The sequence below is a fragment of the Bubalus bubalis genome, chromosome 13 (assembly GCF_019923935.1).
Source record: "Bubalus bubalis isolate 160015118507 breed Murrah chromosome 13, NDDB_SH_1, whole genome shotgun sequence".
Taxonomy (NCBI): domain Eukaryota; kingdom Metazoa; phylum Chordata; class Mammalia; order Artiodactyla; family Bovidae; genus Bubalus; species Bubalus bubalis.
In genome coordinates this window covers 36,887,629-37,175,986 of record NC_059169.1, presented here as the reverse complement: position 1 = coordinate 37,175,986, position 288,358 = coordinate 36,887,629, and the positions used below count along the sequence as shown (strand labels likewise).

The following is a 288,358-nucleotide window of genomic DNA, read 5'->3' as shown; positions in this document are numbered from 1 at the left end:
AAGATAGAAGAGACCGGAAGGGCTTCCAAAGAGAACCAATGGGCAGATTTGGTTTTGAAAATTCTGTCTATATTCAAGAATCCAGAGCTTAATGTCTTTCCATATAGTCATTCTCTCCTTCCTTCCTTCCTTTTGTAGAGCATACTTGCAATTTGAGAGATGCTGTGCTAGACATGACCCAGTCCATACAGCCCATGGAGGGGTAATAAGTTAATATTGTCCAACAGCCCAAGAACTTAGAGGTTCATTGGTGCAGAAGTTGACTAGCTTGTGCATCTAGACACAGCAACCAGAGGCAGCACCGACACCTGTGAACAAGGTGGAAACCATCCTTGGAAGTGCTGGGTCTTCTCGCCTCTGGCTGGGGGATTAAAGTGCATTAGAAGTGAAGTGCTCAGGCAAGTGTGTTGGCTGAGTCTTACCCCTGGCTTACCTTCTATCTTTGCAATCTTGTTCATTGGGTCAACATTCACTGAATTACAAATGTATAAGACAGTCCAGGCTGGAGGAAGGCACAGCAACCCACTCCAGTATTCTTGCCCGGAGAATCCCATGGACAGAGGAGCCTAGGAGGCTATAGTCCATGGGGTCCAGGACAAATGAATGGTGCATGAGACACACCCAGTGTTTCAGGACTTTACAGTAACTATAAGATACACAGGGCCATCTGAAAGATACAGTTATAAGTTACAGGGGTGCATCTCTCTCCTGGTGAGACCAGAGAAGCTTTAGAGAAGAATCTCTAGAATCTATTTCATTGCATGTTTTAACTGGGTGCCCCAAGTCTCAAATGTACTTTAGCATCTGAACTTTTAACTTACATGTGACTGACTGAGTTTTAATCTGTCCTGAAATTTACCCAGTGTAGGCTAGATTCTTTGCCTTCAGTAGTAACCAGATATACAGAACCCCTTTGGTGCTCAGAACCTATGTAGCTTATGAAGACCTCCTCAGGAATTTTAGAAATCACTACTCCAAATTTCCCCTGCCTCTGATAGTAAGTAGAATAACTCCAGTGATTCCAAGTGGCCAAATATTTAAGGCCTGCCTGATTCTACTGTGTATGTGCTAAGTAGCTTCAGTCGTGTCTGACTCTTTGTGACCCCATGGACTATAGCCTTCCAGGCTCCTCTGTTCATGGGATTCTCCAGGCAAGAATATTACAGTGGGTTGCCGTGCCCTCCTCCAGGGACCTTCTTGACCCAGGGATCAAACGCATCTCCTGTATTGCAAGTGGATTCTTTTACCACTGAGCCACCAGGAAAGCCCACCTGATTCTACTGCTGCCTTGCAAACCTGCTCTGTAGAAGGAAAAGGAAAGGCAAACTCAAGGTCACATAGATTATCTTTTTCCACTTAGATATTTAGAGAGGAATTTAGAATAAAATATACTCAGAAGACTCATTGTAAGATGGTTTCCATTAGACCAAATGATTTGTTTTTCTATGCACTCATCTGAAAAGTACATATTTCCTAACAAAAATATAAGTAAATATGTTCAGTATATTGCAGCTCTGTTTTGGACAGATGGTGAGAATAATTGTCTTGGACCTAAGCATCACACTTATTCCTTTTTACTGTCAGCAAGTTAGGATTAGTCATGTCTCTTTGAAGGAATAAGGATGTGGTTATTTTCCACTGTCTCAACTTCAAGTGTCTAAAACTTTTTCCTGCAAGGAGCCAGGGTGCTGTCCAGGGAAATCCCAACACCTGCTGGCTGACCTCTGCTTCAGAAAAGCAAATATGTTCTGTCCTTATTCATTACATTCATACCTAGAATCCCCGGAGATTCTTTGGTTACTTTTAACATTTTCAAGCTACGTTTATCATCACAGTTTTATGGTCAGCTGAACAGTCACTGATATGGAAAAAGCCTCTTGGATGTAATATCACAGTATAAAGACTTTTGTTTTCACTTTAAAATGGTTAAGAGAAAAATTAGAGACTAGAAATAATGGAAAATAATCTACGCTGAGAACCTTAAAATACTTCTTATCTGTAAGGTCTAGGATTATGCTTAGAATTAATTCCTATTCATTATGCTTAGAATTATGCTTTGAATTAATTCCTGTTCATGTCCTCTTCACTCCTAGCCTTATTCTCCTTTTGGAAAGATTTTTTAAAGAATAAGAACTGATCTAGTGAGGTGGATGAACCTAGCATGAAGTAAGTCAGAAAGATAAAAACAAATATCGTACGTTAAGGCAGACATATGGACTCTAGAGTGGTACTGATGAACCCATTTGTAATGTAGCAACAAGGATTTCAACTCTGAATATTCATTGGAAGGACTGATACTGAAGCTGAAGCTCCAATACTTTGGCCACCTGATTAGAAGAGACGACTCACTGGAAAAGACTCTGATGCTGGGAAAGACTGAAAGCAAAAGAGAAAAGGGAGGCAGAGGATGGGATGTCTAGATAACATCACCAACTCAACGGACATGAATTTGTGCAAACTTCAGGAGATAGTGAAGGACAGGGAAGCCTGGGGTGCTACAGTGTATGGGGTTGCAAAGAGTTGGACATGACTGAGCGACTGAGCAACAATAGAGGAGCAGACACAGGAAAGGAGAGTGTGGGACGAATGGAGAGAGTAGCAATGGCACCCCACTCCAGTACTCTTGCCTGGAAAATCCCATGGATGGAGGAGCCTGGTGGGCTGCAGTCCATGGGGTTGCAAAGAGTCGGACACAACTGAGCAACTTCACTTTCACTTTTCACTTTCATGCATTGGAGAAGGAAATGGCAACCCACTCCAGTGTTCTTGCCTGGAGAATCCCAGGGACGGGGGAGCCTGGTGGGCTGCCGTCTATGGGGTCGCACAGAGTTGGACACAACTGAAGTGACTTAGCAGCAGCAGCATTGAAACATATTCATTAGCATGTGTAAAACAGACAGCAGGGAGCTCAAACCCGGTGTTCTGTGACAACCTAGAGGGGTAGGGTGGGGTGGGAGGTGGGAGAGAAGTTCAAGAAGGAGGGAACATATGTATACCTTTGGCTGATTCATGTTGATATATGGCATAAAGCAACACAACACTGTAAAATTATCCTTCAATTAAAAATAAACAAATTTTTTAAAAGAAGAAAAAAAGAACTGAGTGCTTCAGTGTCTGTCACCATTTTATCTGCATTTTCACACACGTTTTAGCAATTTCGTGAGTCATTTTTTCCTCACTTCCCACAAATAGCATGGGTTAAATGGAGCTATGGGAATTTGTTTTTAGAGTAATAATTCTGATTTTGGAATCCAAAACGACATCGCTTACATTAATAACACGTGTAGACAGCAAACCATCCACCAGTGCAGCTGCCTATGAATGTTCTGTAAAGCCAAGGACAGTGATTTGTGTTTTGGTGTGTTATCCTTGATCCTTTGCTGTTTGGGAAGCAGTGTTAAATCAGAGGGGATTGGGGGACTGACCTCATTACATCACAGGTGCCGATTCACTGTCCTCCAACTTCCCTTCCGAAGGCACGGGGCAGACTGAGAACAGTCATCACCCAGCCATGGAAACGTGTGCAGGTGAAAATCCTTGCAGGCTTGTGTGATATTTTTACTGCTGTCTCCTCGTGTCCCATTAATAGCATGTTAATGCAATCAAGAAGATACTTTGTCTCCCCGCCCCAGCCCGCAGCTAAACAATCAAAACACTTAAAAATTCTGCAAAACAGCTTTCTGATCCAGGGACTTGCCTTGCTACATTAACCCGTGTTTTGACTGCCCCCTAGTGGCTGTTTGGAATCACATTCTCTTTCAAGAAGAGAATTTGTCTTTTTGTTTCTTGACCGTGTCTCACAGAAAAACCGGTGTGCTGGGAGTGGTCCTCGAAGAACGCTATGCTTTCCTCTTTGAAAAGAACAACAACAACAAAAAAATAAGGATGGATTTTAATCTCTATTTTATATTACCTTTGCTGCAGTCTGAAAAACTCAACCTCTGAAGTGTTAAGAAAATTAATCCGTGTCTGTTCAGTCTCCGTCAGCGAAGGTGATGGTTTAAGAATAGTCATTCTTTGAGGAACAAACTGCTTTTGTCTGCGCTACTCAGTTTAAGGGAAAACCACCTCTGGAATGCTATCCAAGCTCTTCAAACTCTACACGATTTCTGCTGCCCCTCTAATTATCAGCCAGGATGCTGATTTGTAATCACTGGCTTTCAATAACTTAAATAGGTAGTTTTTCAGCCAAGTATTTTTATTCAAAATGGGACAAAAGCTAAAATTGCATGTTGAATTTTATCCAGAAGCTGTCGTCTTTTCGGATGTGCCAACTGATGCAGAGCAGTTGTTCATTTTCTTACGACATGTCGGAAGCACTTTCTTTATGAATCTAACCAGCAATCTACCTCAAAGTCTACAATTTATGTATCAGCTCAGTTGCTTGCCAGATCCAGCATGCAGGGAATTTTAAGATTTAATTCAGTGTACTGAATCATCAAACATAGCCACACCCAAGCTCTGTTATTCTTCAGAGACTTTAAAGATTAGCTTTTCATTGTCTATTTGAATTTCAGAGAGTATCGTCTTGCTAGTTACATTTTTCACTAGTTATTACAAAGATTATTTTGAATAAATTTGTCCTTGTGGATGACACTACCACTTACTATTTCTGTAAAGACCCTAAAAATCTTTTGTCTAAATTTTCTTTTATACTTTTATGTATAAAATGGACCCATTTCTTAATCTCAAAAAAAAAAAAATTGAATCAGACAGAATCCAGATTCCTTAAGAAAAAAATTTCTCTTGTTTCAAACTTTCATTTTTAGTCCAATAGTTTTGGTCTTCTGGGCCAGAAAAAGAGGTCACTCTGAAAAGTCCCAAAGCTGCAAAATTGCAAAACTGAGAAGCTGGGTTAAAGGTCTTCTGTTTTGTGAAATGTGCTGGATTTTGCCACGTTTCAGGTTTTGTGTTGAAAAATTGTGTTTTCCTTTGTCTGGATCCTTGTTGAAAACACGTCTCTGAAGTGAGTAATTGCTGTTAGCAAAGGCAAATAGAAACAGTCGCCTCAAAGCAGCTCAGTTTTTTCCATTTCCCAGGAGGCCCCCTCCCCCTTCCTTACTGTGGCTTTTCAAAGTCTTCATTCCCTTCTTCAAACCCTCCCCTGAACTCCCTGCACTCACTGTCAGCAGATTACCTTGGCCGTTACCTCACAGAGCAAATAGACTCTATTTACAGGAACCCCTTCAAGTTCCTTCCAGTGATCAGACACACCATCCTCTGCCATCTCGGAGTGGAGTTGGGGAGGAGGGCAAAGAGGCTGATTTTCCAAGACCCCCCCCCCCCCCCCCAGTCCTCTTTCCTCAGGGCCCTTGCTCAAACCTGTCTCTTCTTTCTTGATACATCTTCAGCCTCCTACTCATCATCGACTCCATTCTCTCAGCATGTAAACCTGATACCATCTCTCCCAGAGGATTGACTTAGGGCCCATGCAAGTCCAAGCAACAGCTCCCCGCTTCCTCCTGAACACGGAGGCCACAGGTGACTCCTCTGACAGAAGCTGCCATGTTTTCAGTGCCGTGGCCCTAGCACCCTGGCCTCGGGGAACTGGATTGTGATGGGGGCTGTAGTCAAAGGTAGCAGATGCAAAGGCTGTGGGCTTCCATGGTAGCTTAGATGGCAAAGAATCCGCCTGCAATGTGGGAGACCTGGGTGTGATATCTGGGTTGAGAAGATCCCCTGAAGAAGGGAGCAGCTACCCAATCCAGTGTTCTTGCCTGGAGAATTCCATGGACAGAGGAGACTGGGGGGGGCTACAGTCCATGGGGTCACAAAGAGTTGGACGCTGTTGAGCGACTTTCCAAAAAAAAAAAAAAAGGCTGTTACCAAAGGCAGCTCAAATGTGAGCGCCAAAATTACATGGTGTCTGAGTCCTGTTTGAATTCCTGTTTGCAAGCAATAGAAAATGATCCTGCCTAATTTAACCTCAGCAGGATATTCGCTGGAAGGATGCCTGTGTTTCACACACCGATAGGGGTCTGGAGGACCTGACTTAGAAAAGAGGCAAAAGCCGAGGAGCTCTGCTGTGAAGAGCACAGCAAGTGTAGTACAGGACGAGAAGTGTGTTCTGTTGGCTGCCTCTGCTGCTCCTCCGAGGCAGTGGTCTGCAGCTGCGTTTGCAGCTGTCTTGTCTGACTGGCTTAGGCTGAATGGAAGGCTTGCTCCGTAAGTGGGCTGGGTGGGAAGAGAGCACATTGGCTCATTGGCTACTGTGTGGGAAGTAGGTTCTGTCCTTACAACTACACATAATAGGAGATTCCACCCAAAAGGGATTGGATTGCTCCCAGGGGTTGGGTGCTGGACACCCCAAACCAACAGATGGTGACTCTAGTTGGTTCTCTAACACAGTTGGTACTGAGTCTGAATTTGTACAGCTAGCCACATGATGGGCCAAAAAACTGAGAGATGAGTTACTGGGGCAAGGACTAGGACTTTACTTGGGAATCCAGCTGACTGAAAAGATGGTAGACTTGTGTCCCAAAGAATAATCTTAGGTGAGTTATAATTCAGGCTTCTTTTATATGAAAAGGGGAAGAGGTGTGGCTGGTTGTTATAAATTTCCTGATGATGGAATCCTTTGTTCTTGCAGCTGTCCACATAGGTTTGGTGTTTATAGTGTTTCTATAAACCTCTAACAAGACAAATGTTATTGTCTGTTCTGCAATTTTTTTAATCTCTCTATGAATGGGAAAGTATTATACCTTCAGGGATCAGAGCCCTGAGAATAGGCTATGCTGCATATTTCAGACTAGAGGCAATATTGTTTTACAAAGGTGCAGCGCCATCATGACTAAGCACCAGCAACAGAGCACAAAGGTTGGAGCTAAAGGAATAGAACCAATATGGAGTCAGGTTTGTTCTTTGCCACATAATGAGATGCTCTCCTGAAGAGCATGAATGGGAGACACACATAACAGAGAAATAGAAAGCAGTGGAAATGGAGAAGCAATAGCAGAGAGAAACAAAGTTGAGGTAAGACTTAAAGAGACAATGGGGCTTAGAGAAGTATCATGAAAGTATCAGGAGGTGGAGACAACTGGTGACCATAGGTGCTGGGACGCTGGGGCTGGCTCAGTTCTGGAAGAGCAAGTGGTGTTTCCTAGCTCACAGGCTTTGGAGTCAGAGTATCATGGGTGTCCCTGAGATTCAAACCTCAGCTTAACTGGGTGACCTTGGACATGTTTTTTAACTAGTATATACTCACTTTCCTCATCGGTAAAAATTGTACCAACATCATTTAGGTGAAACAACAGAATGATAATGTATATAATGACAATGCATATGCTGAGCATAGTTCATGGCATATTATATGTTACCTATTACTATTATTATTTTATGTTTCCCATGATTTTTTTCAAATGCTATTCTATTCCTTTATTGACACAGGAAATTCCACTTCACCTTTCAAGATCCAGCTCAGTTGTTACCATCTCTGCAAACCCATCCATGAATTTTCCTCTTGTCCTATGTGGGACTAATAATTCAGGTCAGCAATTATTGAGTGACTTCTGTATGCAAGATGTAGTATTTTTCTAAATACTGGAAAAATCAAAAATGGCAGAGACACAGTTTGATTACACAACATCCTACAATCTAAAGGGAGAAGCAAAGGAATAAACACACAACTTTAATATAGTCCAGTAAAAACCATGATAGATTTTTCTCTCCATTTTCTTCCACCCAAATCATATTTCTACTGCAGCAATTTTGCCCTTATGATCTAGTTATTTGCATGTCTACCTCTCTCAGTAGGCTGTACACTTTTTAAACTCAAGAATATATCTTTTTATCTCTAAAATATTAGGCACTCAATATATTTTTTGAATAAAGTATGATTCCATTATGTTTTCAACCAAAACCTTATTGATTTTCAGACATGCCATTTCCAATGGGTTATTACTATTTAAAAGTTTTATTCTGAAATTTCACAAGTTATTTCCTGACCCAAAGTGAAGATTTAGTCTCTGTTCGATGTCATCACCTCTAATCTGGTTGACATCTGACTAGAGGGAGGGACATGGGTCTGGAATTGCCAGGCTGGCACTTGGAATAAAGCACCCATTTGAAGATAAAGCTTCAGGTTTGGAGAGCCATCAGGGGGAAAAGTAGGGCTAGGAGAGCAGGGAGAGACAGAGATGGAGCTGGACAGACACATGATGGGTGGGAGTAGTTCACGGAGGAGGAGGGAGAAAGGGAAGACACTCAGAGGCATCCACCACATGTGAGAAGGAAGAGAGCCCAGTGTGATCAGGGCAGAACCAGGCAGAGAACAGGATCCAGAAAGGTAATGAGGATGATGGAGAAGGATTTTGATAATTTATTTGGGGAGTTGTGTGAAACACTGGCATATCTAACAAAGGCATGGGGAAGGTTGGATGAATTACCTAATTGTAACAAGGAGGGATATATGGAAGTGTCAAGATAGTGGTCCCTGGTGTCAGGTGGGAGAGTCATCATCCCAGCTCCAGGTAAGCCGGGATGAGTGGACTAGAGAGGGATGAGGACCCATGTAGTAGGGCTCAATTGTGGTGTTCTTCGTCCAAGTGAGACTGATACCCAAAATATGTCTGGCTCCTATAGTCATTCATGGGATCATTCACCTATTGGAAATGTCATTTTCTCTGCTTTTGACTTGCTGGACCAGTTTTGTCAATGGCAATTTCTTTCATCTCTGGTCTTCTTAACCACATCTGTGTTAATGGCCAAACGCTGTTTGAAAACATCTTAAAGCATTATAGAAGTGCTGAATGACCGTTTTTGCCTATGTGACTTAGACTTGGTAACTTTACAATACTGTTTTATCTTCTTTGGCTGATTACCTTGATCAATCAAGCCAAATGGAAACAGAGCCCACTTAGGTGGAAGCAGAGCATGGGCAAATAGACTCTGCCAAGGAGAGCTGACACTCTTCTGGGCTGCAAAGTGAGAGCCAAAATGTTAGTTGCTGAGTTGTGGCTCTTTGTGACCCCATGGGCTGTAGCCCTCCAGGCTCCTCTGTCCATGGAATTCTCCAGGCAAAAATATTGGAGTGGGTAGCCATTCACTTCTCCAGATCTTCCCAACCCAGGGATCAAACCTGGGTCTCCTGCATTGCAGCAGATTCTTTACCATCTGAGCCACCAGGGAAGCCCCAGGGATGCAGAAAACACTGTTCAATTTCTTCATTTTGTAAATGTGCAAACTGAACTCATAGAGGTCACATGATATGCCAAGCCATTCCATAGGAGTGGAAATAGGAGGATGTATTTCCTCTCCTAGTTGAATCATTATAGAATCATTGATATTTTTTAGAGACAGTTGAAAAAAAAATCTATTCTCTAGCACTGAGTAAGCGGAGGAGAAATTTTTTAAAATTTAAATCAGATTTTATTTACATGTTCTTCATGACTAATCTCCATTCCAAGAGGTGTAGGGTCTATTTTGAGGATCAGTGGGGAATTTGAGGAGGACAATGAAATGATCAGATTTATACTTTAGGAAGCTATTCCGGCAGAAGTATTTTTCAGTACAGGAAAGTGTTAGAAAACTATCTCTATCAAAAATTTTCACTGTTTTTTTTTTTTAATTAATACAAGCCAATTCTTTTGGCATGATTCATGTCTTGGACGTGTACAAGAAATATATTACCTTTTTGCTATTATCATATTATTTCCGATTTGGCCATATGTTTCTCCTTGAATTGACTCGGTTCAGATAGTTGAAACTTTTGTCTGAGTTGCTTATAACAGTGATGACCTGTTTGGTGTCATTTATGATTGGTGTTCTTTTACTTAGAACCCTGTGTAATACGGAGTATTATTACAAGTTACAGTCAAGTTGCAGTCATCAGTGGAGGCTCTCTAGGAACCCACTTCAAAGCTGGAGTGTGATGTACCCTATACTTACATACTATTTGACTCACTGCTTTAGAATGAAACATCGCTGTTTGATTTATGAGGTCTGGGACCTTAGTTCATTTATTAACTGTGTGTATAAGTATGTAATGCAGTGGGAATAACGGCCGCATTATTCCCACATGATCTCTAATCTAATTGGGAAGTAAAAGCATATATATATGAAAAATTCAATAAAAAATAAAATGTTTTTACTAAAATGAACGCTTTTAAAATAGTGTCTGTTTTGATTAGTGTTTTTAAGTAGCAGCTTTCATTGTTTAAACATCTGGCCTTACACCTTACTTCTCATTCCAGCAAGAAAGTTTTCATATCCATTTTGCTCATGAAGGAAAACGAAGTTCAGAGAGGTTGACTTGTCTTAGATCAGATAGAAAGTGAAGAAAGTGTACAAATTCAAACGTGGGCTATCTATAACCATAGACCCTGCCAGTTCTTATTAATATAAATAAAGCTTAATAAGATATTATAAAGCTAAATATAGTAGATATTTGACCAATTTGAAGGTGTCCATCTCAGCATCAGGACCCATTTTCTATGTATGGGAAATGTTCTTCCTTAGAGCCTTGCCAGGCTCCTTGCAGTTAGGACACAGACCTAGGCTCTGCCAATCAGATCCACTTGATCTCCAGACTGTGAATCTGTCACCAGTGACACCAGGAAGCAGGGGCCTCCCGGAATATATCTGGACAGCATATGGCCTTCCCAGGTGGTGCTAGGGGTAAAGAACCCACCTGCTAATGCCAGGAGACATAAGAGATACAGGTTCAATCCCTGGGTCAGGAAGATCCCCTGGAGAAGGAAATGGCAACCCATTCTAGTATTCTTGCCTGGGAAATTCCATGGATTGAGGAGCCTGACAGGCTACGGTCCATGGTGTCCCAAAGAGTCAGACATGACCGAAGCAACTTAGCATGCATGCATGGAATTGGGGACAGCAACGACAACCACATGTGATTGTCAGAGAACACAGCGACAATGGCTCCCAGGACAGAATCCAGATTCTGGTCCCTGAGGCTGCCTAAAAGCGCTGAGAAGTCTGTGCCCAGCAGGAGTGTCAGGACGTCTTTAACTGACGAGTCCTGTGGTTTGCCTGTGAGAAGTGTTTCTGGCTGTAAAATTCCTAAATGTGCCACTCTAGCCCTTTCAGAGAATATGTGAACTATCCAGCATCTTTTAAACAACTTCCACTCCTGCTTTAATTTGGCAGAGCTGGTTTCTTTTATTAGCATCCCAAAGCCCTGACTGTTACTAAGAGTTGTGCCAGGAGAGATTGCAGGCAATAGACCTTCAGAAAAATAGGGGAAGTATTAGTCACTCAGTCGTATCTGACTTTTTGCAACCCCATGGACTGTAGCCCGCCAGGCTCCTCTGTCCATGGGATTCTCCAGGCAAGAATACTGGAGTGGGTTGCCATTTCCTCCTCCAGGAGATCTTCCCGACTCAAGGATTGGACCTGGGTCTTGCACATAGCAGGGTTCTCCTGCACTGCGGGCAGATTCTTTACCCTCTGAGTCACTAGGGAAGCCTGAAATTAATTACCGGTTCTGGGAGTAGGTAAGGGGAAATGGAAATCAAGCTGCTATTAAGAAACTGGACCTGAACAGCCATTGACATTTATGAAAACAAAGAAACAAAAACCCAGTTATTGAAAAGATTACCTGCTATCCTCTCAAGTGAAAGTTCCATTGGAGTCTGGTTTGTGAGACAATGATTACTATAAGAAGGCAGTTGAAGGAAGGAATTCAAAGACTGTATTGTGTAGCAATGGACAGTTTACTAGCAGAAAATGAAAACTCAAAGTATTTTTTCTCCTTGGAAGAAAAGCTATCACAAACCTAGAAAGCATATTAAAAAGCAGAGACATTACTTTGCCTGCAAAGATCCATCTAGTCAAGGCTATGATTTTTCCAGTGGTCTTGTGTGGATGTAAGAGTTGGACTATAAAGAAAGCTGAGCACCAAAGAATTGATGCTTTTGAACTGTGGTGCTGGAGAAGACTCTTGAGAGTCCCTTGGACTACAAGGAGATCCAACCAGTCCATGCTAAAGGAAATCAGTCCTGAATATTCATTGGAAGGACTGATGCTGAAGCTGAAGCTCCAATACTTTGGCCACCTGATGTGAAGAGCTGACTCATTGGAAAAAACTCTCATACTGGGAAAGATTGAAGGCAGGAGGAGAAGGTAACAGGAAATGAGATGGTTGGATGGTATCACCGACTCGATGGACATGAGTTTGAGCAAGCTCTGGGAGTTGGTGATGGACAGGGAAGCCTGGCACACTGCAGTCCATGGGGTCGCAAAGAGTCAGACATGACTGAGCAACTGAACTGAATTGATTTTTCATTGGAAGATAATTGCTTTTCAGTATTGTTTTGGTTTCTGCCATATATCAACATGAATCAGCCATAGGTAAGTGTATATCCCTCCTTCTTGAACATCTCTCCCACCCCATTCTTCTCAAAGTTTTTAACTTTCAGCTCAAGACATCACAGTGCTAAAAGATTAATCTCTCTTTGCCACAGTTGGAATGCACACTCAAAGATTTAGCCTCCAAGTTGCTTATGTCAATTTTATAACCTTCCCTTGTCCCTTACATGAAAATTCCAATTTCAGCTAACATGGGAGGCTAAGCAAAGGTCCCAACATCAGGTGGAGACGGATGGGAGAAGCTGGGTATTCAGCACAAACCATCAGAGACAATGCAAATCCATTCTGACCCCACCAGTGTGAGCCCCATGGGCTTTTGTAAAGACCATCTAAAAGAATTACAAGATTTTGTTCGCTTATATTTGCAAAAATCCAGCTGATACAGATGGGAATGAATTCTCAGGATTGTTAACCAAGGATGGAGGAATGCGATTGAGATGAAGCAGAATGTGTCCAGTTTGTGCATGCAGGGCTAATGTTAGTTGCTCAGTTGTGTCCAGCTCTTTGTGACCCCATGGACAGTAGCCCGCCAGGCTCCTCTGTCCATGGGATTTCCCAGGCAGAAATACTGGAGTGCGTTGCCATTTCCTTCTAGAGGGAATCTTCCCAACTCAGGGATCAAACCTACATCTCCTGCTTTGGAGGCATATTCTTTACTGTCTGAACCACCAGGGAAGCCCCCAAAGGTGTCACAGTCTGTGCATGCACTTATATGCAATTCTATATTGAACTGGGGGTGATTTTAGTTACTTTTAGTAGCCTACTGACAAAATTTGGGCTGAATAGTGATCTAGACATTCCTGATGTAATGTAAAGAAGAGAAAATTAAGACTTAGAGATGTAGGGAAGTGGGAGTGAGTTTCTTGTATGCAATCCATTTACATAACTCCTAACTGTGGCCCCAAGTCCTCCTCATAGAGCCAAGCATTGAGAAATTCACTGGTGAAGAGCACCCAGTCTTTTGGAAAATTCCTATAGAAGCTGCTCTTTGTGGACCTAGATGCAGTGAGAGGCGGCACAGTCGAAATGAGCTCTCTGATTTCACTTTTGATACTAGAATCCCAGAGTGGCAGAAGCCACGTAGCAGCCATAAATGTTGGAGGAAATTGGGGCTTGGGTGGCCATCGGGGGAAGGAGAGGCTGAGCCAGTGTGGTAATCAAAGTGGTCCAATCCCCAGAGAGCATTGGTATTTGCTAATCACTCAGGGTATTCTAGGAATGAACTATGCATGCAACCTGCCAAGAGAACATATGATTTGTCAAACAGTACCAACACCAGTCAAATCCCTGAAACTCTAGGTATGGTAATCAGATGTCCAACTTGAACTACCACATAAGAAAGTGTTGGCCTTTATACCCAATTTCCAAACTTAAATTCTCAATACTAAAAGGAAGGCAGGGCTTCCCTGGTGGCTCAGAGGTAAAGAACCAGCCTGCCAATGGAGGAGACGTGGGTTTGATCCCTGGGTCAGAAATCCCCCAGAGAAGGAATGGCAGTCCTTTCCAGTATTCTTGCCTGGGAAATCCCATGGACAGAGGAGCCTGGCAGGCTACAGTCCATGGGGTCACAAAGAGTCGGACATGACTTAGCAACTAAACAACAAACCAAAGGAAAGCTACACTGCCTTGGAAAAGAACTCAATGCTACAATTGTAAGTATGTATTTCTTCCAGCCTCTTCTGCAAAGGGACCTTCAACTATTGGGATGACAACATTGGGAAAAAGAAGTGCCTGGACTTTTCAGGTATGGTACACAAGTTTCTCTGAGTTAACACTAATTTCTGAGGGGCCAGAACCCCACTGTGACTATCAGTCAGGATGAGGGCTTACAGGGATCAGGTAATAAGTAGAGTTTTGAGCTGAATTTATATCAGCTGAACCTGGACTCACCTCTGTTACTGATTTGATTATTACAATTAAAACCCCTCAGCAACTGCAAAATCCCTTTACTGACACTGATACATGAAACAAAGGTTATTGTGATAAGAAGAGCCCAGTGGAAGCCCCTGGAATTCTTCCTAATGGTTTTCAAAAAATACTTAATCCACTCGTTAAACAATTTTTATTGAATGTCTGCTTTATGTTGGACACTATGGCAGTGGTCGTTTATGACGGAACAAAACAAACAAAAAAATCTGCCTTGATGGAGCTTAAGTCCTGGAGGAATAAGACAAATTAATAAGTCAAATATACGGTATGGCAGGTTCAGTTCAGTTTAGTCACTCAGTTGTGCCTGACTCTTTGCAACCACGTGGACTACAGCAGGCCAGGCCTCCCTGTCCATCACCAACTCCCAGAGCCTACCCAAACTCATGTCCATCGCGTCAGTGATGCTATCCAACCATCTCATCCTCAGTCATCCCCTTCTCCTCCTGCATTCAATCTTTCCCAGTATCAGGGTCTTTTCCAGTGAGTCAGTTCTTCACATCAGGTGGCCAAAGTATTGGAGTTTCAGCTTCAGCATCAGTCCTTCCAATAAACACCAAGGACTGATCTCCTTTAGGATGGACTGGTTGGATCTCCTTGCAGTCCAAGGGACTCTCAAGAGTCTTCTCCAACACCACAGTTCAAAAACATCAATTCTTCGGTGCTCAGCTTTCTTTATAGTCCGACTCTCACATCCATACACAACTACTGGAAAAACCATAGCTTTGACTAGACGGACCTTTGTTGGTAAAGTAATGTCTCTGCTTTTTAATATGCTGTCTAGGTTGGTCATAGCTTTTCCTTCAAGGAGCAAGCATCTTTTAATTTCATGGCTGCAGTCACCATCTGCAGTGATTTTGGAGCCCCAGAAAATAAAGTCTTTCACTGTTTCCATTGTTTCCCCATCTGTTTGCCATGAAGTGATGGAACCAGATGCCATGATCTTAGTTTTCTGAATGTTGAGTTTTAAGGCAACTTTTTCACTCTCCTCTTTCACTTTCATCAAGAGGCTCTTTAGTTCTTCACTTTCTGCCATAAGGGTGGTGTCATCTGCATATCTGAGGTTATTGATATTTCTCCTGGCAATCTTGATTCCAGCTTGTGTTTCATCCAGCCCAGCATTTCTCATGATGTACTCTGCATATAAGTTAAATAAGCAGGGTGATAATATACAGCCTTGACGTCCTCCTTTCCTGATTTGGAACCATTCTGTTATTCCATGTCCAGTTCTAATTGTTGCTTCTTGACTTGCCATGGAAAAAAAAAGTCAGGTTTGGCGTGGCAGTGAAGGGATTGCTTCATTTCTCATAGAGCCAACTGGGATTAGAATTGAGGAATTAGGGGCTGCTATAGGGGTCCTAGATCTCTTGAGGTGACCAATGTAAAGACAGATTGAGGGAATAATGAAATAATAGATAATATCAAATGCAAAACAAGCAAATCAATAACCATTTTTACACAGTAGAAGGAATCAGAAAGTCACCAGCAGGGGCTTGAAAGATGCAAGGATGATAATTGTCTATCCCATCTCCATGTCAAATGTGTCTGTCTGGCAGATGCAGGTGGCAAATTGGTGTTAGAGAGAAAGTTTTTGTGTTTCTCTATCAGGATTTAAGCTAAGCATGCTGCATAGCGAAACCATCTCATTGTGGGTGATCAGTCAATACCACGTTATATATTTGAGTTCTCATCCTACTTGATACATCTTTCCTCATAGTTGAGTCGGTAAGGAATCTGCCTGCAATGCAGGAGACCTGGGTTTGATTCCTGGGTCAGGAAGATCCCCTGGAGAAGGAAATGGCAACCCACTCCAGTATTCCTGCCTGGAGAATGCCATGGACAGAGGAGCCTGGCAGGCTTCAGCTCATGGGGTTGCAAGAGTCGAACAGGACTTAGGGACTAAAGCACCACCACCTACTTAAAACTGTGATCTTTTGCACTGATACATTTGATATTAAAGTATTTAACAGTTCAGCTGGTCTCCATGGAATGATGCTAGAGAGTCAAGTACTTGGTAGTGTTTGAATACTATTCTCCATAGCTTGACTGATTGTTACATTATTTGTTTCATGAATGGCCTCCTTTTCCACTGTTTTGTTGTCATTAATCAGTGGGGTAGTCTGCTTGGTGTTGCTGTTAAACTGAGATTAAAATCTGTTCATTAGGGTCGTTTCAAGCAAGTTTAGTACAGTAAGAGAGGAATGATTTGTGCAAAGTTTATCTTTCAGCACTTTTATTTTCAGAGCCCACTCAGTTTGATACATAGAGTGAAGCTTTTGACCTTGATCTAGCAAACTTTGGATTTAATCCCAAACATTAAAGTACAAAGAGAAGATTTCCTCCTATTTAATGTAGTTCTTTGCTAACAACATTAAGAAAAATAATGTCATTTCACTTTTCTGATACTAGTTTTACTTTTGTAAAAAGTTTTTTATTCTGTTATAAAGTAAGCATATTTACTAAAGAAAATCTGGAAAACTTAGAAAAGGGGGAAGGAAATGATTCACTTTCTATCAACACATGATTAATTACCACAAGCTTAGTAGCTTGAAGGGGCTACCCATGCCAGTATTCTTGCCTAGAGAATCCCATGGACAGAGGAGTCTAGTGGGCTACATACAGTTCATAGGGTAGCAAAGAATTGGACATGATCAAAGCGACTTAGCATATACACAGTAGCTTGAAACAACATACATTTAATATCTCACAGTTTCTGTAGGTCAGGAGTCTGGGCACAGCTCAGCTGGATCCTCTGCCCAGTGGCTGCCTTCATGGTGTCACTAGGGACTATGGTCTCATCTGAGGTTTATGGTATGACTCCAAGTCTAAGTTGTTGTTAGCAAAACTCATTTCCTGCAGCTGTAGAACTCATGCTGCCTAACTTCTTCAAGCCACAGGCATTTCACCTTTCAAGGAAGATCTGGGCCAGCTTTCAAAGGACTCACCTGATTAGACCAGGCCCACCCAGGATCATCCCCCTTTTGGTGAACTCAGCTGATGAAGGGCTTTGGTTATCACTGAAAAATCTTTTTGCCTTTGCCATATAATGTAACTAAATCAGAGAAGGCAATGGCACCCCACTCCAGTACTCTTGCCTGGAAAATTCCATGGATGGAGGAGCCTGGAAGGCTGCAGTCCATGGGGTTGCTGAGGGTCAGACACGACTGAACGACTTCACTTTCACATTTCACTTTCATGCATTGGAGAAGGAAATGGCAACCCACTCCAGTGTTCTTGCCTGGAGAATCCCAGGGATGGGGAAGCCTGGTGGGCTGCCGTCTATGGGGTCACACAGAGTTGGACACGACTGAAGCGACTTAGCAGCGGCAGCAGCAGTAACTAAATCATAGATAAGGTATCTCATCATATTCACAGGTTCAGCTAACACTCAAGGGGAGAGGACTATACACAAACATGGGTCAACTTCGAATTCTGCTAACCACAGCAAAAATACTCAAACGGTCTGTAATAACAGCCTCGATATTTTAAGGTACTTCTTTCAATTTTTTTCCTGTGTAGTGTGTTCTTGACATAAGAGGTATTAAATTTGGGGTAACATTTTCCTAAACTTTTATGCAAAAGTAAAAAGACAACTAAACTCCCATGAACCTTTCACCCAGCTTCAACAATTATCATCATTTTGCAGTGCATAACATTTTGAAGTTTAATTATTTTTTATGATTCTAATTACAGCAATTTTCTCAATTCATTAAAAAATATTTAAAACGTCATTCATCTCTTTATGGAATTAGTGCATTTACTGAATGTTGACTATATACGAGGATAGACTAAGCAAAAAAGATAAGGCCCTGCCTTCAAAGAGCTTATTGTCAAAAAGTATCTTGCCAGTAAAAATGCAATTTCATGAATTTGAGCAAACTCCAGGAAGTAGTAAAGGATAGGGGAGTCTGACATGCTGCAGTCCATGGGGGTCGCAAAGAGTCAAACATGACTTATTGACTGAACAACAACAACAATGATATATACAACTTGTAATATGAACAGAGACTGCTAAGGTAGGAAGACATACCAAACCCAGTTTTGAGGACTCCTAGGAGTTTCCCTAAAGGAGAAATGTATGGCATATGATATGCCATATATATTACCTAAAATGTTTTTGTCAGCTATTTCCTTACCTAGAGTCTGAGTTTCATGGTTCATGAATTTTTGTTTTTATTTTTTTGCTGCTGTTAATACAGTGTCCAGATGGTCATTTGGCATATAGTATATAATCAATAAATATTTGAAGGACAAGTAAGAACCATAGTAATTAGACAAAAAGAAGAGGAAACCATAGGGGTAGGGATCCATTGTTTTCTGAAAAGTACAGCATGTGAGCAAAGTTCTAGAGACAGGAGAGCAGGGCTCATACTTTTATTATTAGCAGCAGTGTCCACCATACAGGATGAATGTCCCACAATTTACTTAAATAGTCCCCATTCTTGATTAGTTTCAAATTTTTATTGTACAATTATGCATATTTTTGCTAATAAACCTTGCACTTCTTAGATATTATTTAAATAGACTGAAGACCAGACGTGGAATGACTGAGACAACCATATGACACTTCTGATGCATGTGGCAACGAGGGTTTAGTCAGAGAACAGAACCATAGAGATAGTAGAAAAGATTTATAGTAAGGCATTAAAGGGCTTACAGAATTTGGAGAGAGAATCTAGGCTGAGCTTCCAGGAATAAGTCTCAATGTCATACTCAGAACTGGGCCAGCAGGGGGACTGCTGCCTCTACTAGGGATGGTCAGGAAGCCACCTGGTGAATTGAAACGTGGCCACCACAGACCACAGTTGCCATGTGCAAACCCACACTGTGCCCGCTAAAACCCACGCTAGCAAATGAATGCCTCATATTTGAAACCCATAAAGCAAGTGGGGGCATACTGGCCGTACTTGTCACCCTGTCACTATAAGCCCAAACGTCTCCACACCTGTTCTTGCCAGAAGATATGCCACAGCGGCCAAGAATGGCCACCGCTTCCCGTCTGCTTTCCAAATCCCACTAGGGGCGTGAAATTGACATCTCCTGCATTGACAAGCAGGTTCCTTAACACTAGCGCCGCCTAGGAAGCCCATACCAACTCAAATCATATGAGAATCGGGGCTACCAGAAACTTTGGAATACGAATTTTCAGTTTTCTGGCTTTGGCAGTTTAGCAGGTTAGGAAAGTATTTTAGTGAAGAAGGAGATAGGAGTGGCTGTTGAGGGAGTACCAATCTAGCACATTCACTGAAGGGCATGCTGTCAAGTAGCTTCTAAAAAAATTAACAGGTGGCGGTCATCTCAGGAAGAGACTGATGTGGAAAAGTACTGGTTTCATAGCACTGAACCCCATTGTGGAATATAGTTTCCTAAACACCTTTATGCTGCTGCTGCTGCTAAGTCGCTTCAGTCGTGTCCGACTCTGTGCGACCCCATAGATGGCAGCTCACCAGGCTCCCCCATCCCTGGGATTCTCCAGGCAAGAGTACTGGAGTGGGGTGCTATTGCCTTCTCCGAAACACATTTATAGGAGGTAAATTTTTGGATGAACGGAGTGGTACCAAACCTTTGGCATTGTTTCATGACTTATGAGGTTGATCACTTTCCCAAACAGTTGATAACAAGTGTTAAGTTTTTTGAAGTGACAGACATCTCTTTGCCATGAAACTATTACATTCTTAAAAGATTTTTCCTGGTGAATTTAAATGTGTATAAGCATACTGTGGGCAGGAATCCCTTAGAAGAAATGGAGTAGCCATCATAGTCAACAAAAGAGTCCAAAATGCAGTACTTGGATGCAATCTCAAAAATGACAGAATGATCTCTGTTCATTTCCAAGACAAACCATTCAATATCACGGTAGTCCAAGTCTATGACCTGACCAGTAATGTTTAAGAAACTGAAGTTGAATGGTTCTATGAAGACCTACAAGACCTTCTACAACTAACAACCAAAAAAGATGTCCTTTTCATTATAGGGGACTGGAATGCAAAAGTAGGAAGTCAAGAAACACCTGGAGTAACAGGTGTTTGGCCTTGGAGTACAGAATGAAGCAGGGCAAAGGTGAATAGTTTTGCCAAGAGAATGAACTGGTCATAGCAAACACCCTCTTCCAACAACACAAGAGAAGACTCTACACATGGACATCACCAGATGGCCAACACTGAAATCAGATTGATTATATTCTTTGCAGCCAAAGATGGAAAAGCTCTATACAGTCACCAAAAACAAGACTGGGAGCTGACTGTGGCTCAGATCATGAACTCCTTATTGCCAAATTCAGACTTAAATTGAAGAAAGTAGGGAAAAGCATAAAACCATTCAGGTATGACCTAAATCAAATCCCTTATGATTATACAGTGGAAGTGAGAAATAGATTTAAGGGACTAGATCTGATAGACAGAGTGCCTCATGAACTATGGACAGAGGTTCATGATTGTACAGGAGACAGGGAGCAAGGCCATCCCCAAGAAAAAGAAATGCAAAAAAAGCAAAATGGCTGTCTGGGGAGGCCTTACAAATAGCTGTGAAAAGAAGAGAAGCAAAAAGCAAAGGAGAAAAGGAAAGATATACCCATTTGAATGCAGAGTTCCAAAGAATACGAAGTAGAGATAAGAAAGCCTTCCTCAGCAATCAATGCAAAGAAATAGAGGAAAACAATAGAATGGGAAAGACTAGAGATCTCTTCAAGAAAATAAGAGATACCAAGGGAACATTTCATGCAAAGATGGGCTCAATAAAGGACAGAAATAATATGGACCTGACAGAAGCAGAAGATATTAAGAAGAGGTGGCAAGAATACACAGAAGAATTGTACAAAAAAGATTTTCACCACCCAGATAATCACAATGACGTGATCATTCACCTAGAGCCAGACATCCTGGAATGTGAAGTCAAGTGGGCCTTAGGAAGCATCACTACAAACAAAGCTAGTGGAGGTGATGGAATTCCAGTTGAGCTATTTCAAATTCTGAAAGATAATGTTGTGAAAGTGCTGCACTCAACATGCCAGCAAATTTGGAAAACTCAGCAGTGGCCACAGGACTGGAAAAGGTCAGTTTTCATTCCATCCCAAAGAAAGGCAATGCCAAAGAATGTTCAAACTACTGCACAATTGCACTCATCTCACATGCTAGTAAAGTAATGCTCAAAATTCTCCAAGCCAGACTTCAGCAATATGTGAACTTCCAGATGTTCAAGCTGGATTGGTAAAAGGCAGAGGAACCAGAGATCAAATTGCCATCATCCACTGGATCATCGAAAAAGCAAGAGAGTTCCAGAAAAACATCTATTTCTGCTTTAGTGACTATGCCAAAGCTTTCGACTGTGTGGATCACAACAAACTGTGGAAAATTCTGAGAGATGGGAATACCAGACCACCTGACTTGCCTCTTGAGAAACCTGTATGCAGGTCAGGAAGCAACAGTTAGAACTGGACATGGAACAACAGACTGGTTCCAAATAGGGAAAGGAGTATGTCAAGGCTGTATATTGTTACCCTGCTTATTTAACTTCTATGCAGAGTACATCATGAGAAACGCTGGACTGGAAGAAACACAAGCTGGAATCAAGATTGCTGGGAGAAATATCAATCACCTCAGATATGCAAATGACACCACCCTTATGGCAGAAAGTGAAGAAGAACTAAAAAGCCTCTTGATGAAATTCAAAGAGGAGAGTGAAAAAGTTGGTTTAAAGCTCAACATTCAAAAAACTAAGATCATGGCATCTGGTCCCATCACTTCATGGCAAATAGATGGGGAAACAATGGAAACAGTGGCTGACTTTATTTTTTTGGGCTCCAAAATCACCGCAGATGGTGACTGCGGCCATGAAATTAAAAGACGCTTACTCCTTGGAAGGAAAGTTATGACCAACCTAGACAGCGTATTAAAAAGCAGAGACATACTTTGTCAACAAAGGTCCATCTAGTCAAGGCTGTGTTTTTTCCAGTGGTCATGTATGGATGTGAGAGTTGGACTGTAAAGAAATCTGAGCGCCGAAGAATTGATGCTTTTGAACTGTGGTGTTGGAGAAGACTCTTGAGAGTCCCTTGGACTGCAAGGAGATCCAACCAGTCCATCCTAAAGGAGATCAGTCCTGGGTGTTCATTGGAAGGACTGATGTTAAAGCTGATACTCCAACACTTTGGCCACCTGATGCGAAGGGCTGACACATTTGAAAAGACCCTGATGCTGGGAAAGATTGAGGGCAGAGGAGAAGGGGACGACAGAGGATGAGATGGTTGGATGGCATTGCCGACTCAATGGACATGAGTTTGGGTACACTCCGGAAGTTGGTGATGGACCAGGAAGCCTGGAGTGCTGCAGTTCATGGGGTCACAAAGAGTTGGACACAACTGAGCAACTGAACTGAACTGAACTGACACATACCTCAGAAGTATTGTGGATTTGTTTCCAGACCATCATTGCTTTATTTATTCACAACAAAGCAAGTATCACAATAAACCAAATCACATACATTTTGGGGCTTCTCAGAACATATAAAAGTTAGGTTTATACTATACTGAAGTATTTTAAGTGTATAATAGCATTATGTTGAAAAAAATCCATATACATACCTTAATTTAAAAATTTTTTGTTGCTAAAAATGCTAACGATCAAGGATCTTGACTCCATATTAATGGATCTTGACTGATCAAGGCTGGGGTGGCTATAGCAATTTATAAAAATAAGGCTAAAATTAAGTATGCCACATGAATGGACTCTCATGAGCAATTTCTCTGTCACACACAATTCTGTTTGATAGTATTCTACCCACAGAACTTCTTTCCAAGTTGGAACCAGTCCTCTCAAACCCTGCCACTGATTTATCAATTAAGTTTATGTAATATTCTAAATCATTTGTTGTCATTTCAACAAGCTACATGGCATCTTCATCAAGAGTAGTTTCCATTTCAAGAAACCACTTACTTTGCTCACTCATAAGAAGCATTTCCTCATCTGTTAAGGTTTCATCAGTGATGGCAGAAGTTCGGTCACATCTTCCGTCTCTACCTCTCGTTCTCTTGTTATTTCCACCACATCTGCAGTTACTTCCTCCACTGAAGTCTTGAACCCCTCAAAGTCATCCATGAGGGCTGGATTAACTTCTTCCAAACTCCTGTTAATGTTGGCATTTTGACCTCTTTGCATGAGTCATGAATGTTCTTAATGGCATCTAGCATGGTGAATCCTTTCCAGGAGGCTTTCCATTTATTTTGTCATTATATGGCAGCTATAACCTTACAAAATGTACATCTTAAATAATAAGACTCAAAAATCAAAATTACTTTTTGATCCATGGACTGCAGAATGGATGTTGTATTAGCAGATGTGAAAACGACATTAATCTCATCGTACATCTCCATCAGAGCTCTTGGGTGACCATGTGCCTTTTCAATGAACAGTTATGTTTTGAATGAATCTTTTTTTTTTAATTTTTATGAGCAATCGGTCTCAACAATGGACTTAAAATATTCAATAGATCACGTTGCAAACAGATGTGCTATCATCCAGGCTTTATTGCTCCATTTATAGAGCACAAACAGAGGAGATTTAGCATAAATCTAAAGGACCTAGGATTTTTGGAATGGGAAATGAGAATTGGCTTCAACTTCAAGCCATCAGCTGCTTCAGCCGCTAAACAGGAGAGTCAGCCTGTCCTTTGAAGTTTTGAAGCCAGGCATTGACTTCTCCCCTCTAGCTATGAAAGTCCTAGATGGCATCTTCATCTTCTGATAGAAGGCTATTTCATCTATATTGAAAATCTGTCTTTAATTATCTTTTTTTTTCCACAATATTTTTAACTTTATTAGCAGCTACTGAGCCATGAGATACAAATCAACCAAAAACATTAAAATTGCTTGAATGGAGGATGTACAGATTTAGTTACATTAGCCAGCTCTTCTGAATAACTTGCTATAGCTTCTATTCCAGTCCTTGCTACTTCATCTTGCAATTTGATGTTATCGAGACGGCATCTTTCCTTAAACTTCATGAACCTATCTCTTCTAACTTCAAACTCTTCTCCTACAGCTTCCTCACCTCTCTGTCTTCACAGATCAGAGCCTTGCCCTGGATTAGGCTTTGGCTTAAGGGAATGTTGTGGCTGGTTTGATATTCTATCCAGGCCACTAAAAGTCTGTGTATCAGCAATAAGACTGTCTCTTATCATTTGTGTGTTCTTTGGAGCATCACTTTTAACTTCCTCCAAGAACTTTTCCTTTGCATTCACGATTTGGATAAGTGGCACAAGATGAAGTAGCTTTTAACATCTGTTTTGGATTCTGACATGCTTTCCTCACTAAGCTTAATCCTTTCTACTTTTTTATTTAAAGTGAGAGACATGCAACTCTTCTTTCCACTTGAACACTTAGAGGCCATGGTGTGTGTGTGTGCATGTGTGTTAGTTGCTCAGTCGTGTCCGACTCTTTGCGACCCCATAGACTATATCCTGCCAGGCTCCTCTGTCCATGGGGATTCTCCAGGGCAGAATACTGAAGTGGGTTGCCATGCCCTCCTCTTCAGGAGGCCACTGTAGGGTTGTCAATTGGCCTCATTTCAATATTGGTTTGTCTTGGGGAAGAGGGAGGCCTGAGGAGAGGGAGAGATGGGGAATGGCTGGTCAATGGAGCAGTGAGGACACAGATATTTATTAACTACACCATCTTATATGGGTGCGGTTCGCAATGCCCCCCCAGATAATTAGAATAGTAACATCACTGATCACTGATCACTATACAAATATAATAATAATGAAAAAGCTTGAAATAGTGCAAGAATTTTTATATTTAAATTTTATAAACTGTTTTAAATAAACCAAGATTCTATTTATTTGTATGTAAATATAAAAACATATAATTATATTTTAAGCCAAGGTAACTATTTTTAATATTACAGTTTTATAATATATTGAAACATCTTATAGTATAAATCTTTGTTTTTAAAATTTTCTTTGACCTGCTTCCTCATTTTGAGATAATATCAAAGCTTGTCAGAGTTACTTGCCATTTCACTTATGCTATAAGAATGTTGCAAATACTGATGTTAATCCGTAATTTTACAAATCTCCATTTGTCCATACAACTGTTCAAACTGAATGTTTTCTTTTGCATTTGGAGTAGATTAGCAAACATTATACATTCTAACAAAGGATAAAAGAGCTTTATTCTGCAGCTTTTTAGTACAGTTCTCTGAGAAGCTCAAAGAAGATTCTCAATTGTATTTTATATGGTAATGTCTTACAGGGTAGGTTGTTATGAATTATTATTCTTTCCTTTTCTCTTTATATTGGTAGTGTCTTTAGTTTGTATTTTTACCACCATGGTTCCTTGAATCCAGTCCCTTTGGGTTTTCTAGGTTAGAGAGGACCAGGCTGCCATTTGGACTATGTTTGCAAACAAAGCATAGCCAACAGTTTATTTTAGGGCAAAATCTAATCTGCTTAAATAACTAAAAATTCATGTTTTAACTGATCTTTTTTGCAGTCACAGAAAACTTAATAGGGTGTGCAGAAAGCAGGGAATCATCAGCAAAGAACTTTTTGGTTTTCTAAGACATGAATGTAGGAAATTCATGTTAAAAAACTTGGATGGGATTTGACATTTTATCGACATGATCTCATGTTTGAATGAGGATTAACATGATCATTTATTTACTCAGTCCACAAGTATTAATGGAGGGCCTAGTATGTGGCAATGTATAGGATAACAGCTGGAAGACAGTGAGCAAGGAGGCATGGATTTCAGCATGCTTGATTATTCAGTCAAATGTCATAAAATGAGAATTTAGTGATGGTTTTATGAAAATAAAAATTTATGTTTAAGTGCTTTAATGTAAGCATCAGCCAAAAATATGTAAAATTTTTATAAAACCAGAGAAATTCATTACCCTAGCCTAGGTTTTTGTGCAATCATACAACACCTAACTTCATTCTGATTTTTCTTTTTTATCTATTTTCTTTGATCTATTTATTTATCTATTTTCTTTTACTTATTTATCTTTTTCTTTTCTCTATTTTTCCAATAACACACATACTCATTTTATTATCCAACCTTCCTCATGCTATTTCCTCCTCTGTATTGAGGCAAAAGGTATTCCATTTACCCTGATTCAAGCTGTATATTAAACAAACATGAACCTATCTTTATGTCCCTGCTTATGCTTTATTTCTTCAGAAACTTTTCATGAGTTATTATCAGAAATTTTGAGTTTATTCAGTTTATCTCCATCTACATCATACTCTCATACTCTTGAACTTATAAGTATTTCTTTTGTGTGTGAATTTTTGTACCTTCTCTTTAGTATTGGGTTCATTAATCTTAAAGAGATCCACTCTTTACCTCAAACAAGAAATACATAGTAATATAACTTTTATACCTTTTGGTACTATATTTGCAAAGTACCAAAATGAGTCATATTATTTTATTTAGGGAATCTCTCATTTACAAGGGACAGATGCACTAAGCCGTGCTACATAAGGGTGTAATCAGGGATTTCATGGGACTCTCAGAAGAAGAGTATAGTTGGGAGCTGGGTGCCTCTTGTGTATCGTATGCTCTCTCTCCCTGCCTATGCCTTTCTTTTTTAATTTAATTAATTAATTTGCTTGTTTATTTGTTAATTTTGGCTGTGCTGGGTCTTCATTGCTGCTCTCGGGTTTTCTCTAGTTGCGGTGAGCAGGGGCTACTCCTTAGTTCCAGTGTGTGGGCTTCTCGTTGCGGTGGCTTCTCTTGTTGCAGAACACGAGGCTCTAGAGTGCAGACTTAGTAGTTCTGTACACAGGATTAGTTGCCTTGTGGCACGTGGGATCTTCCCAGACCAGGGATCGAACCCATGTCCCCTGCACTGGCAGGTGGATTCTTAACCACTGGACCACAAGGGAAGTCCCTCCCTACTTGTTTCCAGGTCCTTCTCTCTTGTGACTTTCTGCTTCTCTTTGTGTGTGTGTTGCCTTTTATTACCTTCTCTGTGTCTGTACAATAAGCTGCGTTTCAGTTCAGTTCAGTTCAATCACTCAGTCGTCTCTGACTCTTTGTGACCCCGTGGACTGCAGCATGCCAGGCCTCCCTGTCCATCACCAACTCCCAGAGTTTACTCAAATTCATGTCCATCAAGTTGGTGATGCCATCCAACCATCTCATCCTCTGTTGTCCCCTTCACCTCCCACCTTCAATCTTTCCCAGCATCCGGGTCTTTTCCAATGAGACAGTTCTTTGCAGTAAGTGGCCAGAGTATTGGAGCTTCAGCTTCAGCATCAGTCCTTCCAATGAATATTCAGGACTGATTTCCTTTAGGATGGACTGGTTGGATCTCCTTGCAGTACAAAGGACTGTCAAGAGTCTTCTCCAACACCAAAGTTCAAAAGCATCAAGTCTTCAGTGCTCAGCCTTTTTTACAGTCCAACGCTCTCATCCATACGTGACTACTGGAAAAACCATAACTTTGACTAGACGGACCTTTGTTGACAAAGTAATGTCTCTGCTTTTTAACATCCTGTCTAGGTTGATCATAACTTTTCTTCCAAGGGGCAAACATCTTTTAATTTCATGGCTGCAGTCACCATCTGCAGTGATTTTGGAGCCCCTCCAAAACAAAATCTGTCACTGTTTCCCCATCTATTTGCCATGAAGTGATGGGACCAGATGCCATGATCTTAGTTTTCTGAGTGTTGAGCTTTAAGCCCACTTTTTCACTCTCCTCTTTCACTTTCATCAAGAGGCTCTTTAGCTCCTCTTCCCTTTCTGCCATAAGGGGGTGTCATCTGCATGTCTGAGGTCATTGATATTTCTCCCGGCAATCTTGTATCCAGCTTGTGCTTCATCCAGCCCAGAGTTTCTCATGATGTACTCTGCATATAAGTTAAATAAGCAGGGTGACAATATACAGCCTTGACGTACTCCTTTCCTAATTTTGAACTGGTCTGTTGTTCCATGTCCAGTTCTAACTGTTGCTTTCTGACCTGCATAAAGATTTCTCAAGAGGCAGGTCAGATCATCTTTAATTTTAAATTCTTAAAATCTCTTTAAGAACTTTCCACACTTTGTTGTGATCCACACAGTCAAAGGCTTTGGCATAGTAAATAAAACAGAAATAAATGTTTTTCTGGAACTCTTTTGTTTTTTCGATGATCCAACAGATGTTGGTAATTTCATCTCTGGTTCCTCTGCCTTTTCTCAATCCAGTTTGAACATCTGGAAGTTCACTATTCACATACTGTTGAAGCCTGGCTTGGATAATTTGAGCATTACTTTGCTAGTGTGTGAGATGAATGCAATTGTGCGGTAGTTTGAACATTCTTTGGCATTGCTTTCTTTGGGATTGGAATGAAAACTGACCTTTTCCAGTCTTGTGGCCACTGCTGAGTTTTCCAAATTTGCTGGCATATTGAATGCAGCATTTTCACAGCATCATCTTTTAGGATTTGAAATAATTCAACTGGAATTCAAAAGCCTCTTGATGAAAGTGAAAGTGGAGAGTGAAAAAGTTGGCTTAAAGCTCAACATTCAGAAAACGAAGATCATGGCATCCGGTCCCATCACTTCATGGGAAATAGATGGGTAAACAGTGGAAACAGTGTCAGACTTTATTTTTCTGGGCTCCAAAATCACTGAAGATGGTGACTGCAGCCATGAAATTAAAAGATGCTTACTCCGTGGAAGGAAAGTTATGACCAACCTAGATAGCATATTCAAAAGCAGAGACATTACTTTGCCAACAAAGGTTCGTCTAGTCAAGGCTATGGTTTTTCCAGTGGTCATGTATGGATGTGAGAGTTGGACTGTGAAGAAGGCTGAGCGCCGAAGAATTGATGCTTTTGAACTGTGGTGTTGGAGAAATCTCTTGAGAGTCCCTTGGACTGCAAGGAGATCCAACCAGTCCATTCTGAAGGAGATCGGCCCTGGGATTTCTTTGGAAGGAATGATGCTGAAGCTGAAACTCCAGTACTTTGGCCATCTCATGCGAAGAGTTGACTCATTGGAAAAGACTCTGATGCTGGGAGGGATTGTGGGCAGGAGGAAAAGGGGATGACAGAGGATGAGATGGCTGGATGGCATCACTGACTCAATGGATGTGAGTCTGAGTGAACTCCGGGAGTTGGTGAGGGACAGGGAGGCCTGGCGTGCTGCAATTCATGGGGTCGCAAAGGGTCGGACACAACTGAGTGACTGATCTGATCTGATCTGAACTGGAATTCCATCACCTCCACTGGCTTTGTTCCTAGTGATGCTTCCTAAGGTCCACTTGACTTCGTATTCCAGGATGTCTGGCTCTAGGTGAGTGATCACATCATCGTGATTATCTGGGTGGTGAAGATCTTTTTTGTACAGTTCTTATGTGTTATTCTTGCCACCTCTTCTTGATATCTTCTGCTTCTGTTAGGTCCAAAGCATTTCTGTCCTTTATTGAGCCCATCTTTGCATGAAATGTTCCCTTGGTATCTCTAATTTTCTTGAAGAGATCTCTAGTCTTTCACATTCTATTGTTTTCCTCTGTTTCTTTGTATTGATCACCAAGGAAGGCTTTCTTATCTCTCCTTGCTATTCTTGTGAAATCAAATTTGGCAGCAAAGCCACATCTCCTGGGCTTCAGTCTTGCTCTCCCAGCCAGTGATCTCACTAGCTGTGTGACCTTGGATAAGTTTCTTAATGCCTGTGAGCCTTGGTATTCTCATCAGTAGAATGGTGGTGGTGGGGAGTTGTTTAATATACTAAAAACTTCATGGGATAAATAAACTGAGAAACCCACCAGGTGAAACACATTGTAAGTACCATATCAATGGTGATTCTTATGACTTATACACTTTCATTTCCTCATTGTTTCAGCTTGCTGGTGAACCCGCATGTGTGTCCTGATGCTTTCTACAGGATGACTCTGACCCTGTTGCTAACTCAGTCCCACATCCTCAACAAAGGAATCTCTTTGGCATAGCTCATCTTTTTAAGCTGGGCCACACTGACATTGGTTCCTAGCAGGCCAGTGGATTGACTGCCTATTAGGCAAATGCCTTGCTGTGGTCCAATGCCATTTACAGTGTCAGGGGACGCTCAACTTTAAGGGATCTAATATGTTCTTCTTTTGTGTGCTGTTTCTCAAGGACTCTCTATTCCTTATCAGTTCCTGGGAAACAGGAACGAGCAGTGCCTCACACAGTTCTCAGGACTGAGATCATGAGAGGGGGCACCTGCTTGGATTCCTTTCAGTGACTCCCTTCAATGACCTTTTCAGTTATGCCCCTCTTACTCAGGATATTGAATAGTTTCTGGCCCTTTGAAGATTGTTATTTGCTTGGCTTTGTGTTTGCTCAATTTTTTACTGCCTAAAGCTGCCTTGTATGAAGATATATAAACATACATTTCTGCAAATAAAGTACCCTTGTTTCACTCGAGACTCGGGTCTCCTGCATCCCTCTTCTCGTTGACTCCAGTCCCCAGGTTCCTGTCTACAAAGACCATGACAGTACAGGAGGTGGGGTGGAATCCATGTACACAACACAGGTGCTCTCATCAAATGTTGTCAGTCAGTTTTCCAATTTCCGACAGAAGAGAGAATGGGAAGTGGACACCCTTAAACGAGCATTGGCTAAAGATGTAAGTAAATATGTTTATGGAAACATTGCTTGGCTTTTTAGTGAGTTTTGATAAATCGAATCATGATTTTCCTTGGCTTTATAATCTTAAAAATATAATTCATGGACTTTTTACCATTATAAACATGAACATTTTCTTGGGGGAGATTGGACACATGTATATGTATGGCTGAGTCCCTTCCCTGTTCACCTGAAGCTATCACAACATCATGAATAGGTTATGCCCCAATGCAAAATGTTTTGGGTGTTAAAAAAAAGAATTTAATTAAAAAACTGAAAAAAATAAATATGGATCCTTTCAGTCTGGTAAAGACATGACACTGCACAGTGTTGTGAAAGGAGCACAAAGCTGGGAGTCAGGAGATTTGGATGAATTCTGGCTCCTGCCTCTGCCACTGCTTAGTCCTGGGCAATGCATGATATCTCCCTGAGCATCACTTTCTTCTTCTGCTAATAGGGACCAAAAAATCCATCACACAGAGTGTACAATATCAATTATTGTTATAAATATACTGCTTTACAAGGGGTAGCTTCTGTGGGTAGTACCTTTACTTGAAAAACTCAGCATCAGACCTCAGAAATATAAAGTATGTCATGATCACAATGGATAAAAAGTCTTTTTTAATGTCTGTATTTTGCAGATTCAAAAGGCTAGCAGCACAGAAGAAAAAAAAAATCAATGGTACAGTGAAGATAACAATGAACCATAAATGATATGGAAGAACAGCAGTCAATACTAAGCAGGAAATAATAAAATTCCAGCAGTTTCCCTAGATCAAAACCTTAGGCCTCATGAAAGAAAAAAGGGAAACAATTTTGAAAATTTTGAATATATTATTGGGCTCAGGTAGAGCAGCGCTCACTCTTACCAATCTCATTTTAAAAATTGCCAGATTAACTTACTTTCTCATGTTCACATTGTGTGTTAGTAGCTCAAGTATAGTCAAGCATAGGATTCTGATGGAAGCCCAGCTTGTACTAACTGGCTGAGTGACCAAACCCTAACCCTAACCCTAACCCAACCCTTTGGGTGATACAGATAGCTCCCTTCCCGAAATACTCTTCTAATAGACTGACCAGTTCTGTATCATTGATTTTCCTTGAGAAGACCCATACTAGCTAGACTTAGGAGTTGTGTTTTGTGGAAGACGCAACTGTCTGAGAAATGCCAACAATTTTCATTTCACAAATATTCCTGAGAGAATAGACTATATTTGTAGAACAAATTCACATTGAGCAACTCACACTTTCATCTTTAAAATGGGGATAATAGGATGCCTTGTAACCATGCTCTTCATAGGTTTGAGTGAGCATATATGTATGAAGACTGTATAAGTATTAACTCCTATTATGTTAATTAAATGAGAGAAAAGATCTGGAAATGGAATCATTTCTTACTAAGGATGTGTATGTGTGTGTGTGTGTGTGTGTGGTGTGTAGGGGACAGCCAAAAGACATCGTGAGAACATTAGGGCTGAAAAGAGTGCCGGTGTTAGAAAATAATATGAAGAGAGCACCCAGAAGAATGATGGGTGTCAATTATTAATCTTCCTTCTCACAAATTTTCACAGAATCATCCAGCCACTGATTAAAGCACCTTTACCACTTTAGCTCCCAGGGAGGCGTTAGGGTAAACCTTCTCTCTCATCTTATGGCTCACTAATCCTTTTGTTTGTCAGTAGGGGAGTTTTCTATTTCCCTAGTTAGTTATTTTCTCTTCTTCTAATTCCATTAATTTAAGAAAACTTTTTGGATTAAGCTATAGGAGTATGCAGGCTGTTCAGCGTCTCTCTTATGTCCAAGTAGGAAAATCTCATACAAGTTTCTCAAAGAAACAGTGACAGAAGTAAACGCTTTATTCTGGGGATGTTAATTTCACTGCTCAGCTTGTACGTTGTATTAAACAGAAAACATAAATGGCTGAAAAGGATGAGCTGAGAACTGAGTTTCCACAGATTTACCCTCACATCTACCACATTATACACTGATCGTCCTGTAACCACTTAGAATTCATACTTTTCTTCTTGATATGACTTTTACAAAGATAACAGCACAGTGAATGACTTAGAATTGAGTTTACTAATAGTTTCTGCTTTCAATAAAACTCCACTGAAAATGCTTTAGTAAAGAAAGCTCATTTTCCTCTCCCATTAATGCCTATATATAGGCATCCCATGGCTGAGAGGCCGGCTCTCTGCTTTTTAAAGTGCTCAAGAACCCAGACGCCCATCTTGGTGCTCCTCCATCCAGAGTCTCCATTTCTCAGGTCATGCTGCCATGTCCCCACCCAGACATCGTGATGAGAAATCAGAGAAGGGCATGTTCTCATCATTTAAGAACCCTTTCTGGTGCCTCACATCCCACTGGCCAGACTTAATCACAAGGGTAAGCTTATCTGTAAGGGAAACTGAGAGCTACACTTTTTATTTTGTACAATGATGTGCCCAGGAAGAAGCGAGACCAGTTATTTGGGGACAAATACAAGCCTTCGCCTCCTGGGTCTAGGCTGACTATGAGTCAACCTGTAAAAAAAAGGAACAATGTAACATACACTTAAATGCTCATCTAAGTATCTCAGGGACATCTCCAATTGCTCGGTTTCTTAGAATATAGTATTTAATTAATTATCATGAAAGAAACTCTTTTATTTCAATCAATGAATTAGGATTTCAAGCCAAGAGGATATAATTTAAGTGATCTTCTTGGCTTCCTAAACCCCTATTTGTTAAATTCCCATAACAAATTCCACACAGGATATGAGGTGAGTGCCTGACTGGGAATTAATTTCATTCTGAGCTGAAACAAACAGCAGGAAATCTAGTTCTATGGTATGGACACTCAGTGTCAGGTCACAAGCTGTTAATTTCCCTCATTGAACTTTGTGTGTGTGTTCGCTCTCTGTGGCTCAGTTGTGTCTGACTCTTGTGACTCCACGGACTGTAGCCCTCCAGGATCCTCTGTTCGTGGGACTGTCCAGGAAAGAATACTGGAGTGGGTTGCCATTCCCTTCTCCAGGCGATCTTCCTGACTCAGGGATCGAACCTGCCTCTCCTGCATTGGCAGGCGGGTAATACTTCATTCTGAACTTTGACTTAAAAAAACCAAACAAGCCACTTGCTTTGCACTTCACTCAATGGGTCCTGTTGGGCCAAAGTTCTCATCATTCCTTTGGGGGACAATTGCCCTAAGCCTTTCTCTGAGGTCATGTCAGCTTCTGTTCCTGATGTCCACTCACACATCCAGCTCTGTGTTCACTGGACTTCTCAGTACTGTGTACTTGGGGCTGACACACTCAGGGCTGAGCCATTGTGCCACTCTGGGCCTCTGGGCACTGCGTGGAGCTTTCTGGACTGCTTGTCCCACTGGTGTGTCTTAATCATATAGGTTTCTGCCTCCTTCTTCCAGCTTCTTCCAGGAAGCTGATGACTTCATATGCCTAATGATCCAGATGAAAAATGAGAGGCTTCATGACTCACTCAAAGTCCTACTTGCACGATGTAAAAGCAAAACAAAACTCTTATACACTTGCCATCAGGCTTCCCTGGTGGCTCAGATGATCAAGAGACTCAGGTTTGATCCCTGGGTTGGGAAGATCACCCAAAGGAGGGCATGGCAACCCACTCCAGGATTTTTGCCTGGAGAATCCCATGGACAGAGGAGCCTAGTGGGCTATAGTCCACAGGGTTGCAAAGAGCTGGACACGACTGAAGCAACTTAGCACACACGCACGCCATTCATTGTAGAGACACAGTTCAAGATGGAAGAGTTGACAGTGGGAGGACACTGTTTATGGTGGCTGCAGCTACAAATTAGATTTAGGGCCGAGAGATAACACAGTGTGAAAGGATTCCCCACAGGAGCAAACATGCACGCTGTCAGAATTCACCACCCTGGAAACGAAAACCAGACACCCTTGAGAGTATCAGCGATCCAGATCAGGATGAGAAGTGTCACTTTCCCAGTAAGCCAGAAATGCCTTCTTGGCTTGACAATGGCTTAGGAAAAGGATCCTCTAACTTGCTCTTTACAGATATTCAAAAGAAAATATACCTCTTGGGGCACAGGGAAGAAGAGTTCAGGCTTTGGATTCAGGCAGATCTTAGTGAGTCCTGACTCTCTCACTAATCAGCTATGTTACTTTGGGAAACCTGCATTATCTCCTCAAACCTCAGTTTTCTCATCTCTAAAATGGGTATATTAGTAGTACTTATAAAATTATTGTGTAGAGAAAGGAAATAATTCATTTAAGTACTTAGTATACTATCTATGCATTGCATGCTCTTAATGCATGCATGCTAAGTCACTTCAGTTGTGTCCGGCTCTTTGTGACCCTATGGGCTGTAGCCCACCAGGCTTCTCTGTCCATGGGATTCTCCAGGCAAGAATATTAGAGTGGGTTGACATTCCCTTCTCCAGGGGATCTTCCCAACCTAGGGATCAAACCCATATCTCTTGCATTGTGGGTGGATTCTTTGCCATCTGAGCCACCAGGGAAGCCTGAAAGCCCTTAATAAATATCAGCTTATAAAACTAGGAAAGATACCACCGTAACTACAAGTTCATTGCTGTCTTTAAAATGAGCAGGTGGGGAATCATGCATTAGATTAAAAAAAATAGTATGATTCTTCATCACAAATGAATTTGACTTGGAAAATAACAACTCTCCTCCTTCAGTTTTATCAAGATATACTTGACATACAGTTCTGTGTAAGTATAAAGTATACAGCATAATAATTTGACTTACATATATCATGAAGTGATTACCACAATAAGTTTAGTTAACATTCATCATCTCAAATAGATAGAAAAGAAAGAAAAAGAAATTTTTTGTGTGTGATGAGAACTCAGGATCCACTTTCTTAATTTTCATATATAATGTTGAGCAGTGTCCACTATAGTCATCGTATTATACATGACGCCCCTAGCACTTATTTATCTTATAACTAGAAGTTTGTATGTTGTGACTACCTTCATCAGTTCCCTCTCTTCTGAACCCTGTCTCTGATAACCACAAGTCTGATCTCTTGGAAATATTGTGATTCTTAGCATGTTCTGTCATTAGACTATCCTGAACACTGTGGCGTTTATATTGTAGTTTTATAAGTGGTGAGAAGTTGAGGGATTAGAACTCAAGGTTCATAAAGGAAACCAGGGAGGGGTGCTCTGGAATATTTGCATAATTATTACTCCACCTAAACCCCAATTCTAATCTCCAAAATCTTGCTTTAAGCTTGTTGTGATTGCTTTGATTTCTGGGATGACTGGCTATTACCATACCTGTTTCAAGCAGGTGAAACCTGAAAAGGTCTTGCTTCATTTGACAAAGCAGAGAGATGCAGTTCTCACCTGGTACTTCAAACAGGCATCAGGTAAAGCTTCGCCATGCACAGAGCCGTCTGTGGCTCCATAGATCTATAGCCTCCATTGTGTTAGAAATGCAGTCTTTGGCCCCACCCCAAGCCAGCTGACTTAGAATCTGTTTCTCTTTTTTCTCTTGTTTTAAGTGAAGCAGAGTTGATTCATAATATTGTTAGTTTCTGGTATACAGAAAATTATTCAGTTATATACACATATATACGTGCGTGTGTGTGTGTGTGGGGGTGGGTGGGTGTTAGTCTCTCAGTCATGTCTGACTCTTTGTGACCCTGTGGACTGTAGCCTGCCAGGCTCCTCTGTCCATGAGGATATTCCAGGCAAGCACACTAGAGTGGGTTGCCATTCCCTTCTCTCTCTATATATATATTTTAGATTATTTTCCATTAAAAGCTATTACAAAATATTGAATATAATATCTGTGCTATGTAGTAAATCCTGATTGTTTACCTATTTTATGTATATCATTTTGGGTCTATTAATCTCCTACTCTTAATTTATCTCTCCCCCACCCCTTTCCCCTTTGGTAACCAAGTTTGTTTCTATGTCTGTGAGTCTACTTCTGTCTCGTATACAGAGTCATTTGTATTATTTTTTAGATTCTATGCATAAATTATATCATATGATATTTGTCTTTCTCTGTCTGACTTCACTTAGTATGATAGTCTCTAGGTTCATTCATGTTACTGCAAAATCCTCACAGAAGCACTGAGATGAAGAATATTTAACATCATGTATTTCATTTACATTTTAGAAAGTTATACAAAGTGATGGACCTCACTATCTGTTTCAGTGTTTGTTAAAACCTGCATTTTCCCTAATTCTGCCTTCTCTCCTATTCAATAGTTATGACCTCTCGTCTCAGCTTTAGTGAGAAAGTAACATCACTATTTAAATCACTATCTCCCATACTTTGCCTGAGTTGGTATAGTGGTAAAGTTCACAAACCTTGGCCTTCCAGGTGGCGCTAGTGGTAAAGAACCTACCTGCCAATGCAGGAGATGCGAGAGACGCAGGTTCAATCCCTCGGTTGGGAAGATTGCCTGAAGGAGGGCATGGCAACCCACTCCAATATTCTTGCCTGGAGAATCCCATGAACACAGGAGCCTAGTGTGTTCAGTCCATAGGGTCACAATGAAGTGACTTAGCACGCACGCCACAAGCCTTGCGTTCAGAGACTTGGAGATTAAGTTCCATCTCTGCCGCTTACTTCTGTGAAAAGCAGAGTAAATCAGTGTTCTCATCTGTATGGGCATACTAACTGGTTCTTTCCCCTTTTTATCTGTCAATGACTGTCACAGCTTTGGGGTCAGATACAAAGCTCTGTAGGATCAGTTCGTTTCCTAAGGCAGCCTGATAGACTATCTCAGATTAGCCTATACCTGAGTCAGAATATTTAGAATTTAGGCAATGTAAGCTCACCTGTTGATTTCCATTTTTAAGATGAGAACAAATTTTTCATTTTTCATTGCTCAAGCCCATTGTATTGACTCAACCAAGACTGAGTGCCCTGCATGTGCCCAGCACGGTCCTAGTGACAGGGACACCACACTGGGCGAGGCTACGGCAGCCGCTACTCTCATGGACCTTACAGTCTAGAAATAGCCGTGCAAATTGCAAATGTGTTTGCGAGACCTTATTACAACATTCACCATCCCTTTTTGTTTCAGGTAAACTTCTATAGGGCATGTGTGTGCTTAGTCTCGCAGCTGTGTGTGACTCTTTGTGACCCCGTGGACTGTAGTTCACCACGCTCCTCTGTCCATGGGATTCTCCAGGCAAGAATACTGGAGTGGGTTGCCATGCCCTCCTCCCGGGGATCTTCCCAACCCAGGGGTCAAACCCGAGTCTCCTGCATTGCATAGCTCCCTGCATTTATACAACTTTTATTTAAGCATCACAAACACTGAACTAGAAGATGAAAAGACAAAAAAAAAGAAAAAAAAAAAAAACCATGGTGCCATTATCCATTATTATCATTCATCATCATCCATAGGGTTTTTGAGAGCTGTTAAGTTTTGAAACTCAGGAAAAAATAAAACACAAATGTAGTGTTACTTTTTCCAGGTCATTCTCTTACTATATGGAACAATTTAGAGGTATCCAACACTATTGACCTTATACTGCCTCAGATTTTAAGGACCTAGAAAAGACAGACTTCATTTATCCTCATTCAGCTTTGCAAAATAAAAATCAAAGGTGCACCATCACTTAAAATGCATATGTTTGGCTTACACAAAATATATTTCAAATGCCTAAAACTGGCATTACCACTTTTTTTTCTGTTTAAACAATGGCTAGCTAGCTCTTAACTATATTACACACACATATTGCATGCATGCATTTTTACAGGTAATGGAGATGGATAGCAGAAGGAAGGGTTCAAGCCTCAGAGCTCCCAAAAGGGCTTAATGACCCTTGTTACCAAGTACTACTTCACCATTACTTTGAGTAAATTTACTGGGACCCAATGTTATTTTTTCCCCTTCAATATGAACAATCCCTGGTTAGATGAGACAAGTTACAAATTCAAATATTATCATTATATCTCAATATCAAACTAATTCTAAAATTGTTCCATATATAAGACATGATTATAACCAATCACTGAGGTAGCACTTGGAAGATCAGTCTTCCTTCACCTGAAATTTTGCTCCATTTGAAGGTGGAGATGAACAGCAGATGGAAGGGTTCAAACCTGGAAATTCCTAAAAGGGCTTAATGACACTTGTTATCATCAACAATGAAAGTCCCAGACACATTTTCCTTATGAGAAGTTGAAGCTGAAATGGATGCCCTGAATTGTAATACTTCTTTCTCTAGCCATGACCTTCCCATCGATGTACTTAAAAAGAAAGCCAAAAGTCAGAAATGGGTTGTTGTTCCCTGTTCTTAGTAAGTTCTTAATAACAGTGGAAAATGTGCTCCCAAATGTAATTTGGAAAGTAATTTCCTGAAAAGAAGTAAATAGGCCTTTAATAATAAGCTGGTGTAAACGAAACTCTTCTTGAACCTGAGTTATAGTTTCACTTTTTTTTCCATCTTCATTGGAGTTAACGGATCTTCTGAGGTTCTGCTGTAGATTTATTCCTGAGAAGTAGGATTGAAATATTGTGAAATAAAACCCCAAACAGCATATTTTGAAACCAGGCCACTATTTGAAAGCTTTTTTCCCCTCTCCTAAAGAAGAATTCATTAAGGTGTTCTTCTCCTAAAGAACACCTTAATGAAACAAATGTGTTCTTTTAATCGATTAGAATCGTGGGCTTTTAATCATCGTTTTTCTTACTTTGTCTCCCTCTAGTGCTCAAAGTGAAAAGTGCATGGAGAACTTCCTAGGGAGATATCCAACCCAAATGAATTTGTTCAATTAAAAAGGAATTGGTTACATGTGGAATCTATAAAAATGGTATGCGATGCTCAGTTGCTTCAGTCATGTCCGACTCTGCGAACCCATGGACTGTAGCCTTACAGGCTTCTCTGTCCTTAGGATTCTCCGGGAAGGAATACTGGAGTCGGTTGCTGTACCCTCCTCTAAAAAAATGGTATAGATGATCTTACTTGCAAAACAGAAATAGAGACACAGATATAGAGAACAAACGTAGGGCACCAAGGGGCAAAGGGGGTGGGGTGAACTGGGATTGACTTATATACACTACTATCTATAGAACAGATAGCTAATGAGAATGTACTGGATAGCACAGGGAACTCTACTCAGAGCACTGTGTGGCCTAAATGGGAAGGAAACCCAAAAAAGAGGATATATATATATATATAGATATATATAATATAACTATATATATATATTTCACTTTATGTACATAAGAAACTGACATAGCAGTGTAAAGCAACTATACTCCAATTTTTTTTTTTTTTTATGATGATTGACTCTCATTTTCTTTAGAAACTGGGTGCTGTTGTTCCTGTTAAGATGATGTGTGGACCATAGTCCTGAATCCCCTTTACCTCCATAACTCACTAGCTACTGAACTCCTCAATTCCTGCTCATTCTCAGCTTTCAAAGGATCGCACCTAAGTATATCTGTTTTTACATCGTTGACCTGGTCTTGGTATTTTGTCTGAATTTAGTCAACATTCAGAAAACTAAGATCATGGCATCCGGTCCCAACACTTCATGTCAAATAGATGGGGAAACAGTGGAAACAGTGTCAGACTTTATTTTTCTGGGCTCCAAAATCACTGCAGATGGTGAGTGCGGCCATGAAATTAAAAGATGCTTACTCCTTGGAAGGAAAGTTATGACCAACCTAGATAGCATATTAAAAATCAGAGACATTACTTTGCTAAAAAAGGCCCGTCTAGTCAAGGCTATGGTTTTTCCAGTGGTCATGTATGGATGTGAGAGTTGGACTATAAAGTAAGCTGAGTGCCGAAGAATTGATGCTTTTGAACTGTGGTGTTGGAGAAGACTCTTGAGAGTCCCTTGGACTGCAAGGAGATCCAACCAGTCCATCCTAAAGGCGATTAGTTCTGGGTGTTCATTGGAAGGACTGATGTTGAAGCTGAAACTCCAATACTTTGACCACCTGATGGGAAAATCTGACTCATTTGAAAAGACTCTGATGCTGGAAAAGATTGAGGGCAGGAGGAGAAGGGGACAACAGAGGATGAGATGGTTGGATGACATCACCAACTCGATGGACATGGGTTTGGGTGGAATCCGGGAGTTGGTGATGGACAGGGAGGCCTGGCATGCTGTGGTTCATGGGGTCGCAAAGAGTCAGAGACAACTGGGCGACTGAACTGAGCTGAACTGAGTGACACTACAGATTACAATGATGTGCAGGCATTAGGCTCAAATTGGAACAATTTTTATCTTAGAGGTTAAAAAAAATCTTCTTATAGGTTAAAAAAATAAACTACTTTATAGGCTTAATACAGTCAAATTTTCACTTTATAATGCCCTACCTTTATAGCAACTTTTCAAAAGGCAAATTGGATTAGTATTTGGATTCCAGGGGTCAAGCACTCCATTTTGACCCAAAGACAATATCCTTGTCATATTTCTAGTCGTTCTTGAGCATCTGAGGAAAGAGAAGTCTAACTTTCCCCTGTCTTAAAAAAGAGAAAAATAAATGATCAGAGTTTGCTACCATAGCAAGAGCTAGTCCTGTGGATGAGAATTACTATCTTGTCGGTATTCTAAACAAGGAAGAATATGCTTTTTGGTCACTCTGGGCTTGTAATCCAGAACTGTGATTCAGAGCCATTTAATGTTCCTTTTGGCAGGAGGCCAAAGAATATTTTGGTAGTTTTTCTAGGGTTTGGTGATCTCAGAGTTTAGACTGGACAACTTCCCACAATGACAGGTCCATTAATCAGAGAATCTTGGCGTGACAACCAGCCAGGGTTGGTTTTGTCATCTTCTCAGTAAAGAGCGTACTGGACAGGCCAGCAGGGAAATGTGCAGATGCTCTGCGAGCTTGACAAACCCTCACCTTTTGTGGCCTCACATATATGGTATGTGACCAGATAGCTCAACTTCATCCTCCTCGCCTCTTCTCCAGCAGATGATACAGTCAGGTGAAACGATAAAATGGCATCTTTCAGATTTCAGCCAACAGTCTCAGCTGGTAGGTTTTTTAAGGTCAAGATGGAGCTGTGGTGCAGTAGCAACATCTGGGGTATTTAGAATTAGACCAGGGGAAACTAAGATGAAGTAAACCTGGATGAGAAGATTTTCTCTGGCTTTATCTTAAAGACAGTTGTCAATAATCTTTACAGGAGGGTGTGTATTTATCTGCTTCGGCATGGCTTTTGTTCTACTTCTCCTGGAGCCCCACCTTTCATTTGGGGTAATATTTAATCTGATATCTCTGATGGCTGTGCTGATGCTGCTCACAGTGACAAATTATCTAGTCAAACTGGGTCATTTGAATTTTTGGCATCAATTAGAAAAATAGTATCCAAATTATTGCTCTGCAGTTCAAAATGCTGGTTGTTATGTTGAGGCAACCATAAGGCAATCTGAACAGTGAAAAATTTTGGTAGCTCATTTGTGCAGAACTCAGCAAAGTGAACTTTAGAAATAAAATATCAATGAATATTTCAACTCTCTTACCCGTTAGCACCAGCTTCACTTTTTATGTGAAAGAACAAATATGAAAGGCAACAATTTAGGATCTTCAACTATCACTTGACTATAGACCCCAAATCTAAGATGGAAGTATTCAAGAGGAGCTAATTCTTTTTTTTTAATTTATTTATGTCTTTAGAGGATAATTACTTTACAATATTGTGATGGTTTTTGCTACACATCAACATGAATCGGCCATAGGCATGTATGTGTCCCCTCCATCCTGAACGTCCCTCCCAAGGAACTAATTCTTAATGTTAAAATATAACAGTGAAGTGCAGGGGTTGGGAAGTAAACAAGATTGAGGTTAAAACTGTGCTCCACCATTTACTAGTGAGGAGAACTCGCTAAGGCTAAACACTCTATGAAATTAAGAGTTTTTCTTCCTTTTATGCCATTTTGCCTTTCTCGACTAGCAAATTTCCTGAAACATAGTAAAAGTTCAAATATATTTGATGCCTATATGAGTGTTAAAGTTTAACTTTTTTTTCTGTGCATGACAATTCTTTTTGAGTTAGTGGCTCTTTGCTCTTTGCTGAAGATCAGTTGGGTTCCACAGTGCATTGTATGCTCGAGAAGATGAAATCTTCTCAGAAATTCAGTATTCCTTGCTTCCTGTTTCCTGTTCACATTATTGAGGGTGCCAATGAAATTGCTTCTGAACCTCCTTTCTTACTGATTGGTTAAATGAAGTCAGAGATATATCTAATATTAATTGTTTTCTAACATTTAATAAATTAAGGAACTCGCAGCATTCAGAGCCTGTAAAGGGAAGAGTCATTGAAGCTGAGGACCAATGTGTGTATGTGTGTGCATGAGAGTGAGGGGAGAGAGAGAGAGAATTATTGGCAGCGCACTGGGAGTATTTCTTTTTAAAACTGACTGTGCTCTCTTTATCCTTTTCATTTTTTCACCACCATATAAAGAAAAATATGCAGTTGTGCCTTAAAATGCATGTTGCTAAGTGAAAGAAGCTGGTTTAAAATGGCTATGTATTATGATTTCAACTATATGCCACTCTGAAAGAGACAAACTATAGGGAATTAAAACAAACAAAAAAATCATTGGTTGCCAAGGGTTTGTGGCCAGGAGAGGGAGAGTAAGTAGATAGCACACAGGGGATTTTTAAGGCAGTGAAAGTATTCTTTCTGATGTGTAATGGTGGGTACAAGACATTCTACATTTGTCTAAATTCATAGAGTGGCCCAACACAGAGTGTACTCCTGTAAGCTGTGGGCTTTAGTTAATAATAATCAATGTCAGCTCATCCACGTAACAAATCTGCCACACTAATGCACAAGATTCATAATAGAAGAGACCCAGGCTAGGGGGTGGGAAAGAGGGTACATGAGAACTTTGTATTTTCTGCCTAATTTTTTCTGTAAAACGAAAACAACTCTAAAAAATAAATCCTGTTAATTTTAAAAACTGCAAGTTTCAAATCTAGAAAAACTCAGGTAAAGAAACATCTAATACTATTGTGAGCTTTAAACCACACCCAGCCCAGTCAATTAATTTATCATCCACGAAGATCTAAATATTGCCAAAGGTTTTTTTGTTGTTGTTTTTCATCATTTGTTTTTGTTTTTTAGGAGTCATAACAAATTTGGAAATTTTTAAAAGTAGAAAATTATATTTTATTTTGGCTTTCAATGAATGATTGTTGGGTCATCTGCAAAATAAACTTTCATAGATGTATTATAGCAGACCCTATTGCAATTGCCTAGTTTCCTTCTGCAGCAGGCACCCTCAGGCAGCTACATGGCTGAGATTTTCTCTACTATTCTCAGTGGCCAACCCACTGAATCTGAGTTCTGCCCAGCCAGCTCCTAAATTGTGCTTTCATGATGGAGCCTGCTCCTTCCTTGAGCCTCCTGTTTTTCTAACTGGAAAAGCAACCATGCTCCTGGCCCTGAGTCCTTGGAAGATACAGAGTTTTACTGACTTCTGTGAAAGTGAAGGAAAGCATTAGTCACTCAGTCATGTCTAACTCTTTGCAACTCAAGAACTGTATTCCACCAGGCTCCCCTGTCCTGGAATTCTCTGGCCAGAATACTGCAGTCTGTAGACACAGGAAATACGGTTCAGGGAGCAAACTTGTGTTGCTCTGACAGTTGGGTCGTGTTTTCTATCAGGACAAAGGATTATCTTTTTCTGCTTCTTTTGGACAGTGAGCTTGATCCTCTACATTCACTTAAAGTCCATTTGCCCTTTAAAGTCCTCAGCAAAACTCTTGTGCCAGTTACTCAGTACGGCTGTGCTCTAAGGCTTTGTGTCTTTATGGTTTAGCTGCCTCTAGGCTCTGCTCTCGGAGAAGGCAATGACAACCTACTCCAGTACTCTTGCCTGGAAAATCCCATGGACGAAGGAGCCTGGTAGGCTGCAGTCTATGGGGTCGCTAAGAGTTGGACACGACTGAGCTACTTCATTTTCACTTTTCACTTTCATGCATTGGAGAAGGAAATGGCAACCCACTCCAGTGTTTTTGCCTGGAGAATCCCAGGGATGGGGGTGCCTGGTGGGCTGCCATCTATGGGGTCGCACAGAGTTGGACACGACTGAAGCAACTTAGCAGCAGCAGCTGCAGGCTCTGTTCTTAGTTTCTCTTGGCTTTAAATGGAAGAGGGGAGCAGCCAGGATGGACTGGCCTTGATGGGAAGTATGGTATCCATACTGTTCCTCTTGCAGTCCTATGAATACTTTCCTCCTTAAGACTGAACTAGAAAACATGGGGCTTGGATGGTACAGCTGAGTGGGTAAAACTCTAGTGTCCTAATATGGGCTGAGGGAAGAGAAAGGCTATAATCCATTGGTGGTGGTAGTTTAGTCACTAGTTCAGTTCAGTTAAGTACAGTTGCTCAGTCGTATCCAGCTCTTTGAGACCCCATGGACTGCAGCACGCCAGGCCTTCCTGTCCATCACCAACTTCCAGAGTTTACCCAAACTCATGTCCATTGAGTTGGTGATGCCATCCAGCCATCTTATCCTCTGTCATCCCCTTCTCCTCCTGCCCTCAATCTTTCCCAGCATCAGGGTCTTTTCGAATGAGTCAGTTCTTTGCATCAGGTGACCAAAGCATTGGAGTTTCAGCTTCAACATCAGTCCTTCCAATGAACACCCAGGATTTATCTCCTTTAAGGATGGACTGGTTGGATCTCCTTGCAGTCCAAGGGACACTCAAGAGTCTACTCCAATGCCACAGTTCAAAAACATCAATTCTATGGCATTCAGCTTTCTTCGTAGTCCAACTCTCACATCCATGTATGACTACTGGAACAACCATAGCCTTGACTAGATGGACCTTTATTGGCAAAGTAATGTCTCTGATTTTTAATAACCTGTCTAGCTTGGTCATAACCTTTCTTCTAAGGAGTAAGCGTCTTTTAATTTCATGGCTGCAGTCACCATCTGCAGTGATTTTGGAGCCCCCCAAAATGAAGTCAGCCACTGTTTCCACTGTTTCCCTATTTGTCATGAAGTGATGGGACCTGATGCCATGATCTTAGTTTTCTGAATGTTGAGCTTTAAGCCAACTTTTTCACTCTCCACTTTCACTTTCATCAAGAGGCTCCTTAGTTCTTCATTTTCTGCCATAAGGGTGGTGTCATCTGCATATCTGAGGTTATTGATATTTCTCCCAGCAATCTTGATTCCAGCTTGTGCTTCATCCAGCCCAGCATTTCTCATAATGTACTCTGCATATAAGTTAAACAAGCAGGGTGACAATATACAGCCTTGACGTACTCCTTTTCCTATTTAGAATCAGTCTGTTGTTCCATGTCCAGTTCTAACTGTTGCTTCCTGACCTGCATACAGATTTCTCAAGAGGTAGGTCAGGTGGTCTGGTATTCCCATCTCTTTCAGAATTTTCCACAGTTTCTTGTGATCCACACAGTCAAAGGCTTTGGCATAGTCAATAAAGCAGAAATAGATGTTTTTCTGGAACTCTCTTGCTTTTTCGATGATCCAGTGGATGATGGCAATTTGATCTCTGGTTCCTCTGCCTTTTCTAAAACCATCATGAACAACTGGAAGTTCACAGTTCACGTATTGCTGAAGCCTGGCTTGGAGAATTTTGAGCATTACTTTACTAGCATGTGAGATGAGTACAATTGTGCAGTAGTTTGAGCATTCTTTGGCATTGCCTTTCTTTGGGATCAGAATGAAAACTGACCTTTTCCAGTCCTGTGGCCACTGCTGAGTTTTCCAAATTTGCTGGCATGTTGAGTGCAGCACTTTCACAGCATCATCTTTTAGGATTAGAAATAGCTCAACTGGAATTTGATCACCTCCACTAGCTTTGTTCGTAGTGATGCTTCCTAAGGCCCACTTGACTTCACATTCCAGGATGTCTGGCTCTAGCTAAGTGATCACACCATCGTGATCATCTGGGTTGTGAAGATCTTTTTTGTACAGTTCTTCTGTGTATTCTTGCCACCTCTTCTTAATATCTTTTGCTTCTGTTAGGTCCATACCATTTCTTTCCTTATTGTACCCATCTTTGCATGAAATGTTCCCTTGGTATCTCTGATTTTTTTGAAGAGATCTCTAGTCTTTCCCATTCTGTTGTTTTCCTCTATTTCTTTGCATTGATCACCGAGGAAGGCTTTCTTATCTCTTCTTGCTATTCTTTGGAACTCTGCCTTCAGATGCCTATACCTTTCCTTTTCTCCTTTGCTTTTCGCTTCCCGTCTTTTCACATCTATTTTTAAGGCCTCCCCAGACAGCCATTTTGCTTTTTTGCATTTCTTTTTCTTGGGGATGGTCTTGATCCCTGTCTCCTGTACAATGTCATGAACCTCCGTCCATAGTTCATCAGGCACTCTATCAGATCTAGTCCCTTAAATCTATTTCTCACTTCCACTGTTTAATCATAAGGAATTTGATTTGGTCATACCTGAATGGTTTAGTGCTTTTCCCTACTTTCTTCAATTTAAGTCTGAATTTGGCAATAAGGAGTTCATGATCTGAGCCACAGTCAGCTCCCGGTCTTGTTTTTGCTGACTGTATAGAGCTTCTCCATCTTTGGCTGCAAAGAATATAATCAATCTGATTTCGGTGTTGACCATCTGGTGATGTCCATGTGTAGAGTCTTCTCTCGTGTTGTTGGGAGAGGATGTTTGCTATGACCAGTGCGTTCTCTTGGCAAAACTTTATTAGCCTTTGCCCTGCTTCATTCTGTACTCCAAAGCCAAATTTGCCTGTTACTCCAGGTGTTTCTTGACTTCCTACTTTTGCATTCCTGTCCCCTATAATGAAAAGGACATCTTTTTTGGGTGTTAGTTCTAAAAGGTCTTGTAGATCTTCATAGAACCATTCAACTTCAGCTTCTTCAGTGTTACTGGTCAGGGCATAGACTTGGATTACTGTGATACTGACTGGTTTGTCTTGGAAATGAACAGAGATCATTCTGTCGTTTTTGAGATTGCATCCAAGTACTGCATTTTGGACTCTTTTGTTGACCATGATGCCTACTCCATTTCTTCTAAGGGATTCCTGCCCACAGTAGTAGATATAATGGTCATCTAAGTTAAATTTACCCATTCCAGTCCATTTTAGTTCTCTGATTCCTAGAATGTCAACGTTCACTCTTGCCATCTCCTGTTTGGCCACTTCCAATTTGCCTTGATTCATGGACCTGACATTCCAAGTTCCTATACAATATTGCTCTTTCCAGCATCAGACCTTGCTTCTGTCACCAGTCACATCCACAACTGAGTGTTGTTTTTGTTTTGGCTCCATCCCCTCATTCTTTGTGGAGTTATTTCTCCACTGATCTCCAGTAGCATATTGGGCACCTACCGACCTGGGGAGTTCATCTTTCAGTGTCCTATCTTTTTGCCTTTTCATACTGCTCATGGGGTTCTCAACGCAAGAATACTGAAGTGGTTTGCCATTCCCTTCTCCAGTGGACCACATTCTATCAGACCTCTCCACCATGACCCGCCCGTCTTGGTTGGCTCCACATGGCATGGCTTAGATTCATTGAGTTAGACAAGGCTGTGGTCCGTGTGATCAGATTGGCTAGTTGTGGTTTCAGTCTGTCTGCCCTCTGATGCCCTCTCTCAGTGCCCACTGTCTTACTTGGGTTTCTCTTACCTTGGACGTGGGGTATCTCTTCACGGCTGCCCCAGCAAAGTGTAGCTGCTGCTCCTTAGCTTGGACGTGGGGTATCTCCTCTCAGCTGCCCCTCCTGACCTTGGATGTGGGGTATCTCCTCTCGGCCGCTTGCTGCCCCAGTGCCACGCAGCTAAGGAGGCAGGCAGAGGAGGCTTAGTTTAGTTGCTAAGTTGTGTCCAACTCTTGGGACCTCCTGGACTGTAGCCCGTCAGGCTCCTCTGTCCGTGGATTTCCCAGGCAAGAATACTGGAATGCGTAAGCATTCCCTTCTCTAGCAGATCTTCCCAACCAGGGATTGAACCTGGGTCTTCTGCATTGCAGGCCAATTCTTCACCTCTGAGCCACCAGAGAAGCCTTCTGCCCTGAGGTAACCTTCAGTCGCAAAGGGCTGATACCATCCCAAATATTTTGTATGTTTTTCTCCTAGCATCCCTCCTAGCATGTTTTGTAGTTGGTCTTTCTGGCCTTTAGGAACTGGCCTATTATTTCATCTTCCCCTGTCCATGGATGAGTCAGAGTCTTCCTTATTGCAAAAAAAAAAAAAAAAGAAAAGAAACCCCTAAATAACAACAGCAAAAAGCCCTTTAGTGCACCACCCACTCAATGCTGGCATTCAGTAGGTTCATGCCTAGTTCATGAATGATTCACAGGGCTGTGATAATTGACTCTCATTGAGAACTAACAAGAGACTCAGCTCTCAGCCCAGGGTGACAGTTCAGGTCATCTCTGCAGTCTTCCCTGGTTCTCCCACTCAGCCTGAGACTCCTCCCTTCTGATAGAGAAGTAGTTTCACCACTTCACAAACCAACAGAATAACAACACCTTTATCACCCAGTATTGTACTCTGTCCAACCACAAGCAGAACCACACATCAAAAATAGGAACTAGACCCTTAGGCTGGTCTGGTTGGAATCCTTGAGATAAAAAGGTGGGGGCTGGAAACGAATTCTTTTCAAGACTTTGACTTTTCACATAACTGACATGGCCTGTGGAAACAAAACGTTAGTCACTCAGTCATGTCCAATTCTTTGCAACTCCAGGGACTGTAGACCGCCAGATTCCTCTGTCCATGGAATTCTCCAAGCAAGAATACTGGAGTGGGCAGCTATCCCCTTCTGTAGGTGATCTTCCCAACCCAGGGTACGAACCCAGGTCTCCTGCATTGCAGGTGAATTCTTTACTGTCTGAGCCTCCAGGGAAGCCCGATGGAAACAAGGTCATAGTTAGAAAGACATTAGCATCTCTCTGCACGTACAGTGCCCTCTGGGATTGAAAAGGACACCACAGAGGCCAGTTCTGGGTCTAAGGCCTGTCATCCCTCCTGGAATGTATGAGGTACTAGAGTCTTCCTTACTGGGTTCTCAAAGCCTACCGCAAATATCAGAAGCTGTTTCACTGCTGTCCCATGGAAGGAGAGAGAAGCTGCTCAGTTGTGTCCGACTCTTTGTGACCCCATAGACTGTAGCCCACCAGGCTCCTCCATCCATGGGATTTTCCAGGCAAGAATACTGAAGTGGGTTGTCATTTCCTTCTCCAGGGGATCTTCCCCATCCAGGGATCGAACCTGGGTCTCCCACACTGCAGGCAGACTCTTTACCATCTGAGCCTCCAGAAGGAAGGAGGAGAGAAAAGAAAGAAGTAGAAATGGTACTCATGCATAGCATCTTGTACAAGTTCCATCCTGCATTTGGTTCAGTGCAAGTAACATTTGCCAGGCTAAGTTTTTTTTTTTTTTTTTTGCTATGTTTTAATATATTAAATATATCAGTAGCAGAGAAAGACTATGGGTATTTTAATGTAAACATGGATTTCTGGATAAACACAGGTTAGTAATGATTTCTTCTAGAGAGGCTGCAGCTAACCCCATGCCCTTGGCCAGGGAACTTGTTCTTTATGCCACACCTCAGAAGGAAGGCACAGCTGCCAAATTCTTCTGCACAATCCCCAAAGAATGTCTTTGCCTTTGAGAGTGTATTTACTCAGACCTTGTCAGATTTGGCTGTGAAGGGTGGGTCAGCCCACAAGGTTGCATACCTTTCCTGGGAAATCCAGGAAGCTGTCCAAACACTCACAGGACAATGGGAACTTAACATGCAACAAGAAATTTTCTCTGTGGGTAGGCATTTGCCTGGAAATATCTGAAGTGCTTCAGTGAGTTCCTCTCCACGGTGATTTCTTGTTATTTTTAAATAACTCTGGTTACCTTTACTAAATGACATCATTTGACATGATTTTTTAACATTTCTTGATTTGCCTGTGCCATCCTGGCAGATCACACAGTTATGTGAAAACTGTTGGCTTTCTGTTGGCTTTCTTCCCTTTTAATCTTTGCAGTCAACTCAGGAGGTCCCTGAAAAAGCACACACAATTTCTCTCTGCCATGACTCTGCTGAATGAGTGAAAGGAGAGGAGGGTGTTTAATGCTGCTCTTTTATAATACAACCCATTGCTTTACTACTCCAGTCTTTTACTTCACTGGAGACTCCTATGGGGTGCCTTACCAGTTTAAGCCCAGTTTTGTTTTTTCCTTACTGTTGGAGAAGTAAGGATTTGGATGAGAGTAAAGGACAGCAGACTTTATCAAGTAGCTTCATTAGAAATCGACTAGGAATTAAGTCTCGGAGACAGCAATAGCAATCCACTCCAGTACTCTTGCCTGGAAAATCCCATGGACAGAGGAGCCTGGTAGGCTGCAGTCCATAGGGTTGTGAAGAGTTGGACATGACTGAAGCAACTTAGCAGCAGCAGCAGGAATTAGTCTTAATGCAAGACAGACCTTCACTTCCACTTAGTGTTTTCATTCTAACAGAGGCAAAGTGGGGCTTGTTTGGGAAGAAAGGCAGAGAGGGAGTGTATGCTTATAGGTTTCAGTCATCAGAGAATAAGGCCTCTTATATGTACCCCTTTTCTAGAATCTGGGATGAAGATGCAGGTACACAGACCACATAACTTCTTCAGGAACTGGGTGAGTAACAGTGACCTCCATTCATACATAGGACACATGAAGAATATTTGATTCTGTAACATGAGCTCATGAAGCCTTTCTTTTTCAGTTCATAGCTTGCTATTTGGTCTGTGATGTCTTTTTATTTTAATGGTGAAGGCTTTAGAGGTGACACTTGCCAGTGTTCATAGGAAGATCCACTCATTCAGAAAAGAAGTGTGTACTGAGTGTTTCTCTAGTGAAGTTGCTCAGTTGTGCCCAACTCTTTGTGACCCCATGGACTGTGGTCTACCAGGCTCCTCCATCCATGGGATTTTCCAGGTGAGAGTACTGGAATGGGGTGCCATTGCCTTCTCCAGGGGATCTTCCCAACCCAGGGATCGAACCCGGGTCTCCCATATTGAGGGCAGATGCTTTACCCTCTAAGCCACCAGGGAAGTCTCTCTATCCCTTCCTATATTTTTTGCACCTACTTCTTCCATGGGGATTATGAAGAAACAAAGTGGGCGAAGTGAGCAATGTTAGGGAGCCAGGAAAGCCTGACTTGCCAAGAGAATCATACATTTTCACTGTGACATGAAAGGGAACCCCAGTCTGGGTTTTCAGGGGGCCTTCCAAGGACTCCTGGTGGCTGTGAACTGGATAGGGAGCCCCAGAGCTGCTCCAGGTGTCTAACAGAGGAGGAGTGATATTTAGGTGGGTTTTCCTCGGATTGGAGTGGTGCAAACAAAGATCAAACACTGGCATCCTCAATCTTACTACCTGGGACTGGCCATGGGTGTGTAAACTCCAGGTCCACTCCCTGTTTCTGTGTTGCAGAATAACAGTTAGACTGGATAGGCAAGTCTGGTTATGTGAGTGCTTCTGAGGGGGAAAAAAGTCCTGACCAGCTTGAGTCAAATGCAATGGTGGGGAGTCTAGTGTTGGACAGAAAATACATGCATTAAAATGAAAGGACTTCTCAAGAGCATCACGAAACAACACTCAATGGAAAGTAGAAAGGGTGGCCTGTGGTGCAGAGGCAGGAACAGCAGCAAGGAGCAGAGGGTTAAAAACCCTGACTCTGGACCATGTATCCTCTGTGAAACTCTCAGCATGTTATTTAATCTTTCTGGCATCTCAGTTTCTTCATCTGTGAAATGAAGATGATAACTTGTTGTGAGGATGAAATCAGATACAGTGTAAGTGCTTCAAAGCTAACCTGACATAGTAAGTGATCAAGAAACATTCCATCATTTTGAATAGGCTCTGGTTTCATGCGAAATGCCAGGCTATATGAATCACAAGCTGGAATCAAGGTTGTTGGGAGAAATGTCAATAACCTCAGATATGCAGATGATACCACTCTGAAGAGATGGGAATACCAGACCACCTCACCTGTCTCATGAGAAGCCTGTATGCAGGATAAGAAGCAACAGTTAAAACCTACCTGGAACAATGGACTGGTACAAAATTGGGAAAGGAGTACATCTAGGCTGTATATTGTAACCCTGCTTATTTAACTTCTATTCAGAGTACATCATGCAAAATGCTGGGCTAGATGACTCACAAGCTGGGATCAAGATTGTCGGGAGAAATATCAACAACCTCAGAAATGCAGATGATACCACTCTGATGGCAGACAGTGAAGAGGGACTAAAGAGCCTCTTGATAAGAATGAAAAAGAGGAGTGAAAAAGCTCTCTTAAAATTCAACATTCAGAAGACTAAGATCATAGCATCCAGTCCCATCACTTCATGGCAAATAGAAGGGGGAAAGTGAAATCAGTGACAGACTTTCTTTTCTTGGGCTCTAAAATCACTGTGGGCAGTGACTGCAGCCATGAAATTAAAAGACGCTCATTGAAAGGAAAGCTATGACAAACCAGACAGTGTATTAAAAAGCAGAGACATTACTCTGCTGACAAAGGTCTGTATAGAAGGCTGAACACTGAAGAACTGATGCTTTTGAACTGTGGTGTTAGAGAAGATCCTTGCAAGTCTTTTGGACTGCAGGGAGATCAAAGCAGTCAATCCTAAAGGGAATCAATCCTGAATATCCATTGGAAAGACTGATGCTGAAGCTGAAGCTCCAATACTTTGGCCACGTGATGGGAAAGTCCAAATCTTTGGAAAAGACCCTGATGCTGGGAAAGATTGAAGGCAAAAGAGAAGGAGGACGACATAGGATGAGATGGTTGGATGGCATCACCGACTCAATGGACATGAATTTGAGCAAACTCTGGGAGATAGTGGAGAACGGAAGAGCCTGTTGTGCTGCAGTCCATGGGGTCTCAAAGAGTTGGACACGACTTAGCGACTGAACAACAACGACAGCGGGTTTCATGTCCACATAAAAGAAGTTGTTGGATCTTTGGCAAGTCACCTGATCATTCACAACCTCAGTATCCCTGTCTTGAAAATGAATTTTTGTTCACTTTTTTTCTCATTTCGCATTTCCCCCTCCACAGGGAGAGGAGGAAAAGAAAACCCGTGCTTTCCCCATAGCGCTGGCTAGCAGAGAGCAGAGAGGGACCCAGCTCGGACACTTCCGGCTGCTATGGGCCATTCTGTGCATGCCCAGTTCCTTGGCCATATTGTCCACGGCTGCTTTCTGTCACCAGGGAAGAGCTGAGTTTTTGGATATGGCCTACAAAGCTTATGTATTTACTATCTGGCCCTTTAATTTAAGAAAAAGATGGCTGACCTCTAGCCACAGACAATGAGCAATAAGGAGGGCTGATTCTGAGTTGTGCTGGTTACATTAACAGGGAAAGTTGTCATAGCATTTTTATTCTGTTTGATGATTTCTGATCAGACTTGGTCTCTTTCTGAGCTCACAGCCAAGTGGTATCATAGTCTATTTGCTAATACAGGGTTTGTGAACCAGAATCTTGTTGGTTTCTTGGAAATTTCCCATGACCAAGAAGAAATGTTTTATAAAATGTACTTTTTTTTTTGGTAACTGTCATAATTTAAATGGATAATAACTTTGGAATCATAGGTCAGTAAATTGTGTCTTTTTCATATGAGTGCATTTAATCAAGGCTTTAGATTACTTTTTAGCCTGTCTTGGGAATTTGGTTGGTTTTTTAGTTTAAAATTCTCTCACTGTCTTTACTCTTCTTTGGCTGCTAGTAGAACTGATAAAAGTCTGGATTTGTTTTTATGGAAAAAAATGTGAATGAATACACATTTATGTATTTTTTTCTTCCTGAAAGAACCAAATACGAAGTACAGAAAATTGAAAATCATAATTTATGTTGATTTTAAGCAACTAAACTTGTGCTGGAAGAAGCACAAGCTGGAATCAAGATTGCCAGGAGAAATATTAATAACCTCAGATATGCAGATGACACCACCCTTATGGCAGAAAGTGAAGAGGAACTAAAAAGCTTCTTGATGAAAGTGAAAGTGGAGAGTGAAAAAGTTGGCTCAAAGTTCAACATTCAGAAAATGAAGATCGTGGCTTCCATGGTCCCATCACTTCATGGCAAATAGATGGGAAAACAGTGGAAACAGGGTCAGACTTTATTTTTTGGGGCTCCAAAATCACTGCAGATGGTGACTGCAGCCATGAAATTAAAAGACGCTTACTCCTTGGAAGGAAAGTTATGACCAACTTAGATAGCATATTGAAAAGCAGAGACATTACTTTGCAAACAAAGGTCCATCTAGTCAAGGCTATGGTTTTTCCAGTGGCCAAGGATGGATGTGAGAGTTGGACTGTGAAGAAGGCTGAGTGCCGAAGAATTGATGCTTTTGAACTGTGGTGTTGGAGAAGACTCTTGAGAGTCCCTTGGATTGCAAGGAGATCCAACCAGTCCATTCTGAAGGAGATCAGCCCTGGGATTTCTTTGGAGGGAATGATGCTAAAGCTGAAACTCCAATACTTTGGCTACCTCATGCAAAGAGTTGACTCATTGGAAAAGACTCTGATGCTGGGAGGGATTGGGGGCAGGAGGAGAAGGGGATGACAGAGGATGAGATGGCTGGATGGCATCACTGACTCAATGGACGTGAGTCTGAGTGAACTCCTGGAGTTGGTGATGGATAGGGAGGCCTGGCGTGCTGTGATTCATGGGGTCGCAAAGAGTTGGACACGACTGAGTGACTGAACTGAACTGAACTGAAACTTGTGGTGATTTGTTATATCAGCAATAGGAAACTAATACAATTGTGAATTATTGGAGGAAAGATAAAATAGATTTCAAAAAAGAAATGAAACTCGACCATGAAGGATCTGGGATAGATACTGAGGAAAGAGAAAAATGGGGACAAAAAGAACCCATCAAATACAAGAGCAAGGTGTCATCTCAGAGAAGGGAATCTCAGAATCCTGCAGGGAACACTGCACAGATCAGAAAACAGAGATGAGAAAAGCTCAATGACCAGCTCCTGGCCACACACACATAGCTGTTAGCAGAGGCCATCTGACACCTGTCATTGTGTTCTTTAACACTGGCCACACTGCCTTCACTGTTGAAGTCTCTTGAAGGGTGTGTGGTGTGCTGGGTACACCTCGTTTATCATATAACATGCTAAAGCCCTGTAACAGAGGCATATAGAGTTCCATTGGAGCAGAGAGAATGAGAGTGCCTGCCTGTGCTTGGGGAATGGGACAGTAGGAAAATCCTCACAGAGGGTGTTAGGTGTTCACTGGGCCATTAAAGATGAATAGGGCTTCCCAGGTAATGCTAGCAATAAAGAACCTGCCTGCCAATGCAGGAGATGCAAGAGACACAGGTTCAGTCCCTGCGTCAGGAAGATCCCCTGGAGGAGGGCATGGCAGCCCACTCCAGTATTCTTGCCTGGAGAATCCCATGGACAGAGGAGTCTGGCGGATTACAGTCCATGGGGTCACAAAGAGTCAGACATGACTGAAGCAGCTTAGCACACATGCATGTAAAGATGAATAAGAGATTACCCTTTGCACAAGAGGAAGGATATTTCAGGTCACAGGAATGGAATAAGGAAAATATTAAGGGCCTGAAACATGCAGTATGTTTGGGCAATTGCAAGAACTTCGATGAGGTTAGAGCTTAGGATGCGTGGGGGCAAGTGGTGGAAGCGGAGCCTGGAGGAGTTGAAAGTTACTTTAAAAATGCATTTAGGGGGAGGAGCCAAGATGGCGGAGGAGTAGGACAGGGAGAACTCTTTCTCCCCCACAAATTCATCAAAAGAGCATTTAAACGTCGAGTAAATTCCACAAAACAACTTCTGAATGCCGGCAGAGGACATCAGGCACCCAGAAAAGCAGCCCAACTCTTCGAAAGGAGGTAGGAAAAAATATAAAAGACAAAAAAAGAGACAAAAGAGGGAGGGACGGAGTTCCGTCCCGGGAAGGGAGTCTTAAAAAGAGAGAAGTTTCCATACACCAGGAAACCCTCTCACTGCCGAATCTGTGCCGAGCTTTGGAAGCACAGAGGGCAACATAAAAGGGAGGGGGAAAAAAATAAACAATTAAAAATCGCAGATTGTGAGCCCTACGGTAACTCCCCCAGCGGAGAAGCAGCGCAGACGCCTGCACACGGCATTAGCAAGCGGGGGCTGGGCAGGGAAGCGCGGCGCGGGCTGTGTCCCTTAGAGTAAGAATCGGGCCGAATGTCCTGAGCGCTATCTGAGCGAAATAATTTGGGCTAGCAAACCAGACTGTGGGATATCTACCACGCGAAAAGCCAGCCCTAACCTAAGACACCGCCAGGCCCGCGCACGGAACAAAGGACTGAACAGAGATAGCCGGCTGCAGACCTTCCCCCTCCGGTGACAGGCAGCCAGAGCCGGAAGGGGGCAATCGCAGCCCCAGAGAGACACTATCTATAAAACTGTAAGCAGGCTTCTTTGCTAACTAAAACTTCTTGGGGGTCTGGATGGTCAACATCTGCCTGAGAAGGTGCGCCGGTTTTACACCCAGATAACCGAGTGGCGGGGAGGCGATAAGTCGCAGCATTGGCGCCCGTCAAACACCTCATCACCTGAGCTGCTCGGATCTGGGAAGAACACAAAACGCAGGCCCAACCGAGTCTGCGCCTCTGAGGACTACCCGAGTGCCTGAACCTGAGCGGCTTGGACCTGGGAGCTCAGCCCAGGGCCGGCCTCTGATTGTTCCCTGTGGAACAACCTAGAGCCCAAGCAGTGTGGGCAGGGAGGCTACACGCGCCGTGAGCGGGGGCAGACCCAGTGTGGCTGAGGCACTGCGAGCGCATGCCAGTGTTATCTGTTTGCAGCATCCCTCCCTCCCTCCCCACAGCGCAGCTGAAAAAGTGAGCCTAAATAAAATAAAAAAAATAGTGTCCTCCACCGTCCCCTTTGTGTCAGGGTGGGAACCAGACACTGAAGAGACCAGCAAACAGAAGAAGCTATAACAGAGGGAAACGCCTTGGAAGCTACAGGCCATAGATTAAAACCCTGTGGTCACTACGAACTACATAGGATGGGGCCTATAGATCTTGAGAAATATAAGTCGGACTAAGGAACTGCCAAAAATGAACTGAACCCACAATACTCACAACAAAACCAGAGAAAGACCTAGATATATTTTTACTATTTTTACGATCAATCTTTCTTTTTTTTTTTTTAATTAAAAAAAATTTTTTTTAAGTCCTCTATTGTCCTTTAGTTTTCACTTTTATAACTATTACTTTGCAAAAAAAAAAAAAAAAAGACCCTATTTTTTTTTCTTCTTCAGCAAACTTCATATATATATTTTATAATTTTTTGACTGTGGTCTTTTTTTTTTTCTTTTTTCTTTTTCTTCTTTTCTTTAACATTGTATTTTTGAAATTCCAAACTCTACTCTAGATTTTTAATTTTAGCCTTTTGATATATGTTATCAATTTTGTACCTATAGTTTTTTTCATAATTTCTGTGACTTTTTTTTCCCTCTGTTTCTTTCTCTTCTTCTTTTATATAACATCGTATATCTGCAATTCCAAACTCTACTCAAGATTTTTAATTTATGCTTTTTGGGTATTTGATATCAATTTTGTACCTGTATTTTCTTTATAATTTCTGCGACATTGTTTTTGTTGGTTTGTTTGTTTTCTCTCTTTATTTTTCTTCTTCTTCTTTTTTTTTTTTTTTAACGTTGTATTTTTGAAATTCCAAACTCTACTCTAGATTTTTAATTTTTGCTTTTTGGTATTAGTTATCAATTTTGTACCTGTAGTTTCTTTATTACTTTCCCGACCTTGTTTGTTTTTCTTTGTTCATTTTTTCTCTCTTTCTTTTCCTTCTTCTTTTCATTAACATCGCATTTTTGAAATTCCAAACTCCACTCTAGATTTCTAATTTTTGTTTTTATGTATTTGTTACCAATTTTGTACCTTTAAGAACCCAATCTTCAGGACCCATTTTTCACTAGTGTACGAGATTACTGGCTTGACTGCTCTCTCTCCCTTTGGACTCTCCATTTTCTCCACCAGGTCACCTGTATCTCCTCCCTAACCCCTCTCTACTCTACCCAACTCTGTGAATTTCTGTGTGTTCCAGACGGTGGAGAACACTTAAGGAACTGATTACTGGCTGGATCTGTCTCCCTCCTTTTCATTTCCCCCTTTTATCCTTCTGGCCACCTCTGTCTCCTGCCTCCTTCTTCTCTTCCCTGTATAACTCCGTGAACATCTCTGAGCGGTCCAGTTGTGGAGTGCACATAAGGAAGTGACTACTGGCTAGCCCACTCTCTCCACTATGGATTCCACCTCATCTCATTTGGGTCACCTCTAACTCCCTCCTCCCTCTTCTCTTCTCCATGTAACGCTGTGAACCTCTCTGGGTGACCCTCACAGTAGAGAAACTTTTCATCTTTAACGTAGATGTTTTATCAGTGGTGCTGTATAGAAGGAGAAGTTTTGAAACTACTGTAAAATTAAGACCGATAACTGGAAGTAGGAGGCTTAAGTCCAAACCCTGACTCCAGGGAACTCCTGACTCCAAGGAACATTAATTGACAGGAGCTCATCAAACGCCTCCATACCGACACTGAAACCAAGCACCACACAAGGGCCAACAAGTTCCAGGGAAAGACATAATAAGCAAATTCTCCAGCAACAAAGGAACACAGCCCTGAGCTTCAAGATACGGGCTGCCCAAAGTCACCCCAAAACCATAGACATCTCATAACTCATTACTGGACATTTCATTACACTCCAGAGAGAAGAAATACAGCTCCATCCACCAGAACATCGACACAAGCTTCCCTAACCAGGAAACCTTGACAAGCCACCTGTACAAACCCACACACAGCGAGGAAACGCCACAATAAAGAGAACTCCACAAACTGCCAGAATACAGAAAGGACACCCCAAACTCAGCAATTTAAACAAGATGAAGAGACAGAGGAATACCCAGCAGATAAAGGAACAGGATAAATGCCCACCAAACCAAACAAAAGAGGAAGAGATAGGGAATCTACCTGATAAAGAATTCCGAATAATGATAGTGAAATTGATCCAAAATCTTGAAATTAAAATGGAATCACAGATAAATAGCCTGGAGGCAAGGATTGAGAAGATGCAAGAAAGGTTTAACAAGGACTTAGAAGAAATAAAAAAGAGTCAATATATAATGAATAATGCAATAAGTGAAATTAAAAACACTCTGGAGGCAACAAATAGTAGAATAACAGAGGCAGAAGATAGGATTAGTGAATTAGAAGATAGAATGGTAGAAATAAATGAATCAGAGAGGATAAAAGAAAAACGAATTAAAAGAAATGAGGACAATCTCAGAGACCTCCAGGACAATATTAAACGCTACAACGTTCGAATCATAGGGATCCCAGAAGAAGAAGACAAAAAGAAAGACCATGAGAAAATACTTGAGGAGATAATAGTTGAAAACTTCCCTAAAATGGGGAAGGAAATAATCACCCAAGTCCAAGAAACCCAGAGAGTCCCAAACAGGATAAACCCAAGGCGAAACACCCCAAGACACATAGTAATCAAATTAACAAAGATCAAACACAAAGAACAAATATTAAAAGCAGCAAGGGAAAAACAACAAATAACACACAAGGGAATTCCCATAAGGATAACAGCTGATCTTTCAATAGAAACTCTTCAAGCCAGGAGGGAATGGCAAGACATACTTAAAATGATGAAAGAAAATAACCTACAGCCCAGATTATTGTACCCAGCAAGGATCTCATTCAAGTATGAAGGAGAAATCAAAAGCTTTTCAGACAAGCAAAAGCTGAGAGAATTCTGCACCACCAAACCAGCTCTCCAACAAATACTAAAGGATAGTCTCTAGACAGGAAACACAAAAATTGTGTATAAATTCGAACCCAAAACAATAAAGTAAATGGCACCGGGGTCATACTTATCAGTAATTACCTTAAACGTAAATGGGTTGAATGCTCCAACCAAAAGACAAAGACTGGCTGAATGGATACAAAAACAAGACCCCTGCATATGTTGTCTACAAGAGACCCACCTCAAAACAGGGGACACATACAGACTGAAAGTGAAGGGCTGGAAAAAGATTTTCCATGCGAATAGGGACCAAAAGAAAGCAGGAGTAGCAATACTCATATCAGATAAAATAGACTTTAAAACAAAGACTGTGAAAAGAGATAAAGAAGGTCACTACATAATGATCAAAGGATCAATCCAAGAAGAAGATATAACAATTATAAATATATATGCACCCAACACGGGAGCACCGCAGTATGTAAGACAAATGCTAACAAGTATGAAAGAAGAAATTAACAATAACACAATAATAGTGGGAGACTTTAATACCCCACTCACACCTATGGATAGATCAACTAAACAGCAAATTAACAAGGAAACACAAACTTTAAACGATACAATAGACCAGTTAGACCTAATTGATATCTATAGGACATTTCATCCCAAAATAATTAATTTCACCTTCTTCTCAAGCGCACATGGAACCTTCTCCAGGATAGATCACATCCTGGGCCATAAAGCTAGCCTTGGTAAATTCAAAAAAATAGAAATCATTCCAAGCATCTTTTCTGACCACAATGCAGTAAGATTAGATCTCAATTACAGGAGAAAAACTATTTAAAAAATCCAACATATGGAGGCTGAACAACACGCTGCTGAATAACCAACAAATCACAGAAGAAATCAAAAAGGAAATCAAAATTTGCATAGAAACGAATGAAAATGAAAACACAACAACCCAAAACCTGTGGGACACGGTAAAAGCAGTCCTAAGGGGAAAGTTCATAGCAATACAGGCACACCTCAAGAAACAAGAAAAAAGTCAAATAAATAACCTAACTCTACACCTAAAGCAACTAGAAAAGGAAGAAATGAAGAACCCCAGGGTTAGTAGAAGGAAAGAAATCTTAAAAATTAGAGCAGAAATAAATGCAAAAGAAACAAAAGAGACCATAGCAAAAATCAACAAAACCAAAAGCTGGTTCTTTGAAAGGATAAATAAAATTGACAAACCATTAGCCAGACTCATCAAGAAACAAAGGGAGAAAAATCAAATCAATAAAATTAGAAATGAAAATGGAGAGATCACAACAGACAACACAGAAATACAAAGGATCATAAGAGACTACTATCAACAATTATATGCCAATAAAATGGACAACGAGGAAGAAATGGACAAATTCTTAGAAAAGTACAACTTTCCAAAACTCGATCAGGAAGAAATAGAAAATCTTAACAGACCCATCACAAGCACGGAAATTGAAACTGTAATCAAAAATCTTCCAGCAAACAAAAGCCCAGGTCCAGACGGCTTCACAGCTGAATTCTACCAAAAATTTAGAGAAGAGCTAACACCTATCCTGCTCAAACTCTTCCAGAAAATTGCAGAGGATGGTAAACTTCCAAACTCATTCTATGAGGCCACCATCACCCTAATACCAAAACCTGACAAAGATCCCACAAAAAAAGAAAACTACAGGCCAATATCACTGATGAACATAGATGCAAAAATCCTTAACAAAATTCTAGCAATCAGAATCCAACAACACATTAAAAAGATCATACACCATGACCAAGTGGGCTTTATCCCAGGGATGCAAGGATTCTTCAATATCCGCAAATCAATCAATGTAATACACCACATTAACAAATTGAAAAATAAAAACCATATGATTATCTCAATAGATGCAGAGAAAGCCTTTGACAAAATTCAACATCCATTTATGATAAAAACTCTCCAGAAAGCAGGAATAGAAGGAACATACCTCAACATAATCAAAGCTATATATGACAAACCCACAGCAAACATTATCCTCAATGGTGAAAAATTGAAAGCATTTCCTCTAAAGTCAGGAACAAGACAAGGGTGCCCACTTTCACCATTACTATTCAACATAGTTTTGGAAGTTTTGGCCACAGCAATCAGAACAGAAAAAGAAATAAAAGGAATCCAAATTGGAAAAGAAGAAGTAAAGCTCTCACTGTTTGCAGATGACATGATCCTCTACATAGAAAACCCTAAAGACTCCACCAGAAAATTACTAGAGCTAATCAATGACTATAGTAAAGTTGCAGGATATAAAATCAACACCCAGAAATCCCTTGCATTCCTATACACTAATAATGAGAAAACAGAAAGAGAAATTAAGGAAACAATTCCATTCACCATTGCAACGGAAAGAATAAAATACTTAGGAATATATCTACCTAAAGAATCTAAAGACCTATATATAGAAAACTATAAAACACTGGTGAAAGAAATCAAAGAGGACACTAACAGATGGAGAAATATACCATGTTCATGGATTGGAAGAATCAATGTAGTGAAAATGAGTATACTACCCAAAGCAATCTATAGATTCAATGCAATCCCTATCAAGCTACCAACAGCATTCTTCACAGAGCTAGAACAAATAATTTCACAATTTGTATGGAAAAACAAAAAACCTCGAATAGCCAAAGTGATCTTGAGAAAGAAGAATGGAACTGGAGGAATCAACCTACCTGACTTCAGGCTCTACTACAAAGCCACAGTTATCAAGACAGTATGGTACTGGCACAAAGACAGAAATATAGATAAATGGAACAAAATAGAAAGCCCAGAGATAAATCCACGCACATATGGACACCTTATCTTCGACAAAGGAGGCAAGAATATACAATGGATTAAAGACAATCTCTTTAACAAGTGGTGCTGGGAACTCTGGTCAACCACTTGTAAAAGAATGAAACTAGAACACTTTCTAACACCATACACAAAAATAAACTCAAAATGGATTAAAGATCTAAACGTAAGACCAGAAACTATAAAACTCCTAGAGGAGAACATAGGCAAAACACTCTCTGACATACATCACAGCAGGATCCTCTATGACCCACCTCCCAGAATATTGGAAATAAAAGCAAAAATAAACAAATGGGACCTAATTAACCTTAAAAGCTTCTGCACATCAAAGGAAACTATTAGCAAGGTGAAAAGACAGCCTTCAGAATGGGAGAAGATAATAGCAAATGAAGCAACTGACAAACAACTAATCTCGAGAATATACAAGCAACTCCTACAGCTCAACTCCAGAAAAATAAATGACCCAATCAAAAAATGGGCCAAAGAACTAAATAGACATTTCTCCAAAGAAGACATACAGATGGCTAACAAACACATGAAAAGATGCTCAACATCACTCATTATCAGAGAAATGCAAATCAAAACCACTATGAGGTACCATTTCACACCAGTCAGAATGGCTGCGATCCAAAAGTCTACAAGTAATAAATGCTGGAGAGGGTGTGGAGAAAAGGGAACCCTCTTCCACTGTTGGTGGGAATGCAAACTAGTACAGCCACTATGGAGAACAGTGTAGAGATTCCTTAAAAAACTGGAAATAGACCTGCCTTATGATCCAGCAATCCCACTGCTGGGCATACACACTGAGAAAACCAGAAGGGAAAGAGACACGAGTACCCCAATGTTCATCGCAGCACTGTTTATAAAAGCCAGGACATGGAAGCAACCTAGATGTCCATCAGCAGATGAATGGATAAGAAAGCAGTGGTACATATACACAATGGAGTATTATTCAGCCATTAAAAAGAATACATTTGAATCAGTTCTAATGAGGTGGATGAAACTGGAGCCTATTATACAGAGTGAAGTAAGCCAGAAAGAAAAACACCAATACAGTATACTAACGCATATATATGGAATTTAGAAAGATGGTAACAATAACCCTGTGTACGAGACAGCAAAAGAGACACTGATGTATAGAACAGTCTTATGGACTCTGTGGGAGAGGGAGAGGGTAGGAAGATTTGGGAGAATGGCATTGAAACATGTAAAATATCATGTATGAAATGAGTTGCCAGTCCAGGTTCGATGCACGATACTGGATGCTTGGGGCTGGTGCACTGGGACGACCCAGAGGGATGGAATGGGGAGGGAGGAGGGAGGAGGATTCAGGATGGGGAACACATGTATACCTGTGGTGGATTCATTTTGATATTTGGCAAATCTAATACAGTTATGTAAAGTTTAAAAATAAAATAAAATAAAAAAAAAATGCATCTAGACCAACTTTCTGCTTGTGCCCTCTGCATGGAACTATGTGGTATTTCAAAGTGGTTAGTGCAACTGAAGAACTGAATTTTAAATTGTATCTAATTTGATTAATTCTTATATAAGTTTTAATGTATTCATTATTTATTTTTGTCTGTGCTGAGTCTTGGTTGCTGTGCGAGCTTTTCTCTAGTTGTGGTGAGCGGCGGCTACTCTCTAGTTGCGGTTCATGGGCTTCTCATTGTGATGGCTTCTCTTATTGCAGGGCGCGGACTCTCGGGCATGCAGGCTTCAGTAGTTGAGGCTCCCAGACTCTAGAGCACAGGCTCAATAGTTGTAGCCCATGAGTTTAGTTGCTCCGCAGGGTGCAGGATCTTCCTGGATCAGAGATCAAACTCATGTCTCCTGCATTGGCAGGCTGAGCCATCAGGGAACTCCTAATTTAATTAATTTAAATAACCACACATGGCTGGTGGCTGCTGCCTCTGAATCTAAGGAACTGATTCAAGTTATGGGACATGAGGAACTTATGATGGTTTTGAAGCTGGGCAGGGACATAGTTGCATCTGTTTTGGAAAAGTAATGTTAAGGGGTGATGTGTCTTTCCTGGGGAGAAGTTGTGACTTGCTGTGTGCCCTGCCTGGAGCCCACTTCTGAATAGTTACAAGACCTAGGGGAGCAGTGCCCTGTCCCATGCAGTGTTGTTGCCTTGGTCACAGCTGATTGAGATGGAGTAGGTGTCTGTGCAAGGTTGTCCTTGTCTGGCTCGCCAAAAGCCCAGGGGGGTGGGGGTGGGGGCAGTGGGTGTGGCCTGATGCAAGAGCTCTACCTATAGGGACCCAGTATGGCCTGGTGGCTGACCAATGCAAGCAGCTTTCTCCCAGAGGATTTAAGCTGATCCATGCAGGGACTGTGATAAATTGGTGACATGGTAGAACAAAGAAGCTGGAAGAAAATCAGATTCATGGTAGGGAGACTCATAGCACTGCTATTGGGTGCCCAGAGTTGCACTGGACAGCCACTGTAGCTTTGCAAAGTTAACCAATAGAGAATATTACGTAATTTCTAAAAAAGGCTGCTGACACTGTCTCCTGTCTTCCTTACAGTCCTCTGAATCTTTATACTGATTAATAGCATTGCTTTCTAACTTGTGCCCTGAGAGTTTCGGGGTGGTTTGAACCAGCTGATTGGCTTTATTTACTGTTAACAGTGAGACTGAGGACTATACCTGGTGAGACTCTGGAACCCCTAGTCACATAGCAGGAATACTCTACGTGACTCGCAGCATGTAAGAAATTCCAGCTGAGACTCCGTTTGGGTGATTCATCCACATGTCAGCGGTTCTGGATATGAGAAAGAAAGTATATCCTGCAAAGACCCTTTCAGAGGAAGGGCAGCTGAACCCATGAGTAACTTTTCTGACCCTTTGATGAGACAGTCTTCAGCTGTGAGACTTGTCCTTAATGTGTTGCTACAGTGCATCTTTTCCTTATAATGAACTGTAGATTTCTAAGTGTCATCATTTGGGTACCATGGCTCTTCCCAGAGTTTATCTTGTTCTCTACTACCTGAAAATGCCTGACAAACTCCGCTGGCATATTTGAACAAGGAAGAGGCCAGTTCTCAGGTGATGGAAGTAGTGTTCCCTCGAGATGGTGAGGTTTCCAGTCAAAGCAGGGGTGCTGAGAGTACAGAAGAAGGGGAAGGTTGGACTGAATTAAGGGGTAGGCTTGTTAATGATGGGCCAGTCACCATTTAATTGGACAAAGATATGAAATGGGCTTCCCAGGTGGTGCTAGTGGTAAAGAACCTGCCTGCCAATGCAGGAGACGCAAACGGGTTCTGTCCCTGGGTTGGGAAGATCCCCTGGAGAAGGAAATGGCAACCCACTCCAGTATTCTTGCCTGGAGAATCCCTTGGACAGAGGAGCCTGGTGGGCTACAGTCCATGGGGTCACAAAGATACTTGACTAAAGCTACTTAACATGCACACATGGAATGGAGAGAGGGGAGGAGGAGGCAATGACAATGAAGGATTCAACCTTAGGCATTAAGGGCAGCTATGCTAATATGGTTTGAGCAATCTCTATGAGATGCAGAGAAATCTCTTTTTTTAAGAGAATAGTGAAAGTTGTAACCTGTAGGTGAGTTGAAGAACCAATAATATAGCCTTTAGTTGAGCCTATTATATCGTCTATAGCCTATACTCCATCCAGAGATAGAAAATTTTGATTAGAAAATCAGATTTAGAAAACAGATAAACCAGATGTTTGGCAAACAGTGACTATACCTTGTATATGTCCTTTTATGGGGTTGCAGTCCATGGGATCGCAAAGAGTTAGACATGACTGGGGAACTGCACAACAATAATAACAACAAGGTCCTTTTAATGTTTGTGATTATTATTCCTTCTTTCAGTCCACAATACTGAGTGCTACTATGTGTCAAAACTATGCTACATGCTTAGAATAAAGCTAAATCTACAGGCCTGGCCTCTGATCGCAAGGGGCTGCTTGATGTAACACCATGAAATATTTGGCTATGGAGAGACTAATGTAAAGTGGGAAGATTGTGAATTGAAGAAAATAAAAAGTGATGATTGTGAAATTATGAAATAACAATCTGGGTTTTTAAGTAAGGCTGTTTGCCTAAAGATATTCACATAAGAATACTAGAATCTTGATAAATTGTTGGAAGATTTTGGAGCAGTTAAAATAATCAATGATCACTCTATGCTGACTCTGTTACTTTGGTAAAGTGATAAAAGAAGGTCTGCGCCAAATCTCACTCCTGGCCACGGGGAACTGAATTTGCTGGGCTGCAAAATGGCCAATTCTGGTGGGTACAGCAACAAGGAGGAAGTTAGCAAAGCTTTCAGTGGGGGTTTCTCAACTTTGACACTATTGAGGTGAGTTTGGCGGCAAGCCCTGCTTACTCCATTACATCTCTGCTCCTAGTCTCTCATTAATTAAACCAGCCGTGCCTCAGATTGCTAAACTCCAAACTATAAGCAAAATTATAAGCAAAATCTGGAAACATTAAGAAGAAAATCCAGGACGGCAGAATGGATGAACGGTTCATTTCCCTCTCAGCTACTTGAACTTCAAAACTGAGTGTCAACAATGTCTTCTAAGTTCAGGTGGAATTCTTTAGTCTCCTCACTATGTGACACCCTCAAAATTGCTCTGTATTACTTTAGCTTGATGTATTATAATTACTTAATTCAATGTCTATCTCCCCAGACATGGAGAGCACCTGGAGACCGATCACCAGGTCTCATTAATTTTTCTGTCCACTGGGACTGAAACAGTACCAGAAGTATGTGTGTGTGCATGTGCTAAATCGCTTTAGTCGTGTCCTATTCTTTGCGACCCCATGGACTGTAGCCAGCCAGGCTCTTCTGTCCATGGGATTCTCCAGGAAAGAATACTGGAGTGGGTTGCCATGCCCTCTTCCAGGGGATCTTCCCAACCCAGGGATTGAACCTGCTTCTCTTATATCTCCCGCATTGGCAGGCAGGTTCTGTATCAGTAGCACCACCTGGGAAGTCCATACATGTGCATTTACTGATAAAAGCCACTGTTCTTTACTGTCACCCATTATTCAGGGCTCAGACCTGATGTCAGTGTAGCTCACCCTATAATCCAGCCACAGTCTCTTGGGTAAAGTGCCCAACTCCTTTCTGGCACTTTGGGGAGGCAGTGGACCTACAAACCCAAGAATGCAGGCTCTGCAGTCAGCCTGACTAGGCTGGAATTCTGGACATGTCTAAATCCCAACTGTGTGATCTTAGGCTTCCACTTTCTGCTGTCTATCACCTAACCACAGTTCCTATGGTTTCTATGGTGCAAGGTTTTTGTGAGGATTAAATGAAATAATAATATATGTAAAGCATTAAGCAGTTAGAACTGGGCATGGAGCAACAGACTGGCTCAAAATTGGGAAAGGAGTACGTCAAGGCTGTATATTGTCACCCTGCTTATTTAATTTATATGCAGAGTACATCATGTGAAATGCTGGGCTGGATGAAGCACAAGCTTGAAACAAGATTGCTGGGAGAAATATCAATAACCTCAGATACGCAGATGACACCATGGCAGAAAGTGAAGAAGAATTAAAGACCCTCTTGATGAAAGTAAAAGACAAAAGTGGAAAATTTGGCTTAAAACTCAACATTCAGAAAACTAAGATCATGGCATCTGGTCCCATCACTTCATGGCAAATAGATGGGGAAACAATAGAAACAGTGAGAGGTTTTATTTTTGGGGGCTCCAAAATCACTGCAGATGGTGACTGCAGCCATGAAATTAAAAGACGCTTACTCCTTGGAAGAAAAGCTATGACCAACCTAGACAGCATATTAAAAAGCAGAGACATTGCTTGGCCAACAAAAGGTCCATCTAGTCAAAGCTATGGTTTTTCCAGTAGTCATGTATAGACGTGAGAGTTAGATTATAAAGAATGCTGAGTGCTGAAGAATTGATGCTTTTGAACTGTGCTGTTGGAGAAGACTCTTGAGAGTCCCTTGGACTGCAAGGAGATCCAACCAGTCCATCCTAAAGGAAATTAGTCCTGAATATTCATTGGAAGGACCAATGCTGAAACTGAAACTCCAATACTCTGGCCAACTGATTTGAAGAACCGATTCCTTGGAAAAGACCCTGATGCTCAGAAAGATTGAAGGCAGGAGGAGAAGGGGATAACAGAGGATGAGGTAGTTGAATGGCATCACTGACTCGATGGACATGGATTTGAGCAAGCTCTGGAAGTTGGTGATAGACAAGGAATCCTGGCGTGCTGCAGTTCATGGGGTTGCAAAGAGCTGGACACAACTGAGCGACTGAACTGAACTGAACTGAAAGCCCTAAGCAGTGACTGGAACATCTTTAAACTATTGTTGTTGCTGTTGTTATTTTTTATCATCATCATTATAATCATCATTTACCTTGCCTTATCTCTGCTGGTTTCTTTGGGTAGGGGTAGTTGCCTATTTGGAGAATTAAGAAGAGTCAGAAAGCTTCAGGAACTCAGGGCTGAGCCCTTTTGGGTCCTCCCGGTGTTGTATGTAAAGTGCAGGTATGGATTTGTGATTAAATAAACCTGATCTCCTCACTGCACCCTGTCTGGGTGGTAAAGAGATTGATGTCATCCTAATCCTTGCATTAAGAAAGACACGGACCTGAGAGTGAAGTGACTGTCCGCAGTGAGCAGTGGGTCTGCACAGGAGATGGTGCCCAGGTTCCTGAGGGGTCTCTGCTGGGCTCTCCGAGGTGGGTATGCATCATGCTGGCACTACCAGTGCCTATTAAGCAATGCACTTGCTCTTGCAACACTGGCAGTAAGGCAGTAATTCATTAATTCTGGCATCTGTCTACTCCCAGCCCAAGAGAAATTGGCACTGTAATTATCAGTCTAATGATACCGCTTTTGTTGCAACATGTACATAACATTTCTTTTCTCCATCTGGGAGGAAAGTGGGAAGCCCTCTATCTTTCAACCTCTCAGAGTCCCTGCATGACAGATGTGAGAGCTTTGAGTTGCTGATTTGTCCTGTTTATATTTTTCTTTTGCATTTTCAGCATCACTTTTTGAATCTCTGTGGGATGAGAAGGTATCTTAGTCTGTTCAGGTGGCTAAAACAAAATTACACAGACCTGGTAGTTTAGAAACAACAGGAATTTGATTCTTCCAGGAGGCTGGGAAGTCTGAGATTAGGCTGCCAGCATGGTGGGATGAGGCCCCTTTTCATGGTTCATAGCCTGCATCTTCTTACTGTGTCTTTAGTTGTGGGAGGGGCTAGAAAGCTCTGAGGAGTGGGATCTCTTTTATAAGAACAATGATCCTATTCATGAAGGCTCCACCCTCATGACCTAGGCACCTCCCAAAGGCCCCACTTCCCAGCACTATCATCTTTGCAGGTTAGGATTTCACATATGAGTTTTGAGAGGACACAAACATTCAGACCAGGAGGAGGTGAAGATTTTTCATAGCAATCCTTTTTTTGTTTTTTTTACTTTAAACTTTTTAATTAGTGTTGAGGGTATAGTCATTTAATAGTATTGTACAACATTGCTCATTATTAGAGAATGCAAATCAAAACTACAATTAGATATCACTTCACACCAGTCAGAATGGCCATCATCAAAAATGCACAAACAATAAATGCTGGAGAGGGTGTGGAGAAAAGGGAACACTCTTGCACCATTGGTGGGAATGTAAATTGATACAATCACTATGGAAGACGGTATGGAGATTCCTTAAAACACTAGGAATAAAACCACCTTATGACCCAGCAATTCCACTCCTAGGCATATACCCTGAGGAAATAAAAATTGAAAGAGACACATGTATGCCACTGTTCATTGCAACACTATTTATAATAACTAGACATGGAAGCAACCTAGATGTCCATTGACAGATGAATGGATAAAGAGGTTGTGGTACATATACACAATGGAATATTACTCAGCCATAAAAAGGAACACATTTGAGTCAGTTCTAATGAGGTGGATGAATCCAGAACCTATTATACAGAGGAAGTGAGTCAGAAAGAGGAAGATAACCACCATATTCTAACACATATATATGGAATCTAAAAAAATGGTACTGAAGAATTTACTTACAGGGCAGCAGTGGAGAAACAGACATATAAAGTAGACTTATGGACATGGGGAGAGAGGAGGAGAGGGTGAGATGTATGGAGAGAGTAACATGGAAGCTTATATTACCATATGTAAAATAGATAGCCAACGGGAATTTGCTGTATGGTTCAGGAAACTCAAACAGGGGCTCTGTATCAAACTAGAGGGGTGGAATGGGGAGGGAGATGGCAGGGAGGTTCAAAAGGGAGGGGATATATGTATACCTATGGCTGATTCATGTTGAGGTTTGACAGAAAACAACAAAATTCTGTAAAGAAATCCTTCAATAAAAAATAAATTAATTAAAAAATATAGTAGCTTCAAGTGAACAGCAAAGGGACTCAGCCATACATATACATGTATCCAATCTCCCCCAAATTGCCCTCCCATTCAGGCTGGCACATAATATTAGCAATTCTGAAATGAATGTATGGCAAGTTCTTAAAACAATGCCTGGCACATGGACAGTGTTATATAACTATTTGCTGCTGCTGCTGCTAAGTCACTTCAGTCATGTCCGACTCTGTGCGACCCCATGGACGGCAGCCCACCAGGCTCCCCTGTCCCTGGGATTCTCCAGGCAAGAACACTGGAGTGGGTTGCCATTTCCTTCTCCAAGTATTTACTACTTTCCTTATAATGTAGTAATAAGTGCTCATTTTTTGGCTATTTGTTTCACTGGAATACAACATGTAGAAAAAGCTCTGTCCTGTTTTGGGCAATAGGTTCAGCAAACATTCCCCCGTTTAAGAACCAATCGATCGTGGCTCTCCCCTATGTGGGGCTTCCCAGGTGGTGCTAGTGGTAAAGGATCCATCTGCCAACTCAGGAGACAAGGGTTGCACGTTCGATCCCTGGATCGGGAAGATCCCCTGGAGGAGGAAATGGCAACCCACTCCAGCATTCTTGCCTGGAGAATCCCATGGACAGAGGAGCCTGGTGGGCTACAGTCCATGGGGTCACAGAGTCAGGCACTACTGCTGCTGCCGCTGCTAAGTCACTTCAGTCGTGTCCGACTCTGTGCGACCCCATAGACGGCAGCCCACCAGGCTCCCCCGTCCCTGGGATTCTCCAGGCAAGAACACTGGAGTGGGTTGCCATTTCCTTCTCCAATGCGTGAAAGTGAAAAGGGAAAGTGAAGTCACTTAGTCGTGTCCGACTCTGTGCGACCCCATAGATGGCAGCCCACCAGGCTCCCCAGTCCCTGGGATTCTCCAGGCAAGAGTACTGGAGTGGGTTGTCACTGCCTTCTCCAAAAGGAGTCTTCTATGAAAGTTCAAAGTCCCCTTACAAACCTCATTGTATCACCCCAGGCAGCCAGTGCCAAGCAGTCGACATTGGCAACCCGGATAAAACATTTGCCATCTCAGCCTAGGATCTTACATTCTAGAGGCCTCAAGAACTCTGCCTCTCATAGTGAACTAGGTGTGGTAAAGCTGAGTTATTCTAAGTGTATTTGAAGCTCCCCAGCTCAAAGCCTGAGTGAAACTAAGGCTAAACCTATTTGACCTCCTCCACCCCGGGCACATTCTTGATTTACCTCTTTGAACTTTGAGATTCTTAATTTTCAGCAGTCTTTTACCTGAATGTCTGTTCAGCAATGAGGAAGTCTGAATATTGCCAAGGTGTTTAGAATTAGCCCTTTTTTGAATCAAAGACTTAGTTCTAAACGGAAAGACACTGATGTGACTTAGTAGTATAGGTTCTAGTATGTAAAATAAAAGAATAATAAAATAATAATTAACTAATTTTAATAATAAAAATCCTCAATTCTGTGCAGAAATGATTGTTTGGAAACTCAAAATCTTTAATGTATCATGGGCGGTATATTTTTCTTCATTACAAAGTAGAAAATTATTTTCTGTTTCTATATTCTACAAAGGATAAAAACATACATTTAAGCATTCTGTAATATATTACTTGTCCCTACAAGCTAACTCTGAGACTGTTTTAGCCCTTCATTCAGCTAAATGAATACTAAATGATCATGAATATAATATTTCTACAATACTTATTTTTTGAGATGAGCCAAGTCACATCTCAGTTTTTCAACTATCTCATCTGTAATATTAATGTCCAAACCTCAGTCCAACCAATATTTATGGGCCTCACAAAAATTTAAAATGTATTTCTTTTTTTTTAATGTATTTCTAAAATGCCTTTCAGACATAAAATTCTACGAAAGCACTGAATAAATATGTGTATATATACATATATATGTATATATAAACATGTGTATATATACATATATATATAAACATACATATATATATCTCTCAAGTCAAAGTGTTAGTCGCTCAGTCGTGTCCAACTCTTTATGACCCCATGGACTGCAGCCTACCAGGTTCCTCTGTCCCTGGGGATTCTCCAGGCAAGAACACTGGAGTGGGTAGCCATTTCCTTCTCCAGGGGGTCTTCCCAACCCAGGGATCAAACGTGGGTTGCAGGCAGATTCTTTACCATCTGAACCACCAGGGAATATATATATATATATATACACACACACATATATACATTGGAAAAGGAAATGGCAACCCTCTCCCGTATTCTTGCCTGGAGAATCCCACATACAGAGGAGCCTAGGGGGCTACAGTCCATGGGGTCCCAAGAGTCGGACACAACTTACAGACTAAACCACCACCACCACTATATATATATATATACACACACATATATGTGTGTGTGTGTATATATATATATATATATAAAACCTTTAAAGAACATTTTCAATTTGACTTTTTTTTTTTTAAAGTTTTGGCCCAGCCACACGGCATGTAAGATTTCAGCTCCATGGCTACGGATCGAATCCCGGACCCCTGCACTGGAAGCATGGAGTTTCAACCATTGGATGGCCAAGGAAGTCCTTGTTTTCCTTTTTAAATGTTCAAATCCTCAACCCAGAATAAGGGCACATTAAGATAGGGATGTCCCAGTCCATAATAGCTGCATCCTGCAATTGCCTGAACCTTCTAATGGGAATGTTTCTGTATCTTCTTCTAGTCACTTCTATGACTGTAGTTCCGCTGGACTGTGGTTTTTCAGGAGCTGTCTTGAAATGGGGAGGATTTGGTTAATTATTGGTGTGGCAGATGAACAGAGATGACCCAGGACATTCTAATGACTCGTTCCTCTAGCAGTGTTCCAGATTCACTAAGCTTCTTTAAAGACTCCTGGCTGTCACGGAAGGTACATTTCAAACCTGTAATAGGAGCCCCCACCTAGTGTAGCTCCGCTTCAGTGTTCTTTGCTCTCCAAGCAGGTGTCGACACTGGAGTCTACTGCTGCTCTCAGATGAGAAAGAAGTTTCCAGGATGCTTTTCACATTTTCATAGGCGGTGAAATCACAAAACGATCAGAATGCTTACGTTTACTTCAGGATGTAACAGATTGCTTTCCTATTTCCTGATCTCAGCCTTCCAAAGGACTTTTCTCTCCTAAGGATCTTGATTCCAAAGAGCAGTGCATTTCCTGTGTGTGTATCTGGGCCCCAGTCTTCCAGGCACCATGGGCAGAGAAGAGATCCCTCCCAGCTTAAGTTTAGTGTTTTGTTTTTTAAAAGAGAATCCAAGATAGGTTGGATACTGTGGCACCTGGTCAAGGTAGAGTAGTATGTGCTGTTGATGTCAATTAAAAGGGTGATAACAGAAGTACATATTTTTGGTCTACCAAGGCCATAAATTGCAGAAAGAATTCACCAAAGACAGCAGGTCGGTGAGTGAGCTGGTTTAATTGAATTGGTATTTGTACAAGGTGACACCCTCTCTCATACCACCCACCCCCTCCCTGGGTGACTCAGCCACTGAAGGAGAAGCCTCTGAACTGTTCATTAACTCAGGCAGGTGGAGGTGGAAACTGCTTTCAGTAAACCCCACGTACTCATTCGTCTCAGCCGGATCACCTGGGGGAATCACTGCAGGTTGTTTAGACAGAAAGTCCCGGTTTTCTGCCCAAGACAGGTAAGTTGAATTATATTTGCAAAGGTAAAGACATCTGCTTTATTGCGTCACTTTCTCTGCTTCCTTTGCAAGTGGTTAAAATTAGAACTTACTCTGTTAACTTTGTCTTCTTTCCGGTGAAATTTTGACAGCTTCCAACTGGCTGCTCTGCTTGTCCACAGCTCTGCTGCTCTTTGTTGTGATTTTAGATGGCGTTGCTTTTAAATTCTCCACAATTTTACACATTTCTGGCAGCAGAGAAATGAAAGCCTGTTTGAGTTTCCATGTGGGAGCTGTCAGCTGGCAAATCTGGTCACACATAAGGATAGTAAATTCTTTAAGTCGAGGGGCCAGCATTTGCTGGTTTACTTTCTCAAGATACTATAAAAACCTTTTTTAAAAGGAGCTCCCTGTCTTCACAGATGACGCTTTTACTGAAATGGTGAGCTCTACCGTTTTATAGATAAGAAGTCTTTATTTGTTTATCTTGACTGCTGAAAACACTGCAAGTCAGTCACTGAGCTATGTGAGAGGGCTAGCTCTCCACCCTGTCCTCTCCAAATAAGAAAATCATGTTTATTGAGTGAATGTACCAAGAAATAAAGCAGGGCGGGATTAACTGGCTGAGGGGTGGTATGCAGTTTCCCATAGAGATTCATTCGTGTGCATTTTGCCAACTTGACTATGTTATATCCTGAGTTCCAATTTCCAAATTGATTAATGTACATGGGGGCAATTTTCAATGTCTATTCAAATCCTAGTCCTGCAAAACCAGTTTTAGAAGTCCTTTGATAAGAATAGAAAAGTTATTTTAACCAGGCTTTCTTTTATAATTAATAGCTAAGCTGATTTGTCAGACCTGTGTTTTTTCTCCACCATTTCCATTCAAAACTCAGAGCTGTGGGAATCAAACCCAGGTGCTAATCACCCTGAAAGAAAGAGAGCTCTCTTTCTTTCAGAAGGGTGCTTCCCACAGCACATCTGTCTCGGCCTTGAATTCTAGAGATTACATCACTTTCCATTGCTGAGCAGGTCACCTGCCATCTCAGAGGCATTTAGAGCTCAGTGCTCAAAGGTTACTGAGGAATTTTATAATTGGTTTTCAAACATTTTTAGCAATCCGAAAGCTAAAAGGTATCATTTGTGGATTATAACTTTGTCATGAAATGTGATCAGATTTAAAACCGGCTTTCTCTTCCACCATTTCTAATGCACAAATGGTCCTTCTGATGTTTGCTGTCTTCCAGAACTTAAGTACTAGGAAAATCAATTTGAGAAAACTGTGAGATTACATCAATAAAAATTTTGGTAAAACATTTGGTCGATTCTGAATGTCAGGGTAGACAGAGAATGCAGATAAAAGGCCAGGATTTTTATTACAATTTTAGCTTCATGTGAAATCTTAGAGCCAATTGACATAAAGAAGATGATATAGTATGCACATGTAGGTTGTAGGTAGGTTGCAGGTTGTGATACACGCACTCAGAGCCAGCCTCACCTCGGCTGCCAGTCTGTAGGTGCTGTTCATCTGGCTGACTCCTCTAACTGCTGGAATTTTGATTGAAATAGCTGAGAGATTCATTTTCCTGGGGACTTTGTCAACAAAGAGGAGATGTTTTGAATGACAAAGCCCAGACTGTGAAATGAACTGTATATAGTTAACTAAGCAGTCAACTCAAGCGATTTTCACTGATAGTGACCCTATGATTTGGGCATCGACTCCAAGCACTCTTCAAGAGGGATGTGATAGACTCATTGACCAGCCAGTGGTCCATGGGAAACCTTTGCTGGTCCCACAGTTTGTCTTCTGACATGGTCCTGCTTCTAGGCTATTGGTTGATCATGTTTCTCTTGCTGAGAACTTTGAAATAAGGGTTTTGTGTATTAATTATTGGAAACTTGTCTGTAGTTGCTTGAAGTTTACTTTTGAATCAAAACTTTTTATCAAATGTGTTTCTTAAGGGTTTCTAGTCCACTGTAAAAAAATCCATGTGATTTTAGAATTTGGTAAAGACCCGTCCGTAAATGGATGCTCTGTCAAATAACAGCTATATTTATTAGATTTGTGTTTATGTTAGTTGCTGAGCTTTTTAAAGATATGAATCATCCTTTTACTGTGATTATTAAATGGAAGAGTGCTTTTTATAGCTATCCATTAAACAACAACTGGCTTACTTCTAGTTCTGAACTCATTGTAATTGTATACTTGAGAGCTCTAAGCGTCTAAATAATTTATTCTCTGTTTCGAGACCCAAGTTTTCCTGGCCTAAAATGTGATTAAGTCTCCTTTTAATGGAACCTTCTGGGAGAAAGTAATAAATCATATAGACCATACTTTTTTAAACTAGAATACACCCATCCCAGGAAACTGTGACAGTATTCCAGAAAATTCTCAGAAGCCACAAGATATGCATAGTACATCTGCATCAAGAACTAATTTTAAGTATTTTGGAGAAAACGGCCTCCCTGCAGCCTTACCTTCCTCCCTCATCTTTCCCAGTGTTCTGTCTCTCATTAAGTAAACATTTGACAGAAATCTATAAGGCTGGAATCCAGATAGACTTGGATTTAATTATGACCCCACTTAGACCAAGTGTCACTTGTATGATCATACTTACCTCACAGTACCAGCGAATAAAAAGAAAATTTAGGGTTCCTGCTTGATTATGCATATATTTGTATAATAAGATAATATTACTTATGCAGTCTTTCACAAGAACACAAAGAGATGCAAAACATGGAGAAAAAATTTCCATATGAGAAATGTGGGACCTAGATTAAGAAAATCACAGAAGTTTACTATAAGGCCTAAACTTTGTTGAGAAAAAACATCTTTGAGTAGGTTCCTGGATGAACAGATTGAATGTCATCAATGTCAGCTCTTCTTAAACTATTTTATAGGATTCATGCAGTTCCAATCAAAAGTGTTAATAGAATATTTGTTTTGAAATCAAAGAAAATAATTTTAGTGTTTATCTTAAGAAATTAATAAATTAGAATAGCTGATAGAATTTCTACAAGGGAAATTAGTGAGGGGTGCTTGTATTAAATATTAAAATGTATTATAAAAAGACCGAACTAAAATAGTTTGTTTCTGTTGCCAGACTCTAATGGTAGATCTATGGAACAGAAGAGACAGCCATGAAGCACATTCTTTAATATATAAGAAATTTTTTATGTGACAAAGGAAAAATCATGTATCAGTGGGAAAGGGATTATCAAAGTAAATCCATATAGATTAGAGTTTATATGTAACAATAAAATACATTCTTTAATTAGAAGAAAATGTGTAAATATTTATTATCTCATTTTTGCAACAAATGTTCCTCTAGAATTGATTATGTGCCAGACACAATAATAATATTTGGAAATACAACTGTAGAGAAAATGGTCTTGGTAACAACCCTCAGATTTACAATGTGTGTGTGTGTTGGAGATGGAGACAAACTATTCAGCCACGCAAACAGGCAGTCTGTATGGTAATGTTGTTATGGAGAGGTACTCTTTGCCTTGTGAACACTTAGTAAGCCTCTTAACTCAGCCTGGAGAAGTGAAGGTGCAGGCAGGTTGTGATGGTATCACTGAATGCCTCTAGGAGGATATGTAATGTGTGACCTGAAAAGTCTTTCCTGAAAGGAGAGTAAGGGTGAATCTGCTAAGTCACTTCAGTCGTGTCCGACTCTGTGCGACCCCATAGACGGCAGCCCACCAGGCTCCCCCGTCCCTGGGATTCTCCAGGCAAGAACACTGGAGTGGGTTGCCATTTCCTTCTCCAATGCATGAAAGTGAAAAGTGAAAGTGAAGTCGCTCAGTCATGTCCGACTCTTGGCGACCCCATGGACTGCAGCCTACCCGGTTCCTCCATCCATGGGATTTTCCAGGCAAGAGTACTGGAGTGGGGTGCCATTGCCTTCTTCAAGGGTGAAGAGAGGCTCAGAAAGAATGCTTTAGGCAAAAACTGTAGCAGGAGCAACAGCATAAAGGTGATGAAAAGGATGGAGCCCTCAGGAATTGGAACGACTTAGTCTAGCAGTAGCTCAGATGGTAAAGAATCTGCCTGCAATGCAGGAGACCCAGGCTGGGTCGGGAAGATCCCCTGGAGAAGGAAGCCTTCTGGAGAGGAGCCTGGCAGGCTACAGTCCATGGGGGTCACAAAAAGTCAGATAGGACTGAGTGGCTAAATTCCCTAGTCTAGCTGAAAGTAGAGCTTGAGTGAAGCATGGGGAGTGGGAAGAAAGAAGACTGGAGGGTACAGACTTGTCAGCCTTGTCAACAATTTGGATTTTATCCTGACATAAATGGAGTCCATTGAAGAATTTTAAGCAAAGTAGTGACTTGTGAGAATGGATTAAGAGTGTAAGTCTAGAGATTGGGAATATAGGTAGGAAGCTGTTAAAACTGTAAGCAAATCATGCCAGCTTGAATATAGAAAGATAGACAATCAAGAGAGATGTAAGAGAAGAGTTACAGTATTTGGTGATCGCTTGGATTTTGAGGTCAGAAAAAAAGTTTTATTGATGGTCTACAGGGGTTTTAAGGAGTAAAAGAATTCAAAAGGGGAAAGATAGAGAATTACAAAATTAGAAGCTGCTAATGAAAAATCAGAATTAGAAGCCAAATGAATACTGGGAAAGTAAAAATAAATATTTCTGACCTATAAAGATGTCAGACATATAAACGTTTTCCTACAAAGAAAATAAGAAAGCAATAAGAAATCTGTAATATTAATCAGTGGATAATTCACAAAATAAGAAAATAACCAATAAAATTATAAAAATATGCATTTGAGCCCAAATGATTCTACTTTCACGTATTAAATTATTAAAGAGAGTAATAAATGACAATTCTAAATCCTGGCCAGTGTGTGGACATTCATGTGCTGAGGGTGGATTGTAAACTGGTATAAAGTTTATGGGAAGATATTTCACAATACAGACCAAGTACATTTTAGAAGTTACACCCCTTGGCAAATAATTTTACTTCTAAAGATCTATAAGACATAGATAAGAATAATAAGGGATGTGGTCAAAAGATTTGTATGGTTTTGTTGGAAAAAAACAGAGGAGTTATGTTATACTGATAGACCCACAAGATGAAATATTTTGTACTTGCAGAAGAATTAATTATTCAAATATTTTTAAATGGTATTGAAAATGTGCATCAATAGGCTATAATATGCAAAATGATAATAATGGTAATAAAACAACCCTGGAGGAAAAGAACAAAGGTTGATGAAAGGTATCTGACTTTTTCCTTCTTTGTGCTTTCTTATATTTTCCACATTTTCTGTTGAACATATATTACTAATATAATAAGAGATTTTACTGTGTAAAATTGAGATGAAGAGTGACCACATGACAGAGCTGTAGTGAATATGAAATAAGATTAAGATAAAGAACTTAGGGTAACAGTGTTTTGGTTCACAGTACATGGTCTAAATTTGGGTTTTTTTACTCATTTAACAAATGTTTTCAGTTAGAACTGAAAATAGTGCTTGAGGGGCTCAGGCAATAGATAATTTTTATTAGATAGCATTTTTATTATTAATAATAAACATTAGACCAGTGTCATGATATGAATTTAATCACTGTCACAGAGACTAGGACTCTGCGTGCTACAGCTTGATGTTATCTATCATCTGCAGTAAAGATTGGTGGTGGAAATAAGGGCAGCTGGGGGCTCATGCTAAAAGCAAGAACAAGCAGTAAAAACATTTTATGGTCGATGGTTTGTTGTTTAGTCACTCAGTTGTGTCCAAACTCTTTATGAACTTATGGACTGTAGCCCTCCAGGTTCCTCTGTCCGTGGGATTTCCCAGGCAAGAATACCGGAGTGGGTTGCCATTTCCTTCTCCAGGGGATCTACCTGACCCAGGGATTGAACCCGTGTCTCTTGCATATCCTGCATTGGCAGGCAGATTCTTTACCAGTGAGTCACCAGGAAAGCCCTTGGTTGATGGTTTTCAGATTCCAAATTCGTAGCATATAGATAACTGGCTGGCTCCAAGATTTCCTTTGTGCTACATTCTGAACTATTTCACCCTCAGTAAGCAAGTTTTCTAATGGCAAGTATAGACTGGGAAGCTGTGTAACTAAAGAAATAGCAAATTTCTAACCATCACAGCAGGCTAAGCAAGTCTTTCCCAGCCTCGTAATTATTGGATTTCCTTCTACAGTGCGTGTGAAGGCTAAACATAGTCCATTAACTTAAATGCACTTATTAACGTTTACACTTCGTGAAGCTCTGTTTGTTTTATCCTTACATAATATTTCATGTTCTTTTAGGTGATAATTAGTTGTTTGATGGTTTGTTGTATTTATCTCACAGAAGATAATGCTGTTGTTTATTGGTTTGTAATTATAGAGTTTCTCTTATTCTTCTGTTGAAAATAGTTTAATAGCGTTTGTGCTTTTTTCAGTTTCTAGGCGTTTTTCCCTATTATCAGTAATTTCTGGGAAGCAAGTATAGTAGGTATTATTGAACCATGAAGGCTTTTTCATACACAAAAATGAATACCACCAAGCCACATATGTCATTCTAGACATTTTTGCTGTGTTTATTTCCATAGTATATGTTTGCTTTTGGTTTTCCCCTCATCACTTTAGCGATTTCTCCTAGGCAACTATTCGCATTTGGTCTTTTCCATAAAGATATCAATTTACCTAAGTATATTAGAAGCTCAATAAATTAACTCTGGAGAGACTCTGGAGCATCCAACTATCTCTCTGCTGTTCCCATGATACTTTGTTAAAAAGATCAGAGAAAGTCTGCCCCAAATCTCTCTCTTGGTGGAGGTCCATCACACATTTCTATTGCAAAGGGAATGTCATTCTCCTCACCCTTTCTTTTAACCTGGTAACTTTCTACCTGTTGACACCTTTTTATTTCCCGAGCTTCTGGGACAGGAACTCTGATGTCAGCCCTGTTTGGGTTGGAATCCCAATTGTGCACTGGCTTTGTAACTTGAGGCAAACTGCTCATCCTAAAAACCTCTTTCCAAAAAGAGCCATTTTTTCCTCCTACTTTCCTTGTTTTCTTTTTTTATTAGAGGACATTACTCAACTACAAAACAGAAGGAACTAATATCACCCCCTCTCCACATTTCCAACTCATGCACTGCCTTCTGCAAACAGACTCTGACTTCACTGAAATCATTCATTACAAAGTTTACTTAGATGGAGAAGGAGGATAATCTCAGTATCAGCCTTAAGGCATTATGTGGGTATGTATTATGCATAATACATGCATGCGTGCGTGCTAAGCCGCTTCAGTCATGTCTGACTCTTTGTGACTCTATGGACTGTAACCCAACAGGCTCCTCTGTCCATGGGATTCTCCATGCAAGAATACTGGAGTGGGTTGCCACGCCCTCTTCCAGGGGATCTTCCCCAACCCAGAGATCGAACCCACGTCTCCTTCAGCTCCGGCAATGCAGGCAGACTCTTGACTGCTGAGCCACCGGGAAGCCCTAGCATAATACATATACAATCTAAGCTGAATAGGGCTAACACTATCACATGACCAAGTACCAGTGGTGAATTCTTTTTGTTGGCGTTTTTCTCTTTTCTTCTTTCATCTTCTAGTTTGTTACCTATTTTCTGCCCTGCATTTTTTTTTCTTTTCTGTCTTGCTCTTCCTAGTCTCTTTCATCTCTGCACCACCTCATTCCAGTTGCTTTGCTCACACAATCTTTCTTAGGGAGAGTTAGCAGGGAGTGGTAACCCGTAGCACTTATTAGGTATGTCAAGAGGCATTTTGTCCTTGGGAGGGAAGAGAGAAACCCACAAAGTCTTTTTGTCAGGAGGACCCAAAAATGGAGAGGAGTGCAGCTCAGCTGGGAGGTGACCCAGGGGAGTCTCTGAGTTGGGCTAGGAGGAGCTGGGGCTGACTGGCTCCGGGGGCAGGGGGATCACCTGGTGACCTAAATCTCTCAAGGAAGTGCTATTATTCAAGATAGAAATTGATAAGGCCCAGAGGGAGATGAAGAGGATCTGAAAAGGGACAACTTGAAGAAATAGGGGATGTTTGATAGTTTCAAATGCATCCAAAGAAAACCATGGAAAACTTGACTGGCTTTGTAATTCAGAATTTAAGAAGACCAATTTTTTTCAGTATAGAAAATTTCCATATGTAAATACACATGTCTTTGGGCAGAAGCTGTAGAATTGGGTACAAACTAGCACTTTCTGGTGTTTGGCCACTAAGAGGAAATGAAAGAGAGGCCAAAAGTTGAAAATATATATTTTTTTCCTTCTACCATATTGACTTTTTTTGGCCATGCCACGTGGCTTCCCCAACCAGGGATCAAACCCAGGTCCCTGCAGTGGAAGTGTGAAGTCCTACCCACTGGACAGCAAGGGAATTCCCTCCCTATTGACTTTTGACAACATGATTTCACATCAGAGTTTTCAACTTAAGCATTTGGTGGTTTAAAAGGGAAAAGTTTCTGTAGTTCCCAGCATAATAGAGACACATCTTTGTACACATCTTTTCCCATAATATTGCACATTTAAAATATAGTTGTTGGCATATGTGCCAGTAACGGCATTTTGAGAAGCCAAGATGACAGTTGCATCTTTCTCATGAGAAGTTTAAAACTTGATTGGAAGGAAGCCAAGGACAGCACTTAGAAATAAATCTAATTGGCTGAACTGAGACTATTGAAGTGTGATTATCTGGGTGTTAAGTAAATATGAAACTCAGCATAACCTCAGCTGCTGAAATAAGTAATTTCTTTAAAAAATAATATAAAAATGAGATTTTGCTGCATGTATTTCTTGATATTACCAATTTGAAAGGTTTTTAATCTCCAACCCATTCTACAAACAGGTATTTAACAAGAGCATTATTCACAGGGACCTATATTGTTGATCCATTTTTAATAGCAGTACAGAAAATTTCCATATGTAAAAAATGTATATTCTGGTCAAGATGGAGTGTTCCATTGCAGTAAAATTTCTGTGGAATTAGAGGTTGATGAAACAGGAGCTTGTACCTTAAAGGTTTTAGATTGGAGCTTCTAGAAATGGTTCTGGGGCCACCAAATGGACTGACATAAGGAGATAATTAGGGTGCTGTGGCCAGTGGGTCCTAAGGAAAAATAAAAGAGCAGATAACCCTGAGGAAGTTTGTGCAGTTGTGAGTGAAACATGTAGATTTGATGGAAAAAAAAAAATTTCCCACTGTATTAGTCACTTTTCACTTAAAAAAAAAACTCCTGCATACTTATTACACTATTATCATTTAAAAATAGAATATATTATATTTTCCTGTCTCATTTCACATCAGCATTTGGTGGTTTAAAAGGAGTCGATGGACAGCAAGCAGCTCGGAAAGAGTATAAAACATTATCAAGCCACGGAGCAGGGAGAGAGATTCAGAGGAGGAGTCAGGTAAGGAATAGTGCCAGGTCACTCACGGCTTCAGTGTGGCCACGGAAGGGGAGAGGCTCGGGGTTGAGCTGCTCAGTGGTGATGGAGCAGCTATTTACTACTGCCGCTCCTCCCAGCTCCTCCCATTATCTCCCATCTTTTGGAACTTGTGGGCACTTCCTGCATATCTGGGATTGGCAACATCACATGATACTTTGTGCAACATGCAGTATCCTGCACTGAGAAGACCCTGGCGTTGCAGTCATATAGACCTAATTGCAGTTCCTGGCTGTCACTTCCTCTGTGACCTTGGCCACGTTATTTAGCCTCTCTTGAGTTCCTATAATTAGAAGTAATGATACTCATGTGGAGGATTAAATAAGACATTGTGCACTAAGCATGTGGCACAATCTGAAGCAACAGTAGGAACAAACACATGATCCTTCTTGCTAGGGGCATCAAACACATGGACATGTTGCAAGAAATAGTGTTTTACTAATAAAAGAGTTACTAGTATCTCATATTTTGAAGACCACCATGGGCTTTTAGACCTTCTGTTTCAGACCTACACAATGACCTTGTAACAGGCAAGAAGAGCACTAAGCTTGAGTAACAAAAATATGAAAGAGTAATCTCATGAATAAACTAGGAGGTTTACTTCTCTCTCACCCAAAGTTAAGAATTAGATCATCCAGGGCTGTCTGGCAACTCTGTAAGGAACCCTGCTCCTTCTAACTTCCCGCTCTGCCATTGTTAGGGTGTGACTTCAGTCCTGAGGTTAGTTCATAGTCCAGAGATGGCCACTCTTACCTTTAGTCTGGCAATTTCAGAGATAGGAAGTGTGAAGTGCAAAAGGCCTAATCCTTCCCAGGAACTTTCATGAAAGAGGGAACAAGTTGAAACTGGGGTGTCCCAGAGAAAGCAAGTGAGGTCACTGGAAGCTATTCCTAGAAAGTATCCCAGAGACTCTGGGGGTGGGGCCAGAAAGGTGTTTATGGGATACCAGAGGCTACTCATTGGCAGGGAGACAACAGTAAGGGCCCTGATCTTGTCTGGATTTCAGAGCTTATGACTCCTTCTAGAGAATGCCTGGCTACCAAAGCGTGAAAATATCAGATGCTTTAGCAGGATCTGATTAGAGCCAGCCTTGAATATAAGGTGTGTATGTGTGTGTTAGTCACTCAGTCACGTTCGACTCTGTGACCACATGGACTGTAGCCCTCCAGATTCCTCCGTCCATGAGGTTCTCCAGGCAAGAATACTGGAGTGGGTTGCCATTCCCTTCTTCAGGGGATCTTCCTGACCTGGGTTCGAACCCAGGTCTCCCGGATTACAGGCAGATTCTTTACCATCTGAGCCACCAGGGAAGCCCAAATATACAGAGTTGCTACATATTACCACATTCCTCTGTCCATGGGATTTCCCAGGCAAGAATGCTGGAGTGGCTTGCAATTTCCTTCTCCACAGGACCTTCCCAATCCAGTGATTGAACATAGGTCTTGTATATCTCTTGCACTGCAGGCAGATTCTTTATCTGCTGAGCCACTGGGGAAGAGTAAATATAAGGTAAAGAGGAGGTGCTGTTCTCTCTACAACTGCAGGGAGTCCCTGGCAGAGAGGAAAAGATGATGAACCTTGAGCTGGAAAACCTCAGGTGGAGTCCCAGCTTTGCCTCTCAGCCACTGCTCGAGCCATGTCTCTGCTAAGTTGGGATTATATTACTCTTAGAACATGGCTATGTAAATGAAATGAGATAAATTATATATTACTACAACATCATCTACAAATTATTATTGTCTGAACTCTCCTCTTTCTTACCCAGCAGAGCATAAAGGGGCAGCAGAAGCCTGGCTTGGGGGGAAATTGAGGTGGAATATGGGGAGGATACCAAGGAAAATCTAAAGAAACAACATCCAGATAGAACCCTACATGTGTCCCCTTTAAGTCTGGCTTCTTTTGCTTAGCTTGTTTCAAGTTTAATCCACATTGTACTGCATATCAACATTTCATTTCTTTTAGTTGCCAACTAATATTCCACTGTATGGGTGTACCACATGCCGTGTACCCATTCATCCATTGATGGGCATCTGGGTTATTTTCACTTTTTGGCTATTTAGAATAATGCTGCCACGACTATTTGTGTGCACATTTTGTATGGACATAGGTTTGTAAGCTAGGAAGTATCAGGGAATACACGGATTAGGCTGCTCTGTGTGTTTGTTTGGGGCAGTGATTCCTTGAGAAGCTGTCCTGGTTCTCCTGCTGCCAGGCACTGTGGGCAGAGATCACGGGACTCCAGAGATGTCAAGAGTCAGGCAGGCCCTGCTGTGTAATGCCAGCCACCTGTAATGCCAGGTACCTGTCCCGTCTTGCAGTGACTCATCACAACCATTATTGCTGGTTGCCGAGGAAGGAGTGGGCTTCAGTTTAGAACCAGATTCTGCTTGTTTCCACTTTGGCAGGTTACATCCTCTCCCTGAGCTTCAGGTGTCTTATCTGGGAGATGGAGGTAATAGCTGCTGTGGAGAGTTTATGTGAGGAAGAGTTTATGATGCCTGTGAGGTACCCTGTCAAGAGCAGATACTATGGCTATGGACAACAGCCCTGTGCAGTGGGGCCATTAAAAAAATGAAGGTCAGAGATATGGTGGCACGAAGCTCTTTGAATGACTTAGCTATTTTAGAAATGTTTAAACTACTTCCCCCGTAAGGACTCTATTAGTTTGCTAGGGCTGCCAAAACAAAGTACCACAGGCTGGTAAGAGAAATTTGTTATCTGGGGGATTTCCTTGGAAGTCCTAAGGTTAAGGCTCTGAGATCCCTATGCAAGGGGTGGGGCTCCGTCCCTGGTTGGAGAACTGGGATCCCACATGCCATGTGGTGGGGCCCAAAGATTTTTTAAAAATTCTTTAAGAAAGAAAGAAATTTGTTGTCTCACAGTTCTGGAGGTTGGAAGTCTAAGATCAAGGTGTCCTCAGTTTTGGTTTCTCTTAAGGCCTCCGTTCAGAGAAGGTGATGGCACCCCACTCCAGTACTCTTGCCTGGGAAATCCCATGGACAGAGGAGCCTGGTAGGCTGCAGTCCATGGGGTCACGAAGAGTTGGACAGGACTGAGCAACTTCACTTTCACTTTTCACTTTCATGTACTGGAGAAAGAAATGGCAATCCACTCCAGTATGCTTGCCTGGAGAATCCCAGGGACGGGAGCCTGGTGGGCTGCTGTCTATGGGGTTGTGCAGAGTCGAACACGACTGACGTGACTTAGCAGCAGCAAGGCCTCCCTTCTCAGTTTCAGGATGGCCACCTTCTTTCTGTCTGCGTCCTTTCACACCAGAGAAAAGGTGTCTTTGTGTGTCCAAATTCCTCTTATAAGGTCAGAGGAGAGATTGGATTAGGCCTCACCCTAATGGCCTCATTTTAAAGTAATCACTTCTTTAAAAGCCCTGCCTCCAAATACAGACACATCCTGAGACACTGGGGTGTTAGAAATTTTGAAAAGGACCTAACTCAGTGCATAGTAAGCACCGAGGGGGCATCTAATCTGTCCCACAGGCTGGAAATGAGAAGACAACGTCTTGGGTCTGACTTACAGGACACTTGGTCTTTTGTGAGTGACAAATAAGCAGTTAATTGCCAAATGCCTCTTCTCTGTGGACCCTGCCCTGTGTTTCATGGTTGAGTTTGCAATCTCTGCAAATACATTACCAGCTGTACATTTAGCATTCTGCCCATGTCAGAATCCCAGTTCTGCTGCTGCTACTGCTGCTGCTAAGTCGCTTCAGTCGTGTCCGACTCTGTGCGACCCCATAGATGGCAGCCCACTAGGCTCCTCTGTCCCTGGGATTCTCCAGGCAAGAATACTGGAGTGGGTTGCCATTTCCTTCTCCTGAATCCCAGTTCAGTTGGCTACAAACCCTTCAGGTCTTTACTGACTCAGGAAAAGGTTTATCAGAGCCCATTTAGAAACAGAAAGTTGGTTAGCCAAGAGCCCAGAGAAGTGAGGCCAGACTGAGGTGAAGTGAACAAGTGGTTGAGACTGAAGTTTGCCAGGCCCTTTTTCCTCCCCTTTCTTCCAAATTTGAGGGGCCTCCAAATACATGAGAGACTTCACCTTTAAGGACTTCCCTTACGGTAAAGCATCTGCCTACAATGTGGAAGACCAGGGTTTAATCCCTGGGTCGGGAAGATCCTCTGGAGAATGAAATGGTAACTCCAGTACTCTTGCCTGGAAAACCCCATGGACGAAGGAGCATGGTAGGCTATAGTCCATGGCGTCACAAAGAGTCAGACATGACTGAGCGACATCACTCACTCACTCAAATACATGAGACAGGGTCTGCCCTATACCCCTTGCGTGTCCAGCACCCAGTGGCCCAGGCTGTGCATCTCCTCCCCACTCCCAACCACACCTCCTCTATGTCTTTACTTTACACTTTCCGAGGTGATAGAAGCCTGTGTCATCATCTTGATAGACAAATCTGACCCTCAAAACAACCACAGTTCATCTCATTTTACACATAAGGGAGCTGAACTATAAATATCATCCCCAAAGTGACATAGTAGATAGCACACCTTAGATACCGGTCTTTCCAATTCCCTGGTGGCAAGGTGGTAAAGAATCCATCTGCCAAACAGGAGACACGAGCTGACCCCTGGGTTGGGAAGAACCCCTGGAAAAAGAAATAGCAATCCACTCCAGTGGATTGCTTGGAGAATCCCATGGACAGAGGAGCCTGGCAGGCCACAGTCCACGGGGTCACAAAAGAGTCGGATACAAGTTGAGGACAACTTTCTAATTTCACTGAGACCGTCAGACTCTGCGGAATGAATAGCTGCCAGTCTTATGCTGGTTGTTAGTCTGAGGTTGGGTCCCCTCGAAGCAGTGACTGAGAGGCCCTTGGGTGCCTGTGATTTATGAAGGGTATGTGTCCAAGAGAAGGAGAAAGGGAGGAGGGGGGGAGGGTTGGGGAGGCAAGGGAATGAGCTGGGCAATGATGCGCCCCCTGCTGGCCTAACAATGCCACGGTGAGGGCTGAAGCGCCAGTCGCCTGGCTCTGCGTTCCAGGGTAGTCAGGTTGCTGGCTGCGGGTGTAGTGGATGAGGGTGTACAACTGGCAGCCCCACCAGCCAAGGGCAATTTCCCAGAAGAGGTGAAGCTGTGAGCTCATAGTGCCAAGCACTAGGCTGGTAAAGTCACCAGCAGCTTCCACTTCTCACCCACTCTTGGGGCACTGATATTCTAAATGAAGACCCCAGGGAAACAATGCCTTGATCCAGAAAATATATCTTTACCTTTTCAGGTCCTATAGTCCATTATCGTAGGAGATACATTTGAACCAGAGGGTGGGAGATGGGGGCTTTATAACCCTCACATTATAGCTGTAAACTGCTGTCTGATGATGCAACTGTAAGTCTCAACTCATTTATAGTTTGACAAGGTGATTTTTGTGTACCTTGTCCAGATGATCATCACAACCTTATGAGGTAGGTAGTGGGTTTCATTAGACCATTTTATAGGGAGATTAACTAGTTCAGAACTTTGATGTCATGAAGCTGGACCTAGGACTTGATTCTGACTCAAGATGGAGGGCCCCTCCCACATTCCGTACACCATCTGGTGGGATGGACTCTACAAAAAATATAACACCCCACCTAGGGTGACCAAGTCATCACTATTGACCCAGGACTTTTCCAGTTTAAAAACTGCTGCTGCTGCTCCTGCTGCTGCTAAGTCGCTTCAGTCGTGTCCAACTCTGTGCGACCCCATAGATGGCAGCCCACCAGGCTCCCCCGTCCTTGGGATTCTCCAGGCAAGAACACTGGAGTGGGTTGCCATTTCCTTCTCCAATGCATGAAAGTGAAAAGTGAAAGTGAAGTCGTTCAGTCGTGTCTGACTCTTAGCGACCCCATGGACTGCAGCCTACCAGGCTCCTCCATCCATGGGACTTTCCAGGCAAGAGTACTAGAGTGGGGTGCCATTGCCTCCTCTGGTTTAAAAACTGAGAGTCTCATATTTGTGGAAGTTCAGGGCTGACTTCTCTGTTAGGCAGAAAGGCCACACCTGGGGCTTGCAGTACCTTTAGGGCCCCAGAACAGACACTTGTCATATTATCTTTCTTGTCTCCACCTCCTGGTTCAGTGCCAAGCTCTCAACTAATGCATATTTAGTCATTGAATAAATGAATTACTGATGGGCTGATTCAGTCAATTGCTTGTCCTGTAACATAGGCGACACTAAATACTCCTGACTTCAGTATCTTCATCTGTAAAATAAATAAATTGGAATAGATGAACTCTCATGTTCTCAGGGGACAGTTTATATCATATATCAAATCCAGGTTATGGGACTGTCCATGCCATTAAAAAATGTGTCTCATTGGCAATGAACGAGCCCCTTGTTGATTCTTTGTTGAGTCATTGTCGTGTTTTTCCCCATCCCCATTTTTCTTTTAGGTCCTGACTGGAAGGCAGCATGTCCAATTTCACCTTGAGAAAAACATCTCCCACAGGAAACGGTAATGTAGATGCTGTTTCCCTTACTCAGAAAACTTAAAAATGTGGGGAAAACAATCCATAGTTCCTAATTTTTTCATGTAGCTATGAAATGCTTAGAAGCAGCAGTCTAATTTAATTAACATGGCCAAAGTTAGGCTTAAGATAAAAGTCAGAGTGCTGTAGATTTAACTCATCTAATTGCAGTTCAAAGATTTCTTTTAAAAATCACGTATAGGTGACCTTCTGTATTTCTGACTCCCATGGGATCAAAGAATCACGTTATTTATAATCAGAAGTGTCAAGACTTATTGAGTATTATAAGTACTTCCAAAACAGTCTTGTGTGTCCTTCCAAGGCATATTTCTTTCTGAGCAAAGTGGCCCACCCACTAAACCCAGTATTGATTTAGCTGAGGCCTGTGGTTCTGCATTCCCAGGTGCAGGGCAGGGCTTCATAACGTGCACAGGTAGTTTCAGTTGGCACCCGAGCAGTCTTATATGTTATGTTATCTTTGATGATAGGTGTGGGATTTGTTCTTTCTTGCCAGTGTATCCTACTTTGAAACAGTACTGGAGGTTCCAGCCTAGAAGATGGAGGCTGGACATCAGATGCGCCTCTCAAGATTTCCAAGTTAGCAAACACACACTCAATTCCATGGCACTGTATCTCTTGAGGTTTCATTTTTCTATTGTTAGATATGAGGACTACCACGCAGGGGACCACACTGAGGCAACAGGGTTTCCAAGAGGTCAACAAAAGAAGGACTTTCTTACAGGATAACAGCTGGATAAAGAAACGTCCTGAAGAAGAAAGGTAAGTGGGAGTGGAGAGGAAGGAGCAGGGAGAAGAAAGAGCTATTCTCCATTTGGGAAACTAATGGCCAACTGGAAAGTGGATGTTTTCCTAAAGCACTTTGTTGCTTGGCCTCATTTTTGGTAAGATTTAGTAAGCATACTTTGGTTATATCAGATTTTTAATATCTGATTTTTAATAATCTCTCTACCATCTTAAATATCCATATACCTAAAAGAACATGAGTTGTGAGTGAGAGAAAGCAGGATTTCATTGTTATGAGTAGCATAGACATTGATAACCTGAAAAAAAAAAAGACATTCCAGTTTCCAAAAAGGTAATATTTAGTCCATGGTGGGGGATATTCCTGGTATATATTGATCATGTCAGTTGAAACAAACAGAAGTATGATTCCAAATTCACAAATTTAATAATAATTTATCTGAAATTTCCTTATGAGCAAGTGAAAGAGATAAATTCTTGGCTCATTTTAGTTCCCACTGGCTGTATACCTCTAGATCCAGGAAGCTGCTAAATGCACTGTCACTTCGTGAGTGAAGACATTTACCAAGAAAGTATTGTCTGTTTTAACCATTACGTCTATTAGCTATATGTTTAAAGGTTTGGAGACTATGTCCCTAAACATATTGCCTCACTGCCAGCACAGATTTATAATAGATATTTGTCCAACCCAGATATATTTATTAAAAATTGTGTGTATGTGTGTGTGTGTGTGTGTAAGAGGGGGTCTATGGGGTTGCACAGAGTCAGACACGACTGAAGCGACTTAGCAGCAGCAGCAGCAGCAGCATACACACACATATATGTGTGTGACCTTAGTCACTCAGTTGTATCCGATTCTTCGACTCCATGGACTGTAACCTGCCAGGCTCCTCTGTCCATGGGGACTTGCCCAGCAAGAATACTGGAGAGGGTTGCTATGTCCTCCTGCAAGGGATCTTCCCAACCCAGGGATCAAACCCAGGTCTCTCACATTGCAGGCAGATTCTTTACTGTCTGTGTCACCAGGGAAGCCCAAGAATACTGGAGTGGGTAGCCTAGCTCTTCTCCAGGGGAACTTCCTGACCCAGGATTGAACCGGGGTCTCCTGCATTGCAGACAGATTCTTTACCAGCTGAGCTACCAGGGAAGCCCATGTATATACATATGTGTATATAGATAGATAGATAGATACACACATATGCATATGCATATGTTCTTTGATTCGCTCTTACGTGTCAAGTTAGATGCAAGATACTTTACATATAAAGCATCACTAAATCTCACAACTATCATCAATTCAGTTCAGTTCAGTCGCTCAGTCATGTCCAACTCTTTGCGACCCCATGAATTGCAGCACGCCAGGCCTCCCTGTCCATCACCAACTCCCGGAGTTCATTCAAACTCATGTCTATTGAGTCGGTGATGCCATCCAGCCATCTCATCCTCTGTTGTCCCCTTCTCCTGCCCACAATCCCTCCCAGCATCAGGGTCTTTTCCAATGAGTCAACTCTTCGCATGAGGTGCCCAAAGTACTGGAGTTTCAGCTTCAGCATCATTCCTTCCAAAGAAATCCCAGGGCTGATCTCCTTCAGAATGGACTGGTTGGATCTCCTTGCAGTCCAAGGGACTCTAAAGAGTCTTCTCCAACACCACAGTTCAAAAGCATCAATTCTTCAGCGCTCAGCTTTCTTCACAGTCCAACTCTCACATCCATACATGACCACAGGAAAAACCATAGCCTTGACTAGATGGACCTTTGTTGGCAAAGTAATATCTCTGCTTTTTAATATGCTATCTAGGTTAGTCACAACTTTCCTTTCAAGGAGTAAGCGTCTTTTAATTTCATGGCTGCAATCACCATTTGCAGTGATTTTGGAGCCCAAAAAATAAAGTCTGAAACTTTCCACTGTTTCCCCATCTATTTCCCATGAAGTGATGGGACCAGATGCCATGATCTTAGTTTTCTGAATGTTGAGCTTTAAGCCAACTTTTTCACTCCCCTCTTTCACTTTCATCAAGAGGCTTTTTATTTCCTCTTCACTTTCTGTCATAAGGGTGGTGTCATCTGCATATCTGAGGTTATTGATATTTCTCCCGGCAATCTTGATTCCAGCTTGTGCTTCTTCCAACCCAGTGTTTCTCATGATGTACTCTGCATATAAGTTAAATAAGCAGGGTGACAATATACAGTCTTGTTGTACTCCTTTTCCTATCTGGAACCAGTCTGTTGTTCCGTGTCCAGTTCTAACTGTTGCTTCCTGACCTGCATACAGGTTTCTCAAGAGGCAAGTCAGGTGGTCTGGGATTCCCATCTCTTTCAGAATTTTCCACAGTTTCTTGTGATCCATACAGTCAAAAGCTTTGGCATAGTCAATAAAGCAGAAATAGATGTTTTTCTGGAACTCTCTTGCTTTTTCCATAATCCAGCAGATGTTGGCAATTTGATCTCTGGTTCCTCTGCTTTTTCTAAAACCAGCTTGAACATCTGGAAGTTCGTAGTTCACATACTGCTGAAGCCTGGCTTGGAGAATTTTGAGCATTACTTTACTAGAGTGTGAGATGAGTGCAATTGTGCGGTGGTTTGAGCATTCTTTGGCCTTGCCTTTCTTTGGGATTGGAATGAAGACTGACCTTTTCCAGTCCTGTGGCCACTGCTGAGTTTTCCAAATTTGCTGGCATATTGAGTGCAGCACTTTCACAGCATCATCTTTCAGGATTTGAAATAACTCACCTGAAATTCCATCACCTCCACTAGCTTTGTTCGTAGTGATGCTTTCTAAGGCCCACTTGACTTCACATTCCAGGATGTCTGGCTCTAGGTGAGTGATCACACCATCATGATTATCTGGGTCATGAAGCTTTTTTTTATACAGTTCTTCTCTGTATTCTTGTTACCTCTTCTTAATATCTTCTGCTTCTGTTAGGCCCATACCATCTCTGTCCTTTATAGAGCCCATCTTTGCATGAAATGTGCCCTTGGTATCTCTAATTTTCTTGAAGAGATCATACAAGGTAGGTATTACATTCTCATTTTATAGAAGAGGAATCTGAGGCTCAGAGAAGTTAGGTAACTTGTCCAAGAGCACACAGCTATTAAGTGGAAGAGCTGAGAGTAACATGACCCATTGTCTTTCTGTTACACCAGCTGTTCTCAGTGAGGGACAATTTTGCTCCCAGGGGATGTTTGACAAGGTCAGGAAACATTTACAGATGTCAAAACTAGGGGGGGGGGTACTCCTGACATCTAGTCAGTAGAGACTAGGAATGCCACCAAACAACCTATTAATACGATGCACAGGACACTCCTCACAACAAAAAATGATCAAACCCATAATGTCAAGAACACTGAAGATGGGAAGCCCTGCATTGAAGGATACTTACTCCATGCTTTCTACTAAACTATCCATGCATGGTTGTTTGAGGAACATACTTGTAAATGGTGAACAAAAATGTTCTTGAATTCTGTTATTAAATTCTATTATTTGAGGAACTATAGGGGTATTTGGAGATACACTAAGTTTTGGAGGTAACACTCTTAGATAACAATCAGTTTCACATACTAAGTTTTGGAGTTAACACTCTTGGCCTACAGTCATTTCCTTCTATAAAGCAACATTTACAGCTTCTCTTGAAACCTATTATGACATTTCTATTTTTCCAAAGTGACAGAGGGAGATCAAAGGTAAATTTGGTGCTGCAAGTATTTGCACAGATGTGGGGAGATAGAGATGTCTAAGACAATTTACAGTCGGTAGAAGTGATGGTTTTATGCCAGGCACACTTCCTTAAAAAGGCCTAGGGAAGCTTGGACAGGGTGATAGCTTCTCAGTGAAGGGGAAATTGGCTCTGATGCTTCCCGCACACTCGCTGGCCCAGTGCTGGGCTCCTTGTTAGGATTTTTCTTCAGGCAAAAAGCACATCTGTCGTCTGCTGCTCTCCCCCAAGTGTAGGGAGGGGATAACTGGGAATCTGGAGGGTTCTCTTGGGATCTCTGAGGGTGTATATTTGCTGGAATTGTTTCAGTTTCACTGTTCATCTTTCTTTTTATTATCTACTGCAGTTCTTTTATAGCTTTATTGTCGGTGGTTCCAGAGTGTTGAGTAACATTAGTGGAGCAGAACCAGGAGAAATGTGATATTTCAGGTTTGGTTGGGTTCACACTGAAAGGTTCAGATATTTACTCTCTGCCTTGGCTCAAGGCCAAAGTCTTTACTACATGTTTTGACATTTCCTAACATTGCCTGTGGGCTTCCCAGGTGGTAAAGAACCTGCCTGCCAATGCTGGAGACATAAGAGGTGCAGGTTCAGTCCCTGGGTTTGGAAGATCCCCTGGATGAGGGCATGGCAACCCATTCCAGTATTCTTGCCTGAAGAATCCCATGAACAGAGGAACCTGGCAGGCTACAGTCCCCTGGAAGATGGGATGGCAACCCACTCCAGTATTCTTGCCTGGAGAATCCCATGGAGAGAAATCTGACAGTCCGTAGGGTTGCAAAGAGTCAGACATGACTGAAGCAACCTAGCACATACACATACAACATTACCTATATCTTCAGGTCCACTGTACAAAGTAAGAAGATATAACTTCATTTTATGTATGAAGTCCTATTGCATGATTGACCGATAGGAAAAGCAAAAGTTTGGAATATAGAGACCTGGGACCTAAACCTACCCTTGTCACTTGCTAATCTCTTAGCTTTAGAAAAGCCACAGACTCCTTGATTTTCTCATCCGTGAATTGGATATGAGTGTCTCCCTTGCCTAATTTATAGGGTATTTTAAGGACCAAACAGCACACTATATAATCTCATGGGTCAAAAATAGGCTAAATCTGTGAACAATCAACCTTCTTAACCACAAATACTGGTATGTATTTTCCTACACTTTGTCAAGGAAAACTATCAAGGTCATCGAGGGGAAAAATTTCAGACATAACAGGCTTAATTAAATTTAAAACATGTTTGAAAAAAAGTTTGCCTTCCTGCAGGAAAGCATGCTTCTAATATATACTAAGTAGTTGGCCGAGCATTCCCACACTCTGATGAAAGAAACCAAAACCAAAAAACCAAAAAGCAAACACTCATTCTGTTGTGGAATCACCTGGAGATCTCATGGGATAAATCCGAATAATGGTCATTTGTACTCCCAAACTTGTTTCTTTTCACCGTACTCTTTCAAGTGGTGTCTGGTTAAAATAAATGTGTAGTTGTATTCTTTCGCCTGAAGTAAAATGAATAAACTTTGCCAAGCATTGCGAGCTCTTTCCTGTCTGCCTTATTTAATGCTTACTAAAGGCTGTGATAACTTTTCACGTGACTTAGTTTTGTTCTTTCTCTGCAGAGATGAAAATTACGGTAGGGCGGTGCTCCACAGACATAATTCCCACGATGCCTTGGACAGGTAGGTGTTTCAGACAAGTTACATCATTAGCAGAAACACAGAGACAGTTGTTTTTGAGAGTGGACTTGTTCAAGTGGACTTGAATATTGGTGCCTAGCCACAGGCTTTCCCTGATGTTCTGGGCACGTGAAGGAGAGTCTGATAACATTAGGGATTTTTACAAAGCAAACTATGCTTCTCCAGCTTTCTGCTCCCAAAATGCAGCTTGAAGGCACAGAATCATCAATCCACTGCTCACCCTACCAAGGTGGCCTTCCTGACGGGAAAGAGCAAGGGCTCCCACAGAAACATGATGAGGTAAGATATTTCCAAGCCTTAGAGAAAGGAACCCTAAAAGAGAAATAACAGCTGAGTTCACTTGCTTTATGGGACAGTACGTTTCTTTTCTGTGGACGGTGACTGCAGCCATGAAATTAAAAGATTCTTGCTATTTGAAAGGAAAGCTATGACAAACCTACACAGCGTATTAAAAAGTAGGGACATCACTTTGCCAACTAGGTCCATAGAGTCAAAGCTGTGATTTTCCTAGTAGTCATGTATGGATGTGAGAGTTGGACCACAAAGAAGGCTGAGCGCCGAAGAATCGATGCTTTTGAATGTGGTGCTGGAGAAGACCCTTGAGAGTCCCTTGACAGCAAGGAGACCAAACCAGTCAATCCTAAAGGAAATCAACCCTGAATATTCATTGGAAGGACTGATGCTGAAGCTGAAACTCCAATACTTTGGCCACCTGATATGAAGAACTGACTTAAGGGAAAAATACCTGATGCTGGGAAAGATTGAGGGCAGGAAGAGAAGGAGGCAATAGAGGATGAGTTGGTTGGATGGCATCACCGACTCAATGGACATAAGTCTGAGCAAACTCCAGGAGATAGTGAAGGACAGAGAAGCCCAGTGTGTTGCAGTCTATAGGGTCTCAAAGAGTTGGACATGATTTAGTGACTGAAAACAACATTTCTTTTCAGAAACTCCTAGGCATGTGGAAAATCGCTAAATGATACTCAGTGGCCAGACAAATACAAATTAGTAGGAAAATTTAAGCAAAACTCATAGTCACAATGATATAAATAATCTAAGATTGATAAAATGAAAAGACAATATTCTTACTAAAGCACATTGACACTAACACACATACAAAGAACCACACCCAGCAGAAGAACCTAGTTATTTCTCAGACAAAAGTGTTATCTGGTTCAATAGGCAGATTCATGGGGTCACAAAGAGTCGGACACGACTGAGCGACTGAACTGAACTGACCACCAAGACATACTTAGTAAAGGACTATGATTGTTTTTCATGGTGGGGCTTTAAAAAGATAAGTAGACATTGTAAAGTAACTGTTGTTATTTAGTTGCTAAGTTGTATACAACTCTTTTGTGACCCCCATGGACTGTAGTCCACCAGGCTCTTCTGTCCATGGAATTCTCTGGAGTGAGTTGCTATTTCATTCTCCAGGGGATCTTCCTGACCCAGGGATCAAACCCATGTCACCTACATTGGCAAGTGGATTCTTTACTACTGAACCACCTGGGAAGCCCCAAAGTAACTATACTCAGTAAAAATTAATTAAAAAAACGTTAAGCGGACCCTTTGAATATGTCTATTTTGGAATTTTTATCTGTCAGTTTTTCTAAACCATTTAAAAAATGTTCAGAATTTTGATGTGTTGGAGGAGGAAATGACAACCCACTCCAGTGTTCTTGCCTGGAGAATCCCAGGGACGGCGGGGCCTGGTGGGCTGCCATCTGTGGGGTCACACAGAGCCGGACACGACTGAAGCGACTTAGCAGCATCAAGGAACTAAAAAGCCTCTTGATGAAAGTGAAAGAGGAGAGTGAAAAAGTTGGCTTAAAGCTCAACATTCAGAAAACGAAGATCATGGCATCTGGTCCCATCACTTCATGGGAAATAGATGGGGAAACAGTGGAAACAGTGTCAGACTTTATTTTTCTGGGCTCCAAAATCGCTGCAGATGGTGATTGCAGCCATGAAATTAAAAGACACTTACTCCTTGGAAGGAAAGTTATGACCAACCTGGAGAGCATATTCACAAGCAGAGACATTACTTTGCCAATAAAGGTCTGTCTAGTCAAGGCTATGGTTTTTCCAGTAGTCATGTATGGATGTGAGAGTTGGCCTGTGAAGAAAGCTGAGTGCCAAAACATTGATGCTTTTGAACTGTGGTGTTGGAGAAGACTCTTGAGAGTCCCTTGGACTGCAAGGAGATCCAACCAGTCCATCCTAAAGGAGATCAGTCCTGGGTGTTCATTGGAAGGACTGATGCTGAAGCTGAAACTCCAATACTTTGGCCACCTCATGCAAAGAGTTGACTCATTGGAAAAGACCCTGATGCTGGGAGGGATTGTTGGCCGGAGGAGAAGGGGACAACAGAGGATGAGATGGTTAGATGGCATCACTGACTCAATGGACATGAGTTTGAGTGAACTCCGGGAGTTGGTGATGGAGAAGGAGGCCTGGCGTGCTGTGATTCATGGGGTTGCAAAGAGTCGGACACGACTGAGCGACTGAACTGAACTGAAGGGTCCCGAGTTTACCCCCCTCTACATGAAGTATCCCACTGGTTTTTGGGTTCCCAGCCTTAGTTCTTCTGTTTGACTGTTCTATGATTTAGTTGACTGTCCTGTGACCTGTCCTGGTCTTCATGATTTTGAAGCTTATGCTCTTGTTCTCTGTTGGCCCTCTCTTACCAAACAAAGGGAACCTGATAACTTGAATCCAGGCACTAGTGGAAAACGCACCCTCCATTGTATTTTCCTTTCTCTGGAACTATTAAAGAACATACTTGTTTTGAAGCATGACCAGGAAAACTAAGATTTGTGTTCTTAATATGTTTCAAGATTTGTGTGTGTGCTTAGTTGCTCAGTCATGTCCGACTCTTTGTGACCATGGACTGTAGCCCACCAGGTTTCTTTGTCTGTGGGGACTCTCCAGGCAAGAATACTGGAGTGGGTTGCCATGCCCTCCTCCAGGGGATCTTCCCAACCCAAGGATCAAACCCAGGTCTCCCACATTACGGGTGGATTCTTTACTATCTGAGCTACCAGGGAAGCCCATGTTTCAAGATAATGTAATTGTAATGCCTTCTATGGTAGTTTTATATATTTAAAATTATATTAGTTACCTGAACCCTTTATGTTGCTGGACAGCATTCTGGCTAAAGCAGCACATTGATCTGCTTTAGTTTTTTATTTTATTTATTTAGAAGTTTTATCTTCATAAATAAAAATCTATAAGCCCAAGACATTTCCCCCTGGACTCCTTGGCAAGTATCTCAAATGACATCTTTATAAAAGGTAGTGTAGGTTATTTTTCTCCTTGCATGTGCACAAACAGATGTCTGTGTGACACTTTTGCATCCTTCTGCAGAGGTTGTGTCCACTTTGGTGTTCACCCAACAGCACTTTGGAGCACCTACTGTGTGCTGACACTGTGCCAGGTGCTGGGAATACAAAGATGCATCAGACACCAGCTGTGATCTTAAGGTGCTCTCATATTTCATGGAAAAAGATGGATCCATAGACACAAATACTCAGATTTACCATGCAAAGTGCTTGTAGAAGTGTGGGCCATGCTATGGGAAGAAGCAGAGGGTAACTCTGACTGAAAGAGTGGAAGCCCGCCCTGAGGAAGTGCTCATTGGTGTTGCTGCTTGAAGGATGGAGGCTGTTTCCAAGTAGGAAAGGGTAGCTGGTGGGCGAGGGGCCGGGAAAGAGGCACTTCCAGCAGAAGTGATACCATGCCCAAGAGTTCCACATGAGCAGAGACTGAAAATAAAGGAAAATAAATAATTGTCTCATCATGCTAGAAGACAAGCTTCATAGGATGCACAAACAACAGGACATTTTACTATGTCCTTTCTCTGCAAGATCATTAACACGTGTCAAAGGAGGCAGAGGGCACAACAAATAGTACCAGTGGAGATGCTCTTCAGAGCCAGACAATATTCTGCCGTCAAGTGAAAGTCACTCAGTCATGTCCAACTCTTTGTGACCCCATGGACTGTACAGTCCATGGAATTCTCCAGACCAGAATACTGGAGTGGGTAGCCTTTCCATTCTCCAGGGGTTCTTCCAAATCCAGGGATCGAACCCAGGTCTCCCACATTGCAGGTGGATTCTTTACAAGCTGAGCCACCAGAGAAATCCAAGAATACTGGAGTGGGTAGCCTATCCTTTCTCCAGCGGATCTTCCTGACCCAGGAATTGAACCAGGGTCTCCTGCATTGCAGGCGGATTCTTTACCGACTGAGCTGTCAGGGAAGCCCTGGTTAAAGGTAGAGGAGGGAGAGATTGAATGTAAACGAACACAGTATGGTATGTCCTGTGGTTATAAGTACCTGGAAGAATGAAGCAGCTAATGAGACAAAGCAGTGGCATTTGTGAGGGGCTATTTCCTGGAGGGGGGTCAGTTCCATCTGCACCCATGCATTACACCTGCTAATGAGTCTCACCATGACCTCACTCTGAGTTTCCTTAAAAACACAAGAGATTGCATTAGCTGTTTTTAATAAACATTATTCTTTCCTTAACAAACACTATTCCCTCTATCTCTGTTCATTCATATCTGTTTATCCTCCAAGTCCCAGCTCAACCTGTATCTTATCCAGGAAGCCTTCTCTGATCCCCATCTCTCCAAACAAGCTTTCTCAGCTTCCAACTCCCTTGTACTTGACCTGAACCTCTTTTCTGATACTGACTGCTTTCTATGCTTGGACGTACATGTCTTGTCCTGCTAGCTCTGTGTGTGCAGGGTCTGTCTATAGTTAATTCATAACTCATTCCTCAGCTGATGATACACTGTCATCAGTACAGTATATGGTTTACCTGCAAATATTTGCTTAATAAAGATACACTACATCAAGTTAAAAATTGCATCTTAAATAGTATACTGTTTTGGTACATTTTCTGATTCAGTACCTTTGATCTGTCAGCTTCAAATGATGCTTTGAAGTGCAAATACAGTCAATCATGGTAGAATTCTCCAAAGAGCTTACTTTCCCTGTATTACTGGGTTAAGACATTGAACAGGCTTTTCTTGCTGATTGATCAGTCTGATCAAGCTATCTCCAGTGCTTTGATGATCATGGTTCCTTCTCTAATTTTCTTGTCTTCTCTCTGCTCCCTCTTTTTCAAATTATCTGTCTGTCTCAGCTGTCTGCCACTGTCTCTCCTCCCCCTACTTCTCCAAGGCTCCCCTCTCTTCTCTTCTTCTCATCCACCCTTTCTCTTTTCTACCACTTTCCTCTGTTCATTTTCTTCCTATGTTTCCTGTTTCTCTCTTTTCTTCTCTTGCTCCCTCTTTCTTCCAGCAAGGCCTCTTCTTTCAACCCTGTCCACGGTGCTGAACTTGTAATAGACTGATTTGTAAGTAGCCATCCCACAGCTGCCAGACCAGAGTTTTGGAGAAGGCAATGGCACCCCACTCCAGTACTCCTGCCTGGAAAATCCCATGGACAGAGGAGCCTGGTAGGCTGCAGTCCATGGGGTCGCTAAGAGTCGGACATGACTGCATGACTTCACTTTCACTTTTCACTTTCATGCATTGGAGAAGGAAATGGCAACCCACTCCAGTGTTCTTGCCTGGAGAATCACAGGGACAGGTGGGCTGCCGTCTCTGGGGTCGCACAGAGTTGGACACAACTGAAGCGACTTAGCAGTAGCAGCAGCAGCATTGTGCTGGCATAAGGCTCTGATGAAACTGTAAACAAACAGAGCTGATGACAAAGGATTGAGTTCCTCTTACATAAAATCAACAACACTGAAAGGGGTACATATTAGTAATTAACTCTTTTGCATGTTGTGTTGCTTGTTTCACATATCCTTATCCTCGACTTGAATATGTTCCATTGTAATTAGATTAATTGGACCTAAAGAAGAATTATTTTATTAGCATGGGGAATTGGGTTTGCTAATTTATCCTAGTCAGGTCAAAGCCTGGGACAATTTTGGTACTCCAAATATGCCTTTTCTGGTAACATATCTCCCACCCCAACAAGCCAAGATTTTACCAAATCTGTGGAAGTAGTATAAACTATTTTTTATAATTTATTTGATCTTCCTATAATTATTTTTTGCTACAGGAAAACAAATGAGAGGGAAGAGCCAAAAGCCACAATCAGTCGGTACAGATCTGACGACACTTTGGACAGGTAAGGTGTTTTGAACCAGCAAGTGGAATGTGTAACATATGTTAAATCCCATTTCTTATAAGGCATGAGGCAGATAAATGTTTACCAAAGTGAGCTTCAAACTATGATATTTTATCCCCAGGAACAGAAGGGCTATAAAGATGGAATTATCTTCTTCAAAACTCATAAAATCCTGACTTGCTATGCTATTTTCCTAAAATCTTGCTAATAGTACATCAAAAGGAAAAATCCTAAAGGAACTGGTTTGAGTATAGATGGGATGAGCACTGCATGTTATCTGCTTAATTTTAAAAGGAGAATATAGTTTTTTGTGTGTGAGTCACCAGTTCTTGTTCTAACTTCTGTTTTTCCATTCCAGAGGCAGAGAAACAGCAGTTTTTGTTTTAACTGTCTTATGGAGAGACTATACATTTTAATAACACAGTAGTTTTGATTCACTCTAGGATACAGACATTAGCTCTTTAGAAAGTAAAACTGCTCTTTCAGCCATGGAGTCACCGCATGGCTGTACATGAGTCATTGCGTTGTGCCTGTTGCTGGCTCACTCCTAGATGGAAGGAAAGGAAAGGCTCATAAATAGAAAACCGAGGAATATCTATTCAGGTTGAAGTATAAATGCTACAAGTCACATTTAAATTTTATATCTGGTAGAGGTGCTTCCTGGGAGAAGGCAATGGCACCCCACTCCAGTACTCTTGCCTGGAAAATCCCATGGACGGAGGAGCCTGGAAGACTGTAGTCCATGGGGTCGCTAGGAGTCGGACATGACTGAGCGACTTCACTTTCACTTTTCATCTTCATGCATTGGAGAAGGAAATGGCAACCCACTCAGTGTTCTTGCCTGGAGAATCCCAGGGATGGGGGAGCCTGGTGAGCTGCCATCTATGGGGTCGCACAGAGACAGACACGACTGATGCAACTTAGCAGCAGCAGCAGAGGTGCTTCCCAGGTGGCTCAGTGTTAAAGAATCTGCCTGCCATTATAGGAGACACAGGAGACTTGGGTGCAGTGCCTGGGTGGGGAAGATCACCTGGAGGAGGTCATGGCAACCTACGCCAGTATTCTTACCTAGAGAATTCCAGGGACATGAGACTGGTGGGCTACAGTCTGTGGGGTTGCATGGAGTCAGACACAACTTAGCAGCTGAGTACAGAAGTGTTTATTGAGCATAGATAAAGAACAAAGTTAATATCTTCATTTGGGGTCTAGACACACTGAATGCCCGAGGCCATCAATAGTCGAAGCCACACCCCTGTAAGCTAAAGATGTGCTGTCTTTGGAAACAAACACACAACCTGCTGCCCTTGCAGCACAAACACTGAAACTTATGGCATCTAATAGATGCCATATTCAGACCAGGCCAAAGTCAGTTAAAACAGCAAATGCATGCACTTCTGCACTCTTTATAGGCTTTTAAGTCAATCTCCCTAATAGCGAACTAAGGGGGTGACATCTCTCTTGTAATTAACAACCTTGACAAGAATCAGTTTGTGAAAGTATGTACCCAGGATCTCATCTCCACAGCACTGAGAGAGGAGTCACAGTGCTTCTGTCTGTTCATCTTGGCCTTGTGGGCTGTTCTAGTGCTCTGTTAATTGAAGCAGGAAACCCTACTTCTAGGGATGAATTTACAAGTGAGGTAATTATATCTCAAGAAAGGTAAATATGTGGGAGACCTAAGCCTTCACAGGCTGAATGTTTGTGTCTGAATGTTTATATCGGGCACATCAGCAGTGAACTAGACCAGACCTCACAGTCAAGCCAGTTAGTCATGCTCAACCTCAGCAGCAGATTAGAAGCACTTAGAAAGTGAAGATGTCAGTCTCTCAGTCTTGTCTCTTTACTACCCCATGGACTATAGCCCACCAGGCTCCTCTGTCCATGGGGTTCTCTAGGCAAGAATATTGGAGTGGGTAGCCATTCCTTTCTCCAGGGGATCTTCCCAACCCAGGGATTGAACCTGGGTCTCCAGCACTACAGGCAGATTCTTTACCATCTGAGCCACCAGGGAAGCCCAAATCACCTAGAGAGCTTTTGGACTGCACTGATAATTTGGTTCCAACAGCTCTTATTCCCTAAATCCTAATCTAATTAGTCTGAGGGGGACTTGGGCATCTTTTAAAGTTTATGACATGATTCTGATGAGCAGCCAAAATTCCAAACCACCAAACCAGCCCAAATCCTTCATTTTAAAAACTAGAAAATGAAGCCAGAGATGTCTTGCTTTATCTACACAGAGGATTAGCAGTGCATATTTGGAAGATGAGCTCCTTCCCCAGGGACTCCTATCCCCAGCTCACCCCCAACAGTGAACTGAGTTCATCTCTCTAAGTGTGGGCACAGGCGTGAGGGAGAGAACACAGAAGAGGTCAAGAAAGGCAAGCCCTGGAAGCAGGAGTCAGACCCCATCATGCAGGGCACTCCAAATGTAAGACGTGAAGTAATTTTAGGAGGAAGATGATCAAATATATTAGGAGTGTACATGTGTGTGCCATTTTAGTACTAATGTGTGTAATAAATAAATATGAGAAAAGTACTGAGTTACCTTTAAAGAGTTCCCTTTTAAAATATACATCTGTTGGTAAAAATATGAAGTGTTCTAAAGAAACATAGGTAATCAATAGTACACCGTAGCATTTCCCTATGGCTCAAACCCTGAAGATTGTTTCATATCTAATTTGGAAAAACCAAGGTTAGGGAGACCTCTAGTGTTCTGTTGTGGAAGTGTAACTTTTCCTTTGGTTCTTTCGATCATGTTTCTGATTATTTCCTGTCTCCAAGACTGACCCCTTTTAAAGCAATCTATCTCATATCACAAGTTGATAGAAACTTCATTTCTAAGGGAAGTACCAAGTTAATCTCCCTAAGAAATGAGAAATTGATGAACACATTGGAATGATGGTTAAATTGACAAATACATTGGAATGATGGTTCTGTCCATTGTGATTTATATTATTTATATTTATATAAATTATTATTTACATTATACATTATACACAATTATTTATATGTATTTATAGACTGATCCCCCTAGTGTTGTGAAAGAGATAGTGGAGGTGAAAAATAATAACTGAAGAAAGACCTGTTGCTCATGAGTGTTGCAACAAGTAGACTACAGAACCAGGTGTATGAGAGTGGGCTCTACTGGAAATACTTTGGAGACAGACTGCTTCCTGGTTGTATGGCCAAGAGAAAGCCACTCACATTCTCTGAGACTCTATTTCTTCATCTATAAAATGAAAATAATTACATCTACCTTGTAGAGATGTTCTGAAGAGCAGAGAAAATTGCAAAGAGTATTAGGTAGCTATTTTGACTATTCCATGCTATATTGCCCATAAAGACAAACACTATAGAATTTTGATTAACTTCATTTAATTTTAACATCACAACTCTCCTTTATTTAAACCTTGAAGATGTTTGAAATTAAGGTTCTGTTTTCTTTAGACAGATTGTTATTTTCAGGGTACCAGAGTAGCAATTTCCCAGGATTATTTTTATCTTCTATGAAGATCTCATAGATAGCTCTAAAGTCTGAGTAGTTTGCAAGGAACATTTAAGTTTTACGATTTAGGATTACATGACATCATGTTTATGATATTCACCATGGTTTACTTTACTGCAGAGCCCTTTAAATATAAACATATCAGAGGCTCAGTAGCAATTAGTGCAGAGAATATACTTGTAGTCTTTGGTCTAATGATCACCTGAGTGATCTTCATGAGTTTTTTTGTTTGTTTTTTTTTTTTTGCATGTCTGTGCAAATCCTTTATTAAAGCAACAGCCAAACTACAGGATGGCTCACAATATTTTTTTTTCTTTTTTCACTACTGTATCAACTTAAATACTAATCATTTGTTTATACCTTTAAATTATTTTTTAAAGGTATACATTTATAATTTACGAATCAACAGAGTGCCATTCCCATCCAGATACATTTTTCCATCTTATTTCCTGCTTTTAACAAAGGATATCTAGAACCAGAGGGACAGCACATCAAATGTAAGTGCCAGCACCTTCTGTGAGCAGCAGCGCCAGAGTGTCTAAGAGATACACTGAAGGTTTACATTCCTCATTAACTAAAAATAATTTATGCCAGAATATTCTCAAACCTATTTGCCTTCTGTTTTTACATTCTCTATGAGCTTCGATTTCAATGGTGGTATTCTGAGCATTTGACCCCTTACATATGACATCTCTAAAAAAAAAATTTCAATTAAAGGTCATTATCACCATCATATAATATTTTCTCATATAACAGACACTCAGTCCTTCAGGAAGCATAACAAGCGATTCTGTTTTATTCCATTGTCCCCCCCAACACACACTAATTTGTTTAATCCAAACCTTGTTAATCACTGTAGAAACCCTACAAATCATTAGGTAGATGAACTTTGTTATCTACTAGAGGATTTTTAAACAAACAAGTGAATGTAAAAGTGACTAATACCTTGAGGATGGTGGTGGTTTAGTTGCTAAGTTGTATCTGACTCTTTGTAATCCCATGGACTGTAGCCTGCCAGGCTCCTCTGTCCATGGAATTTCCCAGACAAGAATACTGGAGTGGGTTGCCGTTTCCTTCTCCACATCATTAGTTTTAAATGTAGATTCATTCTGTACAAGTTAATACCTGGATTGTGAACAGTCAGTTGAGAATATGGAGCTCTGGATGGTTCAATGTTCCTCCCTTTTTGCATGCGCGAGTTACCAGTTTGCGTTCAGGGTATCAGCATTATGCACCATAAACAGAAACTGTGGGGTTGACTTGGGGAGTTTTCCTGTATTAGTGTTAGTTATCAAATGTTTTAGTTATACATGTCACAATGACATCTAGGAATTCAAATCATTTTAAAGCTGGGAAAATAAGCCATATTTTTTCATCATGACTTGTTTTTAGAGCAAGGCAAGGTGATCATCCATCTTCCCAGGAACAGTTTATATAAAGCCCTGTAATAAAGTGGATGGTGGGACTTCCCTGGTGGTCCAGTGGTTAAGAATCCATCTTGCGATCCACAGGTTCGATTTGTGATCAGGGACCTAAGGTCTTACATGTGGGGCTGCAGCCAAGTCTGCTCACGGAAACTACTAAGCCCACCCACTACAAGGAAAGCTCTCGCTTGACACAATGAAGATCCTGTGTACTGCAACTTAGACCTGATGCAGCCTAAAGAAATATATAAATATTTTTAAAAAAGAAACAGATGCTATGTGCTCACTTCCATGGCTTATTTTTTTTTAGATAACATAAATGATAAAGATAACAGTTTAGAGAAAATTATATTAATAGTAGACCCATAGTATGAGATCAGCAGAAGAATCTTGCGGACCTTTTGTTTTCCAGAACCTAATTTTTCTGCATCCTAGTTTTGTGCAACGTGGGGAAGGGAATGACAACCCACTCCAGTATTCTTGCCTGGAGAATCCCATGTACAGAGGAGCCTGGTGGGCTGCAGTCTATGGGGCTGCAGTTTTGTGCAAACCTGCAGAATCCAGAAGACAGCCTCACATCTCAGGAAGAGCTTTCCTTTCTGATGTGCTTTTCTAGGGGTTGCAGTTGTGAGATCCCACCACTGGCATGCAGGCTACAGGATTCCTAATTTGTCTTCTGACCCAAAAGACAGACAAACACACCTTTCCCAGACCTACTCTCCTATGGAGATCTGAGTTTAGAGTGTTTTAAACCTCTGATGGTCCCCAGGACCTATTAACACAATGTGTTAGTCATTGTAAACAAATTTGCCAGGATAGAGCAATTTTTGTGACGAGTTCTCTCCCCTGTCTCCAAATCTCCATGGTTTAGCCCAATAGAAGATTATTGCTTGCTCTCAGCAGAGTTCAAAGTGCTAGCCTAGAAAATAAGGGAAATCTCTGCTCCAGGAACTGACTCAGAGACCTAGGTTCTTTCTATGTTTTAATTCTACTATCTTCAACCTGTGAGCACCAAAGCTACAGTAGAAGAGGAGGAAAGAGCATGGAGGATCGTGCAAGAGGTTTTATGGTGGTTTGGGAGTCATGAATAATATTTATGTCCACATGCTGTAGAATTCAGTCACATGATCCCAATACATGTGTACTGAAGATTGGGATGTGCAGTCTTCCTGTGTGCTTAGAAGGAAAACAAAGAGATTGACAAACATATAGCCTTGTCTATACCATAGCGAACTCTGAGCTGGTGATGGGCAGGGAGGCCTGGTGTGCTGCGATTCATGGGATCGCAAAGAGTCAGACACGACTGAGCGACTGAAATGAACTGAACTGAACTGATCTGATACCATAGAACATTTGTTTAAATTGCTTAAGTCTTCCATTGATTCCTTTCAGTGACATAGAAAGTACTGTCATTGGGTAAATTATTAAACAATAATGAAAAGGAAATAGTTAATGAATTAAATGCTCAGTGAGTCAGAAAGGCAAGCTGAAAAGCATAAACTTTAAAAGTTACAAACTATATCAAAATGGCCTAATAAATATATTTTGTGGTGAGTATAGTAGTTTTTTTTAATTGTAAAATTTTATAAAATGTAACACCTGAAAAGCAATTGTTTTCACTAGAGAAAGGTTATGTTGTGAAGTGATTCTAGCATGAAAGAGGTCTAAGAGGAGTTTAAAAACCTAAATGTTGATTCAGACTTTTGTCTTATTTCTTTATAAAGGATTTCAAACAGAAATGATGCTGCTAAAACATATAAGGCCAATACCCTGGATAACCGACTAACCAATAGGTACCAGTATCTACTAACTTGGGGAAAGGTTCAAGTACAATATTTTTCTAAGCATTACTTACTTACATACAGTTCTTCAGTTCTACTTATTATCTTTCTGTAAACCCTTATCCTCTATTTTTTAAACAGAAATAATTCTGGCATAAAAACTTGGCTCCTGCTCATGGTTAAAGAAAAATAGAATTTTATTCCTGGCTTCAAAATGAAGAGAATTCATTGCTTCAGGCCATCATTCTTACCACATTTATGTTTCTGTTTAAATTATCCTGGTGGGAACAGGATATATTATGAAATACATGTAAATGTAAAGTTTACATTCCTATTGTAAAAAAATTATTGAACCCATCAAAGAAAAACACTGGGCTTAAAAGATGAAATTTCTAAAGAAAAAAACCTTTTTTTGGAATCTAATACACAAAAGGTGAAAAATCATGACATCAACTTTTCAAATGTATTCAACTACTGATACTTTCTTTTTCTTTCTCACAACTAATGTTAACTTTTAATAGTAATAACTCTAAATTCATGGGCAACTGCAAATTGATGCAAGAATTTATTCTTTGCTGCTGCTCAAACTTTGCCTTCTCATTTTCTTATCAGAAATGTGTCCACGTTTCAACCACCAGAAGCGACAAAGACGTATGTACTTCTCTAACTGATCTTACATTTTAAGAATAAAGAAAAGAATAAAGAAAAAATTCTTCCTATATGTCAAAGAAAAAATCAAGGTGTATTGTCTTCAGGCTGAAGTTTCATTGTAACATAGCCATGCCCCCCCCCCCCGCCCGCCCCGCGCCCGCCAGCTTTGACAGGTTAAATAGTATTGATAGAAATACTGAAGTGGTCAGCAAAACTTAAAGTACTTTCTATGTGGACTTTAACACAAGAAGTTTACCAACCTCTGCTCTAATCAAACACTGAAGCTTAAGTCATTCTTTATTTCTTTTCTTTTTAAAAGTCTAGATTCTTTACTTTTTTGCCCATAGAACTTTAAAATTTTTTCCTACTCCTATGGCAACTCTTTATTCTTGTACATTACACTTGCCTCCCAAAACACCCATCACATCTACAGCTCAACTGAGTCTTGAAATCATGGTTTTGCTAACAATCTGTATAGTCAAAATGCATTTTCCCTGGAATGTACTAATGGTGGTTATAAACAAGCAAAGTAGATATATTTTTGAAAACTTGGTTGATTTTTAAATTTGTATTTTTCAAAAAAAGTAATTTTCACCCTGGACTGCCCTCCAATAGTTGAAACAGGCCTGAGTCACTTCAATTTTTTGAGGGTCTGCATATATTAACAAATGCTAAATAGAGATTTGGCTTCCCTAGTGGCTCAGACAGTAAAGAACCTGCCTGCAATGCAGGAGACCTGGGTTCAATCCCTGGGTCAGGAAGATCCCCTGGAGAAGGGAATGAAAACCCACTCCAGTATACTTGCTTGGAGAATTCCATGGACAGAGAAGCTTAGCGGGCTACAGTCCATGGGGTCACACATAGTCAGACACGACTGAGCAACTAACACACAGATTTAAAACAGTGTGATTTTTAAATGTTTTCTTAAACAAGCTAATGTATTTAATAAAAAAAATTGTAATATAATTCTGTGAGTCACAGCATAGACAGGATTTAAAAATATTTGTTGGACTCGTTTGATGTGGAATCAAAGCACATCGAAATTGATTGGTCTGGGTTTCGGACACAGAATGTCATATAAGGAATGACTTCTCCATTCAATTCCTTCTGTTTTAATTATTTGAATGGAAGCCAGGTGATTTGTAAAATGGGTAAACTAAGGAAGAACTTTTTCTGTTGTTCTTTCATCCTCAAGTGAAAAATTTTGTGGTGGGATTAGGAGTAGATTGTAAGTCCTTTCAAAGGTGAGATAAAATGAAAAGTTTCAGGAATGTGCTCACTGCTTGTTCTTGTGACAAAACAGGCAACCTGGAGGTGTGTCCAGTGCAAAGGCCACCAGCACCCCCGCTTCCACCTCCACCACTACTCCTGTGAAGAAGAAGAGGTAGGATGGGCTTGTTGGGCGCCCCTCTTCCTGCTGTTCTCTCACAGATTGATCTTTATTAACGTCTGAACCAAAGCATCCACCAAGGCCCCCGGGTCGCATCTAGAGTTTGCTCTCCGCCCTTCCTCCTCCTTCCCTCCTCCCCTTCCCAGGGATCCGGTGCCTCCTGCCTTCTGCTGCCTTCACACTTCAGTCCTTTCCTCCCCAATCTCCTTTTTAAAAATGCCATCTTTTCCTCCAGTTTTATTGAGAAATAATTGACATACCTCGCTCTGTAAGCTTAAGGTGTATAGTGTGATTTACACATATGGTGAGGTGATCACCCAATATGTTTAATTAACATCCATCATATCTTCCCAGGTGGCGCTAGTGGTAAAGAGCCCTCCTGCCAATGCAGGAGACATAAGAGACATGGGTTTGATCCCTGGGTGGGGAAGATCCCCTGAAGAGGGGCATGGCAACCCACTCCAGTATTCTTGTCTGGAGAATTCCATGGGCAAAGGAGCCTGGCAGGCTGCAGTCCATCAGGTCACCAAGAGTTGGACACGATTGAAGCAACGTAGCATGCACAAGATTCATCATCTCACAGAACATCCATTATGTCAATAAAAACATTTCTCCTTTTGATGAGAACTCTTAAGATCTACTCTCTTAACTACTTTTCTGTGTATAATGAAATGATATGAAAGTCAAGTCGCTCACTCGTGTCTGAGTCTTTGCAACCCCAGGGACTGAAACCTGGCGGGCTCCTCTGTCCATGGGATTTTCCAGGCAAGAATACTGGAATGTGTTGCCATTTCCTTCTCCAGGGGATCTTCCTGACCCAGGGATAGAACCCAGGTCTCCCACATTGCAGGCAGACTCTTTACCATCTGAGCCACCAGGGACTCCTATGTATAATACAATCATGGTAACTGTAGTCATCATGTTATATATTACAACCCTAGAGCTTATAACTTCTTTGTCCTTTGTTGGATGATATTTCAAATGGATATAAAATAAGTTGGTCTAAAGGACAAATAAAAAAATGTAAGTTTTTACCTTTTGGCCACCTTCCTCCAATCTCCCTCAATCCGCCTGCCTCTGATAACCACAAATCTGATCTTGTTTTCATATGTGCCATCTTAGGGTCTTGAATAGCTAGGTAATGTTTTGATGCTAGAACTCAGATAGTAAAGCTACTTCAGGTAACGCATGTTAACAGAGTCCTACTACAGAGAATGCCTTATCCTGCACAATAGCTGCAGTGAGGCCAAGTGTCACTAGACTCCAGAAACCAGTCTGCATCTTGGAGGCCTCCTCTGCTGTGTAGATCGGGCTTCCTCCACATTCAGGGTCAAGGGTCCTATCTGGAGGCATCGGTCTCTGTTTGTGTGCTTATTACTTCTTCCTTCAACTTCCCCTCCTCTCTGGGTCGGGAAGATCCCCTGGAGAAGGGCATGGCAACCCACTCCAGTATTTTCGCCTGGGACAATCCCCATGGACAGAGGAGTCTGGCAGACTACAGTCCATGTGGTTGCAAAGAGTCAGAAACGACTGAAGCGACTTAGCACACACACACACACACAGGACTCTGCCTGGTGTAGGGCAGGTGTTCAGTGCTTGCTGATGAGCTGGCTGACTGCCACGCTGCTCCTGTAGTCCTCCTGGAGGGAAATGACTGATTCTATTTTCTCCTGCAGATGAAATTTTGATTGTGTCTACAGAGTCTCAGGAAATAAGATTACCCTTCTCTTGGATCCGAATTTCACACTTCCCCTGATCCTTTCTTTGTCTGTTAGGAGAAACTGAAAGGGAAATTTAAGGTCAGTTAGTTCAATCTCCTACCCAGGGCAAGAATCTTTCCTCTGATAGGCTAGGCATCATTCAGGAGCAATGCAGCCAGAAGCATGACTCTCACTTTTGTGATGTGCCTTGACTAAGCTCTTGGGGGTTGCATTGAGCTGAAATTGGCTTTGATTTACTCCCATCCCATCTGAGCGCAGTCCTGAAATCTCAGAGAATAGACCAGCTTCGAGAATTTAAAGGACTCGCCTGTCCTTATCCTTGATCTTCCTTTCCCAGGCTATCTTACTCTCCTCTGAACATCATTTTTGATCTATAACTTAGTCTTTTTGATAGAGTCCTTAGCTATTTCTACCAATTAAAATGATGTCTTAATAATGGGAAAGCATCTTTCTAATTGGATATGTGTGTGTGTGTGTGTGTATGTACATTTATGTATAAATGTATGTGCTTAGTTGCTCATATGCATCTATATAAAATTGAGCTTGGCATTGCTGTGGCATTCATTTATACTTTCAATATTCTTACTTTCAGCATTTCCTGTCATACAGATTTTTTAAAACCATATTTTGAGTAGAACATGAGTGTTGTTATTTTTATTATGAAATGTTTCAGAAATGCAGAAAAACAGAGAGGTGTGTTGATAATGAGCACCCATGAACCTACCATACAGATTCAACATCATTATTTTCCAGATTTCCTGCAGATTTCTTTTTAAAAAGTGTCTACATTGTTTAGTGTCAAAGGAAATGGGCAAAGGGATTTATTTGGGAGAGCAAATTGCCTGCAATATAGACCATTACTTCCTATGGCAGGAAGTAAATTGTTTCATTTTATCTCTAAGACCTTGTAGGAAAGTCATCTCATTTCCTTTTTACCTGTCAATTTATTTTCAGCTTTTCCTGGAAGACATGCGGGTGGGGGGTCAGGTCTTTCGAGCACAATGTTTATAACTAATGTCATTTCTTAACAGACAATCCTGGTTTCCACCACCTCCTCCAGGTTACACCACCACCCCAAACACAGGAGCAAGCAGAAGGTAAGAGAAAGATGTCAGAGGTAATTGTTATGTAATATGATGGAAGAATGTGTTAGATATTGACAACATATAATTGTGGACGCTTTGGGATAAAGCTGAGGCAATTTTGTGAACTCTGAGCTCTGAATAAGATAGTGCCCAGTGAAAGTGAGGTCAGGGTACAAGTGTGCCTGGTAGGAAATCTGACATGCTTTGAGGAGTAAATGACTGTATTTTTAGTTTGCTAAGGGTTGCTGTAGCAAAGTACCATAAAGGTGGGCGGTGTGAGAGAAATGTATTGTCTCACAGTTCCAGAGGCTGGAAGCCCAAGAGCAAGGTGTTGACGGGGTTCCTTCTGAGGGTTGTGAGAAGGGATCTATTCCACCCTTTTTCCTGGCTTCTCGTGTTTTCCTACCGATCTTTTGTATTCCTGAGTTTGTAAAAGGGCTTCCCTGGTGGCTCAGATGGTAAAGAATCTGCCCTCAATGCAGGAGACCCAGGTTCGATCCCTTGGTCAGGAAGGTCCCCTTTAGAAGGGAATGGCTACCCACTCCAGTACTCTTGCCTAGAGAATCCCATGGATAGAGGAGCCTGGCAGGTGGACAGAGGGGCCTGGCGGGCTACAGTCCATGCGGTTGCGCCATTTCAATCTCCACCTTCATCTTTACATGGTGTTTACCCTGTGTGCCTGTCTGTGTCCAAAGTTCCCCCTCTTGTAAGGACACCAGGCCTATCGAATGGGGGCTCATCCAACTCTGGGATGATCTCATCCTAACTCAGCTACTTATGTCCACGACTCATGCCTTACCTACCTGTGTCTACTAATGTCCCCATTTTCCAAACAAATTTGGAGAGGACATCATTCGATCCGTAAGGGGGGCAGGGGAGAGAACAGGGGCCATCACTAGGTGGGGCCCAGTGTGGGCTCTCGTGCTCAGTCATTTTTGCTCTGATGAACCCAGATGTCAGGATGGGAATGTGTATGGCAAGTTCTTGGTAAACTTAAAGTGACAGATGAGTAGTGTTTGTTTGCTTGTACTTTTTTGTTGCTGTTGAGAGCAATAATTATAACTAAATTAGAGCCCATGTGGAGAACACCTGGCTCTACAGTTTCCATACTGGGAATGTCAACAACTATTTAACTGAATAAATATTTAATAATAAGTGATTACTGTATGCCAGATACTGGTCTAGGATCTTGGGAGATACCAGGGAACAAAACACGGAGCCTACACTCAAGCCTTCAGCGCAACAGCCGCAGTGTAGGCCTCTCGTGATCTATGTTGTCATTAGCACTTGAGGAAAAATAGGTCTCCAAGGTGGTTTTGGTTTAGGTCTCCAAAATTATTTTCGTGTCATCAACCTCTAGAATATCTTCACCCAATATTTCCATGTTTAAATGGGATTCATTTTCCCAATCCAACACTTGGAGAAAGGGTATGAAGCAGTGCCCTTGTTTCATATGAGACTGTTTTATTTCCAAAAGTTTTCATCTGTTGCACAGGCTTTTAATGTGGCTTTAATTTCCCAAATAATAGGTATATTTGGAAATAAATGTCTTATAATTTAACTTGAATCTATAAGGACATAAATAACCTTAGTTGACTAATAGACAAAAAGAACTCTAATTGTCTTTCATACCCGTGGCTTCATCTGTATATATGTGTGTGTACATATGTATTATATTATATGTGTATAACATATGTATAAAATTATTGGACATGTTGAATAATCACAGCTTGGAATTATACCAACCTTCTCTTAAAATATTTTCTTTTTAAACCTGTTCATATTTTTAAACCTGTGGGTGGTTTCCAATTATATGAACTGCCAAATATGGATTGTGTCTCTAATTATAACCTCCTTTCTCCTCAGGCTGTGTTTAGATATTTCTCCATGAGTGGTACCTTTCATGGAACTACCCAAGTTATTATTGTAAGATACCACTGTATATTCCATCCAATTTTGTCTTGATAGACAAAATACTTAGAAACATTTATGACGAATTTCCCAAATAACTTATTTTTATCTTTTATCTGGTATTCCATTGTTCATGTGAATTATCATCATAATAAGCATCTGTTATGTAACTGTGTAAAGATACGAAAGGGCTATTCCTGTACCACCATCATACGTGCTCAGTGCACATTCAGCTATGGATCTGTTTGAACAGAACTGATACTGCCTGGCTATATGCCCTTACAATTTATGCATAGCTGGATGTGATTTACATGGAAGATAAAATTAGTTACAATGCTTCTATTTCTGATTTCTGGATCAGATGCCTAGCACCAGATTTAAGGGAGTGAGAAGATTATTGGATAAGGTTGATGAATTTAAATATCCACTCCTTTCTTAAAGTCACAGATTATTAATAGAATGGCTAGACCAAATGACTTCTCTTCGAGGATCAGAGCTAATGTTATCCCAAGCTTTCAGGGAAAGGAGAGAATAATAGCAGTGTAGCAATGCCTTTGATTCCTAAAGTGCTTTTCTTTGGAACAGCTCCAAGAACTGCTTCTGTTTCTCACCTTTAATACCAGTGCATTCTCGGGGCTAAGAAGTAGCCTTTTCACCAGAAGCCAAAAACTAGAAGCAATTATTAAATGATGAAAGGAATCAAAGATTTCAAAAAGAGATCTTTGTCCCCAGAAGAACAAAAAGAAGATGGAAATAGGTCAGGAACAAATAAAAATGGAGAACTGTGATTTTTAATACTAGCTAATAGCCAATGCTAACTTTATTTCCCTTCTACCTTTACTTATTCACTGGTCTCCATCTCCCTTTCTCCCCTTTCTCCTCTTCTGCAAAAGAATTTCCCCTTAATACCAACACTCACTCTCGTTTCTGTTCTTCATTTTGTGAACCTTCATTTTTCCATCACCAAATCTCCCAGAGATTTCATTTTCTCCCACACACCCATTCCCAGTTATTACAAGGAGAGGTCATTTTCCTGAATGTTTTTCCCCTCTAACCTCTCTGTGATCTTTAACCCCACGGACTACCCCATTCCTCAGTTTTCCTTTTCTTGACTTACATAGTGTGGAAGAACCAAACTTAGTTGTGTTTGGATTGACAACTTGTATTGCTGTTGTGTTTGGATTAAAATCTGTTACAGGCATGATATAAGCTACACCCAAAGGGTCTTAAGCTTTTTTTTTAATCGACAGAAGAACCCATAATATCACACTTTTCTCTGTATTTATATGTATATCTATACCTATAACTCTACAAGTCTGTGTTTATGTCTACAGCCATTGATATTTCTATAGCTACATCTAGAAATATATCTACATCTCATTCTGTCTATATAATTAACATAAGGTTGGTGAATTCAGTTCAGTTCAGTCACTCAGTTGTGTCCAGCTCTTTACAACCCCATGGACTGCAGCACGCCAGGCTTCCCTGTCTATCACCAACTCCTGGAGCCTACTCAAGCTCATGTTGGTGAATTCAACTAGATTTTAAATGAGCAAGTTAAATTTTCTAATATAACTATATAGTAGAGCTAAAGAAAAAAGCAATTTCTTACAACAAGTATCATTTTATGTATGACACACATTAGTCTTGCAATGAGAAGGTTAAGATCTGGTGATCAAACAAAATTTTGGAATTAAGAATCAAATATCTCTGAAAGTCTCTTGCCCTCTTTCTGATAAAACAAGTAGAGAAAGAAGTTGTAATTCATGGTAGTAAGACACAGCAGGTTAAGTTCTGAACTTAAATAAAACTCTTTCTAGCTGATTGCTAAGGTAACTCCTTAGTCCTTGGATATAAATGTTCTCTGATCTCTTTTTTCTCTTGTTGAGAAGGGAAAACTCTAGCACAGGGTTTTGAATGACCAACCTGTATGTGCTGTGTGAGCTGTGCTTAGTCACTCAGTCATGTCCAACTCTTTGCAACCCCATGGACTGTAGCCCGCCTCTGTCAGAGGACAGGCTCCTCTGTCCATGGGGATTCCCCAGGCAAGAATACTGGCTGGAGCAGGTTGCCAAGCTGTCCTCAAGGGGTTCTTCCCAACCCAGAGATTGTACCCAGGTCTCCCGCATTCAGATGGATTCTTTACCATTTGATCCACGAGAGAAGCCATGAATACTGGAGTGGGTAGCCTATCCCTTCTCCAGGGGATCTTCCCAACCGAGGAGTCAAACTGGGGTCTCCTGCACTACAGGTGGACTCTTTACTAGCTGAGCTACCAGGGAAGCCTGTCAGCCTGTGTCAACAAGATTATTTCCTCTGAAATCCTCTTTTCAACTGCCATCAGAACCTATAGTTTCTTTTCATTTTAATCAGGACTGAATCAAATTTTAGCTCTGCAACTTTTGTTCCTCATTATGCTGATCTGTCTCTCCTTCCTCTGTGATCACTGGTTTATCCCCTTTCCCATGTTCAAATCCCTTTCATCATTTCAGAATATCACTTCTGTTTTAATGTTTTGGTGTAATGTAATTTGAGCTCTATGTATTCGAGATTCTGAAATACATAGAAATACATGTGTCATCAATATGGAAAATTATTAGAAGGTCAGAGCCAGTGAAAGTTTTTCCTTTCTACATGTTTCATTTTAAAATTTATCAGAAAGACCGATGCAAAGCAGTTTGTCAGCAATCACTAGTGTCTATCTTAATTTCTCAAGTTCTTAAACTTTTTCTCATCTTTGAGTCTTTAAAAGAGTGATAACATATGCCAGGACTTGAGCCGATGGTGTGGATAATAGGTGCCATTCGTGAGAAGTGCTCAGTCAAATCACAATAAAGTACAGATGCAGCATTTCTAGAAAGTTAATATTAACGTCGCTTCTGATTTTAGAACCCACCTTTAACTCTTGGTATTCTGTTTACGGTAAATTTAAGTGCATATGCCTTTGTATTTAGGTGATGCAGAGATACTGTGCTTTGATGGCATATGAAGCTCATTTAAGAACCTCCTGGAATCCAGATTTAGGTAGCATTTGCTTAAACAATATGAATGTTTACAATGTTACCCATTATAGTGATTCTGGAGAAACAATAAGGCAAACCACCAGCACCAGCAAAAAAAAAAAAAACCAATGTGTTTTTTTCTGCAATCATTTCCAAAGACAGCAAATAAATTGTATAATATCTGATAAAATTAAAGTAGTGGAAACACATGCAGGAAATCACCATATTGTGAAATGCTTGCTACATACTTTCATAATTTCTCATCCATATTTGTTTCAATCTTCTCTTTCAGTGGTTTTCACTTCCACTTAGCTGATTGGTAGATATGAAGGAGGAAAAAAAATTCTGATTGAGAAGTGGGTTGCTATGGCAACCTTGCACTACAGTTATATTTTTCCATCTGTAACTATAAATGGTAAAATGTAGCTTTTCTAATTATGCTGCAACATTTTTAACTCTATTAGTACCAAACCTTCTATGAAGTTTGCTGTCACCCTAAATTAAATCATTATATTTAATTTTTATCACAACAAACATCTTCTTGTATTAACTAGAAGCCATTTTGCAAAACCTAAGAGTCTAAAATGCTCAGTAAAATGTCAAAGTATAGTGATTTTAAAATTGTATTGAAATTCCTAGAATACCAATTATATTTATTCAAAATCATTAAAACATAAACCTGAGTCAGGATTTGTTAGGAGAAAGTTAATTCAGAATGTGCTGCTATGGATTCAGCAATACTTGAAAATTTCTATCCCTCTGTGTCCACTGGAAGCTAAAGTTTATTTGTGCTCTTATATTAAATTATGCTATTTAAATGTTATTAACCACAACTGAATATTCATACATTTGGAAAGTGCAGCATATGAATATTCAGGGTACTTAGTGCATAGCAAGTAGTATTCATGACTACTGTGGAATTGAAGATTCCTTGCAATATTCTGCCTTCTCATGGTCATGTAGTGGTTTGCCAGCCACAGATCTGAGCCAGTCTCATCCTTTTATAAATGAAGAAGCAGATTCTTCAGAGAGGATCAGTGTTCTTTCCATGATCAAACTGGAACTCAGTGGCAAAACTAGTCTAAAATCTAGGTCTCTGAAATTTTTGTTCAGTCCATGCTCTTTGTTGTGGTGTGGTTCATTAAAATGGTCCCTGGCCACTGAAAGTAAGACACTGTTAGAGCAATCGTGCTTTTGAACAAATAATCGAAAGATTATTCTCTGGAATCTTTAGAATGCCTTGCATTCTGCAAGCTCTTTGAGACCATGGACCACATCACACCTTTTCTAGTCTTGAATGCCCAACTTTGCTTGTTATATGTCCTAACATAATAACTAGGGCAGTTGTGGAATAAGTGCTTTTGAACTGATACCTTTGGGCAAGCAAATAATGCAGGATCTCTTACTGTTATTATATTTTCATTGGAAATACCTGGAAGGATAATGGTTTAATACAGTACAATAGAGTGCAGCAGTCTCCAGCATTTTGTACCAGGTTGTGTGGAAAATAATCTTTCCATGGACTTGGGAGGGGGGATGGTTTCAGGATGATTCAAGTGCATCACATCTATTGTGTCTCTGCTGATCTGACAGGAGGTGAAGCTCAGGCAGTAACGTGAGTGGTGGGGAGCAACTGTAAATACAGATGAAGCTTCACTCACCAGCCCACCACTCACCTCCTGCTCTGCAGCCCAGTTCCTAACAGGCCACAGACCAAAGGGACGCCTGATATAGAGGAGAAAGCATGGGATTAGACATGAGTAAGACTGGGTTAGAACCTTGGCTGAGTCACTTACTACCAGTGTGACCCAGGGCGAATTGCTTACCTTTTATGAGACTCAGTGAAAAAATAAATTCTATATATAGTATATATATATATATACACACACACACACACATACACACATATTCCACAGCATAGATATATGGACTAAATAAAGTATGTGAGAAGTATGTCAACTTGGACAAGTTGACATGTTACTGAAACGCAAAAAATGTAAGTTCCATTTCCTTTGCTATTGTTGGAATAAGAATTCTACTGGCAGGCTACAACAGCTAAGCATAATCCGAAGTGAAAACAAAACTCACCATCCGTTTTTAAGAGTCAATTATTCTTTCAACCCTGACCTGTGTTGAGTCATAGAAATGTTCTTCACAAAGTCACTCTGGAACACAAGTCACAGAGCCAGGCATGTTTTCCAAAAAAGCCATAATACAAAGAAGTGACCTTTGCAGGAGCTTATGGAAATGAGGGAACATAAACAGGTTGACAGTGATATTTCTATTAGCTCTGGCCTTCGGGCTACAATCTGCAGGTTTTCAAATGTTGCCCAGGAAAGCTGCCTTTTGATTCCTGGAGGTTATTTTTTACAATTATAGCAGCCAGTGTGGCGTCATCAACCCTGCGGAAGGTCTTACAGGCTGGAAGGAAAGACAGAGGCAGAATCAGGGTCAACTGATCCGGGCTTAAACAGCGCATCTCAAAGTGGTGTTCAAACAGGATCATTCCACATGAATGTCTCTTGTTTTTGTCTCTTTGAAACATTCCAGGCCACAGCTTCCTGCCTCGCTCTCGCATTCTAAAGCCCCCGCTTGGCATGGCCTCAAGCTCCTGGCTCAGCTTGAATGACGCCTCTCATTGCCCCCAGGGCCGGGGTTCTGTCATCTGTGACTGTCACTGAGGAGATGCAAAAAGCTCCTCTGAGATGGACTGAAGTCAGAGTGGCCTTGCCCTGGCCCAGCCCAGCAGGGGTGTAAATGCATTATTCTCGCTTCTCTGCTTTTCTTGGCCTTCACAAATGTACACCTGACTTTTATTTCCCCAAACCATCTCCTTCCTTTACACCCAGACCTTTTTTCTCGACTCATCTCTGCCTCTCAGACACACCCAGGCAGTCTTTTCTGGTCTCTTTGAGGGCTTAGTGGCTTTCCAGGTGTGGCTAGTGGTAAAGAACCCACCTGTCAATGCAGGAGACATGAGAGACAAGGGTTCAATCTCTGGGTTGGGAAGATCCCCTGGAGGGGGAAATGGCAACCCACTCCGGCATTCTAGCCTAGAGAATTCCATGGACAGAGGAGCCTCATGGGCTACAGTCCATGGGGTTACAAAAGAGTCAGACACAACTGAAGTGACTTAGCACCACTTTACATGGAAGAAATTTAGCTTTTTATCACTGTGATTCTGGCATAAGCAAAGTTGGGCACCATCCCTTGAATCCCTTTTTGTAAACCTCCTTTCCATCTTGTTACTACTCTCCTGCCTGTTTTCAGATATCCAGTGCTCTGTGTAGACTCATTAATACCTGGGGCCGACCAACTTCTTATCCTTTCCTCTGTCCCTGGAAGAGACGCACATAACCAGCTAATCAACACAGATGCATGAAAGACACATTATCATTTGAGTGACATTACATTGTTGCAACACAGGGATATGTTTTGAGAAGAGAAGATGATGACAATCAATACAAGTAAAAGAACATCTAATTGTGAAATCTAACATTAGGTCAAAATGGGGAGAGTGTTTCCTGTAAATTACTTTTTGCAGGCATATCATATTACACAATAACCATCTGAGCACTCAGCGTCCACCAGGTACTCGGTGAAAGTGAAAGTCGCTCAGTTGTGTCTGATTCTTTGCGACCCTGTTGACTATACAGTCCATGGAGTTCTTCAGGTCAGAATATCGGAGTGGGTAGCCTTTCCCTTCTCCAGGGGATCTTCCCAACCCAGGGATCGAACCCAGGTCTCCTGCATTGCAGGCAGGTTCTTTACCAGCTGAGCCAGCAGGTACTTGGTAGTGGAGTCAACAACGGACAGTGGACTTCTATGGGACAGGTAACCTTGAACAGATTTTCAAAGCTTTAGACTCCTGTTCAGTACCCATTTTCCTTCATACCAAATAAAAATTCAGCCAATCACTCTCTCTTCCAACACATCTTTATTGGGCACCAACATCATGTACAATCCTAGTACTTGGCGTGCAACTATCCTTTTAGGGACTTTCGGTCCAGCCAGGGTGGAGACAACAAATTATGTGCAATTCAGACCAGCACAGTATGTGTTGTGAAGAAGGTGCACTACTGGGAGACATAGAAGAGTTCACCAGAGCACTGGGTACCACTCCACACAGTGACCTCCTCAACCAGAGGCTGAAGGGCAAGGAGGGCTCTCCAGGTGGAAGGAGCAGGAGGTACGCCCCAGAGGAGAGAGACTGTGGTGTGGGGTGGGATGGGGTTAGGAAGTGCCAGTGGTTTGGCTCCGCTACCGCGCTGGGTTCACGTGGCATGAAAACAACCGCAGCCACAACCCTTACACTAAGCCAGGCGGAGCTCTAAAGCTTTGCATTGCCCTCTCACTGGCTTCAAAGCTGCCATCAACACAAGAACCAGAAGACCCACTGTGCTCTGTGTCCACTCTTCCACTGTCTCTCACCCAGGGACTCACTGCCACACTCAGCCGGAAAAGCTTCAGGACTAACTCATCATGGCCCCCACCCCTGTGGCCATGGATCCCTATGGGAACCCCAGTCAGATTATTTCTTATCACCTGGACCATCCTGCAGAGCTCCGTGCATCACTGAACCTGACCCAGGCCTGCTACTGCTGCTGCTGCTAAGTCGCTTTAGTCATGTCCGACTCTGTGCGACCCCATAGACAGCAGCCCACCAGGCTTCCCCTTCCCTGGATTGTCCAGGCAAGAACACTGGAGTGGGTTGCCATTTCCTTCTCTAATGCATGAATGTGAAAAGTGAAAGTGAAAGTGAAGTCGTGTCCGCCTCTTCGTGACCCCATGGACTGCAGCCTACCAGGCTCCTCTGTCCATGGGATTTTCCAGGCAAGAGTACTGGAGTGGGGTGCCATTGCCTTCTCTGTGACCCAGCCCTACAAACCATCCCAATCCCTCAAACAGGTCCACAGACCTTCCTGGATATGTCATCCATTATCGTCAAAACTCTTTCCTCTTCAGTCTTGTCTCTGACTGAATGATCTCTCCCCTCCTTGGTGGGTTCTCCCAGAGAACCCTGCTCCCCCAGCCTCCTTCTCAGTGACAGCTGCTTTTCTTCTAATCCCATGCACTGTGCGGTCTGGAGGAAGAGGAGGGATCCTGTTTGCTCCTTATTTCTAATTTCTATTTCTCCCTCCTTCCTAAAACTCCCTGTCCTCCTTGAAGCCATTCCCTTGTGAGCATCTCTCCTTCCCTGGAGTCATCTCAAGGTCTCTGAGTCACTCACCCTCACTCTGTGGAGACTTCAGCACTTGGCTCACTGTTTCCCCACACTCCTCCCATCGTAATGCCTGAAAGTGAAAGTGAAAGTCACTCCATCGTGTCCGACTCTTTGTAACCCCATGGACTGTATAGTCCTCGAAATTCTCAAGGCCAGAATCTTGGAGTGGGTAGCCTTTCCCTTCTCCAGGGGATCTTCCCAACCCAAGGATCGAACCCAGGACTCCCACACTGCAGGCGGATTCTTTACCAGCTGAGCCACAAAGGAAGCCCAAGAATACTGGAATGGGTAGCCTATCGCTTCTCCAGTGGATCTTCCCAACCCAGGAACCGAACCAGCATGTCCTGCATTGCAGATGGATTCTTTACCAACTGAGCTATCAGGGAAGCCCTCATAATGCATGGTGATTCCCAAATTCGTGTAATGGATCCTTCCCATCCTGGACTTTCACTTTCTTGATCTCCTCTCCAGTGATCTTGTCCATTGCCCTACCCCAGCCACCCACAGATTTTTCCCTTGTAAGAGAGAAAAAGTTGGCTTAAAGCTCAACATTCAGAAAACGAAGATCATGGCATCCGGTCCCATCACTTCATGGGAAATAGATGGGGAAACAGTGGAAACAGTGTCAGACTTTATTTTGGGGGGCTCCAAAATCACTGAAGATGGTGACTGCAGCCATGAAATTAAAAGACACTTACTTCTTGGAAGGAAAGTTATGACCAACCTAGATAGCATATTCAAAAGCAGAGACATTACTTTACCAGCAAAGGTTCGTCTAGTCAAGGCTATGGTTTTTCCTGTGGTCATGTATGGATGTGAGAGTTGGACTGTGAAGAAGGCTGAGCACCGAAGAGTTGATGCTTTTGAACTGTGGTGTTGGAGAAGACTCTTGAGAGTCCCTTGGACTGCAAGGAGACCCAACCAGTCCGTTCTAAAGGAGATCAGCCCTGGGATTTCTTTGGAAGGAATGATGCTAAAGCTGAAACTCCAGTACTTTGGCCACCTCATGCGAAGAGTTGACTCATTGGAAAAGACTCTGATGCTGGGAGGGATTGGGGGCAGGAGGAGAAGGGGATGACAGAGGATGAGATGGCTGGATGGCATCACTGACTCGATGGATGTGAGTCTGAGTGACCTCCGGGAGTTGGTGATGGACAGGGAGGCCTGGCGTGCTGCGATTCATGGGGTCGCAAAGAGTCGGACACGACTGAGCGACTGATCTGATCTGATCTGAAGAAACCATATACACTTCAAAGTTTTCCTTTTTCTGGCTTCCATTTTCCATCTACTCACTTTCTATCTACACTTTCTGGTTCAGTCCCTCCAGTCCTCTGATGCCAGAAGTTTCCCAGTCCCACAACCACCAGTCCATTGGTTCTATCGTCTTTCCACAGCCCTTCTCCCCTCACATCCTCAGTTCCCTCCATGTCCATCTCAGCTCCCACAGTCCTTCACTGTAATCACTTCCTCACATACCCCTTCTCCTCCCTTGTCATCAGTCTTTATTGCACTCTCTTGGCTGAATTAGAAGCTTCCTTATATCCACTCTCTGTTCAATCTGTTCCTGCCCCTGAAGTACTGAGCGTGGCAAAAGAAAGCAATGGCTATTGACCTTATTTTAGTTCCATGAGCACTGACTTCAGCGGAGCCATTGCTGTTGCCCAAAGAGTCCTTGAGAGGCAGCATCATGGGGGATGGTTTATGGAGCCAGACTTCTTGGTTTGGATTTCGCACTCTGCCCCTTACCAGCTGTATCATCACAGGGTCTTTATTTTCACTTTCTGTGCCTCCATATTTTCATCTATAAAATAGAAAGAAGTAGAATACTTATCTCTGGGATTGAAGGGAGGATTCAATGAGCTCGCTCTCCGTGCTTCCAAGACCAACCTTCCTGCATGTGCCCTCAGTCTCCTTGCTTCCCACGTCTAAGCATTTTCTGCTCACTCTTCCGCACCATCAAATTTGCCATCTTACCTGGATCATTCCATCATCATATCTACATACTCTCATACCCTTCATTGACCTACCAGCCTTCAGGTAGCTTCCCAATTTTCTCTTCCCTCTTCGCTGCAAAGTGCCTCAGAAGAAATCTCTATGTCTATCCCTCTGCATCCCATTTTCTTGGAGATCCACTCCTAGAAGGTTTTTTTTTTTCACTACTGCTCCATCAAAACTGCCTTCGTCAGGTTTATCAATGACCCCTATATTGCCAACACCATGGTAACTCTCCACCCCAGTTTTATTTGATCTGTCAAATGTCTTGCATTTGGCAAGGCTAGTTACTCCTTCTGGAAACACTTGTCTCACTTGACTTCCTGGCACCACACCCTTGTATTTTTCTTCTTTTCTCTTTGGCTGCTTCTCTTCAGATTCCTTTGCTGTTTCTTCCCCCTATTCTTGATGTCTAAATATTGCTGGGATCAGGGGTTCCACCCTTGGCCCTCTTCCTTCTCTACCTAGGCTGACTTCCTGGGTGGTCTCATCCAGTTTCAAGTGTTAGATGCCATCTCAAAGCTGGTGATACTCTTTCTCCAACATCCTCATGGCTCAGTTTATCACTTCCTTCAGGTCTTGGCTTATATTTCACCTCACATGCAGGTGTTCCCACACCATCACTATATTCTCTCACTGTTTTCTTCTTAGTACTTTTCTTCATCTGCCATTTATTTTATTTGTGTATTGAAAACCTTCTGAAAACAGGGAAATCATCCACTTTGTAGAGTGCCTCATGCATAGAAAGCTACCAATAAGTGTGTTAAATAAAAGCATGATTTCATTCAGTCCCAACAACACCCCCACAGTGCTGTTGGAACGGTTACTACAAATGAGGAAATGGAATAATTTAGGCCCTTGTCATACAGCTGGCAATTCAGGCAGCCCAACTCCAGAGCCTCCATGCTCCCTAGTGCACTGCAGAAGCCAGAGAGGTACAGAGTCGAGATCACAGGGTATTTCTATGGAATTTATCTCGAGGGTTATGGCGAACTACTGGGGTGGGAGTTTGGGGTAGGGAAGTGACATGCCCTGGGTAAAGTGCTGTGTGTGTGCGTGATAAATCACTTCAGTTGTGTCTGACTCTTTGTGACCCTATGGACTGTAGTCTGCCAAGCTTCTCTGTGGGACATGGGATTCTCCAGGCAAGAATACTGGAATGGATAACCATGCCCTCTTCCAAGGGATTTTCCCAACCCAGGGATCAAACCCATGTCTCCTTCATCTCCTGCATTGCACGTGGATTCTTTACCACTGAGCCACCAGGAAACCCGAGTAAAGGGCTGACTCCATCCCAAACATGTCCATAATTGCCTGCTTCAGTTCCTGGGAGATCAAATCATGCCATTTCAGAGGCTGTCTTGGTGCTTTGTTGGAAAGTTTAGGCTGACAGTGTTTATAAGCTCTGCCAGCATCAAACTGGCCTCTGCTGTCAATGTTTAAGGTGGATTTAGTTAAGAGCTTCAAATGAACTTCATCTTAAGGTCTATGGAATTGAAAACCTTTCTTGCTGTTTCCATAGCAGCTTGATAGTTGACATAATTCCTAAAGAAGCTTATATGTTAATTTAGCCCAGGAAACATTTACTCTGTTCATGTGCTGCTGACCCAAAATATCACAACTTGAGTGAGATAGTCTAGTAAATTACTAAGCTGTTTAAAGTACACATAATGTTTCAAGCTATAGTTGGGAAGGACAGGGTTTCCAAAAATCTGATTAAATGAACTCTCCTGTAATTTACAGATTTGACTTCTTTAAAATTTAGAACTCCAAACATCCTAGCCTTTCCAGTAGCTTATGCACGGGGCTTGTAAGACGCACGAGATATTTCCACATAGACAATAAACGCATGTGGTGAATAGATGCTAAAATTTACCTGGTTTCCATGGTGAAATGAACTGCTGTTTTCTGTTCTAAAGGGAACCAACTGTTCACCCTCCGATTCCTCCAAAGCCCAGTTCTGCTGTTTCATCTCCTAACCAGCTGAAGCAGGATAATAGGTAAGACCTAGCATTTCAGAATTTCTTGCAAAATGAAGTTTAAAGGAAATGACACCATATGAATTGTGACTTGTGCAAAGCATGGGTATGTTTTTTGTGCAGGTTCACTGCAGAAGCACTTGGAAAGCTGCTCTAATTCCGTTTGCCCACACAAATGTGTATTTATGTTTGCCTCTGGGGTCGCTGAGGGTTGGACACAACTGAGTGACTTCACTTTCACTTTTCACTTTCATACATTGGAGAAGGAAATGGCAACCCATTCCCGTGTTCTTGCCTGGAGAATCCCAGGGACGGCGGAGCCTGGTGGGCTGCCGTCTATGGGGTCCCACAGAGTCGGACACAACTGAAGTGACTTAGCAGCAGCAGCTGGATACTTATGGCTGCTACCTGTCCTATGGAAACAGACTTTCAAGATAGAAACTAAGCAGTAGTCACGCCCAGGAGATGTTTATACTCAGGTGTCCTCTACTTTATGTATTGGGAACTAATATGTAAGGAACCCTCTCTCCCTGTATATAAATATATATGTATATATGTGCGGCAGTGGGGGTTTAGTCACTCACTTGTGTCCAACTCTCTGTGACCCCAAGGATAGTAACCTGCCAGGCTCCTCTGTCCATGGGATTTCCCAGGCAAGAAAACTGCCGGTTGCCATTTCCTTCCCCAGGGGATCTTTCTGACCAGGGATCAAACCCATGTCTCCTGCATTGAAGGTGGATTCTTCACCACTAAGCCACAATGAAGTCCATTTATTGATATGTATATGTATTGCTTATATATTGATATGTATATATATTGCAAAGAGTTGGATATGACTTAGCTATTGAATGACAGCAACAAGAACAAATATGTGTATAATATATATATGTATATATTTATACACACACACACACACACACACACACATACATCTCTTAACTAATAAAGATTCCCGTTAAGAGCTACATTTTCTAACAAAAGATGTTCTTAAAACTTTGTGTTACTGTTCAAACCCTCCCGTATGTTAGAAAATACCTTTGGATAGTTCTTTAGTCTTATTGAGACATTCGTAACTTATTTAAAAGCTATAACAAATTTTGAAAAATATTATAATTACCTTGCCTCCAAATCAAGAAAAAAAAAAGACAGACTTGATTTTCCATTTTGAATCTCCAGTGCTCTCTAATTAATACTTAGAAACAAATACTTAGAGACTAATTCGGAGATCTCAGCACCTCCCCATGTGTTGCTGTTAAACAGTTTACTAATCTCAAGCTATTTTCCAAGACCTACACAGCACATTTCCGATATTGTTTTTTTTTTTAATTTTATTTTATTTTTAAACTTTATATAATTGTATTAGTTTTGCCAAATATCAAAATGAATCCGCCACAGGTATGCATGTGTTCCCCATCCTGAACCCTTCTCCCTCCTCCCTCCCCATACCATCCCTCTGGGTCGTCCCAGTGCACCAGCCCCAAGCATCCAGTATCGTGCATCAAACCTAGACTGGCAACTCGTTTCATACATGATATTTTACATGTTTCAATGCCATTCTCCCAAATCTTCCCACCCTCTCCCTCTCCCACAGAGTCCATAAGACTGTTCTATACATCAGTGTCTCTTTTGCTGTCTCGTACACAGGGTTATTGTTACCATCTTTCTAAATTCCATATATATGCGTTAGTATACCGTATTGGTGTTTTCCTTTCTGGCTTACTTCACTCTGTATAATAGGCTCCAGTTTCATCCACCTCATTAGAACTGATTCAAATGTATTCTTTTTAATGGCTGAGTAATATTCCATTGTGTATATGTATTGTTAAGAGATTTTTAAAATGGTGTCTCAGTGAAGACTGAATACATTTGATTTGCTTGATGGCCTGCCTTTGATTCTTTTGTATTTTTACTTTTTGATGGTGATTTTTTTGACAACATGTAGGACTTTTGGAAAACTGTTTTTCATTAAAAGGATAACTTTGGCCAGAAAATGCTGATTGTGTGACAGGGCTATGTAGCTTTACGCATTCAACTTAATGTGTTAAAAACTCAGGTCTGAATTTCTATTCACTGAAATGTCACAGGATCTTTGAAATTTTGTCCTTAGGAAGAGAGGATAATATTTTTTAATGTTAAAAAAATTCTTCTTCATTGAATTAATGAAAAATATAGGCCAGATTTATGACTTCTAATCTGCGCAATGGTTATAATTATACACTTGAAAATAACTTTTCAGGCTTTCTATCTTATATTATTTTTCCTTTTACTTTGACAGTATTGAGCAATGTAATATTAATGTGAATTGGATTTTTCAGAGGGCTAAAAAAGTTGGTGTTAGTACCTCCTGAATTCAAAACCTTGGATTCTAGAGCAGTGAATTGAATAGATTTAAAAGAAGCTAAATTTCATCAGAACTGGTCTAATCTGTTTTTACTACTCTAATTTATTTCTTCCACAAATGATCCTAAATATGAAATGAGGACAACTTGCATGTTTTAAACCCTGATTACTTTAATCACAGCAAGATGATTTTAATGAAAGAATATGAAAGGGAAGTGTTTCCTATGTAATTAACACATGTCCTCAGGAGTACAAAAAATAGTTGAATTTAGTTTCTTGAGAACAAGCAAGAATGTGTAAGTAGGTCAATTAGATACTTAGAAAAAAAGCTGAGAAAAGCCTTATACCACAAATTGTTACAGAACCTAACACTGTAAAATTTAATTCTAACAACTCAGTGTGGTCATTCCCAATGTGGTGGATGTGCTGGAAAAATGAAAGTGTTTACCATATTATCTGAGCAAACATATTTTTTGATAGTATTCAAATGGGTTGAGTCTTTGAGAAAAAGATGTTCCTGACACCTAACAAAACATGATTTTTACTACTTAAAAACTTTGTATCATTATCTAATAGAGGTAAGTGTATTTATCTAATAAAGATAAGTGCTTTATTGATGACTGAAAACTAAAATAAATGAACATGAACATATTTAGAAGTTTATTTCCACAGTGCTCTTATTCCAGAAAGCACACTTTCAACTCTTTGAATGTAAATGTTTTCTCATAAATTTAAATTTAACAGAGAAGTGTTTTCTTACCTAACAGACATTATCTTTAATTTGAAAAATATAGGCAGATATATCCAGCTAAACCAAGTGTATATACAGAAGCCAACAGATCTGCTGAAAGAAATATAAGGTACAATGATCTATCCCGATATCTCTATATCTATATCTATGTAATTGTATAAATGATAAAGTATGCTTTATTAGAACACTGAAACATACATGAAATTAATAAAACAGACAAAATCAGTTTTCCAGCTGACTTCAATAGTGGGTAATAAATATTTTTATATGTACTTAGAGAATTTTATTCCTTTTATTGTTATTTCTAAGTATTACATTAAGAAAAACCAAAATTCCCTGAATATGATAACAGAATAAGATCAAACCCCTTAAGACAGGAAAATCTCTCTTTATTCCTAACAGTTGTCCCAAAGTCTATGACATAAGCTGGTGTTGATGTGTAAGGGAATAGGTGGAAATACAGTCATCTGACTGAACATCTACAAAACCTTTGCTTGGAATTGGCTGTATGATAAGGGCACTGAGCTTCTCCTGCACCATCAGTAAAAGGCTTACAAATTGTATTGATGCTTTTGAGTAAGATTTCCCCATGACAATCCTGGTTTACACCTATTGTCTTAAACATCCCATCTGGTTTAGTATTTGTTTTGGATGTATCTTTATGTATTTATTTGAAAAAATACTATTTTTGAAATTAGTTTCTGAACAATGTTATTTTATAAGTCAACCAATATGATAAACCAGTTTTTTTTTTTATGGTAAAAAACACAGCATTAATTTACCATCTTGTTCATGTGGGATAAGTCGCTTCAGTTGTGTCTAACTCTTTGCAACCCTATGGACTGTGGCCTTCCAGGTTCCTCTGTCCATGGGCTTCTCCAGGTAAGAATACTGGAGTGGGTTGCCATTCCCTTCTCCAGGGGATCTTCCCGACCCATGTTATCAAACCCATGTCTCTTATGCCTACCTCCATTGGCAGGCAAGTTCTTTACCACTAGAGCCACCTGGGAAGCCCATCTTAATTTACCATCTTAACCATTATAATAAATCTTTATTTTAAACAATTTTTTTAACTGAAAACACTTTTCAAAGTGCAAAACTTTATGTATTTTTTTTTCTTTATTATCCCCCATGACTCTTAGACTTAGGTCACGCAGATACCTTACCTTTTGGGGGAGTACGTTGTACCTACTGACTTAAGGTACAGTTGTATCTCAGCATTTTCTACAGTATGTCCCATGTGCCACAAGATATCAATGAATGTTCTGGGAAAGAGGCATTTAAAAGCCAACACATTTAGGAAACACAGGAGAATAGATTTCTCTATCATGAATTTCCAGAGCCTTCAGTGTGCGTATATGTACATTCCAAATCTCTAAAAGTCAGTTATGTTTCCTCAGTTTACTTGACTACAAAATTCTTTCTTCATGGAACTCTGTTAACTTTCTATACAGTATTGTTTATGAAACACAGGTCTTAATTCAGGTAAACCTAAAATTATTCCTTTTCGTGACCTAGAGATTTAAGTCCATTACATGTCAGGTGATTCCACATACCCTACAGTTTTAAATGTACTTTCTTTCCCTTTGGAAGCCTAAGAAGACAGATACTTTCACCTTATATAAGGGGTTAATTGATCTTCTGAATATGTTGCTCAATGTTCCTCGAAAACTGAAACTGTTAGTCGCTCAGTCGTGTCCGACTCTTTGAGCCCCCGTGAGTGGTAGCCTGCCACGCTCTTCTGTCTGTGGGATTCTCCAGGCAAGAATACTGGAGCGGGTTGCCATTCCCTTCTCCAGGGGATCTTCCCAACCCAGGGATCGAATCCAGGTCTCCTGCATTGGCATGTGGATTCTTTACCATCTAAGCCACCAGGGAAGCCCAAGGATGTACGCTCAGTGTGATTATAATGTAATGTATAATGTCTGCTAAGTGACATTATAATGTTCTCTGGTTGATAGAAAAGCTTCTGAACATACTCTGTGTTTACTTGTGCAGTTAATTGAATTTCCCCCCCATATCCTTTTTAAATATGTAACTTGCACATAGCTGATACACGTCTTTAGGAGAAACTGTAATTATTTCAGTGAGCACTAGGTGGCAGAGGCAATGCCCGGGCGGAGCGACTGGCGTGCATGTGTGTGAGTGCTGTGAGCTGACCTGATAGGCTATTGTTACTCAGTTAAAGTCAGTAATTTCTGATAACATATGGACTTTTGCTTTCTTCACTGAACACAGATACTTTAGTTCCTTTAAGCATAGCTCAACTGTCATTGACATGAGTTTATTTTTCATTGTTTGAAGGAGTCAGGATCTGGAGAACATTGTCAAAGTGGCCACTTCGCTTCAGAAAACTAAAAAGGGGTGAGCGCTCAAGAGGTTTTGAACTTGCATTTTTCTTCTCTCTCTGTTTCAAAAATGCTTAGCCAGTACCTTTAAATCTTCCAAATATGAACAAAAGCCTGATGCTGCTTATTGTATATAATTTGAAGGAAGAAAGAGTCAGTCTCTAGATTAGTGTTCCTGAGAAATGGGTAATACTGATGCCGACGGACTCTCTTCTTTCTCCGCTTTCTCTTCTGTGGAGTGATGCTCATGGTGCTGACTTTGCTCCAAACCCCCAGTCCTGTATGTATGTTCTGACCCGGGTCTGTGCTTGTCCATCTCCCCAGCACCCCCATATAGAACGCCCCAGGTTATTTTCAACTTCCTCCCCAAACGTGGTATTTCCTGTCTTCTCCGTGTTCTTTCATTCAGGCAAGCCCACCTTTCTGGAATCATTTTTGATTCTTCATCTTGACCCCTCTATGTAGTACCAGGCATGTGTGGATTAAATGTCTAAAGTGCCCTGCACACACCCATGGTCTCACCCAGTTCAAACCCTCATTGGTTCCGTCACAGGTTATCCAGAGTAGCTATTCAGACTGACTGACACTCCTCCAGTCTCTTCTCCCACTAGACCATTACTACCCATCACTGCTGGAGTTTTCTTTCTATGATTCTGCTTGAAAAATCACTCCACTTGGCTCCCCATGGCCTAGTCAATTGCATATAACTTCATGCAATGCCTTTGTTAACCTTGTTCTGACCTAACATTCCTTAGCAATTTCGGACTTCACCAATTCCATTTATCCTACATTCAATACCAAATTAAACTACTTCCTTTCTGAAGTTTCCAGAGCCTCTGCCTTTTGTCTATACCATTCTATTCATGAGCCCTTTTCCAGCCTCAAGGCCACCGTATCAATACATTCAAGTTCTACCCATTTTTCAAGATCCAGATCAGATACTAATGCCTCTGTGAGGTCTTTTCCAAGTGAGTGACCCAGTGAGATGTGACTTCTGCCTCCTTAAGCGATTAGAGTCCTATTATTCAAGTTACATAACAGCTAATCATATTTAGTATTGTTTTGTGGTATTTATGTAAATGTCTCATCTTCTTTGTTATCTCTTTAATCTCCTAGAGCAGATATTTTGTCTTTCTCACCATCTGTCATCTGCAAAGTCTAACACAATGCTTTGTGCAAAGCAGAAGTGTTTATATAGTGGATAATGGTAAGACAATGCTGACCAGTGAGAAAACCTTGGGTATAAACATTCCGTGGTTTAATCCTGTGCCTACAGAATTTTTTTCCTTGTTCAGTGGAAGTTAGCAGTGCTAAGAGGGTTGTTAGGATTGCCAGCTCAAAGACCTGAAGAGAAGTCACAGAAGTGACGGTGAGCTCTTCTCTGCAGCTCATGGACATGGTCTAAATTTGGACAGAGACAGTGGAAAGTATCCTAAAATTTTTATTTTCATTTCTTCTGTTGTCTAAGTGTCTAGATTTCTCATTTTATTTATTTATTTTTGTTTGAGGTAATATTTTTATGGGGATTGAACCATTTTTTGGACTGGATAATTTTTTGACAGCTGTTTAAGGGAGAGATAGGTGAGTGATGCCGAAGGGCAATTACGGTTTGGCACCAGTCAAACAAAAACAGTGAGAGCTTCAGTTGGATTAGCTTTCCTGTCCCCTCTTTCTCACCAGGATACACAAATTCCACAGCCAGACACGTTCTTCACAGGGAGAAGCTGCTGCTTTGATGGGGACCAGGGGAAATGTCTGATGCTCTGGGCTATATGTAGGGACTCAATATAGCTTTTATGTTTATCTGAGTTGCTTTGTAATACTCCTTTGGGAAATGGACTATTACTCCTATCTGACTAAGAGCATTTAATTTAATGCAAATGCAGTGGTGAAACTTAATATCCAAGCTTTCATCAACTTGATGCCATTTTTAAAGCCCAGCTTCTTCATTCACAATGCAGTCCGCATTTTACTTAATTTCCCACAGAGTGTCTTTTCATGATCTATGCTAATTTTCTTGTGGAACCCCAAATCCTGATAATCTCATCATTGTGACTCACCAGTCAGAAAGGTTTGGAGCGAAAATGTATAGAGCTTGCTCTTTCCCTAGGGGACGTGAAACAGATCTGCAGCCTCAGAGTTGGAAGGTAGAATTTCAAATAAGAGATGACAATATAGCATTGTGTTAGGGTCTAGGTAACATTTGTCCCATGCAAGGATAGAACATTAATCCATTTTCTGTCAGGATCAGCAACTTTCACATTTCTATATTTATTCTCAGCCTTTGGCTCTACCAATGAATACGCAATATTACTTGAAAGGATTCATCTCTGTGATGGCCGTTGATTGAATACGTTTTTCAGGTCCCTGAGAGGACCATGCCAGTAACTATTCTGGTGATCTGCTGTACCAGGCATCTCTAAGCACATTAGTGACTCAGTGACTATACCTCTCGAGAGCTGAGCCAAAGTCTTGGTGCCTCTAAATTCAGTTTAAAAAATAAATATAGCAAGCATTTTAAAAATGAAAACATTAATATTGACTGGGTACTGTTTACGATAATTGCCAAAATTAATTGAGAGTTTATGACATGCTAGGCATCATGCTAATCGCTTTCTATTCATTAACTTATTGGTTCTTTTCTGAGGTGGGGACGATTAGTATTCTTACTTTGCAACTGAAAAAATTGAGAGAGCAAGAGGTTAGACAACTCACCCAGAGTCACCAAGTAATAAGCAGTAAAGCCTGCATTGGAATCCAAGTATCCCTGACTTGGGAACCTGAATGTCTAACTACCTACTTACTTGGCCTCCTGGTCTATACCAGTGATGACTCAAGAAGAAAGAGGAACATTGAGGAAGTGTGGAAAATGTGTGATTCTAGAGCAGGAAGAAGAGAGAACCAAGATTTGTGAACTGGAAAACTGGATGAGGAAGGCAAGAGAAATGAGGGTAGAGCGGGTGGATAGAAGGGATGAGGGGAGGAGGTTCTGTGAGGAGCAAACAGGAAGGAAAATCCACTCCGGCCGCCTTCTTGGGGGAGAGGGCTGAGCTAAGGAATATTCCAGAACCCAGGGGTTTGGCTTAAACAGGTAGCTCCTGAAGAAGCAGCCAATAGACTTCACAGTTCTCAAATACAAAAGCAGGAGAGCAAATCTAGCTGACCTGGAATGAGGGAGAGTAGAATTCCAGAAAGAGACCAGACTTACTGATAAACAAGTGTTTTCCAAAATTTTCTCTGTGCAAGCACATTATGCAAAGATAGAATCTATAATAAGTCAACATACCTATATTTTTTGATGCACTTTGACCTTGTATTAAGCATCTACTGTGTGAAAAACTCCGGATTAAGCACTGAAGAAGATCCAATATAAAACTGTTCTAAATTTTAAGTGGTGTGGGAATGTGTGTATGTGTCTGTGTTTCTCTGTATGTACACTCACACTCATATATGTAGAAGCAAGGAGACAATTGTGTGACTATCATTGGGTTGGGCAAAAAGTTTGGTTAGTGAATATGTTATTCAATAAAATTCTTGGTGAATCTGAAAAACACGTCTTATTTTTACTTAAAATTAAGCGAACTTTTTAGCCAACCTAATACATTACAAAGTATAGCAAGGTAAGTTTCATAAAGGAGATATAAAAACCCAAAACACTGCAAAGCTTCCAAAAATGTAGGGCTCTCTATTCACTAAAAGGACTGGGAAAGATTTGTTGCAGAAAGGTCTGTCTGAGGAGAGCTTTGGAAGATAGACATGTTTTTCATGGATGATGAAGGTGGGATATTTGTTGAACTTCAGAAAACTCAGAAACAGTTGTTTTAAGCTGAATCTGTCCCTGACTTTTACTGAATGGAGATATTCTTTCTCTTCCCAAAGTGAAGAATTGGATAATCTCATCAAAATGAACAAAAGTTTGAATAGGTAAGATCTTTTCTTTTTTTTTTTTGCTTTATTACTGAATTCCCTTTGGTACTTTTCAGTAGTTTTGAGCACGAGGACCCATATACTGGGCTAGTCAAAAGTGTTCTACAAATCTTAGACAAAAAGCTTGCAGAAATCTTCATTTCATCATTGTTACAAATGGTTATTACAATTTAAAGATACTAATATAAACTGTCATTGATTTTCATACACCATTGTTTAGTAAAGCAGTTATAAAAATAAACACATTTATCTTCCTGCAATTCTATTATATTTGTATGTAAATAGTTTCGTTTGGTCACTGAATGCTTTTAGTTTAATCACTACAAAACCCACTAATTTTCTTAGTTAATATTACCTGCTTATTTTGAATAATTTGTAATTGCATAATTTACAGATCTTATTAATTGAAGCTTGAAGTGCAATTTTAGTTTTCTCTCTGTTACTTGGTCCACTAATGCACAAAATAAGTAGGTACCAGAGTGAAGGAGAAACAAAGCAAATATCAAATGAGTTCATAGATCTGATGATAAAGAGATGTGATTTTTCATGCCCTGTGTTGACAAAAATGATCTATTAATAAATGACTACCAACGACTCACCTGGAAGGAAAGTTATGACCAACTTAGACAGCATATTAAAAAACAGAGACATTACTTTGACAATAAAGGCCCGTCTAGTCAAGGCTATGGTTTTTCCAGTGGTCATGTATGGATATGAGAATTGGACTATAAAGAAAGCTGACCACTGCAGAATTGATGCTTTTGAACTGTGGTGTTGGAGAAGACTCTTGAGAGTCCCTTGGACTGCAAGGAGATCCAACCAGTCCATCCTAAAGGAGATCAGTCCTGGGGTTCACTGGAAGGACTGATGTTGAAGCTGAAACTCCAATACTTTGGCCACCTGATGTGAAGATCTGACTCATTTGAAAAGACCCCAATGCTGGGAAAGATTGAGGGCAGGAGGAGAAGGGGACGACAGAGGATGAGATGGTTGGATGGCGTCACCGACTCAGTGGACATGGGTTTGGGTGGACTCCGGGAGTTGGTGATGGACAGGGAGGCCTGGCGTGCTGCGGTTCATGGGGTTGCAAAGAGTCGGACACGACTGACTGAACTGAACTGAACCAACGACTCACTACGATTTGCTGCTTTTCAGTTTGTTTTTTTTTAATTTACAGAGAAAGGAGGTATTAGATCAGGAATCAGACTCCGCAGTCTGATGAGGCCAGGCGGGTAGAGATACATGAAGGGAGCTGGTTCTGAAACATGGAGGGAGTGCCTGTCTCAGATGCCTGGATGTTTCTCAGCTCCAATTGCAATGTGAGAATTTGAGCCCAGAGTTGCAGGACACTTTCAGGAGATCCTGAAACTCCAGGCGTCCACATGTCATGATCAGCTTTGTAAATATTGGCTCATACTATAACATTTCTTGAATGCAAACAATGCAAACAATGGACTTATTACAGCTTGCGGCTCCCCAGTTTGTATCTTCTTTCCTTTTCTCCAAGGTCCGCTGCAATTTAATATTTGAGTCTAGGAAAAAAATCTGTTTGGAATAAAGTGATTTCAGGAATCGTGGCTCATCTTTCCCAAACAACTTCTATTTCCTATCTCAGATATAAACTGATCTTTGCTTATATGAGTTAAGTATCCATCATTAATAGTGACAAGGTTTTTTACTCAATTCTTTTAAAGAAATCAAGGTCTCGATGGTCTCTTCAGAGCAAATCTTAAGTCAGAATTAACGGAGAAAAGGTAAGTGCATCTGTCTCTAACCTGAAAATATTATCTCCCAGATTGCTTGTTTTATTTTTTCAGACATTAGCTGGAAGGGAGTTATCTCCTCTGGCATAAAAATGTGCTAACAGATGGGGCGGTGCACTCAGTATTGTACATGTAGTTCAGACATAATTGCCCAGAAGGATTTCTGCTGCTCTATTCAGTAAGAGTAAATGAGCAATTCATGAAAATTTTTTACTGTATCTGACCTTTCAAGATAACATAATTTTTTTTCAATATGCAGTCTCTTATTTTAATTTCTTTGTGGTTTTTAGAGCCAAAAGCCTTGAAAATCTCATCTTTGTGAATACCCGGACAGATAAAGATGGCAAAGGGTAAGATCTGATTGAGACTCGTACAGCCTTTTTTGATTGATTTGTAAACTGTGTGCCATTTCCTGGGGAGACCTTCTGCTCAAGACAAGAGTCAGACAGGCTGGTGGAACAGACCCTTGATCAGGGTCAGGAGATGGGGGGGCGGGTATCTTGGTGCAACCTCTGTCACTAGGATCAATCAGGGTGACCCTGGACAAGTGGCCTCTGTTTCCTCAATCCATAAAATGAAGGGTATGATCTAAATAGATGGTCTCCAAGTTCCCTCTTACATCTAAAAGTGAAAGAAATCAAACAGATCACTAGACGTAGTGGACAATAGGCTGGTTTATGGACTAAATATATTCACTATAAGACATTTTGATGCCAATTGTACAGCCCCTCACCCCTGAAGTCTTTACCAGGGACTAAAGCATTTTTCAGTTGGAATGTTGATCAACTCACTTCATTTGTCTATCACTCAGATGCACTTGTAAACATCTCAAGGTCAAAAGCCATGCTTTTATTGACTTTATATCATAAAAAGTGTTAATTAATGGTCAGTAACTGAACATTTAAAGAAGTTGACTTACAGTTCTAGACTGACACTGATATACTAGAAAATGAATTACTACTGATATTATTTTTCATGTTGAAAAATATCAAACTTTTGACAGTTTCATTAAAGAAAATCCCAGAACAATCAAGAACTGCATAAGGCTAAAGATGTATGGGGTCTCCACTGCTTTTTCTCCAGATTGGCTATTTTTACCTTGTATTCGGTTAGTCATTAGATTTGCCTTCCAAACTTGATGATTTCTATTGTCCTGGTTATCTTTAAAAACCATTAATCTGTGCCAATCTGTGCACAGGCAGATATTCTAGCATTCCTGGTCAAGCTTGGCAGTATGCCTTCTTAACCCTCTCTAATGTAGAGCACTTAACAAAATCTATATAGTAAAAATTGTTGACAGTCACCACCTCCATTCAGACATCAAATACTTATTAACAACGAATTAGTATAGTATGAATCAGCAAGCATTATTATGGGTGATTTTTTTTTTTTTAATAGAGAACAGATGAAGTGAGAAAACAGTCAATTCTCTATAAGTGGTTATATGAGTTTTCCATTAAAGCAGTGGAAATCAGGAAAAGGGAGATGAGTATCACAAGTCAATCATTGTATGGGCTAGGAAAGAAGAAAAAAGGGAATGATTTGTGATCTGGGATAACTTGATAGAGACTGGGCTTTGATGCAGAAAAGACAGCTCTCAATGGTGTAGTAGGGGGCAGGCATAGTTCCTTTTCCTTCTTCCCTCCTTCTTCTTTATACAGAAAGAAAACCTCAGATGTCAACAGTCTTATCACAGTGAAAGATAGAGACAGATGAAAATAACATGAACAATCGGGGGATTTAGAAAGATTAGCTTTCATTATCCCTGTTTTAAGCTATCAGCCTGTGAAAGTTTTATTGGTTGTGACCAACTCATATAAAGTACTGGAGTCATCATAGAGTTATTTCTACTTTTCCAAGGTTTCTTTTTATTAAAGATGACTTTTCTAAATCTTCAAAGTGTTTAGATTCAAAATGTTGATCCTCTGATTTCCACCCTTGATATGAATGATTTTCATGTTTAAGGCAGACAATAGCTCAACACATGTATTAAAGTTAGCTTCCCACCAACCCACCCTCGAAGGATAAAGAAAGCAAAAGTTGAAATGTGGAAAGAACTTTTAAATTGAGTTAATCATGACTGAGTCATGGTTGGGCCCTCACTATAGGATAGTTAGCATATCAGCATTTGGCATGAGAAGAGCTGCTTGAATTAAATATTTCTAAAGACTTCTGATGTTTTAGGTACTGATAACATCTTACTCCTATTGTGAGAAATCTGCTGTTGAATTTTTCTCTTTCTCTTTCCACTGCTCTGCTCTCTCCACCCCCTCCAATGCTGTAAAGAAACCAAGGCCTTGGAAGTCTTATTAAAGTTAATCAAAGGGCTGACAAAATCGAGAAAGGGTAAGTAAAGCTTCGAACGTGATGGGGCTCCCTTTTTTCATGTTAGCTTTTTACACCTCATTAGAAATGGAGTGTTATGGTTTCCTCTGTCACAGATGAGCCATTGCACTTTGGGGTCTGTCAGAGAGAGGAAATAAGGAATATGATGAATCCTGTTTCTATAAGACCACATGCTTGCGTTGCACTAATGTGCAAGAAAGCCTGTTATTCTATATTTTCTTAAATAACTTAAAAATGAGACAAATTTTCTATTTAAATTGAGAAATATAAAGGACAAAAAAGCAAAGTGAGAAGTGTGTTGGTAAAGTTTTTTTTTTTTTAATTTATTTGGTTGTCTTGGGTCTTAGCTGTGGCATGAGAGATCTAGTTTCCTGACCAGGGATTGAACCTGGGCCCCCTGCATTAGGAGTGCAGAATCTTAACCACTGGACCACCAGGGAAGTCCTGGTGAAGCGTTTTAAACTGTGGAAATTAATAAAGATAAGCTAAGGAAAAATTACATCACAATTTCTCCAGTCAGTTGGCCCTGGAAACATCTGACACCCTTTCAGGGATGTTCTTGTTTATATGGTTTTCAGAGAAAACTGAATGCAACCTAACTGATACAGGTTTTCATGTTTTTCCCAAAGAAGCCAAGATCTCAAAGAGGTTATTAAAGCAAATGCCACGACAGATCAGACAAGCAGAGGGTGAGATCAGCTTTTATGTTTCCGAATCTTGGTTATTTTCCCCTGGGTTAGCTGTGTGATTTTCTCAGCCCATTAAAGGGGGACATATCTTTGAGTCTGGCTCCTCTCCTCTGTGTCTGAACCCTATTGCCCAGAGCTTTACCCTGGAGAGTCTATAGAATGTTCTATCTTAATTTAAATTCACGTAGCCCAATAGAATCCTAGAGATTAAGTTAACTTTTTATTGATAGATATGTTTTGTAACAAAAATTAATTTAATACTAGTATAATAATTTTCTCTGAAAGCTTGAATTAATCATCAATAATGTGGAATGTGTATATTAAAAAATACTATGGGAATACTTTGAAACTGATCTAATTTTCTTTTTTTTAAGAAGTAAAGACCTTGATAGCATTATCAAAGTGAATCCCAAAGAAAGTGCAAACACCACTGGGTAAGACATACTAGTGTCTTTAAATCTGATTTCTGTAAGTGACAATAAAATAAAATGAGTTGGCATTTTAATTTCAGAAACATGTTTTACTAGCATGGAATTGGATAATAATGAGGGGCTACATGACCTTTCACTGTCTGACTCTTTGCGACCCCATAGACTGTACCCTGCCAGGCTGCTCTGTCTATGGGATTCTCCAGGGAAGAATACTGGAGTGGGTTGCCATTTCCTTCTCCAGGGGATCTTCCCAACTCAGAGAGTGAACCTGGGTCTCCTGCATTGCAGGAACATTCTTTACCATCTGAGCCACAGGGAAGCACAAAGATAAAATGATTTGGCACTTTAATTTCAGAAACATGTTTTACTAGTATGGAATTGGATAAGAATGATGGGTCACATGACCTTTCCTCCTTGCTCCCCATAAGATTGCTTATTTTTGAAGAATTGTGCCAATGTTTGATAGGAAGTTGCCTTTTCTCCCAGATTTTGGTTTGGCTTTAGAGGTGAGTTATTGAATTGAATTCCTTTGCGTCTAAAGAAAGTGTAATCTTGACATTTTAAAAGTGAGTTTTTAAAATGGCAAAGGTAACCAAGAGTGAGACTAGACTAAAATTCATGACATCAACTTCTCTAAGAATGATGTCTCAGAAGGCAATCTAAGGGAGGCCCTGGGCGGTACACACTGTGAGTAAGAGCCTCTCATCCTGGCCTTGCTCAGAGCTGGGCCCACAGGCAGCAGGGCCCAGTCACAGTACTTCTGCCAGCTCCTCCTGCCACCTTTGGATTTGGGCTGTGCCCTTTCTGATATTTCTCAGTGCCTTTTAATGGAGGAAACATGCATCTCCCCAAGAAGTGAGTCATTTATTTTCCTACCATGTTAAGGCCTTTTTATTGCTCTTATAATTTACCATAATCTAATTATGGGCTTCCCTGTTGGCTCAGATGGTAAAGAATCTGCCTGCAATGCAGGAGACTTGGGTTCGATCCTTGGGTTTGGAAGATCCCCTGGAAAAGGGAATGGCTACCCACTCCAGCATTCTTGCCTGGAGAATCCCATGGACAGAAGACTCTGTTGGACTGCAGTCCATTGGGTTACAAAGAGTTGGACATGACTGAGCAACTAACACACACACACAATTTAATTATATTCTAAAAGGCTTGATTTGGGGGAGTGGTTGCATTTATATGAAGACATCTATTTTTATTATTTTTAATACTGTAAAACTATTATTTATATTATTACTGTCATCTAAAAATAAAACAGGCAATTATATCTGATTTATTAGATGGAAATTTACATTATATCTGGATCCAGTATAGAACTTTATCTATTAATAGCTTATGTTACTTCAGTGCCACCCATCTGGGATATTCAAACAAGATATATCTGAGGGCAAAGTTGATTTTGTTAAATAGTAAGTCATTTAATGTATACATACACATTTTGAGAATAAAACAGAAACATGCTAAGTTTCTTGTTGATAAATTAAGAAACTTAAATGGTTTTTAGCTCAGGATGTGAGAGAAGAGTTTTAATTTGCATTTAGAGCTTTAAAAATTACATTGATAGAGAATGTGTATATTTTATCACTTCTTAATTTTTCCAATCATTGTTCACTTGATTAGTGTTTTATTTTAATGACATTCATTAAAACTCATTTCCTTACTCAAAGGAAGCAAGACCTCGATGGGCTTATTAAAGTAAACCCTGAAACACATAAAAATATTAAGAGGTAAGTAATTTAAAGCTTTTCATTTCTCCTTTGACATTTATAGACTCACTGGAATTCTGAGTACTTGCATTCAGGAGAGCAAATTGGAATTCAAACCAAACTGAACTATTTTTTCCCAAATACATCATATTAAGCAATTCTGTATGACTGATACACAGAAGTGACCTCTTGCATTTTATTCTCAGGTGACATCTGCTATAAGGTAGATTTTGAGAAATTTAATGGGAACTTGACTACCTTATCTAGTATTTATTTCTTTGTGTGTATGTGTGTGTGTGTGTGAGGATGTATGTGTATGTACAGTGTAAATAGTAATGTCATATGTACACACTCTATATTTAGAATGGATAACCAACAAGGGCCTACTGTATACCACAGGGAACTCTGCTCCATGTTATGTGGCAGCCTCGGTGGGAGAGAAGATTGAGGAAGAAGGGATACATGTATATATATGTTGACTCCTTTTGCTGTCTACCTGAAACTATCACAACATTGTTAATTGGCTATATTCCAATATAAAATAAATCAAAAATTTTAAAAAATATACTTTAAATTAATTTATTAAAGATATAAAAAACTGTGTTATGTATAAATGTATGTGTGCATATATGTGTGTTGATATGTGTATGAGTGTGTATTAATCAGGATTCTCCAGAGAAACAAAACAGTAGAATATACAGTAGAAATACAGTAGGATATACAGGTAGAAAGGGAGATTTATTATAAGGAATTAGCACATACCCTTATGGATGCTGAGAGTTCCCAAGATCTATTGTTGGCAAGCTGGAGACCCAACCAGTTGTGTAGTTCCAGTTCCAGTTTGAAGGCCTTAGACCAGGAGAGCCCACGTTTAAGCTTCAGTTCAAGGGCAAGAGAAGAGCAATGTTTCAGGTCAAGCACTCAGGCAGGCAAAGTCTCCTCTTACCTCAGCCTTTTTGTTCTATTCAGTCTTTCAACTGAATAGCCATGGCCCACCCATGTTGGGGATGGCCATCTGCTTTACTCAGTCTACAGATTCAGATGTTATGCTCATCCCCAAACTCCCCCACAGCACACCTGGAATAATATTTGACCAAACATCTGGGCACCCTGGGCCCGGTCAAGCTGACATGTGAAATTAACCATCGCAGTGTGGATATGAAAGTGAAAGTGTTAGTTGCTCAGCCATGTGACTCTCTGCAATCTCATGGACTGTAGCCCACCAGATTACTCTGTCCTTGGTCTAAACCACCAGGAAAGCCCATCACAATGTGTATATTTATATATATAAATAAATGTATATGTGTGTATGTAAGTAGTATGTGTGTATAAGTGTACATGTATGAATGCATAGTGAATATAAATAAATGTATTCTGTGGGTGTGTAAGTAGTGTGTGTGAATGTGTTTATGTACAGATCATGTATGCATATATACTATATTTGTATGTAGTGTGTATATATGTATGTTGTGTAATGTATGTTTAAAGATGAAGAGGTTAACAAAGCGTACTTTGTAAAAGACTTGCCCTACCCATGAATTGCCAAGGAAATCTGGAAAGCTTATGTCCTCTTGCTTTTTTTTTATTTTTTAAAAGACAGATGGAACATATCTGAAACTGAGCTTGTTGTCATGTTGCTGAGAAGCGTACCAAGTAATTCCATGTGGCTTCTTTTGAACCTCTTTCCATTCGTTCACTCAGTACATGATATTAGGAGTTGATTCTAAACTGTGGCGCTAATGCCTGCAGGCCCCGGCTGGCTGAAGCTGGTGTGCATCGTCAGGCCATCCTGTTCTCAGCAATGCTGGTGTGGTTGCAGACCCAGTGACCCGTTGTGTTACAGACGTGCAGTTTTTTGCAGCCAATAAACTAAGAAGAAAGCACTGATTTCCCTGGTTACCTAGGTGTTTCAGGGAGGGAGCTTGAGGCAGTGAAAGGGAGCAGGGAGTCTAAAGGATCAGGGTTCAAATTCTGGCTGTGTCACTTACCCCATGCTTCAATTTAGAGATCATAATGCTATCACACTTGGCACATTGGAGATACAAATAATTAACAGCAATAATAAAGATTCACATGAATTATGTTTTCTTAATGATTTAGATGGGGCTTCCCTGGTGGCTCAGCGGTAAAAAATCTGCCTGCCAGTGCAGGAGATGTAGGTTTGATCTCTGGGTCGGAAATATCCACCAGAGAAGGAAATGGCAATCCACTCCAGTTTTCGTGCCTGGAGAATTCCAGGGACAGAGGACCCTGATAGACTACAGTCCACAGGGTAGCAAAGAGTTGGACATGCCTTAGCGACTAAACAACAACAATGATTTAGATACTTTCAAATACTTAATTTACTTTGACTCTACAAGAGAAATTTATGTTTTATTTTTCTAATTTTTATTAAAGAGAGTATTTCAAATCATTACCTACTGTTTTTCATAGGTTGAGGGGTGTGTGTGTGTATGTGTTTGCCTATGTGTACACATGTACACACACACAAATGTATGCATTCACATGTGTATACTTGTGTGTGCATACGTGTGTGTCTACATGTGTCAATGCATATGAATGTATGCATGTATGTGCAGACATGTGTGATTGTATGCTGCTGCTGCTGCTGCTTCGCTCCAGTCGTGTCCGACTCTGTGTGACCCCATAGATGGCAGCCCACCAGGCTCCGCCATCCCTGGGATTCTCCAGGCAAGAACACTGGAGTGGGTTGCCATTTCCTTCTCCAATGCATGAAAGTGAAAAGTGAAAGTGAAGATGCTCAGTTGTGTCCGACTCTATCGACCCCATGGACTGCAGCCTACTAGGCTCCTCCATCCATGGGATTTTCTAGGCAAGAGTGTGTGATTGTATACATCTTTATAAATGCTTGTGTGTGCCTGAATATATGTGTGAGTATATCCATGTGCTTTTGTATGTATATGAGTACCTATGTGCACGATTGTGTATGTGTGTGCACTTGTGTGTATGTGTATAAGAGTGTTGCAGTCTTTCTGTCTATTCGTGTATTTGTATGTGTATGCTTCCTGGGAGCCTTAAGGGCAGTAGTCTTCTTTTTTCGTTTCACCAAGCATCATTAAACTCTGTGGCTCTCTTAAAAATAAAATGATTGTCTCCCTCCCTTATTAAAAAACTTTCAAAGTTCTCTTAATTCAGGTAGAATTAAGTTTTAAACTTGAGCAAAGGCCTTTCATATGTTCAGTAAAGTCCAGCCAAACTTACCTCTTTTCTATCCAGCCTCACTCCTGCCTTAACACTTCTGTGATTGCGATTCCCACTTCGGGTAGCTCTATTCCCAAATTGTTACCTTCTCAAACAGACTGTTTCTAACCATTGAATATAATTACATCACCACGCCCTTCTCCAAACTTAACATCACAGGCACCAGGCACTGATTTTTTAATACCATATGTTATTATCTAGAATTGTAGCATTCATTTATATGTTTGATTGCATATAGCCTGAATCTCGCCAAGTTAGAATGGAAGCTTCTTTTTAAAATTTACTGATTTTAATTTATTATTTTTGACTGCACTGGGTCTTCGTTGCTGCACGCGAGCTTTCTCTAGTTGCAGTGAGGAGGGGCTGCCCTCCAGCTGCAGTGCATGGGTTTCTCTTTGTGGTGGCTTCTCTTGTGTGGAGCACGGGCTGTAGGGCATGTGGGCTTTAGTACTTGTGGCTTGTGGGCTCTAGAGTGCCAAACTCTAATAATTGTGTTGCCCTTAGTTGCCTGCAGCATGTAGGATCTTCCTAGACCAAGGATGGAAATAGTGTTCCCTGCATTGGCAGGCAGATTCTTAACCACTGGACCACCGGGAAGTCCTGGAATGGATGTTTCTTTAGGGTTAAGCCTGTCTGTATTGGTCACAGCTATCCCAGCACTTGGGGCCATGGTAGGCATTCCGTAACTGTTTGTGGATTGAAAGACTGCATAAATATTGAAGAGATATACACTATGAGGCACTGCTTCCCACCGTGGAGCTCAAAATATTATTTTCCATTGCTACTTTAACTAGCACATTCTTCTTTATTGAGTTTATGAAGCTTAAAATTTAGACAACCCTCTGTGTGCTTTATTCAAAATAAAGAGATCAAGGTCTCCAACAGAACCAACACAGATATTACAAGAGAGGAGTTGCAATGCTTAATGCTGTGGGATTTCTTCTTGAGTACTCAAATGAGTACTACTGTTTCGAGTACTCAAAGTACTAGAAACAAAATCCTGGGAATATTTTTTTCTCAGTCACTGGCATTCAAATTCCATATATTTTGTTTAGGCAACAAAGGGTTAAAAAAAATCAACATAGGATATTCTTGGGTAGAATAGTTGTTTTTTTCCAGGTTAACAATTTCATTATTTGCATGAAGAAGGCTCAAACTTTTTATTGCTGCTTTTAGCATGGATGTGCACATTCTCAGACATCTGGAAATAAGTAAGAACTTGAGTCAGCATCTAGCTAGCTGCTTCCAGATATCTGTATCTTTTGATGTTGCATTGACACCACCTTGGAGACTTTATGATCTGATCTTAGCAGGGCCACGGGGCATGGGGATACAGGGTGTAAATGTCCCTTCTGTGGATGTTCTTTACCCATATGTTATCCTCTGTAGATCAGAGGCACGTTGGCTGGCACTGGGAATGTGGAAAACACATGTAGAAGCAATAGGAAAAAGAAAAATTCCATTAAGATCAGAAGCACAGATCCTAAAGAGTAACTGTAAAATATTGAGTCATTCTCAGTGACTACATGGTGTTTTACATTACAATTTTACATTATAACTTACATTTCAAAAGTTGATAGATTTTAATCTTATTGTTTATTGCCAACACAACCAGTCAAAATTTGTAGTTTTAATACACAGTAGGTACCAGCAGGAGATAACAGATTGTATATTATGGACTTTAACAAATTGCTTCTTGTTATTGTTCAGTCGCTGAGTCATGCATGTCTGACTCTTTGCGACCCCATGGACTGCAGCACACCAGGCTTCCCTGCCCTTCATCATATCCCGGAGCTTGCTCAAACTTATGTCCATTGAGCTGGTGATACCATCCAACCATCTCATCCTCTGTCACCTCCTTCTTCTTCTGCCTTCAATCTTTCCCAGCATGAGGGTCTTTTCCAATGAGTTGTCTCTTCATATCAGGTGGCCAAAGTATTGGAGCTTCGGCTTCAGCAGCAGTCCTTCAAATGAATATTCAGGGTACACTTATCTAAATCCAGTGTTTAAATAGAAAATCTGCTAACGGCTGACAATTTTACAAAATAAGTGTTCTCCAAAGTTCAAAATTCCCACAGCATGTTGGAAGCTGATGGGTAGAGTTGTGCCTTGTGGAATATTCCAGGAATGTGTATACAGACTATTACAGAATATGTTTAGTGCACCTGGAAAAGGCTAAGGGCATAGCATTCAATGAACCAAAGTAGAGGCCTATCTCAGTATTTGCTAGTGCCTGATGGCTCTAAGATTAAAGTATTGTCTCTCTGAGTCTCAGTGAGTTTCAGAGATGTATAAATCCCTACATACTTCTGTGTACTTTTAATAATCTTCAGGTCTTTGGCATGATCTCAGTTGTTTACACTGTTTCTGAGTTTTAATGAATAGTTTTATCAACTTGATTGTAATCTGTTATTAACTTTACCACTTTTTCTATGTTTTAAAGGGGCCAGAGTCTTGACAATCTCATCCAAGTGACCCCTGAAGTTAACAGAAGTAACCCAAGGTGAGGATTATACCTTATCTTTCTTCCTTCCCATCAATTTGTGCATCAGGTTCTGAATCAGTTTGTGGCTCTCATTAGACAAGCTGTGTTGAAAAGTGGTTTGGAGTCAAAATATCTGAATTCCACTACTTATCAGCTAGATATCTTTGAGCAAGTCCCTTGAATACCAAGCTGAGACTTCTTTAGTTATAAAATTAAGATCATAATGTCTGTTCCACTTTTGTTGTTTGATTATTATAAAGATCCTGTGAAATAATGGATATAGAATCCCTTTAAAGGAAAAAGTGTTTAAATCCAAAAGTGTTTAAATTTCCATTTAAATCCCTTTAAATGGAAATTATTAACAAAACACAGTTTAATTATAGCTGTTGCATCAGGTAGAATACTTAATGGGGCTGACAAGGTGGGATTTTTTTGGGCAAATAGTTCCAGAGATGATCTTTTAAACTCAATCTTGCTCTAATTTTATGGTTTTATTTTGAGGGTATATAGGAAACTGATACCAATGAAAGTCAAAAAAGTTTTACTCTTTTAAGTGAAACATATAGACTGATATTGATTTATCTCAAAACTTAATTGTAAAATTCATCTTGAGCACATATATCCTTTAAAGTAATTAGTTTGACTTAATTAGTTGACATAATTTCATTTTTACTTATTATGTTTCTTTTTGTTTAAAGTTCCAAAGACCTGGATAACCTCATCAAAGTGAACCCAAGAACTGGAGAAAGTGTGCAAGGGTAAGCTTTAATACATTCCTCTTTTTTGTTTCATGTTGACCAATGCTTAAAAACATACTTAAATCATCATTTCAGCAGACTGACACTGCTATAGTATCAATGGTAGTTCAAGAAAAACCGTGTAAGCTGCACCTCCTTATATGTAAGCTGTTAAAGACTTTGGTCAGCCAATTTCTAATATAATGTAGGTATTTTGATTCAGTAGGTGCAGTGTTTTCCCAGGATGGACAAGACACTTTTTTTTTTCCACAATTATATATCATTTATCTGAAATGTCCAGAATGGCAAATCCATTGGCAACCAAGAAAACAAAGTGTTTGGTTGTCAAGGGCTGAGGGAAATGATGGTTTACTGGGTAGTCTTTTATGTGCAATCATTTTACTTAGTTATTTTTTTAGAAACTTTTTGTTTTGTTTTGGGGTATAGCTGGTTAACAATGCTGTGATAGTTTCAGGTGGACAGCAAAGGGACTCACCCATTCATATACATGTATCCATTCTCCCTCAAACTCCCATCCCGGCTATCACATAACATAGAGCAGAGTTCCCTGTTCCAAACAGTAGTGGTCAGGACACTTTTATTGGTTGATTTGTTTATTTTTCTTAAGCAGAGGGATGGCACAAGAGAGAGGAAAGAGCATCAGACCAGAGCCCAGAGATGTGGGTCTGGGCATGACTCTGCCCTCACTAACAGTGAGAAATGGGCCTGATCACACTCCTGTTTGGACTTTGGTTTTCTCATCCTCACAGTGAGGAAATTGGGCCAGATGCTCCCTCGTCACTTCCAATGTCAATTCAGTTAATAATTTCCAATAAGATGGTTGGTGTTATGACAAGTGTGCACACTCTGGAGTTAATTACATAGCTTTCCATTCCAGCCTTGCCACTACAGGCCGTGTGGGAAAAACTTCATCTTTGTGGGTCTCAGTTTTTGTGAAATGGAGATGATGATAGTTCCTATTGTTGACCTGAAACATATAGATTGTCAGATATTTCTCCAGCTAAGACGGATTTGCTCAGATCATCAGAGAATTGTAGTCTAGGGTCTGCAACCATGGGGAGCCACATGCAAGTCCCTGAAGGGGAAGGAAGAACACTTTTATAGAGGGGAGGGGGGAAAGGAGATTGGGAGGACCAAAGTAAACAGAGAGTTCACAGCTTTTCAATTGGCTGAGTCCTTGCCAGGAAAGAAGAACAGTCTTTCCTCTTCCTGCTGGCTTCTGCTATTGGCACAGGGCAGGCGAGAGCCCCCATTCTGGCCTCCCAACTCTATTTCATTGAGGTTTCTGTTTATTAATATTTTTATACTATTTCATAGGGTTAATATGAGTATTGAATCATATAAATCACTTAGCACAGTGCCTGGCACATCATGAATTTTCTGAAACCACTAATTATTGTTCATTATTTCTATGTGGTTATAGTTAGATCCAAATATATATTTTCAGAGTCAACAATGAAAACCCTCCAATCCCTTGAGATGATCTCTATTTTAATAAATATTTTCTAGTAAAATAGTTTTGTAATAAAAAACGCTTTTCTATTTTAGTAAATATTTTCAACCACTTGATGCAACCTGTCATATGATCTCATCCCTTTTTCCATGTCTTAAAGGGACCAAAGTCTTGACAACGTCATCAAAGTGACTCCGGAAACAAACAAAACTAACCAACGGTGAGGTTTATGAAGCTCTTCTATCTCTCCATTTCATTCTGTTCAACTTAGAAAATATGATAAAACTGATTGTTCCATCAAAGAAACTGCCAATAAGGGGACCCAAAACAACAGCTCTGTGTCAGAAAACTAGTGTTCAATGCCCTTATTCAGGGCTCCCTGGCTGTGAATATTTGTGGAGGAATTCCTTAAAATATGAGAATAATCTCTTATCCATGTGGGATTTGTTTTCCATGCTTGGGATTTCCTCAAAATAAATCGAGATTCCTCCTGGGATGAAGTATCTTCTCCAATTTCCTAGAGATAAGCAGCCTAAGAGAAGATCTTCATGTGAAGAAAATCTCCTTCATTCATCCTCCATCTGTCATCATTTTTTCCCTCTCCTCTTCCATTTACACTCCAATAATTCCTAAAGTTTGGAGGTCATTAAAAAAAATTATAGTTAGTTCATTGAAATAATAAAAAATACAAAAAATAATATTTTTTAAGGTACACTGTATTGAGTAAATAAAGAGATATAGCCAAACCATGAACCTATAAACACATATTGTTATGCTAGTTTGAATGTGAGTTAAATATAAAAGGTACCAAAGCATACATCTTCTCTCTCACAGTTTTCTATCTTACTTTGTTTCTAGGAATTCTATTTTTACAGTATATAGCTATCATATAAAGTTTACTAGACTAGATCAGGAGTCAGACTTTTGCTTAAAGGGCTAGGGAATAAAATTTCAGGTATAGGGGCCCAAAACAGTCTTTATTTAAACTATCGATCATTAATAACACATTGTAAAGGAATCGGAATGGCTGTGTTCCAATAAGACTTGTAAAACCAGACTTCAGGCTGGATTTAGCTTGAGGACCATAGACTGTTGATTCCTAGGCAGTATTTCATGTGGGTAGGTGAAGAGGATCAACCCTGCATGAACTTGGAACAGCTTCCAAAACACAGCCTCCATTGCATATATTGCTTCATTCACTTTATGGTTAGACTGAAGAATTTATCATTCTTTCGTTTGAATATTGAGTTCTAAATTGTCCTTATATTTTGTTCACTAAATAAAAGTATAATGTATTGTCACTGTCTGAGGGTCAGATCCTGAATCCAGAGACCACGTAATACTTTATGTTACAGATTAAGATTCTATGAAAGACAGTTATCCCTTGTCCCTCGTCCAAGATGACTTCGTTTGTAAAGTGAAGAAAGCCTTAATCATATGACCCTCCCCATGCAATTTGTGTGAGCCTTGTTTCAGCACCCACCCTCTGCCATGTCTTGCATTACGTCATGTGTTCATCTCTTCCAGTTGGTAGCAAAATTTTTTAGTTTAGAGAATATCTGTTAGCTGTATAGCCTTGAACAAATCATTTCACCTCCTTGAATTCTCAGCTTCTTTATCTGTAAAGTGGGGATTGTAAGAATTACCTTCTTTGTGAATTACCAGAAAAATTAGCTTATGAAGCATTTATTCCCCAAGTACTTATTAGACATTACCCATTGGTATTATTATTACTGTTACGGTTTTTCTTCATTGCTGAGTCCCCATTGCACCACTCAATGCTTAATTCAAACAAGATACCTAAGAAGTAATCTATTAGGTTGAATCTTATGAAATTGCTGACATTCAACAATTTTTGACCCACAAGATGACAATTTCAAATAATTCAATATAACAGAATGCAACAATTTACATGGAAGGATATGAACACGATAAAATTCATTTATAGATTAATCCTAAAGATTAGTTAGGTGATAGAAGCCTTTCTAGTCTCTTTTCTTTTCAGAATATATAATAAACTGTCCAATAATAATGTATATCAAGTTATATATCTTGTTTAGGCCTTTTGGTGTTAGAGTTGATATGAAAGCCCAGTGCAATAACAGGAATGTCTTTTTAGAGATTGTTGTTGTTTAGTCACTAGTCATGTCTGACTCTTTTGCGACCCCATGAACTGTATGTAGCCTGCCAGGGTCCTCTGTCCACGGGATTCTCCCGGAAAGAATCTATAGTGAGTTGCCATTTCCTTCTCCAGGGCATCTTCTCAACCCAGGGATCAAACCTGTCTCCTGCATTGGCAGGCGGGTTCTTTACCACTGAGCCACAAGGGAAGCCCCCTTTTAGAGCTATTATTGCCTCAGTTCAGTTCAGTTCAGTTGCTCAGTCGTGTCTGACTCTTTGCAACCCCATGAACCACAGCACGCCAGGCCTCCCTGTCCATCACCAACTCCCGGAGTCCACCCAAACCCATGCCCATTGAGTCGGTGATGCCATCCAGCCATCTCATCCTCTGTCGTCCCCTTCTCCTCCTGCCCTCAATCCCTCCCAGCATCAGGGTCTTTTCCAACGAGTCAACTCTTCGCATGAGGTGGCCAAAGTATTGGAGTTTCAGCTTCAGCATCAGTCCCTTCAATGAACACGTAGGATTGATCTCCCTTAGGATGGACTGGTTGGATCTCCTTGCAGTCCAAGGGACTCTCAAAGAGTCTTCTCCAACACCACAGTTCAAAAGCATCAATTCTTCGGGGCTCAGCTTTCTTCACAGTCCATCTCTCACATCTATACATGACCACTGGAAAAACCATAGCCTTGACTAGATGGACCTTTGTTGGCAAAGTAATGTCTCTGCTTTTGAATATGCTGTCTAGGTTGATCATAACTTTCCTTCCAAGAAGTAAGCGTCTTTTAATTTCATGGCTGCAATCACCATCTGCAGTGATTTTGGAACCCAGAAAAATGAAGTCAGCCACTGTTTCCACTGTTTCCCCATCTATTTGCCATGAAGTGATGGGACCGGATGCCATGATCTTAGTTTTCTGAATGTTGAGCTTTAAGCCAACTTTTTCACTCTCCACTTTCACTTTCATCAAGAGGCTCTTTAGTTCCTCTTCACTTTCTGCCATAAAGGTGGTGTTATCTGCATATCTGAGGTTATTGATATTTCTCCCAGCAATCTTGATTCCAGCTTGTGCTTCTTCCAACCCAGTGTTTCTCATGATGTACTCTGCATATAAGTTAAATAAGCAGGGTGACAATATACAGCCTTGATGTACTCCTTTTCCTATTTGGAACCAGCCTGTTCTTTCATGTCCAGTTCTAACTGTTGCTTCCTGACCTGCATACAGGTTTCTCAAGAGGCAGGTCATGTGGTCTGGTATTCCCATCTCTTTCAGAATTTTCCACAGTTTATTGTGATCCACACAGTCAGAGGCTTTGGCATAGTCAATAAAGCAGAAATAGATGTTTTTCTGGAACTCTCTTGCTTTTTTGATGATCCAGTGGATGTTGGCAATTTGATCTCTGGTTCCTCTGCGTTTTCTAAAACCAGCTTGAACATCTGGAAGTTCATGGTTCACGTATTGCTGAAGCATGGCTTGGAGAATTTTGAGCATTACTTTACTAGTGTGTGAGATGAGTGCAATTGTACGGTAGTTTGAGCATTCTTTGGCATTGCCTTTCTTTGGGATTGGAATGAAAACTGACCTTTTCCAGTCCTGTGGCCACTGCTGAGTTTTCCAAATTTGCTGGCATATTGAGTGAAGCACTTTCACAGCATCATCTTTCAGGATTTGAAATAGCTCAACTGTAATTCCATCACTTCCACTAGCTTTGTTCGTAGTGATGCTTCCTAAGGCCCACTTGACTTCACATTCCAGGATGTCTGGCTCTAGGTGAGTGATCACACCATTGTGATTATCCGGGTCATGAAGATCTTTTTTGTACAGTTCTTCCATGTATTCTTACCACTTGTTTTAATATCGTCTTCTATTAGGTCCCTACCATTTCTGTCCTTTATTCAGCCCACCTTTGCATGAAATGTTCCCTTGGTATCTCTAATTTTCTTGAAGAGATCTCTAGTCTTTCCCATTCTATTGTTTTCCTCTATTTCTTTTTATAAAAAGTAAATATAAAAAATGTATTTATTATAAAGAAAATAAATATTATTGCCTTTTTGAGTACAAAAGCAAATTTTATTGTCAGAAGTCTTCTTTGTTCTGATATAGACCATACATGAAGCATGATTCTGAATTGTTTAATATCTTGGAGTTACCTCAATGTTACATATTCATATTATTTATATTACTTCCATACCTTAGAATCAGGAAATACACTCTTTTTTAAAAAGTTCCAGGGTTTTGTTTTGTTTTATTCTGAGGAGAGGGAGGCAAGGAATACATGGAAATGATGTACACTTCAAATTTTTCTCTTGTTCATTACAACCTTGAAACAAATTCTAAAGGCTGATTCTAGTACCAAATACAATACAGGAAATAAGAAATTTAAGAGCAACTTAAATTGAGTTTGTCTTGAAAGGAATAAGAATAAAACTAAATTTTCATATATATGTAGTTGTATAAGAAATGAATTTTTATTAGCTATCTTGTTTCACAGAGAACTAAAAAGAATATTCAAGTAAAATGAAGTTTTGAATTAGCAACAATCACTTTATTCAATATTAAGATTAAAAAATATACAAATTATAACTGATTTGATTTTATTTTACCAGCTATTAAAATTTACATTTTTTAGGAGCCAAGACCTGGACAGTCTTATTAAAGTGACTCCCTCAGCAAAGAAAAGGTAAGTTTATCAGTATTGTTGAAGACTCATGAGCAAGTTCTTCAATTTATGCTCCAGAATAAAGTTAATTATTTGGCTAAGGATGTTTGAAAGGGATATGAAAAAAAAAAAAGAGAAAAATTGATTTGCTGACATGTAATAATGCTGGATAGGTTTTTATATTGCTTCAATTTGTTACATTATAATATTGTCAAATTGTAATATTGAAGCTAATTCTGTATAATGACTACGTGAGAAATTCATTTAATGCAATTATAGTTTAACTAGATTATTACTGCAAATTTAGTTAATAAATTATAAGTTCATAAAACTGAATAAACCAAAGAATATTGGCTTTGTTCTCTTTCATAAACCTGAGGATTAATTTTTAAGTGACTCTTCAGAAATTTGGTGACATAACATTCCAATACTTGCTTAGAAATATTTCTGCAAGAGTTTGAATATGCTCCGGTCTTCTTAAGAAGTTAAGGCTCATTGTCCACTGGAGCAAAAGTTAAGAAAAGCATGACAGAATAACCAAGCTGCCTCTCAAAATTATTGTGATAATAATGTTGGTGAAAAGCCTTGTGCAGTTGTAAGGAATTATTGTGACCAGAGAGAGGAAGGATGTGGACAGGAGGCAACATGTGGTTACCTAATTCGCTGTCAGTTATTTCTTATACTTGGCCTAAAGAAGGCCTTAACTTTCATGCAACTCAATTTATTTCTAAAAAGAGAATGGTGATATTTAACTCAGTTGCTTTGAGGATTTAAATAAGATAACTATTTTAGACAAAGTAAAAACTCAGTACATTTATCACTTTTTGTCTAGGATCCCGTCAAATGATTTACAAGTGTCAAAAGAAAAAATACCAGTCATAAAATTTGCTAATTTCCAACTGGATTTGACCATTTATTTTGTTTTAGCAGTGAACAAGGTCTTGATGAACTTATTAACGTAAGCCCCAAAGCTGTCAAAAACACAGCTAGGTAAGACAAAGATGTAATTTATTTGCTTTGGTTTGTTTCTCCTTAACTAAGCATAATATGAATATAAATGACTTGTAATCATTCCATGGGCAAACTGAATGTAAATCTTGAAAAGTCATCATGAATTTTATATATCTCTGATAAATAAGATATGTATTTGCTAATAGAAAGAAAGACAACTCAGATAAAGCAATTGAAGGGAGTGACTGGGCTAGAAACATAATTAGTCTATGCCCTGTTTATGATTTGTAGTATTGATGGCAATACCTTTGTTTCAGGGTTTGATTAAAATTTGTTAATGGTTGTTAATTTTTGAAAAAGAGCTGGACATCTCATTAGATTCATTATAAGCAAATTTATTCATTTCATTTTTGGAAAGTGATAGTTGGTGGAAATTTTATGAGGTTCATTATATTTTAGATGATTTGCTGATCCTAGCAAAGTAATGGACCTAAAATGATAATTCTTTAAGTAGTATCTGTGATGATGAAAAATTAAATTCAATTTTTGCCTCTTGTTTATGGAGATTTTTATATCATTATACACTACTATTATAGACATATGTATATATTTAGATTATATATTTATATTTAATATTGTATATATTTAGATTTTTATGTCATTATACACCACTATTATAGATATATATAATGTATATATTTAAAAATGTTTTTATGATTTCACTTTTTTGAGTTTATCTGGTACATAGAAAAATCACAAATTTTGGAGATGGAAAGAAGGAACCTCAGAGAACTCATAGCCCAGTTAGTTTGAACAATTTCGCAAACCACTATTCCAGTTAAAGCAGGGGCTGGTGGCTCAGATGGTAAAGAATCTGCCTGCAGTGTGGGAGACCTGGGTTCAATCCCTGGGTTGGAAAGATTCCCCCCTGGAGAAGGGAATGGCTACCCACTCCAGAATTCTTGCCTGGAGAATTCCCATGGACAGAGGAACCTGGCGGGCTACAGTCCATGGGGTCTGCAGAGTTGGATACAACTGAGCAACTTTCACTTTTCACATTCCAGTCAAACCTATTCAATTTACAGAAGAGGAAATTAAGATTCAGAAAGGTTAAGTGATTTGGCCAGGGTCACGGAGAAAACTAGTGGAAGATGAACAGTGGTTCTGTGATCTGTTAGGCAGTGAATAATTACTGAACACCTACTGGGTTTGAAGCTTACAACTAGGTATCATTAGGTGCACATTAGGTATAATTATAGGCCATGGGTGCCAAAAAAGAGAATTCAGTAGACATACTCAATCTTATTAACAGCAGGCAATTATCATAGATTAAAGCTAATTATGTACTGGGGGCACAGAGATGGGACTCGAAGACAATAATAGGTTGTCAATTTAATATATTACATGTACTGCTTGCTGAATATAGAATGTATTGTCAGTGAGTTGCATTTAAAAAGAAAAGGAGAAATGAAATAGCTAATTCAGTAAACATGACAACCAGTAAAATTCATATTTATAGATTCCTAGGAGTAGAAGATGTTAAAGATGGGCAGAGGATTAGACCCAATCCAGTCTTCTCATTTTACAGATGAGAAGACAGAGGCCAGGGGCAAATATTTCATAGCCTTCTGTGAGTTCTTCCAACCCTCAGCCCAACTCCTGGTCTTTAAGTCACAGTTCACAGACTTTGATCTTAAAATAAATGAAAGTTGATCTAGCACCTCAGGAAAGAGTGGAAATTATAAAGCTAGGCCTTTTGCTCTTGCCATGGGACAGCTAGAGGATGTTCTCCACTGCTTTCATAGGGTCATGTGAAATGTTACTTTTGTCTTTGAAATGACTATGGCACAAATTTATGCCAATGACCGCAAAACACCTTATAACTTTTGAACTACATGAAAGTGGGTGCATGCTAAATCACTTTAGTCGTGTCCAACTCTTTGCTACCCTATGGACCATAGCCCGCCAGGCTCCTCTGTCCATGGGATTCTCCAGGCAAGAATACCAGAGTGTGTTGCCATGCCCTCCTCCAGGGGATGTTCCCCACCCAGGGACTGAACCCACATCTCTTATATCTCCTGCATTGGCAGGTGGGTTCTTCACCACTAGCACCACCTGGGAGACCCACATGAAAGTAATGATAGCTAAATGGTCCAACGTATCCCCCTATATCCTTAAAGCAAAATAAACGAAAGCAGTAACTTGAATAGGAAAAACATAACATTTTTTCCTGGATAAAATTCAGATATCAGATTCCTATGTTTTTTAAGAATCCAGGGCCTGAAAAAAGTGTCTATAAGTTTTCAATTCATTGAAATAAGTTGCATGATACTATCAATCAAGGCAATTCAGGACTTGCTTTATTAACACATGTGTTGTCATTTTAGGAGAAGTGGTAAATCATAGCACGTGTTTATATGTTTTCTAAGCTAGTGATTCTCAAATTGTAGACCAAAATCCATTAAATGGTCTTGTAATTAATTTACTGACTGGCAGTCAGCATTCCTCCCCACCCCCCCCCCCAATTAACTAAAGTGAAACAGAGTAGAAAATGAGAGTTCTTCTTACCTTGGGAAGTCTTACTTTGTGAAGTTTATATTTTATTATGTGTGTATGTCTGTCTGACTGACTGACTGAAAAGGTGATGTGTTGCGCTATGATGTAAAATGTATTTTTTAATGACTTCTATGATATAGTACTCCTAGAACTATGAGTAGAACTATAGAACTCTGATACACTTCTATGATATAGCACAGTTCTAAGTTTTGCAATGAACCAAGTTTTCTGTCCTGAGCAGAACAGTAAAAAAAGGAAGTTCTCATGCTCATGTTTGCTTTTTTATACAATTTACTCTTAATTATGCTGGTAGGTGAAAATTATATGTTGTTACACAAAAATATTGAGCTTGATCTTATGTATTAAAAGGTTGAGGCCTTTGAACATATTATTTCCTCTACAAAATTTTATTCTTTGTACTTTTTTTTCTTTTAGTGTATGAATAATCAACATTTTAAAGATTGTCTTTCAGGCACAATTTAATTTTACACAGATTTTATAACCAGTTTATACAAGAAAATTATATTTTGGATAATTCTCATATGTTTGGCATTTCTTTGATACTGTTTGTAGACACCAGTTGATTATCTTTAATTGAGAATATTATTACTGAAGATAATTCAAAACAGTGAAAATTCATTTAAGGGCTTTTTGTCTGCCATGGAGATCTGAGGACAAGGATAAGAGCTGAAACTCAGTGAAGCCATGAACTGGGAAGCAAATTCTATGGAAAGGCTTAGGGGCTGGGGAGGGAAATGCACACCTTTTCCTCAGATTAAAATAAAAAATTTATTGGAATATAGTTGGTTTACAATGCTGTGTTAGTTTCAGGTTATATGTATACCACTCTTTTTTAGATTCTTTTCCCATGTAGGTTTTCTCAGACATTTTGATGATTAACCTCCAAGTGGTTCTCCTTTAGTTCTTAATCTCCCATCAGACTTTTGAAGAGTAAACTATATTTTTATTTAAGGGAAGAGGACTTTGGAGGGGGAAAGAGATACAGGCAGGTAACTGTCTAAAATATACTGGAAGCAGGTGTTATCAATCCCAAGATTTCTTGCTACTGTGGGCTATTCTATTTCTTTGGATAAATATTATAAAGTGGTTTAGAGGAACACTTTGAAAAATCACTAATTTCCAGCCCTTAAAAACAAAGTATTATATGGATGCAATGAGTGATAGCAAACCATGGTCTCTAACTGAGGAAAGAAAGTGATAGCGTTTCAACTGGGAAGTCGACAGTTATCAGAGCATGTCCCTAATCTGACCATGATTTCAGCTTTTCAAGTCATCATAGAGGAAAGAGAAGTCACAATTTTGATGGATTACTGGAACTCTCTTTGCCAAGCCTTACGTTAAGTATAATCCCAGTTTTGGTGCTTATTAATTTTTTACAAAATGATATCATTAGTTGATGAATATGGTTTTTAAAATATCAAGGACCTTGTAATCATTTGTATCTTCGTATTGTTAAAGCATTCCGGACTAAAAGTGGTGAATCACAAGATGTCTGCTGTGGACTCTGAGTCAGCGTGCCCTGGTAGCTGGGCTCTGACAACAAACTGTGTTAAGTTAGAGTAGTGTTTCTCTTGATCCTACATAATGTATCCTCCCTGGATTGGTTGAAATGTATCTCAAGGCCGTTGTATGCCAAACCAGTAGGTCTCATAGATGAGTTTCCCTGTTGGCTCAGTGGTAAAGAATCCTCCTGTCAATGCTCAATCCTGGGGTTGGGAAGATCATCTGGAAAAGGGGATGGCAACCTGCTCCAGTATTCCTGCCTGGGAAATCCCATCGACAGAGAAGTCTAGCAGGCTACAGTCCATGGGGTAACAAAAGAGTCTGACAACAACAACCAATGATAAAATAGCTAATCCCTTCTTCCAGTTCCAACCAACTTAAACCTGGATTATCTCTAACAAAACTGCTTTAATTTTTTTGCACTTAAAGAAATCAAGATCTTGATAAGCTCATCAAAGTGAACCCTGAAATTCTCCTCAAAAATCAAAGGTAATAGAACTGTATTAATTTTTGTACTTTGGGTAGGAAGAATGTTCTGTTTAACTGTTAGTTCAAGCAGATTTATAACTTTAGTGATCTTACCAAAAGAATTTATAATTAACCTTTTTATTTTTCTATTTACAGAAACCAGGATCTCGATAAACTCATCAAAGTGAATCCTGCAGTAATCAGAAGCAATCAAAGGTAATCAAATAAAAGCAGTCATTTCATAGCTCTTCTGTCTGTTGCTCCTGAGTGGAGCAGATTTATAATACTGGTTTATAGACCTAGCACAAACAAAAAAACCCCATTACTGATTGGAGTTTGTGTTTTTTCTCTTTTTAACAGCCAAGCTTTAGACAATCTCATTCAAGTGAAACCTTCAGCACTCAGAAATACTAAGCGGTAAGTGACTTTGCCTAACTATCTTGCTGGGGCTGCTAAGTCACTTCAGTCGTGTCCGACTGTTTGACCCCATAGATGTCAGCCCATGAGGCTCCCCCATCCCTGGGATTCTTCAAGCAAGAACACTGGAGTGGGTTGCCATTTCCTTCTCCAATGCAGGAAAGTGAAGAGTGAGAGTGAAGTCGCTCAGATGTGTCTGACTCTTAGCGACCCCATGGACTGCAGCCCACCAGGCTCCTTCGTCCATGGGATTTTCCAGGCAAGAGTACTGGAGTGGGTTGCCATTGCCTGTACCCAAAGTTCTTTCTTTCTTCCCTTTTTAAAAAGGAAGCCTTTTGTTTTTCTTGTGTTTAAAATGAGCACACATTTATAACCCATGTGTTTCCTGTCAGCAAAGAACATGCTGTACTCTTCCGGAATCAATTGCACTCTCTCACATGCAGTTGTGTATTTTTTATTTGCACGAAGGCAAATGAGTGTTTGTTGTCTAGAGGAAATAGAGTATCAGGACTGAAATGAAAAATGTATGAAATTAATTAAGAGTAAAACACATTTTGGAGAAGCTGGACCAAACCAGTGATTTACATAGATGCTTACAGAGGATTGGAGCATTGGAAAGGATATTGAGTCTTCAGAATTATAGCTCCACAGCAAAGCCAGCAGATTTTAACCTTGAACTTCCATTTTGAGTTTTGTAAATATCTTTCAGTTCACTATCTTTATGTCATACATGTTTAGTTGCTAAGTTGTGTCCAACTCTTTGCAACCCCATGAACCAATGCCCACAACAGACTCCTCTGTCCGTGGGATTTCCCAGGTGAGAATACTGGAATGGGTTGCTATTTCTTTCTCCAGGGAGTCTTTATGTCTTATCTTTATGTCATATCTTTCACCAAAAGAGCTTATTCATCGATAATGCACCAGAGTGCATTGTATCAGAAGTCTACATTGTTCTGCTGACCTGAAATTTTGTTGTAATAAATATATAGCTAGGAATTATAGTCTCACTATTCTGGGATGAAGAAAGCAAATAACATACAGAAAAGTGCTCTGAAGCCACGGGCAGCAAGAGGACAGTGTGACATGCTTATCAGCCTGGTTCTTATGTCTTTTAGTTTGTTTTCTACATTAGTGTTTTCATTTGCCCTTTCTATTTGTGTGGGTTTTTTTTCCCTTTCTTTAAAAAATTTTTACAACATTGTGTTGGTTTCTACCATACAACAATGCAAACCAACCATAATTACATGTATATTGCCTCCCCACACCCACCCCAGTCCTCCTCTCCACCTCTACGTCCAGCCTCCCTTCCCTCCCCCTATTCCACCCCTCTAGGTCATCACAGAGCGCTAGACTAAGCTCCTTGTGTTATACAGCAACTTCTCATAGCTATCCACTTTACACATGATAGTGTATACATATTGATGCTGTGCTGTGCTTCATCGCTCAGTCATGTCCGACTCTTCGCGACCCTATGGACTATAGCCCGCCAGGCACCTCTGTCCTTGGTGATTCTCCAGGCAAGAATACTTGAGTGGGTTGCCATGCCCTCCTCCAGGGGATCTTTCCAACCTAGGGATTGAACCCAGGTCTCCCCATCGCAAGTGGATTCTCTACTGCCTGAGTCACCAGGGAATCCCTGGAATGCTCCAGGCCAGAATACTGGAGTGGGTAGCCTTTGCCTTCTCCAGGGGGTCTTCCCAACCCAGGGGCCAAACCCAGGTCTCCCACATTGCAGACAGATTCTTTATCAGCTGAGCCAGAAGGAGGCGGGTGGGGAGTGGGGGTGCTGATTTGATGATAATCAGCCAGGATATTCAAGAATCATCGTAGAATAAACAGGAAAGACTGAGCTGCCTATTTGAAAAAAGGGAGTTCATTCAATGTGTTTAGTCACCTGTATCTACAGTGTATCTATGTGGCCCATTGATTTTAATGGGTAAAGAGAGGGGGCATTTTAACATGCCTCCCAGTAGAAATAATAGCCACAAAGCACTTTTACATCCAATTCAGTGTGACAGGAGCACTGATTATTTAATAGTATAACAGCAGTGAATCAGAGTTGCTTTTGTGTGACTTTGCTGACATTTCCAGCAGCTGTATATTTAATTCACAGTTAGGGGCGGAATAAGCTTCAGTCATCAATCAGAATGTGAGCAGGTGTCCCTGAGCTCTTCTAGGAGCCCAACAATGTGAACAAATGCAGATGTGCACAGAATTTTCATTTACTCAGGGAAAAACCATGTGACTTTTAGCAGTGAGTTTCACATTTTCATGAACCAACAGTAAAGAAAGATAAATATTTCTAAATTATCTGTAGCCTATAAGCAGCTGCTCCCATATGAAGGTTGAAACACATCCAGTGATACAGGTCTTTACTGTTAGAAGGGCATCATTCATCTAAAGTAAAAAAAAATATTCTGAACTATTTGTAGAATTACGCATTGTGTGCGTGCTAAGTGGCTTCAGTCATGTCTGACTCTTTCTGGCCCTATGAAGGTAGCCTGCCAGGCTCCTCTGTCCATGGGAGTTTTCAGGCAAGAATACTGGAGTGGGTTGCCATGTCCTCCTCCAGGGGATCTTCCCGACCCAGGGATCGAACCCACGTCTCTTATGTCTCCTGCGTTGGCAGGCAAGTTCTTTACCGCTAGCGCCACCTGGGAAGCTCTTGTAGTATTATACTTCCTTCGTTATAAAGAGTTTCCTATTTGCAGAGACATGTCTTGCTAGTATTTCAACAAGACAAGAATTCTTTCCTATCTCCCTATTGCGTCTTTCTCACATTTCTGCTCAAGACAGAAAGCTGGAGGTGGGAGGCCACCTTGACCCTTTCTGTTGCTTCATTCCCCGGAATCAATAGGTCAGCTTGAATGCTTCTCCTAATTATCTCAGGAACTGAGACACTTCATCATCCCCACTTGCTACTATAGCCCAGCTTACTGTGAGGTCTCCTGACTAGTCCACCTGCTGTCAGTGATACCTTCTGCCCTTCAGTCCATCTGCCACACTGTCGAGTGATCTTCCTAAAACATAAATCTGGTCCTGTCCTTCCTCTGATGAAATCCTTTGGTGTCTTCTCATTGCCACTGGATAACGTGTACCCCTTAACCTGATTTCCAAAGCCTAGCATGATGTTGCCTCCACAGGTTTTCCACCCCCATTCCCTGCTAGGCCCCACCCACAAGCAAAGTCCAGCCACTCACTCTCTGACCTGCTCATACCTTGCTCCTCCACCATCATTCTTGCATGGATAACTGCTATTTATACTTCAAGTGTGAGCTTAGATGTCTTTTACTCAGGCTCTGAGAAGCCCGCCCTGACCCATCACTTCTGCTTCAGGTTCTTCTAGATGTTCTCAAGCTCTTATTCTGTTCTGCAGAATGTTTGCCTCTTACAGGGAATTATTATTTAATAATCTGTCTTCAACTACTGGGTTTTTAAGAGCAAATATTTGGTCTGTCTTGTTCACTTCTTTATCTACAGTGCATAGCACAATGTGTGGCACACATTAGGTGCTTAATAAATATTCTCTGAGTTACGTGCTAAATCTCAAAATAAATGAAGACCTGTGATCACCTAGCTAGATAAAACCTATAGTGCCTCATAACTCTAACACTCTGAGCCCTCAGGAGTAAAACCAGACTGGAGGGATCTGATATCCTATGACTGGCTTCCTTGCTTAAACCAATGACTCTATTTTGAGCCACAATCTCAATAAACCAGAGTGAATTAGAGCCACTGAAATTCTTGATCATATCTTATATTTAAAATATCTAAGTTGATCATTTTCTCTATGGACCTGTTAATTTCTTTAATACAAAATCTTTTAAGATTCCCTCATTAAAGCTAATTATAAAAATATGTAATGCTGGGCCCATTTTGAGAAGTCAATAGAGTTGAAGAACTACAGCAGTTATCTCACTGTGTCCTACACTTCTTTCAGAGAGATAAATATTCCTTTTGAACTAAAGCTTAAAGCCTAAGATTTAGTTCTTGGCATAAAAGAAGTACCATAGTGAATTTTTTATATGGAGGCTTTTAATTTTGCAAATGTGTTTGATACTATGCAAAAACAATTTAAGTAAGCTGTAGAGAGAGAAACATATTGCCGCTTTTAATAAACACCTCCCACCGCCTCATAAGAGAGGAAGAGCAGTTGGGAGTGATCTGTTAACTTTCACGTAGAGCATATCTTATGAAAACCTGTATTATATGAGACATAATGATAACTTGGTCCCTGAAATCTCTCTCTCTTTTTTTTTTTTTTTTGGCTTAATCGGCTTTGTTAAGAAGTGTTATATTCCTTAATGGGGCTGTGGAAAATAAATTGCATGATTATAACAGATAAATACCTATATTCCAAATGTATGCTATGACTCTACATAACAGATAACTCATATTTCTTCCTAAACATTTTGAAATCTACATAAAGAAAAACATTTTTAGTTACTATGGTTAACAAAATTTCTTTATAGCACTTCTTGCTGGATCCACAGAGAATTGGTGGTTTTTCTTAAAGTTGATTCTGACTGCTCATAAAATTACAAAATTGCCAGGTCATCCTTCCATCGAACCGCCACAGAAAGGGTTTGGAATCAAGCCTTTGTTTGACCCTGCAGCATTTGGCTGGGCTTCTATAAAAAATCTATTTTTCACACTTTGACTCACAGCTTTTCATCTTCTATCACGGTGTAAAAGACATGACGTGATAGATGTGGTCTTAATTAAAAAATGAACATTTATTTTCACATTCTTCAGCTTGGTAAGTTTATGGGCAATCTGAACTTCTTTTTATTGTATCTCCAAATCTAGCTGATGACACCAGTCAGGGTGAACAGCCAGAGAAAATCCACATTTTGTACTTTTCATAACCTGGAACTTTTAATTTTGCTTTAAATATTAGTATAGAGGATTCAGAATAAAATCTTATAGCCCACTCTAGCAAACTTAATATGTGGCACCGTTTAATAAAAACAGCAAAATTTCTATAACCCTAATAACATGGTTTATTTGATGATTCACAATTATTTCCCTTTGGGAGTGTGCTTCTTTGAAGGCAAGTACAGGTTCCAATTTTGAATTATCTACCTGGAGTGGTTGGATTTGTGAGCTTCTTCCTTCTTCCCAAGGAAGGTGTCTCTTCCTTGCTTAGGTCTAAATCCACTTCTGCCCTCCTTCACCATAGCTAGGATCCAAAAGATTGGGTCCTGAGGGTGGGGTTGGGGAATGAAAGTATAGACAGATCAAAGATGCAGTATCTGCAGCAACTGGGAGTGGAAAGTGCCAAGCAGGTAAGGGTAGCTGGCATCAGGCTCAGGAACTATACATAATAGTGTCTGTCGTGAGGGCAGAAGTGAATCTGTATTTGTTCACTAGGACTGCCATAACTAGAACCATAGTCTGAGTGGGTTAAAACAGAAATTTGTTTTCTCATCATTCTGGAGTCTAGAAGTCTAAGATCAAGAAGTCAGTAGGGTTGGTTCTTTCTGAAGGCCCAGATGGAAGGATCTATTCCAGGCCTCCCTTCTTGGCTGGTACAGGGCTGTCTTCACCATTTGTTTTCACGTTGTCTTCCATCTGTGTGTATCCGAGCCTAAATTCCTTCTTCTAATAAAGATGCCATTCATATTGGATTAGGACCCACACCGATGACCTCATTTGAACTTGAGGATCTCTGTAAAGACCCCCTTCTCCAAATAAAGGCACATTCTGACATGTTGGTATTAGGACTTCAGCATATAAATTTGGTGGAAGGGCAATATTCAACCCCATAAGGAAGTGTTCCAAAATAAGGAAACAAAGCCAGGGTTGGGAGCTGAGTGAAAAAAAAAAAGGAAAAAAATATGTGCAAGTCAGGGGCGAAGTAAGGCAGGTTCTGGGTGACTGATGCAAATGGAGGTGAAACGTCCGTCACCGTCTCTTGTTGCACCATGTACCCTGGTGCATACTCGGTACCTAGATGTGTGCGGAGCTGGCTATCTTAGAGGTTCAGGGTCTAACATCTTTCCCCTGGGGTCCTTTTCATGTCTTTTCCCAGAGCTGGGTAGGGTAGCCATAAATTTCCACCAGAGAAGGAGAAAAGAGAATTTAAATACATTTAAGGCCATAAGTATTTTTGGAGCAGCTACTGCATGCAAGGCCATGTTAAGTCACAGTAATGTGATTTTATTCCTAAGTCATAATGAAAAACACCAGCTTCCTTTAAAAATGCCACTCAGTTCATCCAAGGTTAGCTTTGGAGGGAGAATCACTTCCTGGGATAGAATTCTCTTTCCCCAAGATTCACATTTCTGGGTGCTCTCTCAGTGTTTGCCTCTGCCAACCATCCCAGTTTGATGTTGCTGGGAAACCGGATTATGGAAGACCATGATCCTTTAAAGTTAAGTCAAATACTTAATTTTTAATCCATTATTCACAAGTGTTTAGTGAAGAATTATTTTCAAATGTTAACGGGGAGGATAATTTAATACCCTGGCTGTTAAAATAGTATGGTGAGTCCTGAGGTCAAGAGGTGCTTCTAGTAATTAAGGAAGGACCATCAAGGACTGAAAGCTGAGTACCAAAGAATTGATGCTTTTGAACTGTGGTGTTGGAGAAAACTCTTTAGAGTCCCTTGGACTGCAAGGAGATCCAACCTGTCAATCCTAAGGGAAATCAGTCCTGCATATTCATTGGAAGGACTGATGATGAAGCTGAAACTCCAATACTTTGGCCACCTGATGCGAAGAACCTACTCATTGGAAAAGACCCTGATGCTGGGAAAGATTGAAGGTGGGAGGAGAAGGGGACGACAGAGGATGAGATGGTTGGATGGCGTCACCGACTTGATGGACATGATCTTGAGTAGGCTCCAAGAGCTGGTGATGGACAGGGAAGCCTGGCATCCTGAAGTCCATGGGGTCGCAAATAGTCGGACACGACTGAGTGACTGAACTGAACTGATCAAGGGTTACAAAGGAAGAGCCTGCTGTCTCTATTTCTAAATTCAAAAGATGAGATCTGGGAGGTCTCCTCACACAGTTCTAGCAGCTATGCTGGAGAAGTCAGTTTTGAATTTTACATTATTCAGCCTGTAGCATCAAATGATTTTGATACTTCCAAGCTACTTGTGAAATCCTTTACTTTTTACATATATTAAATTGGCATATTTTCTACTATAACTCACATTAAAAATTAATTTAATTAATTTCTACATTTTCAAAGATATGTAGCTAGTATTTTAAATGTGAGCTTTAAGTATAGCTATGGAATGCTGCCCAATTAACATATTTATCAATTATTGATGGCTTGGATGTTATATAAAAAGAGTAGTAAGTCTCACTCCACATAAATACAAAGACTTCTATATTATTTTTTATCCTTATAAATATCAATTTGAGTCTGTACACTGATTCCATGTAAAAGAACCTTACTTGAAATCTACCATTCAGGACCAGAGAAGGGAGATTTATGAAAACTGGAATTAATGCTAAAGATGTGAAAAGTTATAGCAGAAATGAAAATACAGTCCCTCAACATTTTGGAATCCATAGTGCCCACTGCTGTGTCACTACACTTCTATTAATTATCACTTATTCATTCTTACTCAGTTCAGGTACAACTATAGACATTGTGCCTATAAATTTTATTACACTAACTCATATATTCTCACTGAAACCTTATGAACTTAGATATTATCCTAGTTTACAAAAGGAAACTTAGGAAGGTTGACTAACCGGCCCATAAAAGTAGGAGAAGAAATGGCCTCACTCTTACTCCTAAACCATCCTGCAAACCAGTAGAGTTGGTGACAAGGCTTTTCCAAACTCATGGGAAAAAATTAAGAACTACCAGTATTATAGAAAAAATATATAAACAGCTAATATGTACATAACACGCCAGAGAACACTGTATCTCATGAAAGTGTGACAAATCATTGTAGCCCAAGATTTAAGAATCTAATTGTCCCATTCATCCTCCACATTGTGGACTGTTGATTCAAATTTTGGGTTGACTTCTCATGTCTCTGTTATGCAAAAATCTGGAATGAAGACTCTAATTAAATATTAAAGACTTGATTTCAGATGAGCAGGTGGCTCAGCTTCAAGCCTTGACTCTTACAAATTAGTTAATTGACCTTGGAAAATTTACTTAGAGTTGCTGAGCCTCGTATGCTGTCCTGCAAGATTCTGTGAGATCTAAATGAGATAATCCACATGGAATTACACAAGTTAGTCCTTTGTGATGTGAAGTAAGTATTCACACAACTGATAGATATCAATCAGTTGTTTCTTTTCAGACTGAATTTCTCAAACCTTCCAAAAACTTAGTTCAGTTCTCTCTCATAATATAATTTGTCCTCTACTTGAGTTGTATAGATCTAATAGCTCAATGTCAGATTTTTAGTGTCCCATATTCTTTACAACCACAAATGACTATGTTTAAAATTATGTACTGGTTTAAAATTTTTTATTCTAATGCTTTATTTCTTAAAATTATAGGTAACTAAATCACATATGCATATATATGTATTTAAATATTTGCTTTTTTTTTCCTGTAGAGACCAGAACCTAGAAAATTTAATGGACATAAATTACAATGTGTCTAAGAATAAGAATGAAAGGTAAGACTTATTTTAATTTACGTTTTTCTTATGAATTCTATATGAACCTTCATAAATTATGTAACCCTGGAAGATTTTCTGAGAGGTTGAACTGTACTATGATGTTTAAATATAAATACTATCTGAATTAAAAAAAAATGTACAGGGTGCTTGGGTTTCCTTGGCTCAGTGGTAAAGAATCTGCCTGCCACTGCAAGAGACTTGGGTTCGATCCCTGGGTTGGGAAGATCCCCTGGAGAAGGAAATGGCAACCCAATTCAGTAATCTCACCTGAGAAATCCCATGGACAGAGGAACCTGGCAGGCTACAGTCCACAGGATTGCAAAGAGTCGGACACAACTGAGCGACTAAACAACTGAGCCACTAAACAACACCGACAGGGTGCTTAATAGCTGATCTGAAAAAAGGTAACAAAATTTGAATTCTGTTAGAATTTCTGACTAAGGGCCTACTGTTCAATGACTTAGTGTAAAAGGCATGATGGAAATCGAGTGCTCTGCACTTGGGGTGTGAAGATTTATTTTTACTTACTGTTGCTTGGTAGGTTTTCAGCGGTGCAGAAAGCACTTTGAGAATCTCTGCCTTGGATACCTAGTGCTAAAAGAATGCACAAATTTGTCACAGCCAGGAAACAGGACCTAATTTTGGAATTTCTTTACACCTCAGAGGATCTTGGCTTTGAAACTGTTGCACTTTTTGTTTCTTTTACAAGGAAACTTAGGATGCTTAGCTATGCTTCATTGTTGTTACAGATTGTTTAAATTAGGAAACAATTTTCAAAGTTTTCCATGTTTAACTGTTCTTCCCCCCACATGTGGGAGGGCCCTAAAAGCAATGCTATGCTATGCTAAGTCACTTCAGTCGTGTCCAACTCTGTGCGACCCCATAGACGGAAGCCCACCAGGCTCCCCAGTCCCTGGGATTCTCCAGGCAAGAACACTGGAGTGGGTTGCCATTTCCTTCTCCAATGCAGGAAAGTGAAAAGTGAAAGTGAAGTCTCTCAGTCGTGTCAGACTCTTAGTGACCCCATGGACTGCAGCCTACCAGGCTCCTCCGCCCATGGGATTTTCCAGGCAAGAGTACTGGAGTGGGGTGCCATTGCCTTCTCCAAAGCAATAGGTTTCAGTTTTTAACCTTCCTAAGGTGCAGCTGCCTTTCTGTTAAAAAAAATTTTTTTTGTTATGTGAATAAGTGATATTGTTGGTATGATGCAGAGGACAGAAAAGTAGAAGAGCTGGCTCACTGCTTCGTTCGTTTGGTTTTCCTGTCTGTTAAAGTCTCTTTCCTATGCGAGGCACATAGTTTCTTTCTGTCCCCTTCATTCCCTAAATCATCTTCTGCTTTCTCTTTCTGTGATCTCAAGCAAGCCTTTGAGAGAACAAGGGAGGATACATTGTCAAAAGGATCCACCATTTTGGGAATAGTACTGGGCTTACAATTAACCAATCTCTTTCAAATATTATTTGGAAATGATCAAGATTTTAAAACTGACCATAAATGATGAAATATCATGAAAGAACTTTTCCCTGAACGTGTTTTGAGAGGTGTTTCCGTTTCATTTGGGCTTGTTCATGAAACAGAGTCTTACTAGAAAGATTAATAAGGAAATGGAAATTCAAGGGCAGGGACTGCAGCCTGCCAGGCTCCTCTGTCCATGGGATTCTCTAGGCAAGAATGCTGGAGATTCACTTCCCTAGGGAATCTTCCCGGCCCAGGGTATCCTGTGTCAGGTATCCTGAATTGGCAGGTGACTTCTTTCCACTAGCGTCACCTGGGAAGCACATGGAAAGATTAATGAGGAAATGGAAATTGCAGGGCAGAAACATTCGGCTGGCCAGGCTTCACGGAGGCCTTCCCTGGAAGGCTGCTCATCCTTGGCCAGAGGGCATTCCATCAGGAGTCCCCAGACATTAACCCTAGTGCTTTGTCATATTGTAGCTCCGTCATTCCTGAGTGTTGGCCTCTGCCTATTTTTCTCCTCTTCTTCCCTCTGCTTATCATCGTCCTTATTCTCTACCACAGGGCTTCCCTGTGGCTCAGACAGTAAAGAATCTGCCTGCAATGTAGGAGACCTGGGTTTGATGCCTGGGTCGGGAAGATCCCCTGCAGAAGGAAATGGCTGCCTCCAGTTTTCTTGCCTGGAGAATTTCATGGACAGAGGTGCCTGGCGGGCTATAGTCCCTGGGGTCACAGAGTCAGACATGACTGAGTGACTAACACTTTCATTCTCTACTCTATAGCTGTTTGGTAACCAATGACTTTAGCCACTTCCCAGTTTCTCCTTCCTTATAACTTCTCCTTCCTCTAGCTTTCTGAGGCTGTCTGGTCTCCTTCAACAAGAAGATGGGGTTGTGGCCATCTGTGTAGAAGAGGTGTGTGATGAAAACACCATGGCTGCCAGTAACGTGTGCATGGTCTGCTTTACTTTCCTACAATTTCATCTGTGCCTCCTGCCTAACATAACCCAACAACCGCATGTACATTCACAAGTGCTCCCCTCTCCCAGTGGGGTTGTGATCATCACAGTCAGTTATGCCCGGAGGCCTTAACCACTGCTACAGAATCTTTTGCTCATCCCTGAGTTCTGTGTCTAGATATCATTCATCCTTCTTCAGTTCTATCACAGTCTTGTACAGGATCTATCTACAAATTAAATGGAAAATGTAGCACTGCCCCAGCCATGACAGAACAACTCTGATAAAAATTTTTGCTTGAAAAAAAAAAAAAGTAGAAAAGAAATCCGGGCCCAATTTTTGTGTCCATCTATTCTGTTTACAGGCTTCCCTGGTGGCTCACATGGTAAAGAATCTGTCTGCAATGCAGGATACCCAGGTTCCCCTGGGTCAGAAAGATCTGCTGGAGAAGGGAATGGCTACTTACTCCAGTATTCTTGCCTGGAAAATTCCATGGACCGAGTTCCTGGAAGGCTACAGTCCATGGGGTCACTAAGAGTCGAACACACTGAGTGACTAACATTTCCCTTCATTCTGTTTACAGAATAGAAAGTTTACTTTGACTCTCAAAATGGGTGAAGATTTAACTGAAAGAAAACTGAGAATCAGGGATTAAGAGATTTGATCAGGTAGAGAAAATTAGTAAATTAAAATGGTGTTCTGGTTTCAAGTTCTCTATTTCTAGAAATGGAATACTTCTTTGTTTTAATTTTATTTTTCACTGAAGTTTAATTGATTTACAATGTTGTGTTAGTTTCAAGTTTACAACAAAGGGATTCAGTTATATATATACATAATATATTCTTCTTCAGATTCTTTTCCCTTATAGATTATCACAATATATTGAGTTTAGTTCCCTGTGCTATACTGTGGGTCCTTGTTGTTTATGATTTCATATATAGTAGTATTCATGTTAATCCCAAACTCCTAATTTATCTCTGCTCCCCACCACTGTTATCCTCTTGGGTTACCATAAGAATATTTATTTTTATATACTTAAAATCTGTAAGTATTATAAGAACTCAAAACCTTGATAGTTTTGTGGAAGTAAATCCTAACACATAAAACAATTCAAAATGGTAAGCTCTTAATAAACTGGCTTTGCTAGTGGCTCAGCATAAAGAACTTGCCTGCAATGCAGGAGACGTGAGTTCAGTCCCTTGGTTGAGAAGATTCCCTGGAGAAGGGCATGGCAACTGACTCCAGTATTCTTGCTTGGAAAATCCCATGGAAAGAGGAGCTTGGTGGGCTACAGTCTATAGGGTCACAAAGACTTGGACACAACTGAACAACTGAGCACAGCAGAAGCTCTCAGTAAACTTTTGTTCTTCATGCAAAAGAGATTTATAAAGTTCGCAGTGACTTGGGTATTTATCAGTGGAAATTATTTTATGCTATTTAAAGTCAAGTTGCCACTCAGCCATAAAAAGGAATGGAACTGTGCCATTTGCAGAGACATGAATGTCACACAGAGCGAAGAAAGAAAGAGAAAAGCAAATATTGTGTATCAGTTATATGTGGAATCTAGAAAAATGATACAAATGAACTTATTTGCAGAGCAGAAACAGAGATACAGATGTAGAGAACAAACAAGCATATGATTACCAAGGGGTGAAGGGGAGGTGGGATGAATTGAGTGATTGGGATTGACATATATACACTCAGTTCAGTTCAGTTCAGTCACTCAGTCATGTCCGACTCTTTGCAACACCATGAACTTCAGCATGCCAGGCTTCCCTGTCCATCACCAACTCCCAGAGCCTACTCAAACTCATGTCCATTGAGTCAGTGATGCCATCCAACCATCCTTTGTCGTCCCCTTCTCCTCCCACCTTCAATCATTCCCAGCATTGGGGTCTTTTCAAATGAGTCAGTTCTTCGCATCAAGTGGCCAAAGTATTGGAGTTTCAGCTTCAACATCAGTCCTTCCAATGAATATTCAGGGATGATTTTCTTTAGGATGGATCTGGTTGGAGATCTGGTTGGATCTCCTTGCCATCCAAGGGACTCTCAAGAGTCTTCTCCAAAACCACAGTTCAAAAGCATCAATTCTTCGTCACTCAGCCTTCTTTTTTTTTTTTTGAACTGAACTGATTTTATTTATTTTTTTTATTTTATTTTATTTTTTAAACTTTCAGCCTTCTTTATAGTCCAACTCTCACATCCATACATGAGTACTGGAAAAACCAAAGCTTTGACTACAGGGGCCTTTGTTGGTAAAGTAATGTCTCCGCTTTTTAATATGCTGTCTAGATTGGTCATAACTTTTCTTCCAAGGAGCAAACATCTTTTAATTTCATGGCTGCAGTCACCATCTGCAGTGATTTTGAAACCCCCCAAAATAACGTCTGTCACTGTTTCCATTGTTTCCCCATCTATTTGTCATGAAGTGACGGGGCCAGATAACATGATCTTAGTTTTCTGAATGTTGAGTTTTAAGCCAACTTTTTCACTCTCCTCCTCTTTCACTTTCATCAAGAGGCTTTTTAGTTCTTCACTTTCTGCCATAAGTGTGGTGTTATCTGCATATCTGAGGTTATTGATATTTCTCCCGGCAATCTTGTTTCTAGCTTGTGCTTCACCCAGTCCAGCATTTCTCATGATGTACTCTGCATATAAGTTAAATAAGCAGGGTGATGATACACAGCCTTGACATACTCCTTTCCCAATTGGGAACCAGTCTGTTGTTCCATATACACTACTATGTGTGAAACAGATGACTAATGAGAACCCACAGTATAGCAGTGGAGAAGGAAGTGGCAACCCACTCCAGTATTCTTGCCTGGAGTACCCCTGGACAGAGGAACCTGGTGGGCTACAGTCCACGGGGTTGCAAAGAGTCGGATATGACTGAGTGATTAAGCACCCTCACACTATATAGCTCAGGGAACTGTACTCCGTGCTCTGTGGTGACCTAAATGGGAAGGAAATCTGAAAAAGAGGGAAATATGTACATGTACAGTGGATTCACTTTGCTGTACAGTGGAAACTAACACACATTGTAAAGCAACTATACCCCCATGAAAATTATTAAAAAAAAAAGAAAAAGAAATTGGAGTCAGGTTGCCAAAGTTAAGTCAAATAGGACAATGGAAGTCTAAATAAATCTGTTAAACTGAGACTAGTTTTATTTTATGAATGTATTTTCTCTGTATAGTAATTGGATATCCACTGCAATATATGCAGTGCAATATTATATAAATGCAATATATATATGCAATCTTATTAGTATATTCAGATTCGTAGACCATCACCACTATCACTTTTAGAACATTTTCATCACCTCAGAAAGAAACTCCATGCCCATTAGCAGTCATGTTATCATTTTCCCCCAGCCCTTAGCTTTGGACAACTACTAAGCTACTTTCTGTCTTTTTCAATTTCTGATTCTGGACATTTCATATAAATGAAATCATAAAATATGTGGTCCTTTGTGACTCTTTTCGCATAGCATAATGTTTTCAAAACTCACCAATGTTGTAACATGTCTCAGTATTTCTTTTTATTGCCAAATTTCACATATTCCATGATGTGAATAGACGGAATTTTATCTATTCATCAGCTGATGGGCTTTTGTGTTGTTTCCACTATCAGATTGTAATTCACTATTATGAACAATGCTGTGATCAGCATTCATATAAAAGTTTTGTGTAGAGTTTTTTCATTTCTCTTGGTAGGGTATATACTTCAGTTCAGTTCAATTCAGCCGCTCAATCGCGTCCAATTCTTTGTGACCCCATGGACTGCAGCATGCCAGGCCTCCCTGTCCATCACCAATTCCCGGAGTTTACTCAAACTCATGTCCATTGAGTCAGTGATACCATCCAACCATCTCATCCTCTGTCATCCCCTTCTCCTTCCGCCTTCAATCATTCCCAGCATCAGGGTCTTTTCAAATGAGTCAGTTCTTCGCATCAGGTGGCCAAAGTATTTGAATTTCAGCTTCAACATCAGTCCTTCCAATGAGCATTCAGGACTGATTTCCTCTAGGATGGACTTCAGAAGGGTATATACTTAGGGAGTGGAATTATTGGATCCTATAGTAACTCCATTTGAGGAACTACCAGTTTTCTTAAATCAGCAGTACCATTTGATGTTCTCATAGCAAATGTCTATGTATAAAAGTTTTAGATAACTAAATTTTCAAGGTAAACTTCCACAGCAGAAAACATTTTCTCAAGTGAAATTCCATTTGGAATTTTGTAAGTTACAACACAATATTTAGTTTATAGTTTAAGAAGCTATTTAATTTAGAGCTGAAACTGTGACCATTGATTCTAAGTTACAATTCAGCCATTTATTTCAGTGAAGGATAACTTAATAATAAAGCTATCCAGCAAAAAACACTGTGAGCCATAAGCTCTTTTTTATGAATATTATTCAAGGCGTCTAAGAGGAATACTTTGGTGGAGAGTTCTCCTTTGCAATGGTATCAGAATCACCTGCTGATCAGGGATCACACTTTAGAAATCAGTGCTCTTTTGGATAAAATGTCACACTGCCTCTAAGGCAGTGGTTCTCAACCTTGTCTTACATGTGAGACTCACTGGAGAGATTTAAAAGAATCCAAGTGCTCAAGTCATGTGCCTGCTAAGTTGCCCCAGTGGTGTCTGACTCTTTGCAACACTATGGACTGTAGCCCATGAGGCTCCCCTCTGTCTATGGGATTCTCCAGGCAAGAATACTGGAGTAGGTTGCCATGCCCTCCTCCAGGGGAATCTTTCTGACCCAGGGACTGAACCTGGGTCTCTTAGGTCTCCTGCATTGGCAGTCGAGTTCTTTACCACTAGCGCCACCTGGGAAGCCCTACACTAAACCAATTAAGTCAGAATATCTGATGTGGGACCCAGTAACATTTTTAATTTAATCTTGTTTTTTAATCGGTGGAAAATTGCTTTACAATGTTGTGTTGGTTTCTGTCATACAACAAGGTGAATCAGTCATAATTTTATATATCTCCTCTCCCTCTTGAACCTCCCTCCCCTCCCCCCATCCCTCTCCTCCAGGTCATCATACAGCACCAGGCTGGGCTCCCTGTGTTACACAGCAACGTCCTACCAGCTATCTATTTTACACATGATAGTGTATATATGTCAATGCCGCTTTCTCAATTCATCCCACCCTCACCTTTCCCCACTGTGTCCACAACTCTGTTCTCTACTAGGTTCATCAGTACCATTTTTCTAAATTCCATATATATATTCCAATACTTGTTTTTCTCTTTCTGACTTACTTCAGTCTGTATAACAGGTTCTAGGTTCATCTACCTCACTACAACTGACTCAAATCCATTCCTTTTCATGGCTGAGTAATATTCCATCATGTATATGTACCACATCTTCTTTAACATTCATCTGTCAATGGACATCTAGGTTGCTCCCATGTCCTGCCTATTGTAAATGTTGGTGCAATGAACACTGGGTTACACATGTCTCTTAAAATTGTGGTTTTCTCAGGGTATATGCCAAGCAGTGGGATTGTTGTGTCATATGGTAGATTTTCCCTAGTTTTTTAAGGAATCTCCATATTGTTTTCCATAATGGCTGTATCAGTTTACATTCCCACTGAGAGTACAGGAGGGTTCCCTTTTCTCCATAACTTCTCCAACGTTTATTTTTGTAGATTTTTGGATGATGGTCATTCTGAATCGTGTGAGGTGATACCTCATTGTGGTTTGGATCTGCATTTCCCTAATAATGAGAAATATTGAGCATCTTTTCTTGTGTTTATTGGAAATTTGTATGCCTTTGGAGAAATGTCTGTTTAAGTTTTCTGCCCACTTTTTGATTGAATTGTTTGTTTTTCTGATATTGAACTGTATGAACTGCTTATATATTTTGGAGAGTAATCCTTTTTAAAAGCACTACAGATTATTTAATTGGTTTCCAAAGAATTGTTTCTCTAACTATTTCTATGATTCTAAATAATTTAAAAAAGTAGTGTTACCACTTACTGGTATCAAGATAGAATTTCCTTAGTAAGATCTATCACCATCTCATGAAAAACAAAGCCAGGCTTATCAACTATCACAGACCTAAGACATGGTGATTATGTGGAAGTTGAGGAGAGGCAATGGCACCCCACTCCAGTACTCTTGCCTGGAAAATCCCATGGGCAGAGGAGCCTGGTAGGCTTCAGTCCATGCGGTCGCTAAGAGTTGAACACGACTGAACGACTTCACTTTCACTTTTCACTTTCATGCCTTGGAGAAGGAAATGGAAACCCACTCCAGTGTTCTTGCCTGGAGAATCCCAGGTACAGGGGTGCCTGGTGGGCTGCCATCTATGGGGTCGCACAGAGTCGGACACGACTGAAGCGACTTAGCAGCAACAGCAGCAGCAGCAGCAGCGGTATCCTGATTTGGATCTGAAATTGAGAGGGGACATCAGTGAAAAAACTGGTAAAATGGAAATAAGTCTGTAGTTTTGCTAATGACATTGTACCAATGATAATTATTTAGTTTTGACAAATGGATCGTGGTTGTGTGAGATGTTAAGAGAAGCTTAAGAGAAGCTGGGTGAAGAGTATACTGGAATTCTCTGAACTATCATTGCAATTATTCTATACCTTTAAAATTATCCAAAATAAAAGGTTTCTTTTTTTTAAAAAGTGTATTATCCTCCCAGATTACAAGAGGAACAAATCCAAGAAAGAATTTGCTGTTCCACATTCCAAATTTATTTTCTAACATTTGATTTTTTTTTGTTGTTTACTTTACAATATTGTATTGGTTTTGCCATACATCAACATGAATCCTCCACAGGTGTACATGTGTTCCCCATCCTAACATCTGATTTTTATTGACAATTATAAAGTATTGTTATTAGTCTCATTGTAAACACAACTAGGAAATGCTACTTGTGTTAGTCTGCTCAGGCTGCCATAACAAAATACCACAGACCAGGTGTTAAAAGACAGAATTTATTTTCTCACTCTTTCGGAGACTAAAATTCTAGATCAAGATACTGTTGAAACAGGAGGAAGGGCACGGGGTACAACCTTAAAAAGAATGACATGGCCACAGAACATGAAAAAACTGGTTAAAACCATCTAGGTCCAAGATGGCTGAAGACTCAACTCCCAGTAGACCTTGAGCCTCATTATATGCTCATTGTAATACATGGGCATATGCTAAATGACACACCCACCAGCGTCATGACAGTTCTGAGGCCAGCCATAAAGGGTCAAAAAGTGGGCAGTGGCCCAGTTCCTAGAAATCTCCACCCCTTCCCCCAAATAATTGGAATAACCTTCCCATTCACTAGCCTATGAAATTACCCAGCCCACAGAAACTAACCACACCACGTTTTGTGCCTCTCTCTTCTTGCCTTCTGCGATGGCCCACGCTCTGTCTGTATAGTGAGCTTTTCTCTAAATAAATCTACTTACCTATCTCTGAATTCTTTCACGATGTAGCAAGAACATCAAATTCATGAGGAACAATGTCAGGATTGGTTTCTGATGAGAACTCTCTCCTTGGTTTGCATATGACTGTGTCTATGTCCTCACATGGCCTTTCCTCTGTGTGTCCACAGAGAGAGAGAGAGCAAGCTCTAGTACCTCTTCCTCTTCTTATAAGGACACCCTGTCCTGTGGGATTAAAGCCCCACCCTTATGATTTCACCTAACCTTTATTTCCTTTTTATAGGCCCTGTCTCCACATCACACTGGGGTATAGGGCTTTAATATAAGAATTCTTGGCAGGACACAGTTCGATCCTTATCAGAACTGTTTGCAAAGTATTTCCCATTCCTATTACAGGTTTCACAAACTGGTAATGTTTGTAAATGATTTTACCTTTCTGAGGGCTGTACAAACACATTTCACACTCATTGACAACCTTCGTCCTTTGAAACTATTTGCTGAAATTGGGTTTTGTATTATTTGCTATATGATCTGAATATTTCCAAATAGTTCCTAGTTAGGTCTATTGTTCCAAAATGACATATCCTAATGATCACATTTGAGAATCTTCTGATAATATTCATGCTACTTTCTCATTGCCAAGTGTCTTTTGAAACATCTGTCTTAAAACTAGAAGATGGTTTTCCACATGCCAGAGATGATAATATGTAAACAATTGTTTTTCTCTTTAAAAGCTACCTGGAAATGGAAGGAACAGACCAGTCAAGAATGATAAATCATGATTGAGATCTAAATACTCCTCTTGATTTTTATGTCTTGCCTCTGTCAGAGTTTTCTAACATGAGGAAAGAAAAAGAGCTAAAGCTTCCACTATGCCTACGTTAATTTTCCACTGTTTCATAGGAAAAAGCAAATATGCCTACACTTTGTTGAACATAGTGACATTTTTAGATTAGCAGAAATCTAGGTCAAAGTTCTTTAGCGATCTTCAAAGTACTGCTTTTCTGTTAAAATGGAAACTGGAATTTCTCAAAGCAACCCCCAGATAATTTTCATTAAATAGATAAACTCCCAGATATGTTGTACATGAAAAACTTTCAAAAATGGCATTGGTGCTGTGAGAATGTTACTGCAACCAGTTTCATATGGTTCCTGCCCTTGGTTAAAAAAGTATTCTGTCCTACTGTTAGCTAATGTGACACGTGCCTATAGATTATTCATAATGGTAAGACAGTTGTGTCTATGGAGGAGTAAAATAGTACATGTATTCTGTCTATGTATATGTGCAGAAACCAGGCAAACAGAAACAGCTTTACTATATGTTTACAAAAATGTTATTTGAACAGAATTTTAATAAAACAAAAATCCTCTAAGTGGCCTTGATTTTAAGTGCCAAATATTTGCATTTGCTTTCTCAGGCAAGATGGCCAGGTCACTGGATCTACTGAGACTTTAATCAGCCCGTCCTCTAGAACAGCTGCCTATTCTTATGAAGCCAGGAAGATGCTCAGGTACCGTGGTCAGTTATGGAATAAATGACAGGACCATTCTCCTTCTGGCTTTTTTTTTTCTCCTGTGTTTTTTTTTTTTTTTTTTTTTTTTAAGAAAACATCCACATGCAACCTGATCCTTCCTTTGAAATACAGAAATTGTTTTTAATTTTGCTGCTGTTGTTTTTATGCATTTTTTTGTATTCCAATAAAACTTTCTTATTTTAGATTTAATTTTTAATTGAAGGATAACGCTTTACTATATTGTGTTTGTTTCTGCCATGCATCAACATGAATCAGCCATAGGTACACATATGTCCCCTCCCTCCTGAGCCTCCCTCCCATCTCCCTCCCCATTGCACCCCTCTAGGTTGTTACAGAGCCCCAGTTTAAGTTTCCTGAGTCATACAGCAAATTCCCGTTGGACATCTATTTTATATATGTTAGTCGTATGTTTCCATGCTACTCTCTCCATTCATCCTACCCTCTCCTTCCTCCCCCCTTGCCCATGTCTATAAGTCTGTTCTCTATGTCTGTGTTTCCAGTGCTTCCCTACAAATAAGTTCATCAGTATCATCTTTCTAAATTCTATATATATGTGTTAATATATGATATTTGTTTGAAATGCAGAAATTTAAAATTTTAACCAGTGGCTTTATAGGCTTATACAAAGGTGTTGAGTAAACATCTTGGTCATTTGTAAGTTGTCAATTATGAATAAGTGTAGATGTGATTTTTCCTTAAAAGTCTGTAATTTTTTTAAAAAACATGATTGTGACATTGAATTGACTTCCTTGCTGCTGCTGCTAAGTCGCTTCAGTCGTGTCTGACTCTGTGCGACCCCTGAGACGGCAGCCCACCAGGCTCCCCCGTCCCTGGGATTCTCCAGGCAAGAACACTGGAGTGGGTTGCCATTTCCTTCTCCAATGCATAAAAGTGAAAAGGGAAAGTGAAGTCGCTTAGTCGTGTCTGACTCTGAGCGACCCCATAGACTGCAGCCTACCAGGCTCTTCCGTCCATGGGATTTTCCAGGCAAGAGTACTGGAGTGGGGTGCCATTGCCTTCTCTGATTGACTTCCTTAGGTAGATTTAAAGGTTTCACTAAATCATGTGTTATCATGTTGGTTAATTAAGGTCCACTTTTTGCCTGAGATTTGTGGGGAAAGCAATGGTTTGGAAGTATGAATGACACATTAGGGTAATAGACACTAAAACATAGTACACAAATATTCAAAGTAATCATCATGGTCTACAATAGACTTGCTGAGTGACCAGTTTTCATAGTAGTATTCTGGAAATAGGCCAAGACAGTAGAAGTGAAGACAAAATGGGAAACATAAATAAATTTTTCAGAAATGGATTAATACCAATTTAACATTTATATTTCAAAGGTTATAGTTTAGAAGGCATATATGAGCATTATTTTTTCATTGGATTGGATAATTGCCTTGTTAATATGATTATCCTATAAACAAACTTTAAACATAAAGTCAAATGGTTTGTATTGCAGCTCCAATGCTGAAACCAGGCATGCAGGATCAAAGGATACAGTTGTGTACACAAGGACGTACATGGAGAATAGGTACTGGAAATTTATTTGAAGTATTTTGCTTTATGTATTTTATAATTGTGAAATAATCTGTGTTTAAGAAGAAATGTCATTTTTTAAGGTATGCTTATTTTTTTCAAATAACAGACCATTTAAAAGAATACTGAGTTCTAGATATATATTAATAATTCTTTATAATCTTTCCATTAGTATTAGTAGTAGTGTTAGTCGCTCAGTTGTATCCAATACTTTGCAACCCCACAGACTGTAGCCTACCAGGGTCCTCTATCCACAGGATTCTCCAGGCAAGAATACTGGAGTGGGTCACCATTCCCTTCTCCAGGGGATCTTCCCAATTCAGGGATCGAACCCAGGTCTCCTGTGTTGCAGGCAGATTCTTTACCATCTGAGCTACAGGGAAGTCATATTTTTTAGTAGTTGTCAAATAATCATACAAAGTCATAGGACAGACTAAATAATATTTTAATATAACACATGTATACATCATAGGATTGTTATTTAAAAGTAGTCAAATAAACATACATGCCCATAATGAACCTTATAAAATCACACAAGTATTCCTGTGCTAATTTGGAGTCACACTTTAATTAAGTGTTTCTATTGCTCACATCTAATCTGAAACAAGGGGTATAACTTTTTAGTAAACATGCTCAGGCCCAGAAACTCTGCTGCCTGATGTGATGGATGTCAAGGAAAATGTCCACCAAGATTAGGGATTCACAAGTTATTCAGTTTTTCAGGAGTCTATAAAAAAGAATTAGCCTAATTGTGGCACAGGGTAACAGTGGGGCATCCAAATATGGATAAACTATAGGTTGTATACGTGTTGATCATCACCCAGTTCAAAGAGACCAGAGAGCAGTGTACGGGGTGGGTGTGGAGCCTCCATAAATTCAAGGTGTATCAGGATTTGAGCAGCCTTCCCCCTCAAAAGGATTTTTCAAACCCAAGAATAAATTTCCTTGTGAAATGCAACCTCAACCTTGATTTTCCTGCTTAATCCAACTCTCCCTAAAATCAACAGTGATTTAGAATCAAATCTGAGTTTGTCATTTACTGACCATGTGGCCTCAGCAAAGCCACTTGACTTCAATTTCCTGTCTCAATTTTCTGATCCATAAAATGGGAATGACTGTTTATGTGTCATGCATCAATATGCACAAACTCTCTTAGCACCGTGGGCTCTGTGTTCCATAAAGCAGTTTCTCTTTCTGACAGCAACTGCCTGCAGGTTGTTTGGAGGGAGAGAGAAATTTCTCATTAAAAAATCCCAGGTGAGGCATGTGGAGTTACCCCTCACTGTATGAAATAATAGGAACACATTGCTTCTGGTCCTCATACGTTCCTGGGCAGTGTACATACTGGGGAGGCAATTACAGGCAGCCAGCCGGTTAGTGCAGTGCACTCTTCATTTGTCTCCAGGAGCGAATGACATTCATGAACTGGAGCGGAAAGGGAACAAAGAGGACTTTCGAAAGTTAAAATATTTTTTGATTTATTCCAAACAATTTTTGGATGTTTTCATGTAAAAATAAAAGCTTCCAAAGTTTCCCCTAAAAGTTCAAGAGTATTTCTCTATGTGAATGATGTCTGTCTATATTTGCTTGCACTGAGTATAGTCACGCTTTGTGTGTATTCTTTATGTTAGAACAACAGAGACCTTTCTTTTAGTAAAAATACAGGAGGTGCAAGTACAAATTTTATGAAAAACGATAACTACTTTTCCTGCTTACACTTGTGCTTATGATATCCTTGCCCCATTCTTTACTTTGGTGGATATGTTGACTTACGTCACCTTGGAGGTAACTTGCATATCAATACTTCTCCAGGGTAAAAAAAAAAAGAGTTGGTACATTGTCCTGACATATAACATATAACTCGCTTTGTTATTCACAAAGAATAACAATAGTGAGTGTGTGTGTGTGCGTGTGTATGTGTGTGCTCTTCCTTGCCTACACAGGGGTATTAATATATATCAATACTTCAACACTAGGGAAATAGCCCAGTTCTCACATGCCTATATGTGCTTGTTTCTAGCAAATCACCAAAGGATGGATATCAGAAGACTGTCTCTGGAAAATACATACAAACTGTTTATTCGACTTCAGATAGGTGAGTATATCTGTACTTCCATACATACAAGTGTACATATACCCATATCCACACATATATTAATAAACAGATATATTCTTGGGCTTCCCTGGGAGCTCAGATGGTAAAGAATCTGCCTGCCCATGCAGGAAATCCAGGTTCCATCCCTGGAAGATCCCTTGGAGGAGGGCATGGTAACCCACTCCAGAATTTTTGCCTGGAGAAATCCATGGACTGAGGATCCTGGTGGGATACACATATATGTGTGTATTTACTTTTATAAATAATATGTTTTTATTAGATATGTGTATATGTACTTACTTATAATATATATTTAATATATTTTTAGTATATATATATATACATTAAAGTATTACAAGTATATATATACTAAAGTATTATAAGTATATATATTATATATATATACACTAAAGTATTACAAGTATTTTATATATATACTCTATATATATACTAAAGGATTACAAGTATTTTATATATATATAGCATTCTTATTGTCCATTGAACTTGGAGATGACCCTCCTGAGAGTGATTGTTCTACTGTTGATTGTATGAGTGGAAGGAAGTACAACCACTTCTGCATCCAGGAGTTCGTTCCTTGGCCTCCTGGCTGTCATTCTTTGATTTTGATGTATTTTGTTCCAGTAGAGCTTTCAGTGTTTTACAGCTACCTCCCAGGCGAGTGTCTCTGCTGTGATCCCTGGGGTCCCCATTGCCACCACATTATTGGCCTCTAGGCTTCACTGCATCCCTAGATCATGTCCTCAGCCCTCTCTCCTTGTGGTCCTCTAGAGCCAGATCACCTTACAAACAGCTGCATGGATGCACTGCTGTGACCCACTCTGAGCATGGGCTCAGTGCCCAGGAGGGAGGGCTAGGGTGAGCATCAATTTAATGCCAGTAAACTGACCCCAGCATTTTGCTCTTGATTACTCTCTTTTAGCATGTAATGCTCAGTGGGGCAAATAGGTGACACTCATGTGACACAAGTCTGCAGACTTCCAGCAGAGAAAATGAAAATAAATAATTCATGTTGCAACCCAACCACTGGAAACCAGCTGTAATGCATATGTCTGATATTCTGTTGACAGTGTTTCTCCATTGCTGGTGCTGAAATAAGGCTCACTGAGGGTCAGGACATATTTTTATGCATAGCCTCAGCTTGGAACACAGTCCCTGGCACCTCATGGATACTCAATAAACTGACTCCAGGAAAAAAAAAAGCCCATGTCCCATTTGCTGAGGGAAACATGGATGAACCAGGCATCAAAATTATATCCTCTTTTGGTCACTTTTGTGAGAGCTTGTATTACCAAGGGTCTTCTGAGTGTCTTGGCTTTAAGTCATAGCTCTTTGATGTGACTATCTGAGCACCACAAATACTGTCTAGATAAGCAAAAGAAAAAAGAAAAAAAACAAACAGAACTAGATTTTTCAAAATACTCTGAAAAGATCTTTGACTAACAATATGATCTTAATAAGGACATCAGCAACTTCAGAGTTTGGTGGGCTTATATTTTAATGGTTAGCTAAAGTGAAGGAAAACATCCTTCACTAAAGTATTGCTCTTCATATGAAGAATTTCACTCCTGTTTCCCAAGTGGTCCTTGAAATTTTTTCAGTCACCAGAGCAAAAGTCAATTCTCCGTTAAAACCTGTCAGTCAGGTAACATTTTCTGTTGATTATTGTGAGAAATTAGCTGTTTCCCCACAGTTCTTATCTAATCATGTCAATCCCATTTAAAGTCAAGTCATTAATACAGTTGGAGAAAGCAATGGCACCCCACTCCAGTCCTCTTGCCTGGAAAATCCTATGGATGGAGGAGCCTAGTAGGCTGCAGTCCATGGGGTCACTAAGAGTCGGACACGACTGAGCATCTTCACTTTCCCTTTTCACTTTCATGCATTGGAGAAGGAAACAGCAACCCACTCCAGTGTTCTTGCCTGGAGAATCCCAGGGACGGGGGAGCCTGGTGGGCTGCCGTCTATGGGGTCACACAGTCAGACATGACTGAAGCAGCAGTAGCAGCAGCATTAATGCAGTCATAAAAAAGAACAAAATAATGCCATCTGCAGCAACATGGATGGACCTATGGATTATCAACTGAGTGAAGTAAGTCAGACACAGACAAATATATGGTGTCTGTCATATGATGAATCAGAAAGGGTACAAACAAACTTATCCACAAAATAGAGATAGAGTCACAGATGTAGAAAACAAATTTATAGTTACCAAGGGATAGGGGAGGGAAGGGATAAATTGGGAGACTGGGACTGACATATATATACTACTATATATAAAATAAGAGATTCCCAGGTGGCTCAGTGGTAAAAATATCTGCCTGCCTATGCAAGAGATACAGGAGACATGGGTTTGATCTCTGAGTCAAGAAGATCCCCTGGAGAAGGAAATGGCAACCCACATCAGTATTCTTGTGTGAAAAATCCCATGGACAGATGAGCCTGGCGGGCTACAGTCCATGGGGTCACAAAGAGTCAGATACAACTGAGTGACTGAGCATGTACACACATTAAATTATTAGGGTATGAAAATTTATGACTAAGAGACCCAGTACTAGGGCAAACACTAAATTTAGTATGTTTTCTTCCTAATTGTACCCAAGAATTAAACATTGCTTCAATTTATGATCACAATTTAAATTCTTAATAAATAAGAGTTTTAAGTCATGTTATATATACTTTTGTCACTTTCAGTTCAGTTCAGTTGCTCAGTCATGTCCGACTCTTTGCAACACCATGAACCGCAGCACGCCAGGCCTCCCTGTCCATCACCAACTCCTGGAGTCCACCTAAACCCATGTCCATCAAGTCGGTGACACCATCCAACCATCTCATCCTCTGTCATCCCCTTCTCCTCCTGCCCTCAATCTTTCCCAGCATTGGGGTCTTTTCAAATGAGTCAGCTCTTCACATCAGGTGGCCAAAGTATTGGAGTTTCAGCTTCAACATCAGTCCTTCCAATGAACACCCAGGACTGATCTCCTTTAGGATGGACCGGTTGGATCTCCTTGCAGTCCAAGGGACTCTCAAGAGTCTTCTCCAACACCACAGTTCAAAAGCATCAATTCTTCAGCGCTCGGGTTTCTTTATAGTCCAACTCTCACATCCATACATGACCACTGGAAAAACCATAGCCTTGACTAGACGGACCTTTGATGGCCAAGTAATGTCTCTGCTTTTTAATATGCTGTCTAGGTTGGTCATAACTTTCCTTCCAAGGAGTAAGCATCTTTTAATTTCATGGCTGCAATCACCATCTGCAGTGGTTTCAAATCAGTTTCTGCATATTAAGTTTATAATAATGATTGTATTGGAAAATGCATTAAAAGTGCTGTGGCTTAAGCTCACACACACACACACACATACACACAATAAAGTGGCCAGTGCCACTTTATAGAATATAGACAAAATCCTCTGCACAGGATTTATGGGCCTTCAGCACCTTGTCCTGCTGAATAGGGACTAAAGTTCAACCACTCCAGCCACCCTCATTGTGTCTCACCTTGACACGTCCCGTTCACTCTGCTTAGAACCCTTCCATCATGCCCCTCCCCACCTTACCTTGAGAGCTCCTTCACCTTCAAGCTTTAACTCACCTGGCAGTTATGCTGAAAAGCCTTTCCTACTTCATCCCAGAGATTAGCTGTTCACCTGGCTGTGCTCTCCTAACTCTTCACACGTCCGTAATACATGGTGATCATCCACTCACCTGGCTACCCTAGTGGAAAGAAACTCCTCCTTGAAGGAGACCTTCTCGCTCTTCTTTATATTCCCAGCTCCTCTCTCAGGGTCTCTGGAATGCAAGGATGCTAGATAGTGCCTGCTTTCTACTCTTGAAGAGTTTAAAGTCTAACATGGGAAATTTAAGCATGTGGGTACATATGTATGGGCTTCCCCACTGACTCAGTCGGTAAGGAATCTGCCTGCAGCGTGGGAGACCAGGGTTCAATTCATGCCTCAGGAAGATCCCCAGAGAAGGGAACGGCTACCCACTCCAGGATTCTTGTCTGGAGAATTTTGTGGAGAGAGGAGCCTCTCTTTCCCCCTACTCCCATCCACTTTCCCTCCTCTCTGCTTCGAGTCCTGGTCCTGATAGGATTGATTGTGGTTTCTGGGCATGACTAGTTTCTTATCATCTAGTAAGCCCAATCAAAGGGCAGGCCCAGAGGCAGCTCAGGGCTCTGTGGCCACTCTGCCTTCATTCACATCCTGTCTCTGCCACTCACTGGCTGCATGGCTTACCCTTCTATACCTCAGCTTCCTCTTGTGTACAATAATGATAAAAATAAGAGTAACCTGCTTCTCAGAGATGTTATGAAGAATAGACAGGTTTATATACGCAAAGTGCATGGAAAATGTGCTACACGTGTTAAGCATATTAGCACTAAAGTATTAGCTATTTTATTTCACTACCCCAGTACTTTGGAAATTCCAGGCTTTTATGCTAACACCCTGAGACTAACTAGTAAACTCTGCCCAAGGTGCTATTTAAGACTATCTAAGATCTTCCAAAAGGATAAGAATCACATAGTTATTGGCCCTTTATTAAGGCTCTGATGTGACTCGAGGGCTTTAGAACTTGCTAATCAATTATTTACTATTGAACATTATTTTTCCAAAGTAAATTGCCAACAAAGGTCCATCTAGTCAAGGCTATGGTTTTTCCTGTGGTTATGTATGGATGTGAGAGTTGGACTGTGAAGAAAGCTGAGCGCCGAAGAATTGATGCTTTTGAACTGTGGTGTTGGAGAAGACTCTTGAGAGTCCCTTGGGCTGCAAGGAGATCCAACCAGTCTATTCTGAAGGAGATCAGCCCTGGGATTTCTTTGGAAGGAATGATGCTAAAGCTGAAACTCCAGTACTTTGGGCACCTCATGCGAAGAGTTGACTCATTGGAAAAGACTCTGATGCTGGGAGGGATTGGAGGCAGGAGGAGAAGGGGACGACAGAGGATGAGATGGCTGAATGGCATCACTGACTCGATGGACGTGAGTCTGGGTGAACTCTAGGAGTTGGTGATGGACAGGGATGCCTGGCGTGCTGCGATTCACGGGGTCGCAAAGAGTCGGACATGACTGAGCAATTGAACTGAACTGAACTGAATCATTTATTTACCATTGAACATTAATTTTCCAAAGTAAATAGCAAAGGATTTTTGTCACTAAAGTCACCCTAATATTCTGAGTCTTGCAATGACACCAAGAGAATCAGCAAGGGAGAATTTGGTGATTCTGGACCCTATAGTCCAGGGTATCCATCATTTGTGAATTTACCAACATGTTCTTGAATGGATTTCTATTTTTGTACTGCTGAATGTTTGAGAGTTAAATTTTTATATTAATCTTCAACATAATTTTTCTATGATATATGTACATTAATAATTTAAAACCCTCTTCTAGCTTCAAGGGGGTACTTATGACCTAGTTCAATTAGGAAACTGTGAACATCTTTAACCTGCTCAGATGCACTTTTGATTGCTAATGAATTAATAATTTGAAACTGTCTTTTATGTTAATTCTTTGATATCACTCTGAAATAACTAGAAGAATCCAGTCTGTTACTAGGATAAGTAAGTCCTCAACTTTCCTTGATTTTTACACAATTTACTGAAGTATCAATAAAATTAACATGTTATTTCCATATGACTTTATGGGGAATACATCTGTCTTTTTCATGATGACAAATTTATTTTTAACTGCTTACATCTCTATAGGTCTGTCATTGAGAGAGACATGTGCACTTACTGTCGAAAACCCCTGGGCACAGAAACCAAGATGATTTTAGATGAATTACAAATTTGCTGCCATTCGACTTGCTTCAAGGTATGGCTTTGTTTCTTGCATTTAATTCTCATACAAAATTGCATAATGACTAGAATAAAAATAATTATCTAATGGAATATATGAGATGAAGTTAAAACTTTCAGAAACACTGTCATGCACATTAATAATGCACCGTTTAAATATTTTTTTGACTTCTCAGCCTGAAGCTCCAAGGTTTATAATTACTCTCTTGACTTTAGGCTTAGAGTTGATTACTGATACGTTGATAACTCTTACTCTACAGATTTAAATCTATAAAAAGATAAACACTTGTTCTCTTTAGAAAAGTTTTTGCAGCATTTTCATAAATCATGCTGCTGCTGCTGCTGCTAAGTCACTTCAGTCGTGTCCGACTCTGTCCGACCCCAGAGACGGCAGCCCACCAGGCTCCCCCATCCATGGGATTCTCCAGGCAAGAACACTGGAGTGGGTTGCTATTTCCTTCTCCAGTGCATGAAAGTGAAAAGGGAAAGTGGAGTCACTCAGTCGTGTCCAACTCTTCGTGACCCCATGGACTACAGCCTACCAGGCTCCTCCGTCCATGGGAGTTTCCAGGCAAGAGTACTGGAGTGGGGTGCCATTGCCTTCTCCACATTGCAATAAACATATAATGAAATCCAAAAAGGAAAAGAAATTTTTGAGAAGAAAGTTACTGGCTTCTTACATCATAAAATTAGGATCGATGGGCTTAACAATAGTTAAAACTCAGTCTGCCTTTGAGAGCATGATTAATTATAATTAAATATGGCTTAGTAGTCAAGGCTATGGTTTTTCCTGTGGTCATGTATGGATGTGAGAGTTGGACTGTGAAGAAGGCTGAGCGCCAAAGAGTTGATGCTTTTGAACTGTGGTGTTGGAGAAGACTCTTGAGAGTCCCTTGGACTGAAAGGAGTTCCAACCAGTCCATTCTGAAGGAGATCAGCCCTGGGATTTCTTTGGAAGGAATGATGCTAAAGCTGAAACTCCAGTACTTTGGGCACCTCATGCGAAGAGTTGACTCATTGGAAAAGACTCTGATGCTGGGAGGGATTGGAGACAGGAGGAGAAGGGGATGACAGAGGATGAGATGGCTGAATGGCATCACTGACTCGATGGACGTGAGTCTGGGTGAACTCTGGGAGTTGGTGATGGACAGGGATGCCTGGCGTGCTGTGATTCATGGGGTCGCAAAGAGTCGGACATGACTGAGCGACTGATCTGATTTGATCTGATGGCTTAGTAGAATGAGCCGGAGAAGGCAATGGCACCCCATTCCAGTACTCTTGCCTGGAAAATCCCATGGACGGAGGAGCCTGGTAGGTTGCAGTCCATGGGGTAGCTAGGAGTCAGACACGACTGAGCGACTTCACTTTCACTTTTCACTTTCATGCATTGGAGAAGGAAATGGCAACTCACTTCAGTGTTCTTGTCTGGAGAATCCCATGGATGGGGGAGCCTGGTGGGCTGCCGTCTCAGGGGTCGCGCAGAGTCGGACAAGACTGAAGCGACTTAGCAGCAGCAGCAGTAGAATGAGCTTCCCTGGTGGCTCAGCTGTTAAAGAATGTGCCTGCAATGCGGGAGACCTGGGTTCGATTCCTGGGTCAGGAAGATGCCCTGGAGAAGGAAATGGCAACCCACTCCAGTACTCTTGCTTGGAAAATCCCATGGACAGAGGAGCCTGGTAGACTGCAGCCCATAGGGTTGCAAAGAGTCGGACATGACTGAGCAACTTGTCAATATCAGTGTCTTAGTAGAATAATAATAATACTAAAGTGTACATAGTAGAATGCTTCACAATTTGTGCTTTCATATGCCATTTCTTTTACTTTTCACAAAAGTATTAGGTAGGGCAACAATATAGTTTTTGGTATAACTAGGTGAGCACTTAACTAGGAACCTGAAGACCTGATTTTGGTTTCTAACTGACACTAATTTTGGCCGTGTGACTTTGGACAATCATCTGAATTAGCTTAGCCTAAGTTTCTTCATCTGTAAAATGACATAGCTGATTAGACCAGTGGTTTTCAATCCAGGATGAACATTATAATCATTCGGGGAGATGATGAGAAAAACAAAATGCTTGGGACCAGCCCCAGTTACATCGTGTATCTTAGAGATGATTTCTGGGCATTGGTGTTTTTAAAGCCTTCTTAGATAGATCTAACAGGCAGCCAGTTTGAGAACCACAGCCTGAATCTATGGGTCCTTTCTAGTGCTGATAGATTCTATGATTGATGCAAATTATCTGATTCAGTCAAGTAGATGTAATATTAGGCTGGCCAAAAAAGTCCGTTTGGGTTTTCCAATAAGATGTTATGAACTTTTTGGCCAGCCCAATACTTTGACACTTGATTGCTTCTCTTTCAATTAGCTTCAGGCAATGACACAAAGTAATAACAAATTCAATGCCTCATTTTGAGGCAACCAAATCCAAATTTAGGCCATCATATATAGAATTCTATATAAAGTAAGCCATGAAAATTTCATAATTATTTCATTATAAGACAGTAAAATTTCCTCGAAGTTATTCAGATTTACTCAGTGGAACAAAAATTAGTCTACAGCCCTTTATTTTAAATTATTATGCACAAAACTTTTTAAAGAAGAAAATTCTCCTATTATTGCCTTTAGTCACAGGAATGATTTCCATTTTGTTATATTTTAGATGATTTATTTCCATTGTCAATTTAATCATAAAATACTACTGAGAATAAAAATACCCCCACACTCTTAAGAAAAGACAGATTACTCTATAGCCATAATTATAGAGAATTACCTGAACTGGCTTAAACACGTCTAACTGACCTATGACAATTTGTGTCAACGAACTTGAAAGCCAGCCAGCTGGCAGTAGACTTGCTCCAGTGAGCACAGGTTTAAGGTAGATGTCAAGCCTTTCTTGCCTCTTTAACCAGCATAACTTGAAACAAATTTCCCCCTAAATTGTGTCTGGAGTCAGAAGTTTGTTTTGCTCAGTGACACTATTTCTGGACAGTGTAGCTCTCCATTAGTAAGCAAACAATATATACACTTAGTGTTCTAATATGCAATATCCAACAGTATTCTTGTCTTTGGCATAACCAATTTTTGAAAATATTCATCTACTTTATTGTGAGTTAGGTAGAAACTTCTGTAGTATGTCTGAAATGCACACCTCCATAGTAGAGGGATTTATGAGAGAATTTGTTTGGGAAGTTTGGTGTGTGGATCAGACAAGTAGATTCTTACTTTTTCTCACGGTTCTTTTCATCAGAGTGTTGCTATAAAGGATGATATGGAATAAAGTAAATGGTTCTTTTTTTAATCCTGTTAACCAAGAATCTAAACTTCGTATCTAATGTAAACTTTATACATACCTTTCTTTTAGTGTGAAATATGCAAACAACCTTTGGAAAACCTTCAAGCAGGTGACAGTATTTGGATATATAGGCAGACAATACATTGTGAATCTTGCTACTCTAAAGTTGTAGGTAAGTGTTGAGCTCTGTGAGAAACTACCACTAACATTAGTGAACTTTAGGTAGTGTTGAAATATTTCAAAAATGGAAAGTATTTTATTAATTATATTAAAAATTAAGCTGCAAATACAATGGTAGCATTTCATTTATGGTATAAAATAAGTCAAAATTTATGTTTTCTTCTGATATGAGACCAGACATAGATACGAATAAGTGTAGGTCATTTATTGTAGGAAATTTTCCATTTTTTGCAAACAAAAATATATCTTCTTTGCTCAGATCATTGTTAGAATTAGAATTAAAGTGCATTTCTGTGAATGATCTTTTATATTTGCACTGGAATATACTTTTATAATTTAATTTGGTTATTATACTAAACACCTTTTAATGTTAATTTTAAATGGAAAATTTAAAGTTAATTGTGTACTGGGGAGCTGGACAACAGCACTATGTAAAGGGAAAGTTTCCTGCTGGTGGCGAATGGAAAAGGAACATCTGCGGTTGTTACATGGGATCCAAAATATGGAATTTAATGACAAATGTGTGATATTAATGAGGTGCTTGGAGGCTACATCTGGAAAATGCTCTGAAAAATATTCAGAAACCCACGTTCCATCAGGCTGCAGAATCGATGACAAGAACAAAGCTAATTATATTCATACTTGGCTTTTTATTTTCTCATATTCCATTTTCTCATATTCCAGCCATTCTCATATTCCTTTTTCTTCCTCATTGAGCGCCTTATCAGGATCCAGTGTTACATCAGGGGCCTTGATAGGCATGGTGGCAGCTCTAAAACTTTCAGTCCCGAGTCCATGAAATGCTTTAGGAGATGTGGTTACCAAAACACTCAGATGTCTTTGTGTCTTCCTCCCCGTCTGTGTGCACTTTTATAGTACATATAAGTTATCAAGACATGACTCTCAAGCATGTCATAAATATGAATATGGGGCATCAGTGCTTCATATTCACAGTATGACCAAAAGCCTTGCCACAGTGATGAATTCAGTAGGTGGTAAAAGTACACTGTTTAGTCCACTCCCACCTCCACTGATGAATAATTATTTTTAAAACTTTAGTTATAAGCTTATTTTTGTACTGAATTTGTATATAGAACTTATTTTCTTTACATTTTTCAGCCAAGTGGATTCAGTAATTCTGGCACATGAAAATCAAGAGGAAAGGATTCATCGGGAATTAAAATTTTTATTATAAGAACATGTAATCTAAAAAAGCTTTTACACCAATGACTGACTCTTTGTATAACAATTCTGCTATTGCATAAATAATATAATTGCTTATACTAAGGTCACATACATAAAGGGAACCATTTGGTATCTGGTTAGATTTAGAGATAAAAAATTCAAGTGGTCTAGTTAGCAACATCAAAGGAAGGATGTTTCTGATGGCAGTGAGCATTGTCAGCCTTGACCAGGTCCATCTCTGCTTAGTATTAGGCTGTGTATCACGGTTTCCATTAGAGACCAGGATTCCCAGTTTCTCATCTTTGTTTCTCTAGGGGTTTGGATTTACAGATATTACTGACATCTTGACAAAACTGCCAAGGAAGCAAGATATGTACATTTCTTATATGGAAAAGAAACGTTGATAGAAATTTTGGCAGAAAGATAAAGTCTGGCAGAAAGATGTTAGTGTATAAAGGTGTATGGACCTCAGAAAATCACTTAAACTATTCAGATTTTGGTGCTATTATCTGTAACATGAGGGGAAATGGAGAAAATGATTTCTGAGGTCACTTTCTGCTCCAAAACTCTCAGATGCTAAAGCAAGTTTTTGTTTGATCTTTTGAATTATATCTGAATCTGTTTGTTAAGCATGCAGAACTAGATAGGATATCTAAACAATTTAATGTTGGTGTCATCCTTTAGTTTATTACAGATATAAGTTTTATAGAACATGTTTTATAAATACAAAGACATGCATTTATTGGTAATGGGTAAAAATCACATGGCATGTATAGTTTACATATTATAATTTGTTACACTTTCTTTTCAAAATCTGGATTTGTAAATGATCTATGAGAAATAATGGTAATGGACTACAAAGACATGTTCTTTAGCATGCTATAGCTATTCCTACTACATAGCACTTTATATTTACAGATGGCTGATAAAAATAAAATGAACTGTCAGTTACACAGAATCTTCTTGTGCATCATCTATAAATATTACTCAGTGACATTGATATTGTCAATTATAGTGATCATAATTTATTGTATTCTGTGCTATACTACTTAATTTTTTGTCTGCTTAAGCCATAACATTGGTTTTTAAAGAGCTTTTTCTTAAGGAATTGAAAAGTCAGTAATCTTGTGTGAAATTATTATTATTAAAATTGAGACATCACACTTATAAACTATTTTATATGCATATAGGAACTGCTTCTCAAAGGAAAGCATATGGAGCATTGAGAGAGGGTGAGGTTCTAAGGGAGTTTAAGGCAGTTATAAAAAAATGGCTAACTAAGGAGACCAAAAAGATAATCATGTTATTTTCTAACTGTTGCTAAATGTGAAGAATGATTCTTCCATATAATGATTTCAAGCATCTGTTCCTGTTAGACACTGGTCTACAAAGTGTTAAACACTAAATACTTATCAAAACACAGCAATGTGTAATCATTGTCCTATGGAGAGGAAGCCAGAAAAAACAATTAATAATAATTTGATATTCATTAATTCATGCTTGATGAGAAGTGGTGGTAATTGAGCCATATGTTTTATTGTTCTCTTATTACATGCTATCAGAGTGCATCAAAAGAAATAATTTTCTTAGGGTTGAAATTCGTGGCAGGAAAGGATGAGTAGAATAGTAGCCCTCTCTTTTATAGAAAGTGTATTAACATCTCAATGCCTTTGTAGTAATTAAAAATCATTTGAATGCCATTTTTAAAGGACTCTACTGTTGAATGCTTCACTTCAAAAAAAACCTAAAAGGGGCACTCTTTCTCACTCTTCTGTAGCTATTTAATGGACCCTTTCTTCTACAATAATGTATGAAATTAAACCAAAAGCTGTTGTAAAAATAGAGTAGATACAGAGTGAAGCTAAAAGGGCTGCTGATTTTACCAAGTCCGCTTCATTATGTCTGGGATTATTTGCACCATAGGGATGACAGATTTCTAAAACAATTTTAAGATCTCATTTTTGTTTGCAGCGAATTATGTTATGATTGGCATATTTTTCCTGGACACAAGTGCCTACATCTCAGAATACCAGGCCCTGGATTCTATTACAAATTAAAAGATGTCTCTAAAAATAATTAATTGCTCTACTATGAGAGCATTCTTCTAAAAAACAAAATAAAATGTATCTAGTAATCTTGGAGATAGTATCTGTTAAAATCTTTTTTTTTTCTTTTACTAAGGCCAAGAAATAAAAATTTATTCAAGAAGTAATCTGTGCATCCCTAATTATTTGATTGCAATCACTCCTATAATTAGATATGTGATGAGATGGTCCAGTTCTCACAACCGGGGCACTCTCTGACTTGTTTACTATGATAGAAAATCATGAGCATTTGGAACATTTTCCAACTCAGCTTGATTCAGAGCTCTACCAAAACAAGTGACTGTTTGGTCTACACTGAGGCAAACTAACAATGTTATTGTTTCGTTGCTGTTGTAGTTGTTACTACTGAATATACTGGTTATTTGATATAATGTAAATAAATTATTTTTAGTATTCTACCTATTTCATAGCATTCAACAGTTCCCAGAGACACTTGTTCAGTCGCTAAGTATCGTCTGACTCTTTGCAACCCCATAGACTGCAGCACACCAGGCTCCCCTGTCCATCACCAACTCCCAGAACTTGCTCAAACTCATGTCCACTGACTCAGTGATGCCAGCTAACCATCTTATCCCCTGTCACCCTCTTCTTCTCCTGCCCTCAAGATTTCCCAGCATCAGAGTCTTTTCTAATGAGTTGGCTGTTTGCATCAGGTGGCCAAAGTACTGGAGCTTCAGCTTCAGCATCAGTCCTTCCAATGAATATTCAGTTTCCTTTAGAATTGATTGTCTTGATCTCCTTGCTGTCTAAGGGACTCTCAAGAGTCTTTTCCAGCACCTCAGTACTAAAGAATCCCTTCTTTGGCGCTCAGCTTTCTTTATGGTCCAACCCTCACATCCATACATGACTACTGGAAAACCCACAGCTTTGACTAGACGGACCTTTGTTGGCAAAGTGCTGTCTCTGCTTTTTAATATGCTGTCTAGGTTTGTCATAGCTTTTTTCCAAGAAGCAAGCATCTTTTAATTTCATGGCTGCAGTCACTGTCCTCAGTGATTTTGGAGCCCAAGAAAATAAAATCTGCCACTGTTTCCATTTTTCCCCCATCTATTTGCCATGAAATGATGGGACCAGATGGCAAGATCTTAGTGTTTTGAATGTCGAGTTTTAAGTCAGTCTTTTCACTCATATATACCTGTATTAACTTGCATTGGCCATTTGTCTCACAAGTCTATTTCCTGCTACTTAAAGTGTGAGATTTAAAACATTGATGTGCTGTTGTACCCACCAGCCCAAACACTGCATGATCTATAAATCTACGTTTACCCCCTTCTCAGATAACTCTTTCGTTAGATATCTAAGAGCTGTGGAATGTTTTGTACGTGCTACAGAATTGCTTGTTGACTTTGTCACAACACAACTGTTGGGCACCATCCTGATTCACGTTTACTGGTCCTATTTGTCCTGCCATTTGAGAAGTATGGCTTCTGATATATTATTGAAGTGTTCAGATGCCTCTTGAGTTAGGTAATGGTCTCAATTTTTTTCACTGGAATAGAGGAAACTGATTATCAGCATCACTTATAAATACCACCTTGGAAAGATCTTCTAACTTCATTGCCTTTGAAACATTCTCATTCATACATGGAAATCCAATCATTCTAGAGTCTGTAGGAAAAAATGCATGGCTTATAATCTACTGTCATTCATTCATCTGTTCATTTTCCAATAACTTAAAAATCTTCATTTAGAATCTTTGTTCCAGATATCCATGGTAACCAAAATAGCCAAGACTCCTGTCCTCATGGAACTTAAATTCTAAAGAAAGGTTGGAGGAGCAATTTGAAAGACAAAATGTAAATAAACACAATAATTTCTGAAAGCAAATAAGACCATGAAGGAAATAAAATACAGCAACCAGGTCAAGGGGCAGTATTTAAAAGTAATGTTGTCAGATGATATTTCAAATAACAGCTGAATGATGAGAAGGAACTAGCCTGGGGAAAAGCACTCCAAGAGGAGATATTTTAGGATTGGCCAAAATCATTCCACTTTCTGGGCTAAATGTGTCCTTGTTTCTCTTAAATATGAGATCCAGATTCATAGATGCCAAGAGACAGAGAACAGTCAAAGGATTTTTTAAGCTTCCTCTATTCCTCATGCAAAACAATATTCAGATATTACATAGATAGCTTTCAGGTCTCTGCCAACGGGTGGGTTACACCAAATGGTTGCTCCATCTTGGTCCTCAGGCTGAAGGTGCTCACTGGATAGAGGAGTGACTGTGTCAGTGGTGGGTCTGAACCAATGCTCACCTGAAGTGGAAACAATGGGCCAGGTATGACATTTGCTCACCTCATTTGAGGCAGCACTCAGGATCTAGTTCCTTTCTGTTTTCCAAAAAGAGACAGTGAACAGTTAAGCAGCATCATTTCAGATCTAGAAGAGACTTCTCACAGGAATGTTACAAATGTTACATGTTCTATTCCTTTGTGGCAATATGAATAATGTATCTGGTTGAAAGGAACATACAGATCTTGATGTAACTTTCTTGACAGTTACAATTTGTTAATTTTACCTCTTTTCCTAAGAGAAAAGGAAAGATCACCAGCTTCAAGGACCCTTCAGGTCCATAAAGGCAAATTGGATTGAAAGTCTCCCACAAGAAAGTGTTTAGGCCCTAAGGCAAGTGTGACCTTGGCAATTACAGAAAGATTGCCAGGAGGCTGGAATTAGTGAACATGAAATGATGCGGTTGAAGAAGCAGACAAGAGATAAGCTGTGGTTGTTTCATAATATATTATTAAAAATGTACATCATCAAATGAATGGGGATATTTCATCGAATTCATTTATGCCTTTTAAATTTGTTCCATTAAGACATTGTTGAATATAATTGGTTTCATGAACAGATTAAAATTATTTTGAGACAAATATAGTTTACTGATTTTTGACAAAAGCACAAAGAGAATTCAATGGAGAAAGAACAGTTTCTTTAAATAGTGCTGAGATATTTGGACACCCATGTACAGAAAAGAAAAAAACAGTACCAAGACACAGACTTTACATCTTTTACAAACATTAGCTCAAAGTGGATCATAGACTTAAATGTAAAATGCAAAACCACAAAACTTCTCAAAGAAAATTTAGGAGAAAAACAACATGACCTTAAACTTGGTTAAGAGTTTTTTGATATAACATCAAAAGTGCAATCTATAAAATAAAAAAAAGAATTTAAGTTCAATTTTGTTAAAATTTAAAATGTGTGCTCCATGAAAGACACTGTTAAGATAATGAAAAAATAAGCCACAGATTGGGAGAAAATACTTGCAAAGTACATATCTGGTAAAGAACTTGTTCTGCATATCAAAGAACTCTGAAGACTAACCACTAAGGAAACAAACAAACAAAAAAAACTTTTAAAAATGGGCAAAAGATCTGAAGAGTCGCCTAAGCAAAGAAGATATACAGATCGCAAATAAACATATAAATATCACTCAGTGTCACTTTTCATTGCTGCTAAATCACTTCAGTTGTGTCTGACTCTGTGCAACCCCAAAGATGGCAGCCCACCAGGCTTCCCCATCCCTGGGATTCTCCAGGCAAGAACACTGGAGTGGGTTGCCATTTCTTTCTCCACTGCATGAAAATGAAAAGTGAAAGTGAAGTCACTCAGTCGTGTCTGACTCTTAGCGACCCCATGGACTGCAGCCTACCAGGCTCCTCCGTCCATGGGATTTTCCAGGCAAGAGTACTAGAGTGGGGTGCCATTGCCTTCTCCAACTTTTCATTAGGGAAATGCAAATTAAAATAATGATGAGACTACTTCCTGACTATTCAAATGGCTAAAAACTAAAACCTGAGAATGCCAATTGCTGGCAAGGATGCAGAGCAGCAGGAACACGCATTCATTACTGATGGGAATACAAAATGGTACAGCTGCTTGGGAAGACAGTTTGGCAGTTTCTTTCAAAGCTAAACGTGTTCTTTCACATAAGTCAGTAATTGTGCTCCAAGGTTTCTATCCAACTAATTTAAAAACTTATGTTCATACAAAAAGCTGCACATAAATGTTTATAGCAGTTCTATTTACAGTCATCAAAAAACTGGAAGAAACTAAGATGTCCTTCAGTAAACAAGTGTCTCAACAAAGCTGTGGTATATCTATACAATGGAATAATATTCAGCAATAAAAAGGGATGAGTTATCAAATCTTCAGAAACATGTACACTTCTTAAATGCATGTTGCTAAGTGAAAAAAACCCAGTCTGAAAAAGAAACCATATTGTATGATTCCACTTATGTAATGGGCTTCTTTGGTACCTCAGTCAGTAAAGAATCTGCCTGCAGTGCAGGAGACACGGGTTTGATCCCTGGGTCGGGAAGATCCCCTGGAGAAGGAAATGGCAGCCCACTCAAATATTCTTGCCTGGAGAATCCCATGGATAGAGGAGCCTGGCGGGTTACCATCCATAGGGTCGCAAGAGTTGGATGTGACTTAGTGACTAAACCAAGCCACTTATGTAACATTCTAGAAAAGGCAAAACCATAGAGACAAAGCAAAAAAAAAGAGTATTAAAGATCAGTGATTTCTGGGGCTTGGGGGGAGTGGGGCTGGAGAAATGGAGAGCTGAATAGGTGAAGCATGGGGAAACGTTTAGTGCCATCGAACTATCCTGTATACTGTAATGGTGAACACATGACACTATACACTTGTCAAAACCCAAAGAACCTTGCAGTTCAAAGAGTGAACTCTAACAAATGCAAATTTTAAATCTTATTTAGGTTTTTGGGAGCAAGGGATCCCAGGATGGAATGCGGAATGCCGCAAAAGAATCCAGTAGTATTGCAAATGTGTGAGACAGTCTCAGTAAAGGCGCGGGGAGGAAAATGTGCTGACCTTAGTAACTTTGGAAAGGAGTGGAGTGTGTAAGACTAGAGACACAAGTAACTGTGCAAGAACGTTATACTCTAGTGGATCAAATTGTTTTTCATGGAGTCAAGTTAACAATTCAGAAACCAGTATATATATATATATATATATATATATATATATATATACTGGAATTGATAATTTAGTAAAGAGACAATAGTTGGTGGGAGCCAGATTTCTTACCTTTGGAGTTGGAGATTACAGATAAGGAGGGGAGGAAACAGGAAGGATCCTTGTGATAATGAATGAGTTAAAGACATCAATATGATTTCATGTTTAGCTTAATATAGACACAGGTGATTATATATAGAAATATCTATAGGTATACACATTTATTAATACTTGGGTTAGTATACAAACATTTATTTTCTTGCTCTGTCAGCTGACAGAGCTTAGAGGCAATAAATCCAGATCTTGATTTTTAATACCATTCCCCAATAAAAGGGACAAAGGCTCCTTGGAGAAATGATTGGTTTAGGGCTGGGGCAGGATGTAGAGAAGATGCACCCAGAGCATCTTGTAGTGTCAGGAAGTAAGGAAATGCTCAAACATACACGTGCACATACATACAGGTACACATGAATGATATGGATATGTCCAAGGGATACAGGAGTTGGCTGAAAGAACTCCCAATGGCCAAAGCTGACATTTGAGCAACTGAATAAATAACGTAGTATTGAATTATAACCCAAAGTATAAAATAAAGACTTGTGAGTCAGTGCTGGTATAAATAGATGATTGAATAAGTAAATAATGGAGGAGACACAAATCTCCTATTTACAATTCCAAATAATTGATGGAGCTACTCCATCCTCCAGGAGGTAGAGCATAACCCTTCACTTTCTGTATGTGGGCTGCACAGTACATACCTTCCAGAGCACAGAATGGGACAGGAAAAAAAGAAATTTACAGAGGAGGGTCTGACAAACACTACTTCAGACAGGTATCGAAATTAACATCAACAATAATTGATCAAATTACTAGCATGCACTTGATAGGATACAATAAAAATGGCACAGCCTCTCTGAAGCCTTCTTTCCCCCAGCATATAGTGTGTGTGTGTGTGTGTGTGTGTGTGTGTGTGTATGTTCAGTTGCTCAGTTGATAGACTCTTTGAGACAGCATAAACCATAGCCCACCAGTCTCCCCTGTCCATGGGATTTTCCCAGTAAGAATCCTGGAATGGGCTGCCATTTCCTTTTCCGAGGGGGGAGGGGGATGAGGGTCTTCCCAACCCAGAGATCAAACCTACTTCTCCAGAGTGTCTCCTACCTTGCAGGCAGATTCTTTACCACTGAGCCACCAGGGAAAATACACATCTTTATTGAATGGTCCGTACTCCTCAAAACTGTCAAAGACATCAAAAATTTAAAAGTCTGAGACACCTTTGCAGCCAGAAAAGAGAGCCTGAGGAACCATGACAACTGAATGTAATGTGGTTCCTGGATGAGACCCTGAAACAAGAAAGAACCTTTTATTCCCAAAGAATTCAGAATAAAATAGAGGCCCTAGTGTTTCTTTTTCTTTTTCTTTTTTTTATTTTAAACAAAGGCAGACTGCCACATGTAGACTCATTAGGATGTGTCTGGAGTCCTGGAAGCTTGGCTACCCTTCCTTTTTCTACAACTGGACCTTGAGAGCTTGTGTGCAGGGGAGCACAGCGTTTCATATACCCTCGACCCAAGAATGGTCCTCCTCCATCTGGGAGGGCGGACCAAGTGTGCAGCTTTGGGAGGGACACACAGGGAGTGATGAGACAGGGAGGTCACCTACCTAGTCAGACAGATCCACCACATCATCCCTGGTGGTCAACATGGTGACAGGTGTTGCAGCCAGATCACCCTCACATCGAAGACGTTAGTTCATAATTGACTCATGAATTGTGACAAAGCAACCACACTAATGTAGGGTATTCATAACAGATGAGCCTCTGTGTGAGATGTATGGGAACTCCGTGTCACCTTCACTGTACGTGCTAGTACCTAGTTGCTCAGTTATGTCCGACTCTTGGACATATAGTCCACCACGTCTTCTGCCCATGGCATTTTTCAGGCAAGAATACTGGCGTGGGCTGCCATTTTCTTTCTCCATAATGTTTTCAGTAAGTCTAAAACTACTCTAATATATATATATATATTTTAATAAATTGAATTGAGTAATTATTATTAAAACCCTCCTCTAGCTCACTGATGCTCGGCATGTGAAAAAAAATGATAGATATGGTGTTAGAATACAGACGGAGCTTCATAACAATGAAAATCCAGGAAGATAAGGGCTCCAAACATAAAGAAATTTCTTCCTCTTCCACATGGCAGCCCTGAGTTGGGCTCTAGGCTCTGTGGGTAGAGCATCTCTGGTCTAACCTGGGGATGCTGACTGCTCCTATCCTGTTATTCAGCCATGTCCTAGGGGGCTGCTTTTTCCCCAAGATCTGAGCAGAATCACCAGTGTTGCTTCTGCTTTCTAGCTCCATGGAAGGGAGAGAGGAGGCAGTCACTTTCTTTTTCTTTCTTTTAAGGTTTTTTTTTTTTTTAATTGCTGTAAAAGTCAGATATATGAAACATGCTATTTTAGCTAGATTTAACTGTACAGTTCAGTGGCACTAAGTACATTCACATTATTGTATAACTCTCACCATCGTCCATCTCCGGAATTTTTCACCATCCTAAACTGAAACCCTGTCCCCATTAAATACTAAGTCCCTATACCTCCTCCCCAACCCCCCTACCCCTGGCCCCTGGAAAAACTTGCACACAACACTCCTACTTGCATCCCTTTTGAAATCACTTGGGACGCATGGCTAGGTGGATTGCACAGCAGGGCGAACTGTGATCTCTAGTCCAGATTACATTTGAGGATTTCTATTACTAAAGGAAGAAGGCTGAATAAAACTAGCATCTATGACAAATCTGTCCTTCTGGCTACCTGCTCAAATATCCAAGAGCAGGAGGGTTCAGGATGGGGAACACATGTATACATGTGGTGGATTCATTTCGATATATGGCAAATCCAATACAATATTGTAAAGTTAAAAAATAAAATAAAATTTAAAAAAATAAATAAATAAAATGTAAGGCCAAAAAAAAAATTCCTTTATATATTTATTTGGATGTACCGGGTCTTCCTTGCTGGGTGACTTTTCTCTAATAGCAGCGAGAGGGGGCGACTCTCTAGTTGCGTTGCGCAGGCTTCCCATTGCAGTGGCTTCTTCTGTTGCAGAGCATCGGCTGTAGGTCACATGGGCTTCAGTCGTTGCAGCTCCTGGCTCTAGAGCACAGGCTCAATAGTTGTGGCGTGTGGGCTCAGTTGCTCTGTGGCATGTGGGATCTTTCTTGATCAGGGATGGAACCCATGTCTTCTGCACTGGCAGGCCCCCAAGTGCCCCTTTCTTCTCCCACACAGAACACACCCCTCAAGAGGGTGCATCCTGAAATCCCATTCCATCACTTATCCAGCTCAGAGGCCAGGAATTCTGCTTGACTCTCAGTCCCTCTGGCAGGTCCTGATATGACTCCCTCCAGTGCAGAGACCTGTAAATGGAAAGGGGCATTATCTATCCCCCAACCAGCCCATGCACCACTGTGCAGTACAAACAAGGCAATCAATTAGAACTCTCATTCAGAAAAGGGAAGAATAGCACCAGTCAGTGACCTATGGCAGCGAACATGCTTGCTGGGCAGCCAGTGTGAAAGGTCCCCTGTGGTATTACGGTTCTTGGTTTGATCTGGTCTGTTCTCTGGGAGGCATTGTCTTGTCCACTGTCCACCATGGTCACATCTGAAGTGAGCATTGGAGGTGCGGATTTGGAGACCCAAGATTGCTTCAGGGTGGGAGGGGGAACGGCAAACTGTCATAGACTTCTATAAGCTTGGGTTCCATTATATTTTTTAGCAGAACAACTTGCTCAAAAACTAAATAGGCTTCTATTTGTTTCGAGTTAGTTCCATGTGAAATTCACATTAGCAAAGGCCTTGGGAGGTCATAGTTCTTTCATCTGCTGCTTCTGCTCTTTTATTTAATGGCTTCTGTGCTTAGCTCATCCCTCTCCTTCAACTAAATGACCTTTGCAGTGGATTCCCATTGTCTGAGGGAGAGTGTTTAATGGAAGGCCTGGTACAGTCTCTGAGAAACATTGCTGTTTTCTGCTCTTTGTCATAAAGTTGCAGTTCGCTTTTCTAGCTTGATTGAGCGCTCATTCACTGGGCTTCCCAGGTGATGCTAGTGGTAAAAAAAGAAAAATCCACCTGCCAATGCAGGACAAGAGAGATGGGTTCCCTCCCTGGGTCAGGAAGGTCCCTTGGAGAAGAGAATGGCAACCCACTTCAGTGTTCTTGCCAAAATCCCGTGGCCTGAGGAGCTTGGCAGGCTGCACTCTGTGGGGTGACAAAGAGTTGGACACAACTGAGCACCTGAACACACACACACTGAACTCTCAGTCAACTTAGACTGCAGCTCTCAGTGAGAGCAGAACTGCAATGCTTAAGTATTTATGCTTGCAAACTGGCTAATGGACACCTTGCTTCATCTCTCTCATGGTATCTTGTTAAATGCAGTAAGGAGCAGCAAACATGTACTGACTCTCTGAGCTTTTTTTCAATCTCTTCAGCTAGAATTATGGGCTCCATAGCTAAAGTAAGCAAGTGTTGTCTAGTCATGTCCAACTCTTTGGGACCCCATGGACTCTTTCCCACCAGGCTGCTCTGTCCATGGAATTCTCCAGACAAGAATACTGGAGTGGGTTGCCATTCTCTTCTCCAGGAGATCTTCCCAACCTAGGGATCAAACCCAGGTCTCCCACATTGCAGGCAGATTTTTTTTACCATTTGAGCCACCAGGAAAACCCATATTTAAGTATACATCAGTATAATGTCCTCCAAGTTCATCCATCTTGTTGAGAATGGCAGGACTTCCCTGGTGGCTCAGATGGTAAAGTAAGCAAGAACTTGGCCAAATGTTTTTCCATGGCATAACAAAGGTCATCAAATTTCCAACCTGCAACACTTCCTTGCTCCTTATTGCACAAACAACTGGCCCATACCACTTGTTTCAGGCTTTTATTTGATAGCAGCCTATCTCCAGCACCAGTTTCTAAGTAAGTCAGGGCACAACCAAGTGGCTATAACAAAGAATCTCTAACACTGATGTATAGAACAGTCTTATGGACTCTGTGGGAGAGGGAGAGGGTGGGAAGATTTGGGAGAATGGCATTGAAACATGTAAAATATCATGTATGAAATGAGTTGCCAGTCCAGGTTCAATGCACGATACTGGATGCTTGGGGCTAGTGCACTGGGACGACCCAGAGGGATGGTATGGGAAGGGAGGAGGGAGGAGGGTTCAGGATGGGGAACACATGTATACCTGTGGTGGATTCATTTTGATATTTGGCAAAACTAATACAATTTTGTAAAGTTTAAAAATAAAATAAAATTAAAAAAAAAAACAAACAAAAAACAAAGAATCTCTAAAACACAGTGATTCAAACAGGGTGGATTTTTTTTTCTCTCATAAGAAAACAGGAGACTCTGTCCACAAAATTGTCTAAAGTGTATTGTTTTGCCATCCCTAGAATCTCATGATCAAAGCTAGCTATTGTGACTGTGCCCCTGCCTGAAACAAGAGAAAAAGAAAGGACTTGATGAAGAATATGCCCGTGCTCCTGTGACTCACATTCAGTTGGCCACACTTAACAGCAGAGTCCCTCGGAAAGCAAGGAGATCAAACCAGTCAATCTTAAAGGAAATCAACCCTGAATACTCTTTGGAAGGACTGATGCTGAAGCTGAAGCTCCAATACTTTGGCCCCCCTGATCCAAAGAGCTGACTCGTTGGAAAACACCCTGTTGATGGGAAAGATTGAAGGCAGCAGGAGAAGAGGGCAACAGAGGATGAGATGGTTGGATGGCATCACCAATGCAATGGATATGAATTGGGCAAATTCTGGGAGATGGTGAGAACAGGGAAGCCTGGCGTTCTGCAGTCCATGGGGCCGAGAAGAACAACAAAAACAACAGCAGGAAGGTCATGACATGTCTCCTAGCTAAGCAATAAGTGTTAAGGTTTCTGGCACTAAAGGAAGATAAAGAAATGCATTGGGAGAGCAGGTTGTAGTCTTGGCACAGAGCGCAGTGAGCTTGGACTCCTGATTCATTCCTCCAGAGAGCTTATTGCTGGATGATGGTAACCCAGGGTCTCCTATAAATAAAACATGCTTCGGCATACAAAGACATTGTGATTTATACCTCCCAACCCCCATCACTGTTAATAATGTCTTTTTTTTTTTAAAGAATTTTTGATGTGGACCATGTTTGAAGTCTTTGTTGAATTTGTTACAAGATTGCTTCTGTTTTATGCTTTGGTTTTTCGGCCACAAGGCTCGTGGGACCTTAGCTCTGGGACGGACCATTGATGGAACCAGCACCCACTACATTGGAAGCATGTCACCTTAACCACTGGACCACCAGGGAAGTTCCAATAATGTCTTTCCTTGTTGAACAAAGAATTTTACATCTGTGTGGCCATTTAAGTATGATTCTGACCCAGTATGCTCATTAACAGGATCCAGAAATGAAAAGGACTGGGGACTTCTGTCCCTGAACAGCTCCACGCTAGAGCCAGTCTGTCAGGGGCAAAGCTAGGATAGGAACCCAACATGCTGAAGTCTCTTTCACTAAATGTGGGGTTTTAAAATGAATGCAATAATCTGAAAATGATCTCACCAGAATAGAATACAGTGACAGACTAAGCTTCACATGCCATTCTCTTATTTAGATAATTCAGTATTTTATTAACTTTTGGCATTACAATGACACACTGCTAACTCCTACTTAACTTGTGGTTTGTACAATTCTGGATCAATTTATGTCATACATTTGCAAAACAAGTTCTGTCCTAGCTTGCATTTGTATAGATTTCCTCTTTCATAAGTTATTTTTTTTGTGCTGTGCACGTGTGTCACTATTGAACTAGAGAAAGAGTCCTTTTGGATCTCATTTAACATGAGATGCTTGAAAGAGTCAAACCCTGGCACCAAATAATAATTTTGCTAAAGTTGATATGTATTTTATTTGTTATATGCCCCTGATTTACTATATTTATCACTACTGTAAAAAAAGTAAAATTAAGATAAATCCATATTATTTTCTATATCTTGCTATTTTGTGTATATATTCTAATATTTCTTCTGGAAGCATAGCTTGTTGTTGTTGTTTTAGTTGCTAAGTCATGTTGGACTCTTTTGTGACCCCATGGACTGTAGCCCTCAGGCTCCTCTGTCCTTGGGATTTCCTAGGCAAAAATACTGCAGTGGGCTGCCATTACCTTCACCAGGGGATCTTCCTGACCCAGGGATCGAACCCATGTCTCCTGCATTGGCAGGCAGATTCTTTACCACTGAGACAACCAGGAAGTGCAGGGTATATAACATACTGGTCTCTAGTTTTTGGTTCCTTTCTAAAATGCAGTTCCCTTTTTCACTTTTAGGAGTTTCCATACATTCTTTCACTTTACATTTTGTGTAGAAATAGATTTCACCATGCGCTTCTGTAAAGTTTGTGAGTCCCCAAAACTTCTGACATGAACTGCAAGTTCAGGAGGTCTCTAAGACCACTGTCCAGCTCAATTATTCATTGGAAGAACTCCCAGAAGCTGTCATACTCTTGGCTATGATTTATTATAGTGAAAGGATACAGATTAATATCAGCCAAGGGAAGAAGCACACAGGGCAGGATCTAGGAAATGCCAGGCACAGGTCTTCAGGTATCTTCTCCAGGTGGATTTGTGTGGCCCATGCCTGTTTCTCCAAGCAATTATGTATGACAATACACACCAAGTTGTGACAACCAGAGAAGGTCATCTGATATGTTTTTACTGGGGTTCAGTCAGGTAGACTTGGTTGACGGCTCACATCATTGACCTTAGTCTACAGCACCCCACCTCCACCCCAGATAGGGCTCATACTATGTGGCCCAAAGCCTTCACCGCAAATCTCAGAGTTAGAATAGAACATCTGGAGTGGCTCAGGGTCCCCTGGCAAATAGAAACACACATAGAAGGCAGGGGATTCCAGGGATCTCCCAGGAATCAAAGGCAACTGCTCTCTGGGCAATGCTAATCCTTTACTACCCATCTTTCAAGTAGATAGTATTGTAAATCTTGTAAATCTGGAGACACGTAGGGTTCAGTTCTATCACAGTGCTACATTCATTCAAGAAGCATAGTTCAACTCTTGAAATGTAATTAAGGAGAATTCCACCTTTCAGTAGTGACTCTCAAAGGACATGCAAGAGGACCCAAATACATGCTCCACATCCGGTTTTATTAAAGTCCTCTTTGCTGCTGCTGCTAAGTCGCTTCAGTCGTGTCCGACTCTCTCTGACCCCAGAGACGGCAGCCCACCAGGCTCCCCATCCCTGGGATTCTCCAGGCAAGAACACTGGCAAGTGGGTTGCCATTTCCTTCTCCAATGCAGGAAAGTGAAAAGTGAAAGTGAAGTCGCTCAGTCGTGTCCGACTTTTAGCAACCCCATGGACTGCAGCCTACCAGGCTCCTCCGTCCATGGGATTTTCCAGGCAAGAGTACTGGAGTGGGGTGCCATTGCCTTCTCCGAAAGTCCTCTTTCCCCATCCCCAATCCTATCTCCATGCATTGGAGAAGGAAATGGTAACCCATTCCAGTGTTCTTGCCTGGAGAATCCCAGGGACGGGGGAGCCTGGTGGGCTGCCATCTATGGGGTCGCACCGAGTTGGACACGACTGAAGCGACTTAGCAGCAGCAGCAATCCTATCTCCCCCAACCAGAAACAAAACAAAAAACCTCTTAAACTCACAGCCTACCTAATACTGCCCTCCTCCTTTTCTCTCTCTTTCTCATCACATTGTTTAGACATTAATTTAGGCTTAAATTCAGCGCAAAATTATCCATCCTCTTTAGAATTGGGAAGGGATGGCAAGCGGGGCTCAACAATGCATTTAGCGTGGGCAGCTGCGACCGGCGCATTTAGCGCGGGTGGCTACCCCACGTCCGAGGTCAGGGGCAGAAGCCGGGAGGACCCCATGCCCGAGAGGAGGTGGCCAAGAGGACTTACCCCACGTCCAAGGTCAGGGGCAGCAGCGGAGAGTGCCAGGCTGAGACGGCACAGGAACGGCCGGGAGGAGCTACCCCATGTCCGAGGTCAGGGGCAGCAGTGGAGAGGAGCTACCCCGCGTCGGAGGCCAGGGGCGGCGGCCAGGAGGACCTACCGGACGCCCGAGGCCAGGGGCCGCAGCTGGGAGGAGCAACCACACCTCCAAGGAGCGGTGGCTGCGCGGGGCGCAGGAGGGCCTAGAGAAGCTATTCCATGGTCAATGTCAGAAGGCACAGCGGTGAGGCGATACCCCTCATCCAAGGTAAGGAGCAGCGGCTGTGCTTTGCTGGAGCAGCCGTGAAGAGATACCCCACTTCCAAGATAAGAGAAACCCAAGTAAGATGGTAGGTGTTGCAAGAGGGCATCGGAGGGCAGACACACTGAAACCATACTCACAGAAAACTAGTCAATCTAATCACACTAGGACCACAGCTTTGTCTAACTCAACGAAACTAAGCCATGCTGGTGGAGCAACCCAAGATGGGCGGGTCATGGTGGGAGGTCTGACAGAATGTAGTCCACTGCAGAAGGGAATGGCAAATCACCTCAGTATTCTTGCCTTGAGAACCCCATGAACAGTATGAAAAAGCAAAATGATAGGATACTGAAAGAGGAACTCCCCAGGTCAGTAGGTGCCCAACATGCTACTGGAGATCAGTGGAAAAATAACTCCAGAAAGAATGAAAGGATGGAGCTAAAGCAAAAATAATACCCAGTTGTGGATATGACTGGTGATAGAAGCAAGGTCTGATGCTGTAAAGAGCAATATTGCATAGGAACCTGGAATGTCAGGTCCATGAATCAAGGCAAATTGGAAGTGGTCAAACAGGAGACGGCAAGAGTGAACGTCAACATTCTAGGAATCAGCGAACTAAAATGGACTGGAATGGGTGAATTTAACTCAAACGACCATTATATCTACTACTGCGGGCAGGAATCCCTCAGAAGAAATGGAGTAGCCATCATGGTCAACAAAAGAGTTTGAAATGCAGTACTTGGATGCAATCTTATAAACGATAGAATGATCTCTCTTCATTTCCAAGGCAAACCATTCAATATCACAGTAATCCAAGTCTATGCCCCAACCAGTAACGCTGAAGAAGCTGAAGTTGAACGGTTCTATGAAAACCTACAAGACATTTTAGAACTAACACCCAAAAAAGATGTCTTTTTCATTATAGGGGACTGGAATGCAAAAGTAGGAAGTCAAGAAACACCTGGAGTAACAGGCAAATTTGGCCTTGGAATACAGAATGAAGCAGGGCAAAGACAAATAGAGTTTTGCCAAGAAAATGCACTGGTCATAGCAAACACCCTCTTCCAACAACACGAGAGAAGACTCTACACATGGACATCACCAGATGGTCAACACCAAAATCAGATTGATTATATTCTCTACAGCCAAAGATGGAGAAGCTCTATACAGTCAGCAAAAACAAGACCAGGAGCTGACTGTGGCTTAGATCATGACCTCCTTATTGCCAAATTCAGACTGAAATTGAAGAAAGTAGGGAAAACCACTAGACCATTCAGATATGACCTAAATCAAATCCCTTATGATTATACAGTGGAAGTGAGAAATAGATTTAAGGGATTAGATCTGATAGAGAGAGTGCCTGATGAACTATGGACTGAGGTTCATGACATTGTACAGGAGACAGGGATCAAGACCATCCCCATGGAAAAGAAATGCAAAAAAGCAAAATGGCTGTCTGGGGAGGCCTTACAAATAGCTGTGAAAAGAAGAGAAGCGAAAAGCAAAGGAGAAAAGGAAAGATATAAGCATCTGAATGCAGAGTTCCAAAGAATAGCAAGAAGAGATAAGAAAGCCTTCCTCAGCGATCAATGCAAAGAAATAGAGGAAAACAACAGATATTCTGTAATAGGCAGGGAAATGGGGAAAATCAATGCATATGTCAATATTAATTATTTTTTTCTGACACAATAACTTCCAGTCACTGGGCATCAACTGTGTTTCAGACACTTTACATACATGTGTTTCTGGATCTAATATCTTACCTTTTCAGAGATGTCACAACCCAGGAAAATTGTCAACAATTGTAAGTGGAAGCAAAGTCATTCAAGAAATACTATAAGAATTGTTGCTGATGTGCTTCATTCCATAATACTTTGATATGGTAAAGGAAATACATACTACAGGGGGGAAGATTACATATGTAAGTATAAAAATATTAAGCTTCAAAAACTCCTTTTTCTTTATTATTATTATTATTTGTGGTTGTCTTCTAGCTCAATGCTGGATGATTAATTTAAGGAGGAAAAGTGAAAAAAAAAAATTAGGATTCTACCAAATTTTAACAAACACAAAATACCAAAATGCAGGCACATATGCATTTTAACTCTTTCATTAGGTATTGAGACTTCTGTTCTATAAATGGGCTTCCCTGATAGCTCAGCTGGTACAGAATACACCCACAATGCAGAGATGCCGGTTTGAATCCTGGGTTGTGAAGATCCTCTGGAGAAGGGATAGGCTACCCTCTCCAGTATACTTGGGGTTCCCTGGTGCATCAAACAGTAAAGAATCTGTGTGCAATGGGGGAGACCTGGGTTTGATCCCTGGGTTGGGAAGATCCCCTGGAGGAGGGCATGGCAAGAGAAAAATGGGCTACAGAGAAACTTCCCACTAGGTATGTACCCAAAGAGTATCATCCATTAATTGTTAAACTGCTCATATACATGGTTCAGGATACATTAAAACTGAATTTGAAACACAAGTTATATATTCTTTTGGCAAAAGAAAGAAACAAACTTTCCTTTCCCACCTCTTCCACCCCTCCACTCTTCCATTCCCAGCCCACTCCCACTTACCTCAGCCTCATGAAACTGTTTCAACATAGCAATTTACTATGTTTACATTTTTAAAACACTGACACTGTATTATCAGTGCATCTCCCTCCTCCATTGTAATTTTTGAATCTACTCCAATATCTAGGCAGTGCTCACATGTCCCAATTCATACGATCAATGTTCTCTAAGTTTGTTTGAATCACAATTCCAAAAGCTCTGTCCATTGCATTTGATTAATATGTCTTGGCTCTTAATCTAAAGATTTTTTCCTCTCCATCTGTTTTTTTTTTTTCACCATGCAGTTTTGTCATTTTGTAGAAGAGGAGGAAGTGAAGAAAGGGATGGGGAGAAGGAGAAGTTGAGTTGTTTGTCTCAGAAAGTCTCCTACTGTTTATATATATATATGTATACATTTGATGGTTTTCGACATGTTTTTGGCCCTCATACTGCCCTGTCTTGAGATGTGGTTAAGTTTAGGTTTGATGCTGGTGGTTGTAGTGTTGGTGGTGGTATGTGTGTGTGTGTCTATATGAAGACTACTTCATAAGTGATATTGGGTACTTTCATCAGAAGCACATACTGTCTTTCATTTGGTAGGATTAACAATTTCATGGCAATTTCAAAATGTGATGTTTTCATTCTACTTTCCCCTTTTCATTTATTAGCCAGAATACATCTATAAAAGGACACTTTCTCTCGTCCACAGTTTGGTTACTCTGAATATGTATAGAAAAGGCAGGATAAAGACTTTATCCTTTATTTGAAAGTATTAATCCCTCAGTTGTGTCTGACTCTTTGCAACCCCATGAACTGTAGCCTACCAGGATCCTCTGACCAAGGGGTTTTCCAGGCAAGAATACTGGAGTGGGTTGCTATTCCCTTCTCCAGGGGATCTTCCCAACCCAGGGATCGAACCCATGTCTCCTGCATTGTGGGCAGATTCTTTACCATTTGAGCTACCAGGGAAGCCTTTAGTTAACAGTTTCCAAAATAATAACTCAAAGCCCTAGTAGTCTCCAAAGATTATCTATGTATTTAAGTATTATTTTGAACCCCAGAATTTAAACATTATTTGATGTGTTTCAATCCATGTCAGAGACTGTTCCTTATTGACACGTAAGTCGTCTCATCTTTGAATGGTAGGAGCTTATACAAGTGGGCTCCGCATCCTTTTCACACAATCCAACTAGACTTTGATAAAACGTTTCAAGCTTATCTAGTATATTTCCTACCTTAGCCCTCCTACTAGCCCCTTTTTTCAAGGACCCATATCTCTGTCTGTAGAAAATGGTGTTTAAAGACCAAATTCTAGGCATTAGGGTAACATAGCTATTGGGTTGATCAATATCTCTAGCCCATTTCAGTGGATAGTGCTAAAAATAATTTTTTTCACAAAAAATATACATGATCCGCACTGTTGCTACAGTTCAATTCAAGGTTGTAAGGTTAAACTCATTGGTGTTAGTGAATATCTCCTTTCCCCCATAGCCCATATTATGGTGCACACATCACAATCTCCAAATAGCTCTACCAAACACCACTATCAGCAAAATATTTCCAGTAACTTCTTCAACTCAAATAAAAGTACCTCTAGGAAAGGGATGGAACCTTAACACTGACAGTATGAATCATTCTTTCTTAGCAAAAACGAATCCACACACCTTAATCATATTTACTTAGTGTTATTTAAGATCTGTATCAAAATGTTGAAATACTGGGGTATATAGAGAAGTTCCTCTCAGGAAGATAACAGAATTTTCTTTGCAGAATTAGCACCTTGTAATTCAAATGAGTCACCAGAAAGTCTATAACTAATTCTTATCTCTGCTATGCATCAACCAGAAGGCTAACATTTTTACAAAGGAACCCTCTTGTAATGTGACAAGATTCACAGTAAGTTGATCTCCTTCCATGAGAAAGGCCCAGTAGGGGTCAAGCCATACCCGATTATACCACTGTTCAGTCTAGAAGCCCTGAACAGTTACCATAGCCACTGGGAAGCACTGAAGTAACAGATGGTAAATATAAAAGAACAGCTTTTAAAATTTAAAACAAATCTAAATGTAAACCTTCCTTATCATCTCCATTCCACGCTTTCCCAAAAAAGGGGTGAAAACCATCACAAGTTCAATTCTGAGATGTTTATTTAAAAAGTATCCTTTATCCTAGTTTTCAAAATCCACTACAATCCTATTAAACAGTGGTTTGTCCTTGGTGTTTTTTTATTTTTTGGTAAGGTGTGAATGAGTGTTAAGTTGCTTCAGTAACCTCCAACTCTTTGTGACCCCATGGACTGTAACCTGCCAGGCTCCTCTGTCCATTGGGATTCTCCAGGCAAGAATACTGAAGTGAGTTGGCATTCCTTTCTCTGGAGGATCTTCCCAACCCAGGGATCGAATTTGTGTCTCTTACATCTCCTGCATTGGCAGGCAGGTTCTTTACCACTAGCGCCACCTGGGAAGCCCAAAGGAAACATTATATAATAATGAATTATACACAAGAAGATATAAATCATGAACATATATGCATAAATATACAACACAACGAATATGTATGTTCATACATACAATATCAGGATAGGACTTTCAAACACTTTTCAGCCAGGTAACTGATAATCTAGTAAGACTGTAGAAGATTTGTATAACATTAGTGACTTGATTTCAAATAAATTTATACAAATTATATATTTCATAAAGTTTTTGTTTAGATAAGTATTATATATTTATATGTGTATAAATATATAATGTGTTTGTATCTTGCACCTAACAAATGGAATTACATATATTATTCAAGCACACTTGGAATATTTCCAAATGCTGGCAGTATCCTAGGATACAAAAGAAGTCTCACCAAATTTCAATGAATCAATTACTCAGACAAGGAGAAATAATGTCTGATCTCACTTACACATGGAATCGAAAAACAAAACACAATAAAACAAAACAAAAAAATGAATTCACAGATACAGAGTGCATGGTTTGATGGTAGAGAGGTGGTCAAAAGGTACAAACTTCCAGTTATAAAATAAATAAGTCATGGGGATATAATATTCAGCTTGATGACTATAGTTTTAAAATATCACATTATATAGTTGAATGTTGCTAAGGGGGTAGATTTTAAAAGTTTTCATTACAAGAAAAAAAATGTAAATACATTAGGATGTTAGCTAGACTTACTGTGGTGGTCATTTCACAACACATATGATTATTGAATCATTATGTTGTACACCTGAAACTAATATTATATGCCAATTATATCTCAATTTAAAGAGTCAGTGAATCTGATTTATATACACCATGACTTCTAATCACAATGCCATTAAATAAGAAATCATTGAGAAATCGGTGTGCAGGTCAAGAAGCAACAGTTAGAACTGGACATGGAACAACAGACTGATTCCAGATAGGAAAAGGAGTACGTCAAGGCTGTATATTGTCAGCCTGCTTATTTAACTTATATACAGAGTACATCATGAGAAATGCTGGGCTGGAGGAAGCACAAGCTGGGATCAAGATCGCTGGGAGAAATATCAATAACCTCAGATATGCAGATGACACCACACTTATGGCAGAAAGCAAAGAACTAAAGAGCCTCTTGATGAAAGTGAAAGAGGAGAGTGCAAAAGTTGGCTTAAAGCTCAACATTCAGAAACTAAGATCATGGCATCAGATCCCATCACTTCATGGCAAATAGATGGGGAAACAGTGGAAATAATGATAGATTTTATTTTGGGGGGCTCCAAAATCACTGCAGATGGTATCTGTAGCCATGAAATTTTTAATGCTTACTCCTTGGAAGGAAAGTTGTAACCAAACCTAGACACATATTAAAAAGCAGAGACATTACTTTGCCAACAAAGGTCCATCTAGTCAAGGCTATGGTTTTTCCAATAGTCATGTATGGATGTGAGAGTTGGAATATAAAGAAAGTTGGGTGCCGAAAAATTGATGCTTTTGAACCGTGGTGTTGGAGAAGACTCTTGAGAGTCCCTTGGAGTGCAAGGAGATCCAATCAGTCCATCTTAAATGAAATCAGTCTTGAATATTCACTGGGAGGACTGAAGTTGAAGCTGAAACTCCAAGACTTTGGCCACTCGATGCGAAGAGCTAATTCATTGGAAAAAACCCTGATACTGGGAAAGATTGAGGGCAGGAGGAGAAGGGGACCAACAGAGGATGAGATAGTTGGATGGCATCACCGACTCAATGGATATGAGTTTGAGTAAACTCTGGGAGTTGGTGATGGACAGGGAGGCCTGGCATGCTGCAGTCCATGGGGTTGCAAAGAGTCGGACATGACTGAGCGACTGAACTGAACTGAACTGAGTAAAAAATAATAAGAAAGTTTAGATATATATTTAAACTAAACCTATATTTTTAAATTACAAATGAACTCAAGATACAATCACAATGAATTTCTAGCCAGATAACCATAAAAGCAGGAGATTCCAAAATTTAAGGGGGTCAGCCAAAATATTTAAGATAAATCTCAGCCTTCAATTTATTTAGTAGCAGGAAACATTTACTTAAAATTACATTGTAGCGGGCAGTGCCGTGGGCATCCCTGGTGGCTCAGATGGTAAAGAATCTGCCTGCAATGATCCCTGGGTCTGGAAGATCCCCTGGAGAAGGAAATGGCAACCCATTCCAGTATTCTTGCCTGAAGAATTCCATGGACAGAGAAGCATGGTGGGCTACAGTCTGTGGGGTTGCAAAGAGTCGACTGAGGGACAGACTTAACATTCCCACTTTTCACTTCAGGCAGTGCTGTACACTAAATAGGTCCAGTTCTCTTTTAGGTCACAGGATACTGTTGCCAAAACTCAGCCTCTGGTCACTGGTGCCGATTAGAAACACAGGGACAGAGTTTTGGGTAAGGGAAGAAAGAGTAGCTTTTATTGCTTTGCCAGGCAAAGGGGGGCCACAGTGGCCTCATGCCTTCAAGACTGTGCCCTCCAATGCTGGAGAGGGTAGCGAGGAGTTTTATAGTGTTCAAAGAGTGGGGCGTGATCAGCTTGTGGCCAATTCTTGGATTGGTTGGCATCAAGGTGAAGTTTGAAGTGTCATCAACCTTCTGGTTTCACCTAGTCTAGGGTCTGTGTTCTTGTGGTCAGCAGTTTTCATCTGGAGGGGGTCTGCTTCCCATAAGAACAACTCAGGAATGTGTGTCAGGCCTTTATCTATATCTTCCAGGGAACTGCGAGTTCAGTGATTCTGCTCTGTGACAGAATTATAATCTAAATTGTTACTAGTTCCCCCGTCCAACAGCTAGTCTTTGTTTCTGCACCTTCGCATTTCCCCATCATTAACTACTGAGTCGGCATTTTATTTCAAAAGACAAAGACATAGGGGTTTGTCCGTAGTTTCAGTTCCATGACATACTCCTGTTACTTTAAAAGTGTATGTAACCCTGTGACTTGCTTTGGGCAATGAAATGTGGATAGAAGGAACTTTTGCCACTTTCAGGCAGTAGCTTTCTGAGCTATCATGCGGGCTGTCCAGGTACTTTATTCTTACCTTGGCAATGATGCATGCTAAGTTGCTTCAGCCTTGTCTGACTTTGCAGCCCTATGGATTGCAGCCTGCCAGGCTCCTCTGTCCATGAAATTCTCCAGGCAAGAATGCTGGAGTGGATTGTCATGGCCTTCTCTAGGGGATCTTCCTGGCCCAGGGATTGAACTGGCATCTCTTACATCTCCTGCATTGGCAGGCAAGTTTACCTTTACCTTGGTAAACTAGGTATCAATAGTTTACCACTAGCGCCACCTGGGAAGCCCTTAGCAATGATAAACACTGAGCAAAGGCCGACAGTCTTCCGAGTCGCACTCTAGCTCTTTCCCTGTGTGTCCACATGTGCAATGCCACAGCATCCTAGAGACAGATTGCTACCATCTCACTTTCAAGTTGGGTTTCCACATTAGACTCTGTGGAAGATGTCTGTCTTCAATGAATGAAATTAATTTAGATCTCTCTTCTTTGAAGCTGTATTTGCAATCTGTTGGTCTCATCACCTACTGAGCCTGATCTTTTAAAATTTTATTGTCTGTTGTTTTCTCTGTTTCCAGGTTTTCAGTAGCACATGAGAAGGTTCAGACACTGTTTTCATAGACTAATAGAAAGTGGTTACAATTACTATTAAATAAAGCCTACAGTCTGAAAACAGAGGCTTTAAACTGGCTACAAAGCTGGAAATCTGTCTAGTAGTTAACCCCTGATCCTCCCCCATCAGAGTAAATATCTCTGAGATATTCTGCATTCTGTTTTGATGAAAGGGATCATATTTTTTAATAAAGAATTTTCTGGGGCTTTCGGGGCAGTCCAGTGGTTAAGAATCCACCCTTCTAATGCAGGGGGCGCAGGTTCAATCCCTGGTTGAGGAACTAAGATCCCACATGCCACGTGCTGTGGACCCCCCACTCCAATATTAGTTCATAATAAAGTATTTTCTGTTAGTTGACACTTCCTTTCTGAAACTAAACAAACAAAAAATATTCCTGAAGATGAGAAGTAAGAACATATTTGTAATCATGATGACAAAGTCCTTCAGTGACATGATTATAACTGTTGCCTCCATGAAGGATTTCGGATGAGTGAAATAGTGAAACACAGATAACCTGGTTATGGGTCTCAATTATTGCATTTTCTGAAAATTCATTATGTGCACTGACCATTGTTAGGCACTCACTGTAGGTTTATTTTGAGTAAACTTGCAGTGACTTCTTTGAGGCTGGCTTATACTGATAATTTCTAGAATGTGATGCCGTGCCAAGAGAACACTGCACTGTTTTCTGTATTGCCTTTTGCTTAGATTCCCATAATGTCCTTGCAGCTATGCCAGTAACTTGAAAGAGAACTAAAGGATCCACTATCATAGAAGGACTTCTTGCTCTGCTGTGTCAGACTTTCAAATGATTTCTGACTTTGATTTGTAACACTCCAGTGCGATTACAAATTTTTGCAAAGAAGTTTTTTTTTTAATAAAAGCTTTGGAAATTATCAAAGAAAAAAAGAGCTCTTTTGAATTAAAGAAAGAAAACTACCACACTGACTTTTATGATGAGAGGTACATTTGAGGAAAACAAGAAATTAGATTGTTCAAAATTCAAACACTTTCAAAAGCTCTAGACATCCAGTGCAATGGTAATATAAAGTACCAACTTTTGCCACCAAGACTCAAGTTATACCAGATTCATTTTTCTCTTATAAAGTTAAAAAAATGAAGAAAAAATGAAAAGATGCCTATTTTTCAAGGTTTAAGTAACCTTATATGTTTTCTTTCAAAAAAAACAACTTGTTCAAAAGTGTCTGTTTTAGTTTTGAAAGTTTCAGATTTTGAAATGTTTATGAACTTCAAAAAATTACTTTTACATTTTTGAATTTTTAAATACATCCATAATCATGATGGGATCTGTTCAAACCCACCATAGGCTGTGACTTGGTTTCTTCTGAGTATTCTTAAGAGCGGTTTTGACATGTGAAGAATCCAAATGCCTAGAAACACAATACAAAGCAGTGATAGTTCATGCTGTTTTGTCATCTGTGCAGAAATAAGCATTGAATGAATAGCCTTTGTACTGTCAGAAGTGTTGTACCAGCACTGGCAACTTTGTTGATTTTGGAAACCTACTGTTTTCTCATCTGTGCTTGGTGACTTTTTAAGTTCCAGTAATATTTGCTTGTTAATGAATCAGACTTTGTTCAAGGCATTCTTGGCTATTGATTTTGCATAAGTCAATAGTTTTTATTGATAAACCATTAAGAACAGAGTATGGTATTCTCCTGGGTTCAATTTAAGACCAGAAAAGACATACTGCAATTAACAAGCTAGGACTGCCTAGCTTTCAATTCCTGGCTCTGCCACTTTGTAGCTGGGTAACTTTGGGTAGGGGCTTCCCAGGTGCCTTAGTGATAAACAATCTGCCTACTGATGCAGGAGACACAGGAGACAAGGGTTATATCCCTGGATCAGGACGATGCCCTGGAGGAAGAAATGGCAACCCACTACAGTATTCTTGCCTGAAAAATCCCATGGACAGAGAAGCCTGGTGGGCTACAGTTCATGGGGTTGACTGAGCGACTGAGCACACAATTTTGGGTAATTTGTTTGACTTCCTGTGCCTCAGTTTCCTCATTTATAAAACAAGACTAATTATAGAAAGTACTTCAAAGGGCGTTTGATGATTAAATGAGTTAATGCAAGTAAAGGGCTTAGAACATGTGGCATTTAGTAAGACCCCTAGCTACTATTAGGGTAAATATTTAAAGTTTCATTTTACTGGGCATGGTAGATGCGTGAGTGATTCATAAAAACAAAACAAATTGACCACAGAGGAAATGATATTGATCAGGAGTTAGAGCTCTGTGCTGTATCCTACTTCTGTTGTTGCTTTGAAATATCCTAGATTCTGTCTGATAAATGAATATCACAATACTTGCCCAATGCCTCGCTTGCTTGATAAGGAGAATCAAATGAAATAACATATACTTTCTACATGAAGTCTTCCCAAAATTTTAGCCAAAATTAATTGTTCCTTCTTGGGCACTCCCTAAGCTTTCGACTTGTATTTTTATCATGACGCATAACACACTAAGTCTTAATCAATTGTTTATATGCTTCTTTCACCAACTCGATAAGGTCTTGGTGGTGGAGACACTGTCTTACTTTTAAAAGGTTATCTAGCATCGTGACTTGAACATAATAGATACGTGATAAGTGTTTATTAAAAAGGGCTCTGACAAGGATACCTTGCCAAGTCAACAGAATTATTATTATTACTATTATGGTTATAGTAACTACCATTGTATGTAACTTTACAGGGTATAATTACAGGGGTTGTTGGCGTGAATTCTAGTGGTAGAGTTGGGTGGGGTCTGAATGGAGCAACCCATACAGAGATTCATTTACATAAATTCTAGCTTCATATATTTTTGTTTTCTCTCAGTGTTATTCCCTTACTCTAAAATCCACACATTAATGCAGCAAGCATTTTTCTAGCTTTTAATTAGGTCAGACGTGAAATAATTATCATGGAGTCTGCAAAAAGCCTTCTAATCTTTCCATGCTGTTACCATATGACAAATGAGGCTTATAGAAGTAACCCATTAGGGTCTTGTCTAAATTTCAGCTGGAACTTGGGTATTTATTTATTTATTCATCTATTCTTTAAAAAGACACTTCAATGTGTTTTTGCTAAGTGCTGGATTTGCTAGACACTGGACAAGGGTAGTGGGGACCCACATTATTCAGGACTATTTTGCATGGATAAACAGGAATCTCGATTAAGAGGGAAAAAAAATCAGACTGTGGCCTTTCTAAATGAACTTGAAAATGGAGCTGGGGATCTTTAATCGTCAGGTGATTTTCTCAGGTGGCACAGTAGTAAAAGAATCCACCTGCTAATGCAGGAGATGTAAGAGACACGGGTTTGATCCCTGGGTTGGGAAGATCCCCTGGAGGAGGGCATGGGAACCCACTCCAGTATTCTAGCCTGGAAAATTCCATGGACAGAGAAACCTGGCAGGCTACAGTCCAGGGGGTCACAAAGAATTGGACATGATTGAGCACACAACCCTTGGTAACGTATCAGGTGATTTTCTCTCCTTATAGTATTTGGATTTATCAACTTTAATGAATGTAGTGGTCATATTAGGATATATCCATTGCACTGATGGAAAATCTACATTTAAAACATAAGGGGCTTACTCTTAGTAGAATTTCACTCTAAGACAAAGGCACAAAAAGAACAGTGGTTGGGCCACTAGAAACTGTGCCAAGAATTTTCAAGACTGAATTGGGCAAGTAATCTAACTTCGTTAGCCTATCTGTGAAACTAGGATAATGGACTGTTCCTAGATTTACTTGGAGAATCAGATTTACAGACTCAGGAAGAAACTACGCTGTCTTTGCAATTTTGTGGATGAATCAATTTGGTGTCCATAGATACTATTCCAGGTATAGTGAAAAATACAAATCAAAATAAGTTATTTTCTCTCTTGAATTTCACTAGAGTGACCCAGTGACCACAATTCTGGAGTGTAAGGAATGGGGAGCACTGGTGAAATACCTGTTTCTTTATCTGATTTTGAATGTGCGATAGATGGATAATTCTCATCAATTTATGGTGTTTCAAATGTATACTTAAAGTATAAAATTTTTAATGAGATATGTGCCTTTATTTTCCATATCTTGTTTGTAAATCTCTGCAATCACCCCATGTATTTCATTTAAAACAAAAATATTTTAAAATTGAGAAGCTAGGCATGCACTTTCAACACACAGAGCTTACAAATTTGCATCAAAATAAAAAAAAAATCAAGACTGCTTAATTGAAACCTTGACACCATCAACCTCTTTAATTACGTGTTAAAGAGACAGGCATCCTAGAGATAAGCAACTTAAAATCAGTGTGCATTTTGAGTGTTTCTGGGGTGTGTACATATGTAATTCCCAGAAGGGGGAAAAAAAGAGGTGCTTTCATAGAAAAGAAAGAGATGATTTAAAATTTCTCTATTCCTGAATTTCTTCACACTTAAAAAACAGGAAGAGGGCAAATTTTTCTTTCTGGAAGAAGAATGCAGAATAGAAATTTAGGATGGGAACGTTTCATCTCTTTGCGAGGTCTAAATTTCAAGGAATGCTCTCTTTGGAAACAACAAAGATTTTTTAAAATACTAATTGCTACTTAGAAAACAGTTCTCAGGATTGACTACTGATTGCTTGGATGTATTCTATACACCTTACTGAGTATATGGGGGAGGAGCGGGATTTTTTCCTCTCCTTCTCCAGAGTATATAAATTTTGCAGAAAAATGACTCCTTTTCTTTATGTCTTAATTCTGTCTTTGCTCTTCTGCTCCTATTCCCAATTTCTTTTGCTAATGTGGAACCCAGCAGCTCTTTGTTCTCATTGTATCTGTTGTCTCCCTTTGTGTTGCAAGGATACTGCTCTCTGCATCTGCCACTGAGCATGCGGAAAATCCTTCCATAGATTCTTCACTTTAGGACTTTCAGTAGAATTACTCCACTTCTCCAGGTTTTAGTAATAACCAGAATATCTAGAAGCTAGACGGAAACTTGGAAAGGTGATGGGTGATACAGGTGGTTCCGGTGGTCTAGCAAGCTGGGACGCTTGGTAGGAAGACTCAGGGAACCAATTACACATATTTATCTGATTTACGGAAGATCTCACCAAGCAAGTGAAATGGTGATCACCCTCCCTACACATAGAAGTTGGAGATATAAATGGGCAACTGACAAGACACAAGTGTTTCTGAGCAGGAAGGCACAGAGCTGTATCTGTCATAAAACCAACAGATACAATATGGGAGCAGTTCCAGAGGGATGGTCACGCAGACTGGTATGGAAAAGTCCCAGAGCTTCACTAGATAGTGTATCATCTGAGGATGAGAGCCAGTTGTGCGGAAGTGTCTTATAATAAAGCCCTCAGACTTTTCTCCGTGTTAAACACCCCCAATTGCTACGTCAATATTAATGGAATGAAACTTGACTCAATTCTTCTGCTTAAGAACCCTTCCCCAACCCCGTTTAAAAGCAGATCTATCAATAATTTCCGGAAGATGGAAGAAAAGGCAGTTCGCAGGAGAGACAGGGGTACCCGGGTCAGAGTTCCTAGGTTTTCTGCTTTTCTTCCCCACCCCCACCCCAGAAAGACCTAAGAGCTTATAAATTATTTAACAGATGGAACATCATTCAATTTTACTAATGTTTCTCCCATAATGATTTTTTTGTCTGTTTTGTTCACTTGAATGCTTGGCCAACTTTTAGAACGGTATCTGGCGCAGAGTTAGGAGCTCAAAGATCTTTTGTTTAATGAATGTATGATTATATACATGGTATAAAAATGCTCTTTTTCGTGTTAAACATTGGCGGTAGTAGAACAGTTCAAATCGGACGACTTTAGAATAAGCTGGACACTTGGCTCTTTACCAACTGGTCACTCTCCCCCTCTTAGTGAGAGGGCGATTTTCTTTCTCCTGGACTCTTCGCTCTCTCACCACTCTGTTTTTGCATTACCAATTAGGGGCTTAACAGCATCATCTCAAAGCCTTTCCGCTCCACGTTTTTACTCTTTGGTACTCATCGTTCCCTGGCCTTTTGGATTTCGATTGGTTTAACCAGCTAGTGGCTAGTAGATGCTGTCGTTCAGCACAAGCGCTCTGGCAAAAGACCAAACCTGCGGCCATTCTCTGCCCCCAGCCAAGGCAGGCACCTGCAGCGCCTGCTTTTTTGGAACACCGCCCCTGGTTCTCAAGTCGGCGCAGTTCGCTCCCCGGCCGCGGCTAGAGGAAGTGCCCGTGGCGGGAAAGTGCTGGCCGCGTCCAATCAGGCACCTGGGATTGGGTAGCGTGGGCGGGGGCGGTGGCCCAAGGACCCCGGCCCGCGCCCCGCCCCTCGCGAGCGCCTCGGGCCCCCACCTCAAAGTCCTGTCCTACACCCCGGCCCCGCCCACCCGGCGCCCGCGCCCCGCCCCGCCCGGGGGCCGCGGCTAAAACCCGGAGCCTTCTCTGCGCCCAGGGGACTGGAGGGACGCTCTGAGCATGTGCAGAGCGGCTCGGCGGCTGCTGCTTCGGCGGGAGGCTGGGCCCGGGTGCTGATGCGAATCGCCCGCTCGGCCTCCGCCTAGCGAGGTCGGCCGTCCGGGCCGGGGCGGTAAGGAAGGAGCCGTAGCTTCTCCCTGCGACGCGAGGAGCTGGTGCTTCGGCACGCCCCCACCCCCCACCCCCCCGGGTGTCCGAGGCGCCCTCTGGGCCCACGATGATGGCGGAGCAGGTGAAATGCGCTTCGGCGGGGGGCGGCTCCGGAGCGGGCTCCGGGCAGGTGGTGAACACCGAGCTGGAGGTGAAGAAGCTGAAGGAGCTGGTGCGCATGCTGGAGAAGCAGAACGAGCAGCTGCGTAGCCAGACGGCCACCGCGTCCGCCGCCCCGCACCTGCTGCTCCTGTCGCCGCCGCCGCCGCCCGCCGCGCCACCGCCCGCCGGGGCCTGTAGCCCCTTGGCCCCGCGGAGCCCTCCGGCCGCCGCCGCCGCCTCGGGGGGCCTGGGGTTGGGGCTGGCTTTGGCTGCTGGGGGCGGCGGCGGCAGCGGCGGCTCCAGCCCCGCTTTCCCGGGGACCTACTGCCTGCCCAGCCCGGCGCCCTCCCTGCTCTGCAGCCTGGCGCAGCCCCCCGAGGCTCCCTTCGTCTACTTCAAGCCTGCGGCGGGCTTCTTCGGCGCGGGCGGCGGCGGCGGCGGCCCGGAGCCCGGGGGCGCGGGGACACCGCCGGGGGCCGCCGCCGCGCCCTCCTCGCCGCCCCCCACGCTGCTGGACGAGGTGGAGCCGCTGGACCTGGAGAGCTTGGCCGCCTGGCGGGAAGAGGACGACTACACCTGGTATTGCCGAGCTCCGCTGCGATCCCCGGGGAGGGCGAGGGCTGGGCGGGAGAGTGGGGGGACCACAGCCATCGTCCGTAGACGGGGTGACCAGGCAGATGCTGAGCTGGGCGATAAGCAGAGGCTGTTGAACCAGGGTGGAAACCTATTTTCTCATAGTTCAGGCTGATCCATCAACAGGCTGACCCGTTGTCTGGCGATGAGCTAGCTGGTCCTTTTCATCTCCTTGTTTTGTCTTTGCTGATGATTGGGTACCAAAGCTCCTCGTTAGCGTTAACTGCAAAATCCACGCTGTCTTTTTGTCACTCAGTCCTGCTTTTTTTTTTCTTCTTCCAGTCTTTTGGGGGATGGGTAGGGGTTGGCTTCTATCTGCGCTGTTACTGTTCTGTCCTCCCAAACCAAGACTGGGGGCAGCATTGGCGTGCTGTCCCTACCTCCGTGGTACCCTAAGCCACCTAGTGATGGTTCTCTCTCGAAGAGGTTCGTTCTGTCTGTTGATTGTCTTCATTTGCTACATCTTTGATAGCTTCTCACTTCAGAGACTGACTTGCTTTTCGCAGTGTGCTGAACTCAATGGCTTTCCTGTCAGTAACGGTGATAAGAAAAAAAAAGCTTTTCGGGGAATGGTGTGAGCAGCTTGAAGGCACTCTGTTACCTAGGACCCGAGGAACTTGCTTAAAAAAATAAATTCGTGATTGAAGAAAAGTGAGCTTAGAGAAGCTGCTTTTATTTATTTTTTTTAGGAACTACAAGTTATCAGAAAACTTGAGGCTGGCAGCCCTTCTTCGGTTGAAATCTGTTAGCTCTATTTTCACAGATCAGTGGGTACCTGGGGGCGGTAGTGGTTGGAGTTCTGATTTCTTTATTTGTAATGGTGCTTGCTCATGGAGTAGTCACTTCATGCCTATTTAGGTTGGTTCACGTTGTCCTTGGTCACTAGAGGCAGTGTGATGTGGTCAGATGAGTAGATCCTTCAGATCAGGTAGGACTTAGATTCAGGCCTGGTGAATGAACAGCATTCACCTCTACTTAGCAGTGGCCTGAAGAATAGTTGTAGTCCTTCTCTCTATAATCTCAGGTCCTCTTCCTGTCTTCACTCTGGGTTTTCCTCACTTTCTTTGTGTTTCTGTTCCATGATTGCTAAGGAGGGAATGAGAGATGGAGAACCTTTTTGGTTCCTTTTTTTCCGCACTCTTACGGTGAGAACCGTGACTGTAGGGTTCACTAATTGACTTGATTCTGAGAGTCAAAATACTTGGAGCTCTTTCTATAAATAGGGGTAGTCATCCTCCTTCTGATTAAGTTCAGGCAGCTGGGCAGGAGGCACAGGTTGTAAATATTGAAGCCACTCACTGCTTTCTGGAACTTTAACCATTTCATTTTTGTAAAGTCCAGGCTGTATTGTAACTTCAAATATAGCCTGAATATGGCACCAGAAAATGCCCTCATGGTGGTTCTTAAGGTTGTTCCTAGTAACTGTGAACCCTTTCGCCACTTTCAAATTATTTTAGATTGATTTAGTCCCCACTTGGCCTTTTCTGGAGATGTGTACTTAAATAATAGAAGGAAACTTACTGTATTTTGGATGGGGATCGATCCTGTGCTTTAAAACTGTTAGCATTTTAAAACTTATGATATACTTACTATTTTACAAGTGTATTAGATTTACTAGCACATATGTTGTGAATATAATTGTAATATTTTCTTTTATTAAATAGATTTCAACTATATTTTGTTATCCTCCAACTGTTGCTAGTATTTTGATACCTAGGGTTTCCTTTTGTAGTTAAATTTTTGTCAAAACAGCATTAAAGTAACTTAAAAAATCACCTACTTAATGAGATTAGCCAATTAGCACTTCAGATGATTTGAAGCAAATCTAACCAGGTTTGAGTTGTAGCAGGATTTACTAATTTCACTCATCAAGTATATAGGTGAATGAATAAATCAATGCCTTGACACTTTACGGATGTTTCTACAGACCAATGGGACACTGTTTAGAGTATCTTCTTCAGAACAAACCAGGGTTAGAATCCCAAGTGGAAAAACAGGGAGGGGTTGTTAATCTTAGTGGGATGGACTTAAATTTTTTTTAAAGTCCTCTGATTTATAGAAAACTTCCTATCATAGCACTTTTATACATTGAGATTTTTGTATTGCAGTACTTGGTTTATTGCTGAACAAGCAGTCAACGGGATTTACTTTTCAAAACTAAGCCCACTTGTTGATGCTTGAAGAGTTCTCTGATGTTCCTTCATCCCTATAAACCTCATCTTCCATCCTGGTGACGTCATTTGGCTTCCATGATGTGTTTGCAGGAGAGCAGCTTCACTTCCCACCCCTATTTATTAAGAAACAATTAAAGCTGACAAAATATGTATTTGATTATTTTTAAAAAATTTTAAAATTTTACATATTCATGTAAAAGACAAAACACAGACGTGAATATAAAGTCACAAAGGTCTTCTCTTTTGTCCTTAATTTACTACTGTGACTGAGTTAACCTTGTTAACCTTCAAGATAATTATACAAATTAACATGCAAATGTACACATCAGTACTTTTACACTTAGCTTTCATTGTATGTATCTTGCCAGTCTGTCCCCCTGTGCAAACAGTTGGATCATTTTTTCCCTGCAAACTTTAAACTTTTTATTTTGTATTGGATTATAGCTGATTAACATTTTGTGGTAGTTTCAGGTATAGAGTGAAGGGGCTCTGCCTTACATATACATGGATCCTTTCTCCCCCAAACCCACTTCCTATCCAGGCTGACACATAACATTGAGTAGAGTTCTGTGTCTTATACAACAGGCTCTTGTTGGTTATCCATTTTGAATGTAGCAGTGTGTACATGACCTTCCCAAACTCCCTAACTATCCCTTTGTCCCCGCAATCATAAGTTGGTTTTCTAAGTCTATAAGTCTCTTCCTGTTTTGTAAGTTCATTTGTATCTTTTCTTTTTAGATTCGCTATTAAAGTAACACTGTTAAGGAATAAGTTACTGTTAACTTTTATTACCTACAATTTTTCATGCATTTTTATCATGACTTGATCCTAATGGGTTAAACAAATTGATTATTTAGAATAGTACTTCCTGCTTAAATGTCCTAGAGAAAGTTTAGGAAAGAAAGTTCGCAAATGTAGGTTAATCATTGAACGTTTTAGAAGTTCTTTTATGCAAGGCTACTTCAAATAAAATCTTAGACTATAACTGTTCACCTTCTATTACAACCTAGGCAAAATTTGGCTCAAGAGAAAACAGTGAATAACAGAATAACATTTGCTTGGTGATAGTTTATTAATCAGTCAGATCTCATAGGCCTTTTTTCCCAAACAAGTTATTTACCTAAAAGCATCTTCTGATTAAAAAAAATTGGATGTAAGAACGATGTGTTCTGCTTTTTGTTTTGAAGAAAAGCTTTGAAACAAAACAATTGTCTCATTTCTTCAAATTCTTATCTTAGTTGAATTTTAAAGTGTTTAACTTTGCCTCAGTATAGTGTGGTTATTTTAGCAGCACAGTTCTGCTAGAAATAAATGTGTGAAAATTAAGTTGGTGGTTTCAGAATCTTAAGTCCAGTTATTACAATCCTATAGTAAACTTTACATTCTGCTCTGCTGTTGATGCCATCATATTACGAACTTGACAGCCTCAGCTCTCCAGGAGACCACAGACTAGAAAGTACAGCGGAGAAACTGATCATCAGCAGCAAATTAAAAGCTCAAAAGGACTAAAGTCCCAGTTCACGCACGGATGATCTGCTGGTCTGTGCAGAAGGATGTTTTAAAGGGCTCTGTCCCAGTGTCACCAGGCCAAAAAGGCCCAGGGTCCTTCTTAGGACCAGGAGAGGGAATCAGACTGGTATGAAGTAGCCATGGGAACAGTAAGTCATTAAGTGCATACTGGACCTTTCTCTGACCTATTTCAGTGTTAAGGGACTGAAGCTCCAAGGAGAAATAACTTATGTGAACCTCTTCAGTTATTTACTGAAAGAATTGACTAAAAATCAGGTTATGTGGATTCAAAAGCATTTATACCATTGATTATTTTTTTTTTCCTCCAGGCATGGTTGTGACCCATTAGTAGGCTCCGAAGTCCATTTCATGGACTGACCTGTATTATTTTTTAATGAAGTGCAATAGACTATAAAATTAGGATCAGAGTGCCTGTATCTTATAATGCAAACATAGGTTGATTAAACTTATTTCAGTTTTATGTGTATATGTCCTATGTTGAAATAGTAAGTGCACTTGTGCATTATGGCTAAAGTTAGAATTTTCTAACTCCAGGGTTTTCTGTTTTAAAGCAAAATGGATTTGGAAAAACAAGTAGAAGAGCACAGTTCCGTGAGGATAGTGTAGCGCTGGGGCGTCTCAGGGCCTGCACACCTCAACCAGAAGACGAGCGTATTCAGACAATGCCAAGATTAAAACATGCCAGCTGATATAAAATATAACCATATAAGGAAACATTTATTTTAGTGGAGTGGCAATTAGCAGAGTATTGGGGTTTATGTAAAAGGGGTGTGGCAGGGATTTTAACTTGCTCAGTTGGGAAGCACGGGAGAAAAGTTCTTAATGATACAAGGGTAAAATGGTGGTATATACAAATTACGGAAAGCTTAGTGAATGAGATATTCATCCTCCTCGTATAACATCAAGGCCCTGGACAGCTGGCTAAAATCATTGCCAGTTTTGCATCAAAGCTGTTGAACACCTTGTGCTATACATATGGCACAGCTAAATTAGACCACCTAAACTGTTTTTTTTTTTTTTTTCATAATTGATTTTCAGTGAAAAGACCAGAGGGTACTTCACTTTCTGACAATGCTAATTGAAAATACGCAGTGTTTTCTCAGAGCAAGGGGAGTTGACTGAAGTCTGTGCTGATGTGCCTTCTTAAATGAATAACTTTGAAAACCCTGCAGGGAGAGGTTGAAATCGAGTTTAGATCTAAATGTGGAGGGAGAGGGAGTGTCTGCTTTAGGACCCTTCAATAACTAAAATTTAGACTTGATGTATCCTTTTAAATAGTTTAGTGGGGGTAGATTTCTGACCGGCTTAACCCTAGCAGGTGCTACTGAATCTAAGCTGACTAAAGATTGATTGATTGTGCTAATCAGCTACCGTGTTTTACCTTTCCTTAATATAAAACTCCTAGTGATTGAAGCCTCTTAAAATGGCTTACCTGAAAATTGACACGTTTTCCTTTTCCGTGACAGGTCTGTGATATGCATGTAATTGTTTTGCAGTAACATTTATTTTTGATTATCTGCAAAAAGGTTGTTTTTAGAACCAAACGTTGAGATTAGCCAAGACAATTTTTCTAGACATTCTGAAATACATTTGAAGCCTTAAGGGTTATTATGGTAGACTTTGAATATTCCTTTTGGAAGTTTTGAAGAGAGGGGAAGGAAAATTAGAGTGTGACGTTTTAAATGATAGCTTTTCTAATATTTGTAGGATCCTCAAGTGTTAGACTAAGGCTTTTTAGATATTCTTGCCAGATTCTAACATACATCAATGAAACAGTAGAAGGTGAAAGAGCAATTGGTAGGAGGTATGTTGTATTAACAGTGGCAAATTAGGATATTGTAAATATTGCTGGCATTGTAATGATGAGGTGAACTCGATGACTTCTTAGAAGATAAGAGCCATTTACGAGCAACACAGGTTTTACCTTGCTTATGTCATTTTGGAGACATACTCAGGGAGTTTGTAACCACATGGTCTTCATAACTAATTGCCCTTTACTTCCTTTTAAATCCAGTTCTAGGCCTAGCCAGAGACGTAGTGGGGCTCAAAACCATCCTGGGAACTTTGTTTTAGAGGCTGACTTAAAAATGATCCTTTGTCTTCATGCCATATATTTTCATAGTGCTTCTAAAGTTCTGTCAAAGTAATACAATAAATAGGATGTAAATAATACAAAAAACGCATCTATACAGAGACCTATTACAGAAAGCAACTGTCTGCTACCCCTGAGTCTTCCATATAGATACTGCTGTATACTCCCTTAGCAGTTTCTTCATTCTTTATTTCTAAAGTCTTTATACTACATGATCTTAAAAAGCTATAGACTTGTTTTGGAAAATAAAGACTAAGCACTCTTCCCTTCATCTGCCATATGTTCTTCCCTTTCTCATAAGGGTTTTCATAGTTTCTTCCCTTAAATCGTTAGTTATTACTGTTACTAGCTGAGCCCTGTTAATTGTATGATACATTCATTTTCTCTAATCTCTTTGTTCTTCCCAAGAGTTAGTAACAGCCTCTCTCTTTTCTTTTTACTTTCTTTAATCCCTTGTTACGAATTATTTTTCTAAACATGCTCCTGGAGTCATAAAGTTTCTCAAGAAGGTCAAAAATATTTGATGATACCTTAAATCTGTTTTTAAAAATCTACTTTGCAGTGCCATCCCTTCTAGAATGCTTAATTCCATCGCTCCATCCTTTACTGCTGGCTCCTTAGACTAGAGGCACAGTGCTGTTGTCTTTGGTAATTCCTTCGGTTTCTTGGTAGTATTGATCTCCTGTTTCATAAACCTTTGTCTCAGAATTTCATTTATTCTTGTGGGTGGGGTGCAGCCTCAGTAGCTTTCTGAGGACATGCACGAGAAGGACTTTGAAATCTTGTGTATTTGAAAATGTCAGTATTCTGTTCTCATGCAAGATTCATAGTTGGGCTGGCTATAAAAGTCTAAGTCAGTTATTTTTCCTCATGTGTAAGGGCCCTGTTCCATTGTTTCAGTTTTTATTGTTTTACAGCTGTTGAAGTGCACTGTGATTTGGACGGTGAAATCTTTGTGACTTTTTCTTTAGTTTTCTTTCTTTATCCCTAAGGCTCTTAAGTGTCATTGTGTACCTTGTATGGGTCTGTCTGTCCACTTGTTGCACTGGGCATTTGTGGGCGCCTTCAGTCTAGAACTTGATGGCCTGCCTTCAACTTTGGAAAATTTTTGGCCTTTACAAAAACTTTCTTCACTTTCATATTGTTTAGAACTTATAATAGTCGGATGGGCCCTGCCTGGTACAATCGTTTAATTTTCTTATCCCTCTCCTCCTGTTGTTAATCTTTGTGTTTTGCTCCTCAACTTGATCTTTCAAAGACTTCCTCAACTTGATCTTTCAAGCTCACTTATTGAATGTTTTGTTTCTTCTATGAACAGTTTAAAAGTTTCATTTGCCAAGAAAGAAGGAACTGCTTCTTTGTAAATATCCTGGTTTTGTCTTGTGAATACAACATTTTTTTCTCAGATGATGTCAGTTATAATTGTCTTGGACTTTTCATCTGTTACCTGCATTGTTTTTCTCTTTACTTCTTTTTTCCCCTTCTACTTTTAGTCTCATGGTTTTACTTAAAAGGAATATTCCATGTATCTGATGTCTTTTGTTGTCAGTTCATACCCAAAGGTGGTATTGAAATCGATCTGTCAAGGCTCTGTGTGAGTGGAGCTCTTTGGCTGACTTTACTAGACATGGGGTGGGTGGTCAGTTGAGGTTTCATTACCTCTAGGTATTCTCTTGGGTTCATCTGTGTCTCCAAACATACACTTTCTGTACTCCTGGGAGATAGAAGGCAGTCAGCTTTAGGAATGTAAAAGGGAAAACAGGGCAAGTTAGCAACATTTTCAGTTAGTCCCTCTGGTTCAGTGAGGTGCTTCCTCTCTCTTTCAGCTAAGTTTGGTGTGCCTGAAGTCAGTTTCTCTGGGTCACCCTTAGCCACATAGTAAGCCTCTGGTCTTAGGCGGTGGTGGAGGAGTGGTGGGACTGTGCGTATGCAGTAGAGGAGGTGATCTGAGGTCCCAGTTATTCCTTATGCAGACTTTCAAGTGAATTCTTTGCTTTCAGTCATAGGCTCACCTCCATAGTCTATGAACTGCAGGATAGGGGTGAGACATAGTAGCAGAAAGCATGAATGGACAACGGAAGATGAAAGAGATAACTCCCTGTACGTGACCATGGCGGAGCGGGTCCCAGAGCAGTCGCAAATGCCTCTGGGACGTGAGTGCTGCTTTTCAATGTGCTGTAAGGCCATGTGGTCAAATGAGAGAACCAGATTACGTGGGCATGGAGAGATTAAGGACGTCTTTCTAAGGGGATCCCCTGCAAGTGAAAAGCAAAACACGCTGCCAAAAAAACCCCCAGACTGGTGGGAGTGTGTGAAATCCCGAGGCAGGCTGGTTGGTGGAGGTTTCTAGTGGCAGGAGGAAGGAGCAGTTGTCCCGGGAGATGCTGGAGGTGATGTGCCGAGACGTACTTCACATGGGCGCTGAGATAGGTTTGTAAACAAGCCAAGGCTCAGACAGTGCATGAACTTGTGTGTGTATTAAGCAGTGAGGAAGTTTTATTAAAAGAAACTGAAATATAAGGAAGTTGCACGGTGGCTAGTGTTGTGGCTCATGTCTGTGGGGCTGTGGCACCTGCCTGATAGATGGCAGCTCCGGGCTCACTGAAGGACAGGATGCAGTCAGCTGCTTATTGTCTTGTGACATTTTTAATAAAGACTCATTACTGTGTAAGTGAACTGTGAAGTGCATATATTTAAAATGTACTATTTTGTATATATTGACGTATGTATAATCCATAAAGCTATCACCACAGCCAAGATTCTGAATAGATTCCAGCACTCCAAACTTCCTTGTGGCCTCTTGTATTTCATTCTCTCCTGATCCTGACCACCTCCAACTCAGCCACTGGTCTGTTTTCTGTCAGTCGAGGTTAGTTTGCATTTTCTGCACTTCTTTATCAGTGAAATCACAGAGCATGTCCTTTTTTTGTTTGGTCTGGCTTCTTTAAATCAAGGTATGACAAGTCCCCTACATATAAATGAGTTCTTTCTGAGAGTGCATTTGTAAGTCCAGCAGTTAGCCTGGGTGCTCAGCTAACACAATTGGCTATATAGTACTATGCTGTAATAGGTTTATAATACTTTTAACACAAATAATGTTAATACATAAAAAACAAAGAAAAGACACTTTTAAACTTTCAGTAGAGTACCTTAAAAAGTACAGTAGTACAGTACAGCGGCTCTACCGTTGTTTTGCCTTGCTTCACTCGATTATTTTCACTTTTGTTTCCACTGTTATTGCTTGTCACCTCTTAGTAGTACCCACTACATCTCTGCTGCTTTTCCCCTTGCTTACATACATCATGGGTTTAAAAATAGTGTCCTCTATACAGTCCTACACAGTAAAGTACACAAAAGACCGACCAATTATAGAGGATGCACGCATGTTCACTGAGCGTATGCCAGTCACATGAACCATTACAACTTAACGTGATTAGTTGGATACGAATGCATGTTTGCAGCTTTGAAAGTTTGTGATTTGAAGGTTCTGATGTAGGGGACTTTATTTAATCATTTTGAAATTCACGTGTTATATGAATCACTAGTTCATTTCTTTTTATTGTGAGGGTTTTAGATGATAGGGACACAATAATGGTTTGTCTTATCTGTTTATCCTTTTATGAACATTGAGGTTTTCAGTTTGGGGCTATTAAGTCTGTGTGTGGACACACAGCATTTGTGTCTTTCTGGTAAATACTTTATGACTTTTGAGTGGCTGGATCAGAGAGTAGGTGTATGTTAATTTTTAAAAAAGAAGCTGCCAGAATCTTTTCCAAAGTGTTTGTGCCATTTTATATTTCCACTGGCAGTGTAGCAGAGTTTCGTTTGCAGCAGATTGTCACCAAGGCTTGCTATGGCTAGTCTTCTCCTTAGGCATTCTAATAGCTGTGTAGCAGTGTCTCACTGGGGCTCTCATTTTTCCCTAATGAGTAATGGTGAGCATCTTTTCAACATCTGTTTGCCATCCATTAATCTTTGGCGAAATGTCTGTTTAAATCTTTTGTTAATTTTTTAAAAACTGGGTTGCTTATTGAGTTTGCAGAATTTCATATATATTCCCCTTATAAGTTCTTTTATCTGATAAATGATTTGTAAGTATTTTCTCCCAATCCATGGTTAGTGATTCATTCTCTTAATAGTCTGTTTCAAAGAGCAGAGAGACTTGTTAGTTTTGGTGAAGTCCAGTTTTTTTTTTTTCTTTTCTAGATCATGCTTTCAGTCTAAAAAATGTATCTAAGTAATACTTGCCAACCCAAAGACAGCAGGACTTTCATCTATGGTTTCTTCTAAAAGTTTTACAGTTTAGGTTTCACATTTTTGTGATCTGTTTTGAGTTAACTTTGGATATTGTGTCAAGTATGGATCAAGGCTCACTTTTTGCATGTATTTGTTCCAGCACTGTTCGTTCAAAACACTGCCTCTTGTTCATTGAATTGTCTTTGCAGTTTGTCAAAAATCAGTTTTCCATGTATTTGTATTTCTATTTATGGACCATCTGTTTTTTCCATTGATCTATTTATCTTCATGCCATCTTATTGATAAATTGTCTTCATTACTGTAGTCTTGTGATAAGACTTAATTAGTTAGCAGTAGCTCTCCGAATTCATTGTTTTGGCTATTCTAGGATCTTTGCACTTACATATGAATTTTAGAATCAGCTTTTACAAAAAGCCTGCTGAGATTTTGATTGGAATTTTGTTAAATGGATCAATTTAGGGCTAAGTGACATCTTCACAATATTTAGTTTTCTGACCCATGGACATGGCCTGTCTATATATATATCTTTTAAAATTTCTCTCAGGACGATTATTATAGTTTTCAAGGAAAAGGTCTTGGCATCTTTCATCAGATTTATCCTTAGGCATCTTGTGGTTTTTTAAATGCTATTGTAAATGGAAGTGAAATCTCAAAAGTACTGATTGTTACTAATTTTTTTTTTTTTAGTTGCTCTTTTCTTTTGTACTTTGATCTGGTGTTCTACACTTTTGTTGCTAAGCTCACTTATTCTAGTATTTTTTTGTATATTCTGGGCTTCACTGATAGCTCAGTTGGTAAAGAATCCACCTGCAATGCAGGAGACCCTGGTTCAACTCCTGGGTCAGGAGGATCCCGTGGAGAAGGGATAGGCTACCCACTCCAGTATTCTTGGGCTTTCCTGCTGGCTCAGCTGGTAAAGAATCCGCCTGCAATGCAGGATACCTGGGTTCAATCCCTGGATTGGTAAGATCCCCTGGAGAAGGGAAAGGCTACCCACTTCAGTATTCTGGCCTGGAGAATTCCGTGGACTGTATGGTCCATGGAGTTGCAAAGAGTTGGGCTTGACTAAGCAACTTTCACTTCACTTTATTTATTCCTCAGTGTTTTACATAGATGATCATGTCATAAAACAGATAAACTTGTTTCTATCCAAGCCAAATTGTTGCCTGATTGCAGTGGCCAGAACCTGCAGACCTCGTATTGTTCTTGATATTAAAGGGGAAGTGTTCAGCCTTTCACCGTTCAGTTCAGTTCAGTCGCTCAGTTGTGTCCGACTCTGCGACCCCATGAATCGCAGCACGCCAGGTCTCCCTGTCCATCACCAACTCCCGGAGGTCACTCAGACTCATGTCCATCCAGTCGGTGATGCCATCCAGCCATCTCATCCTCTGCTGTCCCCTTCTCCTCCTGCCCCCAATCCCTCCCAGCATCAGTCTTTTCCAGTGAGTCAGCTCTTCGCATGAGGTGGCCAAAGTACTGGAGTTTCAGCTTTCACCGTTAAGGAGCCTTTTTTTGTGGTCATTTAGTTTCGAAATCGTGTCTACTCTTGCAACCCCATGGACTGTAGCCTGCCAGGCTCCTTTGTCCATGGGATTCTCCAGGCAAGAATACTGGAGTGGGTTGCCATTTCCTTCTCCAAGCTTTTTTTGTAGATGTCTTTAATAAGACTGATGATGTTTCCTCCTGTTTCCAATTTACTGAGTTTTTATCAGGAATGGATGTCATATGTTTTTCTTTGTATTTTGAGATTATCATATGGTTTTTCTATTTTAGTATATGTGGTAAGTTACACTGATATTTGAATGTTAAGCCAACCTTTCATTCCTGGGATAAATCTCACTTGGTAATGATGTATTCCTTTTACATATGGTTGTACTGAATTCGCTAAAACATTTAGACCTGTTGGTTCTGTGTTCATAAGGGGTATTGGTCTTCAGTTTCTTACCTTGTAATGTCTGTATCTGGTTTGGGTATCAGGTTTCATGGCTATGCTGGTCTCAGACTGTTAGCATGTGGCTGTCTCTTCTATTATTTTGAAAGAATTCGTGAAGAATTGTTGTTCCTCAAATACTTGGTAGAATTAGATAATGAAACATTCTGGGCCTTGGCTTTTCTTTGTGGGTAAGTTTTGTTTGTCTTTGTGTTATTCTTCTAACATGTGTATTTATTTTTAAAGTGCACATGTTGTAGGAAACATAATTGGGTCTTTTGTGACCCCTTTAAACATGAGGAGAAACTTGCTCACATCCCATCAAAGTATTTCCCCTTAGTTTTTATTGCTCAGTGTGTCTAGGATGTGTGCTTAAACTGATCATTGGGCAAATGGGATTAATGGAATTGGCACAGTTGGCTCAGCTCAGCACATCCCTCTCAAGGTAGAGTCTCCAGATGGCAGTATCAGCATTACTTGGGAACTTGTTAGACGTTGAGATTCTTTGATCTCACTCCAGACCTACTGAATCGGGTTGGAGCTGCCTGCAATGATCAGGTGTTAGCAATTTGTGTTTTAACAAATCCTCAGATTTTGATACATCAAAGATTGAAAACAACTGGCCTAGACTAACGTTTAGAGAGCTTTGTGGTAATAGTTTAGGGGTCTGACAGCAAGGAAGGGTGAAAGACGAAGATCCACATAGCTTGGTAATCATCTTGCCACAGCAAGCCAAAGTGGGACTCAGGAATAAGAATTTTGAACTAACCAATATACTGTCAATGAAGGCAGGACTGTGGGCCACATTCTAAGGGAAGAATGATATATTAGGAGTACTATTAAATTGATTAAAAGAGATACTTTGAAACCTTCCTCTCTAACAGGAGTCAGCAAACCGTGTCCCATGGGCATATTGGACCTACTGCCTGGTTTAAAATCTAGCTGATCAGCTTAGATTTTTACATTTTTAAATGATTGGGAAAAATCAAAAGAATACTGTTTTGTGACATGTGAAAATTATGGGGAATTCAGCATTCCGTATCTATAAATAAAGTTTATAGGAACACAGCCATACTTGTTATTTATCATCTGTGATATTTTGGGGTTGCAGAGGCAGAATTAAGTAGTTAGGACAGAGACTGTGGCCCCAAAGCCTATATATTTACTAGCTGGTCCTTTATAGAAAAAAGCTTGCCAACTGTGAACTATAAGGGTAATTTGTTAAATAGTACATTCCGCAACCATCTGGGATAAATTACTCTAATAGGTGGTGGACCAGACTATAACATAAAAGAGTGAATAACAAAGTATGTTATTTCAGGAATACCACCGCATTAGAATCATGGTAACTTTGCTTGAAAGAGTTTTACTTTAATGAGATTTGTAATTAGAATACAGCTTTATATAGCAAGGTCAATTACTGGAGCCTGTGATTGTAATTTTCTTTCTTCCTTTTTTAGTCAACTGCTGGTTAAGCCTGAAGATAAAGCTTTTTGTATTGCCCTATCACTAGAAAATATTCTAAAATGTACCAGGAGAGAAAAATCCATGTTATGACTTGAGTGGCTCTGGGGTGGTTATCCTGCCCACTTCTGTGTAATAGTGTGGGTGCTGGAGTGAGCTCTTCCCAAAACAGATTTTTGAAAGCAGTCAGGTTTTAATTGAGATGTAAGGACCTACCAAATTTAGTATAGATCTGAGACAGGGGACATACCTGATATATTTAAGGGTTGAGAGAATCAACACATAGCTGACTTTCATTTGTTTTTAGGCTTATTTTTTAAAATGCAAATCAAATTTGCCTTGTTTGCCACATCATGTTTATATGCATTACCCCAAGGTCACAGAAAATGCTGTCATCAAAGAGATGAGATGAAAATGTTCATTTCCAGAAATACAAGTGAGCTGGTCAAATCATCATGGTGGCCCCTTTGAGGTCAGTTCAGTAACAAAAGCCCCAGATCTCTGACCTGCTGAGACAATGTTCCGTAGTTTTTTGAAGTCCTCCTTGCCACCAAGCTACAGAAGGTGTCATCTTCTACTCGGGGATGTTTGTCTGTTAAAAATAACTTTGGTATTTTGAAATAATTAAATGTTAAGTTATAGAAACTGTTAAATACATGTTGTTTTCTCAAGTAGAAGAGAGGTAATCTCTATATAGCTATATAATCCCTATAATGTAGATTTCTTTTTTTAAGGTTGTACGTTGGCTCTTCAAAGACATTCCCGTCATCAGAGAAATCCCTGAGCGCTTTGCAGTGGTGTAGACATGTCCTAGATAACCCGACTCCGGAGATGGAAGCAGCAAGGCGTTCCCTGTGCTTTAGACTGGAGCAAGGTAACCGCGACCCTCCTACCCACCTCCTCAAACTCCCATCGCTGTCCACTGGGTCTTGTTGCTGGTTTTGGAGTAGACACTGAAATACCTTAACCTGAGGGGCGGGTGTTGCATGCAATTCACTTCACATGTTTACACAAGAGGGTTTCTCAGTGTAGAATATATTTAGTTCTGTGCTTGTTTTCAGTCATGTTTTCAGCTCCTTTTAGTGTTGTAGGAATACATATTTTTCTATTTTTTTTCTGTGTTTACAAACATACCACTAAATAAAATGGATCAGTCTTACATTCTCTTTGGATGGTTATAAGATTGTGTGGCTGAATTCCAAGATAGCAAACTGGGGTTCCACTGGGATCTGGGTACAGACCTTTTGAGTTCCCTAAATGTTTACTTGGATGTGTTAACTGGAAGTCCTAACTTGTATAAACTATGAGATAGTCTTCATATTCTATGTAACATTAATTACGGAGCCCAGCATACGTTAAAAAAAAATCAGGATAGCTGTAGCAGGGAAAGAAAAAGCAAAAGGACTGAGCAGTACTCAGCTCTTGGCTATTTTGATAAAGCAGGCTAGTACTTAAGGCTGTGATTGCTGAGACTTTTGCTTGTTTCCTGTGCTCTTGGTATCTGTTTCATTATTGAGGAACACTTTATTCCATGGATCACTCATGTCCAGATCACACTGGAGCTTGAAAACGGGGTTAAGCGTTAATCTTAACCCTCCAGATGAAAGAATCAGAGTAGTTGGGAGTAGGGCCAAGAGAATCTACATTGACAAGGTCAGCAGTGCAATTCCTAAGCACGTTGAGGTTTGAGAACATGGCCTATCAAACTCTTGAAGGGTAACAAACGCTTATAAAATGTGGACATGATAAGATAGCATTTCTCGAGCTCTTAATTCAGACAGTCAGAACATTAAGTTCTTGATGTCTTGCGTTGTGTTCTAACTGTGCTTATCTGAGGCAGTGACTCCACTCACTTTTAGGTGTGAGAACAGGGATGGTTAGAGAAGTTTATTAATGAGGACACGGTGGTCCTTGGAAGCAGAGCCAGGGCCTGGGTCTCCCTGACACTGAAGGCTGGTCTTAAGTAGTATTCCATATTGCTTTACTGGCATAGTTAACAGAAAATGGGGACAGACGTCCGTTTTAAATGTGTCATGTTCAGTCATGTCCTACTGTTTGTGACCCCATGAAATGTAGCCCGCTAAGGCTCCTCTGTCCATGGGGTTCTCCAGGCAAGAATACTGGAGTGGGTTGCCGTTTTCTCCTCCAGGGGATCTTTTCAAACCAGGGATTGAACCCGAGTCTCCTGCATTGGCAGGTAGATTCTTTACCACTGAGCCACCTATGGGGAAGGCCAAATTAGAAATCAGCAAGTTTTACTAGCATTTTAACTAAAATGAAATAAGTGATGTAGTAATAGAAAGTTTGAAGAGTGGAGTAGGAACAAAGGATTTCAGTTCAGTTGCTCAGTCGTGTCCAACTCTTTGTCACCCCATAGACTGCAGCATGCCAGGCTTCCCTGTCCATCACCAACTCTTGGAGCTTACTCAAACTCATGTCCATCAAGTTGGTGATGCCATCCAACCATATCATCCTCTGTCGTCTCCTTCTCCTCCCGGCTTCAATGTTTCCCACCATCAGGGTCTTTTCCAGTGAGTCAGTTCTTTGCATCAGGTGGCCAAAGTATTGGAGTTTCAGCTTCAGCATCAGTCCTTCCAGTGAATATTCAGGACTGATTTCCTGTAGTATTGACTGGTTGGATCTCCTTGCAGTCCAAGGGACTCTCAAGAGTCTTCTTCAACACCACAGTTCAAAAGCATCAATTCTTTGGCGCTCAGCTTTCTTTATAGTCCAACTCTTATATCCATACACAATTACTGGAAAAACCATAGCTTTGACTAGATGGACCTTTGTTGGCCAAGTAATGTCTCTGCTTTTTAATATGTTGTCTAGGTTGGTCATATCTTTTCTTGCAAGGAGCAAGCGTCTTTTAATTTCATGGCTGCAGTCACCATCTGCAGTAATTTTGGAGAAGAAGAAAATAAAGTCTATCACTGTTTCCATTGTTTCCCCATCTGTTTGAGTGATCATGATCTTAGTTTTCTGAATGTTGAGCTTTAAGCCAGCTTTTTCACTCTTCTGTTTCACTTTCATCAAGAGGCTTTTTAGTTCCTCTTCACTATCTGCTATTAGGGTGGTGTCATCTGCATATCTGAGGTTATTGATATTTCTCCCAGAAATCTTGATTCCAGCTTGTGCTTCATCCAGCCCAGCATTTCGCATGATGTTCTCTGCATATGTTAAATAAGCAGAGTGACAGTATATAGCCTTGACGTACTCCTTTCCTGATTTGGAACAAGTCTGTTGTTCCATGCCCAGTTCTAACTGTTGCTTCTTGACCTGCATACCCATTTCTCAGGAGGCAGGTCAGGTGGTCTGGTATTCCCATCTCTTTAAGAATTTTCCACAGTTTGTTGTGATCTACACAGTCAAAGGCTTTGGCATAGTCAGTAAAGCAGAAGTAGATGTTTTTCTGGAACTCTCTTGCTTTTTCAATGATCCAGCGGATGTTGGCAATTTGATCTCTGGTTCCTCTGCCTTGTCTAAATCCAGCTTGAACATCTGGAAGTTCATGGTTCATATACTGTTGAAGCCTGGCTTGGAGAATTTTGAGCATTACTTTGCTACCATGTGAGATGAGTGCAGTTGTGTGGTAGTTTGAGCATTCTTTGGCATTGCCTTTCTTTGGGATTGGAATGAAAACTGACCTTTTCCAGTCCTGTAGCCACTGCTGCGTTTTCCAAATTTGCTGGCATATCGAGTGCAGCACTTTCACAGCATCATCTTTTAGGATTTGAAATAGCTCAACTGGAATTCCGTCACCTCCACTAGCTTTGTTTGTAATGATGCTTGACTTCACATTCCAGGATGTTTGGCTCTAGGTGAGTGATCATACCTTCATGATTATCTGGGTGGTGAAGATCCTTTTTGTCTAGTTCTTCTGTATATTCTTGCCACCTTTTCTTAATATCTTCTGCTTCTGTTAGGTCCATACCATTTCTGTCCTTTATTGAGCCCATCTTTGCATGAAATGTTCCCTTGGTATCTCTAATATGCTTGAAGAGATCTCTAGTCTTTCGCATTCTGGTGTTTTCCTCTGTTTCTTTGCATTGATCATTGAGGAAGGCTTTACTATCTCTCCTTGCTATTCTTTGAAATTTGCATTCAAATGGATATATCTTTCCTTTTCCCCGTTCTTTCGCTTCTCTTCTTTTCACAGCTATTTGTAAGGCCTCCTCAGACAACCATTTTGGCTTTTTGCATTTCTTTTTCTTAGGGTTAAAACTTTGGTGACAGATGCATGTGTAAGAGGATGGGCAAGACTCTGCTCTTGATTCTGGTCTCATTTCCCTGAATGGCCCTAAGCAGATCAGCAAACTCCTTGGGCTTTCCTCTTTCAAGGGTTGTATCCTTAAGTTTCCTTATTCAGACACCTCTGATTCAAGGACTTCTTTTGTGTATGTTTTCATCTATGCATTTGGCTCAGTTTCATTTGAAATTAAAATTCAGTTAGAATCCTTTAGGTTCAAGGATCAACAATATGAAAGAGATCAGACAGGAAATATTTTAGGCTTTGTGGGCCATCCAGTTCTGCCATCCCTAGAAAACAGCTGTATATACAAACATTAGTGGACAAGGTTGTGGACAGAGAATTGAGTTTCCATGGGATTTTTTTTTCATGTGTCAAGAAATACACTGTTTTTTAAATTTTTGCTTTTTACCATTTTTAATGGTTAAAAATATTCATAGTTGGTGGTACTATAAAAAGAGGCAGGAAGGATTTGGGCCCCCCAGGTCATAGGTTTGCCGACCACTGCTTTAGTTCACTTGCACACAAGGTGATTTAACACAATGTAACATATTATAGCTGAAAAATTAATCGGTGGTTATTTTTGAGATTTTAGATTTATTATCTAGTTTTTCATCTAGTTTTTTACTCTAGATATTTTATCTAGATTTTATCTAGTGCCTTATTATCTAGTTTTCGTTTCATTGGCAAGGGGCTCAGGCAGAATTGTGAGGTCAGGAGGACAAGAATTTACAGTTTTATTCATAGTGTAATTTAACTTTCATATGAAAGTATTTGAGCAGAGAACTAGCTTTTCAAATCCAAAATTAGTCTTTTACTAAATTTGTATATAAATCTAAATCCTCTTTGGCTGTGACATTAAATGCTTTTGTTCCAAAGATCCATGATCCATAATCCCATTATGAGATGAGAAATGGATTAGAATAGGTGGTCCGATGGATTAAAAACAATTTTTGGAGGTGAATATGTTATATAGACAATACGTCTATAGTTTAGTGTTAGTCCTCTGGATGTAAGAAGGAAACAGTAAGTTCCTCCACATTGTCCCGTGCCCATTTTATTACCCAGATGCAGTTTCTTAAAAGCTCTTCTAGTTTTGTTGTCTACCCTCTTTTTAAATTCCATGCTTTTATGGCTATTGCTTGAGTTATCCAATTTAGTCACTATCAGTTGGCTTTCTACTTTGAGTGGTGATGGTTTCATTTTTAACTCCCACCTCTCACCCTCCCCAGCTATTCCTTTTCTCGGCATATTCTCCCATGTAGCTTTTACCAATCTTGGGATACATCAGTACTGATTATGATAGCAAGAGTCATATCTAAGCCATGCAATATTTTACCATTGTTTCTTTTTTGTTTTATTTAACTTTGTTTTTCCTAGAGTTAGTGACCTTTGTAATTAATTTATCCTCGGACTCTCCAAATGAAACCTTCACAGTGCGGTTAGATGTGGACGCCGACCAAGGGTTTTCAGGTAGTGCCCTTGTTCTCTTCTCCAGGTAGTGCCCTTGTTCTCCCCGCAGCCTTACCTGTTCTCTGTAGGCCTGTGCGCGTCTATCATGGTGGGACTTCCTTTGCCCTCATCCTGGGAATTCCGCATTGTGTCTTCTGCATCATGTTGCTAATAGCGGAGACTTCTAGTGAAGTCTCCCAGTTTAGTGAAGTGTATTCTGCTGTTGCTTTTTGTGGGGAGCAGGAGAGGAAAGAGGATATGTGGGAGGTAAACACCGAGAATGTTGTATGTCTGAAAATGACTCTGTTGTACCTGTCTTTTACACTTTGTTCTTTGGGCTGCATTTAGATTTCTTGGTTAGAAACCATTTCCAGCCGTTGAGAAGGTAGTGTCACATTATGTTTTAGCTTGAGGATTGCTGTCGAAGTCCTATACCGTTCTCATTTTTAATCTCTCAGCTTAAAATACACTGGATATTTTAGAATCTTTTCTTCCTGGTATTTTGAAATTGCTGGTTTTTTTTTTTTTGTTTGTTTGTTTTTTTTTTGGTGCTAGACAGTGGTCTGTTCTAATCTGGAAACTTCAGCTCTGCAAAATTTCATGCATTGCTTCTTTGTAATCACCCCTCCCCTCCAGTTTTCTCTGTTCTTTCTTTCTAGCTACTCCTTTAGTCAGATGCTGAATTTCCTAGACTGGTGTTCAGATTTTATATTTTTCTCTCCTTTATTTTACTCTTGGTTTTTTTTGGGGGGACGTATTCTGCTTTCTTGAAGATTCAAAAAGTGCATCTGCTAAAGTCTTGCCACATATTTATTATGGATCTGGTTTGTGTTGAGCACCGTTTTAGGTGATGGGGATCCAGAAGTGCCCATATCATATTTGAAGTCTGTCCTCATGGAGTTTACAAGCTAGTTTACAGATAGTCTCTTGATCCTCCTGTCTTTTCGTAAGGCACCCTTATTTGTGTGAAGTATCGTAAATCTAGCAGCTTTGTGTTTCAGTTTTAACTGATGAAACCTATCTCTGATAAAGCAGGAGAGGAGCAGCTGCACGAGCCAGAAAGGGAGCCCAAGGGTTTTAATGCTTTTCCTATATACTTTGCATCAGTCATCTTGTGTCTGCTACCAGTCTCCCTGTGGGTAGGGTAGGGTAGGGTAGAATGCCGTACCCTCTGGGACCCGTACCTTCAGTTTCAGAGCTTTTCCAGGCCCTTGTTCATTTATCCTCCACTGTGGACCGTCAGAATGTTGAAACCCAACTGGGTCCATCACCTAATGTTTATCTGGTTTTTTAATTTCTAAACAAAATGATGCTTCTTGGTCTGATAATATCTCCTCTCCTATTCTCCATGTGGATTTGGACTTGGGTTAGCTGCAGTTCTAGGGTGGTATTGTAAGAGAATAGAGAAGAAATCATAATTAATCCTCCATACTGAAGAATTCTTATTGGAGTAATTTATAGCTAATTATTACAGCTAATTAACTGGCATCAGAAATTATAGTTTTAACTTAAACTTTATTTGTAAAATAGCATGCATGGTCAAATGGAGTAATGTATTTTAGAAGTTTCAAGTAATTCAGTCATAAAGTGTTTTCTTTTTGTTTAACTTCCTTTCTCTCTCTTGAACCATCAGCATCTTCACGTAACAAACATCACTGACCATCTTCTTTGAGACCAGGGTTGTATCTAAATTGCCCAAGGACAGGACTTTGTTGTGTTGATCTTACCAACTGTAGAAGGGAACCTGACATATAGACACTGTTAATGGTTGAATGAAGGGATGTGATGGACGAGGTTTTGATCTAGTAGATGTAGTGCATCAGCCCTACCTAACTCTGTAGTCAGGCATGCCACGTGTTTCCAGGGTCTTGCTTATAAATGGGGCCATCTAACAGATTTCACAGGGCTGTTAGAAAGATTTCAGGAAATGTTGAATGTGAACTTAATTTGAAAAATGGGAAGTGCTATATAAATAAATGGACACATTCCTAATATGTAGTTCTTTCTTTAGAGACTGAACCAAAAAAATACAGGGAATCCTCTTAGTTTGGCTATTTATAGACAATGAATAGTGGTTTTTTTTTTTTCTCCTTTGAGGGGTGAGACTGTTTTCTCTACTTATAAATAAAGATACTTGGTACAGCTAGGGGTCTCAAATGGAAGTTTTACAAGTATAGTTTATTCAGTAATAGAAAATTCAAGAGGACCTCTTTAGTCTATTCCTTTTCTTCTTAGATCTCAATTCCATTTCTGACATTCTTGTCTTCATTCTTGCCCACTTCCCCCACCCCTTAGAATATAAATAACAAATACCCATAGAACTTTCATGGGTAGCATTAACTTGCATGATATCCTAAACTGGAATAAGGCTAATCTAGAGTCTTTTGTTAAGTCTATGTCATGAGACTGGGATGTTAAATAACCAAGTAACGATCAAAAAGTTTATCTAAGTAATATGAAACACCCAGTAATGTGGCTCAGTTAATTTGGGGCCAGTTAATAAAAGCCTATCTGGCCTTACGATTCTTGAACGTCCATAGCTATTGAATCAGGACAGGCCGCACTTGAGCCTGGGTTTACTTTTCACCCACAGTGTCACCCTGCACATCTAGCCATCTTGGGTCATGTTTCCCTGTGACTGTCTCTCATTTCCCCTGGGAAGATGTCCTAAGCAAATGTGAAGAGTGAAGAGATACTGCTTCTTTATGGAGTTTTTCCTCTTATCTTCATATGACATCAGTTCCCATTCTTGTCTCAGTTGTTATGATGGAGTGTTTCTCTCTAAATTTAGCCAGTGAAGAAGGAAGTTGTCAGCTAACCCAGTGCTCTGAAGGTGGCCTTTTTCATTAGCAAAAGCCACACAAATTGAACTGAGACGTTAAGAACCTTATCAAGTGTCCGTCACCCGGAGCCTGTCCAGTTTCTCCTTGCGTGGCCCGAGATGCTATCTCCATCAGCTCGTGTTTCCCGTCTTGAGGTGCTCTGTCAGATTCAGAACACAAAATTAAAACTGAGTCCATACGGTTCATTTTAGGTAAGCTTTGTAAAGGGTTCCCTTTCTTGTTGGAGAAGTAATCTGGAATCACGCTAAAATGTTTCTATGGAGACAGGGTCTCTTGACATTTGCCCTTATCTCTGTGTGCTGGAAATCGAAGCTGCATCGTCACGTCCGTGTGCTTCCATCACAGCCTCGCTTTGCTTCAGGACTCAGGATAGCTCCAGCGTGTGCCTCATTATCGGGAAGGATGTTGAGCACAGGAACTAACACACTAATAGGGACTGTGTTCCCGTGAAATTAACTTTCCATCCCTTTATATCCAGCAACATGGATATGTTATTTGCCAGATATTCCCAAACAATCGCCCTTGCTTTTATTTTGCCAATTATGCATGTGTTTCTGTTTGGTTTAGTTTTGTTTTACATTTCTACCGTGATTAGAAATAAGCTTATTTATTAAAATAAGCATTAAGTTACATGACAGTACATAACATTTGTTATAATGGAGACATAATTGATATGCTATTTTGTTATCTACCCTAATGAGAAAAAATAGATTCTCCCAAAGCAGTTGTTTACTGCTTTTCACAAAGCTCTGATGATTGATTGCATTGTCTTTATGGCAGTAGAATTTTCTTTCGGTAGGTGCTCATCCTTGCTTCTTGGGGCCTCTGTGTGTTTAGTCACTCTTTTGTGTCTAACTCTTTGTGACCCCATGGACTGTAGCCCACCAGGCTCTTCTGTCCATGGGGTCTCCCAGGCAAGAATACTGGAGTGGGTTGCCATTTCCTCCTCCAGGGGATCTTCCCTGCCTCGGATCGAACCTGCATCTCTCGCATCGAAGACGGATTCTTTACCCACTGAGCCATCAGGGAAGCCCTGGAACCACTACGAAACAGTCAATTTCTGCAAGAATTTGTAGACACCTTTCCTGAGACACTAGGCCTTGATCAGAGATGATTCAGATGCTGAATCGTGAACTAAATATATGGAGCACTTGCTCAGTGCAGGCGCAGTGCTAAGGGCTGAGGGTGCAGTAGTGGGATGAGCTTTCCACCTGGCCTTTGGAGATGTGTCCTGTACAAGGAACGGCTGACACCGATAGCAGCTCGCGTTCTCTTTTTTTCCTTTCCCTTAACCACTGTCCTCAACCCTTTTGGCACCAGGGACTGGTGTCATGGAAGACAGTTTTTCGCAGACCGGGGTGGGGGCGTTTTGGGGTGATTCAAGCACATGGCATCTATTGTGCACTGGATTTCTATTATCAGCCCCGCCTCAGATCATCAGGTGTTAGATCCCAGAGGCTGGGGGCCCCTGCCTTAAAACAAGCATCATGATGTTCAGGGGCCTGAGGGGGTGTGGCTGGGAAATGCTTTCCTGGGGATGTGACATGTCAAAGCCTCAGCAAAAGTTCGGCTGGTGATAGTGGGGGAGGAGGGCAGGGAGCAGCCCAGACCACAAGAGCTGCTGTAGGAAGGCCCTGAGACCGGACGGGGCTTGTGACATAAGAGGTGCTGGCAGACCATCGTGGTGGGAGTGGAGTGCAGGGAAGTGAAGAGAGAAAATGTAAGCTGAGTGACTCAAGAGACTAGGGTCGAGGATGGTTGGGAAGCATTTGAATAGTTTAGGCAAAGGAGTGGCGTGACTTTGGACAGGAAAGCCTCAAGGTATTGTCTGAATTGGCTTACACGACTGAGCGTTTTATGAAATCTGGCGAGATTTGGAAAGTTGAAATAGCGATTTTAGAAATTCTTTGGCATGTTAAAGTTAGGCTTTAGCATTTTCTTCAGATAATTCTTTAACTTGTTCAGTCACTGAGTTGTCTGATTCTTTGTGACTCCATGCACTACAGCATACCAGGTCCCCCTGGCCCTTTAGCTTAAACTTAAAAATGTTTCCTCCTGCTTCTCTCATTAACATCCTGAATTTCTTGTGTGACCTCCTTTGAGAGGCAGAAGTTTAACATGTGGCCACACACATCATTGTGCTTAATTTACTTTGAAAATATAAGGCGTTGATAGTCTCATGTATTTATAATACATGGCGCTTTAAACTAGTGTATAATGGCAAGTGTCATGTGTTTGATTTTTGGAGCTCCTGTCACTGTGTGTTGAATACTTGTGAGTTTATTATTTTTCCACTTCTTACAGCTGTAAGATTGTAGTTCAGTGAACTGGGGTGAGTGTTTAAAAGTATAAATCATATGACATTCAGGCTTTAGTCATCTTGTGTGTGCTTGTGTGTTCATATACATGTGTAAGTATGCACATGCAGTGTGACCATGTGTGATCTTCCATTTTCATTGCATTTTTTGGATAATGAAGTGGAATCAGGAAAAGGATACTCTCGCAGTATGAGTTGCTAGTGTGTGCTGAAGTTGATGACCACAAGTGGTGGGGTGTCTCATCTTCAGGGTAACACCAGGTATGTATTCTTACAGGAAGCAGAGAGATCTGATTGAGAAGCAGAGCTCGAGGCAATGCCAGGTGTCCATGTTAGACTCAGGAAGCGGGTAGGAGGAGTATTAGAGGAACTCTGAAAGCCTACTACCTTCCTCCCCTCAGAGAGAGAGACCTCTTTGCTTTGTGTGATTGGGAATCTCAGCCCCTCTGCTGCTCTGTGTCCAGGCACCTGTGGGGAGCTTGCTTATGGAACAGTCCACCTCTTTACGTCGTGGCTGTTGTCCGTTTTCTTAGAGGCAGCTTGGGCTAATACCTATACTAGTGCAGAAGAAACTCATGCTAGTTACCTGTTCAGATTAACTTAGTCTTTATTCATAAGTAATGAACCAGCAATCAAGTCTCACTTGTGGTTTGAGAAAACTTAAGAGCATGAACAAAATAGATCAATGACTTCCTAGAAGGAAGTAACTATGGGAATTGAGAGATCAGTGTGTTCCGATTCAGGAGGGTAATACAGTTTTCAAACAAGAACAGCTTGCTCAGAAGAGCAGTGGTCAAAGTATCACTATTTTTAGCCATTTTTAACTTCTTTAAAGTACTGAAGTAAAAATGGAGAGGGCTAAGAACCAAGCCACTTCTCTGAATTAGGCAAAGGAATCTCCCCCAAAGAGAAAATTGAGAGAAGTTACAGGAGGAGAAGGGGACGACAGAGGATGAGATGGCTGGATGGCATCACTGACTCGATGGACATGAGTTTGGGTAAACTCTGGGAGTTGGTGATGGACAGGGAGGCCTGGCGTGCTGCGATTCACGGAGTCCCAAAGAGTCGGACACAACTGAGCGACTGAACTGAACTGAGGGCACTTAGAGGACAGACTCAGAATCTCTTCTCTTTAACGGTTGTAGAAACAGGAACAGATAGTTTAAAGGAAGAAAGAATCAGTAAATAACGGAAGAAATTTTCTTTGAGCTGAAAAAAGACAAGCCCTCAGCATACACTAGGATAGATGAAAAAAGACCTTGACATCCTGATTTAATTCAGATTTTCCAGGGTTAAGGAGAAAATCCTAAAAATGTGCTAAGGAAGAAATAAGTTCTCTTCAACATTAGTAGACCTTAGACATTGCTTAAGTATTTAATTTTGGGTGCAAGATGGGGAATACTATCTTTAAAGTTTTGAGGGAAAGTTCATTTCAAACTGTAATTTTGTACCCAGGCAAATAATAAGTTATGGTGACAAGTGGAAGAAGTTTTTGAATCTGTGAAGACTTAGAAAATTTTACTTTATGTACCTTATTTTCATGATGGAAAAAGTAACAGGAAAAAGATGCATCAGTTCTCAAAAACATTGGCCACTGAGATGACCTAGGAGAAGGCAAGGAATATAAGAAAACGAGTTGACTCTGCAGGCTGGCAATGTTTGGTTCTAGTGCCAAACAATTACTTCTCTTTCTGCTTTTTTTTTTTTTTTTTTTGGTCCTTTCACAATGCTCAGTTCTCCAGTTAATGATACTTACTACACGAAAACACTGAAATGCCACATTTATGTGGCTTAACAGCCAGTGGTCACCTTAAAGCAGGTTTAGCACAGAACGAATTCATAGGAAACCTTGACAAAATTGAGATAGAACCATCAAATCTGCAGACAGAGGGTTGGAGAGGGTGAGCATGCCCTAAATGTCGAAACTTCTCACTGCAGGGAGTCAGGTACAAGCAAGCTGGTGGTTTGTCTACTTAAAGTTGCACTTACATGTGAATTACATAGTTGTTCTGAATTCCAAAGCAACACTCCTGGAAAAGGGATCTGGCTGTTTTGGACTTTTATGTATATTTTAATGTTCTTCTCCATGGAGATATTTTAATAAAATCATGGAGGTGTTTAGTTTTAGGGCCGAAAAATGTTTCTGCTTTGTCAAAACTTGGCTGTTTAGGTTTACTTTCTACCACCACTCAAGTATAGTAGGTCAGAGGCCTTTTCTGCCACTGGAATGTCGGCCACATATATTGTGTCCCTTCCTGACAGAAGAGGATCCTAGCTCATGAGATACTAGACAGGCAGGATGGTCCAGAATCCATTTCTAGCACTCTTCTCTTTTGGAACTTCTGCGTGCTGTCTGTTGGCCTCCTGGGCTTGGATTCTTAGCACACTGTGTGTTCTTGGGCAGAAAGACTCTTATCGGTTATCTGGGCTTCCCAGGTGCCTCAGTGGTAAAGAATCCACCTGCAGTTCAGGAGACCTGGGTTTGATCCCTGGGTGGGGAAGATCCTGTGGAGAAGGGAAGGGCTACCCACTCTGGTATTCTTACCTGGAGAATTCCATGGATAGAGGAGCCTGGTGGGCTGACAGTCCATAGGATCACAAAGCGTCAGACAAGACTGAGCGACTAACACTTTCTTTAAAGTCTGTCCTTAGTGTTGGTTGGGGGGAACCCACTATATTGATGTGAGGTCATGTAGCTTGTTTCTTCATAGCCTCAGAATCGGTAACATCTTCCCTGTCTTATCACTGCCGTGTAGAACTTGAGAGTTGTTCTGACCAGCTGTTATGACTTGGCTCTCGTCAAAATTGAGAACAGCTGTGTGCAGTCCGCATGACACCATTGCATCACTGACAGAGCCTTAAGTCACTCTTTTCCCTTGCTCTTTGCGGGTTCCGTTATTACTTTCATGTAGGCCCTCTTCTCACATTCTGTGGCCATCTTCACTGCCCTTAAATTTGATGTAAGCCATAGCAATCAGACCTGGGGGGAAAATGACTTCTCCGCAAGGGAATTTTTAAACATGCCTTTGAAGTCTAGTTACTACTAAGTTTAGATTTATTTTTAATCTCCCCTGTTAATTGCAGATGGCAAGTCTGATGATGATGATGACTTGTGAAGCTGTAGAGGTCACTCCAGCCCTGGATAACACTGGATTTGGTCCATGTGCACTTAAAGCTGGCAGCTTATCTTCAGTTCTGACCAGTGATTAAGTAGAAACAAGTTGACAATCCACAGAATTTCTCTTACCAGCCCTCATTTCCCAGCTTGACTTGTAGACCATTGTCCTGGTTAGAGAAGACCCGAGAAGGACCCAGTAGTAGCTGCGAGAGAAGAGTGTTCAGCATGTGGTCTCGGGACTGGTGAGGGTCTGAGAAGTAGCAAAGGCCTAATGCCTGAATCGTGATCATGAACCCTTTAACCAGGAATGTTAGTTTATCTATGAAGTTCAGATTAAGAGTGATTATGAAACTGATCCTTACAGAATAAATATTAAGTAATGCTCCTTCGTGGTGAAATTTTGTAAGTCGTATTCAACAAGTATTAAACGTTTATCTGCCAACCTTTGGGTATATACACCATCTTTTAGTCCTTTCAAGGAACTAAATGTATTTGAAAGGAACTAATGTATTTAAAATCTTAATCCTAATGTTGCAGTTACTTTCTTGACCATCTCTGGGTATTATTTATATGCTTAAATGAACTCTTTCATTAGATGTTTCTTAATGGTGGCAGTCAGGTTTTTATAAATTATTTATAAACTATTACACTTGAATATAATTAGGAGTTTAAATACTGAGTATCAGCATGCTCTGGGATCATAGGTATATATATTATATTTATGTATAAAACATATACATAATTTTAAATCATTACATTTGTCATCACAGGTAGAATGAACTGAACTTGTCGGAAAAGATTCAAGTTAACCTAGTAGGTTTTTCTAGCTGTAATTGGAAGATGGAGAGACTTGGGTTTGAGGAGTAACTTCCTCTGATTAGGTAGCCTGTAAGAGTACACCAATTAAGGACCTCATCATCTGGTTCTTTAATCTTTCTGTGAATCCACTGGCACATGCATATGAGTTGAATCCTCTTTACTTTGTATTTGGGAAAGAGCACTAATGATCACCTATTTCAGAGTAGCAATAGGACCTCCTAGATCCCGTATGCTTGTTTATCAGGCCATGGAGAAATTAATGCTACTGAAGTCCACCAAGTAATAACAGTGGATCAGATAAGCCACAAGCCATGATGTTACTACTCCAGGGGCCTGGCACAGGTGGGAGCCAAGTCAGCAACGCTTACATCCTGTTAACTTAAGTCCAGAAAACCTTCACCTCTGTCTGTGCAGTCAGTTTGTAATAGTGAACCTGTGAAATGCTGTATTTGCCCATGGTTTTTAATCCCCATGTTTAAGCTTAGTCCAAACATTTGAGTACATCTGTGTGCCAAGCATTTCTACAGACTGTGGATACATAAAGCTGTAATATGATCACCTAGGAAGTTTATTCTGGAGAGGATGGTTTGTGAAAACAGAGCTCTTCCTGCCCCAGTGACTTGTGGGCTTGGATCAAAATGCTGTGGTCTGGATACAGCTTCTTGCCAATACGAGAAGAGTTAATGTCGCCCGTCCTTCAGTGATCCTGGAGCCCCCTGTAACTGGTATTAGTAAAGGGCTGTGTAGTTGAATTCCTCAGCTTGGCTTAAAACTGAGGGCTGCCTGTTTGCTAAGTTGTTTCAGTCGTGCCTGACTCTTTACAACCCTATGGACTGTAGCCTGCCAGGCTCCTCTGACTGTGGGGATTCTCCAGTCAAGAATACTGGAGTGGGTTGCCATGCCCTCCTCCAGGGGATCATCCCAAACCGGGGATTGAACCCGTGACTGTTGCATCTCCTGCACTGGCAGAGGGGTTCTTTACCACTATCTCTGTCTGGGAAGCCCTGAGGGCTGCCTACCTGTTGTATAAAAGAATAAAATAGGAAGGATTGAGTGTGTGTTAATCTCTCCTTGCTTCCTTTTCCTCTGCTTTCTGGGACTCTATGGGAAAGAACATCATTATTTAAGAGTCAGAGATATGATTTAGGAGCCTGTGGTTTTGAAGAAATAGTATTTCTTAGAAAATGTGTCATTTGGGACATTTGTTTCCTCTGAGATAGTCTTTGGGTAAATAATTGAGAACTGTTGACCTATCCTGGTCAAACCATTGAAGGTTCAAGATTCACTACTTTGTTTGAGTTGGTAACAGCCGAGGAAAGATTAAGCCTGGGGACTCATTTAAATGAACTATAATGTAAAAAGCATACGCATCATTTTGAGAAGAGAGGCTAAACTGCCTAAGTATTAGGAAAAGTGGATCATTTCTGCATCTTCCTTTCTTCCACCCAGCTTCCAGGACATTTTCCCTCAGAATTTAATAAAATGTCTTTGCCTCAACTTGCTGTCACTTTTCTGTCAGTTCAGTCGCTCAGTTGTGTCCGACTCTTTGCGACTCCATGAATTGCAGCACACCAGGCCTCCCTGTCCATCACCAACTCCTGGAGTTCATTCAAACTCACGTCCATCAAGTCGGTGATGCCATCCAGCCATCTCATCCTCTGTCGTCCCCTTCTCCTCCTGCCCCCAATCCCTCCCAGCATCAGTCTTTTCCAATGAGTCAACTCTTCGCATGAGGTGGCCAAAGTACTGGAGTTTCAGCTTTAGCATCAGTCCTTCCAAAGAACACCCAGGACTGATCTCCTTTAGAATGGACTGGTTGGATCTCCTTGCAGTCCAAGGGACTCTCCAGGAGTCTTCTCCCACACCACAGTTCAAAAGCATCAATTCTTCGGCGCTCAGCTTTCTTCACAGTCCAACTCTCCTTTTCTGTAGTCTTCCTTAAAAAAATGTTCTGTGGTTTGTGAATACATGCTGCAGACTTCTGTCACACTTGCCACAGCCCTGCCTGTTACCCTCCTACGATCACACCTTCTCTTCCAACTAGAACACAGGAACACAAGAATGCTACACAGATTTGCTCCAGGTCTGAGAACTAGCAGCTGGCAGAATGGAGACTGGAACTCTGGTGTCCAGTGTCTTTCAGTCTTGTGTGTCTTTACTACAGCATGTTAGGAAAAAATGACAGTGAAGAAGCATGCTATCGGCCATTATTGTTATATCTCAACCTCTGACATACCCTTGCAATAGAATATTAATCCTATGTATTTATAAGAGGAAATATTAAAAAACTGGTATGTGTATTATTAGTCCAAGGGTTGGCAAATTATGGCCATATCTGGCCTCCTACCTGTTTTTGTATGGCCTCTTTCACATTTTAAAATGGTTGAAAAAAATTAAAAACAGTATTTCATGACCCATATTTTCTATTAAATTCAGCTCTTGGTATATAGAAAGTTTTGTTGGTGCATAGCCATAGTCACTCATGTGTGTTTTGTCTATGGCTAACTTCATGCCATGATGGTAGAGTGGGCAGAGTTGAGTGGTTGCAGCACAGACCTAATGGTGGCAAAGCCTGAAATGTTTACTGCCTGGCCCTTTACAGAAAATGTTTGCCAGTTCTTGTGTTGGCCTGTTGCTGTGGTCTCTGACTTTTGTTGGCATTGAACACAGCCATGTAGCCCTTCCAGACTGCCATCTAACTCCTCTTACTAAGATCGTACCCTGGATCTCTCAAATTCCCTAGTGGCAAATAACCTTCAGTCACTAGAGTTTTTATTTTTTCCCTTACTATATATAACAAGTGGTCACTCTGACATTTCTATGGATAATACAACCACCACAGTTCAACTGTCTTAACCCAATAGGACATAAATGCTCTTTAGAGAATCATGAAGAGGACACTTGCTAATGTCATGTGTTCTATTTAGGATTGCCTATTGAGATTAGTTTTCTTCCAGAGAGATGCTGTCTAGACTCGCCTACATGATAGCTTATACTTGTCCCAAGTCATTACCACTTCACAGATTCTTTATTCCAGCCTCTGCCTTCTCAGCATGTTTGTTGCCTTTTAATTTACAGATAAGAGGCCACAAAACCCACCTTCATCTCCTGCCTCCTCTGCTGGTTCTCCCTTTCCCACACTTAAATGCTCCTTCCTTAAGCCTCTTCTCTTTTCCTTGCTTACAGTCTCATCGGGTGCTTTCGTTCATGCCTGTGGCTTCACCTAACAGTTACTTGTTGATGTCCTCTGGTCTCTCTGTCTCTAGCCCTCTCTCCTGAATTCTGACTCTACTGGGCACCAGCATGTAGGCATGTCCTTGAATTCAGTTCATTTTTTCTTAAGCATGCTTGTCTCATCTCCCCCATTTTAGTGGATGACATCTGTGTCTTAGAATCCGTGATGTTGGCCTTGCCTGCCTTCTTTCCTCTGCTGCCTGTATTTATTGAGTCACCAGGTATCTCCACTTCAGCTTAGGTGTCACTTAACACGTTCTCACCTTGTGTTCTGCTAATACTTAATTTGGTGCCTTGTGAGGTCTCTACCAGCTCCGCTGTGAAGCCTCCTAACCAGTCTCCCAGTCATCAGTCTCTATCCAATTAGTGCATCATCTGTATGGCTGTTTATGCCATCATAAAATAGCATAGCTGGTCATGATTTTCTCCTTTACAAAGTCAAAACACTAATTAAATATTAAAGCCAATACTGTATACTAGCAGTCGCCAACCTTTTTGGAACCAGGGACAAGTTTCCTGGAAGACAATTTTTCCACAGACTGGAAGTGGGGGGGCTGGTTTCAGTTTGATTCAAGTGCCTTACCTTTATTGTGCGCTTTATTTCTGTAGTTACTACATCAGTTCTGCCTCAGATCACCAGGCATTCGATCCCGGAGGCTGGGGAACCCTGCTGCCTGTGACAGGACATAAACGGATCCTCCCAGCGTCTCTCGCCCTGATTCTTCTCCACATTCCCTTTGCTTCTGTCCTAACATTGGCCATCCCCTGAATATGCATCTCTTGTTCATGTCTCTGTGGCTTTGCATGTGTGATGCAGTTGAGCAGTTACTGGGAAGCACTCTTATAGTTCTTCAGCCGGTCTCAAGATGGACTGACATGTCTCGACTCACCTTTGTCTTCAAAGATACAGTAAATTGTAGTTATAATAGGTTTAAGAAAGTTGGCAGAATCATTTAGATGTGAAAGTAGGAATGGTAGAATGGTTTGAAACAGGGGAATATTAGTAAAGCTGCCAAGATTTTAGCCACATTCAACGTTTATGTGTTGGACATTGTATTAGGTACTCAACTGGCTCTGTCTATAATGAGGGGAAAGTGTGAAAATGATGGTTTCCACAGTATAGTGTTGCTTTATTTTGAACTTTTTTAGGTTGATGCATACTGTCCTTTTGAGGATTATCACTAGGATTTTCACATTAGATCAGTTATTCTTTTTATGTGAATTAAGCCATGCTGAATTCTTAGATTTTGATTATATGCATGGATATATATATGTGTGTGTGTGTGTGTGTATATATATATATATACAACAAAAATTCGAATATTTACAATGAGTCTAAGCAAAGATGATCAAGATACTGAGTGTCATTATTTCTGGAAATATTTTTGTTAGGAATATTTAGTGTGGAAAATTTTAAATATTTACATTCTTTTTTAAACCTCTCCCATTACCTATTCTTTATGATTTTTCTTGACATTATCACCACTGGAGCATTTATCAAATTGATTTTTGCAGAGGAAGTCATACTTTGCTTAATGATGTATAAAAAATAGCTTCACAGATAGAGTGTAATTTATTTTTTTAAGTTAGACAACTTTGAAGGTGTACATAAAATAACTTGACAGGCCATTAGACACTCAAACTAGCTTCTCTAGGAAGATGAGGGATCCATCCACAATTTAGTATTGCTACTTTGTCACATTTATTTCAATAGAAAATGCTTATTAGATAGAAGGTGGCAAAGTTGAAAGCTTCAGTTCAGTTCAGTTGCTCAGTCGTGTCTGACTCTTTGCGACCCCATGAATCACAGCACACCAGGCCTCCCTGTGCATCACCAACTCCTGGAGTTCACCCAGACTCATGTCCATCGAGTCAGTGATGCCATCCAGCCATCTCATCCTCTGTCGTCCTCTTCTCCTCCTGTCCCCAATCCCTCCCAGCATCAGAGTCTTTTTCCAGTGAGTCAACTCTTCGCATGAGATGGCCAAAGTACTGGAGTTTCAGCTTCAGCATCATTCCTTCCAAAGAAATCCCAGGGCTGATCTCCTTCAGAATGGACTGGTTGGATCTCCTTGCAGTCCAAGGGACTCTCAAGAGTCTTCTCCAACACCACAGTTCAAAAGCATCAATTCTTCGATGCTCAGCCTTCTTCACAGTCCAACTCTCACATCCATACATGACCACAGGAAAGACCATAGCCTTGACTAGACAAACCTTTGTTGGCAAAGTAATGTCTCTGCTTTTGAATATGCTATCTAGGTTGGTCATCACTTTTCTTCCAAGGAGTAAGCGTCTTTTAATTTCATGGCTGCAGTCACCATCTGTAGTGATTTTGGAGCCCCCAAAAATAAAGTCTTGACACTGTTTCCACTGTTTCCCCATCTATTTCCCATGAAGTGATGGGACCAGATGCCATGATTTTCATTTTCTGAATGTTGAGCTTTAAGCCAACTTTTTCACTCTCCACTTTCACTTTCATCAAGAGGCTTTTTAGTTCCTCTTCACTTTCTGCCATAAGGGTGGTGTCATCTGCATATCTGAGGTTATTGATATTTCTCCCGGATATCTTGATCCCAGCTTGTGCTTCTTCCAGCCCAGTGTTTCTCATGATGTACTCTGCATATAAGTTAAATAAGCAGGGTGACAATATACAGCCTTGATGTACTCCTTTTCCTATTTGGAACCAGTCTGTTGTTCCATGTCCAGTTCTAACTGTTGCCAATACCAATTGTATTCTTAACAAGAAAGCTTTAGAAACTCTTTAGATGTGGGCAGTGGGGTACAGGACAGGGGATAAGGGTACGAGTGAGATAATCTGTAGTACCTTCCAGATGTTGTATTTGGTGAAAGCCACTGCACTACTTGAGAAAGCAAGAGAGCAACACAGTTAAAGTGGTCAGTGACCGCCACAAGCCTGCTGGTGATGCTCAGAGCAAGCTGGCTGAGGGCGGCATGGGTGGCTGGAAGTTGGTGAAGGAATAGATGTGATGCTTTAGCAAGAGATGGCCAGGGTATTGATCAAGGAAGTGGCTGTAGGACCACACGGTGCAGACAGAAAAGTGTTCTGGTGGAAAGTTGAACTTAGGTATTTAGGGATGAACGACTTGCCAAGTCAAGACTTGCCAAAAAAGTCTGTTTAATCCAAGTTGAAGAAGCCCTTTACTTAAAACTCTGGAGTAGGAAGATAGGAATATTAGCTGTTTAGAAGTTTATCACTCATTTTGGCCTTCATCAAAAAATTGTCTTGCTCCTTTCTTCAGTTCAGTCACTCAGTCATGTCTGACTCGTTGCGACCCCATGAACTGCAGCACGCCAGGCTTCCCTGTCCATCACCAAATCCCAGAGCTTGCTCAAACTCATGTCCATTGAGTTGGTGATGCTATCCAACCATCTCATCATCTGTCATCTCCTTCTCCTTCTGCCTTCAATCTTTCCCAGCATCAGGGTCTTTTCCAATGAGTCAGTTCTTTGCATCAGGTGGCCAAAGTGTTGGAGCTTTTAGGACTTATTTCCTTTAGGATTGACTGGTTTGATCTCCTTGCGGTCCAAGGGACCCTCAAGAGTCTTCTCCAAAATCACAGTTCAAAAGCATCAGTCCTTGGACACTCGGGTTTTTTTATGGTCCAACTCTCATATCCATATGTAGATTCTTAGGGTCATTCTGATCATCATATTAAGCCTCTCAAATAATTTGACATCCTTATATGCAGAAAATCCATTAAATTAATTGGAAAAAGCAAAACTGCCTTGTGAAAAGTTCTTTTGTTTGTTTCTAATCTCTATGAAAATGCTTCCCGTTAAAGTTGTTCCAGTTCTTCAGCTACAGAGTGAAGAATAACTGGGATGCAGTGGCTTCCACTGTCCTCCCCTCTCCTCCTCCACCACAACCTGGGCACTAATACAACATCATTGTTTTGTTTGCTCGCCTCCGCAACAGTTCTCCTCCCTTTTCTTAAAATCCTCCATGCCGAGAGGACAATGCAGGGCTTTCTTTCTCGCAATAGATGCTAATTGTGTTCTTAGTTGGGATCTTGCTGTCATAGCCACAATCACTGTGCCATTATGCTGGGTGGCTGGGTCACAGAAGTCATTGTGCAGAGTAATGAATGCTGTTTAGTTGTGATGCGTTGTCGCCTGCATCTGTGGGTGAGAACACGCAGTCACTGTAATCTGGTGAGTGATCAGACTGGTGTGACAGAACATCATCTGTTAAGCAGGTGAGCAGTCACAAAGAGAAGTTGGGTGTTTCTTTTTTCTTTAGTATAGAATTGTTAATGAGCAACTTTGAAGGTATGAAACAAACTGCATAGTGGGTGTTGCATCTTAACTGCTATCTCTCAGTGTATCTGGGGCTCAGTTTACATATCTGGTGGTTTAGGGCAAGGAAAACCAGCTCTGTACATCTCTGCTCTGGGCAGGTTGGGAAGGACTCCTTAACCCCCAGAGAATTGCATGTTGGATAAGGGTCGTGACTGGTGTCAACCAGGAACGTGGCTTCCTGGCAGAGTCCAGTTCTTGAAAAGTGTGGATTCTGAAAACGGAATTGCTGAATGCAAATTCCTCAGCTAGTTCTTCCAACTACATAGGGAACAGGTACTTCTGTAGTTGTTCATATGGGATGTACTATTTCTCAATAATTCTTGCTGAAGTAACAGGAAGCATTTTCCTCTTGTAAATAACCTTGGTGATATTTTGCAAGGACCTCACCAGCCCTGGGATTGAAGCTCGTTAAGTTTCTTGCCTGCCCACAGCCCACAGCTTCTTCTTTTCCACCCCACTGCCCCCCATTTTTGAAAACTTTTCAGCTATTTGCTCATTAGCATCGCTCATTAAAAGTGTCCTGGGGAGTGCATTTCAGAGCAGTCCTTTTTATACATGTTTCTTCAAGTTTTGTCAGATTCCCAGCAAATATAACCAAGTTACTGCTTAAAGTGAAACTTAATTTAATTTATATTTTTTATGGAGAAGGGAAATATGTTAATTAGGACGTGTGAGATAATGTACAGTTAGATCACCTGCCCATGCAGGTACATTCCTCCTTGTTCCTTGCCTGTTCAGCTGCTAAGTTGTGTCCGACTCGTCGCGACCCCATGGACTGTAGCCCACCCAGCTTCTTTGTCCGTGAAGTTCCCCAGGCAAGAATACTGGAGTGGGTTGCCATTTCCTTTCTTCCGTATTTTATAGTATTAAATTAATAATATGTGTAATCCTACCTTTAAAAGTTACGTAAATAACATGTTCAGTGCAGAAAATTTGGAAAATATTTTTTTATGAAGAAAAAAATCCAACAGATTATCAATTATCTCTATGCCTGCTATCAAAAATAACTATCAGTAAGTTTTGGTGTATATACACGCTTGTGGTATTTTTATAGATCATTTTTCCATAAAATTTGTTTTGGCCTCAAGCCCATTCAGAAATGTGGTAGTCATTTTAAGTTTCTTCCATAATCCATGAACAAGTTTTCATAAAAATATTTATGTTAATATTAAATGGATTGAAAATAAACCTTAGGAAAAAACTATAGGACCATTAACAGTTAATATTAAAAGAACTGTTTCTGTAATTATAAAGATAAATTGCTTTGAGTTTTTCTTTTGACCTTAACATTTTATATTATTAAAACATTTAAGTTTTTTGTGCAGAAATAGAAAAACAGAAAACATTCATAATGAGGAAATTCAAGACAAATTTTCACTGTTACATAGACATACTGACTGTGATCAAGGTCCTTCTGATTGGTTTGTTCTTCATGGTGGTAGAAATAGGACCCTTATTCACAAATAGCCCATTTTTACATATTTTTCCCCAAGATAAATGAGAGGCAGTTAAGAGTGAAAAGTTGCTGTGTCTCTTCATTTTTTTTAACCTCTTCCCTTTCTCTCTCTGACCAGTCCACGTTTGCTTCTGTATGGCTAACTGCTGCTGTTTATTTTCTGCTTCTGTGACAGCCAGCCGATGGCGAAGTCTCTTCCCTTCAAATGTCTCACTGGCTTTTCCTTATAGTCCTGTGGCGAGACTCAGCCCTTATAGCAATGGCATTAATACTCCCAGCTTCTCTAAAACCTCAAATAAAGCAATACTAACACCTGAAAGAACAGGTAATATTTCAACTTCTTGATTAGCTGCTTACTTTGTGAATCGGTCACCAAACACAGCTTAAAAAATAATCCACCTTTCATTGCAAAGCTCGAGGGTAATTTTATCATGATGGGGAGTTTGCTGCATACCTACTTTGTTCGAAAAAGGCTAGCATTAATTTATACTTTAATATCATTAATCTGCTCTTCATTTTGTATAGCAGGCAGCTTTCCCTCCTTATCAAATGTGTATATTACATATATGTACTTCCAAATGTGCTTTTAAAATTAAATGTCGAACAAAATAGAGGTAATTTCATTATGGTTGAAGATGATAAGACTTTTATATCTTGTTTAAAAACTTTTTGATCACTTTTTAAGTCAGGGTTATATAGAAAGAATAGTCATAGTAGCTTTTTATGTGATGGCCGTCTCAACAGTTTCTTCATTGTTTGAGCACTGGTGTGATTCCATTCTTATAATTTTCTCTCTTGGGTCCTTTCTTCCTTGGTTGTCTTATCTCAAGTCACTACTTACTTTCATGAGTGACTTCTAGTCTCCTGTGGGGACTCTGTCATCACAGATAGAGTGGTCAAGGTTTATGAAGGTTTTGTGTGTGCTTTTGTGTGGACATGTGCCTTTTATGTATGATATTCTTATCCATGTATGGCACTGCTGTTTGCACCCGTTTAAAAAATGTACCAGATTAAAATTTATTTTAAAATATATAATCCATTATTACCAGCAACAGGCGTGTCTTATTATTAATTGGACGTGTACAGCATGTGCCTCTTAATGCCTGTAGGTATATAGTTAAGCTAATAGGATGCAGGTTTAGCATGATTGATTTTTCTTGTCTTATGGTGGTAAAAAATACACGTAACGTGAAATCTACTGAAATCTACCTTCTTGATAGTTTTTTGTAGTGTACAGCAGAGAGTGGTTTTTTGAACTATAAAAACTCAATTTGAAAAACAGAAAATGAGTGGTTTTGTGTATATGAATTACAAACACGTGAAAACATGCATATTGTCTTGCCATTGTCTTGTCACAGTGCTGGTCATTTTTTTTGGTGACTTATGAAAACAGGAAAAATACAGAGGAGTCTCTTTTTTTTTCTTTTTTTATATATCCATCGGCCACTCTGTGTCCTTTGATTGGAGAATGCCTTGATTTGCTGACTGTTGATGTATAAACTGTAAAGCACTTACAGATATCAGTTCTTTAGAGTTAATAACAAACGTGTTTCCTTGTTTTTAGGTTACACATCCAGGGGCTCCCCTCTCAGTCCCCAGTCATCCATAGACAGTGAGCTGAGTACTTCCGAGCTGGAAGATGATTCTATCTCCATGGGATACAAGTTACAGGACCTCACAGATGTTCAGATCATGGCTCGTCTGCAAGAAGAAAGTATGTTCCTCTTTTTAAACTAGAAAATGTCTTACACTAGAGGCTTCTACTTGAAATCTAAGATTTCAGGCATTTCTCCCCCAGGTAATGGGCAAACAGTTCTATTCTTTCTCTTATACCATCCTACTCTGGAGGTGGAGCAATTAATTAAGTGCTTCTCAGTCTCATGACCATTGTAAAATATTGAGATATACTCCAGCCAAAATACGTGGATGTAAAAACATTGCCAGTAGAGCCACTGTGGAAACAGTGTGCCAGTTTCTTAGAGTAACTGCCATTTCTATAAGGCCCAGCACATCGTATTCTTGGGCATTTATCCTAGAACGATGGAAACTTGTGTTCAAAAACACAAAAATATGTACATGAATGTTCATAGCAGCTTTATTTATAATAATAGCTAAAAACCAGAATGATCTCTGATGTCCTTCAATAATAAGTGGCCATCAAGCTGGGATACCTCCATACTGTGGAGTACTACTCAGCAAGAAGAAAGAAGAAAGTCTGATAGACATACCATCTTGGGTGTATCTCCAGGGAATTATGCTGAGTGAAAAAGATGCCCCAGTTTGCATACTGTATAATTCCCTTTAGATAACATTTTGGAATGACATTTTAGAAATGGATGGCATAATAGTGACTGTTGGGCTCAGGGACATGGGACATGATGTGGGCTCTCAGGAGGGAGGTGGGCATGGTTATAAGAGGGCAGCATGAGGGATTTGGGGAGCCTGTAGCAGTTTGGAGTGTGGTGGTAGTTATACCAGTCTACAGGTGATAAAATTGTATAGAATTTAATACGAACACATGTACATATATATAAATAATACTGGGAAAATCCGAATCAGATGGGTTTGTATAACTGCCAGTATTTTAGTTGTCCTTTTATGCTATGATTTTGCACAGTGATACCATCAAGGGAAAGTGGGCAAAGTGCACAAAAAATCTCTGTTATTCCCAAGAACTACATGTGAGTGTGCAGTTATCTTAATAAAAATTCAACTAAAAATGCCTTCTCAGATGCAAACTTTTTAATATATATAGAGTGGATAAAGAACAAGAACCTGCTGTATAGCAGAGGGAACTATCTCAGTATCCTGAGATGAGCCATAATGAAAAAGAATCACTTTGCCATGCAGTAGAAATTAACAAAACATTGTACGTTAACTATATTTCAATAAAAAACATACATTTCTTAAGATAGATAATTATGGAAGAGGAGATAATTAGAAATGGGACAGTTTAGAGGATAATTGGAAATGGTTGTGCAATAAAGTTACAGCAAGTAATCTGAGAGTGAACGACTTCCATGGTATTAATGGTATCAAAAAGCAAAAGAAGATGTAGATCACAGAACTGGGCTAAGCTTATTTTGGAGTTAGCTTCTCAGGCCAACATAAATAGAAATAGCCAAGTATCATTTGGGCAAAAACAGTTTCCTGCTTTTAGAATTGAGCAAGGCTGCTATGAGAAACACTATATTTCTTGTGCAGGATTAAATAAGATAACATTTTGAAAGGAAAAGTGATTATTTTATATTCTGTAACAGTAAACTGACAGTAACTCTTTCTAAAAAATAGGCAGCTGAGAGATGAGATGTCAGCCTCAGGAGTTAAGTAGTCAGGCACAGGCCACTTTAAAAAAGTTGTGAGTTGGCAGTGAGATAAATAAGTAGAGACTTGCAGGTTGACTGTTTTTAGATGACTGTCACTGAGGATGACCCCAGAAACTACTGAAGTTTTGAAGTGTCAGCATGCTTTGAAAAAGGTAATATTAGTAACAAAAAGAACAAGAGAAGTGACCTTGTTAGGAAAATATTGTGCCTTAGGTTTTGAACTTTCCTTTGACTTTGAAAGCTGGGGTGGGTAGCAGAAGGAGCGCCTACATGGGCAGAGAGTTGATTTTTTGAATTGTCTTAACTCACAGTTAACTGCTCCTAATGATGATGAATAGGTTTTCCTAAGCACCCTTCCTAAGCATCTCTCCAGATTTCATTAGGAATTGCTTAGGGATATTGACAGACACTGATTGATGAACTGGAGCCATGTATTTAATCATCCCTGGAATTAGGGCAGTTTTTTTTCCCCCTAAAACAGGATAGTCTAGTATTAGCTGTCTGTTTGGTAGGTAAATGTGTCTATTTTCTTGGGTTTTAATAAACTAAGAGCAAGACAGCGGGTCTCCATTTGAATCGTGCGCTTGGCATGAATTTTCCTGCAATATTTGATGAACTAGAACTCAATAATTAAGCCAAACTGAAATGCCTCCTAAGGTAATAGTATTTCCTGTTGTTCTTACAGGTCTCAGGCAAGACTATGCTTCTACTTCAGCATCTGTGTCGAGACACAGCTCCAGTGTGTCACTGAATTCAGGAAAAAAAGGGACATGTAGTGATCAAGAATATGATCGATTCAGCCTGGAGGACGAGGAGGAATTCGATCATTTGCCACCACCTCAGCCCCGTCTTCCAAGATGTTCCCCTTTCCAAAGAGGAATACCCCATTCACAGACTTTCTCCAGCATTCGGGAGTGTAGGAGGAGCCCCAGTTCCCAGTATTTTCCTTCAAATAATTACCAGCAGCAACAGTATTATTCACCTCAAATCCAGACTCCAGATCAGCAGCCAAATAGGACCAATGGAGGAGGTAGGTTGTATGCCATTTTGGTATCTGATATGCTTAGATCTTTCCTTTGTGGCCAAGAAATAGATTTTAAGGTCAGTGTAAATAATGGGTAAATGTTTCCAAGGTGAACTTAAGTACAGCCTCAAGGCCTTACCAGTTCAGTTGATGTACACTTAAGTCTCTGATTGATCTGCTTTTGATTACGTGTCTCAGACTTAGAGATTTACAGCTTCAAGAAAACCTCTGTGATGTAACAGATGGAGTCAGAAATGGGAAGCATCTTTACGTTGCGCCTGGTATAAGTATAGTGCGGCAGGGTTGTGGGAGTTGAGGGGCTCGTGGAAGAGCTTCATAGAGTTGGAGGCACAGAGCTGCACCCTCCCTTGTCTTTCTTGAAACCCCTCGTCTCTCCCCACCTGCCTTTGGCTCAGAGCGCTGGATGGTGAGCCTGGACGACGGTGCTTGGCGAGGCTGCTGCTCGTGCACGTGGAGACCTAGGGGATGCTGGGGTGTGCTTTCCCCTGACTTCTTGACATCTAGAGTTAGGTCTGCACAGCAGTGCGGATATGGAGGCTGAGGTTGTGTGTGGTAACAGCAAGGTGATGTGTCCTGATGTCAACACAGAGGGTTGGAATATATGTTATTCTCTTTTGTATTTTTTTTCTACCTCCCTCTTCATCATTTATCTTCCTTCCTCACTCCCAGGAGTTATAGATCATGACTGCCAAGAACTATATGGAGAATAATCATGTGATATTTTAGCCTGGTATGTTTTTACGATAATGATCAGTCCAACCCTCACACACAAATCCTGTAGCGTAAGGAGAAACAAGCCATATTTATAGACTTATATTTTTGAATTATTATATAGTACCATTTCTCACACCTGGGCCCAGAAATGATCATTTAAGCAAGTTATTTAAAAATGTTGCAAGGGCAGCAGATACAAATTGTACTAGTCATCACCTGCCAGCATGTACAAAGTTTTTACTTTATCTTCCTCTGTACTTGTAATTTTCATGCTAATTGAGAGATCATTTGAACATATTTAAGGTTTAATAGTTAGAACTTATCTCTGTTTAATACTTTCAGATTTCAAATCTAAAAGAAAACTGTGGTAGGTAAAGTGACTGCCACTGATGACCAATTTATTAAAGCTCATAATACCAAAGACAGTAACTACCGGATCATTAAAACTGCGGGAGAGAGCACCCAGAGTTGTTCCCATGAAGGGTTTTTTTTTTTTTTTTGTCACATCCTGCCTATCCAGTAGATGCTCCCTCTGCATCTTGATTAGTATTGTCAGTGGGATCATTTTTCCCCCTTAGAAAAGTGGTGTTAACTTACATTCAACACCATTATGAAAAGGACTAGGTTTACATAAACCTGTGTTACGATGGTTCCTATTAGGAAAATGGAAACATATCTCAGCCTGATGTCTGACTGTGGTAGTTTTATTTCTCTAAAAGGGCTGGTCTCTCCATGCAAAGGAAATGGAAGATAACAGCAGTTCTCTGGATTGAACGTCTGGCTGATCAACTTGGTGGCTGAGCACACAAGCTCTGAAGGCTGGCAGCCGCTGAGTTGCCAGTCCGGCCTACCACTTACACCTTTCCCTGTCTCCCATGTCTCTGAGTTTTCATTCATTTGGTTACAAAATGTAGACAAGTAACATCCCTTTCTTAGAAAACTCAGGTATCAAGTCATCTGATATACATTCTCCTTCACGTAACATGTAATCCTTTAACCTAAGTTTGTTATAAGGAATCAATGAAATGATGACCATTTCTCCTGAAACAAAAATTGCTGACAAAGTTAAAAGTGCTAAAAAGTAAAGGTTGTATGCTCATCTCCATTTTTTTTTAAACTTTTACTAATATGGCGCAGATATCTGAATCTTCATTTGTTACCACAGTATTATTTAAACAAAATTGTAGAATAAGAGTTGTAACTTGGAAGCTAATCTATCGATTATTTTTCTAAATTATTAAAATAATGTAGATGGAAGAAAACAATTGTTATAATACTGATCTAATTTAATTAAAAATAAAACAGAAATATGTGGTAATACTTAACTATTTCCATAGCTCCTACACTGCTTGGGTTCAAAAGGGATGGCTCTTCAAAGTCCTTGGAATATTTCTGGGGCTCATGGGATTAAAAGGAGCACTCAGTAGTCCCTCCTTACCTGTGACTTCGGTTACCCATGGTCATCTGCAGTCTGAAAATGTTAAATGGAAAATTCCAGAAATATAGAGTTGTAAGTTTTAAAGCGTGCGCTGTCCTGAGTACTGTGAGGAAATCTTGTGCCTTCCTGCTGTGTCCCAGGTGGGACACGCGTCCTCTCTTTGTCAGGTGTATCCAGGCTCTGCATACTACCTGCCCGTCAGTACCTGTGCAGGAGAAACATCCTAAGGTTCAGTGTGTGTGTTAGTCACTCAGTGGTGTCTGACTCTTTGTGACTCCATGACTGTAGCCCGCCAGACTCCTCTGTCCATGGCATTCTCTAGGCAAGAATGCTGGAGTGGGTTGCCATTCCCTTCTCCAGGGGATCTTCCTAATCCAGGGATTGAATCTGGGTCTCCTGCACTGCAGGCATATACTTTACCATCTGAGCCACCAGGGAAGCTTTATAAAGTTCAGTACTATGTATTAATACTATTGATGGATTCAGGCATTCCCTAGGGTCTTGAAACGTATCACCTGCTATTAAGAAAGGGAGGGACTACTGTATTTTGAGTAGTTTGCTAGGCATGATAAATGATTAAATCTTATAGAACATTTGCTAACTGTAATTTTTAGGATTTGGCGGGGGAGGAGGGTGATCAGCGACATGGTGGTGTTAGCCTGAGGACCTGTATTGACGGGAAGGTTAGCTTTAGATGTTTGGTGGGTAACTGGCTGCTGCCTTTATTCCTTAATGGATCCCTAAAGATGGATAATAGAAGAATAGATTGAGAAACAATGGTCTAGACTATAATCCCACTGAGAGTTGGAAACTCGCCTAACACATTGTATACTATGAGTGAGTGAAAGTTGCTCAGCAGTGTCTGACTCTTTGCGACCCCATGCACTATACAGTCCGTGAAATTTTCCAGGTCAGAATGGGGAGTGGGTAGCCGTTCCCTTCTCCAGGGGCTCTTCACAACGCAGGGATCGAACCAGGTCTCCCACATTGCAGGCACATTCTTTACCAGCTGAGTCATAAGGGAAGCCCACTGTATAGCATAAATATGCGTTTATTCATTCAGTCCATAAAATGAGGAATGGTGTCCAAGAGGAAGGACCAGCATGCTCACGGATGCAGGGACATGTGAAGTATTTGGAAACCCTGTGGTTCACTCTGGTTGGCGAGCAGGCTGTGAGGCAGGGGCAGCAGGAGGTGAGGGTGGAGAGGTCTGCAGGGACCACACCTTGGAAGGGTCTTTGCTCAGCCCAGGAGCTTGGGCTTTCAGAAGAAGGGGAAGAGGAGCAATTGGAGGGTTTTAGGAAGTGGCTGGAAGTCCCCAGCTATATGGAAGGTGGGGAGGAACAGACAGGGTGCACAGAAACCTGTTAAGACGATTCTGTGAAAATGTGGATGACAGATCAAGAGGTCTGTGCTAGGATGGTAGAGGGAGATGTGTTAAATATTTACGAGGCAGAATTGACAGGACTTGGAGTTGAGGAAGAAGGGAGGTGAAGCTTGGAAGCTAACACCCCTTTTTAGATTAGGTGACTTCAGGGATCTAAGTGATGTAGATGGAGCTGTGTCTGTGTGAAGGAGAGAAAAAGGAATCAGGTTTGTCCTTGAATGGGTTTTTGCTTAGTATTCAAATATATCTGTTTTCTGAGCTTGAATGACCTGATACATATATGTTGGCTTGGCGGGCGTGGTATTAATAAAGAGAAAGCTGTCTACGTTGTAGAACTACAGCCTTGTGTGTGCATACGTGCTAAGTTGCTTCATGGCTGAATTAAAATTCATCGAGGTCTGTGTGTGGCTTACTCTCTGCTGCCTCTTGGTGGTAGAAGGTGTGTTCAGCAAGAAAAAGAAAGGGAAGTGTCTGAAGTCTCCAAAGGTTTGGTGGCATACTCATGACCCTTAAAACTTTCCAGAAGTTAATGTGATCATGTTGATGTGATGAGTGGCTATCTCAAAACATCTCAAGTTAGAATTTTAAGAATTTCTTCCTTTTTGATGTTCTACCAAAAGTTTCAGTAATAGTTGGTTTGACACCTCTAGGTGTTTTTTTTAACTAACATGTAACAATTTCTAGGTTTTTTTTTTAATGTTCATGGCTGTAAGATTATTGTCTAACCTCATTTCGATATAATTTTATCTAAGAACAGACAGCTAATTGACTAGCTAATCCCTCCCTTTTTTTAAAGAAAAATTGCTTTCCATTAGCTGTTTGTTTGGTGGAGCCTTTCTGAAGATAATAAGTGTCTCCCTATACGAGGGGTAATCAGTTAGCTTCTTAGAGTTCATAACACGTATGATAATTTGTTTGTCATTGAACAAAACATGATTTCTCTTTGTATTTACTTTTGAAATCTAGTATGTTAATCAGCATAAATGTAGTGATTTTTTTTAACACAGTAAAATACTTTTCTAGACAAGCTCCGAAGAAGTATGCCTAACCTGGCTCGGATGCCAAGTACAACCACTGTTAGTAGCAATGGGAGTTCTCCAGTCACCGTGCGGAATAGTCAGAGTTTTGACTCAAGCTTGCATGGAGCTGCAAATGGAATTTCAAGAATACAGTCTTGTAGTAAGTATGACAGGTTTTTTGGTAATTTTCAGTTAGTTATAACACCATTAGGAAAATATCTTACTATTTCATTTTTCTTTCTTTCTCTGAACACTACAGAGAAAGTTATCCTTTTGACTTTTATTTTGTATTTCACCATTAAGTATTTTCACCAGTGCCTGTTAATAATTAGCAAATTATATGTTACCAATTAATAATTAGCAAATTGTATGTTAGCCTTTATACCTAAGGATAGAAGTAGAAGCCCTGAATGGTGATTGATCTCTCTACTCATCATACAAAAATGTTTTCTGTGCGGTCCTGCCTCTTTCTAGCTGTGCACTTGATATGTTTACTCAGAGGAAAGCACAGCTATTCTGTGCAGCTCTTACCGTGGTCTTGTTTTGCATCAGTCCATAGCTTTCCCGGAGCAAATGAAGTTCTAGTGTGACTGAAGAGTAGGATTTGCCTACTTCATTGCAGTTTGCCCACAGTCTTTCATTCTCTGAATGTTTTACCCAGTGATGAGGAGCGTGGTGAGAGTACAGTCTAGCATTTTTGTGTTCTCATTTTGTGTTGGGATGTCTTGGCTCCAGGTTCCCTACCCCCCACTAATGCTGCCTGTATGGGTTGCTGCTGCTGCTGCTAAGTCGCTTCGGTCGTGTCCAACTCTGTGCGACCCCATAGACGGCAGCCCGCCAGGCTCCCCCGTCCCTGGGATTCTCCAGGCAAGAACACTGGAGTGGGTTGCCATTTCCTTCTCCAGTGCATGAAAGTGAAAATGAAAGTGAAGTCGCTCAGTCGTGTCTGACTCTTAGCGACCCCATGGACTGCAGTTCACCAGGCTCCTCCATCCATGGGATTTTCCAGGCAAGCATGCTGGAGTGGGGTGCCATTGCCTTCTCCGACCTGTATGGGTAGTCAGGGTTAAGTCCAAGACTGACCCCTGGGAGGCAGATTCAAGGCCGCAGGCCCAGTATTGATGTTCCCAGACCTGGAAGGCCAAGTGTGTGGCCGAGCACCATCAACCAGATGTCTTAGGTTTCCACCCAGCAGACTCCTTGGTGCCCCTGATAAACTACCCCAGGTTCCTCCACCTGTTGAGAATGGGTCAGGTGTTTGGTTGCTGCTTGTGTCATTCATTGTGTCACACTGTACTGTCGTTATGTTCATCTTCCATACTAGCTTACTGTATGGGCGTGGACCATAGTTCATCTGACTTTCCGTCCCCAGCACCTGACTTGCTGCTGGGCACATTGAGCTCTCAGGAGATGTTTGAACAAATGTATAAATGAACGCTGTAGGGCTGGATATTAGGGCTTCATCTGTTAATATTTGAATTAAAGGCTTGTGTAAAGACACAGAAGATGGCCTAGGAACTAATGGTGGGAAACTGAGGACTGCTTTCTAATTTTATGTCAGGAGGTTAGGGCAGATGGCCAAATACATCATGATGAAATTTAACTGAGATAGAAGTTCTGTGCTTGAGTATAAAAGTCAACAGTATAAACATAGAAGGGGAAAATACAGTCGTGACAGTAGCAAACAGGGTGATGGTGAGGAGTTTTTGTAAACTCTAATTCGGTGTGGATCAGTAGCACAGTTTGAGTGCCAGAAAAATGTAAGTAACCCAGAATAGAACATACCCTACAAACAATGGAAAGGCTTGATGGAAGTCCTGAAAAAATGATGAGAGCATGTCAAAAGGATACAGGAAACAGCTTGATGAAACTACCAGAGACCAAACCTGCGACAGATTGAGCCACAGAATAAATGATTGTATTAAAAGATTATAACCCATAGATTAAATAATCATAGCTTCATACTTAATTGAATAAATGGAGAAGAGGGGAAATTCTTCTTTATAGAAGAATTGCAATTAATAAACATAAAGAAATGAAGAAAACAGAAAAATCATTGTGTGTAACTCAAGCATAATAATGAGAGAAAACAAAAGAACTTGAGTGTTAATGTGTAAGAGAGGGTCAGTCGTGAACTTGTTTCAGATCTCAGGACTCTGTTCTCGTTGACTTTGATCCCTAAGCAAATATCCTTTATACATCATGCATGTATATAAACATCATGTGTTTGTTTCATGAAGAGCTAGTTCTGGACTGGTGTGCCTTCTGGAGTGAACAAAGTGAACAGAGAAGGTTGGAGAGGCAACTCCAGAAGGAAGACACTAGATTTGCAGGCAACAGCTCGAGTCTGGGTGTTTTCTTAGTCATAAATGCATGGGAAACTGTGTATCCTTTCTGATCCTTATTTTCTCATTTGTAAAATTAGGATTGTGTCTATTAATCTTGACTAGTTTCTCTGTTGTTTCTTTTTAAACTCAATGTAGTTATCTGTCTTGTGTGTAGGAGAGTTAATGGGACTAATAGGACTGCCTTCCTGAAATAACTCTTCTGGAGTTTCATTTCAAATGATATACTTTTTGAAATTTCATTTAATCTGTAGATAAATTTTAGAATTGGTATCTTAACAATATTAGTTTTCTAATTCATTAACATGGAATATCCCCTCATTTACTTAGATCTTATCTGTCAAAGTTTTGTAGCTTCCTGTATAGAGGTTTAATACAGCTGTAGTTAAGTTTATTCCTAAGTATTTTATCTTAAAAATGCTTTTATAAGTAGCATTTTTTAAAATTTTAGTTCACTGATAATTTAGAACTACAACTGATTTTTTTCTATTTTGATGTTCTGTTCAGCAGCTTTGATAACTTCATTTATCCTAATAGTTATAAATTTGGAATATACTTGTAATATAATACATCTGAACACCAATGCATATTCAAGAATGTTCATAAAACCCCAGACTTGGAAGTAACCAAGCTTTGCATCATCAGGAGAATGGATTTTAACATGCATTCCGTGGAATACCACACAGCAATGCAAATATATGGGTACATCTCAAAAACTGTTGAGTCAAAGAAGCCAGTCACGGAAGAGAACATACTCTGTAATTCCATTTACATGAAGATCAAAATAGGAATAACAAATCTGTGGTGATAAAAGTGAAAGTAACAGTCAGTTGGGCGTGTTGACTGGGAGAGGATACGTGAGAAGCTGCTGAAGCGCCGGCAGTGTTTGCTGTCCTGATGTGGATATGGTTACATGAGTGTGTTCATGTCACAGTTTCATTTTGTTCTAGGCTTAACGTTTGGGTGCCTTTAGCCTGGCGTGCTACAGTCCATGGGGTTGCAAAGAGTTGGATTAGCACAACTTAGCTGCTAAACGATAACACTTGATGTATATTGTGTTTCAGAAGACACTGGGCCCAGTATGTAGATACCTTCATACGTACATTTAAAACCCTTTCGGACAGCATCAGCGTCTTTGAGCACGACACAGGTGCAGACAGTGGTGAACGTGCACATGTTCTCTTTCCTCCTAGTTCCGTCCCCAGGACAGCTCCAGCACAGGATCCACAGCGTGGGACATTTCCCAGCATCAGTGCGGCAGCCTCTTAAAGCCACGGCCTACGTGAGCCCAACCGTCCAGGGCAGCAGTAACGCGCCCTTATCCAACAGCTTACAGTTATACTCCAACACGGGGATCCCCACCCCAACCAAAGCTGCAGCTTCCGGCATCATGGGCCGCAGCGCACTTCCAAGACCTTCACTGGCAATAAATGGGAGTAACCTGCCTCGAAGCAAAATTGCACAGCCTGTCAGAAGGTGAGAGCCTTGGTCCGTTCTTCCTTATAGCCCTGTTCGTGGTCTGCAGTTAGAAACCGCCCCAGGCACCACCCTGACGTTTCCTCTGTCTAACCCTGGTCGGTTACTCTTCCCCTTGTGGCCTGACTCGTGACCTCCTGCCTCTGGATTCAGTATTTTTCAATCTTTTTCTTTTTTTAATCAGAATGGGTACAAATGATGTTAGGCATGTACACAACACACCCTCCTCCCACGGTCATGATTTAAAAAGCATCTTAGTGACGTTTCAGTTCAGTTCAGTCCAGTCGCTCAAAGTGATGTTTAGCTGGGGTTTATTAGCTTATGTTGGGAACTTTGGTATGTTCCAGATAGAATTTTTTAAATTCCACATTGCTTGCCGGGCACGTGTTCAATGAGCTCACAGTCATGTTGTGTCCTTTCTGAAGTGGATCTGCTGGAGTGTTTTATGGTTAAAAAACAATTCCATAAAAGTGAGTTGACAAATTAGATGATGTGACAGTGGAGGCAGTAAATACATACAACTCTTACAAGAAATTAGTATTTGGAGGAGGAGAGGGAGGGGAACCATGGTGACAGTTTGCAAAGGATGTGGAAACAAGAAATTTTTCTATTTATGCATTAGGTATGTATAGTTTTTATTTTCTGATGCGTAATAGGTGCTCAGATCAAAAGCAAATTTAGAAACTATTGCAAAACAAAAGTAAATAATCTTACTATCCAGATAGAAATCACTTTCGTGCGTGTTAGTTCAGTGCAGGGCTGTGTTTCATTCATGACTGAATAGAATCACATTGTTTGATGCATATGTTACCTGTGGACAGTACATTTGTCCTTGGATGTCTGTCTTTGAACTAATCTCCTGGATAGGCTGTCATTGCCAGATAGAGGGTCTGGTTCCCCAAACTTAGGCAAACATTGGTTTTAACACTTTTTAAAAATTCACTGCCAACATAATAGGCAAATCTCTTGATTATCTGTAAGATTGAATACAAATACAATTATGTAAAGTTTAAAAATAAAATAAAATTAAAAAAAAAAGATTGAATACAAATAGAATTACATGAAGAAATTTTCAGTGAAGCAACCACTGATATTTTCAGGCCATTCTTCTGTCATGTTTATCTTTCTCTCTGGTTTTAAAATGCTCTTACTACACTTAAGGATATTGGTCGGTTTCCACTTAGGTTGCACATCTGCCTGTGCACATACAACACTCGTGCTGGGAACTGGGTTTTCCTGCAGATGGGCGTGTTGACGGCCAGAACCCCAAGGCACTCATGGGAAAGTGCCAGCACGCTGGCACTGCTGGGGTGGGGGCGGGGAGACCAGCGAGAGCGACGACTTGTGGGCTTACTTACAAGCCATTTCCTTTTTTAATCCTTTCACAGTTTCCTTCAGCCTCCAAAGCCTCTGTCTTCACTCAGCACGCTGAGGGATGGAAACTGGAGAGACGGTTGCTACTGATGCAGTTTTCTGTACCCTTGAGGAGTGGGAAAGAACTGGAAATGAGGGTTGTGTTACCCAGCTGGCTGGGTAACAGCGGGTGTCAGGATATTCTTTCCCTTCTGCATTTTAACACATTTACTGCATTGTTTTTCAGTGGACCAATCGCCAGAGACTAATTATTGCACTTAAATATTTGCCTGAGATACTGCAACGTTCACAGATCCGCGGCTGCAGTATTGTGACACTGAGAGCTAGGACGTTTTTGTAGACCTGATAATGTACCTGAATCCTTTTTGAGAGAATTGAGGTGTATCCATAATGCTTTCTTTGCCATCTGAGGTTTTTGTTTCTTTTTTTTAACCTGTTCAATTTACTTACATGTTCTAAACATCTTCCCATTACATGTTCTGTATTTTAATACATTGCATATTTACAACTAGGTTATATAACATATGCTTTGAAATTTACTTTTTTATAGTTTACAGGAATTTTATTTTTTGTGCCTATTTCTTTTTACACCTATGTGAACCACTATGGAACAACTTAAATTTTGTGCCATAAAAATATTTTTGTGGTAAGGTACTATTTTTTTAGCTCTAGGGATATATCAGCAAAAATCCATCACACAATTGAGACATAATTTTCTGTTGAATGAGCACAATGTAAGCTGAAGCATTGCAAGGAGACAGCCAGACAGCAGTGTGAAATGGGTCTTGTTGTTTTCATTGTTAACTTATTGTCATTCCTGGCTTTCATATTTATAATGGCATCATGAGCTCATTGCACTTAATACCTGCAATGTTTGCTACTGTACCACAATTGATTTTCAATACTTTTACAGAGGATGAAACTGTAACGTTTTATTAACAATGCTTCTGGAAATGAATGCATTTTAAAGCAAATAAATCTTTTTGATAGACCTTTTACAAAATCCATTTGCACTAATGAATGCTTTCTTACGGGATATGACTTAATATTTGTTACTGTGTACACCGCTGTTTTGGAATGTTCAGAAATAAAGACTATTTCGGCAATATCAGGTCACGCATGAATGTGCAGCATAAATGATACCAACCCCACACCTACGTTTCACCGCAATCATGAAAGCGTTGCGATGCTCTTGTACAGGTCGGTCAGACCTAAAGTGGGTAGGCAGAGTATTCACCTTTGTAAGCAACTCTTTTCTCTCAAATGCTCGGGATAAGATATGTGAGATTTTAGTTCTGTAGTGGGGTTTGGGTCCCATGTAGGAAGGTCACTAGAACCCAAAGAACCAGAAACCCATTCCTGGATGAATACTGTCAGTGGAGATGCCAATATTTTATGGGGGTTGAACTTGAAGTACTTTCTCAATGTCAGTGAAACAGCAAGGTGTTATTAGTCTACACTTTATTTGATATATATTGGAAAACTTCTTGCCAGAAGGTGCTATGGGAAGGTTAGGTAAAGGCTTTATTGTTAAGTTTTAAAATAGAGTTTTTCTGAAGTTATTTGAGATTTTTATTTTTAAAAAGTGTGCTTTTTTTCCCATAGCTCCATGGAGAAAAACAGTGAAGCTGACTTTTGAATCCAGGTGTATCTGATCTCAGAAGTCTGTTTTTACCACTACTGCACTCTTCTGTGAACATATGTAGTCAAGTCAGTACATTTAATAAAAAATGAGTTTATATTCTGCTGAGAAGATGAAAGAATTCAACTCATTTGCAAATCAAATATTTCATTTATATTCAAAAGAGTGTTCAGCCCTTGCAATAAAAACCAAAGATCCCCGCACCTTGGAATTTACATTCCAGTTAGGAGACAGACACTAAACCACATACAAGTAAGTAGATTGCAATACATTAGGTCTTCAGTGCTATGGCAAAAGAGGAAAAGGAGCTGAACATCAGGGGAGTTGAGAGAGTGGAGATGGGGAGAGATCACACTATTAAGTGGGGTCATCTGGGTAGATCTCACTGAGAAGTTGACACCTGAACAAAGACTTAGAGATGGAGGGTCCACCTTAAAGCTATTTCACAGCCTCGTTCACCTGGAATTCTACTGGACACAAAATAATGTTGGTGGTCATTTTCGCAGTTCTCCCTAGGGTGGTATAGAACATTTATTCTAGATGCATACAAGAGAATTTAATGTATTACATCAACAGAGGCCCTAAGGTACAGCTTCTCAAAACGTGGTCCTCACACTAGCAGCATTAGAATTAGCATTTCTTGGAAACTTACTAGAAATGCAGATCTTTAAGCTCACCCCAGACCTGTTGACCCTCTAGGGGCCCTCTAGGTGGTTTGAAGAGCCATCTGTGAGAAGAGCTGCTGGAAAGGAGGAAGCCACCTAGGCGAAGGCTTAGGACAGTGTACATCCGTCTGGGATGTCTGAGGAAGAGCAGAGAGGCCAATGTGGCTGCAGGCAGAAGGAACACAAGGGAAGCAGTAGAGATGAGGTCAGAAAGGAGAGAGGGGAAGGCCTGTGGAGGGCATGTGGGCCACAACAAGGCTTTGACTCTACTCTGGAACGGGAGCTGTTCATGGTTTTGAGCAGCAGCGTTCATGATTTGACCTTTTAAAGGTATCACTCGTATTTGATGGGAACAGACTAAGAAATGGAGATGCGTAAAAATGAACTGTTCAGTTTAGGCAAGAGAGATGATGAGCTAGGCCAGCAGGATAGTAATGGAGGAGATAAAATGGTCAGATTCAGGCTACCTTTTAAAACGGTAGCTATCAGGATGTCTTTGTGGATTGGATGTACTGTTAGAAACCAGAAGAAAAACTCCAGGTGTTTGGGCTGGCCACTAGAAGGATGGAGTTCCTCCAACAGAGATGAGGAAGCTGTGGGTGGGGAAGGTTTGAAACCATGGTCCTGTGGCTGAGCTCACGGACACCCTGTATCTCATGTGCAGTCCTCACACTGGGTAATAAACCAGAACGCACACAGAAGGGGTCCTGAGAAGCTCAGTTTTCCAACACAGAAGGGAACTGTGATGCTGAGTGAACTCAGCCAATCTAGCCCAGCTGACATGTGTACTAGTTAGCTATTGCTACATAACAGGCTTCAGTCATGGCTCTGTGGTAAAGAATCTGCCTGCCAATGCAAGAAACATGTTCAATCACTGGGTTGGGAAGATCCCCTGGAGAAGGAAATGGCAATACACTCCAGTGTTCTTGCCTGGAGAATCCCATGGACAGAGGAGCCTGGTCGGCCACAGTCACTGGAGCCGCAGAGAGTATGACGTGACTGAGCAACTAAGCACAAAACAGCCTTACACTTAGGTTTTGCTAACTAGAGTATTTTTGCTACCTTTTCCTTCACGAGTGTCATGGATATTCTTGTTCCTTTGCATTTCCATATGTATTTTTAAATAAACTAGCCAGAAAAACACCCTGTTGGAATTTTGATGGGATTGCATTGAAATTATAATTCAATGTGTTGGAAATTGACTGTTTACATGTTGAATTTTAAAATCCTCAAACATGGTCTACCTCTTCTTTTATGGACTGAGGTATTCTTTAATCTCAATAAAAATATGCAGGTTCTCCCCAGAGGACTGAAATGCCTTTTGCAAGGTTAATTTCTAGGTGTGTGATACTTTTTTATGTGATGTTATACTTATGATATTTTAAAAATTTCATTCCTAATGGTTGGTTTCAAATGTTTTATTCAACCACCTTAAACGTATGTAAGTTATATTAATTTATATTTAGACTCTTCATATACACAGTCAAATGTATGAATATTAGATTTCTTTCTTTCCTATATCTTGCCTGTGATCTTCAGTGAAGTGTTACATACAAATGATAACAGATAACCATCTTTCTGCTAATTGAAAAGCTTTCTGGTTTTACCATTAGGTTTCAAATTTGCTGATAGCTGTTTATCATAAAAGAATGTGAATTTTAACAAACTTCCTGCATATATTAAAATGTGATTCTCAGTTTTTTTAAGTTTATTTTTAATTGGAGGATAGTTAGCTTACAATATTGTAATGATTTCTGCTATATAACACCATGAATCTGCCACAGAGATACACGCATCCTCTTCCTTCTAAACCTCCCTCCCACTTGCCTCCCCATCCCACCCCTCTAGGTTGCCACAGAGCATTGGCATGTGATTATCTCATTTAATCTATTAATGTGATGACTTTATGATGGATTTTTTAATGTTGAATCAACCTTGAATTATTGAGATAAATCCAACTTGGTCATAATGCATTATTCTTTTTTAAAATAGATTAATTTGATTTACTAATATTTAGAAGTTTTGTCCAACTTTTGGAATAAAATTGTTTTATAATTTTTCTTTCTCAAACTGTCCCTACTAAGTTTTGGAATGAAGATGGTGTTAGTCTCATAAAATGAGTTGGGGAGTACTTTGTGTTTTTGTAGCTGGGAGGATTTGTTTAATATTGGAGTTATTTCTCCCTTACATATGTGATAAATCTTAGTGGTAAAGTCACTGGGGCCTGGAGTCTAGTCAAGTCATGTTTTTAAAATCTGATCTTGTGTTTTGTCTACTTCCAAAAGCATGATTAAACCTCTTTATTGGTGGATTATCTATATACTCTTTGGAGTTCTGTCAGATTTTGCTGTATGTCTTCTTATGCCACATGATTTGGTGTGTACATACTTAGTATCTTTCATCTTCCTGGCAAAGTGAACCTGTTATCTTTGAACTAGTCTTCTGTATCTTTTTTTAAAATGTCTTAAAAATCTATTTTTCAGATCTTAAATAGCTACATATTTCTTTTAGTGTTTGTATGATATATATTTTTAAACCTTTGCTTTCAAACTTTTATTATCAGGTTAAACAGCATACAGTTCAGTATTTTTTAGAACCTTTAATGAAAGTCTTTGTCCTTGAACTTGATCATTTAAGCCATTGAATATAAAATATTACTGACATATTTAGATAGAAATCTATCACCTTTTTTTTTTCTATCACCTTCTTAATGAGCTTTGTTTGTTACATCTATTCCTTCTCCCCCATTTTTGTCTTCCTTTAGATCGTTTTTTCATTCTACCTTTGTCTCCTGTTAGGTTGAAAATGATACCCTAATCCTCCTTTGCTCTTCTTTTAGTGGTTAACCCCCAAAATGACAATTTGTGCTCTTAACCTATCAAATAATAATTTACCTTTATCATCCTCCTAAAAAAAGGACCCCCAAATCACCTTACATCTAATCCTTAAATTGTATGTGAAATTCATGATTCAGCCAGCGACTGGGGAGAAGAGACAATATTTAGATTTTGGGGACTCCTTAAAATTCAGAGAAATCAGACTTAGCCGTGTAAACAATATTTACATGTAAAAGATATTTAGAGAAAGAGTGGTGACCGGACCAAGGGAATGATCAGCTTCTATAAGGTCAGCAATTTGATCTTAAAGCAGATTCTGAGTTCACTCAGCTAACAAATTACTGAGGCTGTCAGGCTTTGTTCTAAGAGGCCCCCAGGGTATCCCAGCCAACAAGTCAGTTGTGGTCTCTACCTTCATGGAAGTGACACTGTTGATTCTAGTAAGAGAGAAATTCTAGTCTAACAAATACCATGTCTTTCCTATAAAGGAACAAGCAAGGAGCTAAGATACCGAGTAACAGGGGATGGGAGGAGTAGGGAGGATGCTCCAGAAAGGCCTTTCTGAGAAGAGATTTAAGCTGAGGATGCATATGAATTCATCAAATGAAGACAAACGGGAAGGTTATATTTGGTAAAGACGAAAAATTTGGGAGTGTATACAGGGCCAAAAAAATGTTGGTGGGGCTGGACCTTAATGGCCCAACTGGCTCTGTGCTTTGTGGGCCCAGTTCACAATGAACAGTGTGAAAACATACTAAGACTTACAGGATGGCAGCAGTCCAGCATGAAACCAACCACGGGGCCCTTCTGAGCACCAGGCTACGTGCCACTGCACAAGTCCCAGGCCCACAAAGCCAGCCCTGGCTGGAGAGAGAGGCAGGAGCATGAGCCGGGGAACCTCAAGGAAGGAAGGGCTTTGAATTTTACTCCAAGTTCGATGGGAAGCTATTTATTAATAGTAACACTAACACTCATACTTTTCTTCCTATGTGCCTGACACTCCACGAAGCTCTTTAGAAGTTTTCTCCTAATTTAATCTTCACACAGTTTGATTGTTCTAAAATTACACTTGTGTGATTTTAATTTGTGGAAGTGACTGAGTGATGACATCAGGAGGTTGATCCACTGAAACAAGACTTTTATGACTCACATTTCCGGAGAGGAAGGGGCAGGTCACAGCACGCAGGGCCAGGCTGTGGTCAGG

At 40.5% G+C, this 288,358-nt stretch overlaps 2 protein-coding genes and 1 non-coding gene across 25 annotated transcripts; 2 read left to right on the top strand and 1 right to left on the bottom strand.

Annotated features, from left to right (window-relative positions):
• The first annotated feature begins 74,316 nt into the window (after positions 1-74,316).
• Positions 74,317-199,234, top strand: SCEL (sciellin). Of its 19 annotated transcripts, XM_044927194.2 has the most exons (35): positions 74,323-75,412; positions 84,680-84,783; positions 91,215-91,276; positions 91,952-92,069; positions 97,392-97,451; positions 103,552-103,620; positions 110,274-110,342; positions 110,943-110,981; positions 112,282-112,365; positions 115,124-115,189; positions 129,226-129,306; positions 132,420-132,485; positions 134,681-134,740; positions 138,604-138,648; positions 140,346-140,405; positions 140,705-140,764; positions 142,701-142,760; positions 143,390-143,449; positions 143,824-143,883; positions 145,557-145,616; positions 151,261-151,320; positions 152,001-152,060; positions 153,674-153,733; positions 158,263-158,313; positions 159,220-159,282; positions 163,753-163,812; positions 163,948-164,007; positions 164,152-164,208; positions 172,745-172,807; positions 184,044-184,136; positions 185,626-185,697; positions 187,723-187,797; positions 193,529-193,637; positions 196,984-197,086; positions 198,214-199,234. In XM_044927194.2, exons 3-35 carry the CDS (start codon positions 91,234-91,236, stop codon positions 198,228-198,230), a joined length of 2,163 nt encoding a protein of 720 aa, XP_044783129.2. In that variant the 5' UTR covers positions 74,323-75,412; positions 84,680-84,783; positions 91,215-91,233; the 3' UTR covers positions 198,231-199,234. The 19 variants fall into 19 exon arrangements, with proteins under 19 accessions (XP_044783142.2, XP_025118511.3, XP_044783139.2 ...); XM_044927197.2 differs by lacking the exon at positions 84,680-84,783 and having other exon boundaries at positions 143,393-143,449; XM_044927198.2 differs by lacking the exon at positions 84,680-84,783 and having other exon boundaries at positions 159,223-159,282.
• On the bottom strand, positions 143,128-143,200 carry TRNAR-CCU. The gene has a single exon. It is a non-coding gene; the product is annotated as a tRNA-Arg (tRNA).
• A 30,590-nt stretch (positions 199,235-229,824) lies between the features above and the next one.
• Positions 229,825-286,808, top strand: SLAIN1 (SLAIN motif family member 1). Of its 5 annotated transcripts, none has more exons than XM_044927191.2 (9): positions 229,825-230,577; positions 244,813-244,952; positions 249,708-249,800; positions 268,062-268,211; positions 269,451-269,600; positions 271,898-272,242; positions 276,820-276,975; positions 280,354-280,636; positions 283,616-286,808. In XM_044927191.2, exons 1-9 carry the CDS (start codon positions 229,964-229,966, stop codon positions 283,647-283,649), a joined length of 1,965 nt encoding a protein of 654 aa, XP_044783126.2. In that variant the 5' UTR covers positions 229,825-229,963; the 3' UTR covers positions 283,650-286,808. The 5 variants fall into 5 exon arrangements, with proteins under 5 accessions (XP_044783126.2, XP_044783125.2, XP_006076534.3 ...); XM_044927190.2 differs by lacking the exon at positions 283,616-286,808 and adding an exon at positions 282,025-283,121; XM_006076472.4 differs by lacking the exons at positions 249,708-249,800; positions 283,616-286,808 and adding an exon at positions 282,025-283,121.
• Positions 286,809-288,358: the final 1,550 nt, after the last annotated feature.

Excerpts from the sequence above, each read along its gene's own strand:
- SCEL (XM_044927194.2), top strand. The coding sequence starts at position 91,234 with ATGTCCAATTTCACCTTGAGAAAAACATCTCCCACAGGAAACG. Across the intron at positions 143,450-143,823 it reads ACAGATCAGACAAGCAGAGG|AAGTAAAGACCTTGATAGCA; the intron begins GTGAGATCAGCT and ends CTTTTTTTTAAG. Across the intron at positions 193,638-196,983 it reads GCCATTCGACTTGCTTCAAG|TGTGAAATATGCAAACAACC; the intron begins GTATGGCTTTGT and ends CCTTTCTTTTAG.
- SLAIN1 (XM_044927190.2), top strand. The coding sequence starts at position 229,964 with ATGATGGCGGAGCAGGTGAAATGCGCTTCGGCGGGGGGCGGCTCCGGA. Across the intron at positions 230,578-244,812 it reads GAAGAGGACGACTACACCTG|GTTGTACGTTGGCTCTTCAA; the intron begins GTATTGCCGAGC and ends TCTTTTTTTAAG. Across the intron at positions 269,601-271,897 it reads GGCTCGTCTGCAAGAAGAAA|GTCTCAGGCAAGACTATGCT; the intron begins GTATGTTCCTCT and ends TTGTTCTTACAG.